The sequence below is a fragment of the Sarcophilus harrisii genome, chromosome 4 (genome assembly GCF_902635505.1).
Source record: "Sarcophilus harrisii chromosome 4, mSarHar1.11, whole genome shotgun sequence".
Taxonomy (NCBI): domain Eukaryota; kingdom Metazoa; phylum Chordata; class Mammalia; order Dasyuromorphia; family Dasyuridae; genus Sarcophilus; species Sarcophilus harrisii.
The window spans coordinates 451,902,631-452,190,988 of NC_045429.1; the positions used below are offsets into that span (position 1 = coordinate 451,902,631).

Consider the following 288,358-nt stretch of genomic DNA (forward strand, 5'->3'; position numbering starts at 1 on the left):
GACAGTTGGAACATTTGCCCCAGAACTGCCCTTTCTTTATGATGTTGGTGTACAGCGCTGTGGAATTCATGCAGCACGAAGCACCTACTCTACAGTAGGCTCCATGCTAGGTGCAGGGGTACAAAGACCAATGTGAAGATGTCCTTGCCCTCGGGAGTTTGCATTCTATTGGGATTGGAGAGAAGGGTTAGAAGCGGGGAGCCAAGAGGTTGGGGGCAATGAAGGAGAGACAGAAAGTGATGTGTTCTGCATTTGGAAAGGATTCCAACATTTAGAGCTGGAAGGGAGCTTGAGACTCCCATTTTACAAAGGAGCAAATGATAGTGAATAGAACTGTAGCTGGAATTAGGAAGACTTCAGGTTCCAGTTCCTCAAGGGTGACTCAGTTTTCTTCTCTGAAAAATAGCAGTAAGGGTCAACTTGATAGACTCCCAGATCCTTCCTAGCTCTAAAGTCAACAATCCCATGTATTGAGGTACAGAAAAGGCAAGTGATTTGCCAAAGTGATGCTAATGGAAGACCCAGGTTTTCTGACTCCAGATCAGCATTCTTCCCATAATACCATGCTACCTCTCAATAAGACCCTCCTAGGCAGGTAAACCAGCCTAGCTGAAGCCTCAAGACACTCTGCAAAAGAGAGCTTGTGGCAGGAAAGTCAAACCAGCACTTTGACCACCATCTCCCCTCTGATGCTGATGAAGATAGGACAGTAGCCCCAGAGCTTTGGGAATGTTTCCAGCCCACTTCCCTTTGCCTGGGACACTATAACTTTGCAGCTGCTTTTTAGATGCTACATTCACAACTCCTGAAGAAGCTCTTGTCACCAAAGGCCATGGCACTACCAAATGGGTCCCCATCATAGAATTTGGTGAAAATGACATTTAGCAAGAGGCATGTCTGCTCCATCCTGAGGCTCCTGAGACCTTCGCCCTTGACTTGAAGCTGATCATTCCTAAAGTGTTGTCTTCCCTCATTAGAATGTGAACTCTTTGAGGAAGGGATTGTCTTCCTTTTTTATCTGTATCTCCAGCATTTAATATAATGCTTTGTACACACTAAGTGCTTTATAAATGCTTAATTCATTAATTCATTCATTCTAGATATGGAGGATAATGTAGACCAAGGCATGGAAACAGGAAAAGCTCTCAATTTCAAATTATGTTATAATCTGAGAAAATTCACTTTAAGAGAATTTGATATATTTTTATTGATTTTTGGCAGCTGGCCAATGACTTCAAAGAAATGAGTACAAATCCTGGCAGCTTTGACTGTTCCATCTTGGGATCAACAGGTTTCTAGAATCAAGGTCTTAAATCGTTTCCTTGAAGACAATACTACCTCTGTCCCTCCCTCCTCTCTCTCTCTCTCTCTCTCTCTCTCTCTCTCTCTCTCTCTCTCTCTCTCTCTCCTTATCCCTCTCCCTATCCCTCTCTCCTTCTCCCATTTTTCCCTCCCTCCCCTTTCTCTTGCAGTAAATGTGCTCTGTTTATTTAAAAGACAAAAATATATATTATAGTTATGCCAAAGTATACTTTCTTTTGGAAAGAGTTATAAGCAAACTTAGTAGTCACAAAAATGCAAAAACAGCAGCAATGGACTGAGTCATTTTTCCCCATCTCTATACAAGTTCATCTTATAATGTCCCTTAGTCTATTTTAGAGGGGAAAAAAGCAAAAAAAATTATCATTTTAAAATGAAATTTGGAAGACATTATCTTTTAATCCTCATCAATGAATTGCTGACCATACACCTTTCTGGCACATTGCCTTCAAGTCTATATGTCTTGATTCAATATTTCAAGGACAATGAATAATTCCAATTTGCTTTGCTCTTGCCAAGATTGCTTCACATTTAGGAAACAAGTTGATTCAGAAAATTGGGGGCATCAAATAAAATATCCTATTTTATTATGTCTTTTATTCCTGGTGAGTTCACTACATCAGTCATTGTGGGTTTTTTTCCTTTCGTGAAGTGAAACTTCAGCTTATTTATAGAACTTAATGGAGAAGATGGAGTATTACTAGGTTTTGCTGTTGATGGCAAACCATAGGCTCCTTTCCATGTTCTGTAGGTGCCCTGTCATGATATTGCTAGAAGAAGGAAATGGTAAGAAAAAAAGAAAAACAAATTAATGAAGAAAGAAAGAAGAAATTTTATTTTGTTAAGGTTCCGGGTGTGAAGGATGACTTAACTTAAGGAAGACCCTCTATCTTAAGAACAGGCATTAAAATATTGACAGTTTTGGGCAGCTAGGTGGCACAATGGATAGAGCACCAGCCCTGAAGTCAGGAGGACCTGAGTTCAATCTGAATTCAGACACTTAATCACTTCCTAGCTATTTAACCCTGGGCAAATAACTTAACCCCAATTGCCTCAGCAAATATATATACATATATATATATATATATATATATATATATATATATATATATTGACAGTCTAGGTTTCTGCCATAAACAGAGGGATGTATGAAACTCATATATATTTATAGAAGATTTAAAGACATCACTTAAGAGACACTACTGATGATTTGTTAAATTTAAGTTTTAGTTTTAATTGGCATCATTTATTTTTTTCATCAGCCACATTTCTTCTCTTCATGCCTGCCATATTTTTTCTTTCTCTTTTTTCCTAAAGAACCAATCCTGATAGCAAAGAATAAAATAGAGAAGAAACCATTTCAGTGGAACAAACACTTCATCCTAATATAGTGTTATATGTAGTGATCCATACCCATAGTCCCCCACTTCCTTGAAAAAAGGAGATGAATTCTCATTTCTCTTCTTTGGAGCCAAGTTTGATCATTATGATTCTATAGGTTATTGTAGCCATTGTTTTTCTCATTCTGCTTATTTCATAGAAATCTTCCTTGGCTTCTCTATATTTATCATCACGTCTTATGATCCCGCCATATCCTATTGCATTCGTATAGCACAACTTGCTTAATCATCCTTCAGTTGATGGGCACCTATTTTGTTTTCTTTGTCACCATCAAAAAGTCTCATAATAAATATTTTGATATTCAAGGTGCCCAGAAAGCCTTAGTGAAATTAGCGAAATATCTTATTAAATAACTTAATAAATAATAACCAATGAAAGCTGAAAACTGCACTAAGACTTTTGAAGACCTTTAATTTTATCAATGATATCTTTGAAATATATAATAGTCAAAACAAAATGATTGAATAGAAATAGACTAAGCTGCATGTTAGGAATAAAAAGATAAAGGAGTCACTAATCAACTAATTGATCAATCAAGCAACTATTTATTAAGCACCTACTCTGTGCCAGTCATACAAAGATCGAAACAATCCCAACTCTTAAGGAGATTGCATTCTAATATAGTAGATCATATGTAATAGGAAAGCATTTATTAAGGGCTTATAATATGCCAAACATTGTGCTATATAGAAAATAGGGTTTATATATATACCATATTTAACATATATTGGATTATTTGCCATATAGGGAATGGAGGGGAAAATTGGAACACAAGATTTCGCAAGGGTTAATGTTTAAAAAATTTATCCATTATCCATATGTTTTTAAAATAAAAAGCTTTAATAAAAAAAAAAAGAAAGAAAAATTGGGCTATAATTTGGGATTAGAGATAGAAAAAAAAATCAAGTCCTTGCTGTCATGGAATGGACATTCCACTAGGGGGAGACAACACATGAAGTTGCCCTCAGCTATGTTCTGTTCAAGGCAGACCTGATGACATAATTAGGTAGGGAAGTAGCAGGACTGATGGTAAAGCTCCAAGTACCTTGGACAGTAATGGAAACATTGATGGTCCTCAACCAAGAAGGGAGTGGAGCCAAGGGACCAAGTGGGATGGAGCCATGGCAGACCTCCAAAAGAGGGGGTTTGAGAAGATCAGAGCTCAGCTGATAATGGCCATTCTACAGTGAGAACTGGGCAATTTGACAATGACAACTTAGGGAAGAGAAGGCGTCCCTCCATAGCAGTAGGCAGCCATGACTCTCCTTTGGGTCACTAGCTAACAGTCTGCAGTAGGGGAAAGGGAGGTCCTCTGCATCCCCATCCCCAGTGATGAAGGCTGCTCTGGTCATCAAGAGCCAAGTACAAATAGCTCTAAATAGTTACATGTAGGTAACTAAGAAGGGAGGAGCCCAGCAATGGCGGAGATCAGGAAAGGTTTCCTACAGAATGAGGTGGCTGAGCTGAGACTTGAACGAAGAGGGAGATTCTCTGAGGCAGGTGAGGAGGGGATGCTTTCCAGGCACCGGAGAGAGCCAGTTCAAAGGCAGAGAGCCTAGAAGTGAAGTTCTAGTGACAGGAAGAGAGAGAGATACATAAGTAAGGATCTACTCAAGCTGAAATAAGTGCTTAGTACAAATAGAGGGACAAGTTCAATTGGAGGAGGGAAATAAATTAGAGGTGTATGTGTGGAAGAGCAATTAGTTAAAGTTTCACAGAAAATAAGGTTCCCAACCTGGGCTTTGGAAGAAAATCAAGAAGACTACTACTAAGTTTATATCCTAAAAGAGATAAAAAACAAAAAGGAAAATGACATCTATGTACAAAAATATTTGTAGTAGCTCTTTTTTGGGGGGCAAAGAATTGAAAATTGAGAGGATGCCCATCAATTGGGGAATGATTGAACAAATTGTGGTATATAATTATTATGGAATATTATTGTGCTATAAAAAATGAGCAGGATGCTCTCAGACTTCCATGAGCTCATGCAAAGTGAAATGTACTATGCACAAAGTAACAACAGTTTTGTAAAATGATCAACCATGCAAGATATAACTATTCTCAGCAATATAATGACCCAAGATAACTCTGAAGGATTTATGAAAAATGCTATCCATCCCAGAGAAAAAAGTGATGGAGCCTGAATACAAACTGAAGCAAAAAAAATTGAGTTTTGAGGGTTTTTTTGTCTATGTTTTCTTTTTACAATATGACTATTATGGAAATATTTTGTATGACTACACATGAATAACCTGGATTCTCAATAGGAAGGAAGATGGGAAGACAATCTGGAACTCAAAGGCTAGGAAATGCCATCCAAAATGCTCCTAGTATACAATTAGGAGTCCACCCCTAGTTTATGTGTCTCCTTTGGAGACTGCTGTCAGAAACTCCTGATTCTTGGATCATTTCTTTCTCTCAGCCTGGGGAATTTAAGGGAAAAAAACCTCACCATTCCAAATACTGATTATATACCTATGAGATATCATTTACAGAAAGGAGGGACTCAGAACACAAATTCAAAAGTAAGACAATCTCTGCCCTCTAGGAGTTTACATTTATTGTTCATAGAAGCTTTCCTGTTACCATAGAGGTGTGTTTGAGAGTCCCAGCAATAATACCTATTAACTGTTGGGTAGTTACAGGAAGTGATAAACAAAGTATATATATATATATATGTAGTTTGTCTCTTCACTTTCCTTCCCTCACTCTACCCCATACACTTTTGCTCTTCTTTTTTTTCTCTTTCTTTCTGTACCTTACACCCTGCCTCAACAAGATGGCGATCTTCACCTTCCCTCAACAAGAAGGCAAAGCAACTGAGCTGTGGGAAGAGGAAGGCAGCTGCTACCCCAATGGTTCTAATGAGGGGATTGACTTCTACTCTTTATGGAGATGGGAAGAATTCTTTAAAAAATGGATGCTTGTTACAAATGTCACCCTTCCCCAATGCTCTGCCTCTGATTATTTCATTTTTAAATCAAAACCTTCTAGAGTTTGCATTTGTATTTCTTGGAGTCATATTGACTTCTGGTGTGTCTGAAAAGGACCTCCTGTCTTTAATTTTTTTTTAATTATGAAGATAGTAACTATCATTCTTACCCACCCGATAACTATTCTGTTTGAAGTGTTGATACAACCATCCCTCAATTACAATTTCAGAGGCTCTCCCAAGTCAGTTCTCTCCCAAGGCAGTAATCTTTGAGAACCCAGTTGTCTTTATTAGTTCCAAGTGGGCTGGGAGAAAGCACTGTGTGGTCAGCTCAGGGAAAGAAGGTGAAACCAAAATGAGCCTCTCCTATTACCATCAGTAAACTATTTGATGCAGATGAAAGTGGGAGTTTATTGATGTTGGAGAGCACCCCTGGCACTTCCTGCTGGAGCCTACCCAAGGGGAAAATTTAAATATCTAAGATTGCAAAGGCCCTTGGGAAATATTACTTACTGGTACATATCTTTTTTTTTTTTTTTTTAAAGAGGTTTTCATTTGGGTCTTATTTATGTATTTTGATCTATAAATAAACCTACATTGCCTCTGAACCTTGTGAATTGTGTGCTTTGAAGGGGAGATTTGGACAACACCCTGCAGTACCATCAAACAGGAAGTTCCCAGATTATCTGGGTGGGGGAAATGAACCAGAAAAGTGAGAAACCAATGAATTCCCCAAAACTTATCTTAGAGCTTCATGTTTTGTAAAAGCTATTGATTTATGGTTACAACTTACATCACTGTAACCACAGGTCAGAGGAGAGCAAATAAAGGAACCTTTGGGAAAGCTGATAAGAGTTTTAGAGCTAGAAAGGGTTGTAGAAGGGACTCAATCTAATCATTTTACAGATGAGGAAACTGAGGCCCAGAGAAATAGCTGAGAGTCATGTTAAGCAAGCTTCTTCAAAGCCCCAAAGTCCTGGATTCAAATCCCAGTTTTGAGACATACTGGCTATGTGAACCTGGGCAAATCACTTAACCTCCCAAAATGTTTTAAACAGCCTTCTAAGACAAGAAGGTTCCAATCTGCATTGATGGAAGAATTTTCTTCACTTGAGGGTTTTCCTATACTAGTGAAATCATAAGCTCAGACTCTTTTTCACATTTTAGATACCATCCACCTATAGAATCATAGGTTTAGGGTTTTGAATTTTCCTCATTTTACACATGAGGAAACTGTTTTCCCAAAGCAAGGGGATTCTAAATTTGAAATTCATTCAATTCAATTCAATGAAGATTGAATACTATATCCAAGGCTGATGCCAGGGGATAAAGGAGACGCAAATGAAAAATAAGTTTTTCAATGTGTCCTTCCTGGGAAAGTTTACAATATTTTAAAAGCAGATATGAATGAGCGATGAGTCATGGAAATCAGTAACTACAATCAGAGTTGTAACCCTCCAGAAAGGGGAAGCCACTTTCTTGTCCCTCTCTTTCTCTTTGGTCATTTCCAGCCACTTGGTAATTGTACCTCCTCTGAAGAGCCGGCCAGAAAGGGAAGTAATATCAGGGGTTGTTTCAAAAGTCTCTTAAGTCTCCAGCCAAGGGGACGCTTCCTATCAACCCAGTGATGAAGTGTTCCCCTGGGGTCTGTTCGTTGAGACTCACTACTTGATCAAATAAGAAAGGCCAACTGAGAGAGCACCAGCAAGGAGAGGTAAGCCTTTAAACTTTCTTTTTGAGATGGATACTTTACTAAGGATGAAATGCTAGCTAATTTTGTTCGGTCATGTATGACTCTTCCTGACCCTATTTGGGATTTTCCTGTCAAAGATACTGGAATGGTCTGCCATTTCCTTCTGCGGCTCATTTTCCGGATGAGGAAACTGAGGCAGAGTGAAATGACTTGCCCAGGATCACATAGCAAGTAAGTGACTGAGCCTGGATTTGAATTTAGGAATATGAAGCTTCCTGACTCCAAGCCCGATACTCTATCCACTGCAGCACCACCTAGCTGCCTCCATGGATAGATCACCAAATAACAAAAAAGAAAATCCATGAATCCGGAATCTATCTGTCTTGAATTTTGGTCATAGACTGAAAAAAACTAGAAGAGATTTTGTACATCTTATCTAACTACCCTATTCCTTCAAGGGGAAAATAGAGACCCTCAGGGAATGGAAGAATCTCCAAAGCCACTTCTTTGCTGAAGGATTAATGTAAAGCGGTTATAAGTAATAGCATGGAAAAAATAATGATTATTTCTAGATCCCTGCTTGAAGATACAAAACATGTGAAATTCAATCTATTTGTGAAAAATTCAAGCACATTTTCATTTACTTCATGCATTTAATCCAGCAAAATATCTTAAATACATGGTTAATTTTGACAAAATGAAGAAAAGAGCCCTATTCTATAAATCTGCTCATTGTTCTTCCCCAATATAGAGATATTGTCCACGTATCCATGTATCCTAAGTGTCTGGTATATCTTACTAATATTAGCATGACATCTGAAGATGACAATGGAGGAAGATCTAAGTTCTAATTGTTTGTCAAAGTGTTTCCAAGTCCCTTCTCTGGGAGTATTTAAGGGATGCTGACTCCATTTCCCCTTGTTGAAAGACTTCAAGACTAAAACGATACAGAACAATAGGATTGAAAAATCTTACTTGTTCTTTTGACTCACTGAGAGAGAACTGAGATGGGAATTTTAAATTTCTTGGAATTAAGTCTTTTGAATTTATCTCCTATTCCCAGAAAAGTTTTGGATTTGCAGTTCCTTGAAAGATGTACTTTCCCACCTCAACATCAGCCATTCTTATTATTAGAAGGAAGGGAGAAGACTAAGGAGAAAGGAGTTGGATTTATCGAGGAGAAAAGAGGTATAGTTAGATTATCCAGCCCTGAATTTACTGGGAGAGTTACTTGATCTCTAAACCTTGGTATTTTCATCCACTAAACTGGAATAAGACTACCAAGGCTTGTACTGACTGCCTCAAGTGAAGAATGTACTTTATAAGGATACAAGTAATTATTACATATTAATAGCTCTATTTATGATATATGGGCAGAGCACCAGGCCTGGAGTCAGGAAAATCTGAATTTAAATCTGGCTTCAGACACTTATTAGCTGTGTGACCTAGCCAAGACTCTTTACTTTGTATGCCTCAGTTTCCTCATCTGTAAAATGATATGAACAAGAAAATAGCAAACCGTTCTAGTATTTTTTTTTGCCAAGAAAACCGCAAATGGGGGTCATAAAGAGTCAGACATAATCAAACAACAACTGCAACAAGTTCGAGTCATTATTATGTATTTTTAACTCTCTTCAGGATATGTCTCGTTTTCCTTAAAAAGAGTGAATGGGAAAGGGAGGGAATTGGACCCAGTAAGAGAGAATTGGGTTAGACCCAAGGAGGACTTTCTTGATTATATATGTTATTAAAGGCCAAAGCAGACTTCCAAGAGTATCTAGGGGAGGCTCTCTACCCACCAAAAAGTTTAAAGTGAAAGGTGCAATACAGTGATTATTCCTGAATATATTAGAAATTCATTTTCTCACAGAGATATCCTTTTTACTTGATATTATCTCTAATTTGGAAAAGTCATGAGCTAACAATCATACTGCATGAGCAACAGCATCGATTTGTATTAATTATAATGATTATTCAGACAGACTTTCAATCATTCTGACCATCAAGTTTCAGACTTATTCCCAGAGAAGTGAAAAATGAAGGCTAGGAACTTGGGAAGGGTGTGTGCAAAGCTGATTTGTTTGACTCAACTAGTAAATAGCCAATCACATTTAAGAGGACTTTAAGATGCGCAAAGGATTCTCTATATTATATTATTTGATCCTCATATGAATAGTTATCGCTATTATTGTTCGGCCATTTTGGTCATATCTGACTTTTTTATGACCCCATTTGAAGTTTTCTTGGCAAGATACTAGATTGATTTACCATTGCCTTTTCCAGATCATTTTCAAGTGTGTGAGGCCAGATTTGAACTCATGAATATGAGCCTTCCTGCTTCCAAACCCAGTGCTTTAGCCACTGTGCCATCTAGCTGCCCCTCACATGAATAATAGGTATTATAACTCGGTAAAACTTACAATCAACACGACAAGCATTTATTAAGTGCCTACTGTATGCCAGGCATTGTGCTAGATGACAGAGATACAGATATCTCTGCCCTCAAGGAGCAGAGATAATGTTTACATAGAGAATAAAACCAAGAATATCTATAAAATAAAATAATTTGGAAGAAAGAGAGGGAAATTAGGAAGGTATTTTTTAATTAAAATTTTTTTTAATTAAAGCTTTTTATTTTCAAAATATATACATGGATAATTTTCAACATTCATCCTTATAAAACCTTGTGTTCTATTTTTTCCCCTCCCTTTCCCACATCTCATGCCCTAGATGGCAAGTGATTCAATATATGTTAAACATGTGCAATTCAAGAAGGCATTCTTTCTTTGTTGTTGTTGAGGCAATTGGGGTTAAGTGACTTGGCCAGGGTCACATAGCCAGGAAAGCATTCTTGAAAAGGAAGTATCACTTAAATGGTCCTGGAATCAGGAGAACCTGAGTTCAAATCCATTCTCAGACACAGCACTTATTAGCTGTGTGATCCCGGGCAAGTCACTTACTCCCAATTGCCTTGCAAAAAAAAAAGGTGGGGGGAGTATAACCTTAGCAGAACTTTGAAGGGAATAAGGGTTTCCAAAAGATGGATGTAAGGAAGGAGAACATTCTGGACATTGTGGACAGATGGAAAGTCAGGCAACGGGAAGAGCAAATAGCTCTCCAGTAGATCATTGCAGTTACATCGAGAATGCAAATCTATCACAGGATAAGTAACCACAGTAAAATAATAATAATAATAATTACTAGTATTTTACTATGTGCTCAGCACTGTGCAAATATTATCTCATTTGATTCTCACAATAATTCTGAAAGGGAGGTGTTATTAATATTATTCCCATTTCCCAGTTGAGAAAACTGAGGCAAACAGAGATTAAGTTACTTGCCCAGCATCACACAATTAAATATCTATAGCTTGCGTAGAACTCGGGTCTTCTTAATTTCAGGCCAGCTCTCTATCTACTAGGGCATTTAGTTGTTCCAGCCTCTTCTTACTTCTCACTTACTCTTCCAATTCATTTGATTTTATCAGTTGTATTGGCAAAAGGCAGCTATTGTTCTAACAAATTCTAAGAGAAGGCCCTGTATAGTCATTCTTGATACTCTTGCATTAACATTAAACTAGTATTCAATAAACATTTATTAAGCACCTACTGTGTACTAGGCTCAGTGTTGGGGATGCAAATATGGAAAACACATTCCTTCCCCTCAAGGACGCTACATTCTAGGGCCATCTCCAGGAATCCTGATCCATGTTTGGCCACTGGACCCAACTGGCTCTGGAGGGGAAAGTGAGTCTGGTGATGTTTCCCAACCTTCCCTCGCTTAAATCCAATTCACTTGCATTTATGGCATTCCCTCCCCGATGTCATGTTCCTCTTCAAGAATGGGCAAACAACAAGGGGGAGACAATTCACAAAAGGCGACCAGAATGGGGTATGCCAGAGAAGGCTCTCTGTTTGTCAAGTTAACACCAGAATAACTGATGGGACATGAACTTTCATGTTCTTAGATCTTAGCAAAGGCATTTACTTAGATGAGCCTGGTAAAAAGCCCAGACAATCCCCATTAGCCAATGAGCTCAGTATCCAATGGTTACAATAACTTCCTGTAGGATACAGATGAATCCAAGACAATTTTCAACTCTTGGACCTGCAGGCCTTGGAAGTTCTTTCTCTAGTTAGAAAGTCTTCAGGCAGTTGTTCCCTTTGGGTCCAGCTTTGTGGGGTGTTCTGCTGGGCTCCCGGGTCTGACCTTTTTGGCAGCTAGCTTCTAGCTCCCACTTTTCAAAGCTAAGTGACCACCTTTCTGGATCCACATCGACACAGAGCTGAGTACTCTAATATTATTTCAAATTGCTGAGTGGGGGGACTTTGCAGAAAGGGATGTTTCAGGGTTTAACTTCAAAGCCCATTTACTCTAGGTTGGAGAAGTGACAGGCCTAAGGTTACATATGTAGGAAATAACAAACAAAATTTGAACTCAGATCTCATATTTGGAACTGATTTTTCTTTTTACAGATGAGAAAATCAATGCTGAGAAGTTAAGTGATTTCCCACAGTCACACAATTAGCAACTAGAAAAGACAGGTCAAGAAGTTTTGAGTTTGATGGGACTCCAAATCCCTATTTTTACAGATGAGGAAATCTGTGGGAAAGTTCTTAGCTAAGGTTACTCAGCTAGTAATAATCAGAGGTGCTGCCCTGACACTTGGGTGGTTTCTACTGGGCCACCCCAGCCTCCATCATCTCCAAAGTTGCTTCTTGCTCCATAATTCAGTGACTGTGTCATTTAATAAGTCATTTAACCCTGTTTGTCTCATCTGTAAAATGAAATGAAGAAGGATATGGCCTACTACTCTAGTGCCTTTGCCAAGGAAACCCTAAATAAGGTTACCAAGATCCAACATGATTGAAAAATAACCGAATGACAATAAAACATGGAAAGAGCTCAGACTCTGGAGTGGAATCTCTGGGTTCAAATCCTGCTGCTGGGCAAGTCCCTTTCCTTTCCTGGATCTAGTTTCCTCTTCTGTAAAATAAGCAAGTAGGACTGGAAGATTTCTAAGATTCCTTCCAATTCTAAATTTATGACCCTGATCCTAAAATATTTATTTGGAGCAGAAGTTTTGAAAAGTAAAACTGTACAGAAGACCAGAGGGCATCAAAGATAGCATCAGTTTTTTTTTTTTCCCTTGCAAGGCCAAATGTGAATTTTAAAACAGACACAAACTACAATGTGAGGTTCAGAAGTCTAGAAGGGACTTAAGAGACCATCTAGTCCAACTTTCTCTTTTTTTACAGAGAAGGAAACAGAGGTGCAGGGAGAGCTAGTGACTTCTTGTTACTCAGTCACATCCAACTCCTCACGACCCTATTTGGGATTTTCTTGGCAGAAGTACTGGAGTAGTTTGCCATTTCCTTCTCCAACTTATTTTACAGATGAGGAAACTGAGGCAGACAGAGTAAGGTGACTTGACAAGGATCATACAACTATCTGAGGTCAGATTGACCCAGCATATCTAGAATTAGAAGGGACCATCTATCTGATCCCTATTTTATTTTATTTGAACAATTGAATCATTTTATCAACAAGGCCAACAGATTATTAAAAAGAATAGTAATTTAGCCATTTCTTTTAGACCATACGTAAACACTTTAATAAGAGTTTCTTGGGATTAATGAAGAGAAAAAACACGAAAGGAAAAAAATGGAAAAATGGATGACAAAAATCCATTACAAAAATGGTAACATTGACAAAATCAAAGAATGCAGATCCCTCTGATGACTAGACCTTAGAGATAAAAGACGCAAGGGGTAAAAATAGATGTCTCTCTTCCTCTATATACATCTGATATATGTTCCCTATTTTAAAAAGGAAACAGAAATAAATGTGTTGAAGGTCACAGATAAACATCAAAGGAAGGAACAAATCAGTGCACTTTCCACTGGTCAGTGTAATTATTTCAGCAAAGGGTGGCCTCCCTACTTGAAGAGTGCTCATTCTGACATAAATGCTTTAGAATTATCATCTTATTTGATCCTCAGGTGCTTTTATTATCTCCACTTTACAGTTGAAGTAACTGAGGCAGACAAATATAAAATAACTTGCCCAGGATCACTCAACTATTATGTGTCTGAGACTTGATTTGAAATCATTCTTCCTGATTCCAGTCCTAGAACCAATTCAAAATGAAATGAACAGAGCCAGGAACATTAAACTTTTTTTTTTTTTAATAATTATAACTTTTTATTGACAGAACCCATGCCTGGGTAATTTTTTTTTTTTACAACATTATCCCTTGCACTCACTTCTGTTCCAATTTTCCCCCTCCCTCCCACCACCCCCTCCCCCAGATGGCAAGCAGTCCTATGCATGTTAAATAAAGAACATTAAACTTAATGACTAAAGCAATGTAAATGGATACGACAACAGTAAAAAAAAAGAACCCACCAAAAAAACAAACAAACAAACAAAAACCCCAACCACACCAGAATGTTGCATCGTAATCCAGGACAAACATGGCCCCAGATAGGCGAGATGAAAAGATTCCTCCTCTCCGCTTTTGCAGAGACTGGAGTTCACGAGTGTGGAATATGGAATCTAATGTCTTTGTAATCATAAATTTTGCTTATTTTTTCTCTTCATTTTTTCCCTTTTTAATTGCTATATTATAAAGGATAGCTTTCTGAAACGGAATTGGGAGGGATACAAAGGGAAATCTAGGTGATATAAAAACAAAATCAACAAAAGTCTATTTTCTTAAGGATCAGTGGTTACTTATGTTGAAATTCTGTTTATTCAGACAGGATATGTTGGTTGTAGGAATTTACTCAAGCATAACCTGATTTAGAAATAGCTTTATCTTCCTTTTCTATACCAGAGTTCTATCTGAATTTAGCCAATGGTCAAGTTGTTGATCTCCCAGGGCATGATTTTAGGGGGCACATGGAAAGACTCATTACCCCTCACAGCTTTTTTTTTAATAGCCAAGGAGGGCCTGAAATTCAGCCATTCTTTAGTATGAAGCTCTGATTGTGATTAAAATATAAATCTCTTTAGACGGGACAACATTTAAGTATTTAAGTTCATTTTTACTTAGTTTTCACTATGAAAAACCCCCTCCCACCATGTATTAAAAGAAACATTAAATTAAATAAAAATGGATCATGAAAACTTGTCTTCAGCTTAGTCAATTACGATTTCTTGCAAGAGTCTCCAGTTCCAAAGATTTTTCCCATTTAGGCTAAAGTCAGTGGTTGAGATTGATCAATCATATCGTTGACTTAAAGTGGGAAAGGGTTAACATGATTGAATAGATCAATCAACTGCACCCTTATAATGTACCAAAAAAATATAAAGAGAATAAATGCAAATAAGCCTAGGGAGTTTAGGGAGGAAAGGTATTAGCAGTTGGGGGATGAGGAAAGGCTCCATGTAGAAGGTTAAGTTGGAGCTACATCCTGAGGAATAGAATTCTCTGAGGTGGAAATGAAGAGGGCAGGTATTCTAGGCATGGGCGAAAGCTGAAAAGGTGAAAATTTGAGTGTTTTGTAAGAGAAACAGAGAGAAGTTCAGCTTGGTTGATCATGAATGCAAAAGGGGGCAGTAATGTAGAGTTAGGCTGAAAATACAAGTTGGGACCAGGTTGCAAAGGAAAAAGGAAACCACCCTCCTGTTAGGCTCCAGTTAACAACTTAATGAAGAGCAAGATACAAGGTAATTATTCTTCCCCCCTTCCTCTTCTCACTCCCGGTACATCTTCCAATCTCAGCTTTTGGTTTTTTCTCAGGTTTGTATTACAATGGACTGGCGGCTGGAGAATTTCTGGATCCTTTTGGCTGGCATGATAATCCTTGTTTCAGGAACGCTTGCCCTAGTAATGTACTGTATCTGTAAGAGACTGCTTAGACAAGGTAATAGTCCAACTGGTGGATGGTGGGGTGGGGTAGGAGTGAGAATTTGCTTTCTATTGGAGGAATAACAGCTCCATGAACAGTGATGGTTCTTAACTTTGGGATTGACTTTTAATTTTATATTAATAATACTTCTGAGTCCATAGTGAGACAAATTAAAACCTAGGGAGACAAAGGTTCTGGAAAATTAATGGTCAATTTATTAATGAGGCTAACTGACAGTAAATCAATCAATGATCAGTGGTTTCTCTTGGCAACCAAAGATGCCAAGGGAAAGCCTGAAATGCCCTAAATTCATTCCTTCAAGTGAAAACCAATCCTGATTGGTGGGCATTAAATGAGGAATTGGGCTCAAAGTCTTCAATTCCTCCTGCTGAGGATGTGGCTTGTTAAGCCATCTTCATCTGGATCTTTCTGGCTAGTTTTCTCCTTCAGGAACTGGGTAGTCCTGAATTCTAATGGAGAGCAAGGAGTTCTTTCCCCAGGCAAAGACTTACCCTGGATTTTATATATACTCTAAACAGAAATTTGGTCTCCCAGGTGGGTGGGGTCTTGTTCAACTAACAAACCTTGAGGTCTAGGAGCAAATCTCATCACTCAGCCAGAGGCTTGATTGACCTTTTTCTGGAGAGGGGTTTTAACAGAAAGAAAAGAGGAAAAGAATGGATCACAAATTAATAATTAGTTATTAATAGTATATTCATTTCTCTCAGTAGCATGAGGTACTAGCTAAAGCTGCATGAAGTCAAACCAAGTCATCAAAAAATAAAAACATACTTTGTCATCCTGATTACTTTGTCCTCCATTTTGACTCTGTTAGAATTCAGCAGTTTAGATGAATATGAAAATGTGGCAAAAGCATGAAAAGACTCATATAAACCAAGATGGTGTAAAGCAAGCAAAGATCTTGATGTAAATTAGGAAAAGAAAAAACAGATTTTAAGTAATTTGGATCAAGAGAGGAAATGAGAAGTGGGGGACTATGGGTTCGGAATACCATATGTTGTCTATATATGGCCAATGTGTGAGCTCTTTGTTTTAAAAAATAATTGCAGTAGAAGAGTATTATCTAGAAGCATCTGTGACACAAAAACAAATCTTAAAAAAAGAATCGAGTAGTTTGTAAGTCTGGCTGTTTCGGTATTGCATAAATGAAGTCAAATATAGGAAAACATGATTCATTTCAGATTATCTTTAAGTGGATTTTTCTATCTTGTGATTTATCTGGTTTATTTTTTACCTTTGAGAGATTTTTATGATATATTTGATTTAAACAACAATTTGAATAATGATTTATTTACTTATTGTACATTTTCAAATTGGCAAAATGCAGATAATAAACAAGATGAATTAGTTCTAATACAAGAAGGCAAATTTGATCGCATAGGTATTACTGAGCTTTGGTGGAATGGGACCCATGCTAGAATAAGATAAATGACAGGTAAAAGCATGCATAACTAGGGTAGGGTGAGTGAGGTTTTGGCCCTGTGTGCCAATTTTAGAAGATAATGCTGACAGAAATAACTGCTCTAAGTATCTAGTTGACAAAAGTGAATGGTTAAATTGGACGGCTGCAAGATGGCGGCCCATCCTACCTTGTTCTCTCTTCTTCCTCTAAGTCCTCTTCCCCTAAGTGACCTCACATTGGTATCCCAGGTTCTCTGATTCTCTCTGCAAAGAAATTATTAATTTAAATTATTATTAAAATATTTTTATCCTTTCTCCCCAGCTCAGCTGATGGTGTTCTTTGTGCCATTCAACTAAACTATAACATGGTACATGGGCTTGGTACAAAAGTTCTTGTTTTATGACTCCATAATTAAGGGAAGAAAATTTAGGAACCAGATTGGAGAAGTAGAAGTCTTAGCAGAAACATAACTTCCTTTAGTTAATTTAATGGCTAACATTTAAAAGATTTACAGTTTGGTCCCAGTGGGCTATACTAGAATTAACTCGTACAGATTAAAAATATAAACTCAGAATAAGGAAATACTTTCTAATCTGAGTTAAAGGTTTATTTATAATTAAAGATTTGATTTGAGCTTTAAGGTCTGCAAAATGGAGCTAGGTGTGCTGTTATTATTCCCATTTTATAGATGAGGAAATGAAGGCAGGGTGAGGGTAAGTGACCTGACTAGAGTTACATAGCTATGAAGTGTCTGAGGTCAGATTTGAACTCACAAAGCTGAATCTTTTTGACTCCAGAGAAGAGATGGCCTATCTCAGCACCTGCAACTTAGAATTTTGGACCTTCCCGATCTTCTTAAACTTTTCCATCTTTATTTTTTAAGAATTTCATGAATTTCAAAATAAGTATCTTTGTTTTCCTTTATAAACAAATAAAAAATTTTTTTTGGTTTTTTTTTTTTAGGCAAGAACTGGGAAATCTCTACGTCTTCGAAGTATAATCAAAAAGATGATCAAACATATGAGTAATTTTTTTTCTAAAATAGATGCTAAAACTCTATGCTTTTGAATGTTAGGGGTTGTTTACCTCCCCCCTTCTCCGACAGAGCCTTTAAGTAATGATTGTTTGCTATATAGAGAGAAAGAGTTCACATAGTCTTCTGATTTTGTGTCTTAAAAATTGTTTGCCTGCTTTCACTATAGCCCTTAGGGTGGCAAGGTGGTGCCATAGTGCACAATCAGGAAGCCTCATCTTCCTCACTTACTAGCTATGTGGCCCTGTGCAAGTCACTTAACACCATTTGCCTCAGTTTCCCCATCTGTAAAATAAGCTGAACAAGAAAATGACAAACCTCTCCAGTGTCTTTGCCAAGGAAATCCCAAATGGGGTCATGGAGAGTTGGACATGACTGAAATGATTAAACAACAACAAAGAATATAGCCTTTGGTGTTTGGAATCATAGTGAGAAAATTGGTTATCTAATTATAGAGAGGCCATCTAGTCTAATCCCCTCATTCTATAGAGGAGAAAAAAGAGAAAAGAACAAAGAAATTAAATAATTTGCCAGAGGTCACAAAGATATTTGAAGGGGAAAGGGATCAAGAACTTATTAAGCGTCTACTATGTACCAGGCACTTGACACATATTATCTCATTTGAGATTCATAACAACCCTATGAGGTAGATATCATTATCTCCATTTTACAGTTCAGGAAACTGAGACAAACAGAAGTGACTTGCCCAACTGCTCAAACCAAGGCTATGAACTCAGCCTTTTTGTACCAAAAATAGTCATTCTTCTTATAAACTAAGTTAATTCTCCTATTGGAGGAAAAAGGCCCTAGAAATATCTTGCTGCACTTGTTTGTGTTCACATTTACCTGATTTAAAACTTTTACAAGATGTTCTCTATCTAGTTAATTTAGATCAAGACTCTAAATGCATATCTCTATTTTTCCCTCATGCCTCAGATTTAGGCTACATAATATATGCCTGCATTATCAATCGTCAAACTATTGTATTAAACATAACAAGAAGATAGTTTCCATTCATACTTTGTGAATGTTGATTAATACTTTATCAAGAGAATTAGTTTTTCCCTTTCTGACTTTAGAAAGCCAGTGGCATTCTTAACTATGGTTTTATGTTTTGAATCAAACTGAGAAACCTATACCAATTGTATAATAAAAATAAATGGGAAAATAGGATTCTATATACCGAAAGTTATTGGAGCCAATTTGTCAAGAAACCTGTCTACGAGCCAAAAGTAGATCTGTGTTATTGGTCTTTTCTGATGAACGTCATTTTGAGCAGGAAGGGGATGCTGACACTTTTGGAGATGGAGATCTTTATATCTGTGTTTTCTAAGGTATCGTAGTTGCAGAAGGACACAGATTTAGAGCTGGAACTATAAATTCAGTCATTATCTCATCACTTTCTTTCTACATAAGATGACCATTGAAATTATATTTGAAGGGTTAGTTCCGAAAGATATTCAAGATTTACTAGGGAGAAGAAAAGGATCATTTTGAAAGTCACTCAAATGTTGAATTTTCAACCAGGGTTGAGCTGGGAACCAGCTCTAACCAGCTCATGAGGGCCAAGTGTGAATATCAGAGCCTGATTTATTGTTTTGTTAATTAGATTGAAAGTAACAGAGAAAATGTGAATTCTGTAGAGTTGATTGTTAAACATTTGCCAGCAAATTACTGTTTTCAACCATGTACATTTTCAGTAGTTTTTCTTTAAATTCAATGATGAGAAATAAAACAATAACCAGCAGCCATGTGTATTTTTAGGAATGTCATCGATGAAACATCCATGTCTTTACCCCCTCTGCCTCCTAGAAATGTTCCAGTTTCAGCAAATACATTTAATTACGGTAAGCGTCGCTTATTAACGCTAGTTTCATTTAGGTTGGGATAACTAATTCCTCTAGAATTTGCAACTTAATGGACTTTATTATACAAAGATGAAAACTGGTCACATCAATAGTCATTTATTAAGCACTTACGATCTACCAGTGCCACACAGATGGTTCTTTCTCCTTGGGAAGACACAAATGACTGTGTACAAACACCAGACAGATGTTGGGGAAAAACTAAGAGAGCAGCCATTAAGGTTGAGGGATAGGCTTTAAGCATAAATGGGCTTTTAGCTTTTCAGCTGGGAAGCTGAAGAAATCTGAGAGAAGATGCTTCCTTCTCTCTGGGCATTTGTGACCCCGATCTCTCCTGATTCTCCTTTTCGAATCATGAGTTGGAACCTTCCTCAGTTCAAACTTTTGTCCCATCTCATACCTGAACTACTACAGTAGCTTTCTGATTCAGTCTGCCCCACTTCCTTCTCCCCATCACCTATTAGTTAACCTGGTTCCCTTTAAGACTCCTTTCAAATCCCACCTTCTCTAGGGCAGTTAGATGGCCCATGGACAGAACACTGGACTTGGGAATTAGTACAGACCCGAGTTTAAATATAGTCTCAGACACTGTGTGATCCCAGGCAAATCATTTGACCTTCGTTTTCCTCAGTTTCTTCATCTGTAAATGAGGATAATAATAATAGCACCTACCTCCCAGGGTTGTTAGGACCACCAAATGAGATAATTGTAAAATGCTTAGCATGGTGCCTGGCACAAAGTAGGTGCTATATAAATGTCAGCTACGATGATGATTCAGCTACATACTGTCCAAAAATGGAATTAAAAGATGGATTTCAGAGTCTGTAGTTTACACCGTCCAATTTCCTTTCATCTAACTCTCTCTTTCTTGGAAAGCTGCCATATTCTCCCTCTTGTTCCGTCCCCAGTAACCATTCTTGTCTTTTCTGCCTATGTTTTTATTCTTTTTTTTTTTAATTTATATTTTTTATTAACAAAACATATGCATGGGTAATTTTTCAACATTGACCCTTGCAAAAACTTCTGTTCCAATTTTTCCCCTCCTTCCCTCCACCCCCTTCCCTAGATGGCAGGTAGTCCAACACATGTTAAATATGTTAAAGTATATGTTAAATACAATATATGTATACATATCCATACAGTTATTTTGTTGCACAAGAAATATTGGATTTAGAAAGAAAGTAAAATCTTGGGGAGAAAAACAAAAATGCAAGCAAAGAACAACAGAAAGAGTGGAAATGCTATGTTGTGGTCCATACTCATTTCCCAATGTTCTTTTGCTGGGTGTAGCTGGTTCTGTTCATCACTGATCAATTGGAACTGACTTGAATCTCTCATTGCCGAAGAGAGCCACTTCCATCAGAATTGATCCTCATATACCACATTTTTATTCTAATAAAACAGTGTTGACAAATCTTGATGGGATGTAAAAAGGATAAATGGGATTGCTCCTATTTTCTCATGAAAACCAGGATTTGGCTTAATTGATAAACACTTTTCAGGTATTTATTCTGTGCAGGGCACAATACTGGGTGTTGGGTGATTTATTGAATTGGTCCAACTGCCTACAATTTGACAATCTAATTGGTGGCGATGAAAGCCTTTATTTTACCTTTTTTCCTGGGTCCAGGGCAACTTGATGTAATTGAGCTACAAGATGATGAGCTAGAAGTATCTTTGCCTTCGGGCTCACATACAGACACATACATAAATACCTACAACACATGTTTTATATATACGCCTAAATTTGACTTGTAAAATGGGAATCAAAACACTGATCTCACTAGAAGAGCAAAAATCACTGAAGTAAACTCTAGTTTGCATAAGTCTTAATTCATGGTCAGGAAGGTGAATTTGGACATCAGATATGACACCTAAGGATATTTTTTTCTGTTTTAAAGCTCTACAGGAAAATGAAAGCCAGCAACCTTATTCAACTGTAATGAAAAAGAGAGTTTCTGTTCCTGATCACATTGAGCCTATTTCAGATTATGATGATGTTGACATCTCCATATATAGGAATTAATCATTTTGAAACTCACTTCTGCAAGCTTGAAAAATTTGGTAACCATAAAAGCTGACTGAGAGCGTGGGTAGAAGTGCTTTTATTAAACATTATAAGATAAACATTTTCTAAATTTATAAACACCCAAGATGACCAACAGGAGGAGAAAGGAATTGCTACAGGAAACAATCACACAGCCTTCTTCTCTGGAGGGAACCCAGTGGGGGACCATGGAATGGATAGTGGTCTTGGACACTGGGGACCTGGCTCAGTTGCTGCCTCTGATGCAAATGATCTGCGTGATTGTGGTTAAGTCCTTTCCCAATCTGGGCTGCAGCTTCCTCATCTGAAAAATGACAAGATTGGACTCAATGTCCTCTGAGCGTCTTTCTATTTCCCGACCTATGAATCTGTGATTGATAAGAGTACTGAATCTAGAGTCAGGGAGACTAATTTTTCTGAGTTCAAATGTGGCCCCAGATACTTACTAGCTGTGTGATCTTGGGAGAAGAATTTAATCCTGTGTGCCTCAATTTCCTCATCTGTAAAATGAGCTAGAGAAGGACCTGCAAATGACTCCACTATCTTTGTCAAGAAAATCCCAAATGAGGTCAGAACGAGTTGGACATAACTAAGATGACCAAGTAAGGGACTCAGCACTAATTTAATCTATGTTGTATTTCTCCTTTTTTTGTCATCTGTATACAATGTTAAAAGTATAGATTGCAGGGCTTTTCACTGAAATTCTAGAGAGCATTCATCCTATATCCTGGGAAGCCTTGTAAGCATTATGGCGGTCACTAGGACAATGGTCATACCTACATGTTTTGTCTCAACTCAGAGACCAGCTCCTTAAGAGACGAAAGACCTTTTCTTGGGCCACTTTTTTCCCCCCCCACTCTTGGTCCTCATTCCTTAAGTAATAGTCACTGTTGATTGACACAACAATAAGACCTGGGTGAAATTTTCCTTTATGATTACACAATGCTGGCTGTAATTACGGTACTCTAAAAGAGCAATTAGATCCAATTAGTTGTCAGAAGTGACAGCTCAATTGGCAAATCATGAAAAATCTAGCCGGGGGACTAGCTGATGAAAAGAAAATGGCCACTTACAAATGGATGGATCTGCTCAATTTATTGTGAAATTAGATTCTCTTTAGTTCTTTGGTCCACCCTATTACCCAAACAAAGATAATACATATGGGGTTCTCTTGAATTCTTTGGTCCACCCCCCCTTATATAAATAGTGCTGAAGAGAAATGATATTCTCTTTAGTTCTTTGGTCCCAGTCTTCAAAAACTGGGATACTTGGGAGTGCCTACCATGTGTAAAGCACTTTGGGGGAAGGAAACCCCTTGCCCTCACAGCATTTCCTATCTAAGGTGTTAGCAGTGAGATGAGGACCAGGAAAACATTTAATTTCAAATCCTGCTTCGGACACCACTTCCACGACCTGACTACATTGTTGAGCATCCTTGGGTCCATTCCCAGCATCTGCCTTGGACGGACCCTGCACTTGCATCTAGCTCCAGATCTAGGATCCCAAGTGTTCAGAGAAAGGCAGATTCCTTTTTAGCCGAGGATCATGTGAAGAAATTGAAGGGGACAGCAAGTGGGAATTGAGAGGACCCCACTGACTCCATCTTGTAACTAGTCAATTGTGGAAATTGGGAGAAAACCTTATTGCCTTTTTTGAGCGCAGTCCTGGAAGTTGGACCACCTCCACACCTCTTATTTAGAGACCCTTAACCAAGGATGTAACTTATGCAGATCAGAAACCAGTTGGATCCAGAGTAACTCAAGCTTTCTCACAATTGTACATCTCAAGCAAAACCACATCTTCTCTGAAAACTGGTCCAGTACTCATCAGTTATTGCTTCCATTTTCCTTTGATTGCTACTGACACTTGGGGGAATGGGATATTTCGGGAAACTGTACCCGTTTGTTCTCCCCCTCCCAACGCTCAAGTCCCTAATCTTCTCTCCAATTAGAAATCAAATTACCTAGTGTTGTTTTGTTTCCTTTTAGGTGACATTTTTAATGTATAAAAATTTGTTTCCTCCTGTATGTAGGGTCCAACCCTAAGCTGAGGAAGACTTTCTTAGTTTTTTGGCATACATCATTTAACAAACCAAAATACTTGGAAGCTCAAACCTGTTCCTTTAGTGATTTCATGGCAAGCTGCAGAAAAGTGGAAGCATTGGAACTGGGTGACAAATGGATTGGACAGTGGAGATTTAGAGAAAGGGGATTCTAGGCAGTACAAATGGGAGCAAAGGTGTGGAGACAGGAAGGGGCTTCAGATTGTAGGGCAACTGAAGGAGTAGTGGGAAGCAAAGCTGATAAGGAGCTTCAGGGCCAAATGTCAAGAGTGCCTTGAATTCCAAGTAAAGAAATCTGGACTTTAATAGAAAATGTGGAAGTACTAAAGGCTTCTAAACAGAGGGGTTACAAAGCCCTGCAGGTGCCAGAAACATTAAGCTGGAAACAGCATGATGATCTGATGTTATAGTCTAAGCCAGAGAGGAAATTAATTCAACAGTCTAGTTCTGGGAAGAAAGGGATCATATACCTTATCTTTGGGGTTGAGGATATTCAGCATAGTCACTCAAATATGGTTTTTTTGAATAAATGAATACAGAGAAGATGAAGACCTGAACTAGGATGGTGGCAGAGGGAATGGAGAGAAGGGAAGAGTTACAGGAGATGTCACAGAGCTATAAGCAATGGAACATGACAGCCAGGTGTACATAGGGGATAGGGACAATGTGGGGAGGAAGAGGATGAGTCCACTTTTGAACATGTAGAAGCTAAGGCAGTGGAGAAGGCATTATCATAGAGACAATGTGGATCTGAAACTAAGGGTCTGAAACAGCTGGTGATAGACATGAGATTTCCCACATCTCTATTTTAATTTTAAGAATAAAATTTATATCTGGTACATAGAAGGTGCTTAATATTTGATTGAAGTCATCTCTATCTTAACCTAATTTTAAGAATAAAATTCATGTCTGGCACATAGAAGGTACTTAATATTTGATTAACTGACTTCAATTTATTCACATTTATCCATAACAATCAGCATTTATGTGACACTTTTTAAGTTTTGCAAAGTGTTTTATGTATGTTCTCATTTGATCGTTACATGTTATCACATTTGAGCCTCACAAATACCCTGGAATATAGGTGTTAGCATTTTCCTAATTTTACAGACAAGGAAACTGAAGCTGCAAAAGTCGTTCTTTTTTTACTATAATGTGTCTATGTGCATGTGTATGAGATACGTGTACATTCGTCTGTTTATATGTACACACACATGAATGGAGCTATAGTTTTAAGCTATATGTACTGATAGTTTATTTCTGACTAGTTACATATGACAATATTTAAGACAGTTATAAAGGCAGTAGGGAAAAAGAAAAATCCATCTCAAAAAACATGAAAATTTGCTTATTCAATGAATTGAAAGCCACATGCCTTTATAACCTTTGGATATGAATCCTTTAGCGTTTTTCACAAATTAGGTGATATGAAAATATAGCTTCCCTTTTATGGGAAGCAGCAGTTTGGTAAGGATGAAATTGCCCTGATGTTGATGAAACTCTTATTTCTAATAACTGGCCTTGAAGCCCCTAATCCATTTAGCAGAGTTTTCATAACATTATGGAATTCTATATAAAAATAAACATTCCATTACGCTTATTATTGAGAAGACAACACATTTGATTATTACACATCCACAGCAACCATCCTGAGGGACAGATTGATCGCTGAACAATAGCAATAACATTTCAGAAGAAACAAAAATTAAACAAACAAAACTAAGCCTGACTTGACAGGTTTCTGACAATATAAGAAACGGACAAATTCACCAACGGTCGGTATTCATAGTCGGTATTCATAGTCGGTATCCGGACAGTCACCGACTTCCAGCAGAGGAAGCCCAACCTCTCGGCAGATCTTGGTGCCTTCAGAGAGATTTCAAACCTGGGCATGGGGTGGGCAGAAGGCGGCTTTCAGGCGCACCCAAGATGACGGCAAGTCTTCTCATGTGAAGAAGGAGTGATGGTCAGGTTAGGTGATGATTGACATCTCTTCCCGATCTCTGCTCTCAGACACTGAACTGACGATACTTTTCAAGTACTTGATGAATTCCACGCGGATCTCCTCAGGCTCCTCCTCCAGGTTGGAGTGGACCAGTTTCAGTTTGTTTAGAGGTGCGGCTGCAATGTGAAACAGGAGGGTATCGATCATTCCTCAGAGCATCCACCATGCGCCAGCCCCGAGTGAGGTGCCCGGCACTCAGGGGGAGTTTGTGCTAAGGTGTGGGCACGGATGGGCAAAATATGAAGGGCATGGATAGAAACTAGCCTGAGGTCGTGGAGAAGGGGGACAAATACCTGGGGGAGAATAGCCAAGCTGAGAAAGGGGGAGGTATAGCCAAAGCCAAGGCTCAGTGATGGCAGAGGGAATGCCCCAAGTGCAGTCAAGATGGGGCCAGTTATGAAGGGCTTGAAACGCCAACCAGGGCAGTTGGCGCCCCTGACATCTGAGCAACCTGCTTAGCCACACTTGGGGTTGCTTGTTTTGGGAGTTGAGGGGAAGTCAGGACAGACCCAAGTGGGTTGGGAGAAGGAAAGCATTAAGTGAGTGTGTGTTTGTGTTTGTGTGTGTGTATGTGCACAGAAACTGGATCCATTCAGAACTCTGAGGCCCAGTGGTTGACTTTTAAAAGCACAAGTCTCTACAATTTTCTAATATTCTAAAATGAAATAGTATTTAAGGTTGGTTTAAGGCAGGGTCAGCTCCAGTCCACCATTTGGCAATAATGTAGTGTCCCAACTATAGATCCCACTGCCACCAAAATCCCTTAAAACATGTTTTGTGCCAGACACACAATAGATACATAATAAATGCTTATGGAATGATTTTCCATTTACTTTGATTAAGATAGTTCAAACATTTACAATGAGCAATTTTTGTCCTCCAGCTGGTTTTCTGACTCTTCCTAGCCCCACTTGGCTTTTCTAGGAATGGTTGACTATTTCCTTCTCCAGATCATTTTACAAATGAGGAAACTGAGGCAAATGAAGCTAAGTGTCTTCTAGGGTCATCCAGCTAGTAAGTGCCTCAGGCTGAATGTGAACTCATGAAGATGAGTCTTCCTAATTAATTCTAAGCCCAGTCCTCTTATCCACTTTGCACTAAGCTGGGACAATGAGCAAAGGATAAAAGCAATGATGGTAATTTCCCAAACTATTATACAGTGTACCATTTCTGTAATATATAAGTCACACGGCTGACTGGGATTTTCTTTAGATTATTATTATTTTTTTTTTTACCACAGTGAAGACAGGAGATTGAAAGGAAATGCCTAATTTCATTAATTATCTTCAGTTACTGAACAAAAGCTCATTAAATATGCTTGAAAAAAATCACGAAAAAACAAACATTGGAGCCAAAATGTAACCTGAAGACATTTTCATTTCATAGTTCATGGTCCAGAGTGCCAACTTACTATACATAATTACATTAGTTTGGTAATTACATGTTTTTCATCTTAAGAGTTCTTCTCCCCCCCCCCCCCCTTAATCTCTGTTAGGCAGTGTGCTTTAGGGGGGAGCACCAGGAAAATGGGAACTCCTATCCAGCCTCTTAGATACGTACTTCTCAGTACTGCAAACTCTGAGAGTTTGCTGACTTGAATTTCCCTAAACGAGTGAAATTCTGGGTTTCATCCCTCATGTTTTATCTCTGTAGATGTGTTTGTAGTGAGTCCAATTCTTCAAATACATTGATATACTAGCATGTATAATAAGACAGTACCTTGCAAAATTCCCTACATACAGGAGGTACTAGATCTATGTTGAAGATAGTGGTAAAAACTTTCTGAGGGTTACTTCTTTATCAAAATGACTATCAATATGATGGTAATCTCTGGGAGCATCAGTTTTCTGAGATATATAACTGGATTGGATGAAGGGGTCTTTATGTCAATTTTATTTTATTATGTCAATTATGTTCCAATGATGGGTTTTTTAAAATAGACAGCAAAGGAACTAAGGTAAGACAGCAAGCAAAGCCCACAAGACTGTAAGCGTCAGATCGGGGTCAATGAGACACACATTCATGGGTTTAATCTTTAAGGCGCTGTGAGAAGCTCCGCCACAAAAAGTTGAGAAGGACTTCTGAGAAAATATGCAAAAAGAACCAAAGTTCTCTTTACAATGAGCATTTCCAGCCTCCTTACCCAAAGACAGGCTGCTCTTGTCCACTCCAGAGCCTGGCTTGTGGTGCGCAATTAGGAGACACTGATTGTCCTGCAGCAGCTGCTGCTGCACGAAGCAGGAATGCCACATTTCAATCTCCTTCAGGTGGCTGGGGATGTCAGCATTGAAGATGATCACCACCCCTTGAGAATCCTTCATGAGGGCGGGCCAGCACGATTCAAACCTGCCGAGGAAGACAAGAGCCTGGTCAGGGGGGTCTGCCCAGGGAGGGCTGTGTCTTCGAGGGTCTTGTCTGTTTGCAATGAACATGCTTGTTGATCTCATTCCATCGAGTCCAAAAAGAGACATTTACAGGCTTAAGGCCACAAACTGCACAAGGCCACAAACACAAGGGCAGTTAGCTGGTACAGTGGGCACAGCACTGGGCTTGGGATTGGGAAGATTCATCATCCTGAGTTCAGATCCAGCCTCAGACCCTCATAAGCTGTGTGACTCTGGGCAAGTCACTTCATCCTGCCTACCTCAGTTTCCTCATCTGTGAAATGAGCTAGAGAAGGAAATGGGAAACCATTCCAGTATCTTTGCCAAGAACACCCAAAATGGGTCACAAAGAGTCAGACATGAATGGAAAACACACACACACACACACTCTCTCTCTCTCCCTTCCCCCTGAGAAAACTGAAAAGCACTTACTTTCTATCTCCTCCGCAGTCCCACAGCTCAAACTCACACCCTGTCCCTTTGTTGTTGCTAGTTACTTGGGGGTTCTCAAATTCCAGGATCCTAAAGACACAAATGGATTTGGGAGACATAATGCGTCTGGTGCTCGCCGAACATCCCCTCCCTCCCCGGCCCCGGCCAGGGGGAAAGGAAAACCTCCAGAAGACAAACCGGGGCTCAGAACTCACCTCACACCCTGCGTTGGGTTATACTCGGTGATGTCAGAGGACTCCGTCAGGAAGTTAGCCAGGACAGTTTTGCCGCTCTGTGCAGAGTGATAGCATTTTTATTTTGTTCCACTAAAGGTTGGGTTCACAGAGTCACAGGGATTGAAATCAGAAAGACCCTTCACTGACATGCAGTACAACAACACATTCCCCAAAAGACACCCCCATTGCAGCGGGCCAAGGCACTTCACTGGGTCTGTCTCAACAGTAATTACAACTGGGCTAACTGGCTTCTGTGGTTCCCCTCATGACCCCACAGCCGAGTTCTCTCGGCTCCTGGCAGGATCAGTGCCCGTCCGCATAAAACCTGAGGCTCTGGCCATGGGACCTTGATTCCAGCAGCAGGAAGGAGGACGTCAGACTCGCGGATGCTCCGAGTCCCCGCTGGTGTGACTTTGGGCAGGGCGTCTGTTTCGCCTCCCTGGGTCTCAGTTTATTTGTGAAATAAGAGGGTCAGTCTAAGGGTTCTAGTGCCCTGAGATCTGTAATCCCTATGATTTTTATCAAGTGACTCCATCCCTGGATCCCGAGGTAACGCATTTGCAAAATTTGAGGCTGATCCTCTAAGGCTGGGGCTTCACCTTTTTGGGGTGGAATTTTATAATTTGGAAAGAAATTAATTCCCAAACACATGTTTTAAAAAGCTTCCTGCCCCGATCAGGGGTCCTTGTTCTGAAGGCTCTTGGTCTGTCTCTGGCCGCGGGGGGCTCAGTTGCTCCCACACTCCGACAGAACGCAAGCCCCCTGAAGGCAACGTCTGTTTCCGCCTCTCTGGGCCCAAGCCCAGCTCAGCACAGAATTTAGCCCCAGAGGAAGTGCGAGGGGACTGGGCTAGACATTCAAGGGGGGCGGGGCCTTTCGGCAGCAAACCTACCATTCCTCTGACTGCAAGCCCCTCACCCTCTCCAAGCCTCAGTTTCCACGTTTGCCGAAAGAGGGGATTCGACGGCAAGGATTCAGGCTCTAGCTCCGCGATCTAAGTCGCGCCCCTCCCCGGGTCTCAGTTTCTCCGTCGGTCGAGGGGGTGGGCACCCCGCCCCTCCCCCACAGCCCTCCCCCACCCCTAACCCGGGAGCACCGCCCCAGGGTAGGGCGGAGGACTCGAGTCGGGTCCGCCCTCGCCCTCACTTCCGCCCCTGTTCCCAGAGGAAGACGCCGAGGTTCGGGGGCGGCCACACGGCCCGCAGGCCGCCCCCCTCACCCCCCGCCCGCCGCGCCCACCTCACAAGGCCCCACGAACAGGATCTTGGCCTTAAGCATGGCGCCGGCCCTGTTCGCCCGGGCATCTCCCGCCGCCAGGCCTGGGCCCCAGCCCGCAGGCGCCGCCGTTGCCAGGACTCCGAGATCCGCGTGGGGCGTGGCCTAGAAGAAAGTTCTCGCTGATTTGCTACCCTTGTGTTTCCATGGTGACAAGGGCGGGGCAGGCAGGCGCGCTCGCTGCGCAGCCGCAGTTTCTCAGGGAGCGCGCGCGGGGGGTGCGCACGGCGGCGGCGGCGACGAGACTGGCGACGGTTTAACTGCTCCGGGTTCCCTAGTTCCCTGAACCTACCTTGACCTCGCACTCACTCCGTATAGCGCCCCCCATCGTCTCATCTTACAGATAGGGAAACAGGCTCAGGAAGGGGCGTGGCTTTTTAGGCACAGGCCACAGATTCCCTGATCAGAGCTGGAAGGCGTTGCAGGGATTCCCCCTCCCCCCTTCCCTCCTCCCCTCCCCCCTCCGCTTTTACAATTGGAGAAACTGAGGCCCAGAGAGGGGAAGTGACCCCGTCAGGGTCAAACGGCAGCCCCTCGTTAATGCCTTCCTCTGCCATCCGGCCTGGCCAGGTCCTGGGGGGGCTGGGGGGGGCTGGCCCCTCCCCCATTGGCTTAGACCCCCGAGTCAGATTATCCGGGACCCGAACCTCGGAAACCGGAATATTTATTTGTTCGTTCCGAAGGTCTCGGTGCCGTCTAAAGTGACGAGGATAAAAAAGCCCCTCCCCCTCCCCCCCATAAAGGCTTGTTTTAATTCTGGAAATAGGAGTTTTTGCGACCACCCTAGGAAGCCTGGGATAGCGCCGGGGGGAGGGGCTGAGCTGTCCCACTTCAAAGCCCCTTTCTACCTTCTGAGTCAAAGCAGGCATGGCACAGTTCTGTCAGAAGGGGGAGCAAGAGCGCGCTATAAATTACTTTATTCTTCAGTTTTGGGGTTTTCCCCCTTGTCTCTTCATCCTCTAGTCCGAGCTTCTATCACCCCACGCCTAATTTTTTTTCATTTAAGCCTTTGCTAAAATACTTGGGTTGATGGAGAATCCACTACCTCCGATTTTGGATGACGATCCAAACTTTCTAATAATATGACTTTCATTATCGGCAAGTTCTTCCTTAAATGAACTCTACACTTGTCTCCTCACACCGTCCTTAGCTTTACCTGCCTGAATAAAGCAGCTATCGTCTCCCATGTGATTATTTTTCAGATATTCAGGTAAAGGTTAAGGTCATTTAATTCTTTTCTAAACCAAGAATTTTTTTTTTTTTTTTTTTACTGATTTTTTAAAATTTTAATTCGACAAAGGAGAAGCTTGATAACATCCCCACCCACCGGCCAGCAGGGGAAGAGAAGAGGGCATTTTGCTTTCCATGGTGCCATGCTTGGCCAAGTACAGGGCTTGACTTCCTGGCAGGAAATATCAGGTTCACTCATGGGTTGGTAGATCTGTTTGGCAGGGTTAGAGACTTGGTACTGTTTGCAGTCAACCATAAAGTTACTATAAAACTTTTTTAAGTAACTTATGGTTGTTGCGCATCAAACTACATTTCCTGTTTTTATGCCTTTGGACTGATTGTCCTCCAAGCCTAGAATGCTCTCCCTTCTCACCCTTAGATTCTCCATCTTCTTCAAGATTCAGCTTAAATCTCGCCTTCGGGAGGCCTGTTCGGGCCTTACTTCCAACTAGGTACATACCTAGCTCCATTCGTGTCTTTGTTAGAAAGTGAGCTCCGTAACAGCAAGTTACGTCCGTCTTTGCTGGTGCTTAATAAATGCTTGTTGACCAAGTCAATGATATGATCAGATTATCAGATTAAATATAGCCCATCAGCTCAAAACGCAAACAGAAATAGGGCCATGTAGAAAACCACATAGTAACATCAAGTTCTTTTGTGTTTTATTTGTCAACTATTCCCCAGTTATATTTTAATCAGGGTCACTGTTTGCATGCCCCCCCTCTGATCTAGCTGAACATCATTTTATAGATGAGGAAACTGCTTTAGGATAGGAGTGCGTTTCAGGGACAAACTAATAGAATCAAATGTTGAGGCTGGAGGCAGACTTTTTACTAGGGACCTAAATGGCTGACTAAAAAGTTTGAATTTTATTTGGTAAACTGTGGGAGAAGGAGGACCCCGAAGGCTCGTTCTTGCTGTTAGTAAGATTTCTGTTTGAGACTCCTTACGCTGAAGGCAGTGGAAAATGCTGTTTGCAGTAGGACTTGGCAAGAATCTCTAACTGCTAAACAAACCTACTTACTCAGTGAGCTATTACAGAGAAAAAGGGGGCAAGTTCACAATGTACAGCCTCTGGAATTGTCTCAACTCCCACTTGCAAGAATAAGTTAGGAATTCAGAGCATAATTACTGTATCTCCCTGAGTAGTTGGGGATTGTTTTTGTAATACCATTATTGCTTACAACCCCCCACAGGTGTACTTCCCTTTATCATTATGTCAGCCAGACTTAGTTTTTTTTTCTGGGGTAATTGGGGTTAAGTGACTTGCCTAGGGTCACACAGCTAGGAAGTGTTAAGTGTCTGAGATCAAATTTGAACTCGGGTCTTCCTGACTTCATGGTTGGTGCTCTATCCACTGCACCACCTAGCTACCCCCCTAATTAGCTTTTAGAAAGGGTATTTACAAATCAGTAAGAATAGTTAGCACAAAAATACTCCTCCAAAGTCTATTGACACATTGTCCCATTATCCATATAGAATCCAGAGAGAGAGAGAGAGATGCTCTAGCTTAGAGAACTCAGGAGAAAGGGACAATTCACAGCTGCTGGATGCTGGAAATCCCTTCATCCTCTTTGTAAGTTTGCTTAAGCAGTTTCCCTTATGTTTTTGTCCTGGGGCTCTTTGTAGAATCTTACAGCTGCTTTTCTTGGGATAGAAGCATGATAGAATAGTGATGGGGACTACAGTGATCTAGACATCTCTTGGAGTTCTACTTGCTGAAAACAGAAGAACTAATGAAATCTTGATTTGTCTTAGATAATTTCTTTCTTCCAAAGGTAAAAGAAATGACAAGGGAGATTGCTATTAGAGTCCTGATTCTGAACAAGAAAGCTACTGAAAGAGAAATGATCAGGACCTGAGGGTAAGTGGTCATTCCACATTAGAATTTGGGATCTTGAAGCAAGAGGAAGGCAAGCATCATCTAATATGCATACATTGTATTTTCCAAAAGCATATTTCAAAGGATTCAGATAGAGTATCATCTAAAGTTTTCATTCAGAAGAGGTAGGAAGCTCTCAAGAATAAAATTCTAAAGACATAAATAAAAATTATTTCAGTGAGGAAGAAAAAAAGGGAGTTTGGGAGGAAGAAAAAGGGGAATATCAAACAAACTATATCATACCCTAAATGCAAATGCTGTTCTACTCTCAGTGATCTTTACAAGATTATATAAAGAAATGGAGAATTCTCACTCAAATGGAGAAAGCTCATGGTCCTAATTTTCAAAAAAGGGGAGAGATTGCAGCTGTAATTCATTGAACTTGATTTAAATTCTTGGCAAAATCCTAAGATGTACTTATTATTAAAGGAATGGTTTATGAGCATTTAGAAAGAAAAGCAGAAATAGCTAAGAGCCAGTATGATTTTTATCAATAACTAGTTAATTAGATTAATATCATTTCCTTTTCTGACAGTAAATTATTGGATTGGTAATTCTGGAGAATGCTTATATGTTATAACTAGATTTCACTGAAAGATTTGATAAATTCTCTCATGTTCTTCTGCACAAGGTGGAGATATGACAACTAGCTAGATGGATTTGAAACTGATGAGAGATCCGGTTCGAGGAGAAATCATGGGATCACTTTAGGGAAATGTCCTTGGCCCAGTGATGCTTAATTATTTTTTTTATCAGTGTCTAAGATGAAATCATAGATGTCATTGTTCTCAGATTTGCTTTGACACATAGCTGGGCAATGATAGCCTCTAAAGCAGGGGTCCTCAAACTACAGCCTGCCAGCCAGATGTGGCAGCTGAGGATGTTTATCCCCCTCACTCAGGGCTATGAAGTTTCTTTATTTAAAGGCCCACAAAACAAAGTTTTTGTTTTTACTGTAGTCTGGCCCTCCGACAATCTGAGAGACAGTGAACTGGCCCCCTATTTAAAAAGTTTGATGACCCCTGCTCTAAAGTGATTTCTACAATGGACTGCATTGAATAAGATAAAATTTGAATCAACAGATTTAATAGATGAAATCAATCAAGTATTTATTGAGTACCTACTCTGTACCAGATTCCCATAATTCCCTAGGGAATTTTAGCAGACTGCACATTCACTATGCGGCAAAGTATGACATTGTGGCTAAAATTCCATTCAGTTCCCTGTGCCCCCATCTTAGGAGGTACCATTGCTCAGTATGTCAACAAAAGGGAGAGCAGGGTGGTGAAGTGATTGCAAATTATGTCGTAGGATCATCAACTGAAGAACTAGGTATGGTTAGCTTGGAAAAGAGAACATGATAGTTATCTTCTAGTGTAGAAAAATCTCATATGGAAAAGGGATCAGAAACTTGGTAGAGTTGGCCTCTGAGGGCAGAAACAGGAATGACGAATAGACAGTAAGAGAGATTTCCGCTCAATACTAGGAAAGACTTCCTTGTAATGAGAACTTTGCAGAAGTAGAACAAGTTGCCTTGGACAATAACGAGTTCTCCTTCCCAAGAGTTTTTCAAGCCTAGGTTAAATGAATACTCATCAGAGTGTTGGAGAGGGAGGAGTTCTAGGTAGCCTTTGAGGCTAGATCCAAGACCCATTCTCTGGTTTTGCAGGAGTATGAAGGATGTGTTGAAGAGGGAAATGCCTGGAGGCAGAGAGATCAATTAAAGGCTACTTATAGCAGCCTGGGCAAGAGATGATTAATCTGAAGGCAACTAAAATTGAACAAGAGGGGAGGGATGTGAGAGATACTGTAAAATTAAACTTTATTGGACTTGAAACTGAATGTGGGAGGTGAGGGAGAAGGAAGAGTCAAGGATCATTCCAAGATTTTGAATATAATTAACTAGAAAATTTGGGGGCTCATTAACTGAAATGAAGAAATTAGGAGACAGAATATTTGTTTTCCAGACAGATAATGAATTCAATTTTGATCATGGAATTGGAAGGATAAGTCTGTATGGCAGACAAGTGAGATTAATAGGACTTTATTTATGGGAATGGTGGATAAGACTACACGAAAGTGGCCACTTTCTGTCTTCCTTTATCTTTGTACAAACTTTTTCCATCCTTTAAGACCCAGCTTGAATCCCACCTGCTCTATAAAGCCTCCTTGGCTATTTCAGCCTACCCGAATCTATTCTTCTTTCTTTGAATGTTTCTCATAGATATTAGAATCAGTACAATTTAATGTTTAATTACATACCTTTTTTTAATTCTCCTGTTGGTACAGCCAAACTTCCCTAAATTAGTTTTGATCAGAAGTCTTATTTCTTTTATATTTCAAGGATCGTTGCTATTTCTCATGATGAGAATACAATCCATCTGTACTTTAGTAGTTTCACTATTTTCTGTGCCTTGTCGCTTCCATTCCCAATTGTCATTGTGATGTATAAAAAGTTCAAGAGACATAATTTCTGGGCAATTAATCATTTTATTTAACTATGCTAGCGATAACAACAAAAGGTGAGGGGCTCTCTTTAATGCCAAAGATCCCCCAAGAAATCCACTCAGTGCTCATATGCTTTTGAAGAGGTCGTGTTCCTGAGGATGGCAATCACTTCTGATTGGTTAGCAATGAATGAGGAAGTAGAAAAGGAGAAAACCTTAGTAGTGATTTAATAATTGGTTATTAATATGAGAGAAATAATTTTTTTCATCATCTAGTGACCAAAATTTGAGAGATGATGTAGCATGTGGAAGAACACTGAACTTGAATTTGAACCCACGATCTGTTGTGTGCTACCTGGATGATCTTAGACTAAATCACTCTACTTTTCTTAGCCTCACTTTCTCCATATGTAAAACAAACGGGTTAGACTAGAATCTCAGGGTTTCTTTAACTTTCTCTATTTGTGACCCTTTTTTGCTTGAGAAATTTTTATGTGACCCTGGGTATACAGGTGTATAAGATAGGTCTACAAATCAAACATTGACCGAATAAATCATAATTTCATGACGCTCCACATTCACTTAGGAGATCCCATATGGAGTTATGACCCACAGTTTAAGAAGCTGGGGACAGAGGACCTCGAAGATCCTGTCCAACCCTAAGACCCATAATCCTAAAATCCCATGATGGTTGCATTTAGCTTGGCAAGTTTTTGGAAAATAGACATACTCCCGATTTTCCAGGCTGGATGCCCAGCCCCAATTTGAAATCTTCTAGCACAGCCTCAAGAAGCTCTATGTTACATGGGATATTGGAGTGGAATTTGAGTGGAGGAGGGGGGTCCCCCCTGCCTCCTTCTTTTGCTTTCAACAACCATGGATTCGATTGAGTTAACTTGGTGTGAAGCCGATTGTGTATCTTGGCCACCAGGTGGCAGCATTCTTAGATCACACACCCTGTGGCTGGGATTTTCCCAGAGGTCCCAGCACCTATTAGCCCTTAGGGGCCTCTTCTTTTCCCTCCCGAGTTAGGGGCTGCAGCAGGCCCTGATTCTCTTAAAATAATGGAAACTACAGTTTTGGTAGCTGCCTCTGCCATTTGGGAAAGTGCTTTCAAGCGAACACACTATATGGCATCTCATCCATCAGCAACTCTGGCAAGAACAAGAATAAGACCTGTGCAGGACCATTCTGTGCCCTTTTGTCAGAGAAGGGGGGGCCACAGATGTGGATATTGCATCTACTCTCAGGCTCAGTTATTATGGTGGGTGGTTTTCCTGAGCTGCTTATTTATTTATTTATTTTTGTTAGGGGGATAGAGGGACATTCTTGTAAGTGAAAATAAACAAGAAAAGAATATATTAACAAAAGAAATAATTTTTTAAAGGGCTATTCTTTGAAGTGTTCAGCCTAATTATCTCTCACTAATCCTTCCAATCATTTCTCAAAATGAGGGAGGAAAGTGTCCTCCTATGAAATTGCCACTTTTCCCCCAAAGGGCAGGAGTTATAATTTCAGGGTCTCTTTTCAGAGATCTGGGGCTTCAAGGATACATTGTTGGAGATTTGTTACCCCCATCTCGCCTGTTAATGTCCCCGAACCCTCTATGACATCTCACCTACTGTGCCAGTCACAGCAGAGACAGTTTTGAACCATTGTCAATCTGATACTTTTTGGTTTGACTGATAGTGTGCACAGTTTTGCTTCTTTCCTTTTCTCTCTTATGCTCTCAAACGCACTTTGGGAAGTCTTTGCAAGAGTTACCAAGGCCCGGCAAGTTCACCTCTGCAGCATCTCTTTGATTTACCTCCTTCTCTCCTCTGACACTGCCCCCTCCCTCAGTACAGACCCTCACTCACTCCTGGACTGCTGCAGTAGCTTCTGTGGGGAGGGGTCTGCCTGCCTGCTTTCCCCCCTCTAGGCTGTCTTCTACTTGGTCACCAAAGGGATTTCCCTCTAGTGTAGGTCTTACCATGTCACCTCCTTGCTCAATGAACTCCAGTGTCTCCCTACAGCCTCCAGGATCAAATACAAAATATTCTGTTTGGCATTCAAAGCCCCCTTGGATCCCTTCCACTCTTATTCCTTATTCCCTAAATTCTCCTAGGCAGTAACATTGGCCTCCGAGCTGTCCCAGGAACTTATATACCTGTCTCAACTCTACCTGGAATGCTCTCCCTGGCTTCCTTCAAGTCCCCACTATTGGCAGCCAGGATCTTTCTGCCCACTGGAATACTGTTTCCAGTGCTATCTTCTTTTAACCCTCACCTATTTCCTTAACTAGACTTTAACCTTACTTCCAATCCCCATAATAAACCTTTGTTATCAATCTAGGTTTTCAGGTCTGTAAATTCCTTTACAGAGGATTTCTGCACCACCAGAAGGGAGTTCCCCCAAACTCCCTTCCCTTGCGCCAAAACCTACCCTGAACCCCAAATCCTAACCAATGGACCTCATTTAATTCCCTGACCACCAGAAACTCTAATTTCATTTGGGTTTCCCAAATCTAAATCTCATCAGAATCACTATATTGTATAAATTAATATTAAAGTAGAGGCTAACTATTACAATACCACATGTAATATAAGTATTAATATTACATATAACTTCTTATAAGTTATTCAAATTTATTATTTTATGTGAAAGACTGGTTTGTATCTTTAAAAAAAACCTTCCCCCCCCCCATTAAAATAAACAAGCTTCTAAAAAGAAATCCCCATTAAGAATCTTGATTTAAGAAACACTGCCATCCCTCTTAATATCCCTCTGTTGCTTCTCTCCTTGCCATCTTGTTTGTATACTTATCTGTGTATTGTTTCTTCTGTTAGTCCACGAGCTCCTTGAAAACAAGCACCTTACCACTACACACCTGTCAGATTGCCTAAAATACCAGGAAAAGAGAATGATAAATGTTGGAGGGAATATGGGAAAACTGACACATTAATACATTGTTGGTGGAGTTGTGAACAGATCCTGCCATTCTGGAGACCAATATGGAACTATGTCCAAAGGGCTACCAAAGGGCTGCATGTCCTTTGATCCAGCAGTGTCTCTACTGGGCTTATATCCCAAAAAGATTGTAAAGGACAGAAAGGGACCCACACGTGCAAAAATGTTTGTGGCAGCCCTTTTTATAATGCAAGGAACTAGGAACTGAGTGGGTGCCCATCAGTTGGAGAACATTATGGAATATTATTGTTCTATAGGAAATGATCAGCAGGATGGTTTCAGAAAAGCCTGGAGAGACTTACAGGAACTGATGCTGAGTGAAGTGAGCAGAACCAAGAGAACATTGTAGATAGTAACAAGATTATGTGATGATCAACTCTGATGGATCCTGGCTCTTTTTAACAATGAGATGATTCAGACCAGTTCCAATAGACCTGTGATGGAGATAGCCATCTGCAATCAGGGAGGACTGTGGGAACTAAGTGTGGATCACAACATAGCATTTTCACTCTTTTTGTTATTGTTTGCTTATATTTTGTTTTCTTTCTCATTTTTTTCTTTTTGACCTGATTTTTCTTGTTCAGCATGATAGTTGTGGAAAAATACATAGAGGAATTAATTATACATGTTTAACATATACTGGATCACTTGCTGAGGGGAGGGAGTAGGGGAAAAGAGAAAAAAATGAGAACACAGGGTTTTGTAGAGGTGAATGTCGAAAATTACCCATGTATATATTTTGAAAATAAAAAGCTATAATTAAAATGAATAAGGAGAACAAGCACCTTTAAAAAAAAAAGCTTTTCTCTGTCTCCCCAGGACTTAACATAGTGCCTTCCATATAGTAGGTGTTTAATATATGCTTATTGAATTGACTTGATTCTCCAAGGGAAAGGGAAAAAAAAAGTCAAACATTCTGAACTTCTTAGAAATGAGTACTATGTATGTAAGGGATTTTTATTATAAAATTTCAAGATGTATTGCTCCATTGCCTTCATTTTAAATTATATAGGGCTTACTTTAGACAGTTTAATAAATAATCTCCAGAAAGCAGAGGGAGCAATATGGTATTTGGCAGAGGTAAGGACTGGATGACCTAACAGATTTTTTTTATATTTAATTCTGTGACTCCATTCAATAAAATCTCTCACAAGCACATAAAGAAATGATATTGAGATATTTCAAATACTTTCTATAAATTATTTAAAGGATTTAATATAGACTCTCCAGTCATAAAATATTTAATTTGAACCGGTCTTCTATAGTTTCTGGTTTTGGGTTTTTTTTTTTTTTTTTACTACTAGGAGATATATTGTAGATTTATAGTATCATTAAGGACATGGCTGGGAAATATCTAGAAAGTGATATTGTGATTACCAGAATTTGTTTCTTCAAGAACAGGTTGTGCCAGACTAACTATTATCATTTCCTTTCCTGATAGGATTTTTAAAGCTAGTATATGAAGGGAATGCCATTGATGTAGTTTGCCTAGATCTTAGTAAAGCTTTTGATAAAATATTGCTCATCCTATTCTCATGGAGAAAAAAAATATTGCTCATATTATTCTCATGGAGTAGATGGAAAATATGGATTAGATAATTCAATCCAATAGACTCATAACGGTTGGATAAACAGATTCGAAGAGGAATTGTTAAGGGTTCAATGTCAATATGGCAGGAAGTCTCTGGTAAAGAACTATGGGGCTCTGTGTTTAGCCTGCCTTGTACTGCTTATCATTTGTATGATTTGAATAAAGGAATAAATGGCAGAATCTGCAAATGTCCCAGAACTGGAAGGAAGCACTTATTTGGGTGGGGAGGAGGGGACAGAATCAGGGTGCAAAGAATGGGGATCAATTGGAGATCTGTGTAATGTCTTAGAACTAGAGTTCAACAGGGATAAATGAAATTACAGCATTTGGGTGCAAATAAATCAGCTTTGTAAATAAGTATAAGATAGAAGAGAGGAATGGGAAGCAGTTCTAGAAAGGTTTTAGTGTATTGAGAACTCAACGTGTCAGGAGTGTGATGTAGCCTCCAACTCTCAGACAACCATTGACAATCTCAGGCTTGTTAGCATGGGCCTAATTTCTGGGAATAGGCTGGTGAGAGTCTCATTGTTCTCTGCCCTCCTCAGACTGCATCTGCAGAGTCGTGGTCAGTTTTATACCCCAGGGGTAAGATGTTTATTGATAAGCAGAGAGTGCATAGAAAAAGGCAGCCAGGAGTTTGAGTTCATGACATGAGGTTTGGTTGAAGGAACTGCACGTGTTCATCATCGAAAGAAGACTCCTTGGGCACATGATAATTTTCTGCCCTGTTGAAGAGAGGAATTGAGTTTGTTTTGTTTGGCTTCAGAGTACAGGACCAGGAATAATAGGTGGAAATTGTGAACAGGCAAATTTAAACTTGCTATCAGGGAAAAGAGTTTGATCTGTCCTGAAGTGGCATGGGTTGGTTCAAGAGGCAGAGGAACGCCCTCCTCGGAGGTCTTCAAGGGGAGACGGACAGTCGTTTGTCAGATATGTTACGGTGGAGATTCCTTTTGTATCAAAATAGCCAATGTTTGAATTCCCTTCCAACTCAGTTTCCAGGGCTCTGTGAGATGCTTTCGAGGGCCCTGGAAGATCAGATGAACCCGAGCCCTGATGAAGCTCAGAGTGCAGATATGCAGAAGAGCCAGGGCATGAATCCAGGAAATGGGGGTAGCCCCCAAAAGAAACTGACCATCCCATCTAAATGTGTACATGGGAGGGTGGAGCCTGGTCCTGGCACAAAGTCCTACACCAGCAATTGACCTTGGAGATTATGAGCAAATGTAAGAAAAAAATACCAAATAAGTTGAAGAAATAAAGACACACAAGAGGCAAACCCAGAATAAGAGGTCAATAACGATCAGCTGAGCTTTAGGGGAGACTGACTCGGCCACAAGGACTAAACAAACCCCTGGAAGAAATGAAGCAAAAGATAAAAAATGAAATTATGAGTGAGCTAAGATCCCTGGTGGAATGAATGGGAGGGAGAATAAATAGCTTGAAACAGAGAGTGGAAACAGCCTTACCTTAAAAACAAGAGTCCCCGAAAGTTGGGAAGAAGCAGACAGAACTCAATGACTCTCTGAAACAAATACTAAAGCAAAATCAAAAGAATGAAAAAATAGAAGCAAATGTAAGAAATTTGCTATCAAAACACTGATTTGTAAAATGGGTCAAGGAGAAATAGTCTAAGAGTCATCAGAATCCCTGAAAACTGCAATCAGATGAGACTCTGGAAGTTATATTTCAAGAAAACAAAAACTGAAAACTATTAAAACTAGAGGGCCAAGTTTAGATGCTAAGAAGGCATCAGTTATCTTTTAAAAGAAATCCCCTAAAGAAAAACCCCAATAGGTCATAATCCAAATCCAGAGCTTCTAGGTTTAAAAAAAATTACGTATGAAGAGCCTACCATGGGATAGCTAGATGACTGCCAGGCACTATGATAAGTGCTGGGGATATAAAGAAATACAAAATGTCCTCAAGGAGTTCACAGACTAATGGGAGAGACAACATGTAAACAACTGTGTATCAAACAAGATACACTTAAAAAAAGTAGTGAATAGTGAAAATTTGTGGTTTCCTGTGCAATCCACTCTTCTGTTCTTTGCATATGGAAATATTCAAGTTTGTTGGTATTTGTCAAGTCCAGAATAGCAAAAACATTAAAATGAAAAAAAAAATGAGTGAAAAGAAACACACAGTTTGGATTGGCACGGGTTCTTCTGAAACCTTGGAAAACTCATAACTGAGCTTCTGCTGTGCTGGCTGCCTCTTCTATGGAGGGCTTATGGAAAGAGTCAGACCAGAATCACAACACAATGAGGAGGCACGGTGGGACAAGATCTCTATCAGTGGAGACAGTCTCCAAACACAGATCTGTTGGAGTAATGGAGTGCCTGAACAACATAGGGAATGAGACATTCTGGAAAAGGAGGTTTTCAAAAAAAAAATTACGTTCGTTCTACCAGCTGTTTTGGATTAAAGTTCATGATGAAGCTTAAGTTTCTTTCTAATAGTTTTGCTTTGGTAAAGGACATTTTTTCTTAATTAAATATAAATTTATTATTTAACACCCTAACACTTAATATACCAACTTTTTTCTATGGCTTCCCCAACCAACTTAGAACATTTTCAAACATATGTTAGCTGGGAAAAAGAAATATTTAAATCTGAAATATTTAATTAAGTTCTAGAATGCATCACTTTCTTAAAAGATATAGATATATGTGATTATACATCTAGTTAGTTACATCTAGATATGACAATATTCACCTATACATCTATATATCTGTTCATTGTTGATGTTCAGGCTTAGATATAAAAGTAATATTCAGTTTTATCCTACTTTTCATGAGCCCATTTGGAGTTTTCTTGGCAAAAATACTGAAACAGTTTGCCATTTCCTTCTCCAGATCATTTTATAGATGAGAAACGGAGGCAAACAGGATTAGATGACTTGTCCTGGGTCACGTAGCTAGAAAATGTCTGAGGTCATATTGGAACTCAGATCTTCTTGACTCCTGGCTTGGCACTCTATATATTGCTTCATCTTGGTGCCACTCCACATTTAGGCTATGTATCTTGTATACCTGTTTATTTATACAGCATCTCTCCTCTATTAGAATTTAAGATCCTTGAGGACAGAAACTGTTTTTTGCTTTTTCTTTGTATCTTCAAGTCCTTAGGGCATACTTGTTGATTGGTTGATCTTTAGAAACATAAAAGGTTTCCTTTCTATCAAAAACACATTTTATATAAATATTTCATGGACCTATTGTGTGTTTTTAAAATCTCTTTAATTTTTTTTACCTGTATTTAAAGATTATGGGAAGGTGGAAAAGTAATGGATGATTTAGGAGATGTTATGGAATATCATTAAGAGAAACATTTGGATAAACAAAGCTCTCACCTACCATTTAGAAAAACAACACTTTTGGAGGCAGCTGCTCATACACTGAGCAGATTAGATGATGGCCTGGTCAACCCTGCTGAAATTTAATGGAAAAACAGATTTTCATAAACATAGGGTGTTTCTACAGCACTTGTCTTCAAAAGACTTTGCAGCCATTATCTAATCAATCTTCAGAGCAGCTTGTAGAAGGGAGTATGGTTATCCTCATTTAAGAGAGCCTGCAAGTCATGTCTGTGCATGACCGAATGTGAAGCAGAACTCGGCTTTCCTGTTACTTTCATCAGGAGAAGGGGAGTCAACTGTTCTAACTTGAAAAGTTCCATTTCCCTAGCTTTGCCTTCCTCTGTCCCTCTTTGATAGCAGTTCAGGACTTGTAGGAATATTCCCATGCCTATAAGCTCAAGGCCCATGTTCTTATTTTCTATGGAATCGGAGACCTTTTCAGACTTTGTGGCCATGGTACTCACCAACTGATTCAAGTCAACTCAGTTAAATGACTAGTTTCTTCAAGGGGAAAAAAGAAAGAAAAAAGAAAACAAAATGATGGGTCAATTCTATTCAAAAGAAAAAGTCCTTAGGTACTCATAAGTTATATCTAACAAAGTCAGCTTTTCTTCATCTGCACAAGAGATCTGGATACTGTTAGAGAGTAAGACTTTAAGAACATTACAAATTATACCAAAGAACGAGCCAGGAAGTGATTTGATTATACTACACAGTGCAATCAAATGTAAAATGACTTTTGTTAAATACTTTACTCTGCAAAGGGTAAATGCATATAAATGTGGATTAATATGTCTGGAAAATGTTTCTTTAAGTATCCCCTCAAAGCTTGCAGTCTAATGCACAGATGTATGAGAAAGGTGAACAGGATGCCGGGTTACCAGAGGAACAGACTATAAATCAAAAGTTCTGATACGACTATTACATGGGACATCGGTAAGATCTCATCTAGTACACTGTATTTGGTACGGTTTACTATTGGAAGAATAGGATTGTCCCTGAGGAAACAAGACATCAAGAATGAAGATAAAATCTCTCCTTTCATCTGGAAATTGTGAAGAAAGATTGAAGAAGTTTGGCAAACTCTTATTTGAAAAGGAATCTCCCAGTGACCAGATTGAGAGTTTTTGAAATGTTGAAGGGGATTAATCAAATTGTTTCTTTATGAAGACTATGAAAACAAGAGAATTTAATTTGAAAATTAGGAGCATGTGAAAACTAAAAGGGAGAGTTCTGGATAAACTGTTTTATGTACTCTATAGTCTTCATATGGAAAAAGTTACTGCTCCAAAGAAAATCAGTGGAGCAGGAAACAAGACTGTTTTTAGTCAGGATTATTGCCGTTTGTTGTTTGACCTTCATTTCTGAAGAGGACCAGTGATATCACGGGGTGATGTCTTGACTTGTGCATAAATTTGATTTAAGCAGAGCAGAACGGTACAAAGCCTTTAGCCTCACTCCTCCAGTCACTGAAGTACGGTGGGAAGACAGATGTCAAGACAACTGCAATGGGCTGGAGGACAATGTATGACCTTGGTATTGTCAGTGTGTGACCCAGCTCTAAGTGCTCCATGGCTCCTGCTTCAGCCACCTTCAAGGCTGGGAGGAGTCTTCACATATTTTTGAGTGTCTTCCTCAAGCCAGGATTATAGGAGATGTAGGAAAGATAGAAAGACAGAGCTCTATGGAGGAGTGAAGATATCAACACTGATGGTACTCATCATTGAGCAAAAACCATGCTAATGCATTCTAATTGCTTACAAATAAGGCAGAAGAGACCAGAGAGGTGGTGGCTAAATTTCTTATTTCTAATCAAGCCCCTAAACCTTTTAATGGATCTTCATTTAATGGATCACTTTAGCCAATGTGGCCATGATTTGTTGTCATTTGTATTTCTTCTCCCATCTAGAGAAAGCCTTTATTAGAGAAGCATGGCGAATGTCTAGATGAGATATTTACTTACCTAAGCCTTTACCTTGGGCTAAAGCAAAATCTGTGCCATAGAGTCATAAATTTAGGGTCAAAGGATTCCTTAGAGGTCGTTTAGTCCAATTCCTTCATTTTTCAAATGAGGAAACTTAGAGAGTTTGGTAAAGTTTAATTACACTCCAGATAAATAATGAAAATTGATGCTAACCAATGTAGATCACCCTCACTAGTTAAAATATTTTTTACCACTATCTGCTTTACAAAACACATGGATGTAAGGAACCTTAAACATGTTTTATTTCTTATTTTATGAAAAATGGAGGTTGCTTTGTTAGGCTAGTGATAGAACTAGATTCACACCCAGGTTTTCTTGACTTTTAATTCAGGACTTCTTCCACCATACCAGTGGTTCTCAAAACATTTTGTTCACAGACCCTTTTATACTCTTAGAAATTATTAGTGCTCCCCAAAGATCTTTCTTTCATGTGGATTATATCTATCAATATTTGCCATATTGGAAACTAAAGCATCTTATTATAATGAACATAGTTTTGGTCTCATGGACCCATGCAAGGAACTTGGAGACCTGAAGAGATCTCTTGACTATACCTTGGGAACCATGGTATCACACCGGGCTTCTTTGACATGGGCTACTGTTAATCATTCTTCATTAGGGCACTATGGATGCAGTACAATGCTTCACTATCACTGGAAGTGCAGAATCTCAATTCCTATATTTTGGCTCAGCTGCACTGAGAGTCAGGATGCGTGGTCCTAGTTTGACTGTGATTTGCTGGGCAAGTCATTTAACCTGTTTCTTGATCTCTAAGGTGTGGAGAATGGGATAAATAATTTTGAAGGTTCCATCATAGCAAATCCACACTTCTAGAATACCTCCTTAGGGATTGTTATACTTGGAACTTTTCTCAAATTAATATCAGACTCTGATTGAAGTAAATGGGGGAAATTTGAGAAGTTGTGAGAGAAAGCCTGTTCTAAGGGATCCTGAAAAACTCCCTTTCCAACCCCATTACAAAATCCCAAGAGATAACACCTCCTCAACACAGTGGCTGGTCCATGGTAGGTGCTTAATAAATTCTTATTGATCTGTTGAATATTAATTGATGGGATGATTATAGCATGAAATACAAGAAAGAACACTAGACTTAGACTCAAGAGACACATGGGTTCAAATCCCTATTTTTTAGACCTTCACTAGTTGGGTGACCCTGTGCAAATGATTTAACCCTTATCTGTAAAATGGTACAATAATACTATTGACTTCACAGGTCTGTTATGAGGAAAGCACTTTGCACAACTCAAAGGTAAATAGAAATAGGAAATGTCATCTGATCTCAGGTTGTCTGACTGATATTATGAACATGTGAATAGCACAGCTCAATGGCACCACCAGCCTGTCATAGATCCTGGCCTTTCACTTGCTGCTTGTACAACCCAGGGCAAGTCTGAAGGTCTCAGTTTCCCCATCCATAAAATGAGATTGCTTAGTTGACCAGTGAGGTCCCATTCTGCTCTTTCTAAGTCTAGGATAACCCAATCTCTATTTATTCTTCATTTTTAATCTTTCTAACAAGCCAACTTTCTGGGTTGTCACTTTCACATCAATAGCACTAAGATATTACATCTGATTCTTTAAGCATGGTGGAAAAAAAGGAAAAAAAAGGAATGAATGATACAAAGGACTTAGTGCTCTCTCAATATACCAGGGAACAGATCCTCACTGTTAGAGTAGAATTGGCAGAGTGTGCAGTGGAATGCTACATCCAACTCTATATAGGCGCGTCAGACTTTACATCAGTGATGTAGTCTAGACCATTGTCTAGCTTTGCTAGAGTGTTTTTATTGCCCTCTTATTTTAGTCTGCATTACAAGGTTTTATTCTCTTAAGTAGAGGAGGGGAAAGGAATATATTTGGAAATGAAGATGATGTAAAAATATTAATAAAAACTAAAAGAAAATAAATTACTATACTCTAAAATACAAGCAGGATTAAGGATGTACTTGTTGGGTTGGGGATGGAGAGATAGACTTCTTCATATAAGTAAATTGAATCAGCCAATTCATCAAGCAAGCAAGCAGTATTACATTTTCACAGCATCCCAGGTGCCATGCCAAGTGCTGGGAATACAAAGAAAAAGAAAAAAAAAACACTCCTTACTCTTTAAAGCTCGTATTCTAACAGAGGAGACACATGTGCATTACAAAGTCTGTTCAAGATCGATAAATGGAGGATATCCTTAGAAGAGAAGGCACTAGGAGCTGAGATGTGGGTTGGGGGATAAGGAAATGCACTTGAGAGAAGGGGAGCTTGAGCTGAATCTTAAAGGAAACCAGGGATTCTAGAGTCAGAGATGAAATGGGCGAGATCTAAAGGCATTCATTGATTCATTTGCTGATAATAAAGAACTAAAACATTATTCTTGCCCAAGAATTTATATTCTACCAGGGTGAAAAAGAGTCATACATATAAAAAGGTAGTTAATAATACAGAAACGCTTACCACTGGTTTCAGCAAAACATTAGGTTGGGTACCATAGAGGGCCTTTAGATCTGAGGGATCAGTGATCAATGAAGTCAGCAGAATGATGTTCCTGAGGTGCATTTGTAAATTTAAATAGGATTTAGTATTGATGAAGATACTGTGGAACCCTGCTCAGCACAACTTTATAAGGGATATGGCTTGGATGAGATGGAAATAAGCATATTGTTTTCTTCTCCTGGTTATTTAGCAGAAATGTATAAGAACAGAGCTGTCTTCTTTTTATCCCTAAATAAGTTTTTCTTGGTTTATTTTCTCTGTAGAAGTTAAAGTCCTTTCCTCCAAAGACATAGCCTCCAAAGGAGATGAACCAGTCATATAGTAAGAATAAGGGTTATAAAAGACAGATGTGTCTAATGTAAGAACCCCAGAGAAAGAATTCCTGACTTGATGTTTAGAGAGCAGATATCCCCCCGCCCCAGATCCCTGATGCCATCCAGGGGAACTTGGAGAGATTTCAGGGAGTCCCTGAACTGAGATGGTAAAATTACATTTTCATTTCTATAATTGGTTCCCTTGGTAATCTTTATTTAATTTTATGAATTAAGAAACAATATTCAGAGAGGAGGAACATCATTATCTGAGTCTAGGTTTGAACTGAGAGCTTCCAGATTCCAGGTCCAATGCCCCATCTCCTGGACTATCTGATCTCCAAAAGCTTCATCAAGTTGCTAAAGGGGTCCCAGACACAGGAGAGGAAGGTCTTTAGTTTATTGGGTAGATCATAGGAAAAGAAGACATGGTTGTCTGCACTGAAGGAAGGAATACCCATACTGAGGAGGTCACAAATCCATTGAAGTAATGTAGTATAAGACAAAAACCTAAGCCTCTTTTCTATTAGTTTCATAATCTTCCCACTGTTTGCTAAGTCATTTATCATAGACATCACCTCAAACCTTTAATTCTACAGTCAATACAGTTTATCAGGCAAAGTAGACTCACTCTCTTAATGACTAAAACAAATCAATGTTCCATTGAGATAGCTTTATTTCTTTCCCCCCTTCTAAATGGAAAGCTTATCTTGAAGTTGCTTTGGCTTCAAATGAACATTTCAAAATACTAAATTGTTCTAAGGTTTTATCAAGTGAAACAACATTATTGTTTTCTTTCTGCTGTATCCTAGTATCAACATGAAAACACAACGATATGGTCCAGTGGAAGCCTGAAGGAAATATGTTTTCTCCTTTCTACTACCATATTGTTCAATAAAGCACATCCTTTCTCAACAGATGTGAAAACTCCGGCCGGGTTGTTTTACTTAGATAAAAGGCTACCATAGTGACCACTGATAGCAGTATTAGCTACCTGAGATCTATAAGATATTTTGAGATTATTAAATATAATTACATATTGATTTACTTTCAAATATTAAATATGATCCCTGTAATCATATTTGCTTTCTGAAGACCAGCCCAGCTGGAGAGATTTATTACTTAATGAGGAATTCTTTGGCCGTGGCAATCTATGGAACAAGTTTATAAGTATTTAATATAGATTGTGTGGCCCTTGTATTCTAGACTCTATGTACATACGTGAAGAATTTCATAGTTTTTGTATACTTTAAATTTTAGGTACAAATGAGAAAAAAAATTCAAAAATAATTGGTGATATTTTTCTCCTATCTTATATGATTATCATCTTTGCTCACCATAAAACACAACCTACTTTTTCATCTATGACCACCATTTTTACTTAGTTACAGGATTTGCAAGGAAGTTTTCTCCCCACTGTCCACAGAGATGGGTATAAAATGTCAAGACACATGTATGACATAGGAACAGGTATAATAGCACCGAAGAGGCAAGGCTACCATATTGAATATAGGACATGTTGTGTTTAATATCCTTCCTTCTGTTTGAAGGCACATAGGCTAGTCTCTAAGAACAGTAGAAAGGAAATATCTGGTACTAATGACCTGCCTCAACTTGCTTCAACATAGATGAGGCAGATTATTATTTTGTGACATGCCATCCAGTGTTACATCCACCCATGCAGTGTTTACATCTGCGCCAACCAGTGTTAGATCCATGATCTATTTAATAAGAAATGGGACTCTGCTTCCTCACATAGAGTTATTTTACCAATTAGAAAAGAACCTGCTTACTTTGATATACAACCTGTGGTGGAAAGCTCAAGAGACTGCAATATTTTATCCTATTGGATGTGGAATGACTTATGGCTAGAGTGGCTGACTTCTTGGTTAAACTTATCATCTTTTGCTTCCATCTTGGCTCTCCAAAACCTTATAATCCTAATATCCTTTCTCCATTCAGTTCTTCTTCCAAGTATAACTTGCTCCCCCATACAATTGATTCATCATCACTTTGTAGTAAGCATTGGTTGTTTTCAAATTGTTGTTTTCAAATTATGACTAATAGGTAAAGCATATCTCTTCTCCTTCGGGCTATCAGTTTTCGAATGGGGTATGATATTTGGCTTTAAGATCTTTACTTCATTGATCTGTGTATGCTCTCATCAGACACCTTGAGTACTGGAAACTTTTGCCACTTGGAGTAGGTGGAAGAAAGGGGTGGGGGAGGAGGGAAAGGAGAGGGAAAAAGAAAAGTAAAAGGGGGAAGGGAAAGGAGAGATGTTTGGGCTAGAAATCCAGGGCCCAAAATTCGTCTCACCATGTAGGTGAGAATACATATGCCTCCCAAGTGTTTCCCAAGGTATCAATTAACAGTCCATGGTGTGCCCCTCCTCCCTTCCACTTTTATCTGTTCTCTGTAAATCGTGTGTGTGTGAACACTTTTCTTCTCAAGCTTGCATTGTTTGAAAAATTGCTTTCTTGTGGCAAATATCAAATTTGATTGCCAGAATAGGTCAAAAAATTTTAGCTGCTTCCTGGTCTTGTAGTGCTTTTAAAATCCACTAACTTCATTTTGAGAAGCACCTAGGCTCCCGGAGACTTGGGGAAATAATGAGAAAAGAGCTTAGGCTTTTGTGTATAAGTACAAGAAAAAACTTCAGAAGCAGATGGCACCGTATGCCCGCCGCCCCTGTCTAGGCAGAGAAAGCTTGAGACACGTTCCATTAGAACCAGAATACCTCTAACTGCTCAGCTCTTGAATGTGGGGAGATTTTGCTGCACCCTGTGATCCACGAGAAGAGGGTGGGCCTGTGGGAAGGAGGGAGTGAGAGCGCCTGGAGAAAGGTTTCTGCCTCTTTCTCCTTCATGAGCCAGTGGTGTTACTGAATTGTGCTGCATAGGCAATGGGGCAGGAGGAGGGGCTTCTGTTTTCTATTACTAGGAGAATTTATTATGCTAGAAGGTCAATATTGACTTTGGCTTCCACTTGGTGAGTATTTACTTCTCTGTTCAATGAATCTTGATGCTGACTTCAGCAAAAGCTAATCTGTTTTTTCTCTACTGAAAAGGATGCTTCAGCTTTTCTTAAAGGGCTGGAAAGTCTCAGGACCCATTTGCCAGTTCCATATGAATCCAAACAAAGAGACACAGAGAGGGAATTATTCCTGATGCTAGGGCTCCTTGATAATTGGCATTTTTCTCTCTCTACCAATATGCTTTCTAGTTAGAAGAATCTTTTTTGTCAAAGCACTTTCAAATTGTCATGTGTTTCTATCACTTTTTCACTCCACCATGATGACATGGGTATGTGTGGACACATGAGTTTTCTCAGTTCTCCAAGAGGGAAACAAGCCCAAAAAGGATTAAGTGATTTGTTAAATCGAGTGAGGGGAGCCCAGAGACTCCATGTATTCTAATCCCAATCCGCTCTTTCCATTGGCTGCTTTGATTCCATGTGAGTGTAATAATTTTAGACTTAAATGTCCGCTTTAATGAAATTAAAACATTGGGGAGGATGTAACTGGAGCTTCTGTGGGAGGCTAGGCCCCAAACCCTGGGGACAATTAAAGGAGCTCCCTTGGGACCACTGAACCTGATCTCCATCAGTGTATGGAAGCAGGGACTATTTACTGAAGGAGAGTATGGGAGGGTGTCTCTGCCCTCATTCTGCCAGACTCCTAATATCACCCGAAATAAGCCGAGTGTTCACTGGAGCTTGAGCGAGGAAGCGGCTGCTCGGCCTGAGGCTTTCTACCCTAAAGTATGGTTGATATGGTGCGGGAGCTTGGGGCCCACTGCGTGTGTCCCAGCCTTTCTCCGACTAATCTGTTTCTCTGGCTCAGGTAGAATTGATGATATAGGACAAAGGAGTCTGGGATGGCAGCTAAACTCATGTTCCTTTACTGTTTATTACCTACAATGTAAGACTACTTCTCAGCTAGCAGATCTTACATGGCAAACAAAACAAGGGAAAGTGAAAAGTATAACTCTGACAAAATTACTTTGGGAGAATTAATCCCTCATTTATTGGGCTTGGCCAACAGCCAGAAGAGGCAGAGTTCAAGTGCACCTCAGAGAAGGCATTTAAAATATTTCCATAATCTACAATGTATTCTCCACATCTCTCTAGCCTTCAAAGGACTGGAGCCCTATTGCAGATCTTTTTTTTTTTTTCCACAAGAAAGTATTTGCTCTGTTATTATTGAGCATAATATCTATGATTACATATAGAATTGAAATGCAATGAAGTCTCCTAGTAAGGCAGATCTTGGTCTTTGTTATATTTTTAAAATACTAGGGTGGAGATTAAAATTTTTCCAGAAGGGGAAGATAGGGTAGAATCAAGCAGACTGAGCATCTGTCCTTGGGTCAAGAAAGACCAGCCTCTGTCACTAATCACCTGTGTGACATTTGGCAAATCACTTGAAACTCTAGGTATATAGTTTCTTTTCTCATCTCTATAAAGGGAAAGCTTTTAAGTACAGCAGAGAAAAGTGGACTCCCACATGTAGAGGGGCCCACTTGTGGCAAGGATTATCCTCTTGGGGCTCAGAAGGAGGCAGAAGAAACATCCCTGACCGGTTCTCTTCTCACCCTTCTATAAGGGAGACTTTCAGAAGGGGAAGGAGAAAGTTGGGGCTGGAGGTTACTCTGTTCTCTTGCGAGGGAGGAGTTACTGAGGTAGAAGTATATCTCTCTGTTCCCTTAAATACTATTAGTCTAGGAGATATGACTGGGTTCCATCTAACTTCTGATCACTTTGTCATTTTGGGGAAGAGGGGGCCCCAAGTTCCACAGCCGAGGCTTGACACCCTACCCATTCAATACCAGTTCCAACCGGAACACATAGTGAATAGCAAAGAAACTCATTTACCTGGGTAGCCAAAGAAATTCTAGGAGATCACCATAAGGGGTGATCTTTGCAAGACTTGCAAATACAGAAAGAACTCTCCCATTTGGAGCGAGATAACCCAGCTCACCCAAGGCCACCATCCTAGAGCTGACCCAAGGGGAAAGTCGTCCTACTCTCGGCTATAGCCAATGGGCAACGACAGGATGTTTTCCCATGTCTTTCTTCTGTAATTTGAAGCCGGGGTGACCACCTCCTTCTCTCTGAAGGTAGAAGCCGGAACCCACAATGCCCGGAGTCCGGAAGACCACCTGAAGCTTGGGCAGTGCCCGGAAGGGGAAACCTCTGGCTCTCACCGGCTGTGCCCTGCCCCTCACCCGCCACCCAGGAGGACTGAGTCCGATTAGCCACGGGCTTTGGATTTTATGCAGTAGATGGCCCCTGAGAGCTTTATGGTCTCTAGATCTGTGGCCCTCAAAAATCCCAGAGGGAGACCCGAAGAAGAGCCCTCTTTTTGTAGCGGCTCTTTTTCTTCTTCTACCCCCTGCACGCCTGGCGGTCGAGATGGCAGGGCAAGAGTGTGTCCGACTTAGGAAGTTCCAGGTAAAAGCTCAGACTGGGAGGGGCAGAGCTAAAAACCTCGTTAGGGCCCAAGACTGGAGAGGAAGAGCTGTCGCCGGGCGGACATGAAGCGGCACGAGCCCTGCCCAGCGGCTGCTAACTGGGGGTGACTGAGCAGAGGCCGCCTCCCTTTGGGCCTCGGATTCCTCCCTGGCAGAAAGGAGGGGAGCGCCCGCTGAAGAGAAGTGAAGTTTAGGGGAGAAGGCCCCTGCACACGCCCATGGAAGGACCTCGTGCAGGGGCTCTGCAGGTGAGGACCTGGGTCCCAGTTTGTAACTGCGGGACTTTGGGTAAGTCCCTCCTCACCTGGAAAAGGAGGTTGGACTCTGACCCCCAAGCTCCCTTCCCGCTCGGAAGGACCCTGGGAGCTGAAGGCGTTCCCTCCAAGGCTCAGTTTCCCTTCCTGGAAAGTGCCCGGGCGGGCCTGGCTGGCCTCGGAGGCCCCGTTTGGCGCTTTGTCTGCGAGGTTGGGGAGCACCCGGGGTGCGGCCCCTTTGCCAAGCGCCGCGGCCAACGGAGGGGCCCGGGCAGGCGGAGCCTCGGTCCGGGGTCCCCGCCCACCTGCGCGCAGCTGGCGCCGGGCCTCCAAGGGTTAATGGAGAAACCCCACGCCCCCTTTGACGGACCGAGCGCAGCCCACCTCCCCGAATTTGAAAAGGCGGCTCGGGAGGGGGAGCCCGGCCGCGTGGGCACTCAGAGCTGCAGCGGGCATCTCCGCCGGGACTCGGGACCCCGGCCCAGAGGCGCCGAGCCCCCCGCTCCCTCCCCGGTCTCCGGGGCTCCCCATGTCTCCCCTGTTCGGGGGAGCGGGACTCAGGCGGGCGAGTCCTTAGTGGGCAGGCGGATTGGTGCGGGAGCCCGGCCGCTGCCCGCGATGAAGCTGCCCCTCTTCCTCCCCTGGGCGTGCTGCCTCTACGGCTGCACGGTGGGCACCGGCTTCCTCTACCCGTACCCGTCCGCAGCCCTGCAGCACAACTACCCCGAGCACGGCTCCGCGCCTCCGGGCAGCGGCTACGCGAACCGCCGGTGAGTGGGCCGGGGAGGGCGCTGCCCCTGCGGGGCTGGGAGCGGCCGGAGCGCAGCTCGGGGCTGCGGGGGCACCTTTTAGCGCAGTAGCCCCGGTCAGTGACGCGCCGCGCCGCGGAGCTAGAACCCACCAGTGGGAAGGGGGCGAGCGCGTCCTGGGACACGGCTCCGGGAGCCCGGCGGTGGCATCGCGGGCTGCCCGGCGAGGGTGGCAGGGGATTGTGGGCGCCGGGGCCGGCGGGGCCTCGGGGCTCCCTGAATCCGGGCCCCCACGTTTTCCTGAGGGGGACCCGAGGCGCAGGTAGGGAGGAGGAGGAGAGGGGGCTACGCTCGGACCAGGGAACGGCGCCGGCCTGGTGGTCCCGGGCACTTTCCGCAAGCGCGCCTGGGGACGCGCGAGGAGTCCGGGTGGGCGCCCTGGGCGCCCGCGAAATGGCCACAGCGGCGGACTCGGCCCCCGAGGCGTCATTTTTTTTAGAAGCCGCTCCGAGAGGCGAACGCGGTCCGGGGAAGTGCCCGGTCCCGAAACTGTCCTGGCCCCCGGACAATTCGGCCTCCTATCGGGTCGGCCGCGAGGGGGAGCGCCTGCCGTGTCTGTGCCCCACAGCCCCGGCCCCCTCTTCAGGTACCTGCAGCACTCCCCGGAGAACACACGGGGAAGTGCCCCCAACCCCCTCTGATCGTCCACCCCTCCGGAAGCCGAAGGCTGCCATCCTTCCGAAAAGAGGGGGTCCCCCCTGCTGTGCCCGGCCTTTAGAAGCGGGAAGTTGCGCCTGGACACTCGGGGAACTGTGGCCCTTAGGGTAACACATCCTTCTGACAGCACTAGACAGAAAGCGTGTGGGGAAGCCCCAGTTTTCCGTTGTTGAGCCTCCCGCCACTACAGGGGCTCATTCATTCATTCATTCATTCATTCTTATGTTCTATGTGAAGGTATTATTTATGAGGAACTGGTGATCACTGGGAATGACGTGCTAGCCCCGGGAATCAGTGATGCCACAAACACTTTCTAAGCAAGCAGACACCCCATGATTACCAAACTCTGGCGCTTCCCGGGAAGACAAAATCGGAAAACAGAGCGGCTCCCTGGACTTGGGAAAGGAGGGCTGAGCGGAGATCCACATCTAGGCTTTCTGAAGAGCATCTGCCTATATTTGCTTAATTGCAGAAAATAGAATAAGAGGGATCCCTTTAAAACTTGAAGGTTCTTAGGAGTCTGAGGATGACAAATGCAGCGACGCCCTCCTTTGCCTGGTAGATAGTGAAGGTGAGGAACTCGACTCCGAGATAAAACAGGATGAAAATAGGATTTAAATGTTCATGGGGGGAGAGCTTTACTACGTTAAGGGAAGAAGAGGTTCCATTTGAGTCTGTTGTTAACTGTGTAAAACAAGCCATCCTTTGTTATCCCTGTTCAGATTCCCAAGATGTGGATGCATAAACCATAGATCTGACTTAGGATGAAGATATTCAGGAGTCCATCCCGAGTCCTCCCTTCCCCCCACTGAAAAATAAAGTTTGAGGAATGTTTGGTCTAGTAATACTAGACACTTCCCACCCCCGCCCCACTTCCTCTTCATTTCTTTAACTGCACTTATGGGGAGATGTTAAACTACATTCTCCCCACAGGACCTCTTTCCTAGCCCCTTGACCTTTCAGAGTGAAAATCCTGGTGGGAAGCCCACTGTATTAAAGGAGGTCCTTATCAAATGAGTCTTTTTAATTTGCTACTTAGGCTCCTTCACAGATCTGATGGTTGAAAATAGCTCACATCTCTTTCTAGTTTGTGGGGGAGAGGGCAGCCTTGAAACCTCTGAGCCAGGGAATGCAAGGTAGTGTGATATGCTGGGGGAAAACAGAACTGGTTCTGAGCCTCTGTGGTTTGTCCCGTCTAGGACTGAGGCTCCCCCTGTCACCCAGGAACTGAGAGACATGTCCCAACCAGTCTCCTCCTAAGGTTAATACAGAATGGCTGACTAGCAGAAGGGAGAGTTATCACACCTTAATTTAACTGATTTGTGAACTGGAATTCACGCTTTACAGGGTATGATGAATCAACTTTTATTGGTAGAAGAATGGAAGGGCAGAGAGATGTATGAGTGTTGTTTTGAAGGAATGAAATTAAATCTTTGGAGGATGGATTTGTAATATTTCATTTAAAAAGTGTAATAGATCTAACTTACTGAGTAGATGCAGACATGACTAGAGCAGATGACTAAAATTATGTCACAAAATCTCTAGAAACGGGGAACTATTTTGTAGTCTTGTCCTTCCCCGTCCTTGATGTCATAATTAAAGTCACAGTTTAGTGATGTGATTGGGTATTAGGGAATTAAAAAAACTCAGATTAGACACAGTTGTTGCTCCTGAAAAGACTTTATAACCTGATGGGTGAGGTGAAATGGATGGACATTTAATCAATATTGATGCGATGAGCATATAAAGAAAAGAACATGAATTTGAGGTAAAAATTAGGTTCTAAGGGTCCACATGGTTTCATTTCTTAATTGTTTGGAAATATGGCAGTTTGATCTTTGAGGTTTTTCTCCTTTTTAAAATGACTATTAGGAGTTTGGTACCATGTAGTTTTCAGGAACTCAGAAAATGAGATTTTCATTCAAAATCCCTTTTGGAAGGATAGTCTCTGTGACCTGGAACCTTTTGGATTTTTGCCTTCTTATCTTTATCCTTCAAGTTATTCTCTTGCTTCATGATTCTTCAATTATTCATTATATCAAATCTCGGCTTTGGTTTTGAGACCATCTGTCAAGTAGATCTTTACCATTTTGCTTTCTTTTCTCACTGGTTATCAATTAACAAGAATTTACTCATCTTATGTGGGCACTGAAGATATAAATGCTAAAATGAAACAGTTGCTTCCTCCCAGGAGCTCACATTCTATAGGAGGAAAAAACGAATACACATAAAAATATAAAAATATAAACAACATAAATTCAAGACAATTTGAGAGGGGAGGGAAGAGTTTTGGCAACTAGGGAATCAGCAAAAAGGTTTTATAGAGACACAGAAGCCAAGTTTTGAAGAAAATTAAAGACTCTAAGAGATGAATGTCAAGAGTGAGTTTATTCCAGACAGGCAGTGGGGACAGTCTGGACAAAGGCCCTGAAATGAGAGATAGTAAAGCAAAAATGCAGTTTGGCTGGACCAAAGACTATGTTATGGCAAGAAAGTCTGGTAAGGTTAGAAAGGTTAGAGAAGGATTTCTAGAGCTAAAGATGGAAGGGTTTGGATTTGAAGCTCCTGGAGTTCGAAAAAGGAACTAACAGGGTCAGATTTTTGCCCTAGCTTTGTGGAAGATGGATTTTTGAGGTAAGTGACCAGTCAGGGAGACCATCTGGGAGGCACTTGGCAATAATACAAGTGAGAGGTAAGATAGGTAGGTGATACAGTGTATGAGCACCAGGCCTGGAATCAGGAAGACTCATCTTTAATGAAATCAAATCTAGCCATAGACATTCAGTGTTTGATCCTGGGCAAGTCAATTACCCTGGGGGTCTCAGTTTTCTCATCTATAAAATGAACTGGAGAAGGAAACGGTAAAATCTGCCAAGAAGACCCCATGGACAATATGGTCCACGGGGTCACAAAGAGTTGGATGTGACTAAAGAAGAACCTCTCTTAAAACTAATTTCCTACAGAAAACTTTCCCTAAAATCATTCTGATCTTTTCAGAAAGTGTTTCCTTAAAATCTAGGTCTTATTTAAATTGGTGTTTGTTTTTATGTTTATTTAAGTCATCCTTCATTCCTTATTTTATTTCCTAACGGGACTGCCAATTTCTTGAGGGCAGGGACCTCGTCTTTTCCCCTCTTCCTTATATCTCCCTGGAGTGCCTAGGCAGACATACTAGACTTTGCGTATAGTGAGCAAATGATGTGTGGATGAGCTTGCTCATTTAGTCATTTTAACATTTCTTGATTTTGGAAAGAAAGCCCTTCATGTGATGTCAACAAGTAAAGTACTTGGGTTCTAATACCACAGCAGTGGGAAGACACATGGATGTTGTTAGTAACTTGTATGAGACACTGTCAATGGTAATGGCTTGGTAAAAGAAGTGGGATAAAAGGTGTCATCAAAGACATGTGTGGTAAGAAAAGAAGGCCAGTCTTTGTCACGCAGCAAGTTCGAGGGGTAGACAGCCTGGATGTTCCCTGTTATCTGAGATATATTAAAAAATCCAGAGAAGGAGTTATTAATCTTTTTTATGTCATGGACACCTCTAGTCATCTGTTGAAGTCTTTGGATCCCTCTCCAGAATCGTGTTTTTCAATGCATAAAATAAAACACATGGTATTACAAAGGAAACCAATTATATGAAATAATATTATTAAAATATATTTTTAAAAACTTCACACAGTCCCTGATAGTGGAAGGTCTCTGATATTGAATAGCCGAATGAAGGGTTACAAGGTAGCACAATTTACAAGGTATTGAAAGCATGGATGGGTTGCAATCTGGACTGTTTGGTGGAGGGAGTTCCTCCACTGATAAAATTATGGAGTAAAACTGTTGGAAATGTTTCCTTCCATTGTTTAAAAAACAGTTTAATTTAAATTTTCAAATAAGAAGCATTGACTTTCTTTCCTTCCTACCTCCCAACAGAAAAGAAAAACAAAAATCCTTGTCACTTATATGCAAAAGTCAAACAAAACTATTTCCTAAGCTGTCTTTGCTCACAAATGTCTGTGTTATTCTGCCTCATGATCTCCTTCACAGTCATGGTTTACCAGCACATCCATCAGAGTTCTTAAGTCAAGGTTGTTTGATTCAACAATGTTGTTATTTTGTGAAATGTTCTCCTGGTTTTGGTCACTTTACTCTGTATTATTAGTTCATGAAAATTTTCTCGGTTTCTCTTCCATCTTCTTTATATAAAACTATATTTTATCACATTTATGTATCAGTATGTATTCTATTGTCCCCCAATTTATGAGTACCTCCTTTATATCTAGTTCTTTAGTAAGGATAAAAAGAGCATCTATAGATTTTTGTACATATGAATCCTTTCCTTCTTTTTTTGATCTTTAAATTTAGGGGTTTAGACCTACCAGATATATTATAGGGTCAAGTAAGTATGCACAGATAAGTAACTTTTGGAGTACAGTTCCAAACTGCTTTCTAGAATAATCTGACCAATTCATAATTCCAGTAAGATCACAGTAGTTTATGTTTTCTAGCAACCTCTTCAACAATTGACATTTTTCTTTTTTTCATCGTTTTAGTCAGTCTGGGGAGCATGAAATAGTTGTTTTAGACTTTTCAGGCTATTTTAATTTGCATTTCTCTATTAGTAATTTGAAGCATTTTTTATTTCTATATGGTTTTTGAAAAGTTAGATTTCTTTAAGAATTGCCTGTTTATAAGGTTTGACCAATTATCAATGGAGACAATTTTTTTTTTATAAATTTGAATCCATTCTTTAAATATATTGGAAATGAGGTGTTTATCAGAGAAACTGCAAATATTTTTTTCTTAGTTAACTATTTCTTTTCTAATTTTAGCTGCATTGGTTTTGTTTGTGCAATTTTAAAAATTTTACATAATTATTTTTCATTTTATCCTGTGTTCTTCTGTGTCTCTTGCTTAGTCATGAGCTTTTCCCCTTTCCATAGATCCAGAAGGAAATTTCTTCTTCATTCTTCTAGATGTTACCTTTTATTTCTAAGTCATGGGGCATGAGATATTGGTCAACATCTCATTTCTGGTAGACTACATTTCATTTTTAATGTAAGCTCTGTTACTTATAAGAAGCCTAGCTTCACAGACTTGAAGCTAGAAAGAACTAGCTTTTTGATTTTATAGATGCAGGAATTGAGGCTGGAATTGGTAAAATGGTTTCTCAGAGGCTATTGAATATAAATATGTGTGTGTAAGTAATACATCCATGTCCGTATCTTTATACATGTGTGTATGTACAAATAGTTGTGTATATAAAAGTAAATATGAAAATAATCATTAGACTTTATATGGCACTTTCAGGTTTCAAATCCAGTGGCCTTTTCACTACCCTGTGATACTTCTTCTGAGTGTAGATCTCATTAAGCTGTCCTTGGGTATTTCTTTGTGGTATTGTTTGCTCTTTTTCCGTAACTTTTTTGAGTCACTTTAAAGGTTCTGTGAGATTCCATGATTTAAAGGGTTTTTCCTAAGTATGGGGTAGAAAAAGGGAGTGTTTCTTGCAGAAGTCTTAGGAAGCCCTGAATTTAAATGTCTGATGCAGCACTTTCCAAATCATAAGGCTTTCTCCATACCCTCATTCTATTATTTTAAAATCCATTCCCAGAGCAACAACTCTTTAGGCAGGAAGAATATAGGAATTTGAGACCTGTCTCATGCCAAACTGGTCCAACACTTCATTAAAGACTCTAGAAAATCTGATCTGTTTGGTGTGAGCTGGACATGATCCAATTGTGCCTGAAGCTGAGGAAGGGAGCAAGAAACACTAACCATAGTTGGACTTTTGAGAATGTTAGTACAAAGTATCTAGGGATTTTGTGGACTATCATATGGAAACGGGCCCAATTCATCCAGTTCTCATCTTTGAATATTTAGGAGTCCAAAACCTGCTTAACTCAATATTCTTTCTCACCTTCCCAAAACCAAATATGAGACATTTCTCTTTGGGGGCCTTTGAAGAGACCACCTTGAAACAAGCCAGGATGAATCAGCATTAATAATGTAATATTCAAAATGAGAAGTATGGGGACCATAATACTTTCTTTGTTCATGTGACCCACCATCTTGATGCTAAAATATTTAGGATAGGGTTAGAGAAGAGATTTCTGGCTCTCTCCCTTTGTCTTGTTCTTGCTTTGTCTGAGGCAATTTAAATCACTGCTTGCTTTTAGTTGATTAACAAATGTTTAATGAGCATATATTATATGTAAAAACCTGTGTACTAAGCACTGTAGTGAATACAGACAGAACATGCTTATCCTCCAAAACTTGACTACCAAGGAAGACAGACACGATATCCCCATTAAAAAAAAGATCAATTGACATTTATTGATCCCCTACTATATGCTAGATGACTGAGGTACAAGTAAGAAATCAAAATCTCTTCTTGGGAGGAGCTTCCACTACAGTGAGAATACCATCCGTTGTCTTCAACCCAGAGGTACAGACAGGAGTCTGGTGGCTGTAGGATGGGGTGATTAATAGATGCTTCCTGGGAGAGGAAGTCTCTTTGTTGCCTAGAATTATTTCCTTACAACTTTTCAGGGAGCTAGCCTTAGGAGCTCTACCCAAAGGGAGGACTGAAGAGGTGGAAGATTGGGTGAAGGGAAATATCACAGAAGCCGAGAGAGTACCAAAAGAGAGTTAGTAAATAGCTTCAAATGGCCCAGAGGCCAACTAGTCCTAGGAAAAGGCCATCCTCGAATGGCTGGATGTAAAGCCAGGCTGCAAGGAGTGAAGAGAGAAAACCATCATCAAGAGTCGTCAGAAAACTAGAAACTCGTCAGCAAAAGGGAAAAAGGAGTGGGGACAAACACTGCAGGGTGTATAGAGGCAAAGGAGGAAGGAGTTTATTTGGTTTTTAGAATAAGAGGTTCCTTGTTGGGAAAGGAGAAGGAGAGAGGAAAAGAGAAGCAGGGAGAGGGAACAACGGCTCGAGTAAGGTCCAGGAAGGGAGATGGATGAGGTCTGGGTCAAGATCCTAAGCCTTAGCAAGACCATTTCAGAGGAGAAGGTGGGTTATATAGAAGGAAGCTTGGAATCGTGGAGGAAGTCTCAGTAAAATTAAAAATATATAAAAATAAAAAAGTAAAAAATGTGTGGAAAAGAGAGGAGGGTTTTGGGGGGAGGGGAGGGAGGACTGAGTTTGTGGCTCAAAGTCAAGCAAGAGCAGAGATAAAGGAAAGACTGCTAATAAACAGAGTTGGCATTTCCAACTGAGTCAAAGCTCTTGACCTTCCTTCTGTCTTCATGCTCCAAGTTCCTATCAGCGAACACAAACTTTAGTGGCTGCAAAAGGAAATTATTTAAAACCACAACAGGTTGCCAGAGGGTATGAAAAAAGTGATGGTGTGCTTCCGAAAAGCCAACCAGGATGTGGTTGCTTTGTCCCTGGGATGGGCTGGTTTCCCCCAAAGATTAACAAATTTCTTGATCCTCCTCCTTTGGGTAGAGCTCCTAAGGCTAGCTCCCTGAAAAGTTGTAAGGAAATAATTCTAGGCAACAAAGAGACTTCCTCTCCCAGGAAGCATCTATTAATCACCCCATCCTACAGCCACCAGACTCCTGTCTGTACCTCTGGGTTGAAGACAACGGATGGTATTCTCACTGTAGTGGAAGCTCCTCCCAAGAAGAGATTTTGATTTCTTACTTGTACCTCAGTCATCTAGCATATAGTAGGGGATCAATAAATGTCAATTGATCTTTTTTTTTTTTTAATGGGGATATCGTGTCTGTCTTCCTTGGTAGTCAAGTTTTGGAGGATAAGCATGTTCTGTCTGTATTCACCACAGTGCTTAGTACACAGGTTTTTACATATAATATATGCTCATTAAACATTTGTTAATCAACTGAAAGCAAGCAGTGATTTAAACTGCCTCAGACAAAGCAAGAACAAGATAAAGGGAGAGAGCCAGAAATCTCTTCTCTAACCCTATCCTAAGTATTTTTGCATCAAGATGGTGGGTCACATGAACAAAGAAAGTATTATGATCCCCATACTTCTCATTTTGAATATTACATTATTAATGCAGATTCACCCTGGCTTGTTTCAAGGTGGTCTCTTTAAAGGCCCCCAAAGAGAAACGTCTCATATTTGGTTTTGGGGAGGTGAGAAAGAATATTGAGTTAAGCAGATTTTGGACTCCTAAATATTTAAAGATGAGAACTGGATGAATTGGGCCCTTTTCCATATGATAGTCCACAAAATCCCTAGATACTTTGCACTAACATTCTCAAAAGTCCAACTATGGTTAGTGTTTCTTGCTCTCACCTGTAGCTCCAAGAACCTGCAGAATCCTTAGTGCCTCATTCTGAGCACAATTGCCACCATCAATGAGTTAGGGACAAGCCTCCGAAGACTCCCCTCAGTGGAACAAGTAAGTAAGAACAAGTTGTTCCACCAGTTACAAAGGCGGCTCGAGCCCATACTGTGGAGTGCTGAGACATTGAGACACCAAGGTCATCCTCTGCATCCTGGGCACTCTCCAATGTGGTATAATCTGCCGGAACTGAAATATTCTTTATTTTTTAAAAAAATAGTATTTTATTTTTTCCAGTTCCATATGAAGACAATTTTTACTATTCATTTTTACAAAATTTTGAGTTCTAGATTTTTTCCTTCCTTTCCCTTCCTCTTTTCTAATACAGTAAGAAATTTGATATGTTATATATGTATATATGATATATCATGTAAAGCATATTTTTATATTAGTCATGTTGTAAAAGAAGAAATGGGTCAAAAGAAAAAAAATCATGAAAAAATTAAGTAAAAATAATATACTTTGACCTTTCTCAGGATATAGATAGCATTTTTCCTCACGAGTCCTTTAGAACTGGATATTGTATTGCTAAGAATAGTTGATATTGTTGATGATTGTATAATATTGCTGTTACTGTGTCCAGCTTTCTGATTCTGCTCATTTCACTCATCCTCAGTTCATGGAAGTCTTTCAAGGTTTTTCTGAAATCTGCCTGCTCATCATTTCTTATACAATAATAACATGCCATTAATTTCATATACCACAAGTTGTTCAGCCATTCCCCAGTTAATAGATATCCCCTCAGTTTCCACTTCTTTGTCACCATAAAAAGCTAGCACAAAAATTTTTGTACAAATAAGCCCATTATCTTTTTTAAAAAGTCCCTTTGGGAAACAGACCTAGTGTTGTGTTGCTGGATCAAAGAGTATGTACCCTTTGGATACAGTTCCAAATTGCCCTCCAGGATGGTTGGATCAAGAATTAAATTTTTTTTTTTGATTTGTCTTTGCCCTTAGTTCTTCTTCATCATGATTATTTTGTTATTCGGTAATAACATCACTAACTTTTGGGGGATGGGGATTGAATCCTTTCCCCCATTTGTGTCCCCTATCACATGACCTCGTGCCTTACACATAGTAAGAGCTTTACAGATTTGGTAAATTGAATTGTGCCTTCGTTCACCCTCCCTGCCACAGTCATGCTGGGAAGCCTGGGAGGGAAGGCTTTGTTGCACCTCTGCCAGCGGGAAGCGGCAGCTGGGCCCTCTCCAGTGGGTCAGTTTGCATCCATCCTCTGGTCCGTGGGGAGAGAAGGCTGGAGGGAGGATGGGCTCTGCTTGGGACTTTGCTAGTCCTCCCTGCAGTTTCTTGGTTGTGCATCGAGGTTTCTGGCCCAAGGAGACCCCAGGTATCGGAGAGCACCGCTGGCTCTCAGTGATGGGCTTTTCAGTGCCAGTCTCCCGTCTCGGGGAAGACGATGCTCCCTTTCCTGTCTGCCAGCGGCGGTCTGGGTCTCGGCCAGTCCCTAACAACATCTGGCATTTTTATCATTCCTTCTCCTCCAGCAGGGCTTATCTGCCTATCCTGCATGTCTCTTTCCTGCCTACAATGATTTATTTGGCTACGGGACTGCCCCAAGGGCTCATTCATCTCGAGCAATTCCATTTAATTTGTGATCTGATCCTGCAGCCCGCTTGGCCCTTCTCCATCGTCTCCGTGGCCGGTGATGAAAATGAGAGCGAGCTCCCTCCTCCCTAACCCCAGATTCTTCATCCAAGTTTAGAAAATACTTCCCTTTTACTCCCTATCCCCACCTGCAGCTGGATTACTCCATGTTAACACAGTTTTACAAGGATATGCCCATAAGCATTAATGTTAACATTTCCAAACCCTGCCGGGACATGTCATGGCTCTGTTTGGGAAGGAAGCCCCCTGTCACCGGTGAAGGATGTTGTGTCAGCACACTGGAGCTCCGCCAGGGACTCTCCCTCCCTCGGAGCTGTTGCCCTGCGGCCTGAGGTTCAGGCTTGTGGACCCAGCCTCAGTGCATGGGCTTTATGAAAGGGTTCCTGGGGTACCACTCTGCCTGAACAGGAGGGGAGGAAGGGTTCATCAGGTGATGATGCTCAACAGTCCGGCGGAGAGAGCCGGGAGGATCTCAGGATTGAAGGCCTCGTTTCTGTGCTTTATCATCTTGGTAACATTGGGTCTTGTCAAGTCCCTGGGCCTCAGTTTCCTTATCTGTAAAATAAATTGCTTCTACCTGACGGTCTCTCAGAGCTCCCTTCCCAGATGCTAGGCCCACCATATGGAATACGTTTCTTACAAAATCTCAAAGGCTTCCAAACAAAAGGGAGGGGTGGCGGAGGAAAGCAGCTGAAGCAAAAGCCTGAAGTTATTTAAAGCTAATGTATAGCGAATTAGTTTAAGCCAATGAACAAATACAGCTGGTTTGGTTCATCCCTTCCAAAAGGCAAAGCAAAAAATGTTGGGGAATATCTAAATCTTGTTCAGTTTCTCAAACCCAAAGAATTTTTTTTTTAAAAGTTCTTTAAAACAAGAGGAATGAATTAGATTTCCCTTTCCACCCCCCAGTTTCCCTTTGCATGGCTGAATGATTTTATTTGCCACAGCCCCAAACCATGGTCTTTCTTCCTGTCTTGCCGAGTCCTACTTCTTCTCCTCTCTTACTGCATTTATTTGCCAAAATGAATGAGACTCTTATTTTTTTCCTATTTTAAAATATCTTAGTTTTTTTTAAAATCTTTTTCCTGGGACTTTGCTTTCTGATGTCTCTTTTGCAAATTCAACATTGGGGCAGGGAACAGCTGATTTCTGACTCTAACACACCTGTATGTTCTTGGTGCTGATAATGCCTGTTTTGGAAGTGAAGGTATCTGGGTAGTTAAATCTGAAATACATTACCTTTAAAACTTCATTTGGAGGAAATATGTGAATCGTTGCTAATTAGCATTATGCTTAGGAAATGTTTATTGAGTGATTGAGCCATCAACTGTAGTTGCTGGAGAATTTTGGGATCTCACAGCATCACCCAAGTGCTCTGGGCCTGGCGTCGGGAAAGCCTAAATTCAAATACAGCCTCAGGTACTCACTGACTATGACTTTGGGTAAGTCATTTCACCTCTGTCTGCCTCAGTGACCTCAGGGTAAAATTAGAGCCACTTACCTCATGAGGTTCTTGTGGGGATTAAATGGGATAGCAGAGTGCCTAGCTCATAGTTGGTGCCTTTTCCCTGTTCTTTCCCCTCTTTCCCTGGATCTAGAGGTGAAGGGATTTTTGAATTATCTAGTCCAACTCCCTCGTTTCCCAGATGAAGGGTCTCTTCCTCTCCACTTTTATAAGATGAAATCTAATTATAAACAACGTCAGGGCAGGTTTAACCAATCTGGAGCACAAACATCAGGGGCAGGAGGGAGCAGCTAAGGGGTTACCAGTAACTCATCTAATCTGGCCCAGAATAGGAAGCCCCTCCATGATATCCTCGTCATGTGCTCATTCAGCCTCTCTCCACTTTGGGGAACAAAGACTCCATTTTTGTGCATGTCAAATTGCCAGGAAGTTGTTTTTGTGATGGTCCCAAACTGCCTCCTGGTATCCTGCCTGCATCTCCCTCCTGGCTCTGCCCTGTGAATTTGCCAGGCAGAGCAGCTGGGGACAGAAGTCACGGCCTCCTGCTGCCCACTTTTAGCTTCTTTCCTCCAAATGCCTCCTAAGCACTTCCATCGGAAGCACTGACTGGGGTGTTTTATCTAGACTGATTGGTCCTTAGGGATCACGCTTGTCTCCCCGATAAACCCGGAGCTCCTTCAGGGCGGGGATCATGTCTTCTGGTCCTTCCCTGGGCCCAGAGCCAGGCTGAGTATGGAGGGAGGCTCCTTAGGGGCAGCCCTGGAAGATTAGGAACTCCAGGGCAGGTGAGAGAGAGTTGTTTCCTACCAATGACCGATCTAGATAAGGAACCTGATGTTCAGAGTGGTTCAGGGTCACGTGTCTGCTTAACCACTGAGTTGGGATTTGAATTCAGACCTTTCTGAAAGTTCATCTGTTTTCTCCCAGTGGGTCATGCTGTCACTCCAGTCCAGACTTGCTGACTGTGTCTGCGGATGAAGGCTGGTTCTTCCGGGTCCTGAGTGTGGCTGGACCTCGGTCCTTTCCTCTGGCTTCTTTATTCTTATAGTGAGGAATCTGGCCCAGACAGGCAAGAGATTTAACTATGGACACATGGCTTATAATTAGCAGAAGCAGGATTGGAACCCAGGACTTTGGAGTCTAACCCCCGGACTCTTTCCAGCTCATCTCATTTTTGTTCTTGATGTTCATCCCTTTCAGCCATGCCCAACTCTTGGTGGCCACACTTGGGGTTTTTGTGGCAAAGATGCTGGAGGGGTTGGCCCTTTCCTTCTCCCACTCATTTTACAGATAGGAAAACTGAAGTAAACAAGGCTAAGTGCCTTGCCCAGGCTCATACAGACACATCTGAGTCCGAGGCTGGATTTAAACTTGGGAAGATGAGTCTTCCTGCCTCCAAGCCTGCTTCAGCCCCCCCTTGCTGCCGGAGCTCTTCAGGACGTGTGCAAAGGGACTTGTTTTAAGGCATTGAGTGCGGTTGGCGGCCGGGACTGGGGCAGCCCCATGTGGGAACAGCTGGCTCAGCTACGGAAACAATCCGCCCCCATTAATCCCCCGCCCCAGTGGGGAATGGGGTTCGTGTTACTGTTGGCCAGGAACTGGGATTCGGTGGGCTCGGATGTCGGCGCAGGGCGGCCTGGGGGGTGGTATAAAGAATGAACCAATTGCGATCTACAGGGACTGTGAACGTCTTCCCCCTCCCTCATACCACACATGGTGCCCGGTCCAGCACCTGCCGGAGGAGTAAAACTCCACCTTTGCCAGACGAGGAGACCATCCCTTTGGGAACCAGGCAGAGCCCCCCAGAAGGGGCTTTTATGGTTTCCTTCCAGCAAGAGCTGATCCCCAGTATCACATGACCGGTGGGGAATCATTTGATTTTCACTGTCAGGTGAGAGGGGAGCGACAAGACACAGGCCAGAGGGAGCGTGGCAGAGTGACCCCGGCCAAACAAATACAGGCAGCCAAGGGGGCTGGATTAAAGGCTGAGCAATCAGCCAGCTGGCAGGATGGTCCAGGTTCTAGAGATCTGATTTGTGATTGCAGCTTGACATACTGAGCAGTGTGGGGGTCTAGGGGCTGGCTCGGTACCACCTTCCAAACTTAGGCCCCAAATCAGGCTGTTGGGTATCACCTGGTCAGCCAGCCCGGGGCTCCCAGATGGCACCGAGTCCTGGCACCTGCTGCTGCTGGCGAGCCCTGGGGAAGGGATGGAAGGTTTGCTGCTTTCCCTGGCCTTGAGGAGAGTGGGCAGCACATGGGCACCCAGAGAGGCCCAAACCAGGCCGGATGGCTCCAGGAAGCCCTGAAGGCCGGGTTCCGGGGCCATGGCTCAGCTGCTGGCCTGCATGTGACCGTGCCCTCCTACACCCTCTCTGCCAGGGCCGATAACTGGCATTCCTATGATGCTTTAAAATTTGCATGATGTTTATATGATATGCCGTGTTACACAATCACCATATAACTCAACCAATAAACATTTATTAAGCACTTACTGTATGCTAGGAACTACGCTAAATGCTGACACGAGAGGTAAAAGACAGACTGCCCTCAAGGAGCTCTAATGAGAGGCAACGTGCAAACACAGTGATAAAAAGTAAGCTGGAGAAAGAATAAGCTGAAAATTAACAGAAGGAAGGGCCTGGAATTAGAGCGCTTGAGGAAGTCTTCCTGGAGAAGGTGGGATTTTAGCTGGGACGTGAAGGAGTCCCAGGAAGGGAGGTCAATACTCTGAGTGGGGGACAGAGAGTGTTTCAGGCGTGGAGGAAGTGTACAGAGCTGAGAGATGGACGGTCTTGTTCAGGAACAATCAGGAGGTCAGAGTATGTGTCGGGAGTAAGGTGAAGAAGACTGAAAAATTAGGAGGGGGTAGCTTATAAAGGGCTTCGGATTTCCAACAGAGCATTTTGTATTTGCCCCTGGAGGCGACAGGAAACTGCTAGAGTTTATTGAGTAGGAGGTGATGGGGTCGACCCTCTCTTTAGGGAAATCACATTAGTGGCTGAAGAATGGATCCGGGGTGGGGAGAGATTGGAGGCAGGCAGATTCCCCCTCCCCCCCAAAGCAGTCTCTTTTATAGTCCGGGTGGGAGGTGATGGGGACCTGGACCAGTGTCACAGGAGAGAAGGGGTTGTTGGAGGGACCTTTCAGAGGGAGAGTTGACAGGCCTTGGTAACAGCTGGACTCTGGGAACTGAGAGTGAGGAGCCAGGCTGACTCCTAGGCTGTGAGCCTGAGGGATTGGGAGGCCAGGAGGACCCTCTAGATTACGATATTAATAATGCATTATTAATATATTAATATAATATACAATGTATTTATGTAATATATATACAGGAAACATAGCACGGAGAACCATCAGCCTAATGTTGGTCATTAAAACCATAGGAGCCAACAGGCTCCCCTAGAGAAGAGGATAGAGGGAGAAAAGAAAAGGGACCAGACCAGAGCCCTGAAGGGCACCATGTTAGGGGTCATAACTTGGGGGCAAATCCAGCGAAGGAGGGTGAGAAGGGGCAGTCAGAGAGGGAGGGGAGGAACTAGGAGAGAGAGACTGGGGACCCCAAAAACCCAGAGGGAAGAGAGAATCAAGGAGAGGTCAAGGGGAATGAAGACTGAGAAAAGGCCTCTGGGTTTGGTTATTAGGAGATGATCAGTGACTTTGGAGAGAGAAGTTGGGAGGGAAAGGGGAGAAAGTGGGGGCTCCTACTGCAGGTGGCCTTGGAGGAAGAAGGGCGATAGTTAGCAGGGACACAAGGACAAAGTGAGGCTCTTTCCAGGATGGGGAGCCATGGATGTGGTCGTAGGCAGAGGGACATGAGCCAGGAAAAGGGAGAGAGTGAGGGAGAATGGCGGAAGCAGAGGGACAACCTGGTGGAGAAGGTGGGAATGGGAAAGGCCAAGAGAGTATAAGGCCTCTTCATTGAGAGAGAAGGCAGGGAGGAGGCCAGAGGGCCTTGGAGTGAGGTCAGGCAGGAAGGAGCTGCACCGGGGCGCTGGGAAGGAGCAAGGAGACTTCTCGGCGTAGGTCGCCTGCCTTCATAAACACTCCTCTCTTGGTAGCCCTGGTCACTGGGGGAGGTAGCATTCAAAGCCAGGTCTTCTCAACTCAAGCTCTCCTGAGCCCTGTCCCCCCCCCGAAACCCCAAACAACTTCTTTAGGGCCCTCTGTGCTCATTTCTGCCAAAGCAACCAGACTTAGCTTTAATTGGGTTGTCTAAAAGATCGCAGCTCTTAAATACACACAATTTAAATTATTAAAATAAAAAATAACAATTTTAATTATTAATTAAAATAAAAATAAAATTAATTAAAATAAAAATACAATATTTAGCTGGAGCCTATGAAGGGAGCAATGGATTCGTCAGCAACCAAACATAAATAATTTAATAGCCCCTGTACCTCCCAATGAGCCCTGGGAGCGCCTTGTGCTTCAGCACGATGGGCTAGGACTCCCCACTATGAGGGAAGACTTTTTTACCTGGTCTTTGTGTGGGATGCTTGTGTTCGTGAAGCCCCTTGTGGCTCGTTGGTCTGCAGGTGTCATCCTTGCTGTAGGTGGATCTCGGTGCTTGCTGCCCTTCATGCTGAGGTTCCTGGACCAGAAGAGCTAGCGTCCTGTCAAGGAGGCTCCCAGACTTGGCTTAGTAAGAGATGACGGGAAGAACTTACTTAATAGGTGGGAGGAGTTTGGATCTGTTTGCTCATTTGTAAATTGAGGGACTTGGATTCTATAATCTTCATAATCTATAATCTTTTTTGTGTCAATAATTGAAATTAATTTAAGTGAAGATTCATATTGTTTATGACAGAAATGTGGAAACGACTTGTCTTTTGCCGCTGTTGTTCCCTAACTCGGCCCATTTTTCTAGGGACATGAGTTCTCTGATTCCCCCCTAGAGAGTTTTTTTGGGGGTGTCTCTTATCCCTGCATTTTAATGCTTATTGATTTTTGAATTTGCAAGCTTGGAAAACATCTTTAAATAACCCACGGGCGTAACTCAGAAGGATCCCATAGTTTCACTTGGTGTGACTCTTGGTGACCGAAAAATGGAAGGTCTAGACAGCAGCTCTGTTTGAGGAATGAGGAGGTGCACACGGGGCCCCCTCCCCCCCGCACCATGCCGCTGGGGTCGGGCTGACTTTACAACGGACGTCAGCACCACCTTCATTCAGTACTTACCTGGAATCTTGAGGTTCTGGCATTTTCTGTGATTTTTGTTGATTTATCAATGTGTGAGAGGTTTGGCGATTAAATGATGTGGTTTCCTCCCATTTGGGGCAAGTTCTAGAGGAGAGAGAGAACAGAGGAAGAGAGGGAGAAAGGAAGAGAGAAAGAGGAAGGGGGAGAGAGAGAGAGAGAGAGAGAGAGAGAGAGAGAGAAGAGGAGAAAGAAGAGGAGAGAGAGAGGGAGCAGGGGAGAGAGAGAGAGAGAGAGTGTGTGTGTGTGTGTGTGTGTGTGTGTGTGTGTCTGTGTGTGTCTGTGTGTGTGTATAAGAGCTCTTAGGTGAAGCTCTCCCTCCCATGCCCCCATTATACTAACCCACTGTGAGATCTGTGTTTCATGGACTTAGGCCCCAAGAATGGGCAGTGGGAGACAGAGCAGTTTCCTCAGGGGTCTCACAGCAGGTCTTTGCTCAGTTCCGAGCTTTCTGGAGCCCCCCGGGTCACTCAGCAGCTGCTGGCTCCTTGGGGCGTCCTGCCCTGCCCCGGCCTCCCCAGTGATCCTGTTCAGTCTCCTCTGGAAGAGAACTTCCCATTCTGGGTTTCCGCCTTTTCCTTCTCCTGCTTCCCTGCTCTGGCCTTCTCAGTCTGACCTGTTAACGAAAGCCTGCTGTGCAGAGGTCAGAGCAACTGGCTGACTGGTAATGGAAACCACATCGACGGGTGGGAGGGCCCTGCCAGCCCCGACGGCGAAGGGAAACGAGGGGTTTGCATTCCCCTCTTAGGGCCTGGCCATGGCACAGCCAGTGAGTCGCTCTGTGCCCACCTGTGCACGGGCGGGCTATGTTTCTCCTCTGTGGGGCAGGATGGTGCTCTTGGGGCTCGTGGGGTTAGTTTTATCTCCCTATGTTATTGTCGCTTTAGCCACATCTCACACTCTAGTGTTCTGGGCAACGATACTGGAGCAGATTGTCATTGCTTTCTCCAGCTCATTTTACAGATGAGGAAACTGAGGCAGACTGGGAGAAGTGCCGTGGCCAGGGTCACAGTGACGGGCCAGATTTGAACTTGAGTCTCCTTGACTCTAAGCCCTGCCCTCTGCCCCCGGGCCACTTAGCAACTCTCACTCTAATAGAAACTCCTCAAGCAGGAACTGCACATTAGACTTTTGTATCTCATGTGCAGAGTGGGGACTGACCACAGGTTTTATTGCTTTGATGGATAAACCTACATGGCCGAGATCCTAATGTAGGAGAAGGAAGGTGCCCTGGGATTGACCAAGTCAGAGGCCCTGGGATTGAGTCTCAGCCTGCCATGTGGCAGCACTTGGTCAAAGGCTCTTGGTGCCAGGCTCCCACCTGTAAGATGGAGGGTGGGGGGAGGTGTTCAACTAGATCCAGTTTCTTTTTTTCTTTTTAATTTTTAAAGCTTCTTATTTTAAAAACACATGCATGGATACTTTTTCAATATTGACCCTTGCATAGCCTCATGTTTCAGATTTTCCCCTCCTTCCCCTACACTCTCCCCTAGATGGCAGATAGTCCAGTACATTAAATATGTTAAAATATATGTTAAATCCAATATGTGTAAACATGTTTATACAATTTTCTTGTTGCACAAGAAAAATCAGTAGATCCAGCTTCTTAAACTGTGGGTTGTGACTCCATGTGGGGTCTCACACCTGAATGTAGGGGTCAGGAAGTTAAGGTTTATTAAAGTAAATGTTTGATTTGTATACATAATTTATATACTGCATTTCTAAGGTCACATAAAAATTTCTTGGGCAAAAGGAATTGTGAATGAAAAAAGTTTCAGAAGCTCTGTAGCCTTCCTTCCCCGCCCCCAACCTGTGATCTCATTACTTAAAGATTGAGATGTCCATGAACAAGAATCTGTTTGCCAAACCAAGATTTGTATGTATTTGTAGGGTTGTGTCTGTATTTGTGTATGTGTCATGTCTGTATTTGTATTTGTGTATATGTATTTGTATGGGTATGTATGCATTTGTATTTGTGTATGTGTTGTGTATGTATTTATATTTGTTTTTGTATATGTATGTGTATGTGTTGTGTATGTATATGTATTTGTGTATGTGTTGTGTATGTATATGTATTTGTGTATGTGTTGTGTATGTATATATATTTGTGTATGTGTTGTGTGTGTATATGTATTTGTATAGTTGTGTATTTATTTGCATTTGTGTATGTGTTGTGTATGTATATATATTTGTGTATGTGTTGTGTGTGTATATGTATTTGTATAGTTGTGTATTTATTTGCATTTGTGTATATGTTGTGTATGTATTTATATTTGTTTATGTATGTGTATGATTGTATCTGCATTTGTATTTATATACATGTTGTGTATGTATATGTATTTGTATTTGTGTATGTGTTGTATATGTATTTGTATTTGTTTTTGTGTCTGTATTTGTATTTGTGTGTGTATATGTATTTGTATGGGTATGTATGCATTTGTATTTGTGTATGTGTTGTGTATGTATTTATATTTGTTTATATATATATGTATGTGTATGTGTTGTATCTGCATTTGTATTTGTATACATGTTGTGTATGTGTTGTGTGTGTGTATTTGTATGGTTGTGTATTTATTTGTATTTGTGTATGTGTTGAGTGTATTTATATTTGTTTATGTATATGTATGTGTATGATTGTATCTGCATTTGTATTTGTATACATGTTGTGTATGTATATGTATTTGTATGGTTATGTCTGTATTTGTATTTGTGTATGTATGCATATGTATTTGTATGCTTATATATTATGTATTCTTGCACGTGTGTGTATGTATTATTTATGGCTCGGTTTGTGTGTACGTGGGGGTTCTTTTGCCAGCTCTTCCATGAGGCAGGGATAACAGTGGCAAAGAGGGAGTTAAGAAAGTTCAACACGATTTTATAATTCAGTAATTCACTTAAACTTTGTGGGCTTTAGTTAGGACCTAAACTGGAACTTTTTTCAACTTCAAGTTAACATGGATCTGGCAAGACTGTGACCCGTTTGTTCCGAGGAAGTACCAAGTCCTGAGGCTTTTTGGAGCCCAGTCAGCGCTTACCCAGACCTGAAACCTCTGCTTTCCTCTCTGCTGGAGAGACACGGGTTATTTGGGGAAGCTGCTTCTCCTGGGCTCCCTGTGCTCCTGACTTAACACAAGGAGGGTGAGGGAAATGTGGCCTTTCCCCCAGACAAAGCCTGTTTGATGCAGTGCCCGATTTGTGCAGGTCTCATCCTGAAATGGCCCCTACGTTGCAGGGCGTGGCACAGGGAAGTGATGCTCTAGTAGGGCCGGGCTCTCTGAAAACCCAGGACCCCTGCCCGGGCCCACTGTGGGGTGCCAGGAATCAGTGAGTAGGTACCCCCAGCTCATCAGTTCACACTTATTACAAACTAACTGATCAGCAGTCAGAAAAGTGTGAGAGGGCCCGGAGCCAGTTCTGCTGTTTGTTTCCTGGGCGGCTGTGAGCAGGTCAGCCAACCTTGGCCATGGGAAGGCACTGGACAAGCCTAATGACTAAAGAGCATTTATTGAGCACTTCCTAGATGCTACATGCTGATGCTGGGGAGGCGAATATGAGCAAGCAAAAGAATCCTTGTTCTTGAAGAGCTTACATCCAAAAGGGGAAGAAAATGCCTTCTCCAGGGAAGACTGGGAAAGAGGGAGGATCTGATGGGAAGAGTAGGAGGGTCAGAGAGAACACGCTGTCTGGAGATGGCCAGGTTGGCCTGGTGACAGGCCGATGGAGGAACGAGCTCAGCCAAGAGTTCGGCTCCCAGGGCAGGTCTTGGGTTGTGGTGGGAGGTGCAGCTGGTGCGGCTGGGCAAGGACCAGGACCAGATGGGGTCTTCCGGGAAGGTGTCTTCTCCCTATGAAGGCTTTCTTCCTGGTTACCCCAAAAGGGTTTGAAGCTTTGTTGTCAGTTGGCCACAAATGGGCCTGTTGGGAGGCCTGCTTTGAAGCAGGAGTAAAAACCCTCCATCCTCAGTAATTCTAACCAAAAAATACTGAACAAAACCGCCGTAGATCTGATTAAAAGAAACCTTTGGAGTCAGAAAACTGCAAGTCATTAGCTTTCAGCTTTTTCATGTGTGACCGTTGGGTGGCCCACTCCCCACTCCAGGGTATCCTACAGCCTAAGATGGAATTAATTTTCTCTTTCAATTCCACAATGAAAGCCACAGACAAATGAAACTTGCTAAATACCCCTTGCCCCAGAGCAGAGTAGTTACAGGACTGCAGACGTGTTTCTGGGCCAAATGTCTGGGAGGAGAATCCACCCTGGACCGGTTCTTCTGGGGAGCATGATGGGAACCATATCCCAAAGTGACATGCAGAGAAAATAGAGGGAGTGTAGAGGGAAATACGGGCTCTGCGATGCCTAAGTAGAGTCTTGAAGCAGTATCTTTCCATTCTTCTGCCAGGACACACTTGTAATTACTTTTCTCCAGTGTCAGGTCTTTACGGAGGCATTCTTAGTGGCGCCGTCTCATGTGGAAAGGCCCAGAGGTGAGGGCCAGGCGGGGCAGCTCAGCCCCGGAGTCTTAGTGAAGGAACAGCAGAAAGGAGACCTTCGTCACAGTGTCCAGACCCCATGGGGCCGTTGCCGCTCTGGCTTGGGGGGACTGCATAGTCTTTATCTGAGTTTTTTTCCCATCCTGGGATGAGAGGTTGTTTTCTGCTGGGATACTGTGTCCTGGATTAGAGAGCTTTCTGACCTCTCCCAGCCATCTAAGGGGCTGTCCCCACATGACTTCTGATAATGGGGGGGCCAGTCTGTCCTGAAAATCTGCCAAGGTGTGGGGACACCGAGTTAGCCCTTGTGCTGTGGCAGTCACTGGGGTGAACCGACTGCTGAAAACTAGACAACCTAGAATCAGCTGGGAGTGCCCACGGTTCTGGCCTTCTGGTCTTGCAGGAGTCGGGGTGACATCTGGGCTCCACAGCCGATGGCAGGTTCACCTGTCCCCAACCCCAGCCCAGGCCAAGTGAGCCAATGGCCAGTACCCAAAGGGCTGCCGCATGGTCGGGTCGGGTTCGTAATGCTGTTACTTCATAGATTTAGAGTTCGTGATCTTTAGTAGGAGCTCCAGGCTCTCCTGGCTAATTCTTTTTTAGACAGCCTCCTCCCTAACAAGCCTAGGAGATCCTCCAAGGGTAGATTGCCTCGGACTTAAGTGACTCATATAGAGGGTCTTGCTGGGTATGGCCACAAAATTTTGAATGTTTTGTTGTTGCAGATAAAAGATACATAAATAATTTAGTTTAATATAAATTTTACTTACTTGGCATATGTCATGTGCTAGATTCAGAAAATAAGCAAAATTACACATTGTACTCACTGCAAGTGTCAGACTTGGAACTCACAAAGAACTTGAAAAAAGATGGCTGCCCTCATGGACAGGAAACTGCCCATGGGCCGGTCTCTCCCACAGTGTAGACACATGGTGAAGACTCACTGCAAGGTACTGGCTGTGAGAAAAAAAAATAAGGTTCTTACTGAGCGGTAGACACTTGGCAATATTCATGGGGGACCAGATTTCATCTGCTGAGTGTTGATATTTTTCATTCTCTTTTTATTGTTGAGAACTGTGGTTACATGCTAAACCTCCAGTTTTATTGAAATTTCCTTTTTCAAAGCTCTGCCTCAATCTACAATAATTTGGGAGAAATAACAATCAGCAGAGATGAAGGACTTTATAAACTTTATTGCTGGACTAGCCCTGATCTATTAACTTCTTGTCACTGGGGGCAGACTTTCATTCTGAACAGACTTGCAAAATGTAAACAGAGTTTTTCTATTAATCTCTTCTGTTAAGGAACAGGATTTAGGCAATCGGCAACAAAAGGAGAAAGTTTTATTTAGACAAAATCTCTTGGAGTTGTTTTTCAATTTTGAGTTAGTACTTATTACTTAGAATTGTGCTATTTCCTCCTAATTCTGTCTTCTGTATCATTTTAATGATGGCTACCCAGGATGTAGGGGGCTCACTTGTAGTAGGTTCTGATGGTTTTTTTTTTAATATGCTGTTATGACTTTTTTATGTAATAGTAATTTAGTCCCTTAAATAGACTGTAAGTAAATTCCTTGAGGTCAGGGACTGAATGTTATCCTTTGTGTCCCCCAGGGTGAGGGTAGGGCAGAAATCCTTGCTGACCAGCCTCTGTCTCTTTTCCGAGGGTCAAGAGGTAGGATCTGCACTTGGTGCCTTAACCCTTTTCTTTGCTCCCACCTAAGGCAGATTTTCCTTGCTTTTTTTTTTTTCAATCTGTTGGCCTCCTGAATTACTTCATATTTATTTTGTATATATTTAAGTGGACATGTTTCCCTTCAATAAAATGGAAATTCCTTGAGGACAGGCAATTATTTCATTTATGTCCGTGTTTGTTAGTTGACTGTTACCTTATTGCTAAAAGATCCACCTTTTTAAATGCAATTCAAACCTTTGTTAATCCTTGACTGTCTCATCATATTGTTGACTAAGATTAAACTTGCAGGCCATCCAAACCCCAGATCTTTCCCAATAAACAGCAGACATCCTTCCCCCTCTTATTTGTGGTGTTTATTTTTTGAACCCAAGGATAAGACTTTGCATTTATCTCAATTAAATGTCACCTTAGTCAAAGAACCTTGGTTCTCCAGGCTGTCAGGATCTTTTGGGATCCTTACTGTTATGCAGTGAATTGATTATTCTTCCTTACTTGTCATCCAAAGATGTGATAAATATACCTTAATGTAAGGGATTGATAAAACTGATGTCCAGAACAGACCTAAGCAGAGATCCCTAAAACAATTCACCGAGGGGAAGACTTCCTTCCAACCATTGACGGCTGCTCTTGGGTTCTGACTCTTTAACTATATCTGATCATGTCGTTGTCTACTCCACATCCTTCCTTTTTAACAGGCACAGCATTAATGATTTTATCAAGTACTTTTCTGAAATCTAGGTAAGCCTATGTAGCATTTCCTTGGTTTGCCAGCTTAATAACCTTTCAAAAAGGAAGTGAATTTAGTCTGGCGTGACGTGCTTTTGATGGAACCATGCGAACTCTTTGCGAACACTGAGTCCTTTTCCAGATGTTTGAAGATTATCCCTTTAGAAATGCATTTTAGAATTGTGCCGGAAATTGAAATGAACACTGCCTGTGATCTGAAGATTTTGTGACCTTTCAGAATTCCCTGATTATGATGGTGATCAGCTTCTGGTCGGTTCACTTGAAAGCCTCCAGGGCAACTTTGTGCTTCATCCTGCTTTCCTTATGTCTTGGATGTCACTTTCCCACTAGGCATTTCAGAGCTGTCCTTTCCCATCCAAAGATCATTATCCTTGGTAAAGGAAACAAAAGAGAAGTCGGATTTGAAAAGCTCTTCCCTTTCCTCGGTGGTCCGTTATCACTGACCTCTCTTGATCACAATTTGGCTGAGTGTCTCTCTTTCTCAGGATGCCTTTTTTTTTTTTCGCTGAGGCAATTGGGGTTAAATGACTTGCCCAGGGTCACACAGCTAGGAACTGTTAAGTGTCTGAGGTCAAATTTGAATTCAGGTCCTCATGACTTCAGGGCTGGTGCTCTAAGCACTGCACCAACTAGCTGCCCTTTACATCTTCTAAAAGTGCCATTATTTGTCTTTATCCTCTCTGGCCTTATCTCCTGCTTGTCCACACTCCTGACACTATCCTGAGATTCTCTGGCCGCTAATTCTTTAAATTGTGTAGTGAGTTTCCTGAGCATTAACACTGGTCCCTTTTTTCTGAGCTTCCTCACTTGCTATTACCTGCCTTCACACATTCCTGTAATGTCCTTCCCTCCTGATTCCACCTCAGTATCCTTTTCTATCAAGGAGCTAATGCTCCCCATTCTTCTGGAAGCTCCCCTAATTCCCTTTGCATTTTCTCTTGCTTCAAATCATTTTGGGTCACTCCCAACACCCCGGCTGCTTTGCCCTGCCTTTTACTTACCATTGCACTTCATGTATCTCCCCAGTGGAATCTGAGACTTTGAAGACAAGTACCATCATTTCTTGTCTTAGTATCTCAAGCACTTCCCACAGTAGTAACTTTGGCTTTTTTTTTTTTAAGCCAGACCTGTTATCTCTTTGGAGTAGGGAGCCAAGGGAGTGAGAAGCCTCACAAAGCTTGAACCCCCATCCTTTAAGCAAAGACAAAGACTAGATGGGCCTAATCCCGAGGGTGCTGTCCAAGGTCTCTTGTCCCTTTGCATTGCGTGCACACCATCACCAAAGGCTGCTGAGGGCAGAAGCAATGTCTTGGGCATAGTAGCCACTCAACCAACATCTTTTCATTTGAGGTCTCTATGGGTAATTTAGTGCATTTGAGCTTTTTAAAAAATCAAACAGCAACACATAAAAATCAGTTATGAAGAAAAAAAAATCGATAACTAGTTTTTCTTTCTTTATTAAATAACTTTTTATTGACAGAACCCAGGGTAATTTTTTACAACATTATCCTTTGCACTCACTTCTGTTCCGATTTTTCCCCTCCCTCCCTCCACCCTCTCCCCAAGATGGCAAGCAGTCCTATACATGTTACATAGATTACAGTAGATCTTGGATACAATATATGTGTGCAGAACCGAACAGTTTCTTTTTGCTCAGGGAGAATTGAATTTAGAAGGTATAAATAACCTGGGGAGAAGAACAAAAATACAAGCAGTTTACATTCATTTCCTAGTGTTCTTTCTTTGGGTGTAGCTGCTTCTGTCCATCCTTGATCAATTGAAACTAAGTTAGATCTTGTCTTTGTTGAAGAAATCCACTTCCATCAGAATACATCCTCATACAGTATCGTTGTTGAGGTATATAATGATTTCCTGGTTCATTTTGCTCAGCATCAGTTCATGTAAGTCTCGCCAATCTTCTCTGTATTCGTCCTGCTGGTCATTTCTTACAGAACAATAATATTTCATAACATTCATATACCACAATTTACTCAACCATTCTCCAATTGATGGGCATCCATTCATTTTCCAGCTTCTGGCCACTACAAAGAGGGCTGCCACAAACATTTTGGCACATACAGATCCCTTTCCCTTTTTTAGTATCTCTTTGGGGTATAAGCCCAGTAGAGACACTGCTGGATCAAAGGGTATGCACAGTTTGATAACTTTTTGAGGCATAGTTCCAAATTGCTCTCAGAATGGCTGGATGTATTCACAATTCCACCAACAATGTATCAGTGTCCCTGTTTTCCCACATCCCCTCCAACATTCTGCATTATCTTTCCTGTCATTCTGGCCAATCTGACAGGTGTATAGTGGTATCTCAGAGTTGTCTTAATTTGCATTTCTCTGATCAATAGTGATTTGAAACACTCTTTCATATGAGTAATAATAGTTTTAATTTCATCATCTGAAAATTGTCTGTTCATATCCTTTGACCATTTATCAATTGGAGAATGGCTTGATTTCTTATAAATTAGAGTCAATTCTCTATATATTTTGGAAATGAGTCCTTTATCAGAACCTTTGACTGTAAAAATGTTTTCCCAGTTTATTGTTTCCCTTCTAATCTTGCCTGCATTAGTTTTGTTTGTACAAAGACTTTTCAATTTGATATAATCAAAATTTTCAATTTGTAGTCAATAGTGATCTCTAGTTCTTCTTTGGTCATAAATTCCTTCCTCTTCCACAGGTCTGAGAGGTAAACTATCCTATGCTCTTCCAATTTATTTATGATCTCATTCTTTATGCCTAGATCATGAACCCATTTTGACCTTATCTTGGTGTACGGTGTTAAGTGTGGGTCAATGCCTAGTTTGTGCCATACTAATTTCCAATTTTCCCAGCAATTTTTGTCAAATAATGCATTCTTATCCCCAAAACTGGGGTCTTCGGATTTGTCAAACACTAGATAATTAAGGTTATTGGCTGTTTTGTCCTTTGAACCTAACCTATTCCATTGATCAACTAGTCTATTTCTTAGCCAATACCAGATAGTTTTAGTAACCACTGCCTTATAATATAATTTTAGATCTGGTACAGCTAGGCCACCTTCATTTGATTTTTTTTTCCCATTAATTCCCTTGAAATTCTTGACCTTTTGTTTTTCCATATGAACTTTGTTGTTATTTTTTCTAGGTCATCAAAATAGTTTTTGGGAAGTCTGATTGGTATAGCGCTAAATAAATAGATTAGTTTAGGTAGTATTGTCATCTTTATTATATTTGCTCGCCCAATCCAAGAGCATTTAATATTTTCCAGTTAGTTAGATCAGATTTAATTTGTGTGGAAAGTGTTTTGTAGTTTTGCTCATAAAGTTTCTGATTTTCCCTTGGCAGATAGATTCCTAAATATTTTATACTATCAGTAGTTACTTTAAATGGGATTTCTCTTTGTAACTCTGACTGTTGGATTTTGTTAGTGATATATAAGAATGCTGATGACTTATGTGGGTTTATTTTATAACCATCAACTTTGCTAAAATTGTGGATTATTTCTAATAACTTTTTAGTAGAATCTCTGGGGTTCTCTAAGTATACCATCATATCATCAGCAAAGAGTGATAATTTGGTTTCCTCATTGCCTATTCTTATTCCTTTAATATCTTTCTCAGCTCTTATTGCCATAGCTAGCATTTCTAATACAATATTAAATAGTAACGGTGATAGTGGGCAATCTTGTTTCACTCCTGATCTTATTGGGCTAGTTTTTCTTTAAATAATCAAATCGATTGAATGAATTTTATTTTTTGTTTTTAATAAAAAGCAAATCAGTTTTTTATGAGTAGACACAAATTTAAATAAAGCCTCAAGTTCATGACTTTAGCCAAAAACTAAGCAGTCTTTGCCCTCTAGGATCATACACATAAGAAAGAAAATTAAATATACAACTAAGTAACTTACAGGGAGTGAGCACTTAGCAGGTAGGGGACAGTGGAGGTAGTACGGTTTTTGTTCAAGATGGGCTTCTTGGATGAAGAGCTGCTTGAGTGGACTTGGAAGGAAGCTGGGATTCTAGGGGGCAGAGGTCAGGAGGAAAAGCATTCTAAACAAAGTAGATGGAATGTTGTAGATGGGCAATGGCAAGCAGCCTGGTTGGACTGGAATATTAAGTTTGGGAAGGAGAGCACCATGAAGTAAGTCCACAAAGGCAGACTGGACCAGACTGTGAGAGCCCTAAAATGCCAATGGGAAAATTTATATTTTATCTTAAAGGCAAAAGGGACCCACTGGAGTTTCTTAATTAAGAGAGTTACCTGCTTGGAGATGTGATTTTGGAAGAAAAATTTAGCAGCAGATATATGCAGAGGGTTTTGTTTTGTTTGAAGAATATGTTTGTACTTAGAAGTAGAAGGAACCAGTAATTGAGGAGAGTGATGGGATAATGAAGAAGGAAAGCTATTGGAGAAAGCAGGAGGTGATGGGATATGTATTGGGGTCAAGGATAAGGGTTGTCCTTTTGTGAGTGGAGTAAAGGAGGCAGGAGGTGGAGAATGATGTAGAGTTGAAGTATAGAATAGGGAAGAAGAGGGAACTGCTTATTGATGGTTCATCGGGGAAGGGCCTCTACTGACTGGTAAGAACAGGATTTTTGGATCATGGTCAGTATAAAGATTATGAAAAAATCAAAGAGATATCAGAAGAGGGGTGATGGCCTGACAAATTGGAGAATTGTACAGAATGGTAAATTGGGGTGCTCCGCTTTTAGTAAAACTACCAAAATGTATTTAAATGTTTGTCAATTATAAAGATGGACCCAATTCAAAATCTCTCATCTGCTAAGAACATTTATGGGGGGTAAATGAATCCAGTGGGGTGGGCAAAGATGTTATGTAGCAATCGAGCTCAATGGTTTAATGTTTCCATGACTATTATGCAGAAAAAGGATCGCCCTGCAGTGAGGGTCAGGTGGGCCACTTAGTAGCTGTTCAGGACTCCATGGATAATAGGGGTACTGGTACAGTGAGGGATTCAGCACAAGACCCAAACCCTATTTTCAAGAAACTTAGATTCTAGCCAGAAACCTTACTGAGGTGCAGAGCAAGGAAAAAAAAATCAGCCTGCATTCCTTTTCTCTGGATTTGTGATTTCAAATCCCAGTGTGAAAACCCTCCCCCGGAGCAAATCAACATCCTCAATTTAGAGTCTTACAGAGTTGCCCAGGACATTGAGAGGTTAAGTGCCTTGCCTAACTAGTGTATGACAGAGTTCCGATTTGATTCTGGGTCTTGATTTCAAGCTCAATATTCCATCTACTCTTGCAGTTCTTTTCCCCTTAAAGTTTAACATCTAAAGAACTGAAGAAATCTGGCCCTGTTCTTCCCACACTTGGTACTTAAGTAGGCAGTGGCAGGGACACAGCCCTTTTAGAGTCCTTTATGGCCACTTCCCAATCTCACTTTCCTATCTCTTGTACTTCTATTATGGTTTTCCAAGAAAGTTGCATTTTTCAGCCCGAGTGTATGATCTAGCGAGCCAAGGATCATGATTTACTTTTAAAGTAGGTGTGTTTTAGAAAAAAGAAAAGTTTGGTGCCTGCAGAGAGGACGCCCAGGGACAACAGTTCAAAGAAAATGGTGGTTTAAGAGCATCGGGTAAACATTATGTTTCAGTCCTGTCTCTGGATCTTTTAAATCACCTTACACTCTCTTAAGAGGTTGCCCCTTGCAATGAAATGGGGAAATTCATGATATAATAAAACAGAAACTAGTCGGGGAAATCCGAAGGCAGGAGATGATTAGTGACAGGCCATCCAGCTGTGTAGAAATGTTTAGACCCAGATCTTCCTTTCTTTTGAAATGGATTGAATCCCAGGAGGTTTTCTGTTCCCCAAAAGGCATGCTTGGCTGTAATTGTGTATGATTTCCCCACTGCATGGGTATCAAATGCCAAATTCCACACATTAAGCAAAGTTAAATTCCATGGATTTTTATTGTGAATTCTTCCCTCCAACTGAACACCGGAAACCGGTAACCCCCCCATTGATTGCAGCAGTATGGGAAAAAGGTAACAAGTCTTGGAAATGCTTCCACGGCTAATTGTTTGCAGGAAACAATACACGTACTGAGAGCAAAACCCCCCATGTGCTTCATGTTACTAGAAGGCTGTTTGAACATTATTTTCAGAGTTGGGGTTAAAGAGACACTGAATGGCCTCAGATGTCATTTTTCATAAGAAAGATATTCTTTTTCTCTTGATGCTTTTCAGGAGAGAGATTTCGAAGAATCCTGCCCAGAGTACTGAGGCTAGGCTTGGAGGGGACTGGGACACTGAGTTTCTCCATCTTTTGAGGAATCGAAGGCCATGTGGGACTCTGCTGGATGTCACATGGTTCTTGGTCTTTAGGTACCATAGTTAAAAGCAGGTTCTCAAAATGAGCAACACAGGTATAAATGAAGCACTATAAATAGGGCCCTATATATAGGGCGTGGAGACCAGCTCTTCACAAGAACCATTTTAGCAAGTCCCATCGTAAATGAGGAGAGGTAGACACACACACACACACACACACACACACACACACACACACATATAAACAGAGAAAGATAGACAGAGACAGATAGAGAAAGATATAGAGAGATGGATGATTCCTTTGGCAGTCTGATAGAGCCTTAGGCCCTTTCTCAGAACAGTGTTTTTAATTTTAATTTAATTTTAATAATGTTTTAAAAATACATGAAATTACAAAGGAAACCAAAAGCTATAATGAAAATGAAAATTTAATTTTTCCCCCATACAGGTTTATAGACCCCCTAAAATCTAGTAGATGGATTTGGGGTTAGGAATCTCTAAGAGAAGACAAAAATGGTTTACTTTATTAATTACCAGGTTACCTGGAAGAATCAAATGTTTTTTAAAAACAGGGAAAAACCTCAGTGTAAAAAATTCAAACAAACACAATCATGACTTATTAAGAAGTTAGATGATAGAATAAAGTGACTCAGAGAATGGGAGAAAACTCTACATTAAACTTGGAGCTGAGCACCAACCCTGAGGCTCTTTTCAAAGAGAAGCAAAGTGGCTACTGCTCCTCCAAGGAAGAATAATCAGGTGCCATCAGCTATGAGAACATCTTGGATTATGGTTAGCAAAGGAAAAGATAAGGAGGAGGAGCAGGTGATTGCCTGGTGATGGGCACTGAGGGAAGATTTGCCAACCAGGAATGAACAATAGAAAAGCCTGATGTCTTCCTGGTGTAAGAGGGAACCTTCCAAGACTAATGACTACCACTACTTCTGGAAATCTGTGTGGGAGCCAATGCTTCTGCCAGAAGTAATCTAGGAAACATTTGCCAAGGGCTGAAGCTTTGGCCAAGAGCCTGGAAACTTCATGGACACAGGTGATATTTTTTTAATCACCAGTGTTAGTTGAAGGCGAGGGCTTTAGAAAGGAGAGCAAGATACTCAGGCTGGTTTAGAGAATGGTATCTGAAGACAGGATTTGTTATTTCTAGAACTCAGCTTAACATATAGGAACATTTTCTTAGAAAGGAAATTAATTTTTTTAAAAAAAGTATTAATTGTTTGCTATGTGCAAAACATTAGGGGAGTACCTATACAAAGAAGCAAGAAAGTGCCCATCCTCAAGGAACTTACATTCTACTGGGAGATGTCAAAAGGGAAGTGAATGGTAACCAGGGATTGTTTGGGACAAGGGAAGTTAGAGGAGGATGGTGGTGGGGAAGTTGGAACTGGAGGTGTCATGTGGTGTAAATGTCTAGGAATTAACATGGTAGGCTTGAGAACAAGGAAGGACAAGATGCTCGCTGGCTGGAGCCCAGGGTTACAGAGGTAGGAAGGTTGGAACTTCCCAGCTATCTCCATACTTCCTGAAACTCTTTTTCACTCCACAATTTATGTTCCCTAGAACATAAGTTCTAGAAGAACTGGGAAGAATGGTATCTTGCAAATCTAATCAAAAGGATTTAAACTGAAAAGGAGGAAGGGAGGAAGAAGGAAAAAACCTTATCTATATATATATCTCCTAAGCTCAGTCCTATGGGGGCATAGCTACAAGGTTGGAAGATTAACAATTCTATTTTTAGAAAATCTGAGAAAAAACTCACCTTAAATATCTGTATGAATATACAATCTGAAAATTTAAAAAAAGGTTTTTAATAGAGATCTTAATTCAGGGTAACAAATTTGAATTAACATTTATCACCTAGATATAATGAGACCCATGGGGGACTATAGCTAAAAGTAACAAAAAAATTCTGGCTCCTCCCTCCCCAAATATATATTCATGGCACACTTTTAAGTTTAATTTGCATTATTAATTTAACATTCTCTTCATTGCTTAAGGCTAGGCGGTTAATCTAACAAGCTAAGTCCTTGATTTACATGCAGCATTTGCTAGTTCTTGAGGCATAACTGAAACATTTGACTGCTCATTCAAATAGACTTCAACTCACCTATACCCCCCAATATCTCTGGAATGATACTTAAAAGGGGCAAGATCTGTGACAGGGTTGTGTTGTATGAAGATCCAGGAGGAAACACCAATAATGGAAGCTGGAAGCTTGAAGATCATTTCAGTGAAGATAACAGGAGCAGAATCAGTGGAGGAAAGAGGAAATAGCAGAGGTGTTTGGGACAGAGAGGCCAGCCCAGCATGAAGGAGAAGCAACGGGGAGACATTTTGTTAGAAAGTGGAGGACCTTGAGGAGCATCATCCTGTATTACCTCATCCCACTCTTGCGGAGATAATGTTTATATTTCAGCAATATCTCCTAGTTCAATGACCTTTACCATGACTTTTACCATGACTCTACTCCTTATGACCTTGGTCCATGGCCTTCTTCCCTCCCTCCTTTCCTTCCTTCCTCTCTTCTCCTCTTCCTTTCTCATCAGATGACACATTAAAATTGACCTTTTCTCTACCCACTACTCTCAATTAGATGGGCACCCAATAAGGCACACATAGTCATTCTCTATTCCCCTTCCCATTTACCTCTGATAAACAATACTCAGCACTAATTTACTGAATAGTTCTCTTGAAGGTCACCCAAGATGTCCAATCTAATGGCCTTTCAGCCCAGTCTTCGCTATTTTGCTCTCCTTGCAGCATCTGACATAGTCAATCATGTCTCCTTTCTGTGTGCTCCTTCCTTGTTGACTTCAGAGACTCTTGTAGCAGACCTCCCCCAATAGATGCAGAGTAGGAACTTTTTGTCTTTGGATTCCTAGTAGGATGCTTGGTATATAAGGAGTGCTTAATAGATAGTTACTATTTGTAGGAACAGAATGAATGACTAGGGAAGAATTCAGTGGGATTTTCATTATCCTTCCCATGGACCTGTTAGAAATTTTAGTGGCTCTCAAGATTGAGTTAATTTTTGTGATTGCCATCTCACACTGATCACTAACATGACCTGCTGATCCACTCTAAATAATACCTACAGGAACTTTTGCCTACCCACGCCCCTCTCCACCTGTTCTGGTATAATTAGTTCTTGGAAACAAAGGGTCAGGCATGAAACATGTGAGGGATAAATGTCATTTTACCATATTCTGCCATATTCTTAATATTTTTAATCCTAATTCTGTCAACCAGCATATTAGTTATTCCTCCAGAGTTAAGTGGACTATCCATCATTTGAATCATTAATCAACAAGTATTTATTAAGCACTATGTACTTGGCAATGAGCAACGCGGTGGGCATAAAAATAGAAAAATAAGTTGCTGTCCTTGGGGAGCCTTTCTTGGACTAGAGAGAACACGGCACAATCCCAGGCAGGATCTATTCTAAAAAAATGTGGGCAGAAGGGATGGGCTAATGATTAGAAAGAAGAAAGACCTACAGAAGGTGGTGAAATTTGAACCAGGCCTTGAAGGGAGCTAAGTGTTCCAAGATAATGATGAAAATATTGAAGAAAACAGCCAAGGAGAGATTCCTTGGGGCATAGAACCAGATATCTCCTTCCAAGTCCTCACTGACCCATTGATGAAAGGATGAATGCATAGGGAATTTGCTCTGCTTGACGATAGATGTTTGTAATGGGGGTTTTGTTTTTCTTTCTTTCTCAGTGAGGAGGAGGGTAATTCCACAGGAGCTAGAGAAGGGGGATCTTTTGTTTGAAAGTAAAATTTAATCTTAAAAAAAGGAATGAATGCAAAAAGGCATGCATGAGTGAGTAGCATTTATTGAGCACTTTTGTACCAAACAGAAAGGAAGGAAAGTGGTGTAGGGAGCTGGTCTTGGAGTCAGGAGATGTGGGTTCAAGTCTTGCTTCTGACTGTTGCTGAAATTGCAGACAGATCTGCATGGTGGGAGGGAGTTTTCCCACCAGGGAATGCTCTGGGTCCTGAGTTGCTTCAGTACTGGGGATAGGCTCCACATAGGGGAGGAATGGCCAGAGAAAGTTATGTTTTCTGGTTTGGGAAACCATCAGGCTGGGATGACTGGAGGGAGACATCATCTGCAGTGAGCTAATTCAGTTATTTATCATTGCCTCTTGGCTGGGGCCCGAGTTTCAAAACTCAATGGATTAAGTCCCTAAGGCAGAGGGGTCTCCACAGGGGCAGTATCCCATTGAGGTATCGACAAATGGAAAGGCTGGCTGGGAAGGGAAGCCTGAGCTAGAGCCATGGCTGGATGAGTTTGTGCTCACTATCAGCCAGGATAACTAGCCCCAGGGCAGGAGTTCAAAAGCTGAGCAATTCTCTCCCAGGGAAGTCTTGTTGCATAACATCATTTCAGAGCCCTTCAGGATCAGGTAGTCAAGACATCCTCTGAGATATCACTGGTCCCCTTCGTACAGTGAAGGATGACTAATCTAGGTAAGGAAGCTATGGTCCGGTAGCTGAAACAATGGGGGCGAAGTTACAAAGGAAGGGGCAGATTTGGGCCTTTCTCTTCTGGCTCACAGGCCATCTCTGCGTTGTGGAACCTCAGAGTTGCTTTAATTTTCATAGCACCTTCCATTGGTAGGCTGGGTGACGATGGGTGCCCTCGGGTCCCTTTAGTCGTGTAGTTCCTCGGGGGTTATCAATTAGTTAGCCGGACTTTGCTTTGAGAAGTGGAGTGGTTGGTCCAGAATGACACAGGCTGTCACCAGGACTTACATAGCCCAGGGAAAGTGGAGTCAAGCTCAGAGGTCATGGGGCAAAGGCGACAAACTTACAGCTCCTCAAATTCTTTTTGCTGAAGCTGTCAAGATGTCCTCTTCTCAGCTGGGGATTTTCTGCTGAGGGTCTTATAGAGCTGAATCTGCCTTTGGTCCCTGTCTCTACTTGGTCCTTGGCTTCCGATCAGAGATGGGGGAATTAGCTTTCTGTGCATCAATAGAATCAATAGAGAACAAATTGACTTTTATACGTATTAATAACATCTTTGTCATCACACAACTGACTGAATATGTAGAGAATAAAAGAGCTCACTGAGAGTTTATTTATTGTATATGTTGAATGGGAAAAAAATAAATCGGTTCATAAATAATTTAGTACCGTGCATCTTCCTTAAAAGCTTTCTTCCAATAAATTGTCTCCTCATTTCTGAGTGGGGTCAGGGAGAGAGTATCTCTGAATTTAGTAGTAATGGGAAAACTACCTTTTTTGAAAGGGAAGGGATAGGAAAGATGAAAAATAGGTGTTTTTCAGTTCAAATGAGACAACGGGAGTAGCTATTTCATTGCCGTACATGTCCTTGCCTGCCCCCGTGAAGACCACACTGGACTGGCTCTCATTGCTGAAGATCACTTCAAGTCAACCTAGTTTATACTTGCCTCGACATTTGTCTACTTTCTTGGCTCTCGTTTGTCTGTTACACAATTAGTCCTATTATTTGGCTTGGCCTCCTGTTAACAGTCAGTGAGAGCAGAAGCAGCCTTCAAGAAGTAGTTGCAGCCTTGCTTTGAATTGTTGGCTTCTTAAACTCATGTTTCCAATTAAATGTCAACTGGATTTAGATATTAATGGCTTGAATCCAGGAAGTACCTATTCTTAAAAAAAGAGATTAATTTTAATGAGAGAAGTATTATTAGTGAAATTGTTTGTTACACTTACCTGCTAAGTATTTTAGCCGTGACAACAGGACATTTCTTGGGACTTTTCCAAGGTGAGCAGAGGAGAGGTCCATGGGCCACTTATGGAAGTGTTCCGACTCCTGAGTGTGTTCTGGGAGGTGATCTGTTTTCATTCTTCTCTTTGGATGCGTGACTTTCATAAAGCCAACTGGGAAAGTTCTCTCGCTGCTACACTATTTGGAACATCTCAGTTATTCACTATTCATGAAGCCACTCTGACCAGTCATAAGGATAGATCCTGGAGAGATGCGCTAAACACTGCCATGATGTTCTTGACAGATCATCATGTTAATGCTGAAGCCATTAACTGTATACCTCAAGTTGAAGTCAATCCCTCTTCAGCCAAACAACTGAACAAGAGATTTGAACCAAAGGTCTTTTTGTGTGTCGAAGCACTTGGTGCTGATTCTAGTCCACAAGGCAGGGACCACTGAAATCTTCCAGGTTATATGGCGGGAGGAAGTTATCCCTGAGAAGATCAAGGATGTCTCCATTGTCCATCTCTATAAAGGAAAAGGAGGTAGATTGTACTATGACAATCACGGGAGTCTGCCTCTTAGTCATTTTTGGCAAGATTCTTTCTACCTTCATTACTAGACTGAATCCTTCATCCGGATGATGGTCATCTACCTAAGAGCCAGGGTGCCTTCAGAAAAAGCTGAGAAACGGTCGTTATTGCGTTTGCTGCCTAACAAATCCAGGAGAAATGCCAGGTCTGTATACAGTGTCAATGTGACCAAGGAGTTTGATACTGCCAATCATGAGGCTTTGTGGAACATCATCGCAAAAATTGGTTGCCAGGTTGTCACTGGTATCGTGTATCAGTTTCATGTTAGCATGTTTGAAGTGCTCTCATGCTTTCCCAGTCATTGATGGAGTGAAGAGGAACTGTTTGCTTTCTGCCATACTTCTTTAGCATGATATTTTCTGTGGTGTTATTGGATCCCTTCAATAAGGATGAAAACAGTTTCAAGGTCAGCTGCTGTGCCAATGGTAAATTATTTAATTTGAAAAGATTTGTCCATTTGTCCATTTGCCAAGACTTAAGTGGAGGGAGATTTTGTGTGTGACTTTTTTTTTTTGGCAGGGCAGTTGAGGTTAAGTGACTTGCCAAGGATTAAGTGTCTGAGGCTGGATTTAAACCCAGACCCTCCTGAGTCTGGCTCTGTCCATTGTGCCATTTAGCTACCCCTGAGGTGTGACTTCTTGTTCACAGATGATGATGCACTCAATGTAGCCTCTGAGGCTGAGGTGAAACAAAGAAAGTATGGATCGATTCTCTGCTGCTCGTGTTAATTTTGGCCTAACGACCACCAAGAAAACAGAGGTTCTCCACTAGCCAGCACCATACCATTCGTGCATGGAACCACTGAATGTTGTGGAGAAGTTCACTGATCTTGGCAGTATACTTTCCAGGGATGTTCACATAAATGATGAGGTTGACTTAGGCATTGCCAGAGCTAGCTCAGTTTATGGGAGGCTCTGAAGGAAAGTATGAAGAGAAAAAATGATCAGACTGACCACCAAACTGAAGGTCTACAGTGCTATTGTGCTGCGCTCATTGTTCTATGCCTGTGAAGCCTGGACAGTGTACCAGTGCCATGCCAGGAAACTAAACTGATTCCATTTGATTTGTCTTAGGAAGATTCTGAACATCCTCTGGCAAGGTAAGGTACCAAATAAGAGCTAAACTGCCAGGCATTCCAGCTCTAGTGCAGAGATTGCAACTCTTATGAGGTGGTCACATTTTTAAAAAATCCAATATATGCATACATAGTTATACAATTAACTTGTTGCACAAGAAAACTCAAATCAAACTGGAAAAAAATGAAAAAGAAAATAGATGCTATGTTGTAGTTTAGATTAATGAGGCTGAAGAAACTCCAGTCATATTCTCCCTCTGTGCTCTTCTCAAATTGGTAAACTGAAGCACGGATCCCGTGGATAGTCATTATCACCATGACTTATAAAAGTTTGAGACATTTTTTACTAATGAGACACTTATGGATCCTATCTGGATCCAGTTAAATCTGTCTTGGCAAAATGGCACATTTTCTGACATGTATTTTCTAAAACAAGAACCTCTACATATACAAAATGCCACACTCTAGAACTCTCAGTTCATCTTGTTTGGAGAACAGAATTTTCAGATAGACAATTGTGAATATATCTGATGACCCTAGTTGAGCCACATGGGGAGGACAGCCTAGAAGAGGGCAACCCAAGAGGTGAAGGATTTTGAGACCATAGCATTTGGAGATTGGTTGAAGGAACTGGACACATCTGGCCTAGAGAGAAAAAGAAGGTTGGAGGTATGGCAGGGAGGGACATGCTGGCTTTCCTTGGGTATTGGAAGGGCTGTCATAAGGGAAGGATTTTTCTTGACTCAAAGAGGCAGAATAAAGAGCAGTAGAAGTAGGGAAGATGTCAATTTGGTTTTGAAATCAAGAACAATTCTTAGTCATGAGCACTGGCCCAAAGTATACTGGGCAGCTTTAAGAGATGTTGGGCTCTGCTTCCATGATGGCTCTCAGAAAGAAACAGATGACATTTATCAAGTATTCTCAAACTCCATGATGCTGTGTATGATCTATACATGGGTCAACCATGCAGCAAAGACCCAAAGAATTCCCTGATATAATGGGAGACACCAGAAAGATGTACTGAGACTAAGAAGAAACCCTCAGGCAGGAAACAGAGTTTTAGAAATATGCCTATCTAGCTATCTTCACACAGAAGGAGAACTATTATCCATCCCAAGTGGAATAGAAAATCGCCCATCTCCTTTGAGCTCTAGGCTTCAGTGCAGCCAAAAGCAAATGAGCTCAGATCCTAACACTACTCAGGCTTTTATGAAAATGTTGGTAGTGGCAGGATTTCAGATTGGCACCGCTTCCTACAAAAATGACCTTTGATTTACTTGAATTCTTCTCAAACCTTGCATAGAAATTGATAGCTCAAAAATGTTATGAGGAAAGTCTGGAAAAAAGTATCTACTTATCAAAACATTACTACTGGGTTTTTTATGGGCTTTAAATGCTGATCATAGCTAAGTGTAATATCCATTTTTTATCCTTTTAAAAACAAATATAATCTGTTACAGTTGTCATGTGAACAAAAGCTTTAGGGAAAATCACAACCCATAGAAACACCAGTTTTGTTAGGTATTCTTTTAAGACAATATGATCAAATTTTGATCCAACTAAAACAGATATTAGAGAAAATTATCCCAAGAAGATTGAGATAAAAGTCAAGATGGCAGTGTTACTTTCCTTTTTATGGGATACATATGGTTTGTTTCATTAATCATAGATCCTGAGTTTTTTGTTGGAGTGTCTATTTGTAGGCCAAAATAATAAATGCATTTTTTTCAGACATGATGCGATAAAAATTACATTCAATAAAAGGCCAGGGGAAAATAGACTAAAAATTAATTGGAAACAGCAAATCAGACCTAATAATTTCATCCAAGATAATGACAACCATTAGACAACATATCAAAATTTGTGGTGTGCAGCCAAAGCAGTAATTAGGGGAAATTTTCTATCTCTAGATACTTGTATAAAATAAGAGAAAGAGAAGATCAATGAATTGGGCTTGCAACTAAAAAAACCTTAGAAAAAGAACAAATGAAAAACCCCCAATTAAATACCAAATTGGAAATTCTAAAAATAAAAGAGGAGATTAATAAAATTGAAAGTAAGAAAACTATTGAATTAATAAATAAAATTGAGTTTGTTTTACGAAAAAACCAACAAAATAGATAAGCCTTTAGTTAATCTGATTAGAAAAAGGAAAGAGGAAAATCAAATTGTTAGTCTCAAAAATGAAAAAGGAACTTTCCACCAAGGAGGAGGAAATTAGAGCAATAGTTAGGAGTTATTTTACCCAATTTTATGTTGATAAATTTGATAATCTAAGTGAAATGGAGGAATACCTACAAACATATAGATTGCCCAGATTAACAGAAAAGGAAATAAATTACTTAAATAGTCCCATTTTAGAAAAAGAAATGGAGTGTCTATGTGTGTATTTGTGTGTGGACACGTATAATGTTTTTTCCTTTCTTGGTAGCTTTATTGATAGTGACATTACTTCCTTGGATTACTTCTATATCTGTTAATTCACTTTGTTCCCGGATCACAAGTAGATAGATATCTAAAAATGCTTTATCAGGATAATCTTCCAAGGTATGAGCAAATAGATTTTGACTACTTATCACCGTCTCATTTATAGGAGTGGGTAAACTAGCAGGAATCTGGGGATATAAAACATGAATATTTAGAAAAATATAACTTCTACAATTGCAAAAAAAAAAAAAAAAAAACAAAAAACCAACAACCAGTTGAGCAAAAACATTTGCAAATTTACCACTATAATGTGGTGGGTGGCTACTTGGGCCACCATGAAGAAAGATAAAGAAAGTGGATGGCAGGAATTATTTATTTTGCCCTGATATGCCACACTAGCTTTTCTTTTTTTTCCTTTTTTGAAAATAAAACTTTTATTTTCAAAACATGGGTATGGATAGTTTTCAACATTCACCCTTGCAAAACCTTGTGTTTCAATTTTTTTTCCCTCCCTTCTCTCCATCTCCTTCCCTAGATGGCAAGTAATCCAATATATGTTAAACATGTGCAATTCTTCTATACATATTTCCACAAATATCATGCTGCACAAGAAAAATTAGATCAAAAAGGAAAAAATGAGAAAGAAAACACAGTACAAGCAAACAAACAAAAAAACCCAACAAAAACGTGAAAATAATATGTTGTGGTCCACATTCAGTTCCCACAGTCTCTCTCCAGGTGCAGCTGGCTCTCTCCATCACAAAACTATTGGAACTAGCCTAAATCACCTCACTGTTGGAAAGAGCCATCTGTCAGACTCAATCATCACATAATCTTGTTGTTTCTGTGTTCAATATTCTCTTGGTTCTACTCACTTCACTTAGCATCAGTTCATGTAAGTCTCTCCAGGTCTTTCTGAAATCATCCTGATGATCATTTCTTATAGAACAATAATATTCCATAACACTCATACCATCACTTATCCAGTTGTTCTCCAACTGATGGGCATCCTCATTTTCCAGTTTCTTGCCATGACAAAAAGGGCTGCTACAAACACTTTTGTACATGTAGGGGCCTTTCCCCCTTTTTATGATCTCTTTAGGATACAAGTTCAGTAGAGACACTGCTGGATGAGGCTGGGCACAGTTTAAATGTCCCTTGGGCATAATATCATATTGCTCTCCAAAATGGTTAGATCAGTTCACAACTCCACCAACAATGTATTAGTATCTCAGTTTTCCCACGTCTCCTCCAACATCCATCATTCTCATTTCCTGTCATTTTAGCCATTCGGAGAGGTCTTACTAGATTTTCATGTGAAGATTGGGGACCATGAATAATTAACCACCAACTAGAATTCTGGGGATAGTTAGGTAGCTTAGTGGATGGGGCACTGAGTTTGGAAGTAGGAAGACTCAACTTTATTAATTCGAATCCAGCTTCAGATGATACTTATTAGCTGTGTGAGACTAAGTAAGTCATTTAACCTTGCTTGCCTCAGTTTCTCATCTGTCAACTAACGCCAGAAGGAAATGGTAACATCCTCAAGTATTTTTGCCAAGAAAATCCCAAGTGGGATCATGGAGAGTAGGACCCAACTAAAAGAACTAAACATAACATGACAGCAGAGTCCTCTGGCTGCTTGGAGAAAAGTACCTCTTAAAAGTCTGGAGGGGTTAGCTAAATCCTGGTATTGTATTTAAGTAGTAATGATATATAGGACTTTCTGAGGGCTCTGATGACAAGCGCAATTAACCCTGGAAGAATGAACAGCATGAATGAAGTAGGGAGAGAGTGGTTATTATTATTATAGTCTCTTAGGATTCCATTAGTCCCTGACTATGAGAGGCTGTCAGGGGCTCCCGAGTGACTGTTCTGTTTATGATGGGTAACTCCCAGATTATTGTCATCAGTCTCTAAGAGCTGATATATATTTTTTTATTGTAGAAGAACTTCAAGGAAAATTTTTGTGCCATTTCTGACCAAGATCTCTCTGATATACAAAAGAGAAACAAACATTTTTACTAGATGATTTTAATACCAGTGTTGAAAGAGATTCCAAACTTGAATTGGAATTATATCCAAGGAAATGGAGGAAAGTTCTTTTCTTTTCTTTTTTTTTTTAACTTACGTTGTTCTCACTTGTTTTTATACCATTCTCACTTCTGATATATCCCTCTCCATACAATGGAAAAATTATTCCTTGTAACAAAGAATTTTTTTTAAAAGATGAGGAGGAAAAGTAGTTTGTTAAAACTTGTCAGCCTATTAAAAGAATCTGACCATACAAGCTGTCTTCCACAGTTATAGTCTCCTGCCTTAGCAAAGAAAGAAAGTACATTTTTTTCATTTTTGGGAGGACAAATTAGATCCTTATAATTGCATTGTATTCAAGTTGTGTGTGTGTGTGTGTGTGTGTGTGTGTGTGTGTGTGTGTTTGCACGTGTTTGCTCATTTCATTTACATGATTGTAATCATTGGGTACATTATCTTCTGTTCCATTTTCTTTAATTTGGATCAGTTCACAGAAGTCTTCCCATGGTTCTCTGAATTCTTCAGGAAATAACAAAAGTTAATTCCAATGATAAACTGTAAATGTTCCATCAGAAAAGGCATAATTTCTCTTTCCTTCTTCCTTTACATTTTCCACCTTACTGATTGTATCTTCTTTTATGGCTTTGATTATCACACAGAATTTTATGGTTGTAAGGGACCTTAGAGATTGATTAGTCTAAACTGGACCTGAATAGGAATTCCTATATGCTAATCCCTAACGAGTCATCATCTAGCCTGTATTTGAACACCTCCAATGATGGAGAACTCATTAACTTCTCTAGCCATCCATTCCACTGTGAGTGGCTCTAATGCTCAGGGAACATTTCCTTACTTTGTCTATATCTGATTTTCTAAAATGTTATTGTTTTAATCTTTGCCTTTTGGAGCCAATCAGAATGAGATGAATGCTACTTTCTCTATTGTAACCCATTAGATAATTGAAGATTATATGGAATCATGTCTTTCCAGAGGCTTCTCTAACACTTGGATCTTGAAGTGACTAGTCGTCAATTCCCTCATTATCCCTTTGATGTCCTGCTGTAGAACCATTCCAGTTTGTTGTGCATCTGAAAAGATGGCACCTAGAACTGAACACATTGTTCTAGACCTAGTCTACTTAGGTAAAGGATAGCAGGGGCAGCCACACCTGAGGTCTCTGTAACTTGTTTCTCTTGGCTTTTTTGATGGCTGTCGCATACTTGACACAGTCATGTGGAACTAAAATCCCCCTAGATCCTGCATTTCTTTCATGTGAGTTATTATTAGTCTGAGCCATTCCAAGCCTTGGCTGAGACGGTTGAGTCTTTGAGCTTATGTTTAGGACTATCCATTCGGCCATCTTAAATTTCATCTTATTTGATTCTGGACTATCCAGAGTCAGACCAGTTGAGTGGACGGAGCCCTTGTGGAGTCTGCAACTTGGTTCTAGATCCCAGCTCAGGCACTTAATATTTGTGTGGTGATGGGCCTAGCTTCTCCATCTGTGAAGTGAGAGCTTAATACTCACAGCACTGATCTCACAGGGTTATTATGAGGAAAGCACTTGAAAACCCTAGATTCTATTTCCACCTGAGTTATAATTGGTTTTGGATGTGGATTCTGCATCTAGAAAGTGACCTAGAGGGCTCTCCTGTGACTTATCCAGGAGCTCAGTAGGAAGAGGATTGGTCAGTAGGGGGGCACCCTGTAAACTAAGAATGTAGCTTGGGCCAGACCCTCATTGTTCTTCCTACTTTGGTTTGGATTCGGTTCCCTCCTGTACAACAAGGTGGTCCAGAGACTGAGAAGCAGGAGGGGTGCTTTCCTGGAAGGAGCAGGGTCTGGCTGAAAGTCCACCGATTGTGAAAAATAAATCCTCCCAGTTAAAACTGCAAAAACTGAATTGTGACATTGCATGCCATTTTTGGGCTTCATCTGTGAGGGCTCAGATGACTGCTTGAGGATGGTACAGCTGGCATTCTTTTCAGTTTGGAGTTGGCTCTAGATGGCTGCCAAGGTCTCTTTGCACTAAAATTAGGTGGCTCTGTGATTTGAAAGTGTTTATTAACAAGATTGGATGGGACATGGAGGGATCTAGTTGGGCATGAGGTGGCAGTAAGTATCAGAAAAGGAGCAGGGCCGGAATGCCAAGTGAAAGAGCAGGAGCCCTGGGCGTGTCTGGAGCAGAGAAAGAGCAGCCCAAAGAAGCTAGTGGTGTGCTGATTTTTATCATCATCAATCATCATCATCAATCAATCATCACGCTGTTACAAATAGTGATTAGGACAGAGATTAAGACACATCTCTATTGCATTTCACTAGAGACCTTCCTGAAAGTTGATAGTGTTCCATTAATGATGATTATTTGGATTTGGTCAGCTCATTTTGAATCTATCTAGCTGTCTTGTCAGCTGTCTCGTGTCTCCCCTCTGTGTATCATGAGAGCCTGTCAGATTGCTACACTCTAGTTATTGAATTTCCATGATCTGTCAATAAAGTAAAAATGTTAAAACTGAAAACTGACTTGTTCTGGCATAATCACCCATCCTGGATGAGGTCTTATTGGTTCTTAGTGACCACTTCTTCCTCTCTAAATCCAAATTATTATTTCATAAAATCATGTGAAGAATCTAGCTTGCTAGTCCACAGTTTGTAGACTTCTCTCTCCCTTTTGTTTTTGCAGAAAATAGGAATGGTATTGACCGTCACCAGCTTGTATAGCAACCCTTCCATTCTCTGCTATAGCCTCTCATTCACTTCTGATAAAAGCCCAAGGATCGTGCCTTGGAGAAGAAGAAACGTACATGTCATACTAGCATTTCATACTAAATTTAGGATGTAGTTCATCTGGATCTGGTGACTTGATTCCTTGGATGATCCTTTCTGGCCCAAAGCTTATTCACATATTTACATATATAGTGCCCTTTTTAACCCGTTCCCAATTCCCTTAGGTGGAAAAAAAGGACATTTAAAATTGAAAACCTCTAGATTCTTGGGGCAGCTAGATAGATGGTGCAGTGAATGGAGTACTGGCCCTGAAGTCAGGAGAACCTTAGTTCAAATCCAATCTCAGACCCTTAACACTTAATAGCTGTGTGACTCTGGGCAAGTTACTTAACCCCAACTGTCTCCTGACTCCCACCTCCTGCCTCCCACTCTATCAGAAAAAGACCTCCAGTTTTTTGTGATTAAAACCCCCAGAATTTAAAGGAAATTTTGGTGTATAACATCTAGAAGAAATATAAGGTAAACATTAAAGACCAATTATAAGGGATTCAAAATAAGGTCAATTGTTTATTTTGTATTTGTGAAAATATTGGCAGTACTCTTATGATTGTCATCATTATTTGGGTAGTTTAGAAGAAAAACATGGGCTTAGCTGAGTAGAATGGGGCAATTAAAAAAAACTGCATAGAAAGAGAAAAAGGAGTTATCTTATACAATCCATTCAGGATTATACTTAACTTTTCTGGGTAAGTTACCCTAACTCATAACCTCAGCTCTATTGCTCTATAGAACACAGCATTCTAAAACCTAAAGCAAATTTAGTAGCTGCTAGATCTTGTGTAATCCTTATTTAAATAGTTTTTTTTTTCTTGTTGCTTCCAATATTTTCTCTTGTGAGCTTTGAAATTTGACTATGATGTCATGAGTTTTCCCTTGCCCAATTCCAGTTTACAGGGAATTATTTTTTCTTAAGTTTTTTTGTTCTTTATTTCAAGTTACTTGACTTTTCATAATTTTCTTGATTTTCTTGGATTGCTTTTATTTTTTTCCTAACTTTTCTTCAATCTCTTTTATTTGATTTTCAGTCTGTTTTAAATTCTTCCAAACTTTTTTTTTTTTTTTTGGTGCTTGGGACCATTTGACATTTCTCACTGAAAAAGGAGTGACTTTTTTGTTTTTTAGCTCCTTTATCTTCCTCTGAATATGAACCCAGATCTTCTCCATTCCCATTATAACTATTTATTATTAGCTTCTTTCTGCTTTGCACACTCATTTTTATTTATTTTTGTTTGGTTTTTAGTAACTATTAGTGTAATCAAGTTATAGTCTGGAGGTATGGAGACTGATGGCCCCACCTTCTTCTGTTATTCTCTGAGGATTGTCTCAGGAACCAACCTTGAGCTCTCTTCTCCACTCCTAAGATATGGCTCTGCAGCCATATTGTCCCACTAATGATTTGCTGCCTGCAGTCCTTTCAGCGAGTGCAAATTACAGTGTTCTCTTTGCTGTGAAACTGAAACCTGGGACTCTGCTCCCTTTAATGCTCACAACCAACAGGGTCCCTTCCCCTTGCTTCTGCAATCACCAGGTGTGGGGTGGCCCCTTCTCCCTGCAGCCACAGCTCAGGATATGTCTGGTCAGCACAGCTGTGTTTGGGGTCTCTCGACTTTTCTTTTTTCTTTTTTGTTCTCCCCCTTTGAAATAGAACAATCCCTCCTCTTTTTGTCCTTTGTCGTGAGGATGCTGGAGACTGCAGAGGATAGGGCTCTCCCAAATGGGAGGTTTCTCTCCCCATCATTGTGTTCTTTTGTCATCCTTTGGGGAGGATGCCAAAGGTCATGGCTTGTGGAGTAAATGCGCCTCAAGATGGCAGTTCTCTGGTGAAGTCATTAGAGGTAGGATAGTGATGAGGGAAGCAGTAAGAGAGAAATGGAAAGAGCATTGGATTGGAAGCAGAGGACCTGGATTCGAATCTTGACTTTGCCTGTTTGAGGTTGGACCGGACTCATCTCTTCTCTGAGACTTGGATTCCTCTTCTGTGAAATTAGGTGGTTTGATTGGGTGACTTCTAGGGTTGTTTCCACCTCTAAGTCCATAATTGGATGATGATGATGATGACAATATTACTAGTTTCCTTTTCTCTGGTACTTTGTAATTGAGCTTTTCATCTGTTCCCTTTGCTGTTGCCTCTGGAGTCAGGTCCTGGATTCAAATCTCACTTTGTACTCTACCAGAGACTGGACAAGTCATGTAAACCTCCCATGGCCTCAGTTTTCTCATCTCTAAGATAAAGGGGTTGTACCCGAATCCAGCCTTTGAAGGCCACGTGATTCTGAAGTGGGCGTCATGGCTTCGGAAGGCGCCCATATGACATGTACGTTTCTTCTTCTCCTTAGGAACTGGTGCCATCACACGGTGACCAGGATGGTTTCCTGCCAAGTACAGAACGGGTCAGAAACGGTGTTCCAGAGGGTGTACCAGAGCTGCCGCTGGCCGGGCCCCTGCACTAACTTAGTCAGGTAAGGGTTTGTGTCACTCCCTCTCATTGTTCCTTCTTCCTTTGCGTTTTCTGACTTAGCCTCCTGGACAGATTATCCTTTACCTGAACCCACTGAATGTGCCCGCATCTAATGTTGTTAGCTGAGACAGCTGGCAAAAGCTGAAAGAGCCAGATGGTGTTTTTGTACTGGGTATTAGTGATTATTAGCTATCATATTAATCTAATTACATTAAAATTGTGAAATAATAATATATGGCATTTATATAAGCACTTTGAGATTTACAGAGCATTTCAACAACTCATTATGTTTTAGATGTAAAATAAATCTAAATGAAGCTGCATTATTTTGACATGGTTGATGTTAGATGTCATAAAATTGTTTTAATATCCATATCTATATTCATTGTTGAGTCATCTGGGTAGTTTTGATCATATTATGGTATATCCCCTCAAGGAGAATTGTGTGAAAGGACGAGTCATTTTTATTTCCTATATATTTTTAGTAAAAAATTTTGGACATTTTCTGTTTCTTAACATCCCTATGGTAGCCCATGTATCTCCTCCCTGAGAGAAATCCCATATGACAAATAGTGTGTGTGTCTGTGTGTGTGTGTTTGTGTGTGTGTGTGTGTGTGTGTGTGTGTGTGTGTGATTCTAGAGAGGAAAATCAGCAACACATTGAGAAAGTCTGAAAACATGTACAATAGATGTAACATGTGAACTTCCACTTCAAATAACAGGTAGGTTGAGAGTGTCTTCTCAAAACTCTTTTAAGTTCTACTTAATCTTTATAATTTTATCACATTTACTTTTGATTTTTTTTGTCATGTTGTTGTTGTTTTCCATTTACATTGTTGTAGTTACTGTGTATGTTGTTTTCTTGGCTCTGATGACTTCACTTTATATCAGTTCATGCAAATCTTTCCATGCCTTTCTGTGTTTATCACACGTGTCATCTCTTATAGTACAGAAATCCTCTATTATGTTTATGTAACACGATTTATTTAGTCTTTCTCCAATTGACGGGTACCAACTTTGTTTCCAATTCCTAGTTGTTACAATCAATATTTTGGTGTATATGAAGACTTTGGGGGGTGTAAGCCCAGTAACAGGGTCTCTGGCTTAAAAGGTATGGGCATGTGCAGTCACTTTATTTGCATAATTCCAAGTTGTTTTCCAAAATGTTGTACCATCTGACAGCTCTGTTTTGCTTAAGTTCTCTGAGTAATCTGCAAGACTGTGCCGGGCTGCTGCAGACCACCCAGCCCTCAGTGCAGAGAAGAGCTGCTGAGACGACGCTCATGTTAATATTTTAGCTGAGAGCCACAATCAATATTTTTCTGCTTCATGGATTCAGGTCCAAGCAAACTCAAAAGACGGGGGTTTCACCATGGCAAATCCTGTACAAAACAACAAAATTAGAGATAAACAAATTCTTGTTCTCATAGAAAGACATTGACTCAGTGTTCTCATTTCTTTGGGCTTATTTACAGTGTGTTGTGAAGCAGAGATTAGTAGCCTAAACATACAAAATCCTTGTACTAATGAAAAGCAATTGTTACGTTGCCAAGGGTTCTCTTTACAAGGTTTTCCCTAAATTTCCCATTATCTATTACTCTAGATCAGCAACGTGCTGCAGTGGATAGGGTTTTAACCCAGAGTCAGAAAGACTTGAGTTCAAATGCAGCTTCAGATACCAATTAGCCATGTAACTCTTGGCAAATCACTTCACTTCTGCTTGCCTCAGTTTCCTCAAATGTAAAATGGGAATGACGCTAGTACCTACCTCGCAGGATTATTGTGAGGTCAAATAAGATAACGTTCATACCTGGTACATAATAGGTGCTATGTAAATACTTGTTTCCTCTTGAATCACAAATTCAACAAATAAGCATCAACTACACACAGGACACCATTTTGGAAATGATTAACAGCAAGCTATTCATTAGGGATGCTTCATGACCCTTGACAAATTCAGCCTGCCTTGTGTCTGAGTGAAAGGCAGCTATGCTGATTGAGCCACTGTCATCAGTAGTTGACTGATCAAGAAGAGTAGAATTAGGTCATCAGAGAGGAGAAAGCAACTGTCTTGATTTTTTAATAAGTTTTCAAACTCTAGAGCAGTGAACTTACTTTCAATTGTTGAGAAAATTCTTGATAATTTATGAAGAATATCCTTTTAAAAATATATAAAAAGGAGTCAACATGGCTTTATCAAGAACAGATCATTCTAAAATAATTTCATTTCCCTTTTTGTAAGGATTGCTAAATTTGTAGATGAACCTGGGGAACTTTGAATAGATTTGAGGAGTTCAGGACACTTGACTAGAAAAAAATATACTATTAGTTTAAAATTTTAAAAAATAAAATAAATTTGTAGATGAAAGAAACTCTGTGGATATAGGTCCCTTAGATTGTAGAAAAAGCTTTTGACAAAGTAGCTCATGTTATCTTGGTGGGATAAGTTCAAGAGATATAGTTTAGAGGATAATAAAATCATATTATTTTAGAATTGTTTGTATGGTTGGGTTCAAAAGAGTAGCTGTTCATTGTCTGATGGCAGAAGGTCTCCAGTGCAGTAGAACCATAAAGCTCTAGGCTTGACTCTGTGTTTGTTTGTTTAACATTTTCATTTGGGCAAGGGCAGAACTGATTTAAATGCTCATCTGATAAGTGTGTGACACAAAGCTGGGAGGGAGAGCTAACACAGAGGATGACAGTCAGCATCCGAAAAATCATCGTCCTGGGCTAGAGCATGGAGTACAAATTCAAAAGGGATCGGTGAAAAGTCTTCCAAGTGGGCACAAAAATTAATTTCTTGACTGTAGGCTGGGGAAAGCCTGGTTACGAAGTAGTTGCTCTTGAAAGGTGTTGGTGACTTTTGGTAAAATCAGCATTGACTCAGTACAGTGAATGGCAGCCAGAGAAGCTAAGGAAATCTCAAGTTGCATTTCGTTAAGGGAGAGCGAGCTTCTAAGAACAGGGAAGCTTTGTCTCTCTTAATGCAACCTGAGATTTCATTAGCTTTAGATACCGATACATTTATATACATTGCATGTGTTACATATATTGCTAGATGTGTAGATATCTCCATATCCTACATAAATATGGATTCCTTTATGTATAAATTCTTTACATATTCCTGGAGTCCCCCTGCTTTGGTCAGATCTCATCTCGAATGTTGGGCTAAGTTCTGATTTAAGGCCTTTAAGAAGCGGAAAAATAATGAGAGGAGGGAGCCAGGATGATGACGGATCTCTAGGACGTTCCACATGAGCATCAGTATAAAGAGCTGGGGACAGTTAGTCTGGAGAAGAGCAGGCCTGTGGGGACCCAAGGGGCAGGGCCGGAGCAGTGGCTCAGAGATACTTGGAGACAGATTTAGGCTTGGTGTTAGGACCATGAGAAGGGCCCTGAGTGGGTTGGACAGTGGTGAATTCCCCTCTTGGGAAAGCTTCAAACAGAAACTGGAGAGCAGCTGCTTGCTGGGGTGCAACCATGCGAGTCCTTGTGTGTAGAGGCTAAGCTACATGACGGTTCAGTTTCCTTCCACTTCCAGTGATTCTATGACGTATGGGACATTTTGTGAGATAGAGGAGATCGCAGCCCTGTTCAAGTGCATAAAAAGCCCATGGATGACCCCTTTGAATGAGAAGTAAGCACTTCTTTTTGTGCATCTTCCATCTCTTTCTGCATTAATTTCTTCCCATCTACTTACAATCGTCCTCAGGTCTTCTGTTCCTTTAAAAAAGGCTTTCCTTCACCTTTCCACTCTACCCAACTCCCACCTATCTCTCCTCTTCATGGTTAATAGCTGATAAAAATTGCTTATATTTAATGACTTTACGGCCTTACCATCTATTCTCTCTTGAACCCTGGATTGTAGAAGCTCTGCTCCCACTTTGCTAAAATGCTCGGTTAGGGGGTCACCAATGCCCTCCATATAGCATCCCCTCCTCCAGGAGGATCCAGATCGCCACCAAATGAAAGGCAAGTCCTTACCAGTAGGGAACCAGAGGTGTCCTCCTTGTCATTCCTCCAGAACTGAAGGATCAGGTTGGTGGTTCCTGATAAGCTCAGCTGTCAATTATTATGAACGTCTGGTGGGAACTCCCTGGCTACATGAGGAACCACTCTGTGTTCCCCAGGAACTCATGCATTGATATCAGTCTCCTCAGTCAGGCCCAAGGCCAAGTGAGCATGGACTCATCATCAATCTAGAGCTGCAGGCACCTTAGGGGCCATCTCACCCAGTACCTCTATTGGATAGTTTAAGAGACCAAAGCCAATTAGGAAGAGTGAGTCCTGAAGAGCCTGAAGAGTTTAAGGGATCCAGGCTACATCTTCTAAGAGATCCAGGCTACATCATCTTCTAAGGGATCTGGGCTACATCTTTTCTGAGGGATCCAGGTTACATCTTCTGAGGGATTAAGAGAACATACCTTGAAATTTAGGTCCTCTGGCTTTGCAACTTTTCACAGATTTGGAAAATCCAGTATTGGGCTAAGCATTACCATTTTAATCTTTACTGAATTCTACCAAAACTTGTAATTGAATAATGCATTTTGTGTTGGTAATGTTATTGATGCCAAATAACAGATTTCTTTTTCTGATCTTTTGGAATGAAACATAACCTTTTCTTTTCTTATTAAAGAAATACAGATTATTCTTTTTTTAATTATAGATTTTCATTTACAAGATAAATGCATAGGTAATTTTTCAGCATTGACATTTGCAAATCCTTTTGTTCCAACTTTTTCCCTCCTTCCCTCCACCTCGTCCCCCAGAGGGCAGGTTGACCAATACATGTTAAATATGTTAAAGTATAAGTTAAATACAATATATGAATATATGACCAAACAGCTGATTTGCTAATACAGATTATTCTTAAAGCTTTGTGGAATCCCAGCAGATTTGTCATTATGTATTTTTGAAAGTTAACACGTACAAATGATAAAACTGCTCCATGTAGGGGTTAGTGACAACCACTGATGCTGAAAAAGGATCTTTATACTCAAACTTTGGTCTTTTTATTTATTGCAGCTGCGTATCTCAGTGTAGAGAGAACTGGGCCTGAATTCAGGAAAATCTGACTGTGAATCTGACCTCAGACACTCACTCACTGTGTGACTCTTAACACATCACAAAATCTCTTATCTGTCTCAGTTTTCTCATCTATCTAATGGGAATGATAATAGCCCCTGTCTTTCAGGGTTGTGAGGATCAGTATAACATTTGTAAGGTGCTTTGCAAACCTCAAAGCACTTGATAAATGTTTCTGTTATCCTTATCTGACAACTATGGGTAATTAATTTCAAGTTCATTTTGTTTTCATATAGAAGAGAACTTCATTCTCTACAGATAAAAGAGACAAGATACTGTGTCAATGTCATCGACAAGTGAAATTTGCTTTTTTAAATTTTTTTATTTAATAGCCTTTTATTTACAGGATATATGCATGGGTAACTTTACAGATTAAAATTTCAAACCTCTTGTTCCAATTTTCACCTCTTACCCCACCCCCCCCAGATGGCAGGATGACCAGTAGATGTTAAGTCATTAAAATATAAATTAGATACACAATAAGTATACATGACTAAAACGTTATTTTGCTGTACAAAAAGAATCAGACTTCTGAAATATTGTACAATTAGCTTGTGAAGGAAATCAAAAATGCAGGTGGGCATAAATATAGGGATTGGGAATTCAATGTAATGGTTTAGTCATCTCCCAGAGTTCTTTCTCTGGGCATAGCTGGTTCAGTTCATTACTGCTCCATTGGAAATGATTTGGTTGATCTCGTTGTAGGATGGCCTGGTCCATCAGAACTGGTCATCATATACTATTGTTGTTGAAGTATATAATGATCTCCTGGTCCTGCTCAATTCACTCAGCATCAGTTCGTGTAAGTCTCTCCAGGCCTTTCTGAAATTATCCTGTTGGTCATTTCTTACAGAACAGTAATATTCCATAATATTCATATACCACAATTTATTCAGCTTTCTCCAACTGATGGACATCCATTCAGTTTCCAGTTTCTAGCCACTACAAAAGGACTGCCACAAACATTCTGCACATACAGTCCTTTCCTTCTTTATAATCTCTTTGGGATATAATCCCAGTAAGTAACACTGTGATTGGAAGGTATCACAGTTTGATAACTTTTTGAGCATAGTTCCAAACTACTCTCCAAAATGGTTGGATTCTTCTACACCCACCAACAATCATCAATGTCCCAGTTTTCCCTCTCTCCAAAATCATCATTATTTTTCCTGTCATCTTAGCCAATCTGACAGGTGTGTAGTGGTATCTTAGAGTTGTCTTAATTTGCATTTCTCTGATTAATAATGACTTTTCATATGACTAGAAATAGTTTCAATTTCTTCATCTGAGAAATTGTCTTTCATATCCTTTGACCATTTTTCAACTGGAGAATGGCTTGATTTTTATAAATTAGAGTTAATTCTCTATATATTTTGGAAATGAGTCCTTTATCAGAACCTTTGACTGTAAAAATATTTTCCCAGTTATTGCTTCCTTCTAATCTTGTCTGTATTAGTTTTGTTTGTACAAAAACTTTTCAGTTTGGTATAATGAAATTTTCTATTTTGTGATCAGTAATGATCTCTAGTTCTTCTTTGGTCATAAAGACCTTCCCTTCCACAGGTCTGAGGGTAAACTATCCTGTGTTCTCTAATTTATTAATAATTTCATTCTTTATGCCTAGGTCTGAACCCATTTTGACCTTATCTTGGTTCGGCGTTAAGTATGGATCAATCCTAGTTTCTGCCATATTAGTTTCCAATTTTCCAGCAATTTTTATCAAACAGTAAGTTCTTATCCCAAAAGCTGGGGTCTTTGGTTTTCAAAGACTAGGTTGCTATATTTGTTGACTGTTTTATCCCTTGAACCTAATCTATTCCACTGATCAACTAATCTATTCTAGCCAATACCAAATAGTTTTGGTAACTGCTGCTCTATAATATAATTTTAGATCTGGTACAGCTAAGCACCTTCATTTGATTTTTTTTTCATTAATTCCTTGAAATTTTGACCTTTTGTTTTTCCATGAATTTTATTTTATTTTTTCTAGGTCATTAAAATAGTTTTTGGGAGTCTGATTGGTATAGGCTAAATAAATAGATTAGTTTAGGTAATATTGTCATCTTTTATATTTGCTCACCCTATCCAAGAGCATTTAATATTTTCAATTGGTTAGATCAGACTTAATTTGTGTGAAAAGTGGTCTGTAATTTTGCTCATAAAGTTTGATTTTCCCTTGGCAGATAGATTCCTAAATATTTTATATTATCAGTAGTTACTTTAAATGGAATTTCTCTTTGTAACTCTGACTGTTGGATTTTGTTAGTGATGTATAAGAATGCTGATGACAAGGGCAACCTTGTTTCATTCCAGATCTTATTGGGAATGGCTGCAGTTTGTCTCCATTACATATGATGCTTACTGATGGTTTTAAATAGATGCTGCTGATTATTTTAAGGAAAAGTCCATTTATTTCTATACTCTCAAGTGTTTTTAATGGAATGGATGTTGGATTTTTATCAAATGCTTTTCTGCATCTATTGAGATGATCATATGGTTTTTGTTAATTTGGTTATTAACATGGCCAATTATATTGATAGTTTTCCTAATATTGAACCAGCCCTGCATTCCTGGTATAAATCCTACTTGATCATAGTGTATTATCTTGGAGATGATTTTCTGTAGTCTTTGCTAATATCTTATTTAAGATTTTAGCATCAATATTCATTAGGGAGATTGGTCTATAATTTTCTTTCTCTGTTTTCAACCTACCTGGTTTAGGTATCAGTACCATGTCTGTGTCATAGAAGGAATTTGGTAGGCTCTTCATTCCCTATTTTATCAAATAATTTATATAGCATTGGGCCAATTGTTCTTTAAATGTTTGGTAGAATTCCATGTAAATCCATCTGGTCCTGGGGATTTTTCTTAGGGAGTTGTTTAATTGCCTGTTCTATTTCTTTTTCTGAAATGGGACTATTCAAGCAATTTACTTCCTCCTCTGTTAGTCTGAGAAGTCTATATTTTTGGAGGTAGCGTTAGGCACACGCGACTTTCTAAGCTCTTCTCTTACCCTCTCTATCAATATTATATAGAGCCTCAAAAATAGTCTTGACTGCTACAATTCGTAAAGATAAGTAGAACAACTCACCAGCGGAAGAAAATCTGCAGTCTCGCCAAAAAAGGTTGGTTCCGGGGCCAGGGGGGAGATCGGCGCAGACTGGGAGAGAAATTAGGTTCCGAGGAGAGCCTCAAACCGAAAGTGAAAGAACAGATCTCAGCACAAGCGCCAAGCCCCAACCCTGATACGGGACTTTTCCTTGGGCAGTTGTGATCCTGCACAGCAGGAGGACACAGCCTGTGTTAGCCTCCAATCTGTGCAGTGGGGGGCTCGGCTTGGGGCCATAGAGCTTTCCCAGGGCCGATTTGCATCAGGCAGAGACACTGGGGCAGAGTTCGGTAGAATCAGCTGTCTGCGGTCAGCTGCTAATACTCACAGTCCCACAAGAGGCTACTGCCTGGGGCAGTGACACTTTCACCCCTTAGTCTCTAGCCTAGGGCAATCGCTAACCCACACAGCCCTACTGGGCACTTTGATAGCTCGACCAGTGCTGAATCCACTTCCTGTTGAGGGAAGGGAAAACTCTCACTCAGAGCACTCCCATACCTCTAGGCCGAAATCGGTTTACATCTCCCTGCTCTGCAGAGAGCTGGTAACCCCCTTGCCTAGGAGACATACCCTAAAGGCTTTAAAACATGAATAAAAAGATGAAAAGAATTATCAACACCTTCTATGCAGAAAAAGAGCAGGTCAGCAAACCTGAAGAGACTAACAGCAAACAATCACCAGACTGTCCTCTTTTACATGATGCTCTCATAGAAGAGACCATTAAAAGTCTCAAAGAGTTAGAAATAAATGGGAAAGGAAAGAAACCTTACAAAAACAACCCCCAAAAATACTAATTGGAAAAATAAAAAAATCTCAGGAAAGTAAAATTGTGAATTAAAAAATAAAAATTCATAGAAAGTAGGATTTGTAATTGGAAAGACAAAGAACTTCAAGAAAGTAGGTCTGTAATTGGAAAAAAAAATAATTCACAAAAAAAAATTAGTAAATGGAAAAAAATTACAGACCAAACAATACATTTAAAAACTCAATTGGACATATACAGAAAAAAGTAAAAAAAGCACATGAAGAAAATAATTCTTTAAAAATTAGAACTGAACAAAAAAACTAATATTCATTGAGACACAAAATCAGTCAAGCAAAAACAAAAAATGACAAACGGAAAAACCATGAATTATCTACTTCAAAAACAGACTTGGAAAATAGATCAGAAGATAATCGAGATTATTGGACTTTCAAAACTATGATGAAAAAAGACCTAGATACTATTTTACAAAAAATCATCAAAGAACTGCCCAGATGTAATAGAATCCGAAGGTAAATAGGCAAAAAATTCATCGAACACCCAAAGAAACCTAAAATAAAAACCCCAAAGAATATTGGGAAATTTCCGAACTATCAGATTAAGGAAAAAAAATTTTACAACACCAAAAAAAAACAATTTAAATACCAGGTTCCCAAATGGATTACCCAAGATCTGGCCCTCCAATTAAAGGACCGAAGGCCTGGAATCTATTTTCGAAAAACAAAAGAAATTGGGATCAGCCAAGAATAAACACCCAGCTAAGCTGGAATTTTTTCTTCAAGGGAAGAAGATGGACATTTAATAAAAAAATAATTCCATTTGTTTCTAAGGAAAAAAACCAGAACAAACACAAAATTTGATCTCAACCATAGAACTCAAAGGGTGCAGAAAAGGTAAAAATAACTTTGAAATTGTATTTCTTTGTGGATAACAAAAACAATACATATAATTTATTTACTATATAACATAAAAAATGATATGGAAAAGGGAATGGCAGTAAGGTGGGAAGAGGGAAAAAGGATCCACGAAAGAAAAAAACTTATCATATATAGAAATTTGAAAGGAACATTGTTAATTTACTCTCATCAATTCTCCAAAAAAAAATTGACATTTTTTTAGAAAATTCTCTCCCCTCATTAAAAACAGAGAAAAGGGAAAAAAAAAATTATAAAGGAAGGAAGGGAAAAACTCAAAAGGAGGGGAAAGGGGAAAGATTAAAAGAAAGGGTAACATTGTATACAAAGAAAATAAAATTTAAAAAGGGAAAAAGGGTTGGGAAAGGCAAAATAATAACATAATAGGGTTATTAGGATGGAAAAAAATTTAGTAATTCAACCTAAATTAATAAGAAACTCCCCATAAAGGAAAAATAGCAAAACTGGATAAAATCAAACCTAATATTTTTTCAAAACCAATCAAAGAAAATACATATAAATAAAAGGAAAAAAGGCAAAAAATCTATTATCTTCATAAATAAAAATAAAGGCCATCCTTATCTCAATCAAGCAAAGCAAAATATCTTAAAAAAAAGAAAAACTATCCTCTAAAAATTTATTTAAAACCAAAATATCAATAAAAACATATATACCAAATACATCCCTTCCCTAAAGAGAAATTAAAATTTGGGCTTTAAAAAGTAGGAATCTCAACCTTCACTCTCAAATTAAACAAATCAAAACAAAACAAAAAGAAAAAAAAAATAAAAAATATTAAAAAATTAAATTTAGATCTTTGGAAAAATTGAATGGGAAAAAAGAAATACTTTCTTCTCAATTAAGAACCTATTCAAAATTGACTATATTAGGCAAAAACCTCAAATTAAATCAAGGCAAAATAATAAATCTTTCTTTTTCAGATCATATTAAAACTCATTCAACAAAAGTTAGAAAAACCAAAAAATATGAAACTAAACAATCTCATCTTAAAAATTGGGAGACAAATTTAAAATTAATTCTCAAAATAAAACAATGTAGACTCATACAAAAATTTGTGGATACAGCCAAAAAGAAAGAAAATTTTATATCCTTAAACACTTGAAAAACGAAAAAAAAAAATTTGTTGGGTTCAACTAAAAACTAAAAAAAAAAAAAATTAAAAACCACCAATAAAATACTAAATTGGAAATTCTAAAATTAAAGGGAGAAATTAAAAAATATTGAAAGTAAAAAAACTATTGAACAATTAAAAAACAAAAGTTAGTTCTGAAAAAAAAAAAAAATAACCTTTGGTAAATTATTAAAAAAGGAGGAAAATGAAATTAGTAGTCTTAAAAATGAAAAGGGAGAACTTTCCACCAATGAAGAGGAAATTAGAGACAAGTGAAGTTTGTTGGGATCCCTGCATCTGTTCTGATTTCTTTCTCTGACCAGAGTTCGAACATGACTCCCATTCCCCCTAAGCTGTGAGTGACCAGAAGCAAGGTCCCTGGGAGTGTCAAGGCCAGGAGGCTCCCACTGGACTTGGCTTCCATAATCAATTTTTGATGGCTTGTAATCCATCTGCCCCAATGGTTCTTCCATCATGTTTTTACACAAAGCACATCCATTTTCCATGCCTTGGGCCTGCTCTTCTGAGAAACATTGTGGGATTGAATTTCTGGCCTTTATACCCCTGCAAATATTTCTGACACTTTCATTTGGGCTTGTTGCTACTCATTTCCTCACATTTTACCCTTAATTTCCTTTTTGATTTGTAACCCTCAGAGAGAAGGTGCCTGCTGCCAAGCCTGATAGAAATACATCTCCTTTCCCCTTTTCTGTTTTTCCCGATGTCATTCCCAGATAGACTCTCTCTCTTTGTTCAGTTAGAGAAAGTATGGTATTTGGGGACTTCCTTAAAGATTTGGGGCATCCTCAGAAGATTGATGAAAGGAACTGAGGATCTTTTTCTGGAGGAGGAGAGATGGCAGGAAGGGGAATTCCTGGATTCAGTTATTTGAAAAGTTGCCTTCTGATAGTAGCATTAGCTTTGTTCTGCTGGCCCCAGGGGACAGAAATAAGATCAGTGGGGAAGGTGCAGACAGAAGGACGCGTACTCCATGTAAGAAAAGAGCTTCCTACCAACCAGAGCTGTCCAAAACTGAAGTGGCCTAGCCCCCCTCGGGAGGTCCTTGTTCCCCCCTCACTGGAGATTTCCAAACTCACACTAGAGACTATAGAGCATCTTATAATGGGGATTCCTCTTCTGGTACTGGTTGGATTTGATGGCCCTCCACGTCTCTTTCCTTTGAGATTCTGTGTTGAAGAGATCCAAACATAAGTGGTTCCACCCTGAAGCTGGAAAAGAACACTTGGAGCCGGGATGGAACCAGCAAGTGTTCATGGAAGAGGCAATCCTTGACCTGGAAGAGAGAAGGATTTCATTTTTTCAAAAGTAATTTTTTATTTTTTGTAAAGCTTTTAATTTCCAAAACATATGCACGGATAATTTGACAACATTGATCCTTGCATAGCTTTGTGTTTCAGATTTTCCCCTCCCTCCCACCTCTTCCCCAGATGGCAAGCAATTCAGTATATATTAAACATTTTCAAGTATATGTTAAATCCAATATGTATAAACATATTTATGCAGTTTGAAGAGAAGGATTTCAACAGGCAGGGATGAGGAAAGAGTGCATTCCAGGCATGGAGCCGACCTGCCCAGAAGTATACAGGGAAATAGGGAGTGGAGTGACCTTGGCTGGAACCTAGCTCTGGGATGACTCTGGGATTGGGCTTTGCTTTGACCTTCGGAGCAAGGCCTTGAGCAGGGGCCATTGTGCCCTTCTCGGTTTCTTTCTCTGTCTAAGAGATCCTGTTCTGCGCCCTGTTGCTTATTTAGAGAAAGTTTTCTATTGGCTTGTAGAAGGGTCTTGACACTTTGGGACACTTTGTGGAAGTTAAATTTTGGTTGAGGTCAGCAGGACTCCTGCTCTTCTTGTCCAGGGCTGCCCAACAGCTGTAATCTTCTTGCCTCTGGCCATGAAGTCCTGGTCCAGCCTTTGAGAGGTCACAGGATCACAGGGCCCAGAGCTGGAAGGGGCCAGAAGCCATCTGGCTCAACTCTGGCTGTCCAGAAACAGCATAAATCAGAGAAACAGCTGCTGTTCACCAGTGAGCTAAGATGTCTGGGGGTCTGGGTTGAAATCTGCCTGTATCAGGGATGGAACCTCTGAGATAGCTGGGATCGAACGTCTGCCTTTTCCCAGCACTCCCCTGCCGAGGCCCTGGATGACCACACAAGAAGGCTTTCACCCTGGTACTGATGGTAGCCCCAGGAAACCCGCAAAACAGCCAGGCTGGGTCAAAGATGGCAGCCTCCAACAAAAGGAAGCTGGGGAAGATTCCCAAGGGAGCCCACAGATGGCCCTTGTACGTGGTGAGACACAGTCCTTCCCCCGTCACCAAGTCTTATTAGCTGTTTGAAAGAAAAAAAAAATCTGCAGCAAGCACCCAATAGATCTTGGCATCTGCCACCAGTTTGACAGCTTAGTATCTGCAAATGCCATGGCGGAACTGCTCGGCTCGCCTTTCACTCCTGCTAAGCCACAGTCTGGGCCCTCAGGAGAGGGGTTACGAGCTTCTAAGCAAAGAGGGGTCCCTGAGCAAGGTGATGTCTCCTGCCCACCCCCCAATGCCAGCTCTTAATGCACACGGAGGGCAGTGGGGACAACTCTGCTTCCTTCTTGCCTGGGAAGTTGGGGTTCTAGAAGCCTCTGGGGTTAGAAATATCCTTGCTTTGTGTTGGTTCTGCTCCACAGGAGCTAGGACATCTTAGGTACCATCCATTCATTCAGCAGTTGTTCCCACCAAGAGACTGAGCTGGGAAAAGGAGCATGAGTGTGATTCTTAGAGCTTTTCCTATACAGCAGAGAAGTGATCTCCCTGATCTTGGCTTCTCCATTTAAGAAACAGGAGATCAATCTGATTTTCCTTCCCTTCTCCTCACCCTCTTCCCTAGATGGCAAGTAATTCAGTATATGTTAAATGTGCAGTTCTTCTATACATATTTCCACAATTTTCATGCTGCACAAGAAAAATCAGATAAAAAAGGGAAAAAATGAGAAAGAAAGCAAAAAAGCAAGCAAAGTGGTAAAAATCACCTTGTAGTCCACACTCAGTTCCCACAATCCTCTCTCTGGGTACAGATGGCTCTCTCCATCACAAGACCATTGGAAATGGCCTGAATCACCAAGAAGGATCCATTCTAATGGTAGAGACAACATGTTAACAGCTATGGTGAATGGGAGGGGGGCAAGGTTTGAAAGAATATTTTTCTACTCTCTCTCTGTCTCTCCTTTTCTCCCTTTTTCTCCCCTCTCCTGGAGATCTGCAGGGCAATTCAGATAGGTCCCTGCCTTACCAGTTAGAATTATGGAGAGTTTACCAGGAGTCCTGGGGGGTGTCCATAGTCACATAGCCCCATTGTGTCTGAGCTGGTCTCTCTGAGTAGAGTATTAACTCTTTACTACACTAGATGTGGTTTTTTTGGTCACATCATATTATTGTATGAATGTGTGAATATATTAAATGTATTAAAATCCTTAGATCTTTTTTATTTGAATAAATCACTTCTTCCCCTCCTGCACTTGGGAACTTATTTTGTTTTTTTTTTTTTGGAGCCAAGTGTAGGACTTTATATTTTTCCTTACTAAATTTCCTATCATTAGTTTTAGGCCACTTTTTCAGTTGGAAATTTTTTTGGACCTTAATTCTGTTAGCTGTTTCTTCTTGCATCAAATGCAAATTTTGTAAGCATAACATCCCAGAGAATGTAAACTTCAGGGACTGTTCAATTTTTCTGTCTTTGCATTCCTGATCCTAGCACAATGCCTAGTAGGCACTTAAGAAAATCTTATTGATTGATTGATGTATTTATTAATTCATCATTAATTAAAAATTCTGAATCAACTTGGGTCAAAGAGAAAGCCCTATGATTCTCTGAAAATCTCTCCATATTGAAATTATCCATTAATCATGATTCTTTCAGTCCAGTAAGCCACCTGGTCCTAAACCCATATCTCTATCTTGCCCAAGAAATGAATCCTGGAAATCTAAACATGATTTCATGACATTTTCCTAATATCTCAGTCTAGTGAGACATGATTGATTCTTAATAAAACCATTCTGGGGTCATAGAAATTACCTCTTTTCTATGTGCCAAAAACCTGACTCTTTAATAAATTATGCTTGAATTTCCTTAGGAGTTGACATCGTTTATTGGTCTTTAGTTTGAAGTAACTACTTTACTCACTGATTGGAAAATAGAACTACATTTGCCCTTCTCCAGACTTGGGGTAATTATATATTCATCCTGATTCTCAAAGATTATCAACAGCAGTTGAGCAATCCTATTGCCAAATTATTTTAGTGCCTCTAGTATAGTTCGCATGGGCAGGTGACTTTGATTTACTGATGGTAACTGGGTCTTTGACTATCTTGGATTTCATTCCTGAGTGAGCTATTCCAGCCCTCTTTCTCGCCTTCTCTTGTCCTACCCCCAAACCCCAATAAACCTTATCAGTGGAAGACCATTTCCTTTGGAGTTAATGTCTGTAAACATTTAGCACAGTGCCTGGCATTTAGAGCTCCAGAATGTGGATTCTAATCCCATTTTTGCCACTTGCTGTTTTGGGAGCAGCCATCTCCTTCTTCGGGGCCCCGTTTCTATATCTTTCAAGAAAGGGGTTTGACTGGGAGACTGCTAAAGTTCCTTCTAGCTCTATAATTTTATTATCCTATTTTTATTTATTTATTTTTTAGTATTCAGTAGATTCTTTATCTCTGAGTAGTACTGCATGCATGCCTTCACCAAGTCTGTAAAGACTGTTAACCAATATCAAGAAATTTTTAGACTAGGACATGAAGAAAAATGGGAAAAATTAGGAAAGGAAAAGGAAAAATTAGCAATGGATGGGAGGAGTAATAAGAGAACAAAAGGAAAAAAAAAGACTTTCTCTGATGTAGAGTTATAGGATGTTCTCCAAGCTTTCTTTGAATGACACTCATGGGCACTGATTTGTCTGCCTTTCTTTTCTTTTTTTCTTCACATAACAGCTTTTTATTTTTCAAAATACATGCAAAGATAGTTTTATTTTAAATCTTTTTTTGTCTTTATCATTTGTCATGTCTTAACTGATATAATAATAATGATGATAATAATTAACACTTATATTGTGCTTGCTATATGCCAGGATGAAGTTTAGCCTTCCTGACAGTATTCATATAGTACTTTATAATATTTATTCTCAGTTTCCTGCCTTAGTTTCTGTTTCTTGCATTTATTCCAATTCTTTAAGGATCCATTATGTCATCTTTGGTTACTTCTTCTCTTGATGGCATTTTACTCCCTAGAAGATAGTTTCATGAGTTACTCTGTCCAAAAACATTTATACTTTACTAGCCAGTCTTTCTTTTCTTTTCTTTTTTCCCCTTTGAAGCCATTTTAATTTTTTATTGTTTTATTAAAGGTTTTTATTTTCGAAGCATATGCATGGATAATTTTCAACATTCATCCTCGTAAAACCTTGTGTTGCAAAATTTTTTCCCTCCCTTCCTCCCACTCCCTCTTCTAGATGGCAAGTAATCCAATATATGTTAAACATGTGCAACCTGCATCTTTGATTTCCTTCACAAGCTAATTGTACAATAATTCAGAGTCTGATTCTTTTTGTACAGCAAAATAATGTTTTGGTCATGTATACTTATTGTGTATCTAAGTTATATTTTAATATATTTAACATCTACTGGTCATCCTGCCATTTAGGGGAGGGGGTGGGGGGGGTAAGAGGTGAAAAATTGGAACAAGAGGTTTGGCAATGGTTAATGCTGTAAAGTTACCCATGTATATATCCTGTAAATTAAAGGCTATTAAATAAAAAAAAAAACAAAAAACATGTGCAGTTCTTTTATATGTTTCCATAATTATCATGCCACACAAGAAAAATCAGATCAAAAAGGAAAAAAAAGAGAAGGAAAACAAAATGCAAATAAACAACAAAAAGAGTGAAAATATCATGTGATCCACACTCAGTTTCCACAGTTCCTTTCTCTGGATGCAGATGGTTCTCTCCATCACAAGACCATTGGAACTGGCCTGAATCACCTCACTGTTGAAAAGAGCCACATTCCAGCCCTTTTCGTAGTGGCAAAAAACTGGAAACTGAATGGATGTCCATCAGTTGGAGAATGGCTGAATAAATTGTGGTATATGAATATTATGGAATATTACTGTTCTGTAAGAAATGACCAACAGGATAATTTCAGAAAGGCCTGGAGAGACTTACACGAACTGATGCTGAGTGAAATGAGCAGGACCAGGAGATCATTATATACTTCAACAACAATACTAGATGATGACCAGTTCTGATGGACCAGGCCATCCGCAGCAACGAGATCAACCAAATCATTTCTAATGGAGCAGTAATGAACTGAACTAGCTATACCCAGAAAAAGAACTCTGGGAGATGACTAAAAACCATTACATTGAATTCCCAATCCCTATATTTGCACACCTGCATTTTTGATTTCCTTCACAAGCTAATTGTACAATATTTCAGAGTCTGATTCTTTTTGTACAGCAAAATAACGTTTTGGTCATGTATACTTATTGTGTATCTAATTTATATTTTAATATATTTAATCTACTGGTCATCCTGCCATCTAGGGGAGGGGGTGGGGGGTAAGAGGTGAAAAATTGGAACAAGAGGTTTGGCAATTGTTAATGCTGTAAAGTTACCCATGTATATATCCGTAAATAAAAGGCTATTAAATAAAAAAAAAAAAAAAAGAAAAGAGCCACATCCATCAGAATTGATTATTGTATAGTCTTGTTGTTGTTGTGCACAATGATCTGGTTCTGCTCATTTCACTCAGCACCAGTTCATGTAGGTCTCTCCAGGCCTCTCTGAAATCATCCTGTTGATTGTTTCTTATAGAAAAATAATATTCCATAACTTATATACAGTAACTTATTCATCCATTCTCCAACTGATGGGCATCCACTCAGTTTCCAGTTTCTTGCCCCTACAAAAAGCACTGCCACAAACATTTTTGCACATGTGAGTCCCTTTCTGTCCTTTATGATCTCTTTGTGATATAAGCCTGGTAGAAATACTACTGTATCAAAGGGTATACATAGTTTGATAGCCCTTTGGTCATAGTGCCAGTTGCTCCCCAGAATCAGTTCACAACTCCATCAACAATGCATTAATGTCCCAGTTTTCCCACATTCCTTCCAACTTTTGTCATTATCTTTTCCTGTCATCTTAGCCAATTTGAGAGATATGTAGTGGTATCTCAGAATTGTCTTAATTTGCATTTCTCTGATCAATAGTGATTAAGAGCCGAAATGGTTTCAATTTCTTCATCTGAAAATTGTCTGTTCATATCCTTTGACCATTTATAAATCGAAGAATGACTTGAATTCTTATAAATTTGAGTCAATTCTTATATATATTTTAGAAATAAGACCTTTATCAGAACCCTTGAATATAAAAATTGTTCCCAGTTTATTGCTTCCCTTCTAATCTTGTCTGCTTTGGTTTTGTTTGTACAAAAACTTTTTAATTTAATATAATCAAAATCATCCATTTTGTATTCAATAATGTACTCCAGTTCTTCTTTAGCCACAAATTCATTCCTTCTCCATAGATCTGAGAAGTAGACTATCCTTTGTTCTTCTAATTTTGTTACAATATATCTCTTTATGTCTAAATCATGAACCCATCTTAGTATAGGGTATTATTAGGTGTGGGTCAATGCTTAGTTTCTGCCAATTTTCCCAGCAATTTTTGTCAAATAGTAAATTCTCATCCCCAAAGCTGGGATCTTGGGGTTTGTCAAACACTAGATTACTATAGTCATTGACTATATCATCTTGTGAACCTAACCTTTTCCACTGATTGACTACTCTATTTCTTAGCCAATACCAAATGGTTTTGATGACCGCTGCTTTATAATATAGTTTTATATCTGATACAGCGAACTGGCCAGTCTTTTAAATGAAACTCTCAAAATATGAAATTGTTGGTCCTTGGAAATCAGGCATTCAATACATTTCTGGGTCCATGTTTCAAGTTTTCCTACCTTGGTCATACCTGCCAGACCTTGCTCATCCCTGGGTTGGCCATGGAATTTGCAGGATGATTGACTGGATCCCAAGTCATCATGTCTCTTGGACGTGCCCTTTTAAAACTGAGCTTGTCCATGAGTTCTCTAGGGAATTGTATTGATATTTTTAGAAAAGATAAGATTTGTAAGTTAGACGATCAGCAGACACTTATTAAGCACTTACTATGTGCCAGGTACCATGTTAAACTCTTACAGTGAAAACATGCAAACATTATCTGCCATTACCTGGGACACAGAGAAAAACATGGAAACATTACCTGCAACTCACATACGTGGAGATTTGTACAAGATACATACACCAGAGATACAAAGGTAATCTTTGAGATTTCAGGGGTTAATTTTGTTTTGCCTATTCCTGGGCCCCAACTTCCTTTGTTTCTCCTCCCCCCCCAAGTCCCCTTCTTCAGGCCGTCTCTCCAACTCCATCAACAAGGCTGTGTGCTTTGATGGCATTAGCTGGCCAACGTATTCCAGATGTGAAAAGAGGAGGGTGTTTGTCTGAATTCTCAGCTGGCTTCTCCATTTTCCAACTCCCCTCCCTCTAGCCTTTGACCCCTTGTGCCACTCAGCCACAGACCCATTCCTCCAGTTCCCTTCATTTCATCTGGGCCAGCCCTTCCTGGTGTGGGCCAGGGAGACCCTTTGAAAGACTCCAGTTTGATGTTTTTAGTTTTTCCCCTTTCCCGTCATGTGAAAATGGAATCCTTTGAGGGGCATTCCCCTTGGCCTGGACCTGACCTATTCAGATCCGTGTGTTAACAGAGCTCCTTCTGGGGGAACCTTGTACCCCACCTGAGTCAGGTCATGGTTTGCTCATCAGGTGAGGGAGTCAAAGGGAGGCTGCCATTCTGAAAGGGACTTAGGCCTGACTTGTGTATTACCAGCCTTCAGAGAATCTCAGGTCTCTTCCCCTGGGCCAGAGGGTTCTCCCCGGCCACTGGAGTGTATGGCCTAATGGGAAATGAAAAGGGCAGCCCTGTTTTGCTCAGGTTGTGGTGGCTGGTTACTTAAACTCCTTTTCCCTCACTCCAGACCCATGGCTATTCATCAAAAGATCAACTCATTTCCTGCCTCCTGGGAGCTCCCCATCCCCTTCCTGTTGTGTCCCCAGATTCTCTGCTCCGATGACTGAGCTGTTTCTTCTCACTGTCTTTCCCATGCAAGAGCATCTGGTGCAGTGGCAGGAGTCAGGGCTTCAGAGGGATGCCCCAGTTGGCTTTCCAGCTCATCTCCATAATGGACTCAACTTCCATTCCTTCTTTGGAAGTGTTTCTTAAGCTTTTGGGGAAAATTTTGGCCTTCCCCGGGACATTTTCATTGAGCCCCAATTAGTTGGCCTCCTTGCCATGATTTCTCTTGTCCATGTCCTTTGAAAACTGGAAAACTCTTGGTCCCTGAGTTTCCTGCGTAGTCATTCCTGAAGATTTCCAGGCAACTATTTTGTGGGGTGACCCATCAGCAGGACCCATGGAATGACTTAAAGGAGAGACCATATCAAATGTTTGCTCTAACATGAGCTGCCCAAGACAGCCTCCTGTTCTAAGCTCCTAACATTAGCAATCTTTCTTGCCTGGAGACATGGGTTAGATCTTCGGCCTAAATAGGTAGGGATTAAAACTCCCTCTGTTTGAAAAGAAACCTCAAGGTTCTAGGAATCAGGGGAACTCCATCTAATTCTAACAAACCTAACAGATTTGACGGGTAACCCTGAGCGAGGAGATTCATTCCCTCCTTTGGGCTTGAGACCCCTCTCTCCCCAGGAAAAGAGCAACTCAATAGAAACGGATCCATGAAGGTCATGTATTAGGAAACCACAAGCTAACTATGCATTTGTATTTTATTTTTATTTATTTTGTTTAACATTTCTCAGTTACTTTTTAATCTGGTTCTGAGGACACGGGAGTTTTGCAGGTTGCTGTAGCCAGAGTTTGATGCTTATGGAGAAGATGATCTCTGACATCCCTTCTAGCTCCAACATACTCTGATTTTATAAAACTGAAGGACCCACATGGTTGTCGGGCAGGAAATCCCTCTCAGGAACAAAAGGGAGAGAAAAGGGACCCGAGACCTATCTCCCTCTGTCCAGATTGGGTTACTGCCGGGTACTGCCCAACTCTGTTTTCCTGTGCGGAAGTTCTGGGGCTTCTTATCTCCCCACAGAGATGAAACCCATACAGAAAAACCTGCTATGTGTGGATCTTCTTTATCTTTACATCTGTTTATGTCGAACCTTTGTGAGATGGCTTCTATAAATGCAGATGTTTTCATATGTTTATCTTATGTTATTTATGAGATGTCGGCTTATCTTCTGTTAAAATTTTTACCCTTAATTTTATTTTTGGTCCATCATCTTGATGGACTATATTTCTGGGCTATGTTCAAATATATAGTTTAGCTTTTTAAATTACATTTATTAATTTTTAATTCAGTTACATGCTTTTCCTTTCATTTCTTTTTTATGCCTTAAAACTGTGGCTAGGCTTCCCAAAACTAAATTAAATAGCATTAGAAATATTTAACATCTTTGTTTATTGTATCTTTCAATGAGAGAGATTCTAGTCTTTATTTTATGTTAATTCCTGATTTCAAATGTATTTTTTACAGTGAGAATTATTTTATTTTAAAATAGCTTTTTGATGTAAATTTTATTACATAACTACTGTATTCATTACCTTTTTAATTACATAGGTTCTTACTTGTTCTGTGTTCTTACTTTTCTGGATTATGGGTCCTTAATGTAATCTTAATATGAATAAGATAGATACTTCAAAGATGTAATATTTCCTCCTTCCTGTCATGTTAGGGAAATGCTAACCAGAGACCATGAAAAATAGAAGCTGTGAGCCTTAAAGGGAAGGATAAACAGAAAAAGTCATTAAGTTTAAGATTTTAGATCAATTTGTAGATGTAGATATTCCCTAACTTTGGAGCCCATAGAAAAAGCCTTTCTTCCTTTCTTCTTCTTCTTCTCAAAGGACAATCCAAATAGGATTTAAGAAGAGTCAGGAAGACCAGGAATCACAGAGACTCTGTGAGATGGAAAATGGGTGCCATTCACTTGCTAGATTTATTAATTTATTAGAAGATCAGAAAAACGATGGTATCCAAAAAAAAAGTTCAGAATGGGTAAAGATCCTTAATTCTGCTTTGGACGTATTGACTTTGAGATGTTTATGGGTATTGAGTTGAAATATCCAGGCAAGTAGTGATGTGGGACTGAGGAGAGACAGAGACAGAAGAGAAAGTAGAAGAAAAGAAGAGAAAGGAGAGGAGAGGAGAGAAAGGCCGGGCCAGGTGATAGATTTGGAAGTCATCTGCATTGAGATAGTAACAGTGGAACGGACGATGGTGTAGGGAGCCTCCAGAGAGAAGGCCAATGGTTCAACCTTTGGAGGATTCTTGTAGTTTGAAAGAAGGACATGAGTGAAGGCCCAGCAGAAAAGCTGAGAAAGTCAGGCAGGAGGAAGTCCAAAAGAATAAAGATAAAACAGTGTAGAGGGGAGAATGTCCAGGAGAAGAGGGCATTTATCAGTGTCACGGTGCTGAAAAGTTAAAAAGAATGAGGATTGGAAAAGGGCCACTAGAGCTGGCAACCAAGAGATCTGGGAAGAACTGGGATAAACTCCTAAGAGTCAGATCCTCTGGGAGGAGAAGTTCTTGCTAACCAGAAACAGGGGTGGGGTAGAACAAAGAACCAGAGAAGGTTCTATGGAGGAAAAGAACGTGGCATCCATTCGTCCTCCAAGTCTTAGCTCCCATGTTTGACCAACTGAATGTCTGCTGGAGTGTGATCTAAGCACAAAGGGGCACGTTAGCATTTGAGTATGGTTGGAATCCACCTTGGTCCCCAGCTCCCCTGAGCTAAGATAGCTATCCACCCAGAGAAGCTGGGCACAAAACCCACCTCTATCAGGACCTTGGGGCTAAGATTGATAGGACCACCCAAAAACAGTCCAGGGGCTGGTGTGAACTCAAGGTCCAATGGACCTAGCAAAGGCCTAGTTTGGGCTTATCAAGGAGCCTGATGAAGCAGCTCCACCTGCTGGTATTTCTAGACATTTTTAAGTCATAGCTTGATCATAAATAATGGATTAATGGTTCCTGTTTTGAATAAAATCATCCATGATTTTTCTTTTTTTAAAAAAATATATTGAATTATCTTTCCCTCTTCCCACTCTTATGATACTAATTCTAGGGATAGGAAGAGTCCACTGATTAGTATGGCAGCACCAAGGTTGTTGTTGAGCACTTGAACCCTACTCATTCTTCCGCCCTGACCATCGGTCTACAGTAGAGGTATCAAATTGGGCCCTGCCCATGTATCTGGCAAGACCTCCCCAGAGCCACAGGAACCAGAATAAAATACAATTGGGAATTGTTAGCCAAAGAAATAAAAACAGAACACAACATAGACGATGTTAATTTGTGGTTTTCTAAGTCAATATTCAGCCAGAGGGATCCATTTTTATTTGAATTTGACACTATTGCCTCACAACACTTTGTTGGTGAGTCTTAGAATAGAAATGAAGGATAAGCCTTCAGATTATAAGAAAATTAATTTCCCAAGATAAAATGTTTTGTATTGGACTAGCTACATCTAGGGGAGAGGGTGGGGGAAAGGAGGGAGAAAGAGAATGTATGTGTTCATATATATGTGTATATATACACATATACATAGAGAGGGAGAGGGGGAGGGAAGGGAGAGGATGTGTTTATATATATATAAATGTAAGTATATGTATATATACATATACATATATATAGAGAGAGAGGGAGAGAGGGAGAAAAGGAGAGAGAGACAGAGGGAAGAAAGTAGGGGAGGAAGGAGGGAAGGACGGAGGGAAGAAAGGAGGACAGAGGGAGATGGAGAAGGAGAGATAAAGGGAAGGAGAAGGAAAGAGAGAGAGAAAGAATAGTGTGTGTGTGTGTGTGTGTGTGTGTGTGTGTGTGTGTGTGTCCTAGAACTGAAAAGGATTTTAAAGCTCTTATTCAAGGGTTCTTTATCTGGGTTTCGTTAACTTAATTTAAAAACTATACTCTGAAAACTGTATATTTTGATAACTTTGTTAATCCTATCCGTTTTATTTAAAAGGCTTATTTGGAGATAGGATCTATAGCAGGGGATCCTCAAACTTTTTAAATAGGGGCCAGTTCACTGTCCCTCAGACTGTTGGAGGCCGGACTATAGTAAAAACAAACACTTTGTTTTGTGGGCCTTTAAATAAAGAAGCTTCATAGCCCTGGGTGAGGGGGATAATCGTCCTCAGGTGCCGCATCTGGCCCGTGGGCCATAGTTTGAGGACCCCTGGTATAGGGACCCTTTTTTTCTCAAGGTATCACTTAAGAACTTTAGAATTGATTACATGACGTGGGAGACAGTGGCCCGGGATGGCCCAGCATGGCATGCTCCCATTAGAGAAGGGGCTGGGTTCTATGAGCAAAGCAGAATGGAATTAGCCCAGAAGAAACTCAAGATGCCCAAAGCTAGAGAAGCCCCTCACGTTCATGGGGACTATTGTGTCTGACACTGGCCGAGCACGGAGCTCATCCAGGACTGACCAGCCTCAGTCAGACCCACTGTCACTGGACTCTAACACAGGAATGCCATTTTGGTGCTTTTTGAGAACGAGGGACAATGAAGGACTAAGGGACCTTGTCCCCCAGTAATCTCCTAGGGAGTGGAAGGAACAGTGTGTGGACAACTTTTCCTAGGAGTTTGACCACAGAAGGAGAAGAATGGTGATGGTTTAAGGGGTGAAAGGGTCTAGGGATTGTCTTTGCAGGATGGGAACGACCTGCATGTGTATTTGAAGGCAGCAGGGAAGGAATGGGGAGAAAAGGAAAGAGTGATAGCTGGGGGGAGGGGTGGTTGTGAGGCAGTGGCCTGGAGCCAAATGGGAAGATCTTCCAATGAGATGATATTTGTGAAGCACTTGGTACAATGCCCTGCACCTAGTAGGTGCTTAATAAATGCTTCCCTTCCCCCCCCCAAGGGTTGGCTTTGAGGAGGAAAAGGGTCATCTTTTTATTGGAAACTGGAGGAAATAAAGGAGGAAAGAATGGAAGGTGATGTCACGGAGCTTTGAGATGAGAAAAGGGGAGAGGAGAAGAGAAACAGCCTCTATTTTTCTCCATAAAATGAGGCCCTTGGTTGAGAAGGATGAGGAAGGGGATTGGGACAGGGGTCTTGAGGAGAGAAGGCAGGGCTCGGAACACCTCTGTGGGAGTGGGAGAAAGAATATGGGAGTGGTCGAGGCTCCAATCTGCTCAATTATGTGATCCTTCCAGCTCTGTTCAGCATGTAGGAATAGGAGTCAACGGTGGGAGTGATGGGGGGGGGGGGTCCAGCAGAGGTTGAGCCCTGATGGTAAGTGGGTGAAGGGACTCGTGTATCATGAAGTACTTAATGAAGGATTAAGCCTGGGAAGGGAGGAGGGGAGAGAACACAGTGGCAAAGAAACCCTGGGATGCCAGAGCCCAGGAACTATCCCAGGAGCTGACTTAGACTTCAAGGGCCTCAGAGGCCGCCAGGTCAATCCTTTTATTGCACACACAAGAAAACTGAGGTCCAAGGAGGTTTAGTGATGCATCTGGAGTTACACAAATAGTTATCTGCAATAGTATTTGATTTTTCCAAACACACATACCAATAGTTTTCAACATTCATTTTTGTAACGTGTTCCAAATTTTTCTCCCTCCCTTCCTTGCATCTCTCATCCCCAAGACAGCAAGCAATCGGATATAGGTTAAATATGTGCAATTCTTTTAAATATATTTCCATATTTGTCACATGGTGCAAGAAAAATCAGACCAAAAGGGAAAAACTACGAAAAAGGAAAAAAACTAATAAATAAAAAGTGCAAATATTGTGCTTTCCCATATCTATCACTGCATACACAGATAGTCATCAAAGCAGAATGTGGACACAGGTTCTCTGAGTCTGAGTTCCCTTGGTACAGAGAAGCAGGCTCAGAAAGAGACATAAAAGTACATGTGTATGTGTGTGTGTATGTGGGGGGGGGGATAGCACTGCAATGGGATGTCCAGGGGGAGCTTGCTGTCAGGGAGGGCCAGGGCCCCGGCCTGACACAGGATGGCAGGAAGAGCCGGTCATCCCTGTGGTGCTTGTGTGGTGGGCAGGCTGTGGGCGGGGGGCAGGCAGGCTGGGGTGGGGGCCGGCCCCATGGTGACTGCTCTTTTGTGTTAGTTACAGGACCCTGATCCGGCCCACCTACAAAGTGTCCTACCGGACCGTGACGGCTCTGGAGTGGAAGTGCTGCCCTGGGTTTTCGGGAAGTAACTGTGAGGAGGGTGAGTGATGATGATGGGATCGATTTGGGGGAAAGCCTGCGTCCGCTCCCTTCCTTGGGAGCAGGCTCCATTTTGCAAGTGTGGATTCAATTTTCAACTTTTTTCTCATCTCTCTGACCAATTCCGAACCAAATGTGGGCAGGCTTGGCCCAGCTGAGCTGAGCAGGCCCACAGAGTGCCTTTATTCCTTCTGCGATTTACTTCCATGGGGGATCCAGTGGGAGTTATCACAGCTGGTACTGGGGAGACACAGGGGTCAGATCGAGCCGTGGAGCGTGGTCGGGAGTTGGCACTAGTTAACTTTGTTTCTCAGGTCTGGAGTTTAGTTGACAAGAGGCACAAAGCTTATGGGAAGTCCTTTGGAGCCTCAGAATATAGTCTCTCTGTCCAGATTCTCTTCTCTTCTCCTAGTGAGAAAATGATCGCAATTTTTCAACTCAAGTCGTCCCCTTGGCACCTTTTGCAAATGATTATTGAGGTCTGTGACTCTCTGAGGAGGCTTTGATGTGGCCAGATGAAATTTCATGGAACTCCATCATTGACAATTCAGACAAGATTTGCAGACTTCCATTTCTGAATGTGAATGAAGAGATGAATAAATGTTAAAAACTCTGTGAATCCTATCCTTAAATAACCTGATCACAAATCAAGGTTTTTTGTTTGTCATCTACCATACTCCTTTCCCAATCTCAAACCCATCAATTGTTCCATGTTCGGTCCTAAATGTTGCTTCTTAGCATACATACAGGTTCTTTAGAAGACAAGTAAGATGATCCTGCATTTGTACATTTGTTGTGATTCCCACAGTCAGAAGCTTTAATATAGTCAATGAAACAGAAGGAGATGTTTTTCTGGAACTCCCTTGCTTTCTCCATAATTCTGCAAATGTTGGCAATGTTGGTCGATAGTTCTCTGTTTCTTCAAAAAACAGCCTGCTCTTCTCATAATTCTCAGTTTACATGTTGCTAAAGCCTCATTTGCAGGATCTTAAACAGAACCATGTGAAATAAGTGCATTTGTTTAGTAACTTGAAAATCCTTTGGCACTGTCATTTTTAGGATTGGGACGTCAATGATCGTTTCCAATCCATTGTTGTATATTCCAAACTTGCCGAGGTATTGAATGCAGCACTTTAACAGCATCATCCTGTTGGATCTTAAATAGCTCAACTGGAATCCCATCACCTTCATTAATCTTATTGTTAGTGATGCTTCTTAAGGGCCACTTGACTTTATTCTCTAGGATTTGGCACTAGATCAGTAACCATGTCATTACTGGTGAACTTTTTCAATTACATATAAACAAAAATTGTTAATACTTTTTTAAATTTTGAGTTCCAAATCTCTCCCTCCCTTCCCACCCGCCTTCTTAAGAAAGCAAGCAATTTGATATATATGTGTAATCATGCAATCTATTTACATATTAGCTATGTTGCAATAGAAAACACAGATCCAAAAAACTGAAAATAATAAAATAAAAATGTAATATGATATATTTTATTATAAATATATATAATATAATATATAATATAAAATAAAAAGTATACTTTAATCTGTATTCATATGCCATCAGTTCTTTTTTTGGAGGTACATAGAATTTTTCATCACAAGTCCTTCAGTGTTGTCTTGGATCATTACATTACTGTTACTATGTATCATGTTTTCCTGGTTCTGTTCATTTTACTTTACATCAGTTCATTTAGGATTTTCCAGGATTTTCTGCAAATAACATGCTTAATTTCTTATAGCAGAATAGTCTTCCATCACAATCTCTCATACAACAACTTAATCAGTCATTCCCCAATGGATACACATTCCTGCATTTTCCAATTATTTGCCATTAATATTAATGGCAATTAAATTGAATTAAATGTAAGGTAGAAAATTAGTTTCTGTAGATTTTATTTGGGGGGGGGGAACCACAACTTAAAGTTTAGAAGCGGCTGCCGAGCAGTGTGGGGATGTCCCTGAAACTCAGGGCCTGCCTTTAGTGGAATCTAAGTCATGTGAGTCAGTTATTTCGGTCATGGTTCCAGGCCTTATGGAGTGCTGACCCCTGACCCCTGGCCAAGAGGGAGTCTCTTGTGATGGAGAAATGAAAACGGGCCTCGGGTCTGCATCTGGATGTCCATCAGCCTCCTCTCCTATCTCGGCTCCCTCCTCACCCTTTCTCCATCCAGGAATCTCAAAGCATGCTGTGCCGTGCACAGGGGACCCCCGGTGGGGGCAGGGGACCCTGCCTGGTTTTTACCTGATGTCAGCTCTCTCCCGGCCCCCTCCATCAGAACCCCCAAGCATGGTGCACTTTGCTCTGGGTTCCTTCCTCACTGAGGAGGCTCGGGGAGCTTTCAGCTGTCGGGGGCTCAGTCCTCAGTAAGTGATGGTTTGTCCTGGATGACCTTCAAGGTTCCTTCCTGCCCTAGATTCCTGACCCTTCAATCCTTTCTTTATCTTTGACATCCTAGACCAGGAGTGAACAGGGACCTCATCTCAGCCCCTTGATGTGAGCAGGATTCTGGCCAGGCCCCCCACCCTCTGATCTTCCCCCAACTCCTGTTTTCTAATCTTTAAGAAAATAAGACCCTGCGATAGAAGATGCAGAAATTCTACAGGGAGCAGTGAGTGGGATCTGGAGCTGGAAAGCGTGGGTTGACTGCCAGAGTAACTTTGAGAAAATCACCTTGTGGGTCTCGGTTCCTCATTTGTGAAGTGAGGGGAGCTAAGTTAGATGCTCTAAGGTCTCTTCTACAAACACTCTGTGACCCCATGAGTTGTGGGTCACAGGAGCAAGGCCTAAAAGGAGCCTTTGGAATGTTCTGCCCGGGCCCAGATCCCATCACGGCTCTCTGTGGCTCCGACGTGCCCACAAAAGAGCCTGGTGTGAAGCCCGGTCCTGTGGCCTTCCTGACGGTAGCCCAGGATGCATCCCTGTGTCGGAAGAAATGTGCCCCATGTTCCTCTGGTTCCTTGGGAGCTGAGCGTCTGCCTCTGCTTGGGCCCCGGTTCTGGTGCTTTCTCACCTTTCTCACATCCAGAAAAACTGCTCAAAATCCCTTGTTTTTTCATGGTGCCTTTCTTAAGGGTCCTTTCCTGGGATCTTTGAACAGAAGAGAAAACTGGAGCATTTTGCCGAATCCTCCTAAAACCAGCAGTGGAATAATAATGGGATGCCTTTCTTAGCAATCTTTGGGAGGCTCCAAACCGGCCTCCCCTCCCCCTTTCCCAGGACAGGCACAGGACAGATCTTACTGGAAAATATGCCTCTGGTTTTCCTGACGTCCCTTTGTGATCTTATAAAACCCCCTCCGGTCTCCACCTTGGACCACAGAGTCGTGGGTTCCTGCTATCCTGCTGAGGAGGCAGAAACCAGAGCGGCTCCCTCTCCCGATGCTTTCGGAGACCGTTTCCCACAGCCCGCCGGGCCATGTGGGGCAGCGAGGGAGGCTTGGGCACAGACAATGCCCTCGTTCCCCCATCGGGGATAATAAGTTTGACTTGTGGGTATGTTTTGTTTCGCTTTGTTTTCTTTCCTCCCACTGGAGCCCCAGCAAGCACAGGAAATGAATGCACGGAGCACTCGCTCTGGTGAGCACTGATATGGAGAACATATGGAAGAGGGCAGAGAGGGGTGAGGGGGCTCAGCCATTGCATTCATGCATCAAGCTGATTGATTAAAATCCAAGAGGTGGCCGACATTTCAGCCGCGCACCCACCCGTGCTCATTTACTGGAAGTTCAAAGCCAAAGCCAGCCCTCCCCGAGAGGATTACTGCTTGCCAAGCTCAGCATCACGACCTTGGCCATGTCGCCTTTGACTTTATCTGCCTCAAGCTTGGAAAACGGCCCTTCGTTGCCTCCTCGGAGGCTTGGGGCATCAAGAGCTGTGATCCTGAGGGAGTGGGGCAGGGTGCCAGGTCAGGGCACCCATGCCCTTGGGCTTCCTGGGCTGCCATCACAAACCCAAGCTTCTCCACTTTGGCCAGAGTTCTTCCAGTCGTCCTCACCCCACATATCCGGTCACTTGCCAGGTCTTGCCTTATCTATCTTTCCTCAGACCCTCAGCCTGGACTTTAATCCAGCCCTTATCCATTCTGGCCCACATTGCTGCCAAATCCTTGATCTTCTTGCCTTATATTTCTCCCATCTCCAATTCCTCTCCAAAACTGTTGTCTAAGTGATTTTCCTTAAGTAAGGACCTGATCTTGTCAGTAAGTTCCACTGGCCCCCTGTTGCCTCTAGGATAGAATTTAGATTCTTTTCTTCACTTGTAAAGTCCTACACTTTGGCCAAGTTTTCCCTTTCCAGCTTTGCTGGACATTGCTCCCCTTCTGGAACTCAGGGGGCTAGCCTGGCCTGGCCTCTGTCTCCCTTTGGTGTGCCCTCGAGCCCTCGTCCTTGCTGTTGGCAGTGTCCTTCCTCCAGCCCCCCTACCTTATGAAACCCTTCTCTTTCTTCAAGACATAGTTGCATATAAAGCCCTTCCACCTCCTCTTCCCTGATATCTTGCATCCTCCTTCCCTAAAGGAGCTTGTATCAGCCTCTCTGTATTCTTTTGGTTTTATTCTTTTGTATTTTTTTTGTATTTGTTGTACTTGTATGTATACACACGTATTTGTATTCTATGGATGCTCAGTGTCCCAAGAGTCTTGGTGCAATTTTAAGCTAATTTATTAGCTAGAAGTATTGGCTTCCCTCATTACAATGGAAGCTCCTTGAGAGAAGGGATGGTTTTATCTTAGTATCTCCAGTGCCTGGCATGGTGCCTGGGATACAGTAAGTGCTTAATAAATGCCTGTGGATTGATTGACTGGAGACAAGTGCAGTTGACACGTCCCTTCCCCTCTGGGCTTGACGATCTACTTTAATGAGCAAAAGAAGAAAATCATTGGGTTTTGAGTTTAGTATGATTCCATTTAAATGCCTTGGTCATTGAAGATGAGAAAATGTGCTATGTAGAAGCTACTTGTATGTGTGATCGCCCCACACCAGCACCTCCCAGAACTCAGACTAGTTCCCAGTTTGTGCCTGATTTTTTCCCAGAGGGATTTGTTGGGGTGGAGGTATGCTAGGGTGGCTTCCCGACAGATAGTTTTTTTTTTACAAATTCAAGGGAAGGAGAGCGGGGATTCGAACCCATCACTCTTCATTTCAGGCCCCATGATCGCCTAATATGGACACAGATGAAGTCTCATCCAAGCGATGTGGCACTTTTGGCAAGCGTGTCAGTATTGGTCAATAGTTTTCCTGAGAGCAAATACATAGTAAAGATTGTTGTGTATATATATAAAATGATCTTTTAACTTATTCATTACCTTCAAAGCTATGGGGCTGCCCCATTTGCCATACTTGCATGCCCTAAAAGGACCCTACCACCCAAAGGAGGACATTTCTGGTGACTGGAGAGATGAGGGAGCTCTTGGAACAACTTTCTGGAACTTGGGACCTCCTGGGGTGATGTTTAGGCTGATTTTATATATATATATATATATATATATATATATCTTTTTAAAAAATATCCTTTTAAAGTAATATTCAATATTGATTTATATAATTTTGATTTTGATCTTATTCTTGGAACAGAAGACTCTAATGGTGTTTATTAGGTAATATTGTTTAGGGGATATTGTTTATGGTGTTTAGGTAATATTGTTAGTAAGTCACAGTCTGCCTTGCATTTGAATAGGTGCTCATTGGACACTTGCCTTCAGGGATTAACAGGTTGTTGGGAGAAGCAGTTTTTCTTGGATATTTTGCACCTAGAACAGTGAGGTGGTGCGGTGGGCAGAGTGCCAAGCCTGGAGTCAGGAGGATCCATCTTCTTGAGTTCAAATCTGGCCTCAGATTACTCCCTGGGCGAGTCCCCTTCACCTTGTAAAATCTGTAAAATGAGAAGGAGAAGGAAGTGGCGAACCACTTGAGTAGTTTAGTTGCGAAAATCCCAAATGGGGTCACGAAGACTTGAACACGACAACAACAACCCAATTTTTTCTTAGCCCTGTTCATTGGCCCACATGGTCAGAAAACATGCAATAAAGGCAGTCCAAACATCCTGCCAATTAAGAACATGAAATGGCTCATGTTGCGTCATGTACTCTGTGAAGCTGACCCAGATGATACTCAAGGGAAACAAAATTTAAATCACTGACTGTCACATTCCCCCAGTAACCAGTTCTCTTGGCTCCAGACAGATGGCAGCTCCCACACTGCCAGGCAATCAGGGAACATGTGGCCGCCTGCCTTTAACTTGGAACTTTTAACTCTAAAAATGCTGATTCCCCCACAATAATGTGGCTCCCTTAAACTCCAATTGAGAGGCAGTTTTTTAAATGATTTCCCTTGTGTCGGCAAACTGGCCTTCTCCTCTGTCACAGCATTCCCTCTCTAACCTCCATGACTTTGCACAGTCTCTCCTGCGTGTTCGGAACGTTTTCCTTCCTCATCCTGAGAGTCCCCAACTACATTCAGAGCACAGTTTAATGATCTCTACCCCTGCTAGGGCTCTCACCCTCTGCGAGATTTTGCATCTAATTGGCATGTATTTTATAGTTTCCTTTATGTTTGTATTGTTTCCTCCAACGGAATAGAGTCTTCTTGAGGACAGACCCTATTTTGTCTATGTCTCCTCCAACACATAGGGTGTAATGGTGTTCAGCACCCGATGGAGAAGTTCCTTACAAAATGTTGACTTTAACTAGTCCTCCCCATCTGTCATGGGCTTTGGAAGGAAAATAACTGATCCACATGATGACTGAATCCTTACCTTAGTCCTCGTGCTAAAGAATCATGATAAATCCAACTCACAGGAAACTAACTAATCCACATGGCTGGATCCATACCTTAGTCCTCATGCTAAATAGCTGGGTTAATCACAAATAAATCCAATTCACAGCAGTGTGAATAAGACTAATGTTCCTATCAGTTCAGAGGAGAGCATGGAATCTAGATTTGAGCTGAAGCAATTTCATAAAATAGAAGTTCAAGACTTTGATTTCCTCACCTGCAAAACTCTGGGCTTGATAAAATGACCTAGAGTTTCCTTAGTTTTCTTGTCCTGAGTTTAAATGGGATAGGATTTGAATAGGTAGGGATTTATTGGGTAGTATCTGTATGTGGAAAAAGATCACAAAAAGATGGTATTGAATACAATGGGAAGAAATATGATCCCAGGATTGTATTTATTCCTAAAACTCAGAGTATGTTCGTCTTTGGACAACAGTGTTTATTCCTAATCCTACTCCGTTCCTTCCTGGCCCAAGAATACCTCTGTGGGCAAGGTCTGGAGAATAACCTTCCAATACAACCTGGGAAGCAGTTGGCACAGCCCTGGGCCCAATTCCCTTTTTGGTTGTTACTTATAACTCAGTCTCACCTAGGAAGAAAATACCTTCAACTTTTCATTTGGATCTTTTTGTCTGTGTTTTCTTGGAAGGAAAAAGAAAAAGGGTTGACATTTGCTGGTGTCCTTGATCCTTCCATCCTTATTTGAAGGATCCTGGCAGATTTTTGAATGACTTTATTCAGAATCATATAGCCAAATACCCATGACTTGAGCTTCCAAAGATTTTGTTACTTGATACAGATTGAGAATTGTTTCCATAGTACTTAGGGGTTTTGTTGTTGGACAAACATCTTTCAGCACCTAGTGTCAAAGTATCTGTAGTCTTAACTATCTACAGATGTCATCTGTTTATTTTTTCCCTCTTTCCTCAAAAGCTGTGGTGCTGGGAGGAGGCACCTTGGAAGCCTGGATCCCCTTGCTGGTTTTAAAGCCGTTGTTTTGATAACCTCTTTGTTTGCCCTCCCGAAGTGTCCAGCCCATTCCACAGAGTCTCATCCTGCTGTGTTCTCCCACTTAGCAGATTGTTATTTCCCAGGCTGTGTAAGGTGTAGCAGGGGCCACGGGGATGCCAACAGGAATGATGCAAAGAAACAGATGTTAGATTTCTCTGCCAGAGCATCAAGATCAGGATGGAAGGGACTGCCCTTCCCTCAAGGCTTTCTGAAGCTCTTGGCTTGCCAGAGATCCAACTTTTACAAAGAAATTGATCCAGGGAAATCTTGTCTAGCTGGCCTAGAGATTCATTCCCCTTAAATCTAACTGGAAATGAGTCTTATGGAAAAATAAAAACATCAGTAAAAATAAGAATGTTCTATTAAAAGATCTATTCCAAGTGTTTCTGTCATCCAGGAAAAAAAAAGCCTGATACTTTAAGCCCTAAATTCCCCAAAAGGAACTCTTCTTTTACTTTTTTTTTCAAAAATTTAAAACAAATTTTGGACTAAGTCAGAGATAGATTTGGTCTTTGCTCAGTTTTCTAAATAAAAAGCAAGAAGTTGGGGCCAAGAACCTTGAAAACTCTTCTCAGTAGCTGTGAGAAGACCGGCACACTAATACATTGTTTGTGGAGCTGTGAATTGGATCCATTCCAAATCCATCCATTCTGGAAAACAATCTGACATTATATCCCCATGTTTTGCATATACCCACATCCAGTGAAGGATGAGCAGAAAGAGAGCATTGTAAAGAAGAGAACGAGAAGGGCAGTTTGGCAAGAATATTAACGATGGGAAGCCATGTCATATATAGGGAGCTACAGAGGAAAGTGGACGCCAGGTGTGAAGTCTTAACAGAATAGTTTATGTTTAATCCTAGAATTAAGAAGAAGTCACTAGATTTATAGAATTATGGGGCAATCTGGTCAATCAATGCTTAAAGGAGAAAGAACTAGAGGCAGCCTGAATTCACAGACCCCGTTCAGATCCTGACTTTTATTCTTCTCTGCCTATGAAAATGTGGGTGGATCACCCCTCAACCTCAGCATTATGCTCTCTGAAACGAGGAGGGTTGTAAGAGATGGGCTTCCTAGCTCTCATGGTCTTGCTGGATTTAGGGAAAATGTTGATGATTCCTAAGTTCTTATGGCACCAGGCAGGCCATGGAGAGGATCGTAACGTTGGTTAGGGGCCACTCCCGCCCTAAGATTTCATGAATCCTCCATTCTATGGCATATTCATAAGAAGTCTATGGATTTTCAAAATCGACATAGTTCTAAGTTTTTTATTTCTCTGAACAAATGAAGCTAGAGAGTAATGGAAATGGAGAAGAGAGAATTCATAAGTTGTAAATACTATAGCTTTCTATATTCCCTACCACTTCCTTTATTCCAAGTGAAGAAGGAAAGAAGGAAAGGAGAAAGGAAGGAAAGAAGGAGAAAAAAAAAGAGATCTGGATTTAGGATAGATAGAAACATTGTTTTTCATAGCTTCTCTTGGAGGCTCCAAGGTGTGTAGTCACGTATTTACTCTTATTTATGATTCACTTTATTAGCCATTAGGACATTTTAGTTTTGTGACTTTTAATCCCACCCCCCCGGAAGACCAACCTTGCAGTGAAATGTTGATCTCAGTAAAAAATGATATTCTCAAGTACTTTGCAAGTCTTAAAGGACAATAGAAATCTTGCTGAGGATTTTGTTTTATTATTATTCCTATTTGGAGAAGATTTTGGGGGGGGGGAGGGAATAAAAATCTGTCAGGCTCTTCTCTAGGCCCCTGAGAGGGACTAAGGAGAAGAAAAGGGACAAAAGAGGAATCTGAAAATATCCACAATTAGCATATCCTATGGGTCACACCATGGAAAGATGGTATTAACTATCCCTCTTCCCTCAGTCATTTGTGTGATGTGTGTGTGTGTGTGTGTGTATGTGTGTGTGTGTGTCCCTGACTGGGGTTTGGAAAAATTAACAACAATAACAGCAGCAACAATAGCAACATACTGTCCTATTGTCTTATGGTTACAAAGTACTTTATGTTATATTTTGTTGATCCTCAGAAACAACCTCATGAAGAAGAGAGAACATGATATGGTATTAAGGGACCATACCAGATGAAGAACTGATTTCAGTTAAGGTTTTGTCACTACCTCATCAAAGGGCCTTGATTTCCTCATTGAGTTTGGATGAGATATTATTTAGGTTCTCTTCCATTTCAAAATAAGAATGGAGATCCAAATAGATATTTTTTCAGTATTTAAAAAAATTTAATTTAATTTTTAGGTTATACATAAGGTTATGTTAGTTATACATCAGGTTATACATGTACAATCATTTTTTTTACATATTTCCACATCAGTCATGTTGGGAGAGAAAAATTAAAATGAAAAGGGAAAAAATACAAGAAAGGAAAAAAATCAGAAGAAAAAAAAGATGAAAATGATATGCCTTGATCCACATTCAGCCTCCATAGTTCTCTTCTCTGGATGCAGCTGGCATTTTCCTTCCCAAATTTATTGGAATTGCCTTGCATCACTGAATTGTTAAGAAGAGCTAAGTCTGTCACTGTTGATCATCGCACAGTCTGATTGTTTACCTTGTGCATTTTTTCCTGATTCTGCTCACTTCATTCAGCATTAGTTCATGTAAGTCCTTCCAGGTTTTTCTGAAATCAGCCTCTTTTCATTCCTTATGGAACAATAATATTCCATTACACCCATATACCATAACTTCTTCAGTCATTCCCCGATTGATGAGCCACTCGTTTTACAACTCTTTGCCACAACAAAGTTTGCTGCTTCAAAGATTTTTGCACATGTGGGTCCCTTTCCTTCCTTTATGATCTCTTTAGGATCCACATCCAGTAGAGACCCTGTTGGATCAAAGGGATATTGCAGAGTTTGATAGCCCTTCTTCGGGTGTAGTTCCAAATTGCTCTCTAGAATGACTGCCTCAGTTCACAACTTCCTATTGTTAAGATGTGCTTATTAAATGCTTGCTGGTTGACTATGTTAAAAATATACCAAATAAACAATTACACTAGGATTGTTGTGAAGGTGGATGGATAGATAGATGGATGAGTAGTGCCCAAGCACTCTGCTCTGGCAATGGAAACAGCCAAAATTATCTCTGCTCTCAAGGGCTACCTTTGGAGAGGGGCTGCCAGTATCCCCAGGATGCTCGGTTCAGAGTCTGGTAGTCTCTTTCTTGGAGGAAGCAGAGATCTGGCTGGTTTAACCTGCCTGGAACACCTGTCTCTCCCCGAACCCCACGGTTTGTATGAAAATGACTCCTCACTTGGCCATTTTCATACTCTTTAAGCTTCCTCTGGCAAGGCCGTGTGGAATAGTGAACTGAGAGCTGGCCTTTGAGCTGGTGTGGCCGACCAGGAAAGGACCCACCAGGACACCTCTCCACTGTTGTTATAACTGGCAGTGCCAGGCACAGGGTGTGGCTCATGGGAGGTGTTTCTTAATAAACACTTGTTGATTGATGTGTATTTTGTAGATTCTTTAGGGACTGCACACAGAAGGGGAATATCTGAGGTCTCATTTTATAAGGGGAACATTTATTTCATGGCCCCTTTTGTCTTATTTTCAACTCCTGTCTGGTTCTCACAGGACTTTGTTTTATTCCAATTTATTCAGTCCCAGAGAGTGGCAGTAAGAAGTCTGGGTACCACTGACTCTTCTCTTGCTGTGTCTAGTTCCTGTGGGGTTTTTCCTGTGGAACTGGGCTCCTCTGCAGTTCTGTGGTATGTGATCCAAAGTACTTGGTGACCAAATGAGGCTTCGTTCCAATGGAACCATAGATTTGATTTATCCTTAAACCTGGTTGTACCCCAACTTCTGTAATACCGTCCAGAATACAGAATTCTCTTTGTTCGTATTAAGGACTCATGGTTAGTTATCCTTGTTTCTTTGGTCCAGAATTATTATGTTGTCAATCAGTAAGCATTTATGAAGTGCCTTCTATGTGCCAGGCATTATATCCTACCTTCAGTAAACTAGATATATGTCTATGAGAATTTAAAAAGGAGTTGTTCTGGAATTACAAAAGGAATTGCTCTAAATGGCATGTGTCCTTAGCACATCCTAGATGTGATTTGATTGTCAAAGACAGTATGGTTCCTCAGAATTGACTGATGACAGAAGATGAGGTTTACCTGGGATAGTAGTTTTTCTTTAGAGCCTTAATAACTGGGTGGTCCTGAGCAAGTCCTTTAACCATTCTGAGCAACAATTTCCCGAGGAGTTGGATTTAATGATCTCTATGGGCACTTGTAGCTCTAAATCAGTGATCTTGTGATTCTATGATTCCTCCCCCATATCCCAGGAGGAATGCTACACTGAAATTGAACTGAGCTTGGATGGTCCCATTATGGCTGAAAATCATTTAGTTTCTTATTTTCATCTGTCTTTTGGTAATCATATTTCCTATTCATTTTTTTTAACCGATCTTGGATAACAATGTGTATGGCTTTTCTCTGAGTGACCCAGGGGGAATTTAGGGACATCAGAGAAAAACTGTAGATAGATGGTTAAAGAATTCAAGAGGAATTGCAGTTTTTTGGCCGGGCTGCCAGTATTTGGGTGGAGGAGAAATGTGTTTTCTTCATTAAAGACCCATCGCCATCTCCTGGAGAGCACCCCCTTGGACTGGCACTGCGAGGTCTGTGATCTCACTGAGGGGCATGTTGACTCTATCTGAGTGCCTGGGGCTGCCAGCACTCAGGGAGTACCATCCTTGGCCCAGTCATTAGCTAACCCAATCTATTGTTAATTCTGCAGGAATCAGTGAGATTTTGTTGGAAGGGATGGATGAATTTATAAAAAAAAAAAAAAACTATACAAGTGTGGCCTTGGAAGAACGAATTCCTCGTAAAAAGTTTTTGTGTGGTCATATTTAAGTAGACATTGGGCACGTTAAAATTAAAATGTTGGCCAAAATGAAGGGTAATAATCAAATTTAGAATCTGTTTATGCTTCTTTGTGGAGAGTCATTTGTTAGCCAAAGCTAGACTTCTCTCTGACTGACCCAGAAGGGTCAGTCCCCCCAGGGGGGACTTCAGAGAAAAGCTGTAGCTAGATGGTTAAAGAACTTATTAGAGGGGGAGAGTGTTGATTGAATTTTCTCTGGGGAAACAGATTGAAGTCTGAAATGTAGACACACTCATGGAATACAAAGCATCTTCAATTCCCTGCTGGTGAGTCTTACAGACAAGAGGTCTAGTAAAAGCATAGAGTATGGTCACTGTGATCCAGGCCTTGGAAGTCCTGGGGCTAAGGGACATTCTTTGTGGTCTTCTGGAGGTGGCTGGCTGAGAACTAGTGCTCAGCTTAGGCTAATGGAAGGCCCCTTGAATGGAGATCCTCTAGAAAGTTTGACATTATTTTCTGGGTGAACCCAAGAGCTTCGGATTGGAATTGTAGATAACTTATTCTTTGGCTAGATTGTACGCTCCTTAAAAGCAGAGAACTACCTTATGGTTCCTTGTATTCCCTTATAATGTCTAGAACACATTGCAAGAGCTCAAAGCAAGCTTGAATTCTATATTTTCAAGATTAAGCTAGTCTGTAGTTGGATCCAACTTCTTATTTACAAAACTCGGTCTTCCTGCCCTTTTAATGTAATTTGGACCCGAGAGCAGCTCAGGTTTCACACTTCGAGATCCCACTGGGCTTTCAGAAACCACATAGACTCAACTACCTATTAGTGATGTCTTCTGGGCTCAGCGTACACACAGGAGCACCATGGACTGACTGCCAGCAATGGCAGCCCCAGATCTGAGGGTCCTGGAGAAACTGATATATTCCAGCCAAACTGCTCTATTCATTTGAAACGTAAAACTCTGGCTCCTTAGCCTGGGGGAAGAAGCTTAGGGCTGAAGATCCTGGGGCCTATTAATCCTCTGCTGGGGGCAGCCAGCCAGCTTCCAGGCTCGGAGAGCTCCATAATTAGGACAATCTGAGCAATTGTCATCAGTCTCCCCTTCCTGGGCCTCTCCTCCTGGCTAGATGGTGGGTACAGTGAAAGAATTGGGGCTCACATTGCAACAAGGAGTCTACAGTGACCTGTTCAAGTACCAAGTCAGCATGTGGGACTGTCACCCCTCAAGCTGATGGAATTCAGAATTCACTCTGGCAAAAATTGTGTTAGCTTAGGGAGTGCCCCGGGTGATTTCTTTCCACCAACCCCTCCCCTGTCCTGTAGACTCCTGGAGAATATAACCTGCTCCAGAAAAACTGCTTTTCCCATTGGATTTGGTGACAGTGAATGAAATAACAGATAGGAGGGCAGGAGTCAAAGCTAAGCAGGCCCACCAAGCCTCCAGCTCTCTGTGGCCCCCATTCATTGACCCATTCCTTCAATAAGGATTTATTACACTCCTCCTGGGTACCAAGCACCGGTCTAGGCACTGGGTAAAGTCATTTCATTAAAAACATTTTAAAACTTTAAAAAAACATTAGTTTTTGCCCTTGAGAAGCTAATATTCTGTTGGAGAGAAATGACACTATGTATCCAGGAAATTTAATACAAGAAAATTGACCCAAAGCATTATTATTGTCATTTTTGCTTAAAATGTGGGGCATTATCATTCCATCAGATACATAAATCTTTGTAGAATTCTTTTCTCCACTCTTTCACAGAGACAGAATTTTAGCCCTGAAGCCCATTTAACTCAAGCCTTTTTGTTTTATGGGTGACGAAATGAAGCCCAGATTGGGGAAGTTGTTTGTGTAAGATAGCACAGTTAATTATCACACAAATTGAAATAGAATTAAGGTTGTGAGATTCTCTGCCTGGACTGACTCTTGATTTTTAAAAATTTTATTTTTCTCTATGGTTACTGATATTTTCAGCCCATTACTAATGGTACTCTATCTTTTAGTAGAGAAAAGCAATGGGGTGGAATCCATCAATAAAATGAGCATGTCGGACAAACCAAGAGTGCTCCATCCTGTCCCCCTTCTCCCCTATCCTTCTCTGTTGTTCTTTGGACTGAAAATTGTCCTCCCAGACCAAGGTCTTGTTGTTCAGCCTTGTCTGACCCCATTGGCAGAGATCCTGTGTGGTTTGGCAAATTCCCTCTCCAGCTCATTTTACAAATGAGGAAACTGAAGTAAACAGGATTAGGTGACTTGCTCACGGTCCTCAAATTGAGGAGAGAACGGGTGCATATAAATATTTTGAACATTCAGGATTTCATCTGTGATTTTGGGGGGGTTTGTTAATTTGTTTTATAGTTCTTAAAGTCACAAGTTCAATTAGTTAATCATTTTTCTCTAATAATATATGCTGTCAGAGAGATCTTCCAAGGACTTCTTTCACAGCTTCTCCCAAAGGGTGATCTGTTTTGTTTCATTGTTATTCTCTTAAAGATGATTATAGATAGTATATATGATTTGTTCTTTGACCCACTGATTATTCAGAATCACACAGCTTAGTTTCTAAGGAGGTATGATCTTTTGTTTTATATTTCTTGTGTTAGCTATTGTTTTCTGTCTCGTTCTTGAAAGGATTTATTTAATTGTACTGTCTTTTTACAGCTAGAGGATGGCTAAGTGGCTGAGCTAAGTTTCCAGTACACCTGAGTTCAGATCTGGTTGCAGATTAGCTTGCATACTTGCAACAAGTCATTTCACACCTGGCTGAGTTTCCTCATTTTTAATATAAGAATAATAATAGGAGCCATCTTCCAGTATTGTGGAGAGAATAAAATGAGATTATATTTTTAAAGCACTTTGAAACTTTAAAACCCATAAAACTTCTTATTTCTATTTTTCCTCTTCCTTCTTCACACCCATCTCCTCCTTTTCCTCCCCCTTCTTCCCACCATCATCTATCCCGTAGAATGTGACTTTTTTGGTTTTCTTATCTAAAGTCATAGTTGCAACTTTTGCTTGTTTGAAATCACATTAAGTATGTAATATATTTTACTTCAGCTTTTCTTTTACTTATGTATTTATTTTTTAAATGTTGTTCCTATTTACTTTGCCATTTTCTTTGGTATTGTTGAGGAGTTTGATTCATTCACATTTAAGGTTATAATTATTAAGGGTTTTTTATTTAATTATTTTGTATTGATTCTCAGAAAGAACAGGTCCCTTTCTTTGAAGGGTCAGGTAGTTTAGTTGGAAACTTTCAAGGAAGCATGGGGGCAGGGTATCCAAAAAAGGGCGAGTCTGGGGCCCTCATCACTGGATTTTGGGGTTGATCCCTCCAGAACAGGACAGGGAAGCCTTACAACCAGGGACAAGACCAGGGAAATGCAGATCGAGCAGTTTTCAAGCAAGAGTGAATACGTAATGGCCTTATAAGAAGTTGCTCTCAGGAGTTGGTAATGAGGCACTTTCTGGGACTCATGAGTTCATCTTTCTTCTGTACATCAGGGTAGCTCAGGCAAATGAGGAATCAGAGCCAATAAATTGTTTTATAGAGAGTGGGGGATCCTGTTTAGGTGCGTCCGATTCATTTTGCACCCTGACTTGAGGTCCAAAATAGGGAAACATCATTCAGCCAGGAAATGGGAATTTTAGTCTGGAAAGCATTAGGAGATCCTGGATTGAAACATTCTATTGAAGGGGATACCAGGAAAGAGGAAGGACACAGCCAGAATATGAGAATATGATTTTTACAGAGAAAGATGAGAGCAGAAACTAGTCATTCTCTTTTCTCTAATCCATCATACTAGTTTCTCTGCTTTTATCTCTTGTGATAAAAAAAGAATTTTTATTAACTTGAGTTATAACTCAGTGTAACTTGGATAGCGTTCACTTGACTCCTTTTTCTGAGCAATGGTAATATATTTCATTTATATCATTACTTTATCCCCTTCTAGGCCACTCCAAAGTCTGAAGTTCCATTAGTGGGGACATGTTTAGATGTCAGAGTGTGAGCAATTTAAAGTTTTCAGTTATCAGTGGGTCCCATGCATAGGTTAATATTATTGTTACCTTTCTGTCTCGCTCTTTTTGCCATCTTCCTTTGTCTTATGTTCCCATTATCATGGTTTCCGGTCTTATATACCATCTGGTCCCATATCCATCCTTTGCCACCTGTTTCTTCCTGCCTAATAAACCATCATGGCAGGTGCATTGATCTGCTTGAATTAAGGAGCTTGGACTGGCTGGCTTTTTGCCTTATAGAAGTTTCAGTGGGAGATGGCCACAATGCCAGATTATAGTCCCTTTCCTTCAGCGTGGAAACACCTTTCTCTCAAGTCCACTGTGTACGGCTGAATCCTTCTTCCTTCCTTTCTCTTTCAGGGGAAACACCCTCCCCTGGGGATCTCACTTTCTTCATCTGGACAATGGCCTCTAAGGTCTTTTCTAGGGCTACATCTGACCCTATGCTCCATTTTCCTCTCCCTGCCATTTAGATGATTATATTTCATGCATTTTTTTTGGTCATTTAGAAAGGTAAAAATTAGGCTGAAGCAAACCTCTCCCTCAGTTACGTTGCCAGATGTCAGATCTCCTAGAGGTCTTTCACGTACCCCGAATTGCTTTCTCTAATCACATATTCTCTTGTGTTGCTCATTCCATTCTCTGTGTTGCTGAGCTCCCACTTTGCTTTATCAACTTTCTCCCCCCTTGTCTTCCCCCACCAGGGATTACCTAGAACAGCTGCCTTGGTGGTCGTGATGGGAGGACAGGAGAGATATGTATGTATGAAGGGGAGGGGAGAAAGCCGAGCTGGTTATTGTAAACCTCCTACAGAACTATGGGCATACCTTAACATGATGTCATGTCTAGACACCCAGCTCAGGTATAAATTACGGAGAAAAAGTAGCTTGTTCAGTGGTAATACTGTAAAACTTTAACAAGATATTTCTGTGTCTTGAGCATTTGCTGGAGTGCAAGCCTGTTTCTTTAGCTCTCTCCCAAGAGGAGCCAAGGACCCTTACTGTGGGCAGGGTAGGAAGAAGGGGGTTTTACCTTCCTGTTAGATTTTCTGTTTGATGAATTTCCTTTTTTAATTATTATAGCTTTTTATTTATAAAACACGCATGGGTAATTTTTCAACAAAACCTTGTGTTCCAAATTTTCTCCTTCCCTCACTCCCTCCCCTAGATGGCAGGTAGTCATTAGACTACCTGGTACAGTTTCCTGTTTAGCTTGGGATGGGGTGATTCTGGAATTCATGTTAATACATGTTAAATATGTTAAAATACATGTTAAATCCAATATATGTATACATATTTATACATTTATCTTGCTGCACAAGGGAGATCCTATCAAGAAGGAAAAAAAAACCTGAGAGAAAACAAAATGCAAGCAAACAATAACAGAAAGAGTGGAAATGTGATGCTGTGGTCCACACTCAGTTCCCACAGTCCTCTCTCTGGGTGTAGATGGTTCTCTTCATTACTGGACAATTGGAACTGGTTTGAATCATCTTATTGTTGAAGAGAGCCATGTCCTATTTGATGAATTTTTGAAGGGAGGGAGGGAACTGTGTGTGGAGCTCTATTATAGGGACGGCTTCTACAACCACCTGCTCTGGTGGAGAATGGGCTGGATTGGGGGGTCAGTTCCAGGGCTGCTACTTCTAGTCCATATGTGACCTCTAATAAGTTATTTATTCTTCCTGAGCCTGTTTATTCATCTGTTATAGGAGACAATTGGAATGGGGTCCCTTCTAGCTGGAGTCCAGTGACTTCATGCTTAGCTCTGTATAAAGCTGGGGGGGGGGGGACTAGGAGCAAAGAGCCACACTTCTCTGTCTTATCATTAATCTGCCCAACAATTGGAATGAGGGCATTGCTGGCCAGGACCAGCCAGACCCTTTCTTTTTACTAGACATTTCCTATTCTTTGGTCCCTGCCTTCGACCCCAGCACTGCAAAGTTTTCTGTCCATCATAGTGAATTGGGGGGAAAGAAAGGAGGAAGGAGTAAATGAGGCAATGGGACACAAAAGCCTTGTCCCCAATGACAAAAATGGTAAGTGGGAACAATTTTAGTCTAGGGCAAAGGAAAGAAGACCACCAGATCCAGTTTAATTCTGCCTTTATGGGAAGGCCGTCAAATATTACTAATGAATTAGAACTGTAAGATTCTCTTTTAATTTGGATCAAACCCCCAATCAGGTGTTGTTGTTACTGGGTGGGAAGTTGGACTAGGTCAACTTGAGATTACTTCCTGCTATCTAGAACCTCTTACTTTATTTGTCCTAAGGATGGGGCTACCCCTGATTAGTTCTATAGATAAAGAAGAAGAGAAGTAGATTGAGTTTGTCTATGGTCAGGAATCAAGCAGAGACTGGAAAGTCTTTTTGACTTGTGGCTCGTCATTTATATTTTTGAGTCTTAAATCAGAGAGCCTGAGGCGTTAGCTTTCCCCCGTAAGGCTACCTTGCATCTACTTTGAATGTCTCTTGTATAGAGGTCCAAGTTGTATTCTCTTGGAACCTAAGCTTCTTGGGGGCAGGGACTGTTTCCCTTCTGTCTTCGTGACCTCAGTGCTTGGCGTCTGTGCCTAATGAATTAACTGATTGATTTAGACAAGCTCTGACAAACTGAGAAGGCAGACTGTTTGGCTCACGGAGGCAGGCCAAGCTGAGAGAGAAGGGCTGTCATCATTCAGGAAAGAATTGTTAGGGAGCTGAGCGGTTCTGGAACGTCCTCTGGCTGGAGCTGGCCTGGATTTGGGGCAGTGGAGCTTGCCAACAGTATGTTCTCCCTGTCCTTACAGCTTCCTGTTTAGCTTGGGATGGGGTGATTCTGGAGATACTGGAAGCTCCCCATTATCGTGCCCTAGGACTTGTTCTTTTGCTCACCTTTTGCTCTTCCTTGCTAAAATGGTGGAAGCCTTGGTATCTGGAGCCTAAAGGTGTGATTTTTGAATTTGTGGCTGTTAATGAGATTTCTAAGGGAAAGAGAAGAGAACAAAACACAGGGCATCTTGGGGGAGCGCTCACCTTAAAAGTTGGGAAGTGAGTGAGGAGCTAGAAAAAGAAACAAAGGAATAGATAAAAAGCAAGGAAGCATAATGTTCATGAAGCCAGGAAAAGAGGGAGATGTTATGGTTGGGGGTCATTATTCAGTGGACGCTGAGGAAACTGCTAATTATAGACTAGTGTGCTAGGAGAGAGAACAAGTTTAGATCAGCTAGTCCCTGCCCTCGGGGAACTTATAGTTAGTAGTGGTCAGTGATGTCAATGCTGACGTCAAATGAAGAAATGGGGTAAAAAAAAGCCCATTGGATTTGCTTATTTGAAATCATGAATGTTGATCTTAGAACAGTTTCTATAGGGACTGAGGGGCAAGTGAGTCATAAGGAAGTTTAAATGTCTTTTTTTTAAAGAAGTTTAGGGCTGATGAGAACATGAGAAGTGGAAAGAGATGGCTCTTTGACTATAGGACAGGGAAAGGGAGATCTAGAATTGAGATGGCTTTATTACAATAGGGTGAGGAAGAGAAGATCTCAAAGAGAGATGGCTCTTTAACCAAAAGTGGGGAAGGGGAGATCTAAAATAAAGGTGGCACTTTGACAATAGGGCAGGGAAGAGAAAATCTAGAATTGAGATGGCTCATCAATAATAGGATAGGGAAGGAGAGATCTAGAATAGAGATGGCTCTTTAACAATACAGCAGAGAAGAGGAGACCTAGAATAGTAATAGAAGGATCTTTGACATAGACAGAAAAGGAGAGATCTAGAATAGAAATGTCTCTTTGACAAAAGGGTGGGGAACGGGAGATCTAGAATACAGATTGCTCTTTTATATAGGACAGGGAAGGAAAGATGTATAATAAAGGTGGTTCTTTGACAATACAGTGGGATTGGGATGATCTAGAATAGTTATAAAGGGATCTTTGACATAGACAGGGAAAGAGAGATCTAGAATAGAGATGGCTCTTTGACAATAGGGAGGGGAAGGGGAGATTTAGAATAGAGATGGCTCTTTGACATATGGTGGGGAAGGGGAGATCTAGAATAGAGATGGCTCTTTGATAATAGGACAAGGAAGGTGAGATCTAGAATAGTGATGGGTTTTGACAATAAAGGAGGGAAGGGGGAATCTAGTATAGTGATGACTGTTAGACAATAGGGTGGGGAAAGGGCTATCTAAAATAGAGATGGTCCTTTGACATTGGGCATGGAAGTGGAGATCTAGAATGGAGATGGTTCTTTGACAATAGGGTGAGGAAGAGAAGATCTAGAATAAAAATGACTCTGACAATAAGACAGAAAAGGAGAAATCTAGAATAGAGATGCCTCTTTGATGATAGAGGGAGAAGGAAAGATATAGAATAGAGATGTCTTTTTGACAGTACCGTAGGGAAGTGCAGATCTAGAATAGAGAGATGTTTCTTTGACAATAGGGCGTGGAAGGGGAGATCTAAAATAGAGATGGCTCTTTGACAACACTCAGGGTAAGGATGATCTAGAATAGTACTAGAAAGCTCTTTGACATAGGGAAGGAGAGATCTAGAATAGAGATGGCTATTTCAGAATAGGGTGCAGAATGGGAGATCTAGAATAGAGATGGCTCTTTGATAGTAGGGCAAGGAAGGAGAGATCTAAACTAGAAATGGCCCTTTGACAAGAAATGGTAGGGGTGATCTGGAATAGTGTTAGAAGGCTCTTTGACATAGACAGGAAAATAGAGAGCTAGAATAGAGATGGCTCTTTAATAAGAGGGCAGGGAAGGGTCTAGAATAGAGATGCCTCTTTGACAATAGGTCAGGGAAGGGGAGATGTTGAATAGAGATGGTTCTTTGATAATAGGGCAGGGAAGGGGAGATCTAGAATAGACATGGCTGTTTGACAATATGGCAGGGAAAGGGAGATTTAAAGTAGAGATGAGTCTTTGACAATATGACGAGATCTTTTCCATTCAGCATTTTGAGCCTAGCTTGGCTGGTAAGAGGTTGTGTAATCTGTAGTATACTATTATATATAATATGTATTATTATATATATAGTATATATAGTATAGTATTACTATAATAGTAATCTATACTGACTGTGTCTGTTGTTACTAAAACAGGGCATGGTCATCAGATCACAGAGAAGGGATTCTTAAGAATCCATAAAGGAGTTGTGATGTGGTCATTTCTTATTTAAGCCAAGTTTTTCACCATCAAATAGCATTTATAAAGTGCCCACATATTCTTAAGAGCTTATAAAAAACCTGTGGTTTGTAGCTCAGCTCCTACCTCCTTCCAGGGTAAGTGTTGTGTGGGTCCTAGGGGACCCTTTCCAGATTTATGAAGAAATGGAATCCTTCCCTGGTTCTCCTATTACCATGAGGACTGTGGGGACCAAATTCTTGAATGCCTCTGAAATGTTCTTTATGACCACATCAAATTCAGCATTCTTAGGCATACAGCTGAAACAAGTTACATGATCCCCATACTAATCTCCCCTTCCTCCTGTAGTGCTTATGGTCCCCCCAGCCTATTTAACCAGCGTAGATTGCCATGGTTATTAGTCATCTTTTGGCATTTGTGTCCCCCAAACTAGAGTGTAAGCTCCTGAAGGGCAGGGGTTGTACCTTGTATTTAATTTTCTATCTTCTCCTTTACTTATGACTCCCTGAATGTCTTTTGAATAAAAAAAATACATACAGGTCAATCCTCCATGGTATTACCAGCACTAGAATTGTCTCATAATAATTTTTAATTTTTGTTAATTTTGTTAAAAAACCAATCCACCCAATGATGTTTACCAATCCCCTCTGCAATATTTTAAAATTAGTAACTCAAGTTGCACAATGGATACTTGCTTTCTTTTTAAAATTGGTTTTATATTTGATATATTTTGGTTATTTTTATATTATATTCATTTCCATATATTCTTTATCCAGTGAACATTCTCTTATTAAAAAGATTTTAAAAATATATATAGTACCAGAGTTAACCAACATATAACCAACATATAGTGCTATCCCACTGTGGTCTCCTGCTTTTGTAATGTAGGACCCAAAATACATTTTTTCAAATCTCTGGATTTCCATCTTTACCATTACACAAAATTTAGCTTCATTTTATCATTCTATTTCTTATGGTTTTAGTCACTGTATATATTACTTTCTTGGTTTTGCTTACTTCACTATCAATTTATATGTCTTCCCATGTTTCTCTGAATTATCCATATCCATTATTCATTATGGTGTAGTAATTTTCCTTTGACTTCATGTACCACAATTGATTTAGCTATTCCCCAATTAATGAACATATTTAAACTGTTTCTAGTTTCTTTCTCCTACAAAAAAATGTTGAAATTCATATTTCGAATTGTTTCTGTCTATCTTTAATCTCCTTGAACATTATAACTAGAAGTGAGATCTCTGGGTCAGGGGGCAAGGGAATTTTAGTAATTTTTTAAAAAAGTATAATTACAAATCTCTTTCCAAAGTGATCGAACCAGTTCGCAGCTCTGCTAATAATGTCTTAACGTGCTTGTCTTTCTACAGTCCTTCCAACATTTGTCTTTCTACAGCCCTTCCAACACAGACTGTTTTTATGTTATATCATTTTTGCCAATTTTCTGTATATAAAGTGAAACCTTATAGCTGTTTAATTTGAATTCCTCTTTTTCTTAGTGATTTAGAGTAAACTTTTATGTCTGTTAACAGTCTGCAGTTCTTTCGGGAAGTGTTTGTTTATATCCTTTGACTACTTGTCCAATGGGAAGTGATTGTTGCCTTTAGACATTAATGAGAGTTGTATATGTTTATTTTTGGAATTTCAAAACTTTTATCAAAGATACTTGACACCAAAATTTCCCCCAATTGACAACTTCCTTTGTTAGTCTAGATAGGTTTTATTTTTTCCAAAAAGCTTTTCCATTTTATGGAAAATAGAAACTGAAACTTCATCTTTTGTGATCTCTTATATTCCTTGTTTGATTATGAATTCTCCTCCCTGTAAAGTTGTGAAAAGTACACTGATCTTATTCTTTTCTAGTTTTTTTTTTAAATGATGTGATCTTTTACATTTAAGTAAAGTATATATTTGGACTTTCTTTTGGTATATGGGTAATTTATTTTTTTGCTTTTTTCCAAAATGGTCTCCAATTTCCTTAGTTGTTTTTTTTTTTTTTTTAATTTTGAAACTCATTCTTCAAGTCAATACTGAGTTATTCAGCTCAATTATTTTTGATTTTTTGTTTGTCTAGTCTGTTCCACTGATCTCGTTTGCTATTTTTAAGTAATATCAAAGGTTCTTAATAATTACTTATTTCTTTCACTATATCCCTTGAGATTCTAGACTTTTGTTTCTCCAAATGATTGGTTTAGTACCGACTCTGTGAATTAATACATATTTCACAGTTCAGACATGAGAATGGAATATATTACTCTGTCTATTCAATGTATTCTTTATTTCTTTAGATTATTTTATACTTGGATTTGTAGAAATCTTCACTAAGTTTGGCTTCCAGATATTTTATTCATTTTATAGTTATTTTGAATGGAATTTTTTTTCTATTTTTTTTCTTGAATTTCAGTCACATGTAGAAATGCTAATGATTTTTCTGGTATCTTACTACTGTACTGGAACTCTTATTTCAATTAGTTTTCTTTTTTTTATTAAATAACTTTTTATTGACAGAACCCATGCCAGGGTAATTTTTTTTACAACATTATCCCTTGCACTCACTTCTGTTCCGATTTTTCCCCTCCCTCCCTCCCTCCACCCTCTCCCCAAGATGGCAAGCAGTGCTATACATGTTAAATAGATTACAGTAGATCTTGGATACAATATATGTGTGCAGAATCGAACAGTTTTCTTGTTGCTCAGGGAGAATTGGATTTAGAAGATATAAATAACTTGGGAAGAAGAACAAAAATGCAAGCAGTTTACATTCATTTCCTAGTGTTCTTTCTTTGGGTGTAGCTTCTTCTGTCCATCCTTGATCAATTGAAACTAAGTTAGATCTTGTCTTTGTTGAAGAAATCCACTTCCTTCAGAATATATCCTCATACAGTATCGTTGTTGAGGTATATAATGATCTCCTGGTTCTGCTTATTTCGCTCAGCATCAGTTCATGTAAGTCTCGCCAATCCTCTCTGTATTCGTCCTGCTGGTCATTTCTTACAGAACAATAATATTCCATAACATTCATATACCACAATTTACTCAACCATTCTCCAATTGATGGGCATCCATTCATTTTCCAGCTTCTGGCCACTACAAAGAGGGCTGCCACAAACATTTTGGCACATACAGGTCCCTTTCCCTTTTTTAGTATCTCTTTGGGGTATAAGCCCAGTAGACCCCACTGCTGGATCAAAGGGTATGCACAGTTTGATAACTTTTTGGGCATAGTTCCAATCATTTAGTTTTCTTGATGATTTTGGGGGGTTAAGTAAACCATCATGCCATCTGACAATAAGGATGATTTTGTTTCTTTTTAAGTGCAAAGAACTGCATTAAGAGTTGAAGATAAAAATAGGAAAGTAAGATAGTCCCTGTTCTCAAAGAGCTCATGTTTTAATAGGGGAACAACATAGGTCAAATAATACCAGGAAGACAGTAATTCTTGCTTTATCTCTGTATTTATAGGGATATCTTTTAGTGTTTTCCCTTTCATATAATGCTATTTTAAGATTTAAGATATATAAATTTTGTCAAGTTGAAAAATGACCCTTCTAAGTCTATACACCTTAGTTTTAGCATAAATTTAGCATTTTTAAAGATTTTTTTCTGCATTTATTTTATCTAATCATAAGCTTTGGTTTTATTTTATTTTAAATTTTAAATATGATTTTATTTTATTTAAAATATAACATACATTGCTTTCCTAATGTTTTAACCTTCCTTGCATCCCTGACCTAACTGTGCATCTCCTTTAAAGTGAATCAGCTTTTTGGATATATTTTCATAGCATTTTGACCAGGTTTCTATTGAAAGTTTTTGCATCCACATTTATTAGTGATATTCGTTTATAGCTCTTTTTCTTTGCTTTAAAGAAAGCATATTTGTTTCAAAAAATGAATTCCATAGAGTTTTGTCTCTGTTTTTGAGAATGGTTTGTAGAGCATCGATACCCTGTACTACCGTCAATAGGAAAGTTTCTCTGTGCTCCGGGAGCCATCGTGATAACACGCTAATTCAATTCCATTTGACCAGTAGCCTTGGGACCACCTCCGTGGCCTCCCCTGTGGCCTTTAGCTGACCACAATGCCCCTCTGTGGTGTTGCTCACCCCCGGCACTTGGGCTCCCTTGCAGTAAGTCCAACATGGGCTTTGGAGTTTGGCTGACCAGCAGCGCACTTCTACACTTAAAGCCTTATTTCTAGAGGGCTGACTGCTCTGCGTCACACCTAACCGTGCATCTGTGGGGCAAGCTCCTTCAGTGGCAAAAAGTGCCCGCTTTGTCACATTTCCAGGATGGCGGGAACTTAGGGGCGGGCCTTTAGAATTAAGATGAGTGGCGGACTGGAGAACCCAGGCGGCAATGGCAGCAAAGAGCCCTTGTGAAGTCCTTCATTAAGCTTTCAAATGCTTGAAAATCACTAGGAAACAGTGCTTGGGTAGGAGCTGCTGGAGAAACCTTCTTGGCATGCTTCTGTCTTTGCAGGGAACTCGTGTGTGTGTGGAGACCCCGTGTTCTAGCTTCTTTCCCATGTGGAGTAACTTGGAACCTCCCAAGGCCCGAAGGCCTGGAAGTGGGGAAGTGGAGACCAAAGCTGGCATTGCTCCCCTCCCTTGGACCCAAAGGTCCCACACAAATTGAGCATCTGTGGTCCAGTGCCGCCCCCCAGGTGGGGGCCTGGTGACATTGAGATGAAATAAACTATAGAATTAAAGTAAATGATGACCCTTCTCTAGAACCAAGAAAGGGAGGTCCAGGCCTGAGGGTGGTTAAGAAGGGGTCCACAAGGATGTGTGACAGGGGAGTCCAGGATGGACCTTCGAGGTGCCCTTATCTCACTGTGAGCTGTGTGTGACACCTGAAGGGCAAACCCCCCTATTTGGAGGGCGGGGTTTTCTCAATTCTGCTCACAACCTCTTTCCACCAGAGAAGTTTCACAGGTTCCGTCTGGAGTCTAGGGGAGGTCTCTGGCAGCCTCCTGTGAGCACCGTGTGTGCGTCGTGTGCTCGGAGTCAGGGCCGCCTTGGAGCCACTCTCTGTGACAGGAGCAGGCGCTGCCAGAAACACCCCGGCCTGTTCCATGTCTGGCTCTGGATCATTTCTGATCAGTGTCTCAGAAAGCTCCAGCTATTGCCAGATTTCTCAGGACCCCCACGTTCAGCTCCCTGGTTGCCGCTGGTTTAAGAAGCTTTGGTATGAATGTCTCATGATGGAACCAAGTCTCACTTTTTAAAAAAAAAATCAGTTTGTCCCCCCCAGGATCACTCGGTGGGTTGGGGGGACCCTTGGGTCCTGGAAACACTCTTTGCCTTCAGTTGTCTCTGGCTTGACCACCGGACCCTGGTGCTGGGAGCAATGGGAGAGGCCGTGGGCCTCCGGAGCAGTGGGTCCAGCCTGTCAGTGCCCCCGGAAATACTGGGGCAAACGGGGGCCCTCTCTGGCCTTGTGCTTCTGGGGGAGTCAGGGCTGCATTTATGAAATTCCTGTCTACCAGGCAATGCAGTTGTTTTAAATTAGCATACAAATAGTGAGTGTCAGACATCTGTTGTTAATCCAGAGTCCTGGTGGGAGGGGGATGCCAACAAGTAGTTTATTAAGCATGCTGATCCTATCATCTCTCCCTCCCTCCTTCCCTCTCTCTTTGTCCCCTCTGTCTCTCCTCTCATCCCTCCTCTTGTCTGTCTCTGTGCTTCTGTCTCTTTCTTGTCTGTATCTCTCTGTGTCTCTGTCTATATCTCTGTCTCTTTCTGTCTGTGTCTCTCTGCCTGTATCTGTCTATCTCTCTGTCTGCATCTCTGTGTCTCTATCTCTATCTCTGTCTGCGTCTCTGTGGCTGTCTCTATCTCTCTGTATCTGTCTGTGTATCTCTGTCTCTATCTCTCTGTTTCTCTGTTTCTCTCTGTGTCTGTCTCTATCTCTCTGTGTCTCTATCTCTATCTCTTTGTCTCTGTCTGTGTCTGTCTGCGTCTCTGTGTCTCTATCTATATCTCTGTCTGTGTCTCTGTCTCTATCTCTCTGTATCTGTCTGTGTCTCTCTGTGTCTCTGTCTCTATCTCTCTGTATCTGTGTCTCTAAGTGTATCTCTCTGTCTGTGTCTCTGTCTGCATCTCTGTGGCTCTATCTATCTCTATCTCTGTCTGTGTCTGTGTCTCTATCTCTCAGTATCTGTCTGTGACTCTCTATCTCTCTGTCCGTGTCTCTCTGTCTCTATCTCTCTATCTCTCTGTCTGTGTCTCTTTCTCCTGCTTTTGTCTTCTAACTAAATCTGTAATGGATTCCAGGATGTCTTTTATTTTTCTAGAGACCACATTTCCTCCTCTGGCCTAACGAATCAGGCCATAATAGGTTCCAGGATGTAATCTATGCTATTTTGGAATCAGACTCCATGCTATTAATTCTGAAACCTTTGGGCAGTCTCCAAGGAGGCCTCTACCTTGAATTTGCTTTCTGATTGCCCTTCAATAATCAGTCAGACAGGGGGAATAGAGGCAAAAATCCAAGGTCAAGGACCTCAGGCTCTACATGAAGTAGGACCCAATAAGGTGGTGAGAAGGGAAGAGGAACAGAGAGAGTCAGAGTGTGTGTGTGTGAGGGGGGTGGGGGGGTTGGGAATGATCTTCCTCGAGAATCTCTGACTTGACGTTCCTAAAAAGACTCTGAACATTGAGTTAGTCTTGTCAGGTTCCACAGGTGGAGGGCACAGATGTAAACCAGCAGCAAAGTCTATGAAAATAAAGAAAAAGTTATTTGGTAACATTCAAATCGAAAGAGTTACTTTATAGAGCTAAAAAAAGAAAAAAGTAACAACGAATTTTTCTGGAGTGATCTGGTCTAGAATCTCAAGGGAAATAATGGAAAAATGTGAGAAAAAAGAGTCCCAGAAGCAGAACCAGCCTCAAACTGGACTACAAAATAGGAATCCTCCAAGCCATTTGGTATTGTTTTAAGTGAGACAGAGGTCGGTCAGCAGAACAGATTAGTTATATAAGGAGAAGGAAACGAGTGCAGTAGTCATGTGATTAATGAACTCAAAGATCCCGGCTTTGGGGGCAAGAACTCAATATTGGACAAAACCTTTGTGAAAATTGGAAAATACCTGGCAGAAACGAGGTATAGGTCAACATCTCCTACCCATATTCCAAGGTAAGCTCTTACCAAGTACCTGAACTAAGGTAATATCATAAACAAATTAGAGAGACAGAGAGGAAATTATCTGTCAGATCCATGGAAAAGGGAGGAGTTTGTTACTAATAGAATTAGAAGGCATTTGGATTAGATAACATTATTATTTTTTTTTTTTGCACAAACAAAACCAATGCAACTGAAATTAGGAGAGAAGCAGATAAATGGGGGGGGAATCTTTGCACCATATTTCTCTGATCTCATTTTAAGATATATGGGAGCTGATTCATATTTATACAAGTGAAAATCATTTCCCAATTGATAAATGCTCAGAAATATAAACAGGCACTTTTCAGAGGAAGAAATCCAACCTATCACTTGCTCTTAGAGGTCATCTGGTCACATTCAATGATATTTCACTGAATAAAAGCCCCCTCAGACAATTATTCTATATGACTGAGATAACGTGGCCTCCAATGAAGCTCTCCTGAAATCTCCATCATGGTGCAAAGGTTCACTGAGGACTCTAGAAGGAAGCCCAAGCTGTGCATGCCCCCAAGCTGGGAAGCTTGGGCTTGGGACCATTCTGTGTCTCACATTTGGGACCAGCCAATAGGCCCGACACCAAGGTGAGAATTGCTTTGGCCATAGCGTTCATGAAGTGCCCTCTGCTCAGGTGTGGAGGATTTTCATCCACAGCGTGAAAGGAAGGAAGATTGATTGATACCCAGTCAGAATCCCAGATCTTTGGAAGTTGAGCAATGAACTGTTCTTGGTGTTAATCAGAATCCAAGATGAATTATTACTCTTCATAGTTAGAGTTTTAAGAAAAAGAACAAGAAAGGAGACAAAAGTCATTGCAGAAAACTGCAGTGTGTCCCTCTCGGCACTGAATATTCCAATTCAGTTCAGTAAGCCCTTATTAAGTAAGCACCTACTGTGTGCCAGGCAAGTGCTAAGGGCTGGGGATACAATGAAAAAGAAATGAAGCAATTCCTGCCCTCAAAGAGCTTAAATTCTGCTCTGTGAATGAATGTGTCTGCGGCAACAATATGTGAATAAGCAGCATTTTTTGTGGTACCAAGGAACTGGAATCTGAGTAGATGCCCCTCAGTTGGAGAATGGCTGAATAAACTGTGGTATATGAATGAATGTATTGTTCTGTAAGAAACGACCAGCAGGAGGATTTCAGAGAGGCCTGGAGAGACTTACAGGAACTGATGCTGAGGGAAGTGAGTAGAACCAGGAGATCATTGTAGAACATTAAGTGGTGATCAACTGTGATGGACTTGGCTATTCTCAACAAGGCAATTCTAATAGACTTGTGATGGAGAGAGCCATCTGCACCCAGAGAGAGAACTATGGAGACTGAATGTGGACCAAAACATTGTATTTGTTGTTTGTTTGCTTGGAGTTTTTTTTTCTTTCTCATGATTTTTTCCTTTTGTTCTGATTTTTCTTGCATAAAATGACAAATTTGGAAATGTGTTTAAAAGAATCATACATATTTAACCTATATCAGATTATTGCTGTTTTGGGGAGAGGATAGGCAAGGGAGTTAGGGAGAGAAATTTGAAACAAAAGATTTTACAAAACTTTGGAAACTATCTTTACATGTGTTTGGAAAAATAAAATGCGATTACAAACATCTACATAGATAGATCAATACTAAATATTGGTGGAGAGGGGAATCTGACTCATAGCTAGTGAAATCAGATTACTTCTGAGGTTGAAAATTTAATTTATATTCAAATAGGTTAGCTAGGTGACAGTAGATACAACGCTGGGTCTAGAGCAAAGAAAATCTGAATTCAAATCCTCCCTCAGACACATACTAGCTGTGTTTCTCTTGAGTAAATCACTTTGATTAGTTTCATTATCTAAAAATGAAATGGAGAAGAAAATGACAAACCACTCTGGTATCTGTGTAAAGAAAATCTCAAATGGAATCGACTCAACAACAATATTCAAAACTTAGAAATCATCAAGGAAATCTCATATGTACAAGAAAATTTAAGCTATGAATAAAGCTATATTATTTACAATTTTAAAATCCACCATTTATTAAACTAGATACATAGGAGATATAAAGATGTAAAAAAAGAAAATTACACAATCTTACCCACAAGGAACTTTAATTCTGGTTGGGGAAGGAGAATTGTAGTATGTACTTTGACAAGAATAATATACTGGAAGACATGACATGGGCAAAGGAGAGATCCAGACAAAACCTAGAATAATTTGAGGAGGAAAAAATACTTTAAGCTGGGGAATGTCAGAAAAATTGGCCCAAAGGTGTCGGAACTTTGAAGGAAGAGGATTGTAAAAAGCAGAGATGGGGGAGGTGGTCCATTCCTGTTCTGGGTAACAAACTGCACGAGTGTTTGGAGACAAGACCACTAATCAGAAAGCTACTTCAGTATTTCAGGTGGACATCAATGAGGATCTGAACTAAGTTGTAGATAGTATCAATTGAAGAGAAGAAAGTTAGCAAGAAGAGAATAATCAACGGGATTTGGCAATTGGGAAAAAGAATGAAAAATCGTAGTCCGATGTTGCCCTTTGAGTGACTGGGAAGATAATTTGAGAGAATGAACAAGCTTTGGAGGGAAGGCTAATTTGGGATGTGTTGAATTTGAGATGCTAGTAGGACATTCAGGTGGACAAATGATTGCAGATGTAGGACTTGAGTTTATAGCTGGATTAAGGATGGGTATTTAGATTGGAAAGTCATTTTAGAGATATAGTGAGCTTATAAAATCACCAGTTCAGAATTTAGAGAGAAGAGATTCCAGTACAATATTTGGGCAGTAACAACCTTTAACATTTAGGATATATAAACTATCAGAGAATAATGAGCTAGAGCTGTCAGAAAGGCAAAAGAGGAACTAAGGAAAGAAAGAGAAAGAAGCCAATAGCATTGAATCTTATAGAACCAGGAAGGAAAATGGAGAATTGAGAAAAGATCATTGATTTAACAATATAGAGAGCCATTGCTAACCTGAGATGTTTCAGGACAGTTGTAGTATCAGAAACAAGGTGATAACGAGTTCACAGGTGGACAGCTTGTGAAGGAGAATTGCAGGGAGGGAGCCTCCCTATTTTTGTGAGTTTGGTAACAAAAGGAAGAAAGAAGCAGAGACTGAAAGATGATTGTTTGAGAGGAAGGTGATGTCTGGGAAACCTGAAATGTGTTTATAGCTACTCGATGGGGAAAAGTAAAGGGTTTTTTTTTGGGGAGGAGGGTGATTAATGGAGCAAGCTTCTAAAGGAGATGAGAGTATAGGAACCCAAGTGGAGGGGATTGACCTTGGCGAAAAAAAGAGTTACCTCATCCTCTATTGTTGGAACAAAGGAAAGAATGGCAGAGACAGAGGTTTAGAGGTGTAAAAGGTGGTGGATAAGGGAGTTGATGACAGATGCTCTCAGACTTCTCAGAAAAGTAGGAGGTAAAGTAATCTGAAAAAGAAGGAAGGGGATCAAGGTGGAAGCTGGAGGGCAGAGATGACTTGGAATAACTGCTCTCTGAATGGTGGAATTAAAAGAAGTGAGCAAAAATTTTGCTAAGGGGCAGTGAGGCGCCAGTTGAAGTATCTTTCTTTGCTTCGATTTGTTTTTTAGATGCATGTTTTTATTGGTATGGAAAGCTTCCTAGAAGAAAATGTCCTCTACTAAGGCAAACCAACCCTTGCTCTCCAACTTAAAAAGGGCCACTTAGGCACTGAGAAGGGAAGTGTCTTGTCCAGGGTCACATAGCTATCATGTGTCAGACGAGAGAACTGAAATTGGGTCTTTTAGTTCTTGGTCCAACATTATTTTCACAATCCATGCTGCCTCTCTTCATTTGTTGAATTATTAGTTGTCACATCTAATTATGGTCTAATGCTGTAATTTATTTATCTATTCCCCAATCATGGATGAAGAAGTTATTGACTTTTTTCTATTAACAGATAAATATATCAAGAATATTATGTACAAGAGGTTTTCTCCCCCCACTCAATGATATTCTTTTTTTCTCCCAGTGACCCCTTTGATTTTTCAATGAAGTGTATAGTTTTTCTCTTGGAATATTGTTTTTAAATGCATAAAATAGAACATATAGGACAAAAGAAATCAATTACATTGAAATAGTTATCAAAATATTATTTAAAAAAAAAACTCATGGACTCCAAGTTAAGAACCCTTGCCTTAGGGTAAAGTCTTAGTTGTAAGATCATTGGTTCAAAAGGGTTGAAAGGGTTTGTTTGCTCTTATTTTATAATACTATGGTGCTTTCCAATAAAATTGACAAATCACAGCTCCACCAACAGTTTTATAGTATGACTATTCCTTTCATCTTCCCAGAATGAAAATTTGTCATCTTAAACTGTTTTTGCCAAAGCATATAAGATGAGCTGTCAAAGTTATTTTTATTTACATTCCTCTGATTATTAGGAAGTGTGAGTGGTTTTTTTCAAGGAGTTATTGACAATTCATGTTTCTTTTGAGAACAACCTTTGACTACCTATTATTGAAAGAAGGGATCTTATAGGTCTTACAAATTTTTGTCAGTTTCTTAAATATTTTGGCCATTAGATTTTTGTCAGAAAAATTTATGGCACACACTTTCCTCTAATTTATTTCTTTGCTTTTTGTTTACAAAACCAACATTTATTGAAAATGTTTTAATATTATCAAATGAATTTATTTTATTTCCCATAATTTCTTCTAATTGTTGAATAGCTTTCCTATTCTATTCAGTTGAAGAAGAAATAATTTCACTTTATGTTTTAAATATTTAATTTTAAAGTATTTATTTTATATCAATCCGCCTAGATTACGTTTAATATACCCTATGATAGGCTGTTAAAATCACATTTAATCATCACTGAGAGCCAATCTTACAGTAGTTTTATTGACTAATAAATGTCTTCTTCACTGTTGTATGATTTTAAATTGAACAAACAGTAGTCTACTATAGTCCATCAAGCTCTTTTTTTCATTTAAAAAAACCTATCACCAGATAATTTTGATATTTACTGCTTAATAGTATATGTTCAGATCATTCAGTTCAAGTCTCTTTTCATTCTTTTTTCATAATTCTCTTTAACATTCTTATGCATTTCCCCTCTAGATACATTTTGCTTTTATTTAATCTAACTCGATTAAGTAGACATTGCTACTTTGAATTTGCTGTTTAAAATTGTTATTATAGTAATTGCTATTATATTAATTGCTAATTATATTAAATTACTAATTTAAAATTATATTTTTATCAGTTATCAAGTAGAGAATTATCCAACTTTATTATGTTGTCTCAGCCTTGTCCTTTACATAGAAAATCTATACTATTAGTTAATTTTCTCCTTTATTTTTTAAAATAATACATAAGATTCTAGAGCTATAGCTGGAAGGGATTTCAGTGATCATCTAGCTCACCCCCATCTTACAAATGAGAAAATTAAGATTCAGAACATTGTGACTTTCTTGCCCAAAGTGACACATGGAGTAAGCATCAGATTGGGTTTGACTCAAGGCCTTCTGATTCCAGAGCCCATGTTCTTCCTGTGAAGATCTTTTTTATAGGTATTATGGTGACAACATGAGGCACTTTAAATCCCACATGAACAGTGTTTACCAGAGGGCTGCAGATGTAGCCTTCCATAGGGGCTTCCTGTATGTGACTGAAGCATAAGCAGTGAGCCATAGTACAATGATTTTGACTTCAATTTCTGGAAAAAACCATATAAGCAATCAGTGATATGAATTTGCCTCTGAATACTGTTTTGACTATAACCCCACTGCATTTATGTTATTAGTGTTGTGAATATGAACTTAGTGTTTTTCCTAATTTCTTCATTAACCCATATGTTATTCAACTAGTTTTTTTAGTCTATTCATAAATCCTATATCTTTTGATTATACTTTGCCCATTGATTACTATTCTTACAGTATTAAGATCTATAATCATTTTATTTTAAATTTGTCTTTTTGAATGTATCTCTAGCATCATAGGATTGTAGAATTATTTAAATCAAATTTGAAAGTAATATTAAGTCATGTAGTCAGTTTATATTGTTCTCTAGAGTATAGTCAATGTGAATGAATTATAGTTGAAAATGCATGTTATCTAATTATCTTTTTGTTTGATTTTTTATATTGTTAATACAATCTTAAGATTTCCCACTATTATGAATAATCTATTCTTTTAGTACATCAGTTTATTTTATAAAAATTTAGGCATTTCCTGCCAAAGAATCAAAAGCATAGATCTTTGGAACATTCCCTGCATCATCCCCTATGCAGAATGTCCAATAGGAGAGCATCTACCTCATCATAGAATGTTGGAAAGAACCTTGCTTATTATCTGGTCTACCATTTCCATTTTATAGAAACTGAAGTTAGGGTGAAGTTTTTTGAGGTAAAATGCATGAAAGAATACCCTCCATGTTGTCAAATATTGGAGCTCCCAAAATATACAGGAAACTTTTTTTGGCAGTATAGTGTGGTGAGAAAGAATGCTAGACTTGGAACCAGGAGAGAATTAATGGAATAATACTGATATTTTTCATTGTCAATAGGATCGTTAAGTATGACACAATTTCCTGACTTATGTATCTTAATACTTTCTCATTTGAATTCATATATCAGATATCACTGTGACTCCAGATTTTCCAAAGATTGTCCAAGAAGGGTAAAAAAAAATTCAAAGTGATAATATTTGTAATAGTAAGAAGTTGGAAACAAACTTTGCCAATTTTAGTCTGGAACTATACTTTTTGTTTGAATTTACATTTCTCTGATTATTAGCAATTTTGAATATCTTTTTCCAAATATTTATTTGATAGTTTACACTTCTCTTAAACATTGTTGAAAAATTTTGAAAATTATTGTTCATATCCTTTGCCAATATATTCTCATTCAGATAATTCTATCAAATACTACCTTTAGTAGTTTAATTTTATTAAGCATATTTAATTCCATCCAATATCAATATTATTAATTTGTGCTAATTCCTTGTAGATTTTTGGACTTTTTATCAGAGATGTTTAAATCAAAATTTTCTTATCTACATCCTCTTTTTCTTATTTTAGCTATATTACTTTTAGTTATATACTTTTCAGTTTTATCTAATGGAAATTTGAATGATAAATTTGGATCATAGGCTCATAGGACCAAAGATGTAGAACTTGAAGAGATGTTAGAGTGGTCATCTTGTGTAATCCTTTCATTTCACAGAGCAGAAAACCAAAGACATAGAAAGACAGCTTTTTAACTCAGATCTTCTATCTACAAATCCATTACTCATTTTGCTGCACTTGGCTGTTTTTCATCTTATTGTCTTAAATCCATGTACATCTGATGGCATTGAAATGTGCTGCTTTTCAGTAAACATTGTTGGAGCTATGATTTTAATCCACTTAAAAACTTTTTTTCTTTTCAGAATGGAATTCAGCCTTTTTCATCTCAGTGTTACAGTTGTTACAATGGTATATTCTGTACTGTTTTCTGTAAAAGTACTTGTCTCATCATAAGAGAAAACAGTCTTCTTTTCACTAGTACTAGTCCTTTGCCAACCCTTTTTCATTTACAAAAATAAGTTTTTTGCATAATATGTAAACTCATCTAAATATCCAGCAGAGTGCAACCTTTGAAAAACAGTTAGACAAAAGAAGAATTGGCACTCACGATAGCATACCTTTGGACTTCAGAAATTTACTATTTGTCATATATAAATCAGAATAAGTTTTGTCCTGTGTATTCCATTTTGATTATTTCTCAATGTTTGTTCATTTATGTGATTATAATGATCATATGTCCTTTCTGCTTTTTCTGCATACCTTCATACAATCCTTGGGAAATTCTGAGATTCGGGGATGGGATGGGGGTAATGACACAAGTTAAAGGTATTGGCTTTGGCGAGGAGAAGCACCTCTCTATCACAGAGTAGAATCAATGAAGAGCAAATTAATTGGTGATGATATGAATGCGATTGCTTCTTTCAATTTATAGAATTTCTTTAAATCCTCACAGTCATCCTTTTTTTTTTTTTACCACGTAGTAACATCCCACTGATTTTAATTACCACGATTTATTGTTCATCAGTTCAGCCAATCAGTGTTCAACCAATCAACTTTTTCTAGCGTGTATCTTTTTTTTTTTTTTCTTATTCTGGCTATATTGGTTTCAGCTATATATAGATAATCACTTACATCTTTTTCATTAAGTACTTCTTTACTGGCATCCCAGTAAATTTGAGTATTTTGTCAGCTCTTAGTAGAAAGTCTTGCATATAGTGTTAAATACATATTGAATTCTCTACTTATTCTTTTGAAAATTATTTGTATGATTAGGTTTTTGACGCTCTGATAATTTGACACCATTTAAATCATAGTATCTATTTTTGCTTTAATGATTTTAATTCTTATTGTGATGTGAACAGAAAAGGTCTGCCCTTTCCATTTGTTTATGACTTTTTGGTACTTTGGTATGGAAATAATTTTTGTAAAAACTCATGTGGATCTGAATACCAGGGTGCTTATGATTCTCATTCTACAATATCCATTCATCTATCAAATCCAATTTCTCAAATAATCTATTTGTATAATTTCTACCTTGTTTATCTCTATGTAACACTTGTCAGACTCTAAGAGAGGATTGTTAAAGTCACCTACAAAGTTAAAGTCACCTTTCTATATAGCGTGGTGCATGGGACTTGAATTAGGGAGATGAGGGTTCAGATTACCTGATGTTAAATGTTAGTTCTTCTGTCATCGATGGTGAAGATGTCATAGAGGGGAGGAACACTGATAAATTTATTCCAATTTCTGTCTATTGTTTTCTTCCATGACTAAATGCTTTTGAAACAATACTGAGCATTTGGCTCTTATGCCAAAATTTCCATAGATTTGCTTATGCTTTCTACTTCTTTTCCCTATTTTATGATGTGACACCATTCTTAATCGAGGACTATCCTCTTTCATAATGTTTTACAGCTGCCTTTCTATTTTAAACTAGTGTTGCCCTTGGCTGTCATCTTTTATTGCCTTGTAAAAAAGAGCAAATGTTTGCTAAGTAAGGTATTTTCTGATTTCTTTTGATGTCGTTGATGGGTAAACTTTTTTTTACTTTTACAAGTAAAGGTGAAAATCAAGGTCGATATCTTTCTTTTTTCCTTTTCTCCATTTTTTTTTGTATCAAGCATTCATTTGAATAGGTCAAAATATCTTTTAGTAGTTAGCCTTTTTTTCTGATTTGGTGTTAAATTTTATCTGTGTTCTAACTAGTCAATGGTTTGCACATATAACAGCTGATTGTTATGACTTCCATATTAGAAATCTGTCTGCTACGATATACTGAATTTCTTCCCCCACCCCCCGCCATGATGTTCACTGCTTGCCAAATCCAACACTTTCCAATTCTCTTCTGGAAGAAGATATTTATGATCTATAGGTGTGAGGCTTCTGAGCACAAGCTTTTGGCCTCTTTCATTTCTCAAACCCAAGCCACATTTTCCAACATATTTTTCACAGCCTTCCTTTGGTTCTCAGATGTGACCAGTGGATAGAATCTGTCTGAACTTTCTCTCTCCTGATATAACTTGGAAAGAACCAGGGTCACCTCCACAAGAAGATAATGAGATCCTGAAGAAGCCTTTGTGAAGAAAGTCCAGTGACCTTTTCACTAACTCCTTCATTTCTCAAGCAAAAACTAAACCAATTGCAAAATTTAATTCAGAGAAGAATAGGAGAATCTAATTATAGAAATATGAGAGGAAAAATTAGCCTTAAGGTTCTTCCATATCCCTACCCCCACAATTGATAAATGTAGTAACTGAGATCTTGTGATTGTGGTGAAGGGATGTGCCCAAGGTTACCCAGCTAAATGGCAACCTCAGGAATGGAATCCAGACCTCGGGCCTCTAGTTCCATTGCTCATTCTTCTAAATCAATGATATCCAAAACTATTGGTTATATATCTATAGCTATAGATACCTATAAATGTATAGATATAGATATATATATATAGTGACTGGGACTCAGAAGACCTGGACTTTGGTCCTACCTCTATTGCTAGCTACAGGATCTAGGACTAGTCACTCCCCATTCTGTGTCTCAGTTTCTCCCCCTGAAGAAATGAAATGGGTTGAACTAGATAACCTTGGATTCTGCAGTTTTCTGATAATTTGTGCACATGTCCCTGGCTCCTGGTCCCCCTCTAGTAGGAGGAGGTGGTCCCACCCTACCACATCTATGCAGGGTTTAAAGGGGACCCAGAGAGAGGATACGTGGAAGTGACCAAAGAGACAGTCCCAGCCAAACCCTGCTCTCCACCTCTTTGAACTTGATGCCTCCAGATGTATTTGCTTAGTAAAATGGATGGGCTTTGATTTATTTAGCCTGACTTTAGGATTCCTTGGGCTGAAAGCGAGACCATCTTGGTTTGACACCCCCTGGGAACCGAATCAGTCCTTGCAACAGGCTGCCCAGAACAACACTGGGTTCGTTTTCATTGCATTAGGGATAAGGCTATAATAATAACATGCCTGGATTTCCCAGTTGTTTCGAAAATCACCTCCTGGCAAAGCCATCTGAAGGAGCTGCTGCGGTCTGGGAAGTTAATTGTACTGATACTATTCAGGGCTGAAGGAAAATTGTATCAAGGGTTCTCTTAAGGAGATATTAGTTAATATGTCTTGCTCAAATATACTTGAATCCAGAGAGCCGATAATCCACTGGTAGATTTCTAGATAACACCCATTGGAGTGTCCTCTCTGCCAGGCTAGAAAATCTTAAAGATAGCATCAGCTCTATTTTGGAATGCAGAAAGAGCCCTGGGTTGGGAGTCAGTCAACGTGGAGTCAAATCCTAGCTTTGTTGATCTTGGGCTTGACATTTCCATGGGCAAATAATTGGCTAAACATCTCTGAATTAGCCCCTTTCTCCTCAGCACCACCATTCCACTGCAGCATCTCCCTGTCCATCCCATGACTCCTCCAGAAGGCCACCCCAGCCTCCTGCCCAGTTACCCTCCTAGTCTCCTTTTGTGATCTGTTTGCACCACATGGCTCAGGTAATCTCCTCTGCGAACTCCTACTGTATTGTCTATAATTAACTTAACGAGTATTGGTTGATTGGTGGATTGATCGCTATAGCCAACACTGCCTTTAATTCGCTAAGGCTTTATAGGTTTCCCTATATTATTCCCATGTGATTATGACATCCTGGAGCTTAAGCATGAAGGGACCTCAGAGTCTTTCATTGCTTTCAACATGTAACTACTTTACTCAAGGACCCTCCATGGCTCCCATAGACAACAGCATCAGGTTTGACTTCCTCTGCCTGCCCACTCTATGGGCTTTGTCTTCCTGTGCTGTTCTCCCCAACACACCCAGTGAGCAAAGTCTCCTTAGTTTCTCGTCCTGTGTCTGGACCTAGCAGTTCAGGACATGAGCATTGGCTTGGGAGTCCAAGGGCCCGGGTTCCGATCTACCCTCTGAGATTTTCTATGTGTGTGGGCAAATCACTGCCATGGTCCACTCCTCTGGAGAATGAGGGCAGAGGCTTTTGTTAACTTGGCAGTTCCTTCTACAGTTCACACTCCACTGGCAAGGACCCAGGGTCACCTTCATACCACAATGGGCCATGATTGCACAAGGGCTTTGCCAGACAAATCCCTCTGATTTCAGTACGTCCATCGTGGGAGTGAAAGGGGGAAGGGTATACAAATTCTTGGGACTCTTCTACCTCAAATTATGTTAATGTTAGGAAAGGAAAAAAACAGCAGCTTGTACTCATTTTCCCCACCAGCCCACTAGTAACCCAATCCCTCAAGCAGCAGTAATCTAACATGTAGAGTAATCATTGCATTTGATTCGTTAATCTTTGGTGTTGCAAACAAAAATACTCGGAGTCATAGCAACCACTGCAGAGTTTGGTACCACATTGATCCCCTTGGGGCTACAAGATGGAGCAGCTTCTTGGACCAATTCTTGGGAATCTCTGGTTTAGAAGAAACCTCAGAGATCATCTCATCTAACTTACTTATAAAATATCTCTTCTGCAGCAACACAAGATAAGTGGTTATCCAGTCTTTGATTCAGACACTCCAAATTGTCACTGCCATTTTGTAACAGACTTGAGTTTCAGGGAAGCAGAAAAATTAGAACAGAATGTTAAGGTGTAGAAATGAACTTTTCTATAGGCTCAGTATATGGACCTTTTTATTGGCCCCTGCCCACCACTTTTCCCCCACCCCCTTCCTTCATGATTTAAAAGGGAATAGGTAAGATTTCCTGCCAAAAATTAGCTTTGTCATTTACATAGTCTACATAGGGTCATAGATTAGAGCTAGAAGGGGGTCTCAGAGGCCATCTAATTCAGGTTTCTTTCCTTTGTAGTCCACTCTCTTTCATGCATTTAAAAACACTGCTCTAAATCAAAGGGATTCCCCTCCACAAGCAGTGGTGTTTGATTCTAGTGGAATATTATTGTGCAATAAGAAATGAAAAGCAAGATGCTTTCAGAAAAACCTGGAAAGACAGAACTGATACAAAGTGAAACTAACAGAACCAGGAGAATGATGTATATAGTAACAACATTCAGTGAAGAACTGTGAATGAGTCAGCAATACAATCCTCCAAGAAAATCCCAAAGAATTCATGATGAAGCATACCATCCACCTCCAGAGAAAGAACTAAAATTGTTTAAATACAGACTTAAGCATGCTACCTTCACTTTCTTTCTTTCTTTTTTCTTCTCTTTGAGTCTTCTTGTACAAAATGAGTCACAGGGAAATGTTTTACATAATTGCAGATGTATAACCTGTATCTGATCGCTTACTCCTTTACGGAGGGAGGCAAGGTAGGATAGAATTTGGAACTCAAAAATTTAAATAAAAATGTTTTTAAAATGGGGAAAATTTGAAAAACGAATCCTCTAAGAAGGGGTTCTTAGGTTTCATTAGACTGCCCAGAGGATCCAAAAAGGGGAGGACCCTCCATCCAACCCCCTCATTTTACAGATGAAGAAATTGCAGATTAGAAGAAATGAAATAACTTGTCAAGGTCACGTGGGGCACAAAGTGTGTTTTGACCCCAGATTTATGGGAAAATAAGACAATGATCTTAGTCACAACAAAGGACCCGTGCTACTTAGCTTGGTGAATGACTAAATGCCCCCGTGCCTGTGGCTTGTGGAAGCCATGGAAAAGGCAGCCTGGCTTGGAGGACGAGCCATGTGCCCCAGGGAACTGCAGCCATTGTTGAATTGAAAGTGTAAAGTTTCCAGAAGGGTTTAAATGGATTCCTGAATGAGAGATCCCTAAGAGTTGAGTAGGAAATTGAGCTGATGATCACCTGCTAGCAATGCACAGAGCTTAACCTGCAGGCATCCTTCACAGGGACCGATCTACTGCAAAGAAAGTTCCATATGAAACATGTTGTTGCTCTCCAAGTCTTCAAAAGAGCCATAATCCTTTGTCAAGGTCATGTGGGGCACAAAATGTGTTTTGACCCCAGATTTATGGGAAAATAAGACAATGATCTTTACTATATTAATAAATTTGTGTCAGTTAAGTGTATCATTCAGCACAAAGTATTTTTTGCCCGTTATAAATTGGATATCTCACACACACACACACACACACACACACACACACACACACTTAACTTTGCTAAGGAGATGGAGCTCTGGGGTTTTCTTAGAGTACAGAAAAACATAGTGGCCATAATTTAGAACAAGAGGTAACAGGGCAGCTTCAAGATGAGTGCTCGCAGGATTACTCGGTGGCTTCCGGGAATGGGGAGAGAACCCTCGGGTACGGTGACATCCAGATGAAAGTCTCATTGTGGGAGAACTGTGGCCAGCTAATGTGGGAGAGCCATAGGATGCTGGATTGGAACAGCTGCTGTTTATGATGCAAACACATGGGTGTGGCCCAGGTCAGACTGGTCTAGGGAGAATCATTGTGGGAGAGAGCAGGCCCAAAAGGCAGAGTTGAGCCAAATAGCTGAAAATCCTAGGATAAGGGTCTGGAGCAAACAAAGGCAAGACTCTGCAAGGTGAGTGAGCAGTTTTGAGCAATGTCCACTAAAATAAGATGGCTGTGTGTAGGACTAAATGGCCCTTGCTCAGCACAGGTGAACTTCTCTGGTTTATTCAGGGTCTCCTGACCTCTGGAAAGCAGCCCCATTCTCTCAATCCTCCTGTTGAAGATGGCGGGATCAGGCCATGGAGGAGTGACCCCCTTCTGTGTGTTTGAGATCTTTGCTGCCTTTATCACTGTGTAGCATCCCACTCTTTCAACAGGGAGATGGGACACTGAGTTCTGACATTTTCCAGCCCTGATTGCACTCCTGTTAGAAGGGATTCGTTTCATTTTCCCATTATAAACAATGTTTCCCTTTTTTTCTTTATGATTTTCCACTTCTCTACAGAATAGCTGTGCTTCTTGGGGTTTCTCCTGCCACCGTTACAGTCATTCTGGAGTTCAGGGAGGCTGGATAAGACTGTGGGGGAAAAACCCAAAACATTTGATTCAGTATCAAAAAAAAACATTTGATTCAGAATCAAAGGATCCAAGTCCCAATTCCAGGTCTGCTGTTGACTCCCTATGTGACCTTAAGCAAGGCTCTTTGTCTCTGGGTATTATTTCCTCCTCTTTAAAAAAATGGAGTTGGAAACATGACTCCTCAAAGATTTTTTTTTGCTTAAGGAGGTTCCTCTACAAGCTCATAAAGAGAAAAAAAAGGAGACAGTTGAATGTCTCGCCATCCCTTCTCCATCTTCCTCACACCAACCAGTTCCCCAGCACCTTAACACAAAGGTACCCATTTTACCTTGAATCAAAAGGGTGGTATATCTAAAGCATAATATTTGTTGCGGTCTTGCCTCTGATAAGGCTAAAGATACTTTGATGGAGCTGAGATCTCATCAGTGTCCTCCCTCCAGTGATATCCCTACATCTCCTATTCATGCACTCTCAATCTTACCTGCATCCTTGTCTCCATCCTTGCCCATCTTCCCACAAAACCTCCCCAGGTTGTCCCCCAATAGACAGAGCCTTCCTCTGGTTGCTTTGCTATTGTGAAGACGCCATTGGAGCACCTGGCCTGTCCGTTGGTTATCTCTCACTCTCCCCACAAGACCCACTTATATTTTAGATCTTTCAGGACCTGGACACTTCTCGGGCAAGATTCTTGACTGGCATTATGTTGTGTCTGTTTAATGTCCTCCACTCACCCTTCTGATGTCCTTTAGTTGGTCCTCGACTTGCTTTTCTCGAGACAGTGGTAGTTTATGACTTAATGGACTTTCTTCCCTTGAGGAATCTATAAATAATGTCTGCTGAATTAGGAAAAACTTCAAGGAGGCAAGCAGCTAACGTTCTAGTTCTCGTGATTTCTGGTTGATATATCTTGGTCACTGAGCCTTGGATGAGCTGCTTCAGCAACTGTTCTAATTGTGAGGATTAATAATAATAGGTTAAATGTCTGGGATATATACTTCAACAGATTAGGCTATAATGAAGAGTCAAGATTGTTAATTTTTTAAAAAGGTAATCCAAAAAAAAACTGCTTTATTTTCAGGCCCAGTCTTTCCCTTCTTTTTCTGTCTTGTCCCTTCTCTTAGATAATTAGTAATACAGTAGATGGAGAAAGACCCAAGTTCAAAGCCAGCTTTAGATGCTTATTAGTTATATGACCCTGGACACATTACTTAACTTATGTTTGCCTCAGTTTTCTTATCTGCAAAATGAGAGTTATTATAGCATCTACCTCTCCAGATTATTGTGAGAATCAAGTGAAATTATAATTGTAAAAAAATACCTAGCACAATGCCTGACACATCGATGCTATATAAATGCTTATTCCTTCTCCTTCCCTTTACTCAGGAATCTCCCATATCTAGAACCTTGGTCACTGGAACTCTTGGCAAGCTTCCTGATTTGTTTCCTTGCCTTTGACGTCAGAGGTGGGAATCCAATCGTAGGCTTCTGAGTGAGCTCTTACCTTTCTCTACAAAACTGCTGGCCTTCCTGAATTCCCAGGAATTATCTTGGCCAGTGAGATAAAGACAAGAGCCAGAGCTCCCATCCATTGAACTGGGGAGAATCTGATGTCACTGTTTGTCATGTCCCAGGAGCCATCTCTTGCAAAACAATCATGGACTCCTTATTCGTGTCAATGTTACCTTAAGTCTCCAGTCTCCTTCTCCAGGTTGTATCCAGTCTTGGCCCTTCCCTGTTCCATGTCAGTCTGAACCCCACACTGCACTGGATGCTGCCTTGATTTGGGGTGGCTACTCTAGTACCCTCCCCTTGGGAAATGCACAATTAAAACCATGACTGTGAATGGAATGAACTTAGCCATGAAAATAGGTGCTCACCTAGAAGAGAATAACAACATAATGGATTAGAAACCAGTAGGTTATTGATTACAAAAAACAAATTTGAAAGAGAAAGGTGCACACAGAGTTAAAATAAGGAACTGGAGCAGAATTTATTATGTGTCAATTGAAGTTTTTAAAAAAGGCAGAGATAGGGGCAGCTAGGTGGTGAAGTAGATAGAGCACCAGCCCTGAAGTCAGGAGGACTTGAGTTCAAATCTGCTCTTACACACTTAATACTTCCTAGCTGTGTGACCCTGGGCAAGTCACTTAACCCCAATTGCCTCAGCAAATAAATAATAATAATAAAATTTAAAAGGCATAGATAGTTATGATCTCAGAAGCAACAGCAAAAATTGGCCTAACTAAAAGAGAAAAACATGGAAACTAAATTTTGCCAAAGACTACCATAGACAATTAATTCACATATGTGTTGAAAAAATACATGCTCCAAATCATGCAACATATACATTCTTTTTTTATTTTTTATTAAAGCTTTTTATTTTCAAAACATATGCTGGATAATTTTTCAATATTAGCTCTTACAAAACCTTGTGTTCCAATTCCTCCCCACCCCTTGTCCCCATTTCCTCCCCTACATGGCAAGTAATTCAATATATGTTAAACATGGTAAAATATATGTTAAATCCAATATATGCATACATATTTATTCAATTATCTCAGCATCTAAATTCTTAAAGTAAAAGTTAAATGAGTTAGAGAAGTAAAGAAAGCTATAATAGTGAAGAACCTCAATTTACCCCTGTCAAACATAGATAAATCCAATTACAACAATAAAAAAGGATATGAATAGAATTTAGATAATCTAAATATAATAGAATTATGGTGAATAATATATTTCTCTGTTGTGCTTAGTAGCTTCATAAAAATTGAACTTGAATTAGGCCATAAGAATCTCTCAAAATAAATGCAAAAAATTTAAACACATTTTGTGGACCACAATGCAATAAAAGTTATATTTAGAAAAGAATGTTGAAGCAAAGATTTGAAAATCAGAGATGACATGACTGAATCCTAAAGAATGAGTGAGTAAAAGAATAAATTCTAGAAACAATAATTTCATTAAATATAATAATAACAACCCTTCAGGGTTCAGCCAGAGCTGGACTTAGGGGGAAATGTGTGTCTCTAAACCTTTCCATCAATAAAAGACAGAATAGAAGACTAATGCATTGGCATAAATGTAGTTCTCTCCTTAGGTATCTCCAGATAGGCCAGTTGGTTTTTCTTTCACCCCTTCAAAGAAGACCTGATATTGCATATATTGTCATATTCTCCTGTAAAGACCCCAGAGACTCAATGAGTTATATAACAGTGGAATCCAGGAACTTTAAAATACCTGCTATAACAAACTAAACTTGACAAAAGTGTTGCCCTGAGTTAATGAGTTAAGTCAATAACTATGCACTGAGTTGGTGTAGACGAATTCATAGCATTAGTCTGCTGGGAGATGGGTGTTCCATTTTGTACCTCATTTCCACTCTTTATTTCTTACCACTTCTACAAAGCTGAATGTCATCCTACTCTAATCTTTGAACAATTTAGAAATGAATAATAATCTTTTGCAGAAAACTTTAACTTTATAAAACGTCTTCATTTTCATTAAATCCTCAAAGATATTCAGTTAAGTTTAGTTAAGTAATCTGCATTTGACATATTATTTGACAAATATTTGCATATTTGACAGATAAGGAAATGGAGACTCAGAAAGATTAAATGGGTGAATAAAGTTGTACAATGAGTTAATGGCAGAACTTGGGTTTTTCTTCTAGTGTTCTTTGGAATGCTACTTAAGAAGCATTATGGTATAGAGAATGTTTTCCTGGATTTGGAGTTGAGAGAATCTGAGTTCAAATCCAGCCTCCAACACTTAGATTTTGTGTGCTACTAGGCAAGTGATGACCTTTTTGTGGCTGTTTGTTTGACTGTAAAATGGCCGTGTGGATTTGACTTCCAAGAGCCTTTCCAGATCTACCTCCATGACTCTATGAAGCTGATGTTATGAAGTTGGGCTGATTGTCATTATTAATGTGAAATCTGCCCACTTTAGGTAGCTGTCTCATCTGGAGAACATGAGACTCAGAGGAAAATAGAGGAGGAAATTATCTGGCTGATTGTGGGTGGTCTGAGGAACATTGTCTCCTATCTCAGTCAATCTTCAGAAAGCATGTTTTGGGTACTGATTTTCCTGGTACCTCTGAGAGTTGATTGTTTGGTGAATTGTTTATCATCATCATCAATGATGACAACCAAAAAACCCCATCAAAGGGCAAAGCATCAAGGGTCGTTAAAACATTCTTTGATGTGTTTTAAACAAATTATTATTTAATATCACTTGTATAAATGGACCACCAAGGGAAGATGTGTTCTGTTCTCAGTAGTGTTCCAGGAGGAAAGCAAAGACTTAATGCTACAGAGAAGCCTTAAAACCAAGCCTTTATGTTGTTATGTACATCCATCATGTACCTAGGGGTGTTTTGCTTTTATTCTCATTAAAAATTAAATGTGGCATCCATCTACATGGGACTCTGTAGGAATCTGTCAGCTGAAATAAGCCTGTAGAATTCAGTGAGAAAATATACCAGCATCCTTTTGGCTTTTGGGTTGAAGTCAGACGTATATAGTACCCAAACCTCCTTTCATCTCACACAACATTGTGTTTCCTTTGGGTGGCTCTGTGATTTGGAACTAAGAATAGAAAGAGCTGGGGGGAGAAAGCAGTTTAATCAGGTCTCCCCATTTGGGGATTCATTCTCAGGTTTAGTGCCTGGCATATAGTCAGCACTTAATAGATGCTTGTTGATTGATGTATTTTTTGATTATGTGATACATTTTTAACATACTTATATATTATATTGTTCCGGGATTTTGTCTTATTGCCCACAGACTATTTCCCCACCTCCCAGGAGGGTAATATTTTCTAAATTTCGTATCTCTCCTTGTACTTTATACATTAGCAGGCACATTTTTTTAATAAACTGCTCTAAGGGAGGGCAGGAAACAATAGATAGAGTTTCCCCTGGTCAGTTTTAATTTATGAAGTGAGCATAGAAATAATTGGTTTGGAATTTCTCCTCCATCGCTCTCTTTTCAGGATAACTAAAAAACAAATTTATCCTAGACAGGAATAATCTCTCAGGAAGGAGATCTGGACAGGAAGGAATGCGATTTCTAGGACCCGGATAACTTTCACCTTCCCAATGTGTCAAATATGTTCATGTATCTCTGAACAGATCTTCCATAACTGTTTCCTCAATTATCTCTTTTCTCTACTTTTCACGTATATGTTCTAACGTGGTCAGATGATACCAGCTTATTCCATTTTATCCCTATTCAGGGTCTCCTTTCAAATCTAGCTTCTGTTCTCTCAGAGGTCACTGGTGCCCTCTTTCTTGAGGAGAAGTTGTGTAATGTAGTAAAAAGAAGTAGGAATCAAGAGACTTGGGTTCCAAGCTTGTCCCTGCTACCCGTTAATTGTATAAGTCATAGCTAGCCTCGGTTTTTATAAATAAATTTGTAGAGTCTATAAATGAGGAACTTCATCTGTTCACAGAAAAATATTGATCATTCAAAGCAGAACTAGGAGGAACTTTAGAGATCATCTAGTCTAACTTCTGGATTACCAGATGAGAAGACTGAGCAGTTACTTATTTTTTGAAAGCTATACAGGAAGTAGATATGAATTCAAACTGAGTCCCCTTGAATGTTTCCCCCCCTACACTGAGGTTGTTTTAAAGTCCTGTGTCCCATAATCTGAAACTTCTTCTTAGTCTTTATGACCTTTCAGTTCAATCTAATAAATTCTTTATTCCATATGCACAATCCTCTAGAAGGCACAAAGTTTTATATAGATATGAATGGCTTATCTGTATAAGCCTGTCTATCCTCTCAAGAGTTCTCTCAAGGACTTTGTCATCTCTTTGGGGGAATATGGGCCAGAATGCCATCCTCATTCATTTCAGCCTCTCAAGATCTTGGTTCTTTTTAAAGATCCACTCATATCTCCTAGTGAATACCCAGCTACAGAACCAGAGAGTCAATCCAGTCAATATGCAAAAAGGTTTTAAACTGAAAACAGAACCAACTAAAAAGTTTACCCATGTATTCAACAAGGATTTTCAGTGCCTAATGAGTATTTCTGTAGTGCTTTAAATTTTTCAATGTTTTCTTTTTTTAATTTTTAAAATTTTTTAAGCTTTTTATTTTCAAAATATATGCATAGTTTTCAACATTCACTCTTGCAAAACCTTGTGTCCCAATTTTTTTCTCCCTTCCTTCTCCCTCCCGCCTGTAATCCAATATGTGTTAAACATTCTATTCATCATCATGCTGCACAAGAAAAATCAGATCCATAAAGGAAAAAATGAGAAAGAAAACAAAAAACAAGCAAACCACCACAAAAAAATGAAAATTCTATGTTGTGATCCACACTCAGTTCCCACAACTCTTCTCTGGATGCAAACGGCTCTCCATTGCAAATCTGTTGGAACTGGCCCAAATTATCTCATTGTTGAAGAGGGCCACGTTCATCAGAATTGATCATCGTATAATCTTGTTGTTGCTGTGAATAATGATCTCCTGGTCCTGTTCATTTCCCTCAGCATCAGTTCCTGTAAATCTCTCCAGGCCTCTCTGAAATTATCCTGTTGGTCATTTCTTACAGAACAATAATATTCCATAACCTTCATGTTCCATAATTTATTCAGCCGCTTCCCCAACTGATGGGCATCCCCTCAGTTTCCAGTTCTTTGTCACCACAAATAGGGCTGCCACAAACATTTTATAATGCATTTTCCTCACAAAATCTCATCATCTCAGCCGGCTGAGATCTTTTTTTAAAATTCTGAACTCCAAGTTTGATAAATATGGCCCTCGTGCCTTCATCCAAGTCACTATTAAAAACAAAGAACAGAAACCTTTGGCTCTCCACTAGGGATCTTCCTTCCAAGGGTCTATTAATCAATGCTTTTTGTTCCTGGTTCTTCAGCCACTTACTCATTCATGCAGCTTTCCTGTCACCACGTCTCTCTATCTTCTCCAAAGTGATATTGTGAAAGACTTTGGCCCTGACCTCTGTCCCAAGTTCCCTATCTAGATTTCTAACTGCCTGTTCTCCATCCACCTGGGATACGCTCAAACTCACCATTTCCAGTGAAACTCGGCATTTGCTCCCCAAACTGGTCCTGCCTCCCTCCTGCTAGTGGCCAGCCTGGAACGAACCTTTGGGGTACGTCCGGCTGCTGATGAGGGTCCCTGCGGCCTCCTGACAGACGTCAGTCAGAAGAAGAGGGGGCTTCTGGCTTCCTCCCCCTCCCACAGACACCCTTTGCCAAAGGGAGGTGCCTGGGGGTGACCCTGAGCAGAAACAAGGAGAGGGCCCCTTACCGCTCTCAGCTGGTAGCCGGTTTCTCTCAGGTAGGGTTAACCCATCCCTGGGCACAGCCAGTGCCCTCTTCAGAGACTCCTCCGTGCTCCCTTGTGGCTCTCTTCTAGCTCCCGTGATGCCGTTTCTGACCCTGCCGCCCTCCCGCCCATTGTCTACGCTCTCAAGCCTGGCTCCTGGTCCTTGGTCTGGGGCCTGGTCTCCTGGTAACCGACTTCCCTTGTCTGACTATGGAGTCCGCCTCATCTCAGGGGTGCTCGTGCCCTGGAGGACTGACCCGACCCAAGGGCCCTACACAGTGGCCGTCCCAAGGTTCCTTTCCAGTGGAATGTCTCTGGAATCTGCCCCTCCCCTCGGCCTGGCCTCCGGGTCTGGCCTTGGGCTTACTGCCTCCTTCGGGGTCTCCCCCATGGCTCTTTCTCTTCAACATCCGCCCTTGGTACAAGAACACTCCCCTCTCCACGCCATCGCCCTGTCCCAAGCCCCTGGGCCTTCCTCTTGCCCTGGCATCGGGCCTGAGCTCCTTTCCATCAGCCGCCCAAGCTTGCTCCTCCAGGGACTTTGGGCCAGGCCGCCTCCCTCCCCCTGTAATCTACTCAGTCAGTCATTTATTAAGTGCCTACTATGTGCCAGGCAGGGTTCCAAGCATGGCAGAAGACTGCAGCAAACACTCCCTGCCCCCAGGACCTTGATTTCCCAAACGTCCCACCTGCTCCCATGCCTGGGCGCCTTCCCTCCACATCTCTGCCATCCTTGAAGCCCCCCCCCCCCCACGGGCTGCCTCCCTCCTGTCTCTGGACCTCCCAAGGACTCTCATGCGGTACTTGGTTCCGGGTTTATTTGGCTATATGGGCATCTCCCCCCCCCGCCCCCTCCATAGGAGTTCTCGTGGTCAGGGATGACATCATCATATCTGTGTCCCCCGTTGCCAGAACGGACCTTGCTTTGCACAAAAGTCGCAGTAAATGTTTGTGGGATTGGCCAGAACAGAGATAAAGCAGGGACCGCGTTTCTGGGGGCTGCTGACACACATGGGCTGGATCCCCCAGATCCCCCATAGGTGAGCTTTATGAGAGGCAGAGCTGGTCCTAATCTGGGGCTCGCACCCCAAAGAGCATTGGGAGCTGCCCCCCAGCAGCAGCACCCGGAGGGCAGCGTGACCCTGTGGCCATTCCCTCCTCAGCCTCGAGTCGTGGGCCCTCTGGGCAGGGTGGGCCCATCAAGCAGGCCGGGCCAGCAGGGTCAGACCTCGGCTCGTGACGGGTGGGACCCCCCACCAAGCTTCCTCTGCATCCCCATGGAAGGCATCTGTTCCTCTGAGACAGGGGTCTTCCTCCAACCAGAGCCCCCATAAGCGGGGCCCTGAGCTCCTGACGTTTTCCACTGAGGCGGCTTTGCCAACGCAGGGACATTTAGTCACACAGAATTCGCGTCACGTTATTGAAATTTGGGAAAGTTTCGTGATGCAGCCTAGACAACAAGGCAACACATTGGTCGCATCACTGACTGCAGATTGCTATAGACTGGTAGAGAAATCAGCCTCATGACCGGAGGCAGGGTTAGGGATGGTCAACACGGGCAGCCACCTGCCCTCAGAGGGCCGGCTCTGGCCAGCGGAGCGCGCTGCAACGGGAAGGCTTTGTCCAGATTCAGATTATAAATCATACAGTTTAAATGCACACATGTATCTACATATACAAATACAGATATGTGGTATATGTACATATATGTACGTAGGGGGAGAGGCCAAGAAACAGAGGCAGAGACACCGAGGGATGACAGATAAGGGAGACACCCCGAGAGCAGCCAGCCAGGGCGCAGTGTGGTAGAGCGTGCTGATTGACCTGGGCTGTGATCAGTGGCTTTCCCGGTGCCCCATGGAAGGTTCCACATTGTGGTGGTCAATCTGCCGGGCTGGAAGGAGTCTCCTCCCCTGGCGATTCCTACGCCAATGAAATCACAGCATCAGGTCAAAGGAAAAACATAGTCTGTTGAGCTAACAACGGTTCTGTTTCTTAGATACCCTAAATCTGCCGCCCACTGAGCTCAACAGTGGGCCAGAGAATTAACAAACACAATCACAAGGTCCTCCAGAGTGGGAACTATAAAGCAGGGCCCCGAAAACATGCCCTCTCCCTTCACCATTCTGCAGGCCACCCCCCAAGGGCATAAGAATCGGGCAAAAGGGCAGCTAAAAGTCCACGTTTCCTTTTTATCTTCTGTAAAGCTTATTTGTACAAACTTATTTAGGTTGTCACTTGTGCCATCAGATTATGGCCTTGAAGGCAGCGATACTGAAGCATTTCTGCCAGTCCCACTCCTTGCCTGGACTCAAGATTGGCTCCCACCTGGCAGAATTCTGTGCACCCTCAGAGACTGTGAAAGGAGAGCAGCTCATGGGCAGCCTGGGTGGGTGTTTCCCCCTCCTTGTACTGAGATTGAAATGCTTCCTTGCTTCACCTCATGGGCAAGGAGCACCTGATGGCTGCTGTGGACAGGTGGACATGGGCTGGCCATGGTGAGGGATGGCTGACCCTGGGATCTAGAAGGTCGCGTTGTTGTGAATGCTCCAGCCACGATCTGAGAGAGACTTCCTAGGAACCACCCTCGGAACACGAAGCCCCGTTCTCTGGCCACATTACCTTCCCGCCTCTTCAGGACTGGGAATTGTATAATTACCAGAGAGAGGAGGAGCGCATCCCTGCTGCAGGGGGAAAAAACCAAACTCCTGAACTTGCCATTTGCCCCACATGCTGGTCTTGGACTTGGGCTTGGCAAAGTGGTTCCCTTGGCCAATGGCTCCATTCCCATCGGAGTCTGTGAACATCGACACTAGACCGCCGTCCAAGTCCATTGTGGCTGGGCTCTGGATGATTCATGGGATGCCTCCGTAGTTCACAAAGCAGTCTGTGAATCACTGGCTCCTCCTGGGCATTTGGGCATCCCTCCATGGCCGGGGTCCTGGCTGTCTGGAGGACTGGGATCTGGTAGAGGGGGGAGGATAGTGCTCTGGGATCCGGGGGCGGGGGATGGATAATGCTCTGGGGTGGGATAATTTTCTATGTGTGTGAGTGCCCCCCTATCTGTGAGGATGTTATGTGCATCATGGACACTTTGCTTTCCAGAACTAGCCTGTGCCTTGAACAGCGCAGAGAGCCCCAGGCCTCAGGATCAGCCCATAGCTTCTGACCCAAAGTGCAGCTTATAATCTGGCTCCCCCAGCTGAATGCGTAATTTGCCACATGGAGATCAGCCGGCCTCTTCGGTGGCCAGGGGGCCCCTCCCAAGCAAGCCCCAAGTCTGTGAGTGATTAGGGCTCCAGAGCCTGGAGTGTGGGTGAATGGGCACCAGCCACAAATGGCCAGCCTCCTGCTGGGTGCTGCCGTCACCAGGTCTTCCTGTCTTCATCTTTCCTTGTGTCTCTTGAGGCGTCCTCTGTTTCTCCATTCTCCATTGAAATCCCAGAGTTTGCCCATTTGGTTCATTTTTCCTGAATTAATTTACCAGATCCAGTGTCTTCATTCAGCTGAGAAATCTTGTTGTGGAGAAAGGAAAAACTGAGAGAGGGAATATGGGGGAGTCAAAGAAAGGGGGTGTGGAGGAAAGTCAGAATGAAAGATAAGTGAGAAGGGGAGAGAGAAGGAAGAGATCATCAGCAAGATTGAGATGAGAGATAAAGAGAAACAGATGAGAGGCAGCAGAGACAGAGACAGACAGAAACAGAGAGAGAGAGAGAGGGAGAGAGAGACAGACTGGAAAAGAGAGGAGAGAAGTAGGGGAAATAGAGGGGGGAAAGGGGGAACAGATAGACAGGGACGGAGAAGGAGAAGGGAGAAAGAGAGAGGGAGACAGAGACAGAAAGGAGAGACACAGAAGAGGGAGGGAGGGAGAGAGAGAGAGAGAGAGAGACAGAAACAGAGACAGAGAGACAGAGACAGAGAGAGACAGAGACACAGAAAGAGACACAGACAAACAAGAAGAGTGAGTGGGGGGAGGGAGAGAAAAAGAGAGAAAAAAAGGAAAGAGGAGCACTAATTTATGGAGCAGGACATTATTTAATCTATTTAACCAAAATGCATTTAGGCTGGTGGGGGTTGGGGAGAGATGGAGGTCCAGAGTTTCCATGTCTTACCCAAGATCTCCAGGTATTAGGTGGCAAAGCAAAGCTTCGAGCCTTGGTCTCCAACCCTGACCCGCTGCTTTCTCCCCTGCACCCTCAGCACCCTCTTTAGGAAAGCAGCACATCTGTAGCTGCTCATTCTGAGAAGCCGCGTGTCCTGACAGAACCTGGGATGTAGAGGGAGACGTTCTGAATTTACATTTTCACTGTGTGACCTGAGGCAAGGCCTTTGACCTTGTGAGGGCACACTCTCTTCCATGAGGCCCTTGGGGTTTCTGCCAGCTCCAAATCGACGACCCGACATCATTTTGTGCTTTCTCCCAAACATGTTTCTTCAAAGGGCATCATTGAGACGGTCACCAATTGGAAGCTCGGGAAGGGCTCTCCCAGCCCCCTCTTACTTTTGCAGGCACAGGAGTGGAGAGCAGGGGCCTCTAGCTCGGCCTTTCCCATCTGAAATCCCACCTCCGCGTTCCCAAGAAGTGACTGTGTCAGTCAGTAAGGATCTGTTAAGTGTCAGGTTGCACCATGGAGGCCACCCATTCATCACCAGCTGGCCCGATTTTTTTCCCCTGAGGCCATTGGGGTTCAGTGACTTGCCCAGGGTCCCATAGCCAGGAAGTGTTAAGTGTCTGAGGTCAGATTTGAATTCGGGTCCTCCTGACTTCAGGGCTGGGGCTCTACCCACTGCACCACCCAGCTGCCCTGGCCCAATGTTTAAGGAGCTTTTTGTTATCTCGAGTGCAAACACGTGTTCCGTCACCTTGATGCCGCGTTCCTGGTTCTGTGGTTCAGCTGAGCCGACGCATCCGATCCCTCTTTCCCGTATGAGCCCCTTGAACCCTTCGGGCCTGCGCTTGGGAGCTCTAACCTTTCTCCAGCTCCCCGGCAGTTATTTTGTTCTCGCTGGAGCCAGCTTCCCTGTGTGCGTTGTATGTTATAACCTCCTCCTTATAACGCAGGGACTGTTTTTGCCCTTGTAACCTCAGTGTCTAGTGCAGTGCCTTGCAAGAGTAAGCACTTAGGGGCAGCTCGGGGGCGCAGTGGAGAGAGCACCAGCCCTGAAGTCAGGAGACCAGAGTTCAAATGTGGTCTCAGACACTTAACACTTGCTGGCTGTGGGACCCTGGGCAAGTCACTTAACCCCAATTGCCTCAGCAAAAACAAGACAAAACAACCACAAAAATCATAGGCACTTAAATGTTTATTTTGTGCTGAGAAAGATGTAGAGCAGGAAAGAGCCATGAAAAATTTCTGAGCCATTCCTGCAGCATGCCCTCCAAGCATTAATGACCATTTTAATCTAGTCATTCAGTCAGGTCTAAATCCACCCAAAGAGAAGAGGAAAACCCTCCTTGATTTTGAGGGAATACTTTAGAAGAATAAAAATAAAACTGTGGGTCGTCACTCAACCCACTCCCAAGAAAATGTTCCTTCCTTCTTTCAAGACTGACATGCTCAGACTAATTCTCTCTCAACCCATCCCACCCACCTCACCCTCAAAGGGGGCGTCGGCTCTGGAGGCCGGGAGACCCCGACTGCTGGACTCCGAAGGCCGAGTATTTTCTATCTCCCCACCCCCACCCAGCCCTCCATTAAAATGGCCATCCCTTTCCTTTAAGGACTATTCTGTGACACACATATTGCAGGCATATGTTTTCTGGGCAGAAGGCTGCAAAACAATAAAGCAATGCTGAAAACCACATTAAAATGGGGGCCGGGAGGGCAGAGGAATTACTTTGCTAAATGTTTTATTTGATTCTTTTGACTTGGAGAAGAGTGTGTTCTGGCTGCTAATCAAAGACCTGGAGTGTTTCTCTGTGGCAGAACTGTAAACGTTTCCAGGCCAGGTCTCAGCCTCTCGCAGGCCTCCTTGGACAGTGGCTTGGAGGAATCTGGGAATGGCCCAGAGTGATTCCCTCGGCCATCCGAGAAATTGCTCCGCGGGTCTCTCCGAGGCCTCGTTTCAGCCATGCTAGACTGATTGCCGAGGACTCTGCGGTTTGGGAGCACATGGATTTTGTAACCCCGGGGAGGAAAGTAGCACAATTAAAGACGTTTAAGGAATAAGGATTCTTTAATAAACTACTCGGTGCCTCCCAAGAAAGCTCCTTTATTGATATATGTTGGAACGCTGTGTTCCTGTCAGAGCTGATGGATTTGGTTTATTTGTATGCTCATCTGGCCCCCATTCCCTCCGAGAAACAGTGACTAGAAGTTGAGGCAGCTTTTGGACAAGCTTTGTTGCTTTAAGTTGGCCAGCCCTTCCACAAAAGGAGGAGGGTGGGAAGGGAAGGATGTGAGTAGAGAGGGATTTACAGGATTAAGGAGCGAGCTGGTTGTGGCTCCTTTGTCCTGTTTGAGATGTCTGGAGCTCCTTTCCTGGCCTGATGCCTGGAGCTGTGTCAGCCATGGGCATAACTGCTTAGATCCAGATCCATAAGGGTTCTGTGCTGGAACACTTCCCCTTCCACTTCCACTCCCCGGTAATACAAGTATTGACAGCAAAGGACACTGTTCTCACTCCCCATAGGTCCCTCTAAGCAGGATGGGAATGAGGTGTCTTATAAAATGAAAAGTGATGGTTGATGTGAACAAAACAATTCATATACCATAACTTATTCAGCCATTCTCCCACCAGGCTGTATGGTGAGAATTATGGTACCCAGAGCCCCTGCCCTGATGTCCCAAATGCTGCCAGGAGAAGCTCTCATCCTGGGCTTGGTTCTGGGATGAAGAGGTGGGGTTTGTGAGACTTGGGCCCTGGGAGCTGCTTCCTAGCCGACCCCTTCACTGGGGCAGTAGGGACTGGGGTCTTGTTGCATGTCTCCATCAAGGCAGAGAACAGGACTCCAGAGCAAGCCTTGGGGCTGGAGGTTCAGGAAGAGCAGGAGAAACTGCTCATTATCTACAAGACATCCAGCTCCCCGATGAAGGCCCGTCTGCGGCACACCTCGTAATCACTCTTCCAGTTTCCTTGGCGCGGTGTCTGCTCTTTGGAAACTCGATATTCTTAACTTTTAAAGTTGCCAGACTTAATGCATGTGCTCAGGGGTAAGAGAGCTGACAATAAACACCTGCTCATGCCTCATAAAATCCCTAATAAGGCCTGATCAATATGGAAGAGCACAAGCATAAAGCGCATCTGGCTTTCTGAAGCCTTCCCAGGAGCAGAGGGGAGAAAGGGGCGAGGAAAACTCTGAAAGTCCCGTGAAGGTCATGGCCTTCCTTTTACAAGGTTTGCAGTATCACCTCTAGGCTGATTTCTCCGAGATTTCCCATGCTTATGAGAGCTGGCCCCTGGGAACTCATGAATCTCCTTACAAGGATCTGATAGAAAATCCATTAATTTGTTGGGGTAGTCTCAGTCATTCTGACTCTTGGTGATGCTATTTGGGGGTCTGGACTAGCTGCCATTGCCTTCTCCAGGATCTTTCTCTTTCCCCTCAAACCCCCTACTCTTCCTAATTTCCCTGTTAATGTGGAGGGGGAGACCATCCTCCAAGTTACCCAGGAGCCATCCTCTCTCCCTACTCTTGTGTATCCCCCCATCTGAAATCATTCTATTACTTCTGCTTTCTTTCTTTCTTTGGTCTGGGCCTCCCTCTGTCCATTGATGGAGTCTCTTCTCTAGGGCAGGACTCTCACCCCCGCTCCCTCAACCTGGGTACGTCTTTCCCCTTGGACTGAAAGTTCTGTGAGAACAGGAACCGTCTTTGGCCTTTCCTTGTGCCCCAGGTCTCCATCCAGTGCCTGGAGCACTGAGGGGCTTAATAAATGCTTGCTTGATTGAGTTACGCATTGGGCCTCTACCTTCCTTTTGATGTTTGTTTTTGTTTGATGTTTAAAATAATTCTACGTATTTTAGAAGAGAAATACCCATCTATGTAGGATATACAGGACGTTTTACAAACTATTGTAACTGGGAGCTATCCTTAGGTTTATAAATAATTTAATAATGTACATGAGGAGCATGTCGGTGGATATATTACCTCATTTCCTAAAGGTGAACTTTGAGAATGAAACGTCTCTCACTTTCAGTTATATTTTTTAAAAATCCTTCCTCTTCCTCTTCATCAGTCATTAAATTAATTTTTAAAAATTAAAATAAAATTAATAATTAATAATTAAAATTAATAATAAACATTTTCTTACACTTAGAATGTTTAGGCTACTTTTTATAGCATTCTTATTCCTCCTCTCACACTTGCCTGGCAATCAGGAAATACGGGTTTGTGGAGTCCCAACTTGGCCACTCCATGAGCTTTGAACACATTCTTTCCCCAAAATATTGGTTTTCTCCTCTGTAAAATAAGATGGTTGGCCTAGGTGATCCCTAAGTTTTTCTATAATTCCATAACTCACTCTAAAATTACAGTTATAACCCATTGCTTATTTAGTCAAATTGTAATAATAGTCATTTGGAGAAGGTATATTTTAAAGATATGACAAGTTGTTGTGTGTCTACTTCAAGAAAAGTAGTCACATGACTCTAAAAAACCCAACTGATGCTCAAGCACCTGCTGAGAGCCCTTCAGGACTGAGGATGTTCTTGTATCTTTCTAGTATGTTTAAAAACTAACAAGGGGTGCTGTGAATTTATGTCACGAAAAATAGCAATATTAACACTACAGAGGGAAGAAATTGTGCCTTTTGTTTTCTCGTTTTCAGGCCAGTTTTCTGTCCATCCCCCACCCCGTGGGCATCTATATCACCTATGTCCTACAGTGACAGGAACAGAGACAGTCATGTCCCAATTCCCCAAGATTTACAGTATGCCAGGTATGGACTTGAGCGTGAGTGGGAAGAAATAAGATTAACGCCTTCTTGAAGGACCAGAGAGAGTTGGTTCTGGAGGGCGAAGGAACAGTGGGTCCTTGCAGGCTGGCTTCAGTCTCAGGGACCTGAGCCCTTGCTTACTCTCCTCCTCCACGCTTCCCATGGGCTGGGCCCCTGCTCAGGACGCTTTGGAAAGACGTGTCCTGGTCCCTTGCTGGAGGACTTGCCTCACCAGGTGGTCCGTGGGAAGTGCTCCAGTCCAACCCCCAGCTACAGAATCATCAAGGGGTGGGTTGGAGGAGCCTAATTATTCACCCCTTCATAAGGGCTGGGGCAGAGAGAAAAGCCCCCTCAAACTGGAGTCAACAGATGAAAAACCACTGTGGGCCATAGTCCCTTTGGGTAGAAATCGCCTAAAACAGCAAAAAGGGCTTTGGCTCCCCACTGTTACTTGCTCAGTTCCCTCCTTTGGGAAGATTAATCCTTTGTTATCTTAGAGTGATGGAGACAAGAGGGGAAGGCTGCTTGAGTTCGGCTAAGGGTTCCTGCTGTCAGAATGTCCACTTGGGCATCCTTGCTGAGTGGGAAGGGCTTGGAAATATTTATTGAGATTATCTCTTGCCTTTCAAAATTGATAGATTACATGAGGTATTCTCCGATCCTCTTTCTGATAAAGGCCATTATCCCCCCCACATCCCCCCAAATAACTCCTATTACTCGGTTGTTCTAGGCTTTCTGCCAAATCTACTTGATATCTGGGGGCTCGTCCAACTCCCACGTGTTTCCTGCAGGTTAGGTCGGGGTCAGTTTCTGAAGCTGTGCTGTAGAACAAGCTTTGGGTTATGGCTTTCAGACTATAACAGGCCTTATTTCTGCTATTAAATATGACTGAGTTATTAAGCATGAACCATAGAAGGGACCTATGTACATAATTTACCATCTGCGTGTTAAATCCATGGGTGTTTTCCTAACTAGGTTATAAACTCCTGGAGAATAAGAGATGGTCCCACTAATGCCCCAATATTCATCTCTTGACATGTCACAATTCTTTGCACATAGTAGGTGGTTAATAGATATTTATTGCCCCTTTATTACTTTGGTATGATCTCATAGAAGGTCACAAAGAACTTTACCTTTCTGGCCCACAGACAAAGGGTGGGACTGGATGTCCCCTAAGTTCCTAATCTTAAATTCAACAACACAATGAATGAATGACTAAGTGATTGGAATATATAGATATCTGTCTGGAATTAATTAGAATGAACTTAGGTGTCACCTTCTAATTGTCTATTCTTCATTCCTTATCCATAATGGTCTTCATTGTGGTCTGATCATAAGCTCCTCTTCGGATAATCCCATTGGATGTTATTTTTTAAAAACTAAAAAGTAAAATAAGCCAATGTTTACAGAAAGTATCCTGGGTCATGGCAGTCAATGTGGCGTAACGGAAATTCAGTAGCATTGCCATTGAGATAATATATTGTGTCATTCCTGGCTTATAGAAATATAGGTAATTACTCTGTGGGTTTGTCTTTGTTATGTCCCTTCCCAAACCGTCTCTACTGTTAGGGAACAGGACCGGATGTGAAGCCTACCAAGAAGGGAGTAGGCAATTCTCTGGCTTCCTTCCATGAGAAGATCAGCTTTGTGGATAAGAGGGGGAGAGGGAAGGCCTAAGAGCCTGTCATATTGCAGGAAAGCCAAAGATGAAACTTAGTCTTCAGATGAAAACAGGTGGGGATGGGGAGAAGAGACAGATAGCTAGAGACAAAGAGGGAGGAGAGGGAGAGGGAGAAAGAGAGAGGAAGGAGGGAGACGTGAGCAAAGAGAATGAGATTTATCTATTAACACTAAGCAGTGTCCTTGTCACTGATTCCCGCGATGGGCTAACATTCAATCACTGACTGCGAATAATAAATGCCCCAAAGCGAGACTAATAGAAATGGCAAATGATATTCCTTCTCACGTCTTTCTCACAGAAAATTAGCAAGTAATGACCCATGAAAAATAAAGTGGAACTTGTTCTGTGCCATTCTGGGTTCCTTTGTTCCAGTCTCCCACTCTCCATCAGGAATAGGTTTTCCCTTGTCCGTTCTGGCTTTGGATCGGTCGACTGCCTCAATGCTTCTCAGAGAATGTTCTCGCCTTGCCCCTCTAGCTCAGAATCCCAGACAACACTGATGACCCAAGGCCTAAACCTGGAATTACTGAGATTCATTGGGGTTACACCTTGTTCATTGAAGAATTCACGTATCTGAGGTTTTAGACCAGATCCCGCTGTGGTTGAGTAATGAGGTAGCTGGAGGGTACAGTGGTAAGAGAGCAGAAAAACCTATATCCAGTCACCTGACCGACCTCATCCTTAGTTTTTCAGACCATAGGATGGGGATAATAATAGCTTCTAACTTAAAGTGTTAAAGAAATGCTAATTACTTATTAATTTATTAATCTGTTTGATTCTTTTATTTAATTCAACCACAATAAAGTTAGATTTTCAACAGTTTTATATGGAATTAACAGGAAAGATAAAATAAAAAGTTCCCTTTCAGCTTGAAAATTCTTATTCCTTAAAAATAGAGTGTGTTCCCACTCTTTGCTACCTTGAATTACCTCGTATTTACTCATCTGTCTAGACGGTGCCTCCCCCAGTAGAAAGTGAGCCCCTCAAGGACAGGATTGTTTCCTTTGTTTTTCTGCCATGGCGCCCTGCACACTGTGGTATTAATGAATGCTTGAATGGCTCTTACCCAGATTGAAGATGGCCAAGGCCTTGTAAGTCGATAGTATTTTACAGCAGTGTAAACCTTCCTGAGACTGTCCAAGGGAGGTGGGCCAAACATTCCCCCTTTTAAACTTCTCCTCTTCCAACCCAGGAGTGGGAGGGGGTGACTGGACCGGACAACCAAGTCATATTCGTCCCATTTGGGGGAAAGCCAGTTTTTAGAAACCTTTTTTTATAAAGAGGAAAGAAGCCATTTTCTCCACGGGGCATTCTGGGCAGAATGGATGACGTCAGCAAAAGGAGGAAGAAAAGAAAGCAACAGAATGGGCAAAGACAGTGGGGAGAGGTCTACATGGGGGGGGAAATACTGATGGACGGTCCCAGAGGGAAAGGCCGGGCCGGGCAGTGGAAGGCTGCCCCGAGGTATTTGTGCCTTGTTTAATGAGCTGTCTGAAGCCAGTCTAGAGGGTCTGAAGGGTCCTTTAGGGAAGTTCCTGACAATGGCAGGGCTAGGTGAGAGCAGGAGAAGAGAAAGGCTGGAACCTCTAGCAAGGAGATGTGGGTCTGAACCCCCGGGGGTAGCAGTTCAGCAAACATGCAGGAAACATGAAGGGAGGCTGCTTTTCTTAAAGGTCTTGAGAGACAGACACCCCAACTCCCTAAGAGCCCCGAGGGCCAGGGAGATCACCTTCCTCCCTTCCCTTCAATCTGGGTTCCTGTAAACAGAAAGGCCTCTTTGCCATCCCCCCATCTTTGCAAACGATCCCATTGAGTGCTCTTGGAGGACCCGTGACCTCCCGAAGAGCCAGCCCAGGGCTCTGCTCGTCCCGGCCATCGTTGCCAAGTGTTATTGACACTGGACAGGACTGAGGATTCCGTCCCCGGTTCCAGGCCGCTGGCATGTGCAGCCCTTTCCCAGCGTTTAAATTCCATCTCCTGGAAAGGGGATTTTGCGGAGAAGAATAAATCACTATCTCCACGTGGAGCCCCAAGATGCCTCGGTCACTCGGTCTGACTGTACTTGCTGCCCCCAAGACCTTGGCTCGGGGCTTGGAATCCTGTTAAAGGAATTCTTTCCCAGTGAAATACTGATCACCAAGGAGATAGCAAATTTACAGCTTGTTTCAGATGGGAAGAGCCCTTTTTGTTATGGTTGGTGTCATCTTTCAGCATGAAACAAGGCCCTCTCCAGGCTTTCCTGGACCCTATAGACATTTATGATTTTCTTCTGGAAAAGGAAAAAGGGCTAAGTTATCTTCAAACAATAATTTAAGATTAACAACATGAAACTGGAGAGCCGGCCCAAGAAAAGTAGTTGAAATTACTGAACCTTTAAAGATAAACCATATGGAGAGTTCATCTCTCAAGCGTTCTGTCATCCAAGCTGCTGCTGAAACCAGATCACTCTTTCTTTTGTGCTGAAATTCTGGGCATTCCCGGACAACTTAAAAGCCCTTCCCTGGAACAAACCTTCCCTGAGCCAGACATCTCTTCACAAGTCTTGGTATCCGCTGAGTGTGGAGGAAAGGAAGGGCTTTAACCCAATGATTTTCCCCCTTTCTCATCCACATTTGATTGCCGGGGACGTCCCAGAATCCTTGAAATTTCTGACACTTCTATTGGGCTGAACAACCTTGTGGTGGGCCTGGCTCCTCAGAGGAAGGGGCTTGACGCCTTCCACTGATGCTAGCTTGCCCCTCCCTCTGATACTCACTCATCTCCCTAGTGCTCAACTTCTTTCTCTCTACAGAGAGGGCCTTGGACTCTTCCAGTTCCAAATCTATGATCCCACAAGATGGAAAATCTTCTATCTAGAATTCAGGTCACTAGCAGCTCCCCTTATCTAGAATATTTGTAGTCAAGGACTATGGAGTCAGCCAGAAAGGTCCCTGAGCAGACAAGATAGATTCCCCAAAGTCCATGTGAAAAATGGACCACAAGTCAGTTTGCTCAGAGGTGAACCCTGACTCGGGGCATTTAAATGATCAACAAACATGAAGCATTTCCCTCACACAGTAGCTAGCTAGGGTTTATGTAGTGCTTGGAGGCTTGCAAAGTACTTTACAAATGTGATTTCATTTGATCTTTACAGCAACCTTGGGAGGCAAGTGCTGTTAACCCCATTTTACAGATGAGGAAACTGAGACAGAAATTAAGTGTCTTCAGAGTCATACAGCTAATATCTTATTTTTCCCTGAGGCAATTGAGGTTAGGTGATTTCTCCAGGGTCACACTGCCAGTCAGTGTTGTGTCTGAGACCAGATTTGAACTCAGGTCCTCCTGATTTCAGGGCTGGTGCTCTATCCAAATATTCAAATATTTATTGTATTTATCAAAATGCTTATTAAATCTTATTCAAATGTTTATTGTATTTATCAAAAGTTATTCAGTTTCAGACCAAAATGGATTTGGAAGCAGGCAATGTGGCAGGTTGTCCTAGGTAGGTTACCTTAAACCGCTTTCTGTTCTTGGTCCTGAGGTCAATCCATAATCGACAAACATTTATGAAGCACCTACTGTGTTCCGAGCATTATGCTAGGTGTGGGGTACAAAAGAATAAATAGGATCTCTTACTATCCAGGGCCTACAGGTGATAAAGGCTCCTACTGGAGTCCCAAATCCATCTCCATCTTCCTATTTTAGATACTCGCTCCCTCCTGATCAGGATACCTCCAGACCGGTTCCCAGAACTCCGGTCTCTTCTTCACTTGGCCCTTCTTTCTTTACCTGTTCTCCATTTCCTCTGCCAGTTTTTCAGCCTGGCTCGGCCCTTGATGATGGGATCGTTTCCTCCACCAGAGCAGGTTTTCCTCTCTCTGGACCAGCCCTGCAAAGCTTCTCCAGGGCTGGGTCCCCAACTTGCTCAGACTAAAGCTCTCTCTTGGCCTTCATCCTCCACCTCTCGGGGAAACTGTGCCCATTGATGCTCCCGTAAGACTATGAGCTCCGGATCCCCTTCCTGGTTCTCCCTTGGACACCAGCCATTCTTTACTTCCATCCCAGTGCTTTCCCCTCCATGTTTGAGCCCTAAAGACTCCTTTAAAAATGTTGATAAATAGAAACTGAATGATCCTACAACAATATCTATATACTCTTCTGCCATCTTCTCCAGTGATCAGGACGTAGACACCCTGGGGGCCCACTCCCTGGTCTCTGCATGAGGCACATTAATCAGGCCTTGGTGAATGAAATGAGGATCTGCTTTAGCTAGGAAGATCTCTTATTAGGAGATGATGACAGGCCCGTAGACAAGTAATAAGGGCCTGTTGTGCAGTGGCAGCAGGGGGACTAGAAGGAGGGGATTAGATCTCGGGTATCCTGCAGCTAGCTATCAACAAGAGGCCAAAAGGACTTGAAAACTGATAGACTCGTTCCCCTCCTGTTAAAAAAAAACACTTTTGAAGTGAATAATTAGATAAATAGGGACAAAAATTGGGAAGTTGGGAGGAGGGAGGGGTTTTAGGTAAAAAGAGAATGTTTCTTCATAAACATGTTGAGTTTGAGGTATCATGGGGGGAATATGGCAAGCTTTCTGCTAGGAAATTGAAGATGAAGGCCTCATATTCCAGAGATGAAGATTTTGAAGTTGCCTTGCACATAGTAGGTAGTTCATATGCTTGCTTGTTTGATTGCTCTCTGTAGAAGTGATGTTTACAATCATGGGAATGGATGAAAGCAAATTGTAGAAAGCCAAGTTTCTGACCTTTGGAACATGGGAAAGGATTCCACAAATGGGAAAGCAATGGGAGTTAGAGGGGGAAGAGAAGATCCAAAGAGCTTGGGGTACCCAAAGCCGAGCAAAAGGAAAGGGGCCCAAAGAGAGGCTGGAGAAGAGTTTGACTCTAGAGAGTCACTGATGACCTTGGAGAGAGGAGCTTTTGGGAATCCTGGGGATGGAACCCAAGCTAATAGGGCTGTAGTGGTGACGGGCGAGTGGGCCAGTGGGCGTCCTGGTGGGCGCCTGGCCTGGACTTCAGATGCTTCGCTAGTAACCTTCAGCTTTCTGGGGCCAGGATTCTTGTATAAAAAACGAGGTGATTTCATTTCTTCCATCAGTTCCATAGAATGTGAGAAACCACTCGCTGCAATGATTCATACGGCTTGTGGAAGAGGACAGCCAGTGCTCGAAAAGCCACTCGGGCGGCTTCCAAACGGCATACATCTTGCTCCGGCTCTCAGGCCAAGGTCACTAACCCTCCTCGGATCTTCTGGCCGGAGCAAAAGGGATTTCAGCTGCGACCGGGCTGAGAGTTGCACCCCAAATGATTCATAAAATGAAAGGGCTGGAGGAGACTTGAAACTCCTCCTGTCCATTCTTTCAGGATTGTACCTTAATTATCCCCAGACAGATGGGAGTCTGTCCCATTCTGAAATCATAAGAGAAGGCCGTTTCTGATCCTCCTTTGGTAACATCTTCCAGTATTTAATAATTTTTATATCCAAGACCCACTATCTTATCTCTAACTCAAGGCCTTCTTGTTGTGTCTTAAACCCCTTTCCTTTCATCCGGATCTCAGCAGAGATGGGAAACAGCTGGCCAAGGACTCTAGCATAGAAAGCTTTCATGAAGTTGAGTTCAGTTCTCCTTGTTGATGGTTGGAAGAATATTTACATGCTCACGGATGGCACAGCTTACGATTCCCCGTGTAAGCCTCTGACCTTTCCGTTTTCCCTGAAGTTGGGAGTTGGAATACCCTGTGGTCTCCAGGCCCCAGGCCGTCCTTCCAGCCTCTTAAGGTCAGGACTGCCTTCTTGAGGAGGTCCACAGCCTGTGATGTTGTTAGCCCAGGTTAGAAGGCATAGTATGAGTGGTAGAATACTCAGCTCGGCTCTTCCAGCTAATTCGCCGTGCCCATATGTACAATAATGTTCTTCAGGGGCCTGGGCGTGGCAGGTCCACTGGAAAGGAAACACGGGCCTGGGTAGTCGAGTTCCGATATGATTTGGGCCTCCTCCCTGAATGACCAGCAGAAGGTATTTCTCTTCCTTGTCAGAGCTGAATGCCTTGTGAGCACCCACCCAAAATCCGTCTAAATGACATAGTTGTTTGTATGTTGGGTTAAGATGTCTCTTTAGTCAGCAAGTATTAAGTACCTGCTGTATACTAAGCACCGGGGCTCCAAATAGCAAGAATAAAACAAGCCCCGCACTCAAGAATTTGATTTTCTGATGGGGAAGACAAGCACAATTCAAAGTTTGTAGTAAATAAATACACGATGAACGTGGATTCGAGGAGGAAAGACACTTGCCTTTGGGGGCCTGGGTACAAGGTGATGCTTCGGTTGCGACTCTAAGGAAAAGAGGGGTTTGTAAGGTCCTGAAGGAGGGTGTTCAAGGAGGAGGAACAGGCAGGAACAAGGCAAGCTGGAAGATCAAGTCCTGGGTGTGGAGAAGCAGAAAAAGCCACTTTGACTGAGCTTTGGGGTGATGCAAAGGGGTGTTTAATGAGGTCACGGAGATGCTCTGGGAGGTTGCAAAGGCCAACAATAGTTACACTTTCACCTAGAGGCAATAGGGAGCCATTGGGATTCATTGAGGAGGGATCTGCACTTAAGGAAGGTCCTTTGGCCTGTTTTGTAGGGGTCGGTTTGGAGAACCAGGGAGCCCCCTCAGGAGGAAGCTGCCGTAGTGCAGGTGAGAAGTGACGGGGGCCAGAACAAGGTGGGGGGCCTGGCAGCAGAGGGACGCCCCTGAGGACGGCCCCTGAGGTCCCTTCTAGCACTAAGCCTTTGGTCAACGACCCTTAAAACTCTGGGGGGTTTTAAGCCCAGGAGTATTTCTTAGGCAGCTCCCATCTTGCCAGTCTCAAGCTGTGTGATATTTTCCGTGTCCCATGGGTTCTCCCAAGTTTTATCACCTTGGAGAATTCCTCTGCTATCTGCTGTCAGGTCCTGAGATGGTAATTTGTACTCTGTTCCACTCCTCCCGGCGAGGAGGGGAATTGTTGAGTAACAGAAGCCGGGGTGACCCTGGGTGGAAGTGCCTTGGGGAGGTATCGGTTCTCAGCCTCTGGGTGACTCCGAGTCCCGCTCTGGAATGTGTTTAATTTAGAGAAGCCAAAGAAGGGGGAGGGTGAAGGTGGAAGGGCCAGTGTGCCGAGGGGGAAAGAAGGGGCCCGGGCCTGAGATTTATAGGGAGGAGAGGCGATGGGGAAAGGGAGGGAAAACCCAGAGGATTCAATGCCATGGAGAGGAGGAAGGCTGGATTCTGCCAAAGCTTTGGTGAGATCAGCCCTCAGGGGAAAGGTGCTGAAGATGAGAGTCAGATGTTCTCCCTGGCTGAGTGGAAACTGAGTTTCTGAAGATCTGTGGTTCCCTCCATTGGGGAGAAAGGAGTTGTTACCTTTGTCTCCATTCCTTCTCACATGGAGTCTCAGCTGCTGGGGAGCGGCTCGGGCCGTGCTGTTTGGGAAGCTTTCACACCATCCCCCAGAGATCCAAGGGTCCCTTCCTCAATCATCGGTGCTCCTTGATTTCCTTACTCTTGGCTCGGGAGCAACAGCATCAGGGATTCAAATCTGGGATCATTTGATGCTTCCCCTACCTGGCAGTCAGCTTCCGCCTCTGCTTTTGTCCGGACTATTCCATGTACCTAGAATGTGCTGGCTCCCCGCTTTTGCCTCCTTGTAGCCCAGGGCTTTGTTAAATAGTGTTTAATAAATGGGTGTTTTGGTTCTTTTTAAAAAAGAAACAGTTTTATCCAAGGCTCGACAGAGGCACCACATATTATAAAAAGCTGCCTCAGAATCCCGTCCCTCCCCTCGTTACTGTTTTCCATCTTCTCAATTTATCTTCAATGTGTAAGTCACTCTACTAGAGCATAAGCTCCTTAAGGACAGGGGCTGTTCCCCCTTTTTAATCTTTGGATTCCCCCTCGCCACCAAGCACAGAACCTTGCACATAGCATATATTTAGCAAAGGCTCCCCAAATCTAAGCCCATTGAATCACAGAGTTAGATGGGACCTAGTGATCACCAGTAGTTCATCCTCCTCATTATACAAGTGGAGAAACTAAAGCCAAAAGAACTCATATGATCCTAGGAATTAGGGTTGAGAACGACTTTAGATATAATCTGTTCCAAACTCTTCTTATAGATAAATTAACTGAGGCCCAGAGAGATTAACTGACCTGCCTGAGGCCACAGTAAGTGGAACAGAGAGGTTTGAGATCCACACAGCCGGTCAGTAGCAGAGCTGACGGAGAAATTCAGTGTTCCAAGTCAGTTCCCAGGTCTTAGAATCCTGACAATCCTGCCCTCTAGCATGCCCCACTTTGTTCCCCTTCTGTCTCCTCATACAGACCCCATCCTCAACTATTATACCCGTCTCCTTGTGAGCTTCTAGTCTCTCCTCTCCCTAATCCACTCTTCCCCCAGCTACCAAAATAATCTTCCTAAAACCCAAATCTAACCCTGCCACATCCTTGATTAAGAAACTTCAGTGGCTCTAATTCCTTTGTCTCAAGGATTAAATATAACATCATAACTGGATATTTTGGCCCTTTCACATGTCCCCACATGCCTACCTTCTCTGGCTAATTTCCCACCACTCCGGTGATTTCATGTACTTCATGACTACTTGGTATATCCCAAACTCTCTCTTCTAACTTTAGCTGCTCTGTGCTGTTTAATCTGCTTGTCTGGCTGGACCCCTGACTTCCTCCTTAATCTAATGGTCTATTAATTATTCCCATACCTGACTCTTCCAAGCTGAGTCTACCTGGTGGCTCATGCACTGTTTCCGTGAACAAAATGTGGCTTGCCAGTGCTACCATGCCCCCCATAGATACCTTTTCAGCTTTCTCCCTTGTAGTCTTCCCCCATTAGACTCCCTGAAGGTGGAGTTTCTTGCTTTTCTCTTTACACAATCCTTAGTATACAGTAGGTACTTGAGAAATGTACGTTTATTTAATCATATCTCCTTATGAGATTCTTATCCATATCTTGCTCTGAATCCTTCATAGAACAAAGCTTCTTAAAGTCTGGGTCCAACTCCATATGGTGTCATGTAACTGAATGTGGAGGATAGCGAAAAATTTGGCAACAGTAAAAGGTTTTTGAATCCAACAACCAAAACTTAAATAAATCAAAATAAATTAAATGTGTAACAAATCTGAGTTCTTTCTGGCAGTGCTTACCCATGTTGCATTGCACAATTCTACTGCAGCCTTGATTCTGAACACATAACACGTGTACTTTGCATTGCTCATGCACCCATTGCTGCCAGAAACTCCTTGCTTCAGATTAGACACAAGGTTGGGGAAACATTTCTTAGGTGAAAAGGGTTACAAGTGGAAAAGTTTCAGAAGCCCTGCTGTAGTAGATAACATGCCCAACATGTCGGAAGCCTTCAGCCGGGTCCTGTGGTTCTCCAAGCTTACCACCCTGGGGATGTCTATCCTACATAATCCTACATAATCAGCCTGCTTCCCTTTCCCAAACATACATTTCCCAGATGGCATCTTTGATAGCCCTTCTTGCATGCAAATCAAAGTGGCAACGTGCTGCAATTTACTTACACCTTCTGTGAATTTCTGCCTCTTTTGGATACCCTGCGATTTTGATTTTGGGGGCTTGCCCTGTTCCATGAGGCACAGTCAGCTAAGATCTCAGGAGAAAAATGAGGGTTGTATCACCTCAGTGTCATTGTCTCCTACACACAAAGAAGCTAGCTCAGGTTCTTCCTCTTCTTCTAGTCTGGTCACTAATCTGCTGGGAGACCTGTCCAAGGTCCTGGAGTAACTAGAGGTGCCATTCCAGCCACCTACCTCCCACTGGCTGGGACGCAGACATTCTCTCTCTTTTTCATGTTCCATGTGAATCAACAGGTTGATATCTTTTGAATAGTTGTGGGTCTCTTGTATTGATTTGGGTAGCATTGTCAATACAATTCATGAACAGATCTGTAGGCGCTGGCATTCGATGCTTTGACTAAAGTATTCTGACTTTACAGAAACACTAGATGAGCCAGTCAATCCTAGAAGCCATCTATGGCCTTTTATATCTGGTGCATTTAAGGAAAGATAACTCAAGAAGATGGGAGAGGAGGAAGGAACCCAAGCAGCCCATTGACATCTCCAAAGTGGTCCTGAGAAGGGGAGAGAGATATATAAGCCAGAGGTTTTTCTAGACAACATCAGGAGGAATTAGCTTTGGACTCTGTGCAAGACATCCTTCGTGACAGTGATGGCCACCTTTGTTCCATAGAATCATGTGGTGAATATAGTATCCCCTATTTCATATTTCCCATGGTGTTGATAGTAAGAAGATTGCTGAATGAAATTATCTTTGTAGGTACCCATTTCTGTGGTGACAAATGTACCTATTCAGGAACTGTATATGATCTTGCTATGAATTTGGGACACTTAGTTGGAGGAATAAGCCTTTAAGGCTGTGGTTTGCAAATGAATTAACAAATGAACAAACAAATGTACAGTTACATGACTGTGAAGATGCAGTCTACTGTAAAAACTAATTTGCAGAAATCTAACTCTTCCCCAATCATATTTTCGTAAAGCAAGTGCTTGACAGGTGTAGAGTTCATTTAACTATACATTCTCAGAAAGATTTTCTAGGGGTGAGGAATTAGGAACACAGGTTGCTATCTTTTTAGTGTCCTTTTATCAATGGGCACCCACTCCTTGAAAAACACCCGAGAGTCTTAGTGGACTGCAAGTCAGTGTGTCTCAACAGTGTGATATGCCAGCCAAAAGTTATCCTTGTCAGGCAGGGGTGATGGGAGAGCTAAGAAGGCAATCTCTAGTGCTGAGGGGGAGAAAGAGAGAAGTTCAGTTCAGGATCCAAGTAGGCAGAAACAAAGAGCCAGGTGGGTCAGAAGCCAAGGTTTCTGGGGAACCGAAAGGAAATCCAAAGGAAACTTGGGCCCTCAAGCAGGGAATTGAGGCCAAGGAATTCTGCACAAATCAAAGGGCTACCAGGAAATAGGAGGGATGGCTGTTTGTCCTTTGCAATGTGTCTCCCTGTTTTATTTTTATTGTGTCTCAATGTTCCCCAGCCAGGTTCCCCCTGAGCAGCCTGGGAACCCAGACATGAGGGAGACTGAGGGCTTGGAGATTGGTCTCCCCCCAGGATCCTTTTCTGTTTCTGTCTCTCATAGATGTTGCCATTCCTAAGTGATGAGATAAAGCCTGAACTTCTGCCATTGTTTCTGGTGAGAGTAGTGAGAGCGGAGAGACTGAAGGATCTGGAATCCAAAATGACCCAAGTTCAAATCCTGTTTCTGACACTTATTAATCATGTGACCACAACCTCTTTAAACCTCAGTTTCCTTATCTGAGAAATGGGAATAAAAATACGTGTCGAGCCTGTTTCACAGGGTTGTGGTAAGTAGCCAAGGAGAGATTCCAAGCCTTAGGGCATTTAAGAAATGCTGTCTGCTTCTATTGTTGGGGGGAGGTCTCTGCCTCTCTTTATGTGAGGATATCAAGACTGGTCACCTTAACACCGACTCTCCATAGTGTGTAGTGATGGTCCGCTCCTTGTGTGTCTGTGCCCTAAGCAGCTCATGGGGAGCAAGCGTCACTACTGGCTGCAGGAACTCTGCTGTATGGAGTGTCCGTGAGTTAACAATAATGAGGAGAGAAGCCGGAGTTAAACGAATGTGTTCTGATGGTCGGTGAACCATGTCATCATAGCCAGGTGCCGTGGGCAGCAGGGCTCCCCGGGAATCCCGAGAATAGCAAAGGTCACCCTGGAGAGGCTGTTCCAGAGCTTGCTTCGTGCTCTCTCTACCCACAGACTGGGGAGGAAGGGGAATATCTAAAAGAAGGAGAGATAAACAATGGCTGTCCTAGCTGATCACGAACACCTTGAGAGATCCAGTTGCTGTGGATGCACAGAGCCTGGATGATGGCCCTCGTTTTCTAAGTAGTCCTTGTTGATGGCTGTTAAGTTCATAATAAAAAAAAATAGGAGTGAACACTGGGCCTAGAGGATTCTGGGTATGCTCATCCTGTTTGATATCCCCAACCTTGGATACTTATAAGAATTGGGTCCAATTCCAGTATCCAACCTATTGTTTATATGAGGATTTTTAGGAATAAGAAAGGATTCTTAAAGATAGTGTTTCTCAGAAGGTGTTGTTTGAGGGAGAAAAGACATTCTGTACGTAGCTAACAATGACTCAATCACAAAGACGGGAAAGCTCTGGATGTGTCCAGGATCTGAGTGCCAAGGATAGTCTAGTTTGCCTCAAGCACATGCAGGAACAGAATGAAAAATCAGGGTGGGATGAGGGGGTAGAGCCCATGGGCCTTGAATGGCAAAATCAAGAGCTGGAATCAGGATTTGGGCACCAGAGTGACGAGAAGCCACCTTCATTCCCCTGACAGCTGTGGGTATGAAGGGTCATTTGGATGAGGAGGCAAGAGCGGCTGAAAGACTGATCTCATCACCTGGAGAAATGGGAATGAATTGCTGAGCCCACACAATAGCACAGGGACCAGGGAGAGTCATTGTGGACAGAAAATGGCTAAGATCTGGGTCATTGTGGAAAGAAAATGGCTAAGATCTGGGTGCAGGTTATACGGGATGAGGGACGCAAAGAAGAAAGACCTTTATGGTCACGGATTGTTGGAACTGAAAGGTTCCTTAATGACCATCTAGTCCGATTTTGCAGATAAGGGGACTGAGCTCAGAGCGGAAGGGACAGAGGCGAGGCTGGGAATCAGACTGGGCTTTTGCCTCCAAGGTCCGCGGTACAAACTTTCCTGACAGAACTGGGGCCTGAGCCCCAATGGCTTCTCCAAGGCCTGTTAGGTTCCTCTGTTCTAGGCTGTATTACAGCCATAGGGGGAGAAGACACTTGTATCCAAGGCCTGGGTTCCAGTCCTGCTTCTCCGCCATGGGGCTCCAGGGCAGCCGTTTCCCCCGGGCAGCTCACTCTTCCCCTCTGCAGAACTAGAGGGAGGCCATCTCCAAGTTCTCTTCACCTCTCTCCTCCCCGCTCTCTCTTCTTGAATCTTTCCCATCTGGTGACTTGTTCCTCCTGACCCCACAAGCCCATTTCCGTCCTTAAAAAGCCCCCTTGGGCCAGCCAGGCCAGCCCACCAAGAGCCCTGGTCCTGCAGGGAAAGGGGCAGCCCTGCACAGGGCCCACGGGCTGAAGGCACTCGCCGTTGGAAACTCGCATCACCTTGTGGGAAGCTGCCGTTATTATCCCCTTTTTGCAGATGAGGAAACTGAGGCTCAGTGATTTGCCCAGGCTCACAAATTCAGGTCTTTCTGACTCCTGAGTGAAGCCCATCACTCTCACCCATTACTGTTCGGATGATTTCTTCGTTATGGGATTTCCTTGAATGACCACACCCCCTTCGCCAGCCTGTTCTCTGCTATTTAGACTCAGAAAAGCTGCCTGAATCCCAAGAAGCAGGGGGAGCCTGTCTCCCTCTCAGACCGTGTCAGGGGCAGGACTCGGCTCTCCCAGCTTCCGTCAGCTCTCCGCGCCGCTTCTCCGTGCTCCGCTATTTCTAGAATATGGCATTTGGAAGGAGGAGTTTTGGGAAATCAGGCTGGGAAGGGAGATTGTGTCTCCCTGTTGTTTCTAGGATAAAAAACCCAAGCTGGGCATTGAAGGCCCCAACGATCGGGCTCTAGTTCACCTTTTCACTGTGCCCCCCTCACACCCCTTCCCATGACTGCCTGTTCTTTCCACACTGACCAGCAGCCCTTCTTATCTCCCCCCTCTGGTACTGCCTGGGCTACTTCCCTTCCCCGTTGTCCTCCTCTCTCCTGCTTTCTGTTCCTCAGTGTTCCTCCGGCCTCAGTGTCCTCCGGGAGGTCCCCTCCTCTGCCTCTGTGAGAAGGGAACACTTTCTTTTGTATCTGGGGCTGGTGCCTTGACCTAACCAGACTAGAAACCTGAGGAGCCTCTCCCATCACCCAGTCCCGCCCCCTTCTCCCAGTCACAGGGACCCTGTACTCCCCTGGGCCCTTGTCTCCTCTGAGATCTTTCCCCCAGCACGTGTCTGACACAGTCACTTCCCTGCTCTGGAGTCTTCAGTGGCTGCGCCCACACTCCCCAAGGACTGGACCGTGTCCACATCTTAGAATCCCCATCTTCATCCAGACCCCCTCTTTGCCTTCTAGAAGCAGAGGTCTCTCCTACCCCCCCAGCTCTCTGCTTCGAGGATGTGTCTTTTTGCATCTCTACACAGAGACATCCATCTTCCTTCCCTTTAGCATGGGGGCTACCTGACGAGACGGGCTTTCTTTCTTTGTGTCCCCAGAATCTGCCACAGTCCTGACACATCATAGATGTTTTAAATGATGGTTGACTGGGCTTGGAGTCGGGGCTGGACTCAGATTTGTGGGGTCTTTGGTCAGATGGCTTCCAATGCACTGTATAAAGTTCCCTGAGGGACGTGAGGAAGGAGCCTGGAAAACCCCAAAGCCCCCCAGTGAGAGCCTCTCCTTCAGCCCAGACGCAGTTCTGAAGCGTGTTCCCTCTCCGGAGAACAAACTCAGATGACGCTTCAGGGAACGTTTTGGCCAAAGCCCGTGAAAAGCCCTCGTTTCCTGCTATCCCGGCTACAGGAGGCAAGGGAACTTCACTCTTCGGGCTGTAGTCAGCAGCGCGGCCCATTTGGCTGGGAGCCGCGGGCCCAATGCCATGAGGTGAGCCACCCCCCCGGGTGCCCCTCACACTTTGGCGGCTGCCTGGAAAGCAGCCCGTGTGAAGCTGGCGTTGGGGGCCCATCCTCAGAGCTGCCACTCAGGGATTAGAGTTTAGAGGGAAGAGGAGCTCATGATTGCTCTGGGACAAGAAGGACCCTTTCAAGGCTCAGGAGAGTCTGAAAGTTAATCACTGAGATCCTCGATCTCAGAGTGACTCAGGAGGATCGTGTTATCATGAGCAATTCATGCAGAAAATTAGTCCCAGACCACAGGTCTGCAGAGATGGTGCTTAGAGAATACAGGGGGAGAATTAAATGTCAGATAAATCAAGAGAGGAAACAGAATATGGACAAGAGGAAGAAGCCACAGAGCCCAAGGCCTTCTCCAGGGCTCTGAGCTCCTAGTCCAAAGAGTCTTCCTGGCTCCCCCTCCGGTGCTCCCTCCTATATGGGGCCCACCTGCGTGTCCCCGAGGGTCAGCAGCGCCTTCTCAGGGCCCCCCAGGACAGGGTGGGTAGTTAGCTTTGGAAAGCCGCCCTTCCCTTCCGCTGGCTTGGACGTGGGCAGCCATTGTGATTCTGGTACTAGCGTCCAAGCAAGAGCCGATGCTTCATAGAAATCTGGACTCATCACTGGTCAAGTCTGCATGACCCGAGAGGTGACGGCTCAGTTTGGGGGACTGTTCTGGAGTGACCAGGATGCACTTTACCCCCTTGGCTTGTGCCACTTTCACCTCCCCAGAAACCCTGCGGGACGACAGAAGGTTGTTCTGAGAGAGATTCCAGCCGTAAAGAGAGGAAACCCATGACCTGTCACTCCCATCTGCCATCTTGCACTCAGCGGGTCTGACCCAGGGCTCCTGCCTGGTCTCATTCCTTCCAAGGCCCTTGTGGCTTTGTCTGGTTTCAGGGCCTCAGGCCTAGGAATCCTGCAGGGTAAGGAGGGGGAGTTAGCGAATTACTGAACTTTCTTCCTCTACCCCTATTTTGATGTCACGATGATATTAATTTCAGTGTCACAGAGCCCTATATATTTTTCAAAGTCTAAGAATCACAGAATTTTAGAGTAGGAAGGACCTTCAGACCCTCCCCATGCCCCACAAATCCCTGAAACAGGGGAGCTGCCAGGGGTGATCGACCCTCCACTCCGACTTGCAGTCAGGGAGCCCCTGGAAGAAAAGAAGGGAGGAAAGAAGGAAGGAGGGAAAGGAGGGAAACAAGGGGAAGGAGGGAGGGAGGGAGGCAAGCCTATGCTAAATACTGGAGATATTAACACAAAAAGGCTTCTTTCTCATGTTCTGGCTTTCCCACTTGGGGCCACTTCCTTTTTGGGGCTCAAACCTCTCTGTCCAGGCCAGAGCAAGCCTGTCAATTACTTCACGAGTTAGGGGGTCCACCAGATTTTTCCTTTTTCTCTAGTTGCTTATCCATCTTAACTATTAAATTATTAAAGTGATCTGTACAGAGCTAGCAGAGACAACCTGCCTTCTGCCAGGGTGGGAGACCATGTGTACAGGATGCTGCATACAATGCCAGACTGGGTGGAGGGGCTCGTTAGTCTTACTTTTTTTTCAGTTATTATTCTTTGGCGTCAGGGATAAGGGAAAGCTCCCTGGGACGGGGAGAAGGGACAGGTGTACTTCATTCATTCGGTCAATAAGTGCTTATTGAATGCCTACTGTGTGCCACTAATCACAGGATACAGAGATACAATACAGACCCTGCTCTCAGGAGCTCAGGGTTGAAGCCCATTAACAGCTTTGGGTGGGATAAATGGGAAATAAGGAGCCCGGGAAGTCACTGGAAGCCAGGAGGCTTCCTCCAGAAAGTGGAATTGTGTTTGGGACTTAAAGACCACCAGGGAGGTCAGAGAAGGGGGAGGATTCCAAGCCTAGGGCCTGGTGTGTGGGGCAGGGAGGAGGCAGGCCACTGGACAGGGGGGGGACAGGCTGTGAGGAGAGTGGAAAGGCAGGAGGGGCTGGGCTAGGGTGGGCTTTGAACGCCAAGCAAAAGCTCTTACATTTGAGCCAGGGCTTGATAAGGGAGCCCCTGGCGACTACTGAGCAGGGATGACCTGGTCTTTCCTGCACCTTAGGAAGATCCTCTTGGCAGCCAAATGTAGCCTCAGTCCCAGCAAGGGGAGGTTCGAGGTGGCCAGACCCACCCCCTTCCCCAGCAGCCATTGGAGACGACGGGGATGGAAAGGATCAATCATCACTTTTAAGCTGCAGAAATATCAAAGCGGCATGTGGCGTGGCCGGTGGCTGGGGGCGAGGGAAGAGCCTCTCGATGGGCAGAGTCTGGCTATACAGGCCCCCAGGGGCCCAGGGGATGCAGACCAAGGGAATCGTTTACCTTCTCAGCCCGGGAGGGCCAAGATAGGCATCCCTGGGACCCTTGGCTTGCCTGTTCACCTTTGCAGACTCGTCCGACCTCCTCTTGGGTCAGACAGAGGCCGCTTCCAGGCTGAAGCCTTTCTGGGGCCATTCTAGAGCAAGACGGAGGCCATTCACCCATCCCACGGCCTCTGCTGTCAGAGTCATCCCTGGGCTGGGAATCTGCAGCCCCCTGGGGTCTCTAGGATCATGGAGTGTCTCAGGATCGTGTGGTGGAGCTCACCAGTGGCAGAGACCACCTTGGGTTGAAGGCAGAAGCTCATCTGTATTCCAGCTGATTCGTTTGATTGGTCATTTATTAAGTCCCTACTGTGGCAGTAATCAGCTTGAAACATGATTGGAATTACAGAGAGTTCCCCGGGGTGTCACGGGGCCCGGGAAATGTGGCGGGAGAGCTCCTGGGGGAGCACAGGGGGCCTTGTTTCCCAGGGGATTCCCCTAGTTCTGACATGGAACACGGTGGAATGGATGGGAATGTGCTCTCCTGGAAGCAGGAGCAATCTCAGGAGAGGATAAACACCCGTTACCTCACCAAAGGGGGTAATGAAGCAGGAGCCTCACAAAAAGGGAATTCGTGAAAAAACCTACTGACCTCCTAGTGACCCGAGTGTGAAACCCAAATGGGCCTCTCTTCTGTGTCAATAAGCAAATCAACCCTCCCTCATCCATCACTCTGGTCAAATAGAGAGTGAAACCAGCCCCATTATCAGATAATATGCTGCCTCCCTGAATAACACAAAGGGGTTTGGAGAATTTTCTCTTTTCCTTGCCAAAAAGGACTTCAGAAAATCTGCTGCTCGTGTGGCCCTCAAGGCCGGGAAGAAAAGATGGTCCCGAGCACAGGAGTGACCAATCCTGGGTCCTCCTGCCTCAAGGTGTTTGGGGCTTTGCCCCGGGCCCTCCTGTCTCCTGGTGTTTGGGGCTTTGCCCCCGTTAAGATGGCGTGTGGCTGGGAGAAGTTCATGGTAGAATGTTGCCCTGCCTAAAGCCCGGACTATGACTTCAGGAGCTGGGCTGTGAAGCCCAGAAGATGTTGTTACTGGGAAGAGCTGGTTCAGGGCGGAGTCCTTAGATTGTGTCCCCGGGCAGGACTGAAGGGCTGGAGAGAGGGATGCTGGGTTGTTGGGAGAGCAGGAGGGAAAACATCCATTTTATTGGTGTAGCTGAGAGAAGCTTGAAAAGAACTTTGTTGTCAGAGGGAGGCAGAGGAACAAGTGAGCTGGGAGGCCGTCCCCCTTTCTTCCCTTGGGTGTGTGTGCTGGAGGACTCTGGGAGGACAAGAACTGCAGATTTATATGAGCCTGAAAGTTTGGCCTCCATTATCTCTTTTGAGCTCACGTCCTGGGCGGTTAGCAATACTATATTCTTATCTTACAGATGGGGGAATGGAGATGCTGAAGTTATAAGTAATTTTCCCATATGGATGTGGGAATTTTCCCACAGTCATACAATTAACAATTTTCTTAATGAAAGTTCTTCATCACTCTTCTGCTGAGTTAACTCCAAGGCCTCCCTGTCACCTCCAGGAGCAAAGAAAAACTGTGTTGGCATTTAAAAATCTTTAGCGCTTCGGCGGTCCCCAGCCCACTTTTCCGGCCTTATTCCTGGTTATGTGAGTCCCCTTCAGCCAAAATGTTACCATTCCTCATGCAAGGTACGCCATCTCCCCTTTCCCTGGCTTTGCTAAGGCTTTGCTTTTTTCCCTGCCTTCCTTTTAGCTCTTAGAATCCCTGATCTGCTTCATGGCTCCATTCAATCATGGCTTTCTACAGGAAGCCTAACTGGCCAAAGTTAAGTTCATTGTACCTATTTTGTATATATTTATGTATGTATATGTTGTCTCTCCTGGCTAGACTGTAATCTTCCCATAAGCAGACTGTTGCTTAGTGCTGTCCAGCAGCAAGTAGGCCACTAGTTAATTAATATGAAGTGTTAGGGCAGGATTTGAACTCAGATCTTCTTGATTCCATGTCTAAGGAGCTATGTACTACTCAATCATGACACTTGATTAACCCTTGCCTCCCCATATCTCACCTTCCAGAGCTTCTGAGTCATATACTTGGATCAATATAGTCAGTCATCCCTTTCACATCACGACTTCCCCCATCATGGCTTCAATACATTGTGGGTCAGCAAAAGAAATAATATGGGACCTTTCTGTGAGATTTGCCTGTGAATGCCAATAAATGACACGGAAAATATTTAGAAACTCAGAAATGCATAAAATATGTATTACATATTTCACTTTACTACTCATATTACATAATATCAAGCCAAATTTTACAGTAAGATAAATACCCCATAAAAGAAAAAACAAATTCAGACTTCTTCTCTGGTATGAATGGAGAGCCAAAATATTTTATGTGAATTTTCTAGCTCACAGGGGAGCGTGCCCCTAATCCCCGTGATGTGGAAGGGAGAACTATAATGTCATTGCTACCGGAAAGTGTTTGCCAATCTACCGGCCTTTGTCTTCACTCACTATTCCTGTGATTTCCCCAAGCCAAACCGCCTGCTGTAGTCGCCATACTCTCTGGCTGCTTCCTCCTCCTCTTAAAATGTAAACTAGTCAAAGGCAAGGGCTGGGTCTCACTTTTGTATTTGTGGCTCTAGAACTCGGCATTGTCCATAATATGTTCTCAGGAAATGGATGTGTTTCTTTTCTATTTACTCTAGGACCCAACATGATACCCACAGTAGGAAGTTAATAAGCTTTAGTGAATTGAACTTAAGTAGAAGGAACTTCTGTGCATAAAGACTGTGACAGTGTAGACAGTCGGCATTTCATAAATGCTCTGACACTGATTCTGAAAACAAATGATTTGGCTTCCCCCAGAAGGTTGACTAAGTTGGCAGTACCAATAGAAACTCACAGATCCAAGCCTGACTAGGTGACTTGATGGGGGAGTGATCAAAGGCAATGCAGGAGGCTGAGTCCCTAGTGGTCAAAGTCTTCTGGTCAAAGGTCAGGAGCGCAGGTCATATTGAGAAATCTTCTTAGGAAACTGATGGTCATGGCTGAGCTTCAGGTGTGTCATCTTGGATGAGAGAGTCCTAGTTCTAGAGTTAGAGAGGAGGAGCTAGGGGAAGGAGTGGGAAAGAATGAAGAAATCCAGTCCCAGCTCTGTGACCATGGCAGGATGTCCTACCTCTCCGAACCCCTCTGAATTTCTTTCCCTGCCTATCCAGGAGCACCATGGACACGATCAATGTCACAAGTCCTGTTCTCCCTCTTAACTAGCTGCTGACCAATGGGCTCTTCATTTAACATCTCTTTAGCTATAAATTAGTAGATTGGACTGGGGTTAAATGATCTCAAAGGTCTTTTCTAGCAGACAGATTATTCCTTCCAAGTTCTAAACTTCTATCCCATCCTCCCCTTATCTAGTCCAGCCAGTTGGTCTTCTCCAACCCAGTCCTGTACAATTCTATTCTATCTTTTCCCATCTTTTCCCTCCTGTTCTCAAGGACGGAGACCCAGTAACAAGTTCTGGCCCAGCCTTGGCAAGGTTCCCCTTTCCTCTTTTATAGTTCCTGCCCATCAGGACCCAGCTCCCCTTATTGAAACCTCTCCATCCGATACCTCATTCTCTCAAGGCCGCCATATATTGGCTGCTGATGAGCCATTGGCTGCTGAGGTTTTCAGTGGGTATTGAGGGATTTAATGTCTCGCCGTTCCTGGCGCATCTTTATGTTCTAACCTGGCTCTTCACAGAGGATGGCAAGGGGGATACTGTGGCATCCTGACCTCCTGGGGTGCCTCACTATGTGAGCTGGTTACGAGTTTGGGGGGTTCAGTGTTGGCAGGAGGGCCCTGCTCCTCATACCTCTTGCCTGGCCTTCAGGTTAGGCTCAGAAACAGCAAGAGGCAAGCCTGATCTCCTCCTCGCCTCCCCAGGGAGCAGCCAGTGGAAGGCCTGGTGTCTTGGGAGTCCCAGGCCCTGCCTCCCCTTCTTTCTGCCCTCATGCTAATGTTTCCTTTCCCACACTTGCTCTTGCCTTGCTTGCATGGTGCAATGGCTGAACACAGAGGAGGGATGCCCAGAGGCAGCTTCTTGTTTCTGTCACCTCCATCTTTAGCTTCCACTTCACAGGACAGCCAGGAGTGTGCAAGAGGTGGCTGAGAGCTCTGCCCTCTAAGAAAAAATAATTTAACTACTCACTATGTACAAGGCACTTGGCTAGACTAGGGGATATGAGACACAAGGGCCTTCTTCAGAATGAAAGAATGGGGAAAGGTCTGCTAAGCCCCTCACCCGGTGTTGTTCCACCACCTCCCTTCCTGTATTCTCTCCTCACATTATGTCTTTCTCTCCTCCTTTGCTTCTCTGACTCACATCCACCCTGGAAGGCTCAGTTCATCTCATCCATAGATCCATAGATCTGGAAGCAGAAGCACCTCAGAAGCCATTTAGGCCAAACCCCTCATTTTTCAGAAGAGGAGGCTGAGTCCCGGAGAGAGGAAGTCCCTGAGATCCTCAGAGGTGGGATTTGAATCCAGATCCTAGGGTCTTCCCTAGGAAGAAAATTGAAGCTCTCCCCTGAGCCTTGAGCTGAACAGCACCATGAGAAACTACATTACTCAAGACTTTGGAGGTCTCAGTTTCCTTGTCTGTAGAAAAGTGGGCCAGTCCTATCTAATTTGGTGACTTTTTGAGGATCAGACAGTCCCGTCAAAGATGCTGGCAGACAGATTTTACAGTCTTTTACTGGGGAATGTTTTTTAAGAGTTTAAAATGTTAGCAGGTTGTGAGAAATGATCATCTGCTTCATACTCAGAATTTTCTTTGGGGAAAGCCTCTCTGAGGACGCTAGAAATGAGAGCATGTCCTCAAAACGACTAAGTCGTCAGCGGCCCCCTTCTTCAGAGGCATGCTCCTGATGTTCTATTTTTTTGGCATACATAAGCCTGGAAATTCAGAGTTTCTCCCTTTACCTTTCTCTCCTCCCGCCCCCCCCCAACAAGTAAACATATGGCATCATTTAGGGGCCATTTTGGTTCCCACTAATCAATATGGGATGATAAAATGCAGCTGGGTCATTTAGAACTCTCCGTTTCAGTCCCTGGTCTCGAGCCAAGTCATTTCATCACTATGACACCGCTGGACTTGAGCGAAGATGACCTTGACCTCATGAATCACCGAGCGATGTGTCTGGGGTCCTTCGAACCTCATTCTTCACCCCCCCATCCCCCATCCCCACCACAGGTATAAGAGTCTTGCCTTGGAGAGCTGCCCGCTCCATTGTCCCACAAGCCAAAGACTGCCTTCCGCTGGACACTCACTCTACTCTCCCTTCCTCCACCCTGTGGGATGTAGAATGGGAACTCCTTAGGGGCCCGGCCTTTGCTGGTTTGGGCTTTGTGTCCCAAGCGCTTGTTGAGCCTCTGAATGCCGAGGATCTTTCCCCTTTTCTCTCCTGGCCAGCAGAGTCCGGTGGACCAGGAGGGCTCCGGGAGCCCCAGGTGGGCCTGTCCCACCCAGGGGGTGCTGACGCAGTGACTGGTCTGAGTGTGACTGGATGTGGAGCAGGCTAGGACCGTCACATGTAGAGGGCAATGGTCTGAAGGAGCAGCCGGGGGTCCACAGAAAACGGGGATGACTCACTCGCAGCCCTCAAACTCAGGTCCAGAGGGACCTCTGGTGATGAAGAGGGGGGAAGAACACCCGGGGCCCTCTGAGTCCAAACCAGGGATCCTTCGGTCGCCCCCCCCCCCAAAGCTCTCCTCCCTTGTTTTCAGATCTGGTCAGCCGGGGGGGTCATGCCAAGGGTGGCCAGGCAGGCCTTGGCTCTGGACTTGGGCCAAGGCGCTGACCACAGGACTGGTGAGATTTTTTTCCTCTAATGCTGCTTTCTGCACCGGGTCCAACATTTCAACTTCAATTTTCATTCTCCTTTGAAGCCTTGTTTGTGGGCAGAATGAGTCTCATGCAACTGACTGAACTGGAGTTTACTGAGTGAGGAGTGGATTTCTGACTCCAGTGGTAATAGAGAGCTATTGAAGCTTACTGAGTGAGGGTGACATGGTCAGACCTTCACTTTGCCAATTTGAGTGGGTAGAGTATTGAAGAGGGGGGGTCCAATTAGGAAACCACTGTCACAGTCCAGGTGTGAGATGGCCAGGGCCTGACTTAGGGTAGCGGCCGTGGGAACATCTGTAGAGGAAGAAAGTATAAGATTTAGTGACTATGGGCCCCATGGGGTTGATGGGAAGGAGTCCTCGAAGAGAGAAACAGGCCTGTGAAGGTGGGTGAGTGAGAGGGGGGCTTTCACAGGGGGGGGGTAGGAAGGTTCTGGCTCTGCCGTCCCTGATTGGTTTCTTGTGTCTGCTAGCACAGTCTGAGAGTGCTACCATAAGATCCCTAAAAGGCTCACAGGCGGTACAGAAGCTCCAGAGCAATGGAAGGGCTGGGCTGGGCGGCAGAGAGGCAGGCTGGGTCTGGGGCCTCCCGCAGAGCCTGCCCCAGGCCAGTTCTGCCTCCGGTCCGGTCGCTGGCCCTGCCCAGAACCCGCTTCCTCCACCAGCCTCTAGCCCCGAACGTTCCGGGCCTGGAATCCCCCCAGCCAGAACCTCTGATTTCCTTGGTGACGGGCAGCTGCATGGCTGTGACCTCAGAAAGGAGGATGCCTCCGGCCCCTGGAGAGACCGCCCCCCGAGGCTTCCCTTTAAAACATCTGCGCTGCCCTGATCCTTGGGGAGGCCCCTTGTGGACATGGAATGAAGAGGCCCTGATCAGAGCTCACTAGGACCATGAATCCCTTCATGGGGGCAGCCGCTTTCCACAAGTTTTTCGTCTACTCCGTCTTCTCGCCGTACTCTAAAGTCTATAATGTCAGAGGTACAGAGGAGCCGGCCCTGGGCCTTGTTCAGCCCCCCCTTTTAGTGGTTAGCACCTCGCTAGGGTTCGGGGTGGGTGGGCTGCCCTGGACTTGTCCCCGTGACAGAAAGAGAGCAGAAGCTTCTCGCGTTGCCCCTTCCCTCGCCCTCATCTCCCCGAATACAAGGACCAATTTCTGGGGTCACAAAGGGGACTCCCCAGTTCCAGTCTGACCAGCTGGCCAAGTCACGTCACCCTATTTGCCTCGGTTTCCATCTGTACAATGAGCTGGAGAAGAAAATGGCCAGTTACTCCAGTGTCTCTGCCAAGAAAGCCCTAAAATGGAGCCACGGAGGGTCACACCTGAGTGAACAGCAACAAATGGCTGCTCTTGGTCTCCCCCTTCGGCTCCTGCACTTCCTGAGATCAGTATTTATTCTCAGTATGTAATGCTACTCCATGACCCCTTGGTCCTTTGGAAGGGACCATTCTAGCCACGAGTCGCATTCCAGTGCGTCTCCTGGGTCAAACTTGCCTCTCTCCCTGTTCATGCTGCTAATTATGAGTTATTCTCTGCACACATTGGGTGCTTTGTATGTAGAAATAGAAAGTTCTGGCTTTTTTTTTTTTTTTTTTACTTCAATTATTAGGAACTGGCTTCCGTGGATTGTTCGCCCATTCTTTCTGAATTTTACCTGCTACTTTCTGGTAAATTGGCAGATAGAGTATCTCTCTCTTTCATTCTCTTCAGTCTAAAGCCCTCAGGTTCATAGGCAAATGGCACAACTGCCTCTTGGAAGGGGCACTGTATTGACCAGAAGGCCAAGGCCACATCATCCTAAGTTTCATTCATTTATGTATTTATTTGTTTTGCTGAGACAATTGGGGTTCAGTGACTTGCCCAGGGTCACACAGCTAGGGAATGTTAAGTGTCTGAGGCCAGATTTGAACTCGGGTCCTCCTTGACTTTGAGGATTGGTGTTTACATTGGCCTTCTGCCGCCCCCACATCATCCTAAATTTTAAAACCTAGAAAATGTAGATCCTCGTCTCTCTGGTATGTTTTAGTTGTGAATTTCTTTCTTGCCTTTTCTTCAAGAAAAAATGAGAGTTTCTGGTGTTTTAAGTCTTTTATTTCTATGGCTTTTGTGGGTTTTTTCTCAGAGTGATGGAAAGGGCGTATTCTGTTGATAACCTAGAATCTACTTGTTTTTTAAGGCTTATAGTATCTGAGGTCCCGCCTCCTGCCTGACGCTAGAAGGAGGGGTTTCGCACGCGGGGGCTGGTTCGTGGGGAGATGGTCGGCTGGCGAGCCCTTAGCTCCGCGCTGTGGAAGGGGCTGGGGTTTCGCCGGCCGGGATCGGAGGGAAGGGGAAGGAGGGGGGAGGGGAAGAAGGGGGAGGGAAGAAGGGGAGGGAAGGAGGGAGGGGAAGGAGGGGAGGGAAGAGGGGAGGGAAGAGGGGAGGGGAAGGAGGGGGGGGGAAGAAGGAGGGAGGGGAAGAAGGGGGAGGGGAAGAAGGGGGGGGGCGTCGCTGTCCCGGCGCAGCGAGGAGAGAAGGTAACGGCGCACTCGGTTAACGGGTGTGATGGTCCTGGACCGGAAAAGGGCCCTAACAAGCCTGTAAACAAACAGGGCCAGGTTCAGAAAAGGCCAATGGAAAGCGGGTTCTAAGTCACGAGCTGCCTCATGATTCCCCCAGATTTTCCCCTGGGCTCCCAGCAGGCAGGGAAGAGGAAGAGCTGAATTCTAATCCAGCCTCACGCTCTGGCTGTGGATATTCTCGGTTCCCTCCTCTGTAACGGCCGCCGCCCGTGTCTCTGCCGGGAAACCCCCAGCGGGTCGGGGGAGCTTGGACGCCCCACGGGGGCGCCATCCCGCGGAGGAGGGCGGCGCCGGGGCCGCTGTGCCCGACAGTCGCCTCTCTGGCGACCCGAGCGTCCCCCAGAGGCCCCCATGAGCCCCCGGGGGGCTTCCGGTTATTCTCTGAATAATCCCCCTCACTTCGCCTCGTCCCGGCGCCGGAACCATGACTGCACCGCGCGGTCGTGGCCCGGGGCGCCCACCGGGAGCAGGCCCAGGGGCAGCGCGGGGGTGCGGGGAGGAGGGGGCTGAGAGAAAGGACGGGCGCCCTCACGCGGGGGGAGGGAGGGAGGGGGAGGGGCTGCCCCACGCTCGCTTAGAGGGAGGCAGCGACGGGCTCTGACTCGGGCCTGCGCACTCCAAGGCTCACGTGGCCGCACGAGGTCCCGGAGAGTTCCCACCGCAGGCCTCCAAGCCGGTTGGGGCCGGCTCCGCTGCGCCCCGGGGCGAGGGATGGGGGCGGGGCTGCTGGCTCCCTCCCGGCTGGGCCCTGACCAGCAGTTCTGCTTCTCTCTTTCAGAATGCATGAACTGCACCCGCCTGAACGACATGAACGAGCGGCTATCCGCGCTGGAGGTCAAGGGTCAGGACCGGGCCTGCCTGGGCCCAGGGGGGCGGGGAGGGGGAAGGGAGGGACGGAGAAGGAGAGGAGAGGAGAGGAGAGGGGGAGGGGCGGCTGGCCCCCACGTGTCCGGGCAGCGGGGCTGGCAACCTCTGGAGGCCCCGCCCGGGCCCTGGCACAGGGGAGCGGCAGAACCGCCGCTAGGGTGTGCAGTCAGCGAGTCAGCGCCATGGGGCGGGGGAGGGGCGGGGGAGGGGCGGTCTGCTTCCCTCGGAGGTTTTACCTCATGGCTAAGTACCGCGAGACACAGACACCCGCGTCAGCCAATCCTGGGCCCCCACGCGGCTCCGGGTGTTCGCGCCTCCCCTTCCGCCCATTCTCCCCGCACGCTGCGGGTTTCTTGACGAAGACGCTGCCGGGCCGGCCATTGACTCCTCTGCATATTTTACAGATCGGGAAACTGAGGCGGATCCGTGAAGCGGCGGGCCCAGGGAGAGGCGGGGGGGAGGGGGGAACTGGGTCCTTCCTCCTTGGGGCCGCCCGGTGGCCCCGGGACCCCTTAGCGTCCCGGGCCTTCATCAGAGCGTCCCGGGCCTTCATCAGAGCGCCCCCTGCCTGGGGGAAGGAGCTTCTGCAGAGGCGCCTCACTGTCCCGTCTGTAAAATGGGGTTACAGCCCCTCCCCAAACCCCCTCCAAAGCTGCGGCTCCGAAGCCTGGGAAGAGCCGCTCGGGACGGTTTGTTCTGTGTCCCCGGAATGTCGCGGGCCCGGCTCTCTGCACGTGGGGGTTTGCGGTCTCGGAAGCCCCGAGTGCCCGATCCCAGGATCCCCGGAACCAGCCCTGCAGGCGCGTTACCAGCCGGAGGCCGGCCGGAGGCGCTCTGGGGCAGTGGGTACCTGGGAACGCTGCGGGGAGGGGCGGCCCCAGCCGCTCCCGGAGATCTCGCGGAGGAGGGAGACCCGCGCCCCAGAAACGTTGGGGAAGCCGGGGATCGGGAGGAGAGAGACGAGGAACCTGAGAGCCAGCATTAAGGCCCCCGGGAGCCGGGGTTCTGGGGCGTGCTCTCCCTGCCTGGTGACGGCCCAGGCTTCCCCTCCCAGGAGCCGCCAGCCCCGGAGCTGCTCCGGGAGTGCCGCGTGTCCCACGCTTTGTCAGGGACCCCTCGCGTGGGGGCGGCCGGGCCGGGCTGACGGATCGCTGCCGTGACTGCCGCGGGAATGCTGCTCCCCGTGCTCCGGGACAAGGCTCCCGCCCCCAGTGACCTCCTTCATGTCAGATGGCGGGAATGTCCCGGAAAGCGCTTTTCCCTGATCCCCGACATGAAGACCTGGGGGGAGGGGGGAGTGCAGTCCTCAAGCCCAGAGCATCAGCAGGCCCCTTTCCTGTGCTCACGCAGGCCCGGGGGAGGGGCCCCTTTTACAAGGTGAAAGATGGAATGAGTCGGTGACGCCCGCCCTGGGAGAACTTAACACGTAGCAGGAAATCCAACAGAGCCTGACTAAGAATGACTGGCAATCTGTGCGGAAAGGAAGCCCCAATGAGCCCTCCAGGCCCAAGGCAGGAAAGATCACCGGGCCTCAGGAAGGGGAGCGCTGGCTCCAGAATAATGAGCAAGATGGTGGAGGCAGCAGGATGTGAACCAAGTCAGGCTGGAGAGGAGGCAGAGTCTGTCCCAGAGAGTGAAAGGTCTGGCTGGCTTGGCTCATCTGAGTGACCGCACCCGCCGCTGCCTTTCGGACCCCCGGGAGGATGCCCCGTCAGTGTTTCAGATCCACCGCATCCCGAGTGAAACGTTCGCTTCCTGTGGCTCGGAGAGCTCCAGACCTCTCCCCACTCTGGGGGGCCTGCACGTGCCCCCTGGCTAATGAATGGCCTGTCTCCCCGGTGGTCCATGAGCTTCCAGAGGGCAGGGACCCTGGAATATCTGTGGATCCCCAGTGCATAGTAGGGCGCCTGGCCCAAAGGTAACACTAAAGAAATACCATCCAACCAGCTGGACCATGGCTCCTGCCCAGGAGGTTCCAGGTGGGGACTGGACCGGGTCACCAGTGCCGAGAATTGTGGGAAATTGACCCTGTGATCACACCCTCACATTGAAGTCTCCCACCGACCCCCACGCTCATTCCCAAGGCATCCGGAGGCTCCCGGGGCTCGCACCCACCTTGGGATGTCCCATCATCACATGTAGTGATCTCCCAGCCCCGTCCCTGCTGCAAAGAGGAATCGGCTGTGCTGTGAACAAAAGTCAGAGACTTGTGAATCCCAGTGACTTATGTAGCACTGAGTACACAGAAGGAGCATAATAAACACACGCTGATTGACTATGCCTTGGGGAAAACAACATGGCCCTGTACAGGTCCCACAGTTCTGCCACTGAATAAGTGGAACACCTCCCAGTCCTCCCCTCCCTCTGGGAAAAAACCTCAGGGATCAAAGGGCACAGTGACTCTGGAGGTCTCCCAGAGTGATGGGTCGGTCCTGCAGTGTGCTACGTCAGATCCAACTGCCTCAGGAAAGCCGAGTGTTAAATTTTCAGTGTTCATATTTATACCTTAGCTTCCCGAAATCAACAGGCCCTTTATATGAGGACTTGATGTATGCTTGTGTTGATTTTCTGTTCTCTTTCTGTCTCTCCCTCTCTCTTCCCCCTCTCTCCCCCCCACCCCGTCTCTCTGTCTCTGTCTCTGTCTGTCTGTGTGTGTATATGTATGTATGTATATATATAAAAATATATAATCTGCTTTTCTATACTTAAGAAAGTGATGGAGAAAATGTGATTAATGCAGATTTAATTTAAATGTATGTCAAGTGTATTTTTCCCGGGAAGCCCATAGTTAAACATGCAGCCTGCTCAAGTCCATCCTAGAACAAAGTTCCTGTGACCCTGGGGCTGCTGCTCTCAGAATTCTGGCCTTGGGGAGGCCCCGGGGGCACTCAGGCAGCTTGAACCCCTTGGAAGGGGGGAGGAATGCTTGGAATGGTCTGAGGGGCTGTTAAGGCCCCCCCCCCCATTTGCTTCTTCGCATGCAAGTTCTCCCCCCTGGGGCCAGAAGGGGAAGTACCAACCTGCCCATTCAGCAGTCCCTGGAGGGCCAGGCAGGGAGCAGCGGATGGGGGGGAGGGGTCCGGGAGATGGCTGGAAAGCTCCCCTCACACCCATTAGGGCAGGAAAGCGCCCAGACCGCGGGCCTCAGCGGCACAAACTCCCCCCTCCCCCCCGTGTTGCTGAGCCAGCAGCTTTCCGGGCTCAGAAGACATTCCCAGGGGCTTAGTGAGCTGGAGGAGGGACCCTGGTGAGGGGAGCGGGAGATAAAGGGGGAGGGGCTTTCCTTAGAATTGTATTATATAATGTCATAATCTGTAATATAACAATATACATTCCATTTTTATATTATTATAGAATATGTCTTTATGTTGTATTAGAGTATTAGGTTATGGTACATAATATTTAGTTACATTGTTATATATGTGATTCTTTACAAAAAATTAAAGCAGAGTTGGCTTTTTCAAGACTCTGTTGCATGGGAGGGGGGAGGGGGGAAAGGAGGGGGGAGGGCTCCAGACAAGGTCGTTCACCACAACTTCAGGCAATCCCGCTCAGTCCAAGAGGAGCAAGCTCGAGCCCTCCCTTGAGGCCGCCCTGCACCCCCTCTGTAGAGAGGAGGAAGGGGGGGCCTCTCCCCCCAGCAGAGCTTTCATCAGCTCGCTCTTTCTTCTCACTTGTCACAGAGGCTCCCATGGGCCTGTGCCCTCCCTCTAGGGGTCCCTCAGGCAGGATCTGAACCCAGGACTCCGGATCTTTCCAGGCGGCCCCTTTGGGTTCAGTTCCTCGACAGACAGGTTTTCTTGCCGTGTCTCCCGTAGATTCTTCTTCTGGAAGCGGCCGGGAGCGTGATGACTTCGGAAAACGATATTAGCAAGACCACGCCAACCTGGAATAAGGATTTCTTACCGGACGCCATCCCACTGTCTCACCCTGGGACCGGGAGGAGGAACCCCCTGGGCCCCGCGGGTCAGTGGAGCTGCGTGGGGGGTCCCTGAGGGTCCCTCCCCTCATTCTTCAGCGGGCCCCCAAAGCCCCCCAGATGCGGGCTGCCCAGCGGGGTCAGTGTGAGACTGGGAGGCTCAGGGACCCCCAGGGCGGGGCAGAGGCACTTCTCTTGCTGGGGCTTCATGATGATCATTAGAGCTTGGGGGTGGGGCAGGGTCTGACCCTGGCCTTGTTCTTTCTGCAGGATATGCTGGACAGATGGGACCTCCTGGACCCGTGGGCCCCTCGGGGCTCCCTGGGCCGCCTGGATCGAAAGGCGAAAGGGGCCAGATGGGGGAGATGGGCCCCAGGGGGCCCCCAGGTCAGTCCAGCCCGTGGGTCACATGCTGGGCTTCCATTGGTCTGGGAGGTGGGATCCGAGAGGCCCTGAGGCCGGCTGGGTACAGATGCATCCCAAGGGGCAGCGGGGCCAGTCCTGCCCCTGCCAGCCCCAGAGCCCTTCTCTGCCCCACTTACTGCCAGCCCAGTCGGGGTCCTTCTTTCCCAGAGCCTTGGGTCCCCTGGCTGAACGAGGCAGCAGCGGGAGAAAGGCCACAGCCTGTGCCAGCTCTGCCACTGGTGCCCTGGAGGGTCCGGGAGCGGGCCATGAGGGGCTTCCATGCCAAGGGGTACCGCCCACCTGTCCCGTCTCCTCTGGCCGGAGGACGCCGCTGGGCCGGCAGGGGGAGGTCTCAGTCACCTCTCCAGTCTTCCCCATGACGCTGACCTCCCGGGGAGGCTGCCCAAATCTGGGATGTCAGCCCCTTCCTTGTAAAAATGGGAAACTGAGGCCAGAGAATGGGTCGGGTGCCTGTCTGTGGCAGAAATAGAATTCAGAGCCCATTCTTCCTCCCGCCAAGGACGGCTCATCCCACATGCCCAGGGGGCCGGCCTCCTGCCCCTCTCTGGCCACTTTCCCCCTTGCTGTGGTCAGTGATTACTCCCTAAGGATCAAGAGAAGCTGCTTGTTGAGATGTTCCATTATTGTTACAAAGCAGCAGCATCTGGGCCAGAGACAGGGCAAGAAGTCATCCCGTCCAGCCCCCTGTCTCCAGGCTGAAGCATCCTTACGCCGCTGCAGAAATCGGGCACTTTCGTGCCTGAATGGATACTCACCAGCCTGTCTTTGTCTCTGATTTTAGGGCTCCTGGGGCCGCAAGGCCCAAGGGGATTTCCTGGAGAGACTGGGCTCCCTGGGCCACCTGGGCCCCCGGGCCCTCCTGGCAGCCCCGGCCTTCCGCCCCCATTCCAGCAGGGTGTTCTGTATTCCCTCCAGCCCGCAGGAGAGAAGGAAAGTAAGTGCCCGCTGTGCTTTGCCCCCTTTCCCCCCAAGGAACAGGGTGGGGGCCTCTGTGCCTCCTCTCAGGAAGGGGGCTTGCCTTGGGGGGAGCTTTGCCCCTGCTCTCCCCATGCTGCCGCCTCCTGGGGTGGAAGGGCTGAGGAAAAAGAAAGAAGATGGGGAACAGAGGAGGGCTCATGGCTTTGGGGGTCAGCAGGGTCACTGGGGAGCTTGCGGGTCACCCACAAGCCGGGGGCACTTAAGGCAGTGTCTTCTCCAGGGCCTCTCTGGCCCTCAGAACATGAGCCTGGTAATGGTGAGCCCAGGCTGGACTGTGGTCTGGCCTCCATCAGTCTGGCTCAGGAGGAGCTGCAGCCCCTCTCCTAAAATGACCTTTGGAACCTACTGAAAGGTCCATTGTGAGCAGCTCTCTGAGCCCCCCACTCTATGAGCCTCCTACTCTATGAGCACCCCACTTTGAGCTTCTCACTCTCTGAGCCCCCCTCTCTATGAGCCCCCCACTCTATGAGCCCCCTGCTTTCTGGATACCCTGCTCTGCAAACCTCAGGGCACAGAGGAGGGGAAGGGTCCTGCCCAATGGAGGGGGTCTCAGGCAGAATTTGAGCTCAAGCCCTCTGATTCCCACGCCCTTTGCCCATCATTCTGCCATGGCTCTGGGAGGGCTCTGATGTTTGAGACATCCGGCTCAGTGTGTGGGGCCAGGATCTCCTCAGGCTTCCCTGGCTGGATAACCCACATGCCCTGCGACCTTGAGAAAAGCTTTGCCATGAAAGGCACTGGGAGCTTCTTGTGGCACAATGGACAGTGGAAGGCTGGTGGCTGCCATCTTGCTGCACCATCTTGGAGTGATAGCTTCCCTTCTCTGGGCCCAACTCCTCATATGTGGGCAAGTGGCCCCAGTGACACACAAGTCCCTCTAGAGCTAAGGGCCAGTGGTGAGAAAGCCAGGTCAGCCTGGACAGCTCATGCAGGGGATAGCTTGTCCCCAGGCCCCCTGGAGGGCTTTGTCCCCAATTTCCCCTCTGTCCACTTGGGGATGGTCCTTGAGAGCAATCGGGCTCCCCTGAGTGTGGCCTTCCTTCTCCAACCCTTCATGGCTTCCTGAGGGAGACGGGGATCAGCTCTCACAACCAGAGCCCCTTCCCCAGACAGCAGCAGTCAGACTGTGTGTCCGTCCCTCAGTCAGTCACTTTGGGGAGAGCCACCAGGGGCCATCCTGGACTGGCCAAAGTCTCCCCTGAGTAAGGGGTTGTTGTGGCTCTCTTACAGATGGCGATTCCCAGCTGTCTTCCACCATAGTAGACACCATCATGGCAGGGATCCCTGGGCCTCGGGGCCCGCCTGGCCCTCCAGGTAAGCGCCCAGCCGGACGTGCCCTCCAGCCATTGCTGGAGCCCTGGAGAGGGCTTGTCTTGGGAATCAGGCCCTGGGCTCAAATCCTGCCTCTGGGTGACCCTGGACAAGACTGTTCAGTTCCCCGGTCTCCGTTTTCTCATCTTTCAATGAGGGTGTTAGAATTGATGGCCCCTGAGGACCCTTGTGTGCCCTCAATAAAATCTGGGCATGGGGACCACGTGGATCCGGGGGTAAGGGCCAAGTGAAATCAGGGGTGAAGGCCATGTGGATTGGGGGCCCAGGGCCACCCAGATGCGGGGATGAGGGCCACGTTTCAGGACCAGGAGGAGGCTTGGTGCCAGGAGAAGGACTTAACATCCTCTCCTGAGGGGCAATGGTCAGAACCCTGGCAGGTTATAGCAAAGGGTGTGAGAAGCCCCACAGGGTTTTACATTTGATCCTGGAAGGGACAGAAGCTGCTGGTCTTTACTGAGTAGCCAGGATGGGGGGACAAGGCCAGACCTGCTCTCTGGTGGCTGAAGGCAGGAAGGACCGGACTGACGCGGGCCGGCCCAGCAGGACCTGCAGCCAGGAGTCCCGCCTGTAACAGCTTACGCAGGTCCAGGAAGGGTTTCCTTGGTTTCCTGGCTCCTGGAGCAGCATCTTTACCCGCTCTGGCCCGGCCGCCTCCGGCTTGTTCAGGGACATTCTAAGTCAGGAAGCCCAGCTTTAAATCTGGGGGTTCAGGGGCCACACTGCATTTGCTGCGTTCTGGGATTTATTTTTCATTAAGAAAGGACCCCTGCAGGACGTTCCAGGGCAGGGCCCTTTGCCTTTCCGGGTCTCAGTGCCTCATTTTTAAATGTTGGTCGGACTAAATGGCCTTGGAAATTTCTCCAGCTTGGGTTCCGGGATCTGAGGAGCCTCTGCTGGGCAGCCCCCCGCCCTTTGCAGCCTTCAGGGCCCTTCTTCGTAGAAGGAGCTTGATTAGACAATTTGCATGATCCCTCTAAATACTGTGATCCTGGAGCTTAACGGGCACCTCTGTGGGTTGCTGGCGGCTCACTCTCTCAGGTGTCCCACACCATGTGTGACTGGTTGGGCAGGAAGGTTAAGAACCTGCCTCTTGCATGGAAGCTCATTAGGTGATTTCTTTGCCCACAGGACCACCTGGACCCTCTGGACCCAATGGCCCCCCAGGTCCCATGGGAGTTCCAGGCTCTCAGGTAAGGAAATCCTGGCTGGGAATAACAAAGAAAGGTGGACACAGGGAAACCTCTGATTAAAAGGAGGAACTAAATCTCCCTTCCCCATTCCACCGGGGTCACCTCCCAGGAGGTTATTGCAGGTAAGACAGGGGTCTTCTGTCTGTTCTACCCCAATGCGAGGCAACATTTCATCTGAATAAATGGGAAACTACGCTCAGCCTTTAAAAAACAGACTTCTCCTCCCCAGGAGCCTTGACTTGACCTAAAATATCTTGTGTGGGGCAGAGAGTGTTGGGATTGAGGCAGAGAAATAGGTTTAAAATCTTGCCTCCACCCCATCTGGGCCTGTTTCCTCAGCTGTAAGATGCTTCTATGGGTCCTTCCAGCTCCAGACTGGAACATCAGCCCAAAAAGGGTGCCAGGGCAGAGTGCTTGTTGGCAGAGAAGCTTAAAAGTCCCCGGGAAGGAACCGTGGGGCTCCAATAATTATGGGCAGAGACATTGGCCAATGCTGGAGGCTCCGACTTCACTCTGCATATTTCCCGTACGATCAACAAGTCCCTGTGTTAAGAGGAGCTGATAAATGCCGTCTCCCTGACAAAGCCCATCTCCTCCCCGGAGAAGGCTGGCCATAGCAGAACTAAAGTCTCCCTCCAAGCCCAGATCCAGCCCATGCAAGTCCTTTCTCCCTAGAAAGAGGGTCCTCTGAGTGAGTGATCCGTCCCAGCTGCTGCTCTCCTTCCAAGGGAGCCTCCCTCCCTTTGCAGCCTTTGGGGTCCTTCTTTGTAGGAGAAGCTTTCACGGTCCCTCTAAATCCTGTGATCCCAGAGCACCTCTCCCTGGGCATATCTGCCTTTGAACAGAACGTACCTGGAGAGCCAGGTACTATTAAGAAATGGCGGGAATCTCGTGTGGCTGGCAGCAGGGTCTGACCACCTGTCACGGCTGCCAGCTGTCCACGGCCACAACGGCAGGGTCAGGGCATGTGGAGAAGGGAATTAGCCTCGTGCTCGGACCTCTGGGAAGCTGCCCACACCTTCACGGCACGGCGTTAATCAATTAGCCGCCTTGTACAAGCTCAAACATGTGGATGCTTTTTTTTTTTTTTTCAAATGTTTTACTTTTCCCAATTACATATTAAAATGCCTTCTAACCTTAGGGATTTTTAAATTTTTGAGTTCCAAATTCCTTCCTTCCCTCTTTTCTCTTCCCCCGAGATGAGAAGGCAGCAATTTGATACTGGTTATTCATGTGCATTCATGCAAAACACATTTCCATATTAACCATTTGTGGAAGAAATTACAGACCCCAAAGAAAGAAGTTTTTAAAAACACGCTTTCATCTACATTCGGTTCTTTGGAGGTCGATAGCTTTTTTTATCCTAAGTTCCTCAGAGCTGTATTGCTGAGAAGTGCTTAAACCTTTACTTCAGAGCGGAGCACTGGACAAAATTGCCGTTAACTGCGTACGTGTCTCCTGGGTCTGCTTGCTTCACTTTGCATCAACTCAGAGGAGTCGTTCCAAGATTTTCTGAAAGTATCCTATCCTGCTCGCCGTTTCTTATAGCACAAAGTGTTCCATCAAAGTCACAACTTGTTCAGCCACAGCCCAACTCTGATCCTTTTATGGAAAAGCTCCTAAATCTTGTATAATCCTGACTGTGGCTATTCGATATTTGAATGTTTCCTTTCTAACTGATTGCGCTATTTTCTCCTTAATCTGAGAGCTCTAGAATATGGTTATAATACTCCTGGGAGTTTTTATTTGGGGATCTTCCAGAAAGTGATAGATGGAGTTTGGGGTGTTTCTTTTTCCTGCAAAATCTCAGATCTCCATTTTCTTGGTGCCTTCTAATAAGTTACCACTTTGTTCTTTTTTATTTTTATTTTTTTATTTTTGCTGAGGCAATTGGGATTAAGTGACTTGCCCAGAGTCACACACAGTTGGGAAGTATGAAGTGTCTGAGAACATGGTTGAACTCAGGTCCTCCTGACTTCAAGGCTGGTGCTCTATCCACTGCACCACCTAGCTGCCCCTTTTTCTTAACTTTAAAAATTTTTTTGCCTCAGCTAAATAAACAAACAAACAAAAGTAAGTAAATAAAAAATAAATAAAGTTAAGAAGAATATGGTGAGCTTTCTGATGTTCTGGCAGTCACTGACCATTCTGCAAACCATCAAAGTAGCTGCTGGCTATGGTCTGTCTCCCCCTATAAGCTGCTTGAGGCTAAGAATTATTTCCTTCTTGCGTTTTGTTTCCAATACCTAGTACACTGTGTGTGCTTAATAAGTGCTTGCCGTCTGGACTTATATGACACCACTGTATACTACCTATCTTAAAAAAAGGAAAAGCAGCCAAAACTCTGGGAGGGACCATTTTATGTAGTCTTCCAACTGGGTGTACCATGTCTGTTCCCACACAAGTCTCCCTCAGAGTGCTTGGACATGAGCAAGCTAAAGGAAAGAGACTTTATATTTCATTAACGAAACATTTATTGAACAGCTACTGTGTGCAGAGCTTGGATATGTAGCAAAACCAATGATGTGTATGCTTAGGGCAATCAGCTGCATATTGGAGATTTGTCCCTAGACTATAAAAGTCACAAATATGATTTTACTTCTGGTTTGAATTTGAACCAGTAAAAGTTGACTCTGTACAGGAAACAACCACCCCACCACCCCCCATGTGGAGGTGCAGTGGTTGGATGAAATTGGAGGTTGAATTGATAAGGGAAAACCATGAGCCCATGTTCATCTTTAATTGGACATAATTGATTCAGTGGATTTTAAAAGGAATGGGTTTTTTAAAAAGAATAATAGGAATGGATATGAGAATTAGGGGTTAGAAGAGAAAACTACTGAAAGTATGAACTTAAAATGTGTTTTTTTAAAAATACCCCAGGAGGAGTTTGAAAATATCAAATGAAAATATTATAACTCTTCTTGATTTGGATCTTTTTCTCCCCATGATTTTATACAACTAAATTTATAGGTTTATTAATTTACAGGTTTAAATTACAGATTATATTTTTTTGGATGGAAGGACGACAAAATATATCTTGTTTTGCATCTTGTGTAAAATGCTTAAAATGCTGACAAGATGAAAATGTTTTAGGACAGCAATCTTAAGTGACAAGTGTATACCTTATTAAACATGCTTGCAGTAGGTCTCCAGATAGTCTAAATAAACATCCCTGTTGGGTGTTTTTCTCTTCTTTAAAATAATAATAATAGTTCTCTCTGGGAGAAAGCAGGTTTCTCGGGGAGGTTTTCTGGAGGCAGCCTTAGTTTCAGTTACAAGTAAATAATTACTCCAAAATTGCAGCCAGCTGATAAAAGTTCAGATCTTTTATTGTGTCCTTCAATATAGCCCGGTTAGCTCAGAGGCCTATCTCTCCTCTTGGTTGTAAGAGCTCCGCCCAAATGTCCAAATCCAAAGGTTTGTCCTTCTTACTCCAGCCAGCACCAAGGTAGAAGATACAATGAATCTCTTTTGTCTCGGACAGAAGGTGTGTGGGCTTCCTCACAGAGTACTCCTTTCCAATCCCTGGGAATGTTCCCAAAACAACTCTTTCGAGTGGCTCACTGGAGCTGTATTTATGCTACTTCTCCAAGAGTGGAATTGTGGGATATCTCCCAGCATGCTCTCTGAAATCTCCCAAACATGTGAACTCCAATGAGTACTTAAATATTTCTTGCTTCTATGAGCTCTCTAAAGATGTGAACACAAGCATCGTTTCTATCAGTAGTACTTAGTACCTTGTTTCAAGTTCTGGCCCAAAATATCTCCTTCTAAGATCAAATCAATCATATTGAACCATGCTAAATTAGGTAATTATTGTCTCTATCAACTCTAATGGCTTAACACTTTGTAAAGATTCTAACACATCCCATTGGCTGGAACTAAAATACAAGGAAATTCTTTGATGTTTGCTGGGCCTATAGATTTTAAATTAATTTCTGAGCTGCTGACTGCCTGCCTTATGCTTGCTTTTTATCCTCACCATTCCCCACCCGTCAACTCTTCAGTACTAATTCTTTAGAAGAATTTGAATCTGGACATAGGAGACAAGACACATGGGAGAAGCTCAAAAGAACACAGTTAAGTGGAGCTGTAGTTAAGGGGACAGAAAGAAAAGGGGAAAACTCTCCTTTCCCATTATGAATTGTCCAAAGAAAGCTGGGAGTTCAGGAAAGGGAAAATAAAACTCTTTGCCTTCTAACCTATAAGTACTTTTTGGTTCTTTCCCAAATCTCGGGTTTTTAGATTGAATTCAAGAGAGCATAAGAATTATAATGAATTGATCATTTGTTTATAATCATTGATAGTGTTAACATTAGAAATGGAAAATAGCATTATCAGTTTATATTGGAATATTTAAATATCTCACTGCTATTATTATTTTGCCCAATTTTTAAGCCAGATTTTAGTCATTTGAACTTGTTTTCTGTGTAAGCTTTTATATTTTAAATAAAAGGATGATGACAAAATAATTTTAAATTAAAGGAAGCAGTCAGGATCTTGATTTCTCACATCTTCAAGATGTTCATTTGTTAATCATCAAAAAAGATTGTGTAAAGGCTTTATTTGCACCTGCTCTATGGTTATTCAGATATAGTAGACTGGTAAGGAAATATGGAGGGTAGGATATTCCAAGAAATATACACACTTTGGATGACAACTTGCCCATGGGAGCCATGGATATTTTGAAGCATCTTATCGAATTTTCCGATTTTCTTTTGTTATTTGTCTCCCATTCTTTTGTGTTTGAGAGACTGGTAGTCATAGTACCTAATCAGAACTATGTCTTTTGGAAATATTTGTCATACAGTGCTTAAATTTTATATGTAAAACCACAGTAGAATTTGAATACTAGCAAACTCAAGATTTCTAGCTGAAACCAAGACTATTTATTTTTTACTTGCCTTTGCCTGTAACAATATCATGTTTTTCTCTGTGTGGTATTTATTTGCTTATCTTTGGTGACTGGAAAACTTAAGACTCCAGAACCCCTATTCCTTTCTTTAAGATAACAGATTTAGTCAATTTTGTTGAGTTTGTGCTATATGTTATTTTAAAAGAAATATTCTCATATGGATATAAATTAGGTGATATATGCTAAAATGGAATTATTCTAATGTGGTTTAGTAGATGAAATTTTGGAAACTCAGGCAAGTAAATAAAGGCAAGAAGAATAATGATTATCACCTACCACTACCATTTCACCATCACATTTGTCCTGAATTCATTTTAATAAGTTAACTAGCTTGGAATTACGATTCTTATGTCTAGACTTTATTTTCATAGCTGTTTTACTATAGGATAGAAATATGCATGTTTACATTTATGTAAAATATTTACAGTGTAAAGTCTTGCAGTTTACTCTGAAATCACATTTAAATAAGAAATTAAAGTCAGCCTTTACTTTAAAAAAAGTCTCACCAACTGCAAAAGGGGATGCTGGTGAGCCTGCATAGAAAGGTCCCCAGAGTTCAAATTGAAGGGAATGAAGGAGAAGAGGACCTGGGGGTAAAGGAAATGGCTGTGCTTCCCATACCGTGGGGATCTGTGACCCTTCATGAGGGAATTGGGGCCTGGGGGCTCGGTCCAGAGCTTAGCTGGGAGACAGAAGCTGCATCTGCAGAATCCCTTCTGGAAAGAGGTCATTGTGAAAAAAAGGTCCATTTCTGTTTAGGTCCAGGGCTCTGTATTTCTATGAATCACAGAAACCATGGCTGATGACCAGCCCAGAACTTTAGAGTAAGTCAGGAAATGAGACCCAGCAGCTCCCCTGGTAGTGGAGAGAGAGGGCAAGAGAAGCACAGGGGCAAGAAGGGTGGGAGTGGAGGAGTTGGTAAAAGAAAATAGGAAGTGTGAGAATGATGCCTGAGTCTGTGAAAAGTTAATGCAGGCCCTCCAATGTACATGAACGCGGAGCTGGAAAGGCTCTCGGAGGCCATGGGCCCCAACTACCCCGATCCAGAAGAAGCTGGACCCCCAAGGGGAAGGCCCCCACAGCTGCTGGGTCAGTCTGTTCTGTTTTTGATTGGTTCTACCCTCGGGACTGGTTCCCCACATCAAGCCTTCCATATACAGTTTCAGATAAACGTGGCTCCTCTTATGCCGGGCAAAAGTCCTAGTGACTTTTAAAGCTCTAAAAACAGATGTTTGGCCGTGGCCAGCCTTTCAGGGACTTGACAAAGGCTCTTCCCCAGGCTGACCTTCAAGAAGGCTCATGTGATGGCTCCTCCAGGCCTGAGACTGTTCTGGACCCGCTCCTGCCTTTCCTAATATGTGACCCCCAGAACTGAGCAGAGCTTTCCGGACAGGGCCGCCTGTGGCAGACACAGTGGACTTGCCAACTCAGAGATCTTATCCACCTTTTACACTGCCGGGTCACACTGTTGACTCCCTTGGGCTTTCAGTCTATGGAAACTTCTTCCATCCTATATTAGTGAAGTGGATTTTTCAAACCCAAACACAAGGTTCTATTTCCTCTTACTAATTCATCCCATCATTATTCTGTCATATCATCCAACATGTAAACTACTCCCTCCAGACTCTGAAATCTCCTGACAATGTGAAGCCATGCTATGTGGGACCTCCAATTTGGAGGTGAGATGACTCGCCTGAGGTCACACAGCTGAAGGGCAAGAGTAGCCTCCTAAGTCATTGCCGATAAACAGCATGTTCCAATTCCAGGATGGATGTTTGAGATGCTCAGTGAAGGACTTTACTGATGACCTCCTTGGGGTCTATATGGCCACCAGGGAGGTGTCTGGGACAGAGAGTAGCGAGAGCACTCTAGCCCTCTCTTCCCGTAAGTACAGACTGCTGCTAGCTTAATGGCCATAGTTTTATTTATATACCTTGATTATTTATTCATTGGAAAATGACTCTTGGTTCAGTATATTTGTGTTAGTTCTTGGATATACCTTGGATATCCCAGCCTTTAAACAAAGATATTTCATGAAAAGAATTTTTCCCAAGCAATTAAATCTTATTTGCAATTATATTTATATAATTATAAAAATATATATATATTTATAGAATTATTAATATAATAATTATATATTACATATATATAATTCTAGTTGTCCTAATTATATTTATCCTGTTCACACAAAAACTTGGTAATTTCATGTGATCAAAATCTATTTTATTTCATGATGGTCTCTGTCCTTTGCCCTTTGATTGGTTGAGACTTCTCTCCTATAATGGCCTTTGTCCCTTGATCGGTTGGGAGTTCTCCCCTATAATAGTCTCTGTCCTTTGATTGGTTAAGAGTTCTTCTCTATAATAAAGAGTCCTGTGATTGGTTGAGAGTCATCCCTACCCATAGTAATGAAAAGTGTCTTCCGTGTGGTTCTCTTAACTCAGTAGTTTGGTGATTTTTAGGGACTCCTGTAGAAATCTCCCCCTCCACAGAGTCCCCAGAGTGGCCCACAGGCTTCTGCTGCCCCGTCACAAAAATAATTATCTTCAGGACAAGCTGAGATTTACTGAATTTCCTTCACTTAGTAACAATCTCTTTCATTTTATTTTTAGGGTGAACCTGGTTCAAAAGGAATAGAAAAGGGAAAAGAGGTAAAAAAAAATTAGCTAAATGTTTTGATAAATATGTTCTCTCCCCTTTTTTCTCATTTACTGATGTTGGCTCAGTTTAGGAGACATTTAATGCTTTCTCAGTGCAAGGATGTTGAATTTGGGGTCAGAGGATCTAGTTTCATTCGGTTCTAGATAGAGCTAGAAGAGATCTCAGGGGCCAGCCAGCCCAGCTCACCCCCATTTTGCAGATGAGGAAACTTAGTCCGGGTGAGGTCCAGTGACTCGCCCAAGATCACACAGGTAACAAGGGGCAGAGTCGGGACTGGCTCACATACCCTGGGATTCCCTTCTTGCTGCCTCCCTGGTCTTCAGTTTCCTCATCTGTAAAATGACCAGAGGCCTGGCCAGCATTCCTGTGGCCTCCCCCTAGCTTTGGGGGCCGAGCTCCCTGGGTCTGTGGCTCCTACCCAAACCAGCCGGCTGAGCTGGGTGCGTGCTTGTCCCCATAGAGCGAGGGGGTGCAGCAGCTCCGAGAAGCTCTGAAGATCTTAGCCGAGAGGGTGCTGATTCTGGAGCACATGATCGGGATCCACGGTGAGCGTCCAGGGGCCCCAGGGGAGGGGGATCTGGCCCCAGGATGGGGTCGGGAGCCTGGGAGCCCAGCTGCCCAGAGGCCTGGAGGAGCCGACTGCTTCCTTCTCTTGGATCCCCACCCATCTCCCTGTCCTGCCCATCTTCCGGAGAAACAACTGGGGGGTTCCAAAGCTGCCCAAACCAAATGGAGCTCGCACTCTTGGGGGCAGACAGGGGGAGGCCTGAGCTTCCCAATCCCACTTGTATTCTCCAGCCTCCCGGTGACCTCCTGAGCTCTCTAATCCCGCTTGTATTCTCCAGCCTCCTCCACCCTGTCCATGGAGTTTCGCAGGCAGCTCCCCTTCTCCAAGGGCACCCCCACCCCCCGAAGGTCTTGTCGCCTCTTCCCCCACTTGTGTCTGTGCCGCTGAGGCACTGTCTGTCCTTCCTTCCAGACCCACTGGCTTCTACCGAACCAGGCTCTGGACAAGAGGGCATGCTCGGCTCCGCATCACAAAGCAGCAAGATGAAGCGAGGGGGCCCTTTGGGCTCCCCCCAACCCTACAACACCATCTCTTCCCTGCTCGACAGCCTGGAAGCCCGAAGGAATGGCTCCGAGAGCCGCAGCCTAAACTAGGCAGCCTGCCACCCCAAGACAACCCGTGCGCTGATTAAAGATACAGTATCTCTATGGACAAAAAGGCTCGAGGTGCTGGTCCTGAGCCCAGAACGTGGGAAGCTGGGAACTGGGGGGCAGGAGAGCCGGGCCCATAGAGTGCCTCAGGGGTTTTCTGGACAGGCCTGTTAGAAGTGGTCGTCCTCCCCCTGCTACGAGTGGGCTGGTGGGAGGGGGCTCGGCTCAGGGGCTCACTCCCACCAGGGGTATGGGGTGAGAGCCCCACTAGGATGGCGAGCTTGCCCTGCTGGGCTGGCTCTCTGTCACAGCAGCTTGGCAATAGGACCCCATGGGTCTCCGGTGCCCTCGGGTAGCCCCCCGCCGCATGCGCTGGACCAATCCCGGGCCTCCCTGGAAGAAGAGCTTGTATTTCTGACTCTGCTGCCCCTCCTCTCCTCAGCGCTGTGCCCTTTTGTCACCCCCAGTAAAAGAGGAAAACAATGAAGCGTCACGTGCCCGTGTTTGTAAACCAAGGGATTCAGTGGCCGTGTGGCCTGGCAAGCGGTTCCTAAGTACCTGGAATGTGGGAGGCTCCATGTCTGGGTCCCCGTTAGTGCCCCCCTTGACCAAAAGCTGCATTAACCAGAGCAAAGCCATCGTGGTGGGCGGGCACTGGGTGGGCACTGGGCAGGCACTGGGCGCACTCCCACAAATCCAGTGCTTTTCCAGTGTGACACCTCAGAGAACAGCATATGCCTTTCGTGTGTCTCCATCTGTCCCCACAAAGTCTGTCCAGAGCTCCATCCTGCAGAATGAGGAAGGAGCCCCGAGTCTCCAGAGCAGAGTTCTGCCCCCCTAGAAAATGCCAGTCATGGGGCTGGTGTGGTGGGATAGGGCATTGGCCCTGGAGGCTGGAGGACCAGACTTCAGATCCACCTCAGAGACCCAGCACTAATTGGGGAGGGATCCTGGACCTCACCTCCCAAAAAAAATCAAATGTTCGGAACTGAGGAAGAGGAGCAGAAGCAAGCCAGCTGTCTCCCTTTCAAAGACCTCCCCACCCCCCCAAGCTGACCTAGTTCAGGTTCTAATCGGACTGTGGGGTCTAAGTCCCTGCCTCCAAAAGTGGCTGGGCTGCTCTGGGATCAGAGCGAGGCTGCAGCATGGGACGCCCACCACCAGTAGGGGCTGGATGGGTGGGGACGGGCGTAGGGGCCGACCACTGACCCCCCAGACCGCTGTGCTACGGTCACTTTAGCCATCTCAGATAAACTAGGCAAGTTCTGTGAGTGAGCAAACCCCCACACTCCTAAACGGCTCAGGGCAGCAGTGAGTGGCAGGAGCACAAAGCTCAGCCCAGGGGTCCGAGTTAAATGCATGACCACTGCCTTCAGACTGACTCCATCTTAAAGAGCTGTGGAGGGTCTGCTTGATCCCGAGCAGCGTTCTCTGCTCCCACTGTTTCCCAGTCGGCAGTACTGTCTAATTTTGGTGCTGACTAGATTTGGGGGAATCACCCGAGCCTGAGAGAATCCCCTCACCACCCAAACGAATCTGGACCTTCAAGGGCTTGGATTGTTTTCTCTCACAAAAGCTCATGAACAGTGACTTCAACCAGCAGGGGCTCCGGGTCTGCCCTCTGGTGTAGGGGCTGCTGGAGACCCCTCCCCATTGACTGGACCTTTAATGTGTGTTCACTATCTTCCGAGGGGTGCTCTTCCCACCTCTTCGGTGTCACGTTACCACGCTGATGCCTTTCCAAGGTCACCAGCATCCCTTGTCTCTTTTAAATGAGTTTGTGGCTTTGCTTATCTCACTGAGGGAAAAATGGGGGGGGGGGAAAAAGAGAAAAAAAAACTCTCCTTTTTTGTATTAAGCTTAGAAGTGAGTTGGGTCTGTACTGGGATTCTACAGCTTTTCCAAGGTCACCAGCATCCCTTGTCCCTTTTAAATGAATTTGTAGTTTTGCTTAGCTCACTGAGGGAAAAATGGGGAGAAAAAAAGAAACTGTTCTTTTGTGTCAGGTTTAGAAGTGAGCCGGTTCCATGCTGAGAGTCCTCCAGTACTAAACTCCAGTGCTAGAATTCTCTGATCCTTGTGAGACAGAAACCGAGTCTGGAACACGTAGGGAAAAGTTAACCACGATGGTGTAACTGCATCCTGGACGTTTTTCCCAGTTGATCAGGGGAAAAGGCCAGAATTCTGGCTGATTCTCCTCCTCCCGGTGGCATTCCATGATGCTGACTTTATAGCCCAGGAGAATAACCTCCCATTTGCTATGATTACGGCGACTTCAACAAATCATGGAGCACATTTCTAAGCATGGAAGAAAATGCTGGTATTAGGTTGAGTGCCGAGTTTTAGACTCTTATTTATGTTGCTATGTTTTGTATGTGTAAGTGTCCTAGTTTTCTGAATTTTACTATACACTCTAATCATTTGTTCCTTTATCTACACATTACAGTTCTGCATAGGCTTTTCCAAAGGAAAACGCTGGCCGGCTTCTGCTTTTTGTTTTATTAGCTCACTCTAGCTTGCTCAAAATTGGCTGCCTGGCAGAAGAGGGATGCCACGGCCGGACCTCCAGTGGATGTCTCCCGGTTTCCCTGTGGGTTAGGGTTCATGTTATTGACCCCGCTCTCTGCTTTGGTGGCATTGGGTTGCAGGAGACATCTTGTACCTGGCGGGATCAGTGGTGTTAAGCCCACTGAGGTCCAAAGTCTTTCATGTAACGAGCTGAGAAATAAACATATTGTCTGTGACAAAACTCGTCTCTGGCAGCCAACGCAAGTCCTGGTTCCCCCATTCCCTCCTCCTCTCTCTCTACTGAGACTGACACATACTCGGGGCAGAAAAACAGGGGACGGGGAGGGGAGTCATGGGTCACAGCTCCTTGATTCTGGGAAAATGACCAAGTAACCTCATTGGGGAAGGGGATCAACTATTAGAAAACAGACGTCGCTCACCAAAAAGCCAGAAAAGTGGGCTCCAGCACTCATCTCAGGTCCCCTCTACCATATTGCGTGGGAACGAACACTGCTCCTGTGGAGGCTTCATGGTTTGGGGTGGTGGGGTCAGCACAGCCAGAGGTTCAGACCTAGAATGGGCAGGGGACCACATCTGTCTAGAGTGATACAGGCAATCAAGGTCACGTGACCAGCTTTCCATTTTACTATAATGTTTCTTTTTTAAAAAAATTAATTCATTTTGAATTTGAATGCATAAAGCTCTCCAGAAGAGAACATTTCCATGTACATAAAAAGAGGGTTCACTATAAATCCATGAAGGAGGATTCCATTTCCCACCATTTACTTTTTCTGAAAAACTATAATAAAGGACTACAATCATTTTTAAAGCTCTCCTGCTTTTCTGAGTGTCATTCTAATTTTTCTTTTGTTCTCTGCTTTCTACCTCTCTCCCCACCCTGCCCTAGGGAAGGCTAGCATTGGACAAAAATACATGTATATCCATACCCTATCCATAGCCATACACACATGCACACACATATAAAACCACACCATATATGTTCCTTCTCTGGCGGTGGATAGCATCTTCCTTCAGGGGTCCTTTGCAGTTGATTTGAATATAATATTCAAAATGATTTAGTCATAACAAGTTGTTCTTAGAAATCGTTCTTTCTGTGTATGAGGTTCTTTATTCTGCTCATCATCTGTCTTCCTGTTTTTGTGGCCTGATGGCAAATTTAGAAATCTCATACAAAGAGTATTAAGAGCAAATACCTAATGCTTATATAGAGTTTCCCAGGCTATGTGCTTTGAACTTATCTCATTTGATCTTTACAACAACTCTAGGAGACATTATCTCCATTTTTCAAATAAGGAAACTGAGGCAATTGGTAGTTAAGTGTCTAGTTCAGGGTCATACATTTAGTAAAGATGATTGCACTCAGGATTTCCTGGTTCTCAGCCCAGCATTCTACCCACTTCGCTGTCATAAATCCAAACTCAAAAATTAACCTCGTTCCTGAGCATGTGGGAAGAAGCCAGTCCTTGGCTCTGGCTCCCTTTCTCCAGCCTATGATCCAGGGCAATTCCTCTTTAGCAACAAATGGGTAAAGTGTTTCACTTGGTGGGTTGAAGTTCTCATGGGAAAGAAGCCTGGACTTGTACAGCTGCCCTAATCACCTAAATCTCCTCTTGGTGAAAAGTCCACAACCTGAACCAGGTCCTGGCGTTTTAGGAGAACCCATTCTGCCTGGAGTCCCCAGCGTGTGGAAGGCGGCTACTCCCACAGCTGCTGACTCCCTCCTTCCCTCAAGATGGGAAAGTCAGACAAACAGTTCAGGTTTTTGAGTCTGGATTGCAGAATTTCAAGCGCCAACATCCAGATCGAGAACAAATGGGCTGTGACTTGCTGGGAGAAGTGAACCTTCTGTAACTTATAAAATCTAAATTTGAAAAAAGTTAGCAACATTGCGTTTCTTTGGGGTCTACAACATGAGGAAGAATAATTGAGGATTTCAATTATTCCTCATTCTAGATTTCAATTATTCCTTGTCCTAGATTTCAATTATTCCTTGTTCTAGATTTTAGTTATTCCTTGTTCTAGATGCCAATTATTCCTTATTCTGGAGAAAAGATCACAAAGCTTAACACGCTAATGCCTCCAAATGTACTCATCCATTACATGCAAAAGACCCATTGATTCCACTAAGGAGCAGGTGAACAGACACAGGGCTGCAGGGCAGGGAGGCCCCAGGTGTGGAACAGTACATATGCTTCAGACTTTTTTGATACATTGATCGACTTCACTGGGAGTTTTTCCTTCCCCCTCATTTTCTTTGATTATAATTTGTTAATTGCGATGAAGAAGGGTGTATATGGGAGAAGTTTTGGTAATATAAAAAGTCATGTTATTGATCACTACACTGCGAAGGTTTGGAAAAGGAGGATCATTGGAAGAACTGGCCACTGCTGGGGGATAACAGGAGTTAGGACCTGGAGGGGAACAAAGAGAAGAGGAGGGAGGGGGTGGAAAGCTGCAGGTTTATTTTGTATCCTGAGAAAATACCATGTGGGTGAGTGTTGGGATAAGATTTAGGACTCTAGACCCCTCTGGGAACCCCAGGTTTTTCGGTAGTAATTATGGCAAGTTACACTAAGGCCCTTAAATGGGTGTTTGTGAAGAAGCTACAAAGCCAGGATTTCTGACCACCAGGGAAAGGCACGGGCCACCAGAGGGTCCCCCAGGTGTTTTATAGCACAGTCCGGATCTGGAGACCAAGGTTTCTGGGCCCTCAGTAGAAAAAAAGCTATTTCATGGTATGAGGTCATGGATAAATGGAAGGCTTGACGATGGGGGTGAAAGAGAACCTAACGGGGGAATCCCTCCCTCCATCCGATAGGAAAGTCAGACCCACACTGCTTCCACCTTGTGACTCAGTTTTAGAGCCCTATTCCTTTCTATTCAATTAGGGCTCTGTTCCAATTTCTGTCTTGGGGACTATGAGAAAACTCAATTGCTTGCTTGAACCTAGCTGAAGGGTTTCACAAGTCTAGGGTTTCCCTCCAGTATGGATTCTCTGATGGTGAGAAAAAAGCTTTAGGACACTCGTTGCAGTCACAGATTTTTTTTCCTGAACAGATTTCTTGATGTTTAAGTCAGAATTATGTTTGAATCTCTTTCCACATTTAATACAATTTTGGCTTCCCTCTCCTATAAACTGTTGTCTAATGATGATTGAGCTGAGATTAATGTTTATTCCAAATTCTTTATGCTGAGGATCCTTCTGGTCCATGGGGATGTTCTGGTGTGTGACAGTTAAAGACTTCAAAGATTTCTCCTGGATTCCCTCTGTTTCCCTAACTGGTCCTTATATGAGATGATTCTTGTTCACAAAATCTTTGGAAATGACTCCTTGGTTCTGGTCAAAATCTGGAAGTCTGGAAGTGATAAGAAATGTAGATGTCTCCTCATCTCAGTACCAGGTGAAAGAAGATTATTATAGGAACAGGAAAATGAAAAGATCTCTCCACAAATAAGATGCAAAAACCCAGGTTGACAATCTTCCCTGAAGTTCCCCGAATCTCAAAGATCTTCATGAACAAAGGAAAGAAGAGACTCATCTTTGGAATCCTAGGCATGGAAACCACTCTTTAACTCAGAGCCTAGAATTCCACTGGGGAAAAAACTACTTAGAAAATTATGGGGACCTTCTTATCCCAAGGGGCCTAGGCTGTGGAAGCGCTATCAAAATGACATTTTAGATGGAAGCTTTACTTGATGTATATTCCCTCTTATTCAACAGCTAAAAGGCCCTTTATATCTTTTCTTTGTTTCTTGTTTGTTTCTTGGTGGTTCTTTCATTCTTTCTTGGTTCTTTCTTTCTTTCTTGGTTCTTCCTTTCTTGGTTCTTCCTTCCTTCCTTCCTTCCTTTCTTCCTTCCTTCCTTCCTTCCTTCCTTTCTTCCTTCCTTCCTTTCTTTCGCTGATGCAATTGGGATTAAGTGACTTGCCCAAGGTCACCCAGCCAGGAAGTGTTAAGTGTCTGAGGCCACATTTGAACTCAGGTCCTCCTGACTTCAGGCTAGTGCTCTATCCACTGCACCAATAGCTGCCCCTATATCTTATTTCTTAAACCAATAAAGATGAATTTAAATGAAAGCCCCATCCTGTTGCTCCCTCCCACTGTACATTCCTGCCCATCCACCCAAGCCCCTATTTCCCCCAGTCTGCTCCAATGATGACTTCTATTGTTAAAGCCCACTGGATCTGATCTGTGCTAAGTGCTGTAGCTTGAACCATCCTACCACCTTTCCTAATTCTCCCTTTTCTCTGTCTGATGCAGACCCTCATTGCTTCACAACTGGACCACTACAAGAGTTGCTGGCAAGGCTGTCCTTTCCCACTCCATCCTCCACTTCCTACTACCTACGATCAGTCTTCCTATGACCACAGTATCCCCCTCCCACCCCTTCCATAAACTCCCTCCTATCACTTCTAGCATTGAACACAAAATCCTCTGCTCAGCATTCAGGGTCCTTCCTACCACTGCCGCCTTTAGAGAGTCCTAGAGCTCTGCCCTCTAGCCTGGCTGTCACTCCCAGACCTTCCTCCTGCCGTTAGAATTCAGCCATATCTCCTCTGATGCTCTTGCTCTCTACTGCATCACCTTCTCCCAAGTCTACTTCTATCCTCTACCCTGGGAAGTCCGCAGCTGGTGGGACCCACTGCACCCAACCCCCAAGGTCATTCCCTCCTCCCAGGCTCTGTGGCCCCTTCCATGAAGCTCCCTCTCACTGCAGCCTTTTTGGGACAGTCTGTATTGCTTGAAGACAGGGTCTGTTTTGTCTTTTTAATAATATCTGTTCAACTAAATTTATTGAACTAATGACTGAGAGGATTTCCCTACGGCTTTTAAAGTGGGTAATAAGGTCCTGATTGGCTGGGCAGGAGCTCAGAAGGTGACAAGGGCTTACAGGAGCCAAGGAGAAACACCAGAAAATGCAGGAGATCTCTGGGTCCAAGAGCCCCCAACCTTTCTTCTGCCTCCCATCAGATCTCACACTAGGCTCCCAAAGCAATCTTTTCCTTCCTTTGATTTGGGGCACAGGGTCAAATGTGCCTGAATGCTAGAGATTTTCCTGGGTTCACAAAACCCAGCCCTTCATAAGTGCTGAATCAATGATCTATTTTTCATCCATTTCTCCCCGGAGCTCTGAGCAAGTATATAGACCACTGGGCCTGGAGTTCGAATTTGTCTTCGGATACTCAGTAATTGTGTGGCTCCAGGCAAGTCACTTCACTGGATTTGCCTCAGTTTCCTCATCTGTAAAATGAGCTTCCAATTTCAAGAATCTTTGCATTGAACATTTCTTCATAAAAAAAAAATTGCTATTCTTGGATTGGAGCTATTCTTCCCTTCTGCAACTACAATCCATCCCCTTAATTTGTTGTAGGTATTCAATAGTTCTTGTGTGTGTGTGTGTGTGTGTGTGTGTGTGTGTGAGAGAGAGAGAGAGAGAGAGAGAGAGAGAGAGAGAAACATTGTGAGAAACAGTGAGAGAGAGAGAAAGAAGAGAGAGAGAAAGAAAGAAGAGAGAGAGAGATTGGAAGAGGAAGCTTTGAAAACATAAATTTGATAAGTTCTATGGACAGATGAGAATATAAAATATTTTAACAATGTTGTCTTTATTCAGGAAGTCATAATCAGTGACTAAAGAAATGAATACGAGAAAAGATTCTTTTTAATTAAAATCCAGAACAAAGCTTGAAAATCCAGGCCAGATTAAAAAAAAAACACAAAAACCACAGCACTCAAGGTGTCCTCAGCTGTTCTTCCTTATCTCTATCCTCCAAGGATATTGTTTAAATTTCACATCTCTCTATTCTTGGTGACCTGCAAAAGTTTCTCAAGTAGCTCTCAACTGTATTTTTTAAAAATTATTTTAATTCAAAATCATAATTAATTAGTAATTTTTGGTAGGTGTATCATCACTAATCAATAAAAATAGTGGCTGATATTTCCTACGTGGAACAAATTTCAAGCCTTTGATGACACTCTTGAGATTCCATGAAGTCAACTCTACTTGTCTTATTACTGAAATGATGATCTGATAATCACATCTCTAAGGGAAGAGAGAATCTTGAATCTATAACTAACTTATGTCTGCAGTTCTTGAATAGATAGCATCTACAACAAGTATAAAACTTTCTAAATGTTCATTTTTCCTTTTCTTTCTTGAAACAAAGATTATTGTATTTCCTAGAGGTATTATTTTGCTTTCTAAGCACCAAACGGCTGGCTAAAACCTTTGCAAAGAGATTAGTATTGGAATAGAATCTTTATATAATACTACTCATTGGCTATGTATCCTTCTCTGAAAGGACTGATTATTGGAGCCCAATTTCTACTTAAAGAAAGACATATTCTTGGATTAGAAAGTTGTTAAGAGACAGGACAATTCTCTGAAAGCCTCCACAGCTGTGGATCTTAGCATCTGAAGGAGTTGCAGGGCAGACTTTTCTGACACACTGCAGATTGGGAATGAGATAAATTGGAGGCAGAGGGAAGAGGAGAGAGGTCAGAGAACAGCAACTGCCTGTCAGTCTTCTTGTATCATCCTCTCACAAGAGGAGATCCCTTCAGGATTTGATCTCCAGCAGCCATTGTCAGGTGGCTTCTGTATATTCCAGCAGCTCTCCCGTGTAGTCCAACATGTGTCATCTTAATGTAGGGCAAGAATTACAAGAAGAACCAGAGCTGTTCATGAGAAGGATCCTTCCAGAATTAAGGAAGAAGAGTCCCAATAAGAATTTTTTATTCAGGGTAATTAAAGGGGCCAACACATCAAAGCCAGGAGACTGACGAGAAATTGAAATGCCTGTTCTGACCATAGTCCTCTTCTCTGTTCAAAAGTTTGTTCCATGATATATCACAAGATTAACACCTGCTACAACCATCCAGAAGTGACAGTGCCGCTTGGATTCGTCAGTGTGTGGACCATGCTGTGTGGGGGGAAATAACAGCAAAAAAAAAAAAAAAAAAAAAAAAAAAAAAAAAAAAAAAAGAGGGAGGTAAGACAATACAACGGCCTCTCAGTCAGAGATGTCAGAGAACAGTAACTGTCTCAGTCTCCTTGTTTTACCCCCTCACAAGAGGAGATCCATTCTGGGTTGGAACTTCAGCAGCCACTGTCAGGTGGCTCCCATGTATTCCAACAGAAAGTCACTTCCTAGTGAGGGACACCCTAAGTAGTTTCCAATACATGTGTGGTTTTCTTTTCAATTAATCTCTAAAATTATTCACTTCCAGTTAGGAGATTGAATTAATGGATGAGATTCTACCTTGTTTCTCCTAGAACCATAATTAAAATTTCTCCAAAAATTTAGAAATGAGATGACTCCAACTTTCCTGAGGTCACAGAGTGATGGAAATGAAACCAGCACATTGGAGTGGAATCACAAAAGTAAGGTTTTTTTATTCCTATCAGACTTCCCTGCTTCGGTTTGTGTGGAATAGAGAGATGAGGTGTGTGTGTTTAAGATTTGGGATGGAAATAGTTAAATTGTGCAATTATTACTGTTAAGGATGTATGGGGACTTTATATGTGAGATGATTATTTGATGCTTTAGCTTAGAAATCCCTTATTCTGTTGGAATTGCTCTGGCAGACTGTTCTCTGACGGCCTGTTTTTAGGAAATCTCCAACATACAGATACCTGTCTTGGGATTGGCCGTCTCCAGCCCTGTAACAGCAGTTTCTTAATTGGTATCTCGGCATTTTCAGAGGACACTGCAGTTTTGAGATCAAGCCTCTAAAGTTCGGTGTTTGCCTGCCTTCATGGTCTAACTGTGCATAATCTGCTCAGAAATAATTTCTGGATCCTGGTAGTAGTCTCTGTTCTATCAGAGGGGACAGGTGGAGCTACTCCAGGCCCCACTCTTTCCCTCCTTTGGAATCCCTGACAGACAGACTTGGGGTGCCCCTCCTAGCATGGGGCTGTCTTGAACACTTCTACTCCCTATATAAGCAGAAGCTGCGTTAAGTGCACAAATGACTGAAGACCACCTAACACAGTGAACTGTCCATCTCAGACTGGATTCTCTGGCTGAGATGAGGGCCTCTATACTGCTGATAACTCTGGGGTTATCAGGAAGAGACTTGCCTTTGCCATAAGTTCTTGCATTTTCTAATTTTATTTTTGATTTATTTGCTTCACATTGGGTTGGTCAAAATTATAGTGCTGAGACCTCCCAGGTATCCAGGGGGAGATAATTCAATAATTAAAATATTCAGAAGAAGAGTGTGTAATGTTGTCCTCAGTTTCCCTAGATTGTTGTCTTTGTTAATTTCATCTTTGTATTTTTTGTGTCTGCCAAATGCCGATCTGTTCTGAGATAACTGTTTGCAAGAGAGTTGGTGGAAGCAATTTTGATGGTATGGACTTAGTGCAATCAGTGGTATTATCCTGTTGCCACCATATCTACCCTGTATAATTACATTAGTAACCAGAATAGTTCAACGGACCCTATGGAAATATTGCATACAGAAGATGCTATGAAAATGATGATTCTTCAGAGAAAAGGCTGGAATGTCTTAGAAAGGGATGATCTTGATGGTGAACTTGATAAACAAAGTATAGATATGTTAACTGATTTTGAACAGTGTATAAGTTCATAGAAATCTGATAAAAATCAGTTACATATTACAAGGGGGAAATGGTGTGGAATAGAGATAGATATAAGGTGAAGAACTTACAGGAATATGTGAATTCTTTTTCTGTATTTTATTTTCTTTATTTCTATGTTTCTCCTATGACCTGTATAACATGTGCAGGCCCATATTTACTTCAGCTTTGGCCAGCTATAAACTTATTTACTTGATCTCAGCTGATGACATTTATCAGTATTTGACATTTATCCATATTTAGTCTATTAGCTTGACCACTGTCTATCTGAAGCCTGAAGGCCTGATTTTCTGTTTCTTAGAAATCAGAGGATTTTGGGGAAATGGAAACCTTCCATTCCAATCTCTCCGAATAGCAACAACCAGTTAGACACCTCCTCCTCCCCTTCTCAATGTTCTCTTACTTGTGATGTAATCTCTTGTATAAGAGCTGTGTATTTTTACTACTTCTTTGGCCCTCCTACCACGAGCTTTCTGTTTCTCATCTTGTGATAGAAGGGCTCATCCTCTGGAGGTTTTAATAAACAATCTTTCTGCTTTCTACTAAGTGATCTCTGAGTAGTCGTTTGGGGTAAGGGTCTTCTATATCCCTCACAGGTCGATGCTTTGTAGTCTTGGAGTCATGTTATTTTCCCATAGAACCATTATCATTATAATATTTACATAGTTGATCTCCTACTAGTTTCCAATTATCTGCCCCTATATCTTCATTGAAGAACCAAGGAGACATACATTCTAATGTATCCAGGAATCCATCAATCTGCTCCTAAGTCATAATTAAACCTTGTCTCTTTATCAGTCTGAGTATGCTTCCTGTAGACCTCCTTTGGGGTGGGGCTGGGGTTGGGGGGAAATCTTTTCCTAATATCTGCCCCATTTCATCTAGAAAAGGTTACTAGTTTAGCCCTTAACAAAGTAAGTTCCCTATCTATTAAAATACCCAATTTCCTGGTCATTGGGGACTTCAGTGAAAGTAGAGTCCTTGGTCCACACGTTGGGCGCCAATTGTGAAGACTGAGTTAGCACCCTGGATACCTTAGAATCAGCCAGAGTCAAGATAAGCAAAAATCCTTGGTCTTTATTCTTGGTCAAAATGAGAGGAATAGACACAGGAATCTCCACACTTCTCTTCATTTCTCACCCAAAAGTCAGTCTTGCTTGTCTTACTCCATCCTCTAATCCCTCCTATAATTCTCTGTACACACCAACAGATAGAGCCAGCACAGAATAATGGGGCGGCCATTTTCCAAGCATATGCTAATAGAGTATTGTCCAATGAGTAATTAGCCTTAAGTTCTCTGTTGTTTGAGTGTATCTGCTCAGAGTTTCAGCCCTTTACACAGTCTATCAAACTGCCTCTTTTTATTTATTTCAAAATTAAATGGGAATTTCCCCTCTGTTTCACACTGATGTAGGTCAGAGACACAGCCTGCACAAATGGCACTTGTACTATTTCTTGGGAAATCTGTAAATGCGTAAGAGGGAGCTTCTGGAGTCCCAAATCCAAGTCACTGCTTTCCAAACATCCATTTGAATCGTATGTTCTTCCAGGCACTCAGCAAGTGTTTTAATTCACTGTTTTCAACACATTGAAAATCTTAGAAGCTTATGGACAAAGTTATATAACAAAAATAATAATACATGCACTTAACAGCCGTATCCAACAAGCATGCTAAAGAATGGGATTTAGGGCAATTTTTCTGAGATACAAATGTACATCGTTCAAAGGCTGTGGGCCCACCAATCCCAGCTTCCTGATAGAAGAGGACACTGTGGGGATATTGTAAGAGCATCTTATGAGCCCTTTCCTACCAGCCCCTCATCTGCCCTCTCCCTGGGGAAACCCAAACTTCAGGATCAGGGTGCTGGCAGAAGGGCTAGCGTACTAGGGACTAGGTAGTCTGGCAGTTTCTGACCTCCAAGAGGGGCCATTCTGGCAGGTAAGATGCACAAATGGGGCTGGAATGGGATGGGTAGTCCCAGGCAGGAATAACATGGGATCTGCTCTCCAGGAATGACAGTATGCAATTTATTTATCATTCACACAAACAAGCAAGCACTTATTAGGCATTTACTGCATGCCAGGAATTACTAATACTAGAGTCACAAAGAGAGGCAAGGAGAGTTCTTGTCCTGGGCAAGTGAGCTTTCTAATGGGGATGATGACAAATGAATAACTAGGTCCACATGGAGGGGAGGATAGTGACCTGGAAGAGGGAGACATTGGCAGCTGGAGGCAGGGAGACCCCCCCTAGAGAGCCTCCTTCAGGAGACTGTGGACAGGGTCCTAAGCCAGGGCAGAGGTGTAGAGATAGAATGTTGTATGCATATCCATAAGGACCAATTAAGCCCTACTATGTGCAAGGCACTAGACCTATTAAGCACTGGGGGCACAAACAAAGGCAAAAACTGTCAATTCCTACTCTCAAGGAGCTCACAATCTGATAGGTGAAGCAGCAGGCAAACAACTAAACAGCAGATTTTGGATCTAAATGGGAAAACATCATCAAGCTGAAAAGTGGGCCTGGAGGCCAGCACAAGTGTCTCTGGACTTGGCTTGGGAAAGCCCGACGGATGGTGCACAACCTGGCTGGGGTTTGTTCCACATGAAAGCACAGGCTCATGGGAGCATCCGTGGGTGATGTGCTGGGGAAACCCCCAATTTCCACACTGCTCCCATTCAATCTACCTCTCCCCAGGGCCAAACAGCACGTACCTATTAGGCACCTCCTGTATGCCTGCTGCTGAGCTGAGAATTGGGAAAATCAAAACAAAGACTGGCTATTCTCATAAGAAACAAAAGAGAAATATAGACAAAAAATATCAGTAATGATAAAAATTTTTGATAAAATAGCATTCCCTCCATCTTCTACATCCCAGCTTTTTAAACTGTTTTATGACTCTATATGGGATCTCAAATGAATGTGGGGGTTGCAAAATTATGACTTATCATCAATGTTTGATTTGTATATCTATTTTATAAACCTACATACCCAGGATGGCATAAAAATTTCTTGGGGTTTAATCAAGGGGTCATGAATGGCAAAATTTTAAGAAGCTCTATTCTGCATAACTAGTCCACCTCATCCTTCTACCAAAGATTCCCATCTCTTCACCCTGCTGCCAAAAGTGCTCTAAACATCCTTTCTTATGTGCAAAACCTCACCAACAATGAACCAGCTATCTGCTGGGACTGCTAGGTCTAATCTCATTGCTATTTCTATAGTCTTAATAAAAGAAAACATTCAAATATAGACTGGTAATCAAGTCAGCAATCAGTTCCAATTCCAGACCATTTCTTTGGGAGGTTTTTGAGATATCCTATTTGGAGGTAAAATGTATAAATTTTATAAAATATTTGCATAAAATATATCATTATATAGCTATCATGGGAAACAGATCTTAATTATGAGTTATTAGATTTTCCAATTATTCACTAGTTTCTGCTGAAAATATCAAAGGATTTTTTCATTATTTCTAATCATGCTTTCAGAAGCGAGCTTGCCCCTCCCCCCCCAATTTAACTTAATTTCAAATATGTGGAAAAAAAATGTTAAATTTTCAAAAACCAGCTATTAAGGATTTTTTGATGATGGTCTACAAACCAAAACTGCATGCCAGGAATTGCTGCCATCATTCAATAATAATGTTGGCATTTTTTCATTTTTAAAGCTCTTAGCTGGGGCTGTTTATCCTTTTGCATTATTTCTCATAAGCCAGCCTGATATATTTAGGCAAATGTAAAACTTGCTGAACTTTAAAAAAAAAATGGACATGGCTAATGAAGAAATTGGTTTTATGTGACTACCCAAATTTGAAATGGCTTTTCGCTTTCTTGCTTTCTCAGTGGATAGGGGAGGGAAAGGAAGAAGGGAGAAACTATGAAATTGAAAATTAACTTTTCTAGAAAAAGAAATTGCTCCAAATTGTAATGGGCTAAAACTGAACAGATGCACTTGGACAGCTGAGCACTTGAGGCTAATTACTTATTGGGCAATACTCTATTAGCATATGTTTGGAAAATGGCCCACCCCACTATTCTGTGCTGACTCAATCTGTTGGTGTATAGAGAGATTTGGAGGAGGGATTAGAGGGTAGAGTAAGACAAGGGAGTGTGACTCCTGGGGAGTGAGGAAGAGGACATTCCTGTGTTCATTCCTCTCATTTCGACCAAGAATAAAGACCAAGGATTTTTGCTTATCCTGAATTCTAAAGAATCCAGGGTGTTACCTCGGTCCCCACACCAAATGATAGTCAAAGGATATGAACAGACAATTTTCAGATGATAAAATTGAAATTATTTCTACCCATATGAAAAGGTGTTCCAAATCATTATTGATCAGAGAAATGCAAAGACAACTCTGAAATACCACTACACACCTCTCAGATTGGCTAAGATGACAGGAAAAGATAATGACAAATGTTAGAGGGGATGTGGGAGAACTGGGACACTAATACATTGTTGGTGGAATTATGAATGGATCCAGTCATCCTGGAGAACAATCTGGAGTTATGCCCAAAAAGTTATCAAACTATGCATACCCTTTGATCCAGTGGTGTTACTACCTGGCTTATATCCCAAAGAGATACTAAAGAAGGGAAAGGGACCCACACATGCAAGAATGTTTGTGGCAGCCCTCTTTGTAGTGACCAGAAACTGGAAACTGAGTGGATGCTCATCAATTGGAGAATGGCTGAATAAATTGTGGTATATGCATGTTATGAAATATTATTGTTCTGTAAGAAATGACCAGCAGGAGGATTTCAGAGAGACCTGGAGAGACTTACAGGAACTGATACTGAATGAAATGAGCATTACCAGGAGATCATTATACACTTCAACAACAATACTGTGTGAGGATCAATTCTGAGGGAAATGGCAATCCCTAGCAATGAGAGGATCCAAATCAGTTCCAATTGATCAGTAATGAACAGAACCAGCTAAATCCAGTGAAAGATGGGAAATGAGTGTGGACCACAACATAGCATTTACATTCTTTCTGTTATTGTTTGCTTGCATTTTTGTTTTTCTTCCCAGATTATTTTTACCTTCTTTCTAAATCTGATTTTTCTTGTGCAGCAAGATAACTGTATAAATATGTATACAATATATGTACATATATTGTATGCAATGTACAATGTAATATACAATATATTTAACATGTATTTTAACATCTTTAACATGTATTGGACTACCTGCCATCTAGGGGAGGTATAACGACTGCACTAGCACCCCAGATACCTCAGAATCAGCCGGAGTCAGGATAAGCAAAAGTCCTCGATCTTTATTCTCAGTCCCCAGACGCAGGATTGAACAGGATGGAAGCAGATTCTCTGCGACTGCCTTCCCTCTTGTCTACCTCCAAGAGTGTGTCCCTAGCTAGCTTTACACCCCCTAGTCCCTCTTACAGTCCTCTACACACCAATCATTGAGCCAGCACAGATAGTGGAAAGGACCATTTCCCAAGCATATGCCCATAGATTATTGTCCAATCAGAAGTTAGCCTCAAGTACTCGGCAATCCTGATCTCAGTGCATTGAATTCAATAGTTTCAGCCCTCTACAGGGAGAGGGTGGGGGGAAGGAAGGGAAAAGTAGGATAACCACTAAAATATCAACCTTTAAAATCTTCTTTTTTTAATGCAAACATATTCACCTCCAAAAAAGTATCAATATCTTGGATGCTCAAAGCAGCATGTTGGAAAGAGTCCTAAAGGCCAAGGGAATGGGTTTAAGTTCCAGAATGGTCCACAAGCCATTTGGCTTCTCTAGGAAGGGAATGGACCAACATGCTTTTTTTCAGCACCCAATCCATGATCCTTCGAGTTGACCTCATACTAACATGACAGTCAAGAAGCCTGACACCATGAGCCCAGCCTTTGGGGAAAAGGGGCACAAGGGAAGACTTTGCCAATGGTCCCAAATGTAATTTCTGCTCCCCACTAGTTTCCTAGTGGTTGTGACCTGTGCAGTCCAAGCCTAGATCTAGCCCCTTGTCCATTCAGAAGGAACAGTGAGAACGTCCCCTATCTGGCTCCTCTAAAGTAACACGATGGTCTTTCTGAGATTAGGGGATGTCAGAGTATCAGACCAAGTGCTAGACCTGTTCCCAAGCCAGCAAATTAGAGCAAAGAAGGATGTGTCTGCTTCGTGAGTTTATCCTTAACCATAATTGTCTCCTCCTCCCAAAGCAAGTCCTGCCCCTGTTAGAAACACATTGGAATAATCAAAGACTGAGCCCCGTCTTTATTTAAAGAACTGAGGGACTGAGGAGTTCTGCTTTGACCAGGCCTTTAAATTGCTTCCTAGTTGGAGATAAATCTCTCAAAGAACAGGAGGCTCTTTTTCATCATAAATTCCATCACTGTTTTTTTCCTCTCCCATAGTTTTTCCCTTTTGTTCTGATTTTTCTCTCCCAATATGATTCACAAAGCACTATTAAAATAAATGTAAAATTTTTTAAATAAATAAATTCAATGTCTGATCATAATGCAAACTTTCTAAATAAGAAATTCTAAGATCAAATTTTTCCTGATCATTTAGACATTGGAGAGGCTAGAATGTGAGAAACACATTTACCTAAATTAGGAACTCACTGGAGAAATGAGAGGAACTATGAAGGGTGTAGTTGCAGGAGCATGTGTTGCTGGCTGGCAACAGCTTTGCCATCATTTGAGACTCTGGCCTGATGCAAAGTTTATGCTACAGTATGATCTTGATGGAAGCTGAGACATACCTAGGTAGCAAAGAAATCCACCCAAGAAAAAAGAGCGAGCCTCTTTGGTGATCTCTGTTAGCTATACTGGAAACCAGGGAACAAGTAGTCAAGGACAATTAACAGGATCTGTATACCAGCCAGCCATTGCATGACCATGAATCAAAGTTCAAGAGATGTTTTTTTAGCAGGCTTCCGCTGCATTTTTTAATCCCTGACACCCATCTAATGGAGATGCACTGATATCTTGGAATGATTTGGGTATGAAGAATATGATTTCTAATGTATTTGGGATGGAAAAGCATACATTATTCTTCTCCCACTCCCATCCCCTTTTTGCTCTCCTTTCTCTGACTTAGTGGAAAGTACATGTCAATTAGGACCAGGCAACCTAATGTTTTGAAACTTTTTGATCTTCAGGTCAGACTTCTCAATACTGGGATTTGGGGAAAGTTTTAATTCATTTTTACTTCTTTTTTATACATATATATGCTTAAAGGATTCCTGGAGTTCATAAACATACATTCCCCACATACAAATATTATTTGCATGTTAAATTTTGAAACAAAATTCAACTTATGGAGCCAATATGTATTTTAGTTTTGTTTCTTCAAAATCTATATAAATTTATTGTGATTGGAATTTATTAACACACACTATCACCACTGTCCAGAGCCCAGAGTTTAGAAGATGATTTCTACATGGGAATTTGTAGAATGATCTTTATTTAAACTTGTGGGAGGCTCTGGAAGAGTCCAAGCAGCTTTGCTGACAACCCTTCCCAACATCCCCCACATACACACACACACGCACACACACATATAAAACATACTTTTCATGTATCAATCAGTCAGGCACTTCTCATGGACTACTCCAAGGTAAGTGTGAAGGGAATGGCAGCATGAAAGGTAAGAGGGCAAGGTTAATTCAGGTCAAGAGATGGCCCTTGATATGCAAGCACTGAAGGATGATCCTGGGGTGGTTTACTATTTCTCCAAGGTACCAGATGGATGCTATCAACTTCTCCTTTAGTTGGTCCAACGAAGCTAGCTCATTTAAAGAGTTGCATTGGCTAAGGACAAAACAAATGAGCCAACGTCATTGATCAATGATCCTCCAGGAAGTCTGCCTCCTATGCCGGATAGCTGATCAGTCCAAGGAGCTTTACAGAATGCACTTAAAAATAACACACACATTCCCTGTAATGAAGGACATTCCTCATAGGTGGTTTGTGAAAAGAAGTCTACCTTTTCACCCCTAGATGTCATGAAAAAAGTGATCTAGGTGACAAATCCTGTCACTTGATCAGTCAGATCTTCAATATGGATTGAAGAATCCAGGTTCTCCAGGCTGCCCAGATTAAAAAAAACAAAACAAAAAAAAAAAAAAACTTCCATGACAAGCCAATCTCTATTGATCAAATGTTAGTTGTAAGTGAGTAATAAATGAGGGGCAGCTTTTCATCACACAAGTGAGGAGAACTGAGCAACAGAAGTGGGCGTGGCAGTAGCAAAATTTTTTAAAAGTCACAGCAAGGGGCTAAAAGTCCAATTGATGAGTCAAAGAATCATGATGCCGATGGAAGCAGCAGAAACAAAAGTTGCAGATGAAGATGAAGTTCAAATACAGAGTGCGAGGCAAGCAAGAATAGAGTCTGGATAAGAATGAAACATTTGGAGGAGCCCAAGGGAAAATCTGAACCAATACATAAATTCAAATAACAATTGAACGACAACTTGTTTTTGCACTCAGGGTATATTCAATTGCAGGACTTTTTCTTTTAAATGGAAGATGGACTCATGCTGGACACTGCTGCTGTTCAAAATAGAAATTCTGATACTTGCCAAAGATGAATTCCTTACTATTTCATACGTCCTCTAGCTGGAGGCTTTCCCACATTCATTACCTTTATATAGCTTCCCCTATGGATTCCTAGGTACTCAGTAAGATACTTGTTCCACCTAAATGTTTCCCCAGATTGACTGGGCTTTTTTTCAAGTATGAATTCTCTGATGCTGAATAAGTAATGAACTCATGACGAAATCTTTCCCACAGTCATTATAGTTCTACGATATCTCACCTGTATGAATATTCTGATGTTTAGTAAGTGACGAGGAGTCACCAAAGACCTTCCCACATTCATCACACTCACAATCTTTCTCTCTGTTGTGAATTCTCTGATGTTGAGTAAGGGAGGTAATACGACTGAAAAATCTTCCACATTCTTTACATCTGTAGGGTTTTTGTCCAGTATGAACTATCTGATGTCGAGTAAGGCAGATGCTCTGGTTGAAAGTTTTGCCACATTCGTTACATCCATAAGGTTTTTCTCCAGTATGAATTCTCTGATGTTTAGTAAGCTGTCCACTTTGCCGGAAGGTCTTCCCACATGCATTGCATTCATAAGGTCTTTCTCCAGTATGGATTCTCTGATGTTCAGTAAGGTGTGTCCCCCATCTGAAAGTTTTCCCACACTCATTACATTCATATGGCTTCTCCCCGGTATGAATTCTCTGATGTTGACCAAGATCTCTACTCTGTCTGAAGGATTTTCCACATTCAGGACATTCATATGGTTTTTCTCCACTATGAATTCTCTGATGTTCATTAAGGTAGGTATTCCATCGAAAGGCTTTTCCACATTCATGGCACTCATAGGGTTTCTCTCCAGTGTGAACTCTCTGGTGTTGAATAAGTTTTGAACGTCGGCTAAAGACTTTCTCACATTCATTGCACTTATAAGGTTTTTCTCCGGTGTGAATTCTTTGATGTTTAGTAAGCGATGAATTGTCACTGAATACTTTTCCACATTCATTACATTCATAGGGCCTTTCACCTGTATGAACTCTATAATGCTGAGTAAGGGAGGAAATCCGACTGAAAGATTTTTTACACTCTTGACATTCATAGGGTTTCTCTCCAGTATGAATTCTCTGATGTCGAGTAAGACATGCACTCTGGCTGAAGGCTTTCCCACATTCATTACATTTATATGGTTTCTCTCCAGAATGAATTCTTTGATGCTGAGTATATTGTGCATTTTGAACAAAAGTTTTCTCACATTTGTTACACTCATAGTTTCTTACTTGAAGAACTTTTTTTTACTTTTGACTTGTGCTGAAGAAGGGTTGGAGCTCTTTTCACATTTATCTCCATTATAGGATTCTTCAAGAAGAGTCTGTTCTGTAACAGGGACTGGGATTGGACAAAAGTTCTTTCCACTTTTATCTCTACTATGGGGTTCTTTCGGAATAATTGGTTCTGTAACATAGACTGAGGTCGGATAAAAGTTCTTTGCACTTTTACCTCTATTAAGAGATTCTTCAGGAATAGGTGGTTCTATAACAGGGACTGGGGTCAGACAAAATTTTATTCCATATTCTTTACAATTAGGATCCTTCTTGTGGGTAATGATCATTTGACCCAAATATCTCACTTGTGGTCTCCTTTCTAACTGGCCACCACATTCCTTGGCTTCTCCTAACTTGGCCTTTGGGACTGTTTCAATTGCAACTTGGGAAGATTCTTCTTCAGAAAAGTTTGGCTGTAGGGTTGACTTCTTGGTTTTGGGCCTAATCTTGAAATCTAAAAGAAATTTTTAAAAAAGGTCATATGTGTGCTCTTCCCTGAAAAAGAATCAAGGAAAAGTTTTGTGATGAAAATGGAAGAATGAAACTTATAAAAACTAGTGCAGGACACAGGTGTCTTTTCATTGAAAGAACAAGAAAAGGGAAGAAAGAGCATTATCACCCACAACTTGAATGTCCTTGAACAAGTGACCTAGTTTCTGTGGGCTAGCTCTGTTCATACATGTAATAATATTCTTATGGAGGGAGGGGACTATAAGCTCTAAATTCTATGATCTCTAGATAAGGGAGAATGGGACATAAGTGACTGTAATGGCAGTCTTTAAAATAAGCAGAAAATGACGTACTCTGTTATAGGGGAGTGGAAGGAAAGAGATGGTCAAAGAAAGAGCCTAAGCAGGAGCTGTGGCAAAAGACTGGAAGAGGCCATCAAGAAGGGAACCCAGCCCCCAGTGCCTCATGCCAGGACTGCTTACTAGTGATCCTGCCTCTTCTCCAGGAAAGACCGGTTGCTACCAGCAAGACACCTATAAGTGCACTGAAAACCCTCTTACCACAAACCCAACCAATTAGTCCATCTGCAACCAGAGCAGCCTGACTCCCATCTGGTAGCCATTCCGTCCTGGCTTACTGGCCACTCCTCACACACATTCTATCTCCTGCCTCTACCTCCACACTGGGAGATTCACTCCTCCCTTTCTCTTCTTGGGATTTTTGGTTTAATTCAAGCTCAGATCAGTGTCCCTTCTGCAGGAGGCCCTTCCTGAGCTTTCATCACCAAATGCCTTCCTTTCTAAGCTGGCTTTCTATCTGTTTGCATGCATGTACCACAGCATGGACAGATTAGCATTTATGGAAAGATTCATGAGTATCCCTCTCTACATGGACACGTGGAAGATGAGCTTCTGGAGGGCAGAGACAGGTTCACTTCTGTCTTTGTCTCTCCAAGGCTTGCATAACCATTGCAGGAGGGATAGCATCAGCCTCCGCTGTGGGGAAAGATTGTAGAGAAAGCAAAGAACACGAAGATGAAGTGCTCCAGGTATGGGCTGGCCATTGTCTTCCACAGAACTCATCCCCTCCCCTCCTAGAAAACCTTCAACTGCCACAGTTTCCAGGAAACCTTCCCACATCCTTCAACTGTCAGTCCTCTCTTGCTTCTTCAGTTATCTTGGATTCACTTGTCTGAGTCCCATCAAATGAGTTCTTGAACTCACCTGGACACCTCAGGGTTTCTGCCTCTACCACCCAGGGCTCCTTCCCTTGCTCCAAGCAGGAGATCACATCTGGTTTGAAAACTTGGTACCCTGCTCACAAGGAAAGAAAGAGGCTCAGGATCTTTGGTCTGGCCCCAGGATTCAGTCTTAGCCCCTCACCACCCCCAGTCCTTGGAAACTTTGATGGGTGAGAAACACAGACCAGCCCAGGCAGCAAGTTAAAATTCTCGCACCAAGTTGGTGCTGATCAGATTTCACCTGCCAAGGCTCAGGCACTCACATTCTAGGGCCCCAAAGGACTGGCAAATGCTAAGAGAAAGTAAGATGGAGTGAACAGAGCCCTGGTCTCTGGCCAAGCCCAGCTCCACCCTGCCTTAGCGATGAACGTCAATGGCCAAACAGCTAAACAAACAAACATGGCTGCTTGCAGGACCACCTCCCAGGGAAAGAGAGCTCCAAGACCATAAGCTCCTCTTCAGGACTCTCCAAGCCCAAACCCCAGACTGAAGTCAGTGCCTGAGGGAGCTCATACCACTTCACAATTTGGAAACAGATAATCCTAGAGGAGTCTGAGTGCTAAGAAGCTGCCCTTACCCAACGAGACCAGGTTCCGGTAGTTTTCCAGCATTACGTCCCTGTACAGGGCCCTCTGGGCCGACTCCAGGTGCACCCACTCCTCCAGGGAGAAATCCACGGCCACATCCTGGAAGATCAGTGACCCCTGAAATGCCAAACACATTCCTGGTCTAGGTCCAGGAAGAGATGTGGAGGTGTCAGAGACAGCGCAAATTAAGAACCGACTGTCTCCATGTCCAGGAGTTACCGCGTCTCCAGTGGGGGCCGAAGTCCGAGGGCCATGTCCTGGAGGAACGGCTTTGGAAGGAAAGAAACTTTTATCCACAAAATAAATAAGAAAACATAAGGTGGCCAGCCCAGCTCTAAAGTACAAGGCCCAAGGCGCCCCAACCTGTGAGAAGGGACAAAGCCCAGAGGTGGAATTCAGAGGACAGAGAACCCCAGACTTGGGAGCAGCTTGGAGGGCACCGATCCCAAACTTCCACTCAACTAAGAGCCCCAGGACAGGAGAAGGAACTGAGCACTTCCTCGGGATGTTCCCTTTGGACACTTCCAAGTGCTTTAAAGCTCTTTTATGTCTCCGGCACTTAGTGCCCAGCATATAGGAAAGTTTACTCACAGACTTTAAACTGAGTTGAAATCTGCTTCCCAGTAACCCTACACATAAGTCTTATTCGGCTCTCTGAAGGCAGAACTCAAGTGAGCCACAAGCATTTATTAGGCACCTACTACATGCACATAGTAGTAAGGTGTTGGGAGTATGAAACCCCCTTTTCAAGTCACATATTTAAGTATAAAAGCACAATAAACACAAAGCTGGGAGGGGAGTCTGGAGTTAGGAGGGGCTTCATTTTTGGTCTCTGAGCCAAGTCTTGAATAAAGGGGGTCTATGAGGCAAGAAGGAGAAAGCTGGGCACTCCAGGCCTAGGGGAATGACAGGGCAAAGCCATGGCGATGAGAGGTGGGAGAACCTCAGACGAGGGGGAACCAAAAAGTCTGACAAGATCACAGAGCTTGCAAAGGGGAGGGAGGAATAACTCTGAGCTATGAGCTTAAAGCTGCCCTAAGACTGTTGGAATATCCCCTATAATGAGGCGGGTCAGATGGTTGGGAGAAGGCTGTAAAAGGTTTAAAAAATAAAACAGGAGCTTTGATAGGCTGAGGAGGAGGGTGACCTGATACAGGGAGACCAATTAGGAGGCAAAGATCACAGTTCAGGCAAAAAAAAAAAAAAAAAAAAAAAAGGGAGGGAGAGGAGGAGAGAAGAGGCAAAATGCAATGGGGGCCAAATTACATGGATGACATTTTGGGATGTGCACCTGAGGAACAAATGTTAGAGGCATGTCTACAAAAGACCATAGAAACACTAAGGAATTACAAATTATACATAGCACCAGAAAAAATTCAAAGACATGTCTTTTCAATATTTAGGATATGAAGTATACCCTAAGGTGCTTACAGTTCAAAAACTCTCCTTAAGAACAGAAAAGCTAAACACATTGAATGATTTTCAGAAATTGATAGAGATATCCAATGGATGCGACCAGTGTTAGGTTTGACTACCTATAGTTACAACCATTATATGACATTTTAAGGAGACAGTGCTTTAAATTCACCACGCCAGCTTACAAAAGAAGATCAAGAGGCTTTGAGAGAAGTTGAACTGGCTTTATCCAATGTGGTTGAAAGAGTCACCAAAACCCTTGAGATATCAGTTTTGCCACACAAGAGGCACTCACAGCAGTCCTTCATCAAGGACACAGTGTGATAGAGTGGTGAACCTCCGCACAACCAGATCAAAGCCTTTACACTACCAGTGCTTGTGGCTAGAATTTTATTAAAGGCCACTAAGCGAGCAGTACAATTATCTGGGGACAAGACCTGATAAGATATACACCTTTTATACCAATACACAAATTAATGTGTGTTGTGAGACCATGCTAGAGTGGCAAATTTTATTAGCCATGGCTCCAAATTTTTACATGGGTCTCCATTAAAGATAACTAGACTATTACATAATTAGCGATGGACTCTTGAAGAAAAGTTTCTAAAGTTCCTCTTCAAGGACCAATAATCTTCACTGGATGCATCCAAACATAATATTTGTGCTGTGTACTCATGATCTAACTATAAAGAGAGTAGTCAGAACTCCTTTTCAATCCACTCAGCAGAATGAATTGTACGCGATCATTCTAGCTCTTCCTTATTATCCAGGAGACATAAATATAATATCTGATTCGGCCTATTCAGTAGGTGTGGTACAAAGAATTGCCACCGCCCAAATAAAATTTGCAGGCTCTAATATATATCAGCTCTTTAAGAAACTTCAAGAGCAAGTGAGAAAGCATCCAGGTAAGATCTATATATTACATGTCCATTCTCATAGTGGACTTCCAGGTCCCATATTTGATGGCAATTCAAAGGCAGATAGCTTCTAACTATGTTGGTCAATACCCCTTTGTTCCAAGAAGCTCAGGCATCTCATTCTAAATATCATCAGGCTGCTCGAGCTTACGTTTACAATTTGAATAACAAAGAGGAAGCTAGGAGCATAGTAAAAGCCTGCAGGCTTGCCTTCCTTCTCATGCTCCTACACTGCCTCCAGGGAAGAACCCTCATGGTTTGAGACCCAATGAAATCTGGCAAATGGATGTGACCCATTATAAATCTTTTGGTCGTCTGTCTTTCATCCATGTTGGTAGACACCTTTTTCAGGATTCACTTTGCAATGCCAGCAGCAAAAGAGACAGCCTGGTGGTCACTGAATTCCTCATACAACCATTTGCATTATGGTGTGCCACAAGAATAAAACAGACAATGGTCCTGCTTATACTTGAAACATTTTGACACTTTTGTGCACAGTATAAGATTTTACACACCACGGCATACCTTTTAATCCTCAAGGACAGGCAATAGTGGAGAGGAGAAACAGAGATATTAAGACACTACTCCAAAACAAAAGAAAGGGGAGCCATAGGTAACCCTAGAGAACTTCTAAATCTAGCTCTTTATACTATTAACTTCTTGATTTTGACAAAGATGCACTGGCTCCGGCTGACAGGTTTTATAACCCACCGGAAGGGCAGTGTTCAGTGCATCAGCTCAAACCTCAGCCCATTACAAAAGGGAGGGGGTGGTTTTGTGGGCAAAGGTTGGGTTGGAGAAATGTGACAGGGATCGAAGTGACAAGCACTTGGCAAATGAGTGACACATAAGGCGAGAGAGGGGGCGAGATGCTGAGATTACCATAAACGTGGGTGGATGGAGGACAGGCAATGTCTCCTGTCTGCCAGCAGAAAAGTTCAGAAAAAATGAGTTTGGGGGAAAGAGACTGAGTTCTGTTGTGAACGAGTTTGAGGTAGCAGGAAGTTAATGCTGCAGGACTAGGATTCAAAAAAGAAACAGGCTGGCCCTAGAGCGCTTCCCCTGTTTTCCTAATCCTGGCATTTGAATGCACTAGCTACGCTGTAGGTTCAGGACATGTATATACCCACATCCACACCCATATTTAGAACACATACACAAATGCTTCCACAGACTCTAGCCCTTATAACTCACAACGCGCTAGAAGGGATCTTATACGCCATCCAGTTCAATCCCCTCTTACAGAGGAGGAAACTGAGAGGGAAAGAGGAAAGTTGACTTGCCTGGGGCCACAGGTTCGGCAAACTCTGAAGCGAGATTTGAACCCAGCTCTTCCTGAGGCAGCTGGGAGGCAACAGCTAGAGCACAAACCCGGGAAGATTCAAGGGTTCAACTCTGACCTCAGACATGGACTAGCTGCGCAATCTTGGGAAAGTCACAACCTTTGTTTGCCTCAGTTTCCTCAGCTGTAAAAGGCAGATAATGAGAGCACCCACCCACAGGGTTGTTGTGAGTCTCAAATGAGATTAATATTTGCAAAGTGCTTAAACATCAGCTTGGAATAATCCCTTCCCCTTTCTACCTCCAAGTCCAATGCCCTACTTACTATTCCATGCTTACTCCAGTGAACTCTAGTCGAACTTCACTTGTTGCCTAGGTCAGCAAAGGAAAATCAAGCATGAAAATGCTGAGTAGGGCATTCTTGTGGAGTCTGGCCACACAGGGAAGAACTGAGGGCTCTGCTCTTCAAAGGGGGAGTCAAGCTTCTATCTCTTCCCCCTGGGGTGGGGGAAACAGCTAGTCCCATTTTTCCTCACACTCGACAAAATCTTTTGGGGAAAAGAGAGATAATAAAAATTCCATTCAAAATACCTACCTTATTAAAACACACAAAAAATCTGTATAAATACAATTATAAAACACTCTTCACAGAAATAAAAGGAGATTTAGAATTAGGGAAACACTGAATACTCATGGTTGGCTCATACCGAAAGACTTCCAATCAAGTTACTGAGGATCTACTTTTCAGAATTAGACAGATTTTTGACAAAATTCATTTGGAAGAACAAAATATCTCAAATCTGAAGGAGAAAAAAGCATACGTGAAGGAGGCGTAAAATTTTCAGACCATAATCTACGTTATAAAATATTAAGTATCAAAACTATGTAACTATTTGAAAATGAGGGGGAAACAGTCAATGGAGTAGACTAAAAAGCAACTGAAAATCAAATTACTGGGGGAAGAATTCCTTTCTTGACATCTGACCATCAGGCCCCTACACAGAACTTCATAAAGGAAAGGAAGTCCAGAAGAAACATTTGCAGCTCCTGAGACTCAACTCACCTGTGAGCTGATAGTCAGGATCCCAGAAGACATTCCCTCTTCCTCTGTGTCAACCTCCAAGGGAAGGGCAATAAACTCAGAGGAAGACCTGTGCAGGAGAAGGAAACAATAAGGAAGACCATCCACCCTAACCTGCAGTTGCCAGAACTGCCTGGCTGGAAAATCACTATTGCAGAAGGTGCTAAACTGGTTATGAATAGAACAGAGGCTGGTTCAGGCTGTGATGGAAAACAAACCTCGATGATTTTTACATGATACCTGTAAAAGCTTTCTTTTATATGCTTGTGTGGCAGTTAGGGCACTGGCCTTGGAGTCAAGCCTGGGTCTGTCTATTTGAACTGTTACAGTTAGATACAGTCCTACTAAGCACTTATTAGGTGCCAGAAGTAGAAATGGAGACTCAGAGAGTCTGAGAGAGATGAAATGATTTTCTTTTAACCCATTCTCTATTGCTGAGCTTTCCTGGCCGATATCTTCTCCCTTGTTCTCAATGTGCTCTTCTTCCCTGGGGCTGAAATACAGGAATCATCAGATGCTACTTCTGGCATCTAATAAGTGCTTAATAGGACTGTATCTAACTGTAACAGTACAAGCAAAAGCTACAATACCTCTTGGCTGAAATACACACCATCCCCTAAAAAACACCTCCATGGCTATATTTTGGTTTTTCCCCCTTAAGTTACTTGTTTTTTAATAATTGTTAAGATTCAGTGTTTGAAATTTTGGGTTCCAAATTCTCTTTTTCTTGAGATCTCCCTCACCCATTGAGATGACAAGCAATTTGATCCTATTGTACATGTGAAATCACATAAAGTATATTTCCAAATGAACATGGATAATTTTGCTGCTTCTCTTCCCAAAAATTGTTAAGTGAGAATGTTTGTTCAATAAATCTAGACTATACAAGTCATTCCCCAATTGATAAATGGTAAAAGGATGTGAACAGGCACTTTTTAGATGAAGAAGTTAAAGGTATCTATAGTCATATAAAAAATGCTCTAAATCACTATTGATTAGAAAAATACAAATTAAAACAACTCTGAGGTACTACCTCACACCTATCAGATTGACTAATATGACAGAAGGAAAATGATAAATGTTGGAGAGGATGTGAGAAAATTAGAACACTAATACATTGTTGATGGAGTTGTGAACTGATCCTTCTATTCTGCAGAGCAACAAAGGGCTGTAAAACTGTGCATACCCTTTGATCCAGCAATACCAATGCTAGGTCTGTATCTCAAAGACATCATTTAAAAAATGGAAAAAGACCCACATGTGCAAGGTATTCATATCAGGCTAAGTGAAACGAGCAGGGCCAAGAGATCATTATATACTTCAACAATAATACTATATGATGACCAATTCCGATGGACCTGGCCATCCTCAGCAATGAGATCAATCAAATCAGTTCCAATGGAGCAGTAATGAACTGAACCAGCTATGCCCAGAGAAAGAACTCTGGGAGATGACTAAAAACCATTACATTGAATTCCCAATCCCTATATTTTTGCCCATCTGCATTTTGGATTTCCTTCACAGGCTAATTGTACAATATTTCAGAGTCCGATTCTTTTTGTACAGCAAAATAACGGTTTGGTCAGGTATACTTATTGTGTATCTAATTTATATTTTAATATATTTAACATCTACTTGTCATCCTGCCATCTGGGGGAGGGGATTGGGGGAAGGAGGGGAAAAATTGGAACAAGAGGTTTGGCAATTGTCAATGCTGTAAAGTTACCCATACATATAACCTGTAAATAAAAGGCTATTTAAAAAAAAAGATACTTATATCAGCTCTCTTTGCGGTGGCAAAGAATTGGAAATAAGGGGATGTCCATCAATTCGGGGAAAGGCTGCACAAATTGTGGCACATAAATGTGATGGAATCTTATCATTCTATAAGAAATGAGCAGATGGATTTCTGAAAAGCCTAGAAAGACTTAACATGAACTGATGCTGAGTGAAGTAAATGGAACCAGAAAATATTGTACACGGTAACAGCAAGAGTGTACAATGATCAACTTTGATGGACTTTGATCTCTTCCCAACAACACAACGTATGGTGGGAATAATCCAAAATTGAAACTGGGCAGGTTTTGAGAGTTATCCTATCTCCAGTAGGATATAGAGACAAGATACTCAAGATAAGAGGATAGTATAGAATTGAATTGGTTGCCAATGAGTCAAGATGGGGTAGGGAAATGAATATAATTAGTGCAGAGGTCATGGTCTGGGAAAGAACTGAGGAGTCTAGATTTTGGAAGTCTTGGGAGGAAAGGGTTTAGGAGAGGCAAGGCTGAGGGAGATGTGGGATGACATGGTTGTGATGAGTCGGGGAATTTCAGAGTTTGTAAACATGAAAGAAGAGCATTTGTGAATGATGGCAAAATTGAGGGCATGATCACCTTAGTGGGTAGCTGAGCTAGGGTCTTATGCCCTTGCTAAACTCACAGTCTACAGTACTGGAGACATAATAAGTTTGGAGTTGATTATTGTATGAAAAGGCAAGGGATAAGGGCAGGAAGAAAGAGAGAGAAACTGACAAAATTGTCCAGGAATACTTGAAGAGGGTGAAATTCTTGCAGCTCAGAGTAGCAGGGACAGATTTAGTGAGGAAGTGACTTGTGACCATATAATCATACTTATAGAGATAAGCCAACCCTCGTTTTTTCAGATAAAGAAATTGGGACCCAGAAAGGAAAAGTGGCTTAACCAGGGTTTTATAGATCTGAAGTGACAAAGAATTCAGGTTCTTGAGACAATCCAAGATTTATTACCTTATTTGAATTCAAATCGTCTTTGTGAAGGAAGGAGGATTCAGACACTGTTCTCTCAACTTTAGAAATTGGGAAACAGTCATACAGAGATCCCATGGACTTTGAAAAAAAATCTAGATTTATTAATTTTGTCTTTGTTTCTTTTTTCTTTTTCCACTTAAAAGTATTTTTCTAATTATATGTAAAGATAGTTTTCAGCATTCACTTTTGAATTCCAATTTTTCTCCCTCCCTCCCTTTCTCTCTCCCTAAGATAACAAGCAATCTGATATAGGTTATACATGTACAATCATATTAAACATATTTATTAGTCATGTTATACAAGAAGAATCAGAACAAAAGGAAAAAACACAAGAAAAAACAAAAAAAGTGAAAATAGTATACTTCAGTCTTCATTCAGACTATAATTCTTTCTCTGGATGTGTTTAGCATTTTCTATCATGAGTCTTTTGGAAAGAATGAAGCTAGGAAAAATCATGAAATTGTGCTGACTGGACTCCTCACATAATCCCAGTTGAGCCCTCACCATAACAAATTGATACCTTTACACCTCCCTAAGTGACTCATTCTCTCTCTCAATTACTTTCCAAATCTTCTCATCCCTCCACAATCTTCCCTCCTTACTTAAGCTAAAGAATCTTGATTCATATTTCATTGGAAAACTGAGGCCATTCACTCAAGAGTTCCCTCTTGTCCCACTGTCCCCATCTCACTCAGATGTTTTCTGCCACTTCACTTCCCCTCAAGGGATCCCTCCATTGCCAAAGTCAACCTCTTTCTGTATCCAAGGCATTCCATTGTATCTTGTCTTCTGCAGAAAACTGCCCCTCTGTTTTCACCACTCTCCTAATTATCTTCAATCTCTCCCTGTCTACTGGTTGCTTCTTCCATCCTCACTGGATCATCCATCCCAGCCTGCCATAATCCTCTCTCTTTCCTCCTTTTGGACTATGCTCTTTGAGCAGGCCATCTGCAATACCTGCTTCCACTTCCTTTCCTCTCCCTATTTTCTTCTAACCCTAAGTCCATCTTCAGTTCTTATCATTCAACCCAAACTGCTCTCCACTAGTTGCCAAGTCCATTGGCCTTTTCTCAGCCCTCATTCTCCTGGTCACCTTTCCTCCTTGATACTCTCTTGTCTCTGAGTTTTCTGAACAGCTCTCTCTCTCTTGATGCTCCTCCTGCCTATCTGACTGCTCCTTCTCTGTCTTTATTTCTATTTATATTCTCGCATCTTTATTTCTGTGGAAGTCCCCAACAATTGGTCCTGGACCCTTTTCTCTCCTTCTATATTACTTTCATTTGGCGATCTCATCCTGATCCCAAAAGTAGCATCTACTTATCCAGCCCTAAGCTCTCTGCTGACCTCTAGTGTTATATCAATGACTCTGAAATCATTCTCTTTTAGAGACCGCTGGTGGTGCAGTATACAGAGTGTTGGTCAGAAAGAAATAAGTACAAATCGCTGTGTGACCTGGAAAAGTCACTTAACTTCTGTCTGCCTCAGTTTCCCTAAGTGAAAAATGGAGTGATTGTGAGGCTCAAAAGAGATATTTATAAAGTGTTTAGCACAGTGCCAGGCCCATAGCATGCACTTAATAAATGCCTGCTTCTTTCTTTTTCTTTCCCTCTAAAGAAGATCCTCCTTTCTTTATAACTATCTTATTACCATTGAGGGTACTACATCCTTCAGGTGCTCAGCCTCGAAACCTTGCATCATCTTAGAGTCTTCTTTCTGTCACCATCATCACCATCCAATGTGCAAGCTGTTGCCAAGACCTGTCCATCTCACCTCCCCGGCATCTCTTGTCCGTCTCACCTCCGTGGCGTTTCTTGTCCATCTCACCTCCGCGGCGTTTCTTGTCCATCTCACCTCCACGGTGTTTCTTCTCCGTCTCACCTCTGCGGCGTTTCTTGTCCATCTCACCTCCACGGTGTTTCTTCTCCGTCTCACCTCTGCGGCGTTTCTTGTCCGTCTCACCTCCGTGGCGTTTCTTGTCCATCTCACCTCTGCAGGTCTCTTGTCCATCTCACCTCCGCAGCATCTCTCCAATAAGCTATATGCCCTACTCCCATTCTGCTGCAGGCCTTCATCACCTCATGCCTGCACCATTGCAGTCGTCTTTAGGTAGATGTCTGCCTCAGGTTGCTCTCTACTCCATTCTGTCCTACATTCTGCCACCAAAGTGATCTTTATGGAACACAGGTCGGACTCCCTTCCCCGTACAATTCCCTAACACCTTCAAGGTCAAATCAAATGAAAATGCTCTTTTTGGCTTTTAAACCTGACTCCTTAGATTTTTACTCCCTTCCATATAGTCTACATTTCAATGGAACTGACCTCCTAGTTCCTTGAAAGAAGACTGTCCTTTTCCTCTTTTTTTGTCTCTAATATTCAGCATAGCGCTGGGCATATAGTAAGCACTTAATATTTACTGATTCTCTCCAGTATAGACAATAATGTCTTCCCTTCTCCTTTTTGCATAAGCAAACATAAGGCTCCTTATTTCTTCCCTGACATATAACAGACGTTTTCTTCTTCGGACGCACATAACTAGCTAGATTTCCAAAGAGGTTTCTATGTGTGTGTGTGTGTACATATATATAATAGGGGGCTTTTCTCTCGCAAAAACAAAGAGGGCTCTTCCCCACTGAGTCCTTCTCTGATGCATTCTCTGACTCCTACCCACATGCTCGCTCTCTCGCGCTCCCTTTTTTCTCCTCTCTTTCCTCCCTTCCTCTCCAACCTTTCCCTTTCCTCTCATCTCAGAATTCGGTTAACGAAGGTGGTGAAGCACCAGTTAGAAGTTAATATAAACATTTAACTTCACAGAAACCGTGACATGAACCCTTGCTCTTCCTTCATTTTGCAGATGAGGAAACCAAGGCTCGGAGAGAGTTCAGTGAGCTGGGAGCACAGGTTTGGCCTCTGTAACGTCATGGTGCGAGAAGGAACCGTCCCTAGGCTGCCCCAGGGGCCCCAGAGGCGCCGGACACAGACACGGGGTTGAGCCTGCTTCCCGTTCTGGGGCGGGAAGAGCCGGGGCGCATGCGCGCCCGCGCCCTCATTCACGCAAAAGGAAACTGAGGCCCGGGAAGCCACTTGGCCCCGGTCACACCCACCCACCCACGCAGGGGCCCTTCCTTGCTGCCCGATTCTCCAACCCGAAGTGGGGTCGGCATTTTCTCACCTCTGCGCCCACCCAGACCCCCTTCCCCGGGCATCCCACGCGCCTGCGCGGAGCTCAGTCGCTCCGACTACTCTCCAGAGCCCTCAAACATCCCCCTCCCGCGGGTAGGTCGCCGTGCGCCTGCGCACATGGAGGTCCGCAGCAGTCAGACCCGGAGGTGTCCCCAACCCCTCCCCGCGCCTGCGTAGAGAGGGCCAGCTCCCAGAGCGAGCTTCCCACCAACCATAACACGAGCCAGCCGGCTGACTCCGCCTCCGGCCCGCCCCCATCGACATCATAGCCACTCTCCACGCAAAACAAACAAATAAACAAGTAAACAAACAAACAAACCCTCTCCGGGACTGCGGCAGCCGCCGCCCTGGTCGAACGCTACCCGCTGCCTCGGTCCGATCGAGCCACGGAATCCGTCAGGAGCGAGGTGGCCAGCGGAGAGTGGTCCGGGCTAGAGATGGCGGCGCGCCTGCGCGGGCACCCCCCCCAGAAGCCCCTCCTTTAGACAACCTCAGAGCCCGAGAACTACAATTCCCAGAAGTCTTCGGGCCTCCATGCTTCCGCTTTACCACGAGGCCGTCCAAGAGGAGGGGCCAGGAGGCACCAGTCAGGAGGCGCGTAGCCAAAGGGGCGGGGTCTCATGCCCAGGACACGCCTTATGGTCCAGGTCTCCCTGGAGAGAGCCCCAGAGACTGGTCTCTTGCCTGTCAGCTTCAGTTTCCTCATCTGTAAAATGAGAATAATAACACCTATTCCTCGAGATTGTTGGGAGGATCCAGTGAGACATCTGAAAAGCGCTCCGCAAACCATTTTTATTTCTAAAGTGAGACAATGTTTTGGAAGTACTCGGCCCCATAGCCGACGCATCGTAGGCTCTGAAAGGGTGTTTGATGGTGGAGGCCATGGGGAGCCACGGGAGTTTATGGAGGGGAGGTTATTTGGGAGATGAGCCCACGCAATTCAAAGCGAATCCCAGAAAACATTTAAAGAACAGTTAATCCCTATATAAACTATTTGAAAAAATAGTTAAAGTCCTTCCAAATTTCTTTCATGACACAAATATAGTTTTGATACTTATCCCAAAGAGAGTGAAAATAGAAAAAGAAAAAATGTCTCTACTGAATATTAATGCAAAAATTTTAAAATAAAATACTAGCAAGGAGATTACAGCAAGATATATCACAGAAGGTACATTATGATCAGATGGAATTTGTACCAATTATGCAGTTAGTTCAATATTAGGAAAACTATTAGCATAATTGAGCACATCAATAACAAAATCAATAGAAATCATATGATTATCACAAAATGTGCAGAAAAAGAATTTGAGAAAATATCACACTTATTTCTTTTTAAAAACACTAGAATCGGGACAACTAAGTGGTACAGTGGATAGAGCACCAGCCCTGAAGTCAAGAAGACCTGAGTTCAAATCTGGCCTCAGACACTTAATGCTTCCTAGCTGCATGACTTTGGGCAAGTCACTTGATCCCAATTGCCTCAGCAAAAAAAACAAAAACAAAAACACTAGAAAGCATAGTTATTAATGGAGGTTTCTTAAAATGATAAGTATCTAGAATCAAAAGCAACCATTATTTGTAATAGAGACAAAGTTAAAGCCCAGTAAGATCAGAGGTAAAGCAAGGATGTCCATTAATGTCACTTTCATTCAATATCATCTTGGAAATCCTGGCTATAGCAATATTACAAGAAAAAGAAATTAAAGGAATAAAAAAGGAAACAAAACTATCACTCTTTGCAGATGGTATAAGAGTATAGTTAGAAAACCCTATGGAATAAATTTAAAAACTGGTTGAAACAATCTCAGTGAAGTTGTAGAAAATAAAATAAACCCACACAAATCAACAATAGTTTTATATATTACTAATAAAACTCAGCAAGGAAATAGAAAAATTCCATTTAAAATAACTACAGACAATATAAAATACTTGGAAGTCTACTTAAACCCAGAGACAATATGAACAATATACTCTATCTCTTCCCCTATGTGTAGATCTGACAAGCATATTTTCCCATGCTCCTCTGATTTATTCATAGTACCCTTTCTGTCTAAATCATTTATCCATTTTAACTCTCCCTTAATACATGGTGTGAGATGTTGGTTCTATAAAATAACTCTGAAGAACTATGCCCAAAGGACTATAAAAACCGTGCATACTGTTTGACACAGCAATACCAATACTAGGTCTGATCCCAAAGAGACTTAAAGAAAGGGAAGGATAAACACACACACAGACACACACACACATACATACAAAAATACATCCATACATATGGTTTCAGAAAAACCTAGGAAGACATATTAATTGATACAAAATTAAGTGAGTAGAACTAGCATAACATAGAAACAATGACAGGAATATTGGGAGGATGATCAACTGTGAAAGACTTATCTACTCTTATCAAGACAATGATCCAAGACAATTTCAAAGCACCCATGATGAAAAAAATGATATCTACCTCCAGAAAAGGAATTCATAATCTCTGACTACAAAATAAAACATAATTTTTAATAAATTTCTTCCTTTTTCTTTGTGTGTTTGTGTGTGTATTCTTTTGCAACATGGATAATGTGAATTTTTTTAAAAGATAGCAATACAATTTCAAAAAAAAGTGATGCTAGGGAATATTTGTTATAGTTGCAAATTTATTGAGAGCAATGCTAGATTCAGAGAAGTTTTCAGTACTGTAAGTTTTTAAAAAATAAATAAAATAAACTGTATAGGAATCACATTAGATCATGAATGGAAAATTTTAGTTAACATTAGGATTGAATGCAAGTTTGCAAACAATAGGTTGAAAATGCTACTTATGCAATTACTTCTCTGGAAAAATGAGTAGGAGCTAAAATGTTTTCAGATTATTACAAAACTAATCAACTTTATGTAAATTTGTCCACCAAAATTAAAGCTCTTTGCAAAATTATGGTGATGACATATGAAGGCAAAGTATAGGAAACTTTTTTCTGATTTTCTTCTACCAAAGAACTCTGAAAAGTGCTTGAATTACAATAACATTTTTGTTATTGAATAAAGGTTATGAATAAAGTTGGATTAAATGAATTTTGTACCCCAAATCTTCCTCTTTTATATATTGGGCAGAAATTTTTGAAATAATGAATATTCTAAATACAGCAAAGCCTGATTATCAAATCCATATTATGACACAGAAAGATCAAGTGATTGCACTGGTGAACAATCTAGAATCATGGATATACATTTATATTGTTTTGCTGTTTTTCCTTTAAAATATATATGTTAATAAAATAGAAAAAATAAAGACTTGCTTTTATTACTTACTTGACCATCCTATAGAAGTTATCTTCATTTTAATTTATCCAGACATTTCTTAATATAAGTAGATAATGAATTGACTTGGCATAGATTCCTAATACATTTCCCATTACTCTATTTGAAGAAAAAGGGTTAGTAGACATTCTTTGTCATCCAAGTTTTGACTTTGGTGTTGAGATCAAAACCATAGTCTGAATTTCAAACATGGAAAGGGACTGAATATTGATGTTGTTCAATGTGTGAAGTGGTTTGACTGATCCTATCCATCAGTTTCTGCTGCCTGATGCATCTTTGACATGGAGGCCAAGGTTGGTTTCAATATGAATCTGCTTGATACTGGTGGAGGCTTTCCTGATTCTGAAGCTGTCAAGCTTAAGTTTGAAGAAATCACAAGTGAAATGAATCTAGCGTTGGTTAAACAAAAACTTTTTTGGTTTATCAAGTAAAACAATATAAATCTCCCTACCTTTTATCACATCCTGTTTGTGTCAAATGGGATTTTTCTGATGTAGCTGTCATAAAGACAAAACATAAGAAATGATTATTCCTTGAAAAAAAAATTAGAAATAGTAGTATCATATAACTTCATATTTTGGCCTGAAAAGCACCAATTTATTATGGTAATTATATTATCAATTAATATTATTGTGATAACTATATGATTAATTATTGATATTATTATTGTAATTAGTTTATATCATTAATATTATTATGACAATTGGGGTTTTTTTGTCTGAGGCAATTTTTAAGTTACTGAAAGACATGAACAAAACCAACTCCATCTTGGACTGTCTTGACTGCAGAACTGACTTTATTTTGAAAGTAGATTCTTGACTACTAGAACATTTGTGGCAAACACAAGTACAAAACCACAAAGATGCTTATGACTATAAATGACTATAAGACTATAGATGTAATGCAAAATGTTATAATATCTTTGATACATACAGGATAGTTTACCTCTTAGATCTGTGACCAAAGAAGAACTAGAGATCATTATTTGTAGTGTTTTCTAAAATATAATCGTTCTCTGGGAGCAGGTTTCTTGGGGAGCTTCTGGAGGCAGCCTTAGTTTCAGTTCAAAGTAATAATCACTTCAAATGCAGCCAGGAGTTAAAGTCCAGATCCTTTATTGTCTCTTCCAAAATAGCCTGGTTAGTTTTCTTAGAGGCCTCTCTCCTTGGTTCCAAGAGCTCCTGTTGCTGGTCCTTGTGCCTCTGCCAGCTTCAGCCTCCAGCTCTCTCTGAATCCTTCGTTCTGCCCAACTGAATCCTGGCTTCTCAATCTCCCAAAAGTCTCTAGTTGGCTTGTGGGAACTCCTTATATATGATCTCTTAAAGGTGTGAACTCAAAGGTTGACTCCTCCTCCGAGAGTGGGATTGTGGGAGCTGTGATTTGAATCTCCTGAAGTGCCTATCAATTCTAGTGACTTAGCAACTTGTAAGAATCCTAACAATTATTGATTACAAAATAGATAATTTTGATTATATTAGGTTAAAAAGTTTTTGTACCAAAAAAAAAAAAAACTAATGCAGACAAGATTAGAAAGGAAGCAATAAACTGGGAAAACATTTTTACATTCAAAGGTTCTGATAAAGGCAACATTTCTAAAATATATAGAGAATTGACTCCAATTTATAAGAATTCAAGCCATTCTCCAGTTGAAAAATGGTCAAAGGATATGAGCAGACAATTTTCAGATGCAGAAATTGAAACTATTTCTAGTCATATGAAAAGGTGCTCCAAATTACTATTAACCAGAAAAATGCAAATTAAGACAACTCTGAGGTACCACTACACACCTCTCAGATTGGCTAAGATGACAGGAAAAGATAATGACAAATGTTGGAGGGGATGTGGGAAAACTGGGACACTGATACATTGTTGGTGGAGTTGTGAATGGATCCAACCATTCTGGAGAGCAATCTGAAACTATGCTCAAAAAGTTATCAAATTGTGCATACCCTTTGACCCAGAAATGTTACTAATGGACTTATATCCCAAAGAGATCTTAAAGGAGGGAAAGAGACCCACGTGCAAAAATGTTTGTGGCAGCTCTCTTTGTAGTGGTCAGAAACTGGAAACTGGGTGGATGCCCATCAGTTGGGGAATGGCTGAATAAATTGTGGTATATGAATATAATGGAATATTATTGTTCTATAAGAAACGGCCAGCAGGATGATTTCAGAGAGGCCTGAAGAGACTTACAAGGACTGATTCTGAGTAAAGTGAGCAGAAGCAGGAGAACATTATAGATGGCAATGACAAGACTATACAATGTTCACGATCAGTTCTGATGGACCCACATCCTTAAACAATGAGATGATTCAAACCAGTTCCAATTGTTCAGTGATGAAGAAAGCCATATACACACAGAGAGAGCCTGTGGGAACTGGGTGTGGAACACAATATAGCATTCTCACTTTTTCTGTTGTTGTTTGCTTGCATTTGGCTTTCTTTCTCAGGTTTTTTTTTCTTCTTTACCTGATTTTTCTTGTGAAACAAGTATAAATATGTACACATATATTGGATTTAACATATATTTTTAACATATTTAACATGTATGAGACTACCTGCCATCTAAGGGAGGGGATGGGTGGAAGGAGGGGAAAAATTGGAACAGAAAGTATTGCAAGGGTCAATGTTGAAAAATTAACCATGCTTATGTTTTATAAATAAAAAGCTTTATTAAAATAAAATAATATCCTTGCTATTTTTCCACTTTGACTTGACAATGCCCCTCTCCCCAATCCCATTTTTATGTCTATAATTGTGCTATGTATGTACTAGATCAGTGCTTAGGATATTCTGACTCTTTTTCTTTTTAAAAACAAATAAAATAAATCCATGTTTAACTTAAGTGACTGCTCTCTGTCTGGGTTTTTGATGTTACATATTGGAAAATGGCTAATGGATTTTTTTTTCAATAAAAACACACCTGTTTGTCTACTTTAAGATCTGTGTGTCATAAATTTGTAATGTTATTAACTATTGAATAAAATATGAACTAAAAAAGTTGTTTGCTTATGAGAGAGAGGTCATGCTCCAGAGTAGACATTTCTGATTGCCCAGAAACTTGGCAGGCCCCTCCTATATGCATCCCCCCTCCCATTTGACTCGCCACTGAGTCAGTTACATGAAATGACACTCAGTCCCTGTCCCCACGCTATTGCTGCCCAAGAGCTTTTGATTCAGAGAGAGGGGGAACAATCGCACAGATTCTCTTAGAGCCAAAGCTTTATTTCCCCAAGCGATGGCCGAATAGCATGGGTCACTAGCCCACCATTAGGGTGAGGGAGAAGAAAGCTTGTATACCACAATTTTGGCTCTAAATTGGGTTAGGAATACTAAGGCTGCTCAGAATAGCATCTTTCCCAGATGTAGCTTAACCACAGGGTCTGCTAAAAAGTCTTCCTCTTCCCCACCCCCCCAGTTAATGAACAATAAGCGGGCAAATCTAACCCTACCAACTTATGTTGGGGGTGATAGAAAATGTGATGTTAGCGATTTTCATAAGCTAGTCAAGGGTCCAGGGCTGGGGTCCGGCGTGTCCTTGACACTCTGTGGAAACGATGTTTTGGGGCTACAAACCCCCAACTGACACCATTCTCCTCATAGGGTGATATCCGTGACTGAAGGTCAGCAAGGCGCTTGTATAAATGTGATTTCCTTTGGGCCTCACAACAGTCCCAGGAGGAAGATGCTATGAGCATCCCCACTTTAAAGCTGAAGAAACTGAGGCAGACGATGGTTACGGGCCTTTCCCAGGGTCACCCGGCTGGGCAGGTGTCTTAAGGCTGATGTGGAGCCCAGTCCCTCTCTCCCCACGTAAGAGGCAGAATAGGCTGGAAAGATTTGCTGGCCAATCTCCTGACTTTAGAGATGGTGAAACTGAGGCAAGCTTAGAATTGGCTCCGCCCCCATGACCTCATTCTGGTTGCGGAGACCAGGTGGGAGGCAAGGCTCTGGCAGTCGCTATAGAGACGTCCGTTAAGTGGGCGGGGCGGGAAAGGAGAGCGCTCCCGAGGCCTATGATTAGCCGGTAGGAGTCCGGCAGGAGCCACCATTGGTTCGGGGAAGCGGTGTCTTCTGGGAATTGTAGTCTTCAGTGGTCTGCGCGCAGGCGCGCTGCTCACGGGCCATTCCAGAGGCAGCAGCTGGGAGGCAGTTGGAGGTGCTCCTAGCCAGGTATTCGCTGACCCCGCCCCCGCCCCCACTCTCGCGCCCCACCTCCCCTCCCGCAGCTGTAACGGTGCGGGCGGCGCAAACCGAGCTTGCGGAGCTGCGGGCATGGCGGAAAAGAAGTCGGCCCCTCAGGCGCCCCCTCCTATCGTGCTCATCCCCAAGGCCGTCGCCCGCCCCACGCTGGTCTTCAGTCCCGAAGTCCCCCCGCGGCCGCCCACCTTCAGCCCCGAGCCCTCTACGCGGCCCTTCGGCTTCTGCCCCGAAAGCCGGCCCCTCTACCCCGCCATGACCTCCTGCCTGCCCCGGCCGCAGGCCACCCTCTATCTCCGGGCCGAGCTTCCCGCCGAGCCCCACGCCATCCCCTACCTCCCCGGGCCCCACACCTGGCCCTCCCTGGTCCTGGCCGACAGCCCGCCGCAGGCCCCCATCGTCATCCCCGGGGAGCCCCCGCCGCAGCCGCCCGTCGTCGTGCCCCCCGACGACCCCCCCAAGCACCCCGCGGTGGTCCACCCGGACCCCGTAAAGAAGCCCACCATCTTCTGGATGGAGGAGCCCGCTCCCAACCTCCCCTCCATCATGGGCGTCCCGACCCGCCCCAAGCAGCCCCTGCGTCTGCCCACCCCGGGGAGGCGCAGCAGGTCGGAGCCCCGAAGTTCGAAGCCCCTTCTCCTAATGCGGGACGCTGCTGCTCCGGCTCCCGACAGCTCGGGAACCCCTCCTTCTCCCGCTCCCGACAGCTCTACGGCCCTTCTTTCACCCGCCCCCGACAGCTCAGGGACCCCTCCTTCTCCCGCCCCCGACAGCTCGGGGACCCTTCCTGCCCCCACCCCCGACAGCTCTGCAACCCCTCCTTCCCCCGCCCCAGACAGCTCAGGGACCCTCCTTTCCCTCGCCCCCGACAGCTCAGCGATACCTCCTTCCCCCTCACCTGCCAACTCGGTGATCCGCCTTTCTCCCGCCCCCGACAGCTCTGCGCCCCTTCCTTCCCCGGTCCCCGACAGCTCTGCGCCCCTTCCTTCAGCCCCAGACAGCTCTGTCGCAACTCCTTCCCTGGCTCCCCACAGCTCCGCCACCCCTCCTTCCGTCCCCGACAGCTCTGTGACCCCTCCTTCCCTGGCCCCCGACAGCTCTGCGAGCCCGCCTTCCATCCCCGACAGCTCGGGGACCCTTCTTTCCCCAGCCCCGGACAGCTCGATGGCCCCACCTTTCCCCGCCCCCGACAGCTCGGTGAACCCTTTTTTCCCTGCCCCCGACAGCTCGGTGACCCCTCCTTCCGCCCCCGACAGCTCGGGGACCCCTTACAGTTCTGGGTCCCCCCCCAGCCGAGGCTCCAGCATTGCCTCCAGGGGCCACTTGGGGACTCCTGCTGCTCCCCACCTGGTGCTCACTCCCGGGAGTCGCTCGGAAACCCCTCCCAGTTTCCGCGCAGTGCTCACCTCCGGGAGTCACTGGGTAAACCATTCTAGTCCCCACCCCGTGCTCACCTCCGGGAGTCACTCGGGGAGTCCTCCTAGTCCCCGGGCTGTGCTCATATTCAGGAGTCACTCGGGGAGTCGTCCTAGTCCCCGGGCCGTGCTCACCTCCGGGAGTCGCAAGGGGAGTCCTCCTAGTCCCCGCGCCGTGCTCACCTCCAGGAGGCCCTCGGGGAGCCCTCCGAGTCACGCGGGGAGTCCTCCTAGTCCCCGAGCTGTGCTCAGACCTGGGAATGTGAGGACCCCTCCTGGTTCTCAAGCCGGGCTCCCCTCTGAGAATTATTTGTCGACATCTGTCTCGGGGACTCCTCCTAGCCTGCGCGCGCTCATGGCTTCTAGAGGCGGTCTGGAGCCCCCTCCTCACCCCAAAAGACTCAGCATCTCAGGGGGACCCGCGAAGCCCCCTTCTCATCCGGGGGGCCTTAGCATCTTTAGGAAGCGTCTGGAAGCCCCTGCTCCCCCGCAAACCCTCAGCGTCTCTGGGAGTCGTCCAGAGCCCCTTCCTCGGGCCAAAGCCCCCACTTTAAAATCCCTCCTCAAGCGCCCCAACAAGGTGACGGAGGCTTTGGCGGCTGAGGCCGCCCGGCCCTACTGGATCACTGTCCTGAAGAACCACAGGGACCCTGGCCCCAAGACGGAGCCTTTGGTTTACCCCTCCCTCCTCAAGGCTGATCCTCCTCCTCCTCTGCCCTTCATCATAGTGTCTGAGCCCCAACAAACTCCACCCCCTTTCTTCAAGAGTGAGCCTCAGATGCCCGTTCCCTCTAACGTCAGTTCTGAGGGTCTTCCTTGCCCCCCCATCTTCTATATTGAGCCTTCAGTTCGCGTCCCCCCCATCATCAGGTTCGAGTCCCCCATCCTCAGACCTGAGACTCCTCCCGACTCCTCCAGTTCAGAGCCTCTTCCCGACTCCTCCAATAGCTCTGAGCCTACTCCTGACTCCTCTAGTTCTGAGCCTACTCTCGACTCCATCAGCAGGGCTGAGCCTCCTCCAGACTCCATCATCACCAGGGATGAGCCTCCTCCCGACTTCTCCATTGGCTCTGAGCCGCCTCCTGACTCCATCACCAGGGCTGAGCCGCCTCCTGACTCCATCTCTAAGCTGGATTCTTCCATCACCTCTGAGCCTACTTCTGACAACCCCATGAGCTCTGAGCCGCCTCCTGACTCCATCCCCAAGGCTGAGCCTCCTCCCGACTCCTCCATCCCCTCTGAGCTTTCTCCTGACTCCCCCATCACCTCTGAACCTCCTCCCGACTCCCCCATCACCTCTGAACCTCCTCCCGATGCCATCACCTCTGAGCCTCCTCCCGATTCTCCCATCATCAGCTCTGAACCCGATTCTTCCATCAATTCTAAGCCTACTTCTGACTCCAATGCTGAGCCTCCTCCCAACTCCGCCATCATCAGCTCTGAGCCCCCTCCTGACTCTCCCATCATCAGCTCTGAGCTTCCTCCTGACTCCATTTCCAAGACTAAACTTTCTCTTGATCCTTTTATCAACAGCTTTGAGCCCTCTTCAAGCCATTAGTTTTGAACCCCTTATTCCTCTCCCCTCATCTCTGAACCCTCTCTTCACCCCACTCTCCCATCAACAGCTCTCAGCTCCCTTCTTACCCCAATCAGGATCTCCTCTCCGGTTCCTCCATCAGCTACATTAGCTTTGAGCTAATTTATCCTCCCTCTCTTCTATTGCCTCTGATCCCCCTCCCTATACCACACTTATTATACCTCTGGGCCCCCTTTTCTCCTCCCTTCCATCATTAGCTCTGAACCCCCTATTCCTTTACAACCATCATTGATCCTGAGCCCCCTCCTCACCCCTCCATAAGTTCTCAGCCTCTTTTCCATTCCTTATTATCAGATCTTAACCCCTTAATTAGTTTTGAGCCCCTTTTCAGAACTTTACTTTTTCCTGTACTAAGCACTGAGCCTGAAAGACCCTAGTCCTCCCTGTTCTAGGCCTCGTCTTCTCTAACTCTGAGCCCCCTTTTTCTCACTATCTTTATTCCCCTCAGCTTTGAGCCAGTCCTCAGGACCCCTGAGACCCCTTTAGCTCTGAGCCCTCTTTTCATCTTCTTCTCCCAGCTCCAAATAGACATTTTCTAGCCTCCTTAAACACAAATTGCCCCTACCCTAGCTCTGAGCTTCATGTCCCCCCCTTGCTCAGATTAGCCTTTCCAGCTCCAATTCCCATTCTTCCCTTTCAACATTGCCCCATTTTCCAAGTCTCTCTTGCTCCTATCCTTGCATGGCCCTGTTCCCCCTTGGCAGAGACACAGAAGGTCAGTGTTACTTTGTGAAAGTCTAGAGAATACTTTAGGAGTTCATAAATAAGCTTAATGTTGTTTATAACTTTCAATATGATCGCTACTATTTTGTATTTTATGCATTAAAAACCAGAAAGGATCCCTAGGTTTCCCCAGACTACCCCGTTGGTCCAGGATACAAAAAACACTAACCCCTCCCTCCCAACCTCAAGGAGACCTTTTCTGGAAACAAAGCGTATCTGCTTCTGCCTTGCCTCAGAAACAAAAGACATGGACCAAAGGAAGACCCAAAGTTGAGCATGTCAGTAAGCTCATGGTTAAGTCATTAGAAAGAGATTGAAGAGGGTAGAGAGAGCATGGTGGTGGAAACAAAAGTCCTCCATCTAGAATTACCCCTGTCCCCACTGTCCATATCTACACACACAGAACTATAGACCCATTTTGAAGCTCTGTGCTCATCTGTCACCCAGTACCCTTGGGAATTCAAAATGGATGCAGTTTCTTCAGCAAAGGAAAAATATTTGCCAGAAATCACCATTATTTCAGTTACTTCCAATCTCTGGCATAGAAACAATTATTTTCATATCTTTTCTTCAAAGAAGAAGATTCAGCTTGAAGTTGAGCAAATGAGTGTATTATTTGAAGTTTTCATTCTTGGTTTAGCTCGGGTCTTGGCCCCTGCCTCCAGTGTTGGACAGATTCGATTCTTCATCTGTTTAGTTTTTCCAGTCTGAGGAAGGAAAGAGAATGAGGAGAAAGGCAGTTTTGCTGGTAGTTTTGGGGACAGCTGTATTTCTATTGGAGTTCCTGTTTGACTTCGAATGAAACTCGCCTCTCATAGGCTCGGGTCTTGACAATCTCTGAAGGGCTCGGGGTTCCGTGGCTTGGGCTGCTGGACACCTCAATCTTGACTGTTATATACCTTCGAATGTACAGGTGTTGAGCTGCAGTCAACAAGACTCGCTTCCTGGTGCTGACATGCATTCAGCTCCCCAAGTGAAGATCCCAGCTAGAGAGATGGTGTCGCTTAATAAGGTAATGGCTGCTCCTGAGCTTTGGCCAGGAGAGGAGAAAGTGGGCATCTGGGGTGAGAGGCGACCTGGGAGGATGGGAAGAGTGGGTCAAAGGTGCTGGCTTCTGATGTCTCCAGGATGTTCCCTTATGTATTTGTATTTTAAAATAATAGTTCACATTTATAGAGTGCTTACCATGTGCCAAGCCCTGTGCTAAGTATTTTATAGATATTATCACATTTGTTCAAAACGATTCCGAGAGGTGAGTGCTATGAGCCTCATTTTATAGATGAGGAAACTGAGGCAGACTAAGGTGAAGTGACTTGCTTAGGGTACCACAACTAGGAAGAGTCTGAGGTTGAATTTGAACTCATCTCCCTGACTTGAGTCCCAGTGTTCTCTACACTGTGCCATAATCATTATTACTTAGCACTTTTATGTGTTTTACCTTATTTACTATTGGCTAGACAATTGATTATGTGGAGGATGAGAAGACATGGAAGATTTCAGGGATGTGGGGTCCTGGATTGGAAGGGACTTTGGAGAGCATGTCATCTGGCTGTGCAAATATTTTATAGATGAGGAAACAGACCCAGAGAGTAGTCACAAAAATAGGATTTAAAGTAGGATTTAAACCCGACTCTTCTGCCTCCAAGCCCTTTGTCTCTTTTCTGCTGACTTTGAGCTTGCGGGACGGGAGATTGAGGAAATGGCCGTGGAGTGGGTCCACATTTGGACTGCTCACTTTCACCCTTGGTCTTTGTGCCCTTTGGGCAGTGTGGCCCAGGGGATGTGGCTAGGGTTCCAGCTCCAGGTCTGCCATTTTTACCTCCATGACCATGGGCATACCCTCTCTGGGCCACAGTTTCCTCATTTGTAAATTATACACACACACACACACACACACACACACACACACACACACACATATATATATATATATATATATATAATGTATATATGGTATTTATGCTAAATGAATTTTGCGGTCTCTTCCAACTCTAAATCTTGAGATCCATCTGACTCCAGGTCCTTGTTACTGTGCTCCACACCCTACCCACTTTGTTTTCCTATGTCTTTGGCTCCATCTTCTCCATGCATTCTCTGCCACCACCATCATCACTATCAACTCTGATTATGGTGTGCACATTCATGACAGTTTGTCTAGTTTCTCCATTCTAACCTCTTTATTCTCAGTCACACTTAGACCTCAATACCCCAAACTACTCACTTTTAAAACTCTGAAATCAGAAATGGCCTTTTCTGACCACAATCTTTTGCCGTCCACCCCTCCCCATTCTAATGCCCTCTAAATTTGTTCTCTCATCATGACCTTGACCCTCCAGCTAATCCTCTCTTCCCCCAGTCTCCCTGGATAGGACATAAATCCTGTCCAAAGTAAGAAATAGATAAATGGTTATTTTCTGTTTGTCCCTTATGAAGAATGGGCATCTCCCTGGAAGGATGAGGAATGGAGAGGGAGAGACTCCTGAAAAAGGAAAAGAATTAAGAATTTTTAAAAATTAAACAGAATTTTTGTTGACTTGAGGCTGTAGGCAAGTCATTTATTTAACTTCTCAGTACCCCAGGTGATTTCCTGGGTTCTTGATCTGGCATTCAAGATAATTAATTTCCATTGTAATCTCAAGTGTTTTATTTTATATAATAGTTTCATTCTAAGGAGTTCCCAAAGAGTTCCTGGTCACACAAGGGACAAGTCCCTGATCAGGATGATGGATTACTCTGGTGACAGGGACTCGGGAAGGTCATCCTCTGGAGGGACTTCCCAGCTTTCCCATCCTTTGACTCTGTATTTGGGTGATTCTGTGAACCTGAGCATGAAAGCCAGCCTGTCCTGCCTGGGAGCCCCGAGGCTGGTTCCTGGCTCCTAGAGCTCATCAAGAGCCAGGCTGGGCTCCCCTGTGTCTTTGTGAGCTTCTGATTCTTAGTGCAATGATCCTGGACTGAACACAGATGATGTTGATGTTTCAGAAGTCCGTGACATTCAAGGATGTTGCTGTGGATTTCACCGAGGAGGAATGGAGACGCCTGAACCCTGCTCAGAGGCAGCTGTACAGGGATGTGATGCTGGAGAACTACAGAAACCTAATTTTTCTAGGTAAGCTCTCGTGACTCGGTCCTTCTTTTCCGATTTCTCTGCTTGCTATGTTATAAAACACTGGGGTGCTGAGCTGTGGATTAGTATGTAAGGGGAAGGGGGCTGATATCTCTTTCTTTTAGGCAATAGGGGATTCTTCTCTTTGTTCCCTGCTGAAGAGTTTAATAAAATTAGTGATGGATAAATTCATTAAGTGGTTCTTGAAGCTGAGCCTTCTCTGTCATTTGCAAATGTCCTGAGGTTGTGGATTCTTCCTTAGTTCCCAGTATTTCTGTGAGAAGATTCCATCCTTTTAACCAGGAAAGGGACAAGTGAGCCTTCCCAGCTTTGATCCTATTTGTGATTTATCCCCCTATAGTTTCTGGAAACACAATAATGAACAAACACCACTAGGTTTTTTTCTACTACTCTTCCTAACATGGCCTTTTTTCCTTAATGAAAAGTCTAGGATTGAATTCTGAGATATCTTTAATTCCATCATGAACAAACATCTATTTCTTTCTCCACAAGTAGGGTTTTCAGTTTTCAAACCTGTTGTGATCTCTCATTTAGAGGGAGGGGAAGAGCCATGGACAGTGGAGAGAGAAATCTCAGGAAGCACCTGTGCAGGTAAAGCAGTAAAATTTAGGCAGTTTTGAGTAATTGCAAATAAACACTTAAATGACCAGCTGGGAAATGGGAGTCTCCTAAAAGTTTCCTCAACTAGATGATTGCAGTTTGTATGATAACCTAGCTCATAGGAAGAGGTACCTCTTTTCTTTACATGGAACCTTTCCACCTTTGCTTTGGAACAATGATTGTGGAATTCTTTAGTAGCTCCCTTACAGGCTGCTTCTCCTGTTCCCAGTGCTTACAGTGACTCTTTTTTTATTTAAAAAATATTACTTCTGCTGCTCCTCCTATGTGTTATCTAATTTCTCATCATTTTACTACTGTATTTCCTGCAGCTATTGAGATGATCATATGGTTTTTGTTAATTTGGTTATTGCTATAGTCAGTTATGTTAATAATTTTCCTAATATTGAACCAGCTCTGAATTCCTAATATAAATCCTACTTGGTCGTGGTGTATTATTCTGGGGATGGTTTTCTGTAATCCTTTTGCCAATGTTTTATTTAATATTTTTGCATCAATGTTCATTAGGGAGATTGGTCTATAATTTTCTTTTTCTATTTTTGTCCTACCTGGTTTAGGTATCAGTACCATGACTGTCATAAAAAGACTTTGTATTCTTTTTCAATCCCTATTTTTTTCAAATTTATTACCATATTTTCAAACACTTTGCCTATATCCAGGTTCCACTTTTTCAAATGAGATAATTGTAAAGTGCTTAGCATAGTTCCTGGAACACAGTTGGTGCTTAATAAATATTTTTCCCTTCTTTAGCTCCTGTTCTCAAAGTCCTCCAGATTGGCTTCTGCCCCAGAACAACTCTTTAAACTATTCTTGAAGGTCATGATCGCCTTCCAACAAAATCAAAGGTCTTTTCTCCAGAGGATTCTTATCTCAATCTTAATGTGGTCTTCAGCATCTCTGCTTCATTTTCTGGTGTTGTGATTTCTGTGTTGTGATCTGACTTTTAAAAAATTTATTGTTGTTGATTTTTGTTGATTTTGTATTGCCTAATTTCTCTTCCTTCTGCTTTTGCACTCCCAGACAGCTAGCTCTTATACTTTAAAAAAAAACCCAAGGAGTAAAACTGACTAGTATTTGATGACCTAAAAGACAAAGCATCACCCAGGTCAGTGTAAGTCTGGACCTGGAAGGTAAATGATTAGTCAGGAGTAGATATTTGGCTTTGGAAGTCATCAGCACAGAAAAGCAAGAAAATGGTATAAATGCTGAGTTTCTGAAAAAGTAGCGAGCACAAGACAAGAGCTTTCAGGGGCTCACTGAAACAGAAATCATGCCGTTTAGGTAGTAAAATGATAGTAGGTAAAACTCCTGACTCCTTAAAGTATAGATTAAATTACTAAATTTCTCCATAAATCTACTTTTTTTGAGAACTGAGACATTTGTCCATTTCCAATCTAGCAATTCCCTCCCCCTTGATTTGTTAAGAGATTACCAGCAGTGGTTCCTCAGTCACATCCTGGGGTGGTTCTTTCATTCCCTGTGATAGTATTTGCTTAGACCTGATTACTTAACCTAATTTACAAAGATTACATATTCCTTATTTCTTCCTCCTCATAAATTTGGAGCTTAAGTTGATGTTTTAGAGGCAGTGCCATGTAATCACTAGACTAGGAGTGCAAAAGGACTCAATATCTAGCTTTTCTTTGTCAAGGATATAATCTTGGTCAAATCATTCCTTTTTTAAAGACCTTACTCATAAAATGTAATAATTAACAGCTTACCTTCATTTATTACTGAATTGTGAGGAGAAAAATGAAGCAGCATAACTCTACAAAACTGAATTTGAAGCACTGTGCAGCTGTAGAATTTTATTGTTTTTCTACTCTTTTCCACTTTGAAGAGGACGGTCCTTGATGGAGACTACAAAATTTTTCTTTCAGGACAATAAACAGTATACTTTATTTCATTATTTTTTTCTTCCAGATTGGGAGACTAATCCTGAAACCAAGGAGTTGACTCCAAAACTAGACATGTCTGTGGAAGAGTTGTCCCTGCAAAGCTTCACAAAGATTAGTCCCCATGACCACAGGTTGGGAGATACCTGGGAATATGGTGTCAAGTTTGAGGGACAGCAGGACAAGCTAGAGAAAGATTCCGTACAAGTAACAGTCACCCAAAGAAAAGTTCCTAATAAACTGAGGAGCCACGAATGTAACAAATTTGGAAGAAGCTTTAATTTTGGGTCAGTCCTTGTTCCACCCCAGAAAATTCCTATGAAAAAGAGTTTGCGTAAATATACTCCATATGGAAGAAGCCTCAAACAGTATTCCAGCTTGATGAAATGTAGTAGAATCTCCTCTGAAACTTGTAAGGGTAATGAGTCAAGCAAAGTCTTCTGTTACTATTCAGACTTTCATCAAAATCATACAGTACAGATGGGGAAAAAAGCTTATAAATATGAAAGTGAAAAGGCATTTAGCCAGAATATACACATCACTCAGAATCAGAGAATTAGTCCTGGACAAAAGTCTTATACATGTTATGAACCTGCTCAGGTCTTTGCCCACAACGCATCCTTCACTACACATCTGAAAGTCCATATTGGAGAGAAACCTTATAAATGTAATGACTGTGGGAAAATCTTTGGCTACATTTCATCCCTTATTAATCATCGGAGAATACATACTGAAGAGAAGCCCTATGCGTGTAATTCCTGCGGAAAGTCTTTCAGAGATAGGTCATACCTTACTCAACACCAGAGAATTCACACTGGAGAGAAACCCTATAAGTGTGATGAATGTGGAAAAGTATTTATACGAGGTACACATCTTACTCGACACCAGAGAATCCACACTGGAGAGAAACCCTATCATTGTAATGAATGTGGAAAAGCCTTCAATCAGAGCACACACCTTATTCAGCACCAGAGAATTCATACTGGGGAGAAACCCTATAAATGTAACATATGTGGAAAAGCCTTCAGCCAGAGCGCTTACGTTGTTCAGCATCAGAGACGTCACACGGGAGAGTACCCCCATAAATGTGACGAATGTGGGAAAGCTTTTAGCCAAAGATCATCTCTCATTGAGCATCAGAGAATCCATACTGGAGAGAAACCCTGTGTGTGCAACGAATGTGGCAGAGCATTTAGGAGTTACCCATCTCTTACTAAACATCAGAGAATTCATACCGGAGAGAAGCCCTATTTGTGTAATGAATGTGGGAAAGCCTTTAGCCGAAGTGCTTACCTTACTCAACATCAAAGAATTCATACTGGAGAGAAGCCCTTTAATTGTATTGAATGTGGGAAAAGCTTCATCCGGAGTGCACACCTTATTGAACACAAAAGAATTCACACTGGAGAGAAACCCTATGAATGCAGTGTATGTGGAAAAGCCTTCAGCAATCGCTCATCTGTCACTAAACATCAAAAAATTCACACTCAAGGAAAACACTATGAATGCTGTGAGTGTGGAAACACTTTTATTAAGAAATCATTACTTATTCAACATCGAAAACTCCACCTTGGAAAGTAATTGTAAATACAGACTATGGGAAAGTTTCAGCCACAGCAACCATTAACTATGTATATTCATGAGAGAATTCACACTGTCAGAAATCTCCATTGATGAAATGAATATTGGATAGGCTTCCGATGCAGATAATCATTTGAAAATTCAAGACTAAAGAATAATCGTGGGATTCTAAAGATTTATGATCTTGTTGATGTGGGTACTTTTCCTGATGTAGATGTTAATATTGCCCTACTTTAATACAGTTTATATGATAGAAAGAACCTCGTTTATATAGTCAGGATTTTGCTCAGTCATTTTTTGTCACGTCTGCTACTTCATGACCCCACTTGGGTTTTCTGGGAAAAAAGAATATGTGGGTTCAAATCACAGTTCTTCTATTTTCTGTTTTCATGACCTTCAGCAATCCCTTCCCCCCTCTGAGCCTCAGTTTCCTCACATGATGGGGGTGGACTAGATGAACTCTTAAGGTTTCTTGAAGATCTAAATTCTGTGATCCTATGAATTGTCATGGTCAAAAACCAAATCATTACCTGCTGTCGAGCTTCTGGTGATGAACCTGCTTATGCTTAAGTAGGCTGGTCCTTGGATTGCAAACCCATCTTGGATCACATGATTGTCCCCTACTCAAAGGAATTCCAACTTAATCAGAGCTGCCAAAGCTTGTGTTCCTCTGATATGTCTATCCAGGGTCACCTCCACATCGCGCTGAGTCGCCAGAGTAGGATGTACGTGTTACCATCCTGATGTATTGGGGGAGGATTGGTGGAAGTGCAATGGTAATAATACTCTGGGAGAAATTTCACCTCAGTTGTTTGTTTTTTACTTGTAAAAATGTTTTGAGCGGTTGTCAGGTCTCCCTTATAATCCCTGTGGCTTCTGTGTCATGTCTCCACATGTAATGCTACTCTTATTTCAGGCTTGTGTCGCCACTTGCTTGGACTATTATAATGACTGTCTTAGCTGGTCTTCCAGCTTCCAGAGTCTTCCCTCTCCCTTCTGTTGCCAAAAACTTATTTTCCCATGGCTTAGAACTGAAGCTTAAGAAGCTTCGTGTCTCCTTATTGCCCCTGAGATCAAATACAGATTTACCCTGATATTTGTCGTCCTCGATATGGCTCTAACCTACTTTTCCCGCTTTACACCAGTGTTCATTCTACTTTTTATTTCTTCCCTTTACACACCATAGGGACACATAACACTTTCTAAACCTTAATTTCTTTTTCCTGACACTCAATACTGACTGTCTCCTAAACCTGGAATATACTGTTTTTCCAGCTTCTTTAAAATTAGCTCAGGGGCAGCCACTCTGGAAAACTTCCTTGGATCTTTTCAACTGAAAAGCCCTTCTTCCTTCCTTCCTTCCTTCTTCCTTCTTTAAAGTTCTCTAGAGCCCAGATGGGGTCTTCCAATTGAATGTAGGGATCACAAAGTGATGATTTATTATCAGTAAATGTTTGATTTGTATACATGTTTGATGTACCTGTATATCTGGGGTCGTGGAAAATGTCTTGGGTGAAAAGGGGTCACGAATGGAAAAAGTCCTGCTCTAGAGTACTTTATCCTTGACTATAAATATCTCATTCTACCCAATCTCTAGCAGAATGCAAGCTTTGAGTATAAGAACTTTCGGGTTTTTTCCCCCTTTAACTTTTGGGTTTTTCCCCCTTTACTCTCTAGCATCTCAGTGCCTTACACAGTGCCTTGCACATAGTAGGTGCTTAATAAAATTTAGTTGAGTTAACTCAGATATTTTTAAAATGGCCTTACCCCATTTTGCTTCCCTTTTCTTAAATTATTATAATTTTATCATTGAAGTACTTTTAACTTGAACCATCTAGGAAAAAGTATGGTCTTTGGAAGGAAATGTCGGAGCAGAGTGAAGGCCAGGGGTCTGCACCTTGGTGACTGGAAGGGGTAGAGTTTAGGATTGAGCATCTGGGGTAAGGGTTAGCTAGTGCCTCTCAGTACATCCCATGGTGCAACCTTTACCTGTGAGAGTGACCCTCGTCAAAGCCCTTGAATTCCTACTTGAGGTGGAAGGGATCTTGGATTACAAGCCCACTCCTCCACGACTGACAGATGTGAGACAAGGGTCTGGGTCTCTTAGCGATGGCTGATGATGCTTTAAGGTTTCCCACTCTCACCAGCGCGCTCCCTCACACTTGGGAAGTAGAGTTCTCTATTTGGGTCCATTTACAGAGGAGGAAGCTGAGACATGAGAAGGGGAGGGACTTCTGTTGGGTGACGCAGCTGCAACTGGAACAACTGAACAACCGATGCTCCTCTCTTGCCTTCTAGTGCAGCTTCGCCTCCAGCTCCTGACTCTCGGGCCCATCATGTCCACCTGGGGCTCATTCTTCTAGGCTCTTCTTGGTGCCCACGAGTTCCCAGAGGTGAGAGTCTGTGGTTCTATCTGCCGGTCTATATCCCGGCCCACAGAAAAAGGCCCATGCTTGACACTGTTGGGAAGGAGACAGGGAAAGACCTTCCCTCCTCCTCTGGGCCTTCACTGAGCATGTAGCGGGGCAGACAATACCCCACTTCTTGTCGTGTGTTACCTGGCTGCTGGCAGAGCCCAAGAGGCACAAAACGGCGCAGGATTGTCTGAAGATGAGGTCACGGGCAGGAGGAGAACTAAGGAGTCTGGGGGGGAGGTGGGGTTTGGGTTAAGGCTTAAGGAAAAAAGGGAAGACTTGCAGTGGAAGGGAATTGTGAATAAAAGCAGGGTTCAGAGGAGGCAAGGTCCACATAGAATAAGGGGGATGGTCCCGAATGTCAGGCTCGAGGGGAAGGACTTCAATAGTGCCAGAAAACTCTGGCCAGATCACAGCTTCAGAGCTACTGGCTGGCATTGCTAGGGTTCCTACGAGGTGCCAGGGAAGGGGTGAAGCCCTGTACAATTCCTCATCTGACCCTTACCCAACCCTAGCAGGTACTATTATATTAGTATCCCCGATTTATAGATGAGGAAACTGGAGATGGCCGGGTGGGGTGACTTGCCCAGGTCACGGCTGATGAGTCTGAGGCAGGATT

The 288,358-nt window shown here is 42.7% G+C and overlaps 4 protein-coding genes across 22 annotated transcripts in view; 2 read left to right on the plus strand and 2 right to left on the minus strand.

Moving 5' to 3' along the window:
- Positions 1-22,427: 22,427 nt before the first annotated feature.
- On the minus strand, positions 22,428-30,098 carry IFT22 (intraflagellar transport 22). Of its 4 annotated transcripts, none has more exons than XM_031968039.1 (5): positions 29,929-30,098; positions 28,669-28,779; positions 28,454-28,543; positions 27,781-27,983; positions 22,428-25,753 (listed from the first exon to the last, which is right to left on the minus strand). In XM_031968039.1, the coding sequence occupies exons 4-5, from the start codon at positions 27,956-27,958 to the stop codon at positions 25,605-25,607; spliced, it is 327 nt and encodes a 108-aa protein (XP_031823899.1). In that variant the 5' UTR covers positions 27,959-27,983; positions 28,454-28,543; positions 28,669-28,779; positions 29,929-30,098; the 3' UTR covers positions 22,428-25,604. The 4 variants fall into 4 exon arrangements, with proteins under 4 accessions (XP_031823899.1, XP_031823897.1, XP_031823898.1 ...); XM_031968037.1 differs by having other exon boundaries at positions 28,669-28,745; positions 29,929-30,095; XM_031968038.1 differs by lacking the exon at positions 29,929-30,098 and adding an exon at positions 29,582-29,745 and having other exon boundaries at positions 28,669-28,745.
- A 378-nt stretch (positions 30,099-30,476) lies between these two features.
- Positions 30,477-235,662, plus strand: COL26A1 (collagen type XXVI alpha 1 chain). Of its 5 annotated transcripts, XM_031968034.1 has the most exons (14): positions 30,477-31,174; positions 32,973-33,058; positions 102,216-102,338; positions 128,611-128,714; positions 188,218-188,328; positions 216,273-216,334; positions 220,180-220,327; positions 220,551-220,667; positions 221,488-221,640; positions 222,915-222,998; positions 224,145-224,206; positions 231,737-231,775; positions 232,246-232,330; positions 232,765-235,662. In XM_031968034.1, exons 3-14 carry the CDS (start codon positions 102,244-102,246, stop codon positions 232,944-232,946), a joined length of 1,242 nt encoding a protein of 413 aa, XP_031823894.1. In that variant the 5' UTR covers positions 30,477-31,174; positions 32,973-33,058; positions 102,216-102,243; the 3' UTR covers positions 232,947-235,662. The 5 variants fall into 5 exon arrangements, with proteins under 5 accessions (XP_031823894.1, XP_031823890.1, XP_031823891.1 ...); XM_031968030.1 differs by lacking the exons at positions 30,477-31,174; positions 32,973-33,058 and adding an exon at positions 54,320-54,722; XM_031968031.1 differs by lacking the exons at positions 30,477-31,174; positions 32,973-33,058 and adding an exon at positions 54,320-54,722 and having other exon boundaries at positions 128,617-128,714.
- Positions 235,663-242,004: 6,342 nt separating this feature from the next.
- Positions 242,005-267,366, minus strand: LOC100925452 (zinc finger protein 736). 3 transcript variants are annotated; one of them, XM_031968035.1, is made up of 5 exons: positions 267,180-267,366; positions 260,877-260,964; positions 256,187-256,313; positions 255,593-255,682; positions 242,005-242,392 (listed from the first exon to the last, which is right to left on the minus strand). In XM_031968035.1, the coding sequence occupies exons 2-5, from the start codon at positions 260,907-260,909 to the stop codon at positions 242,376-242,378; spliced, it is 267 nt and encodes an 88-aa protein (XP_031823895.1). In that variant the 5' UTR covers positions 260,910-260,964; positions 267,180-267,366; the 3' UTR covers positions 242,005-242,375. The 3 variants fall into 3 exon arrangements, with proteins under 3 accessions (XP_031823895.1, XP_023359536.1, XP_023359537.1); XM_023503768.2 differs by lacking the exon at positions 242,005-242,392 and adding an exon at positions 253,746-254,373 and having other exon boundaries at positions 267,180-267,360; XM_023503769.2 differs by lacking the exons at positions 242,005-242,392; positions 267,180-267,366 and adding an exon at positions 253,746-254,373 and having other exon boundaries at positions 256,187-256,338; positions 260,877-260,958.
- A 6,826-nt stretch (positions 267,367-274,192) lies between these two features.
- LOC100924935 (zinc finger protein OZF-like) overlaps positions 274,193-288,358 on the plus strand; it is a 17,008-nt gene continuing 2,842 nt past the window's right edge. Inside the window, exons 1-6 of one of the 10 annotated variants that reach the window (XM_031968050.1) lie at positions 277,857-278,096; positions 278,215-278,382; positions 279,018-279,116; positions 281,087-281,213; positions 281,766-281,822; positions 283,773-287,615. In XM_031968050.1, the coding sequence (XP_031823910.1) occupies positions 279,060-279,116; positions 281,087-281,213; positions 281,766-281,822; positions 283,773-285,325 (1,794 nt within the window). In that variant the 5' untranslated portion in view covers positions 277,857-278,096; positions 278,215-278,382; positions 279,018-279,059 and the 3' untranslated portion in view covers positions 285,326-287,615. The other 9 variants (XM_031968051.1, XM_031968046.1, XM_031968044.1 and 6 more) reach the window with 9 other exon arrangements.

Bases quoted from the DNA above. Each gene is read 5' to 3' on its own strand.
- LOC100925452 (XM_023503768.2), bottom strand. From the start codon at position 260,909: ATGTCTTCTGGGATCCTGACTATCAGCTCACAG. The intron at 256,314-260,876 runs GTGAGTTGAGTC...TTGGCATTTCAG, and splicing joins TCCTGACTATCAGCTCACAG to GGGTCACTGATCTTCCAGGA. The intron at 254,374-255,592 runs GTGAGTTCAAGA...AATTTCTTTTAG, and splicing joins AGAAACCCTGAGGTGTCCAG to ATTTCAAGATTAGGCCCAAA.
- IFT22 (XM_031968037.1), bottom strand. From the start codon at position 29,967: ATGCTTAAGGCCAAGATCCTGTTCGTGGGGCCTTGTGAG. The intron at 27,984-28,453 runs GTAAGTGCTTTT...CTTCCTCGGCAG, and splicing joins GACTGCGGAGGAGATAGAAA to GTTTGAATCGTGCTGGCCCG. The intron at 25,754-27,780 runs GTAAGGAGGCTG...TTCACATTGCAG, and splicing joins CAAGAGCAGCCTGTCTTTGG to CCGCACCTCTAAACAAACTG.
- COL26A1 (XM_031968030.1), top strand. From the start codon at position 54,571: ATGAAGCTGCCCCTCTTCCTCCCCTGGGCGTGCTGCCTCTACGGCTGC. The intron at 188,329-216,272 runs GTATGGACTTGA...TCTCTCTTTCAG, and splicing joins CAAGATTTACAGTATGCCAG to AATGCATGAACTGCACCCGC. The intron at 222,999-224,144 runs GTAAGCGCCCAG...CTTTGCCCACAG, and splicing joins GGGCCCGCCTGGCCCTCCAG to GACCACCTGGACCCTCTGGA.